Source organism: Chiloscyllium plagiosum, unplaced genomic scaffold (genome assembly GCF_037043375.1).
Source record: "Chiloscyllium plagiosum isolate Xiang-an unplaced genomic scaffold, Cpla_swu_hap1 HiC_scaffold_2, whole genome shotgun sequence".
Classification (NCBI taxonomy): domain Eukaryota; kingdom Metazoa; phylum Chordata; class Chondrichthyes; order Orectolobiformes; family Hemiscylliidae; genus Chiloscyllium; species Chiloscyllium plagiosum.
Genome location: NW_028270140.1, coordinates 123,549,873 through 123,780,276, shown reverse-complemented (window position 1 = coordinate 123,780,276; position 230,404 = coordinate 123,549,873). Strand labels below are relative to the sequence as shown.

The 230,404-nt window shown below is 42.0% G+C and overlaps 1 protein-coding gene across 7 annotated transcripts; it reads left to right on the top strand.

The window, feature by feature from the left end:
• Positions 1-56,246: 56,246 nt before the first annotated feature.
• lhfpl2a (LHFPL tetraspan subfamily member 2a) lies at positions 56,247-229,687 on the top strand. Of its 7 annotated transcripts, XM_088000415.1 has the most exons (7): positions 56,247-56,357; positions 66,798-66,872; positions 89,230-89,324; positions 128,459-128,515; positions 154,195-154,276; positions 175,787-176,546; positions 225,310-229,687. In XM_088000415.1, exons 6-7 carry the CDS (start codon positions 176,126-176,128, stop codon positions 225,564-225,566), a joined length of 678 nt encoding a protein of 225 aa, XP_087856541.1. In that variant the 5' UTR covers positions 56,247-56,357; positions 66,798-66,872; positions 89,230-89,324; positions 128,459-128,515; positions 154,195-154,276; positions 175,787-176,125; the 3' UTR covers positions 225,567-229,687. The 7 variants fall into 7 exon arrangements, with proteins under 7 accessions (XP_087856541.1, XP_043562904.1, XP_043562890.1 ...); XM_043706969.2 differs by lacking the exon at positions 128,459-128,515; XM_043706955.2 differs by lacking the exons at positions 128,459-128,515; positions 154,195-154,276.
• The last annotated feature ends 717 nt before the right edge of the window (positions 229,688-230,404 follow it).

The following is a 230,404-nucleotide window of genomic DNA, read 5'->3' as shown; positions in this document are numbered from 1 at the left end:
CAACCTTTCGCCACCACCCTCTGTCTTCTACCTTTGAGCCAGTTCTGTATCCAAATGGCTAGTTCTCCCTGTATTCCATGAGATCTAACCTTGCTAACCAATCTCCCATGGGGAACCTTGTCGAACACTTTACTGAAGTCCATATAGTTCACATCTACCACTCCGCCCTCATCAATCTTCTTTGTTGCTTCCTCAAAAAACTCAATCAAGTTTGTGAGACATGATTTCCCACGCACAAAGCCATATTGACTATCCCTAATCAGTCCTTGCCTTTCCAAATACATGTACATCCTGTTCCTCAGGATTCCCTCCAACAACTTGCCCACCACAGAGGTCAGGCTCACTGGTCTATAGTTCCCTGGCTTGTCCTTACTACCCTTCTTAAACAGTGGCATCACGTTAGCCAACCTCCAGTCTTCCGGCACCTCACCTGTGACTATTGATAATACAAATATCTCAGCAAAAGGCCCAGCAATCACATCTCTAGCTTCCCACAGAGTTCTCGGGTACATCTGATCAGGTCCTGGGGATTTATCCATCTTTATGGGTTTCAAGACATCCAACACTTCCTTCTCTGTAATCTGGGCATTTTGTAAGGTGTCACCATCTATTTCCCTACATTCTATATCTTCCATATCCTTTTCCACAGTAAATACGGATGCAAAATACTCGCTTAATATCTCCCCCATTTTCTGTGGCTTCACACAAAGGCCACCTTGCTGATCTTTGAGGGGCCCTATTCTCTCCTTAGTTACCCTTTTGTCCTTAATGTATTTGTAAAAACTCTTTGGATTCTCCTTAATTCTATTTGCCAAAGCTATCTCATGTCCCCTTTTTGCCTCCTGATTTCCCTATTAAGTATACTCCTACTTTATGCTCTTCTAAGGATTCACTCGATCTATCCTGTCTATACCTTACATATGCTTCCTTCTTTTTCTTAACCAAACTCTCAATTTCTTTAGTCATCCAGCATTTCCTGTACCTACCAGCCTCTCCTTTCATCCTAACAGGGATATACTGTCTCTGAATTCTCGTTATCTCATTCCTAAAGGCTTCCCATTTTCCAGCCGTCCCTTTACCTGCAAACATCTGCCCCCAATCAGCTTTTGAAAGTTCTTGCCTAATACTGTCAAAATTGGCCTTTCTCCAATTTAGAACTTCAACTTTTAGATCTGATCTATCCTTTTCCATCATTATTTTAAATCTAATAGAATTATGGTCGCTGGCCCCAAAGTGCTCCCTCACTGACCCCTCAGTCACCTGCTCTGCCTTATTTCCCAAGAGTAGGTCAAGTTTTGCACCTTCTCTAGTAGGTACATCCACATACTGAATCAGAAAATTTTCTTGTACACACTTAACAAATTCCTCTCCATCTAAACCCTTAACGCTGTGGCAGTCCCAGTATATGTTTCAAAGTTAAAATTCCCTACCATAATCACCATTTTATTCTTACAGATAGCTGAGATCACCTTACAAGTTTGTTTCTCAATTTCCCTCTGACTGTTAGGGGGTCTGTAATACAATCCCAATAAGGTTACCATCCCTTTCTTATTTCTCAGTTCCACCCAAATCACTTCCCTGGATGTATTTCCAGGAATATCCTTCCTCAGCACAGCTGTAATGCTATCCCTTATCAAAAATGCCACTCCCCCTCTTCTCTTGCCTCCCTTTCTATCCTTCCTCACCAATTTTAGTGTCATCTGCAAACTTGCTAATCAGACAACCTATTCCTTCCTCCAGATTATTTGTGTATATCACGAACAACAGTGATCCCAACACGGATCCCTGTGGAGCACCACTGGTCACAGGTCTCCATTTTAAGAAACTCCCTTCTACTACTACTCTGTCTCCTGTTGCCCAGCCAATTCCCTATCCATCTAGCTAGTCCACCCTGGACCCCATGCGACTTCACTTTCTCCATCAGCCTACCATGGGGAACCTTATCAAACGCTTTACTGAAATCCTTGTATATGTCATCTACAGCCCTTCCCTTATCAATAAAAATTGACTGCAGCAATTTAAGAAGGCAGCTCGCCATCACCTTCTCAAGGTTAACTAGGGATGGACAACAAGTGCTGACCCAGCCTGCGATGGCCAGTTACCTGAATGAATTTTAAAAATAAAGTAATCTGGCATCACATATAAGCCAGGCTGGGCAAAGGTGACAGATTTCCTTCCCTAAAGTATGTAGTGAACTAGATGAGTTTTACAAAACATATTGTAACACTGAAACAAACTTTTTTTATTTAATGAATCTACCTTCCCCAGTTAGGTTAGAGTTTTTGTTCCTGTGTCTCTATACTTTGGGTAGGACTTTCAATTACTACGTCGACAATAGCATCAGACCGACAGTGATAAACAACCTGAATCTCCCAGCTACACAATTTAGCAGCTATGTACAATGGCAGTAGGTGATCACTGACTTGTGAGAGGTAACAATCGTAAGTAATTTTTACTGTATTTCCAGCTCTCCTCATCCAGATTAAGAAATGGGGCTGGAAGTTGCTGATTGTCATTTCCAAACTAGAAAAGACGAACAACTTTTATCAATATATCACCTTAAAGCTAAGAAAACGTCCACAGTGTTTCTTAGGGGTGTTATAAAGCCAAATGAGACTTCAAACTACAGAAGCATTGATGAGATCAGATGACCAGAAGCTTTGGCAAAGCGATGGGTTTTAAAGGATGTTTTAAAGAGGAATTTAATCATAGAATTGTCATGGGGCCAATGGAAACGATTTGATGCCCATACAGTGGAGCAAGGGTAAGGCTATCAATGAACAAAATAATGGTTTCAGTCTATCCAAGAATTAATTCAAGGGCATTTTACTCATCCAGTAATCAATGCCAGATAGGCATTCTAATAATTTAGCAGTAGTGGACGAGTTGGAAAAGGTGGTGGTGAGGTAGAGCAGGGTTTCATCCGCATACATGTCAAATCTTACATTGTGCCTCTGAATGTTATTGGCAGAAAGGATTATGAGGAGGAAAAAAAAACAAACCATTTGGAATAAGTGGCAAAATCTGCAACAGCACTGTCCACTTCCCCAGGACATCTAAAGCAAATCAAAATTCAAGAAACCAAATAGTCAACATTAAATGAATGTCTGGAGTACCTGAACTTTTCAGCAGGGGAATTATAACCGTGCAAAATGATAATGGATTTAAACTGAAGGCTAAATATCAGAGCAAAGTTCAGAACAAAAGAAAAATCTCAATATGATAGAAAATATTCTTAGAAGCTTAATTTACCTAATAAGCCTAATACTATTCAAAAAAAGAATAGGTACCCTATGAACACAGTCTGCCGATTTCTCAGCAACACACCCAAATGAGCAGATAAAACACATTCAGACACCCTAGCCACTCTCCCCACATCAAAGACATCTCAGAAATGACTGCCAGACTACTCAGACCCCTTGGCATCATGATAGCCCACCAACACACTAAAACAACAGCTAATGAACTCAAAAGACCCTATACAGACACTGAGCAAAACTCATGTCATTTATAAAATAGCGTGCAAGGACTGTAACAAATGAACTTTTCAGCTCAGCGAGCAAACCTACGTCCAGAACAACTTGCTTAGTTTGCATTCTGCTAGGACCACTCAGCTCCTGATGGTCATTTCAATCTTGGCATAAACATTGACAATAGAACTGAACTCCAGAGGTGATGTGCAAGTGACTTTTCCTTGAATGGAATCATAGAATCCTTACAGTGTGGAACAAGGCCATTCAGCCCATTGATCCTGCGCTGACTTTCTGAAAAGAGCATCTCACCCACACCCAGCTCCCAACCCCCACCTGTTGAGAAAGCATGTCAATCAGTGGATGCGAGCAAATTGTCAATGGCAATCAGCAGGAAACCTCTGCACTGGTTGGAATCATACATAGCACAAAGGTTGTGGTTATTAGAGATCAATCATCCCAGCTCCTGGCTGTCTGCAGGAGTTCTTCAAGATGGATTTTTTTTTTAAGAAAACTTGTTCGGAGATGCCATTACAGAGTAAGTGGGACTTGAACCTTGCTCTATGGATCAGAGAGGTAAGGCCACCACTGTCACAAAGCTTCCAGTGTGAACCTAACTGGCACTTTGGAGTTCTCCAGAGTAGTTTTCTTAGCCCTACAACCTTCAGTTGTGTCACCAGTGCCTTTGTTCCTTCATAAATTCTGAAGTAGGGATGGGCAGCCATCAATAAGCAATATATAGCACCATTCTTGACTCCTCAGAAGCTGAAGTTGTCCATGTCCATATGTGCAGTGAGAGAGGGACTCACTGAAATCCGTGTAGAGGGAGGAAGAGAGCTTCTTCAAGGAAGGCATCCTTGTAAGAGGATTCGCAGTAGGTTAAAATCTTCGAGGAGAAAGTGAGGACTGCAGATGCTGGAGATCAGAGCTGAAAATGTGTTGCTAGAAAAGCGCAGCAGGTCAGGCAGCATCCAAGGAACAGGAGAATCGACGTTTCGGTCCTGAAGAAGGGCTTATGCCCGAAACGTCGATTCTCCTGTTCCGTGGATGCTGCCTGACCTGCTGCGCTTTTCCAGCAACACATTTTCAGCTCTGATCTCCAGCATCTGCAGCCCTCACTTTCTCCATGTCCATATGTAGCAAGATTTGGACTATTCAGATTTGGGCTAATAAGTGGTAAGTAACATTCATCCAAGGGATTGACCGTCTTCCAAAATTGAGAATCTTAATTACTGTCCCTTGACCTTCAAAGACATGATGATCGCTGAATCTTCCATTATTTACATCCAGGTGGTTACCCTTGACCAGAAATTAAACCCTATCAGCCATATATATATTTACTATGACTACAAGAGCAGACCAGAGGCTATGAATTCTGCAATGAGTAATTCACCTCCTTTTCCCCTAAAGTCGGAAATGTGATGGAATACTTTTCTTTTGTCTGGATGAATGCAGCTCCAATGACACTAAAGAAGCTTGACACCATCCAGACCAAAGCAGCCTGTATCGTTAACGTCCTCTCCATCATTTTAAGAACATAAGAACAATCAGTCCTTTCAGCACTGACACACGATGGCAGCTGTGTGTGCCATAACAAGATGCACTGCAGTAACTCACCAAGATTCCTTCAACATCCAATCCCGTGACTTCTACCATGTTGATGCTGATACATGGACCACCACCACCACTACCTTCAAAGTTCCCTCCAAGTCACATGCCATTCTGACATGGAACTATATCACTATTCCTTCACTTCCATTGGGTCAAAATACTGGAACTTCCTTCCTAACAGTACTGTCCATGTCCTTATATTCCAGACAACTGACCACTGATGTCTCCAGGTCAATCATTAATGCACAGAAGCCATGGTGTCTGTAATATGTCAGTCAAATTTTCTTTACTATGAACAATAGTTGCATTCTAGCCAGAAGGAAACAAAGGTTCACCTTAACATCAGAAAATAAACTAGCAAGTAATAGAAAAACCGAGGAATAAAGCCCCTGAACATGATGGTTTGCATCTTAGGATTTTAAAGAGAGTAGCTAAAGAGATATTGGATGCACAGGTAGTAATCTCCCAAGATTCCTTAGATTTGGGAAGTCCCAGAAGTCTGGAGAACTGTCAATGTAATACCTTTTACTCAACAAGGGAGACAAAGATCAGAACTCGGATGGAGAGTCATCTAGACTTGAAACGTTAGCTTGCTCTCTCTTGACTGATGCTGTCTGACCTCTGTGACCTCCAGCATTTGTTGGTTTCAGTACATATTCCAGCAATTGCAGTAATTTGCTAATATTTATATGTACATTTGTTTATGGCTTTATAGGAACCCTGGTGAAGCACATTGATTTGAGGTTCCAGAGAAAATTTGTATTTTGAATTCTGATAATGATTTGGGAGTAAAGTCTGTCTGATCCATCTTCTTTGGCATAGCTATTCTCTATAAGTTCCACTGTATGGAAACAGGAAGCTGACTGAGTCCTACATTATGAACTCATAAGCACACAAACTGAACACTAAACTTTTCCTCGTGAATTACATGCTACAGATGCTCTTTTTTCATTCTTTCACAGAATGTTGGTGTTGCTGAGTTGGGCCTGTATTTATTGCTCATCCCCGCCTTCGTGAATCACTTCAATCCTTGGAGTGTAGGGATACCCACAGTGCTGCTAGGAAAATTTGACTCAGCAACAAAGTATGGTCCTTTGCACAAACATGTATGGTTTAGATCTCTAATAAAATTTGTAAATGCTTTTTCAACTTTCAAAGTCAGAAAGTTTCACTGAACCAGAACCTTTTGTTCCTCTTTCATGCTGAATAGCTACCTGAAGTAACCATTCATCTGTATCTTTTTCCTTCTGCCACTAATATGGTTTAACATAATATTTTGTCCCAGTTTATTAGCTTGTCTGTAGTCTGTCTCAAAAACAAATGCACAGACTTCAATGGTGCTTAGTCCATAGATAGGATTTGCTCTAAGGAACAACTTTAGTTTTTGGTGAAAATGGCAGATCCTGGAATTTTTTTAAGGATCAGTTAACATTGATTTTTAAACAGTGGAAGACTTGCTTAAGGTGTTGATGATTTTTTCTGGAAAGGTACTGTCATGAAACTTAACACTGCCAAAATGTGAGCCGAGGTTTTAGAGAAGATTGTTGGATGTGAATTGAGTTGAAGCCCCTTTAAAAGATGGAACCTCTGAATAAAAAGATTTATATTTCAGGTTTGTCATAACAGGGTATCAACTAGGCAAGAAATGAACCTCATAGAAAAGATAGGTAATTGAAATAATAGTTAATACAGCATAGTAGCGAGCTCACAAAATTCCAACAAAAATCATCTCCAAACTCCAAGACCTAGGACTCTGCACCCCTATTTGCAACTGGACCCTTGACTTCCTGACCTACAGCCTACAATCAGGAAGGATAGGCAACAACACCTGCTCCACAATAATCCTTAAAACCATTATCCCGCAAGGCTGCATACTTAGCCCCTTATATACCCCTTATACACTCACGGCTGTGTAGCTAAATTCAGCTCCAAGTCCAGTTATGGATTTGCTGATGACACCACTGTAGTGGGTTGGATCTCAAAAAATAATGAAACAGAGCATAGGAAAGAAATAGCTTAATGGCATGTGAATTGAGCTGAAAGCCCCTCAAAAAGATGGAACCTCTGAATAAAAAGATGTATTTTTCAGGTTTGAAAGACAACTGTCTCTCCCTCAATGTCAGAAAAACGAAGGAGCTGGTCATCAACTTCATGAAGCAGAGCGGAGAACATGCCCTGTCTGTATTAATGGTGCTGAGATGGAGATAGTTGAGAGCTTCAGGTTCCTAGGAGTAAATACATCCAATCATCTGTTCTGGTCAATCCACATCAATGTTACGATCGAGAAATCATACCAATACATCTACTTCCTAAGAAGGCTAAGGAAATTTGGCATGTCAACAGTGATTCTTACCAATTTTTATAGATGAACCATAGAAAGCATCCTATCCGGATGCATCACAGCTTATTACAACAACTACTCTGCCAAGGCTGCAAGAAATTTCAGAGACTTGTGAACACAGCCCTGTCTATCACGAAAACCAGCCTTCCTTCCACTGACTCTCTAAGCTTCCCACTGCTTCAGGAAAGCAGCCAACAATATCAAAGACCCCTCCCACCCTGGTTATACTCTTCCACCCTCTTCCAGCAGGCAGAAGATACACAAGTTTGAAAACACGTGCTAGCAGATTTAAGAACAGCTTCTACCCCACTGTTATCAGAATTATGAACAGACCTCTCATTTATTAGAGTTGATCTTTCTCTGCACCTTTTCTGTAGCTTTATCAGTATATTCTGCATTCTGTTTTATTACCCTGTTTTGTCTGGATAGCGTGGTATACAATACTTTTCACTGTGTCTTGGTACATATGACAATAATAATTCAAATCGGACAGAGGCATGTGCTTCACTAAGTGCCATTGTCACTTGTCAATATTTTGTCCTTTTAATACTGTCTTCATTTTCCCTTTCAGTCCTGAAGCAGTTGGCCGTGGCTGTAGTATTGTTTTACAGGCATTGCCAGTTGTTCCTTACAGAATCGCAAGGCTCATTTCTAATTATTCCCTTTGAGGTTAATAGGATCATCAAAAATCCATTATAGTTCCTTTAACTCATACTGCATTAGCCAAGCTACTTCAAACTTCTACATTAGATTGACCAATAAAAAAAATCAGAGGTTTAATTGGCCACACAAATCCAAGTGAAATGTTAATGCAGATGCATTTGAGGTAGGATTTTCAATGATGTCTTTTTGCTGAACATAGATTTAAAACAATGATTTCCATTTGTACCATCACTGGATATCAATGCCTTTTGCTGTCAGTGAAGGGCATTTAAAGTGTGGTCACTGTTGTTAATTTTAACAATGAATAGGCTGTCTCACGATATCTTCAGACAAAACTTGCAAGTGCAGTGTGTATGAAATCTTTAATCTGTTTATTGACATTGTTCTTAATGTAACCAACCAATTAAAATTCTAATAATCTTTAACTTGTAAAGAAGAGGATTTTGAAAAGTTGTGCATGAAAAGTCATACAATCCAATACTTTGTTTCTTTAGCTTGTTCTGAACTATATCATCGGGAAAATGTCAGGACTTCCTAACCTTTCTTATTGTATGTATCCCATCTTGCCATCTGCTGCCAATAGATAAAATCTAATGACCTGAACTCGCCAGAATTTGAGAGGTCAAAAATCAAAGTATAAATTTCAAAGAAGAAAACTGTTCAATTAACCACTGACCTCTGAAGATAACCAAGCGAAAATTGCCAGATATTATTATCTTTGTAATCCGCACGAACACAAATGGAACACATTCTACAGATTCCTACAATTGATTATAAGTTGAGGAGAGAGACAGTTACATTTGAATTCAGTTCTGAAGCATTAGGTATCTTTCTATTATCATTTAGCAACCAGAAAATTAATTGTCATTAATTGTGACGATGCAGGAATGTCATTGTTTGCACCTTAAATGCATTTGAGGTTCTTTAATATTGTTAAAGTTAAATAAAATGGTTACATCAATATGTTAAATGCTTTCAACATTTTGGACACATGTTTTTTAATCTTCTGTTCTCTGATGAACGTGTTGCATTCAGTAAAGCACTTACAGTCATAAGATCATTAGACTTTGGAGCAGAAGCGGTCCATTTGGCTCAACAAATCTTCCTCAACGAGACCATGGCTGATCTGATCATTCTTAACTACTCCTTCCTTCCTTATACCCATGACCCTTAATTCCCTTACTAATTAAAAATGTTTACCCCAGCCCTGAATATATTTAATAATCCATATACTTTGTGGTAAAGAATTCTATATTTTTAATATCCTCTGAAAAAAAGAATTCCTCCTTGTCTTTGTCTTAAATAGGTGGCACTTTACATAGAGAATGTGTGCTCTGATCCTAGACTGTCCCATAAGTTTACATGGGCTTGAGTATGGCTTTTGAGGTCTTGCATGGCAGACTGGTTAAGAAGCTAAGAGCCTGTGGGATCCAGGCAGCTTAGCACTTTGGATCTAACATTGGCGTAGGTGCTGACAGCAGAGGATAATCATCAAAGGTTGCCTTGTGACTGAAACACTGTGTGCAATGGTGTATCACAGGGTTCGATGCTGGGTCCCTTGCTGTTTCTACATGATGATGTGGTAATAACAAGGAGAAAAGCTTTAGACGACGGGATGCTATAAAGGGTCGGAGGGACTTTGCTGCACATGTCTACAGATCCTTGCTTAAATAGACACCATGCTGGTATGGCTCATAAGGTTCCTGTTTATTGCTGATTGAGTTGATTTCATTTGAACAGCAGAAACTAGACAAAGAGAAAAACAAAATCAGGTTGCTGACCATTAACCTGCAATCTCTTTGGAAATATACAGCTATGTTGGACAATGACAGAGCCAGATTCAGTTTCCCGTGATGGATTGCATGGCTCTACAAGGAGCAGATATTGGAGAATTGGTAATGGAAGAGTGGAATTGGGTGACTGAATGTATGGCTGAAAAGATTATTTTTGAGGAGTGTTTTCAGGGTGGAGAGATAAGACTCTTCAACGAATAGTTGGGTAAAAGTCAGCAGAAGAAAAGGTTGCACGTACGCCCACAGTGGGAGAATGGAAGAGTGCTGGATTGGGAGTTAGTGTGGGAGTGTTGTTACTGAAGTCTAGAAAATATTGCAGAAATAACATGGGGAAAATGAGAAAGAAAGGGAGATGTTTCTTCCAATCTATCCTGTCAAAGTCTTTGGTAGCTGCTCTGAGTTTCTTTTTCCTTTTTATCTAATCCTGTACATCCCTTAGCATTCCAAGGTTTTTGGTCTGACACATTACCTTCAGAGGAGCATGCTGGTCCTGAACTCTCACTGTTTCCTTTTTGAATGGCTCTCATTGCTCTGCTCTATATTTTCCTACAATGAACTGCTCCCAATCCACTTTGGCCAGATCCTGCATTATGAAAATCAGAACTTCAGATATTCAGAGCCTTTATAGAGTCATAGAGATGTACAGCATGGAAACAGACCCTTCGGTCCAACTTGTCCATGCCAACCAGATATCCCAACCCAATCTAGTCCCACCTGCCATCACCCAGCCCATATCCCTCCAAACCCTTCCTATTCATGTACCCATCCAAATGCCTTTTAAATGTTGCAATTGTACTAACCTCCACCACTTCCTCTGGCAGCTCATTCCATACATGCACCACCCTCTGCGTGAAAAAGTTGCTTCTTAGGTCTCTTTTATATCTTTCCCCTCTCACCTGAAACCTATGCCCTCTAGTTCTGGACACCCCCACCCCAGGGAAAAGACTTTAACTATTTATCCTATCCATGCCCCTCATGATTTTATAAACCATTTTATTGGGCCGAAGTGTCTGTTTCCGTCATGTACATCTCTATGACTCTACAAGTTACTTCTATTCCATCTTTACCCTTTTTCATGACCACCTTAAATCATGCTAAATTATAGTCACTGTTCCCCCACTAACATTGCTCTCACTTTCTTGGCTTTGTTCCCTAAAATTAAGTCCAGTACTGCCTCTTCTCTTAACATTCTCTCTGGATCCCACCCCCTAGCAAGTACGTTTAAACCCTCCCGAAAAGCACTAACAAACCTCCCGACAAGAATGTTGGTTCAGTTGGAACCCATCTGACTTGTACAGGTCCCACAACCTCCAAATACAGTCCAAATCTCCCACAAATCTAAAGTTCTCCCTCCTGCATAATCTCTTCAGGCACACATTTATCTGGACTAACCTCCTTTTCTGATACTCACACACACATAGCAGAAGTAATCCAGGGATAACTACCCTTTGGCTTCTGTTCTTTAATCTACTTCCTAGCTCCCTAAGTTCTGTTTCAGGACCTCATCAATTTCTCTAACTGTGTCATCAGTACCAATATGTACCATGATCCTAGACTGTTTGCCCTCCCCTTTCAGATTGCCCTGCAGCCATTCAGTGACATCCATGACTCTAGCACTGGGGAGGCACAGTGAGACTCTGTGGCTGCAGAAACACCCGCCTGTTTCCCTTCGATTGAAGCTCCTACCACTATAGCCTGCTGTTGTTCTTCCTCCCCTCTTGTGCAGCAGACCCACCCATAGTGTCACGAAGATGTCTCTCACCATTTTCCCCCTGCATAGTCATTCCCCCCAGCAGTTTATATGTTGAAAAGGGGAACAATCACAGGGGACACCTGCACTACCTGCCTTCCTCTACTCTGCCTGGTGGTCACCCTTGCCATTTCTATCTGCACCTGTGGTGTGACCACTTCACTGAACCAGCTCAGCATAGTGAATGCTCCACAGTGAATTTACTCTCAGTGCCAGCTACAAAATCTGGTTAGTCAGTAGCTACAGATGGACTCATTTCCTGCGCAACTGCAAACCAATATCCTGCAGATGGTGGAAATTTGAAATAAAAACAGTGTTGGAAATGTTCAGCTGGTCTGGCAGCAGCTATGAAGGGAAGATACGACAATGGCTGAGTGACAGGACTAGTGGTTCATGGATATTTTCCTGGCTGGAGAAAGGTTTAGATCGCCAGTAGTTGGTGTTACGACTCCCAGTTTTCCAGCAGAGACCTCAGTGTACAGGGCATAATTTCAAATTTGTAGATGATACAAAATTCGTTAATGTTGTGAACTGTGTGTAGGTTAAAGTATGACGTCAAAAGAACATAGGTTAAGGGAATGGACAGGCAAATGGCAGATGAAGTTCAACGTGGAGAAATGGGATTATATTTTGGTAAGAAGCATGTGGAAAGACAGTGTGAAGTAATGGGTACTCCTCCAAGGGAGCACAGCAACCTGGGTTTGTATGTACATGGGTCATTAAAAGTGGCAAGACAAAGCATACAGTAGCATAGTCTTTACAAATTATAGAATCATACAGTACTGAAGAGGGTCTTAGCCCATCGAATCTGTACTGCCAAAAATACACTCCTACTTAAACAAGTCCTACTTACCCCACTAAGTTTTCTCTGCTATGGCAATTCAAGTGCTCATCCAAGCACTTTTTAAAGGTTAGGAAGCTTCCCACCTCCTGGGCAGTGCATTCCATACCCCTGCCACCCTATGGAAGAAAAACATTTTTCCTAAATCCCCTCTACTGAAAGGAGCACAGAGTACAAGACCAAGATGATTATGTTGAACTTGTAGAAGACATTAGAGAAAGTGCAGAAACGATTCACTGAATAATTCCAGGGATGTGGACAGATTGAAGATGCTGGGACTGTTTCCAAAAAATTTGGGAAGATGTTTGATCGACGTGTTGAAAATCATGATCATCTGAGCAGTATAGGGAGGGAAGAAGTGTTCCGTTGATGGAAGGATCAAAACTGAGAGCCAACAGAATTAAAGTAATTGGTAAACAAAGCAAAAATAATATAAGAAAATAACTATTCTATATGAGTGAGTAGTGTCTGGAATGTGTTGCCTGAGACTGTGGTGGAGACAGGTTCAACTGAAGCATTCAAAAGGGAGTGAGATGAATATTTGAAAATAAAGAGTGTGCAGGTTTATAAAGAGAAGGCACAGAAATGGCAGTTTCACTTGTACATCTTTCAATTTGGTCTATTGCATTTGTTGCTCCCAATGTGGCCTTCTCTATATCAGAGAGACAAAACGCTGACTGGGTGATCACTTTGCTGAGCACCTTCGGTCTGTACGCAATCAGGTCCTGGACCTTCCTGTGGCTTGCCACTTCAACACACACCCTTCAGGTTCTCTGCCTGTATTCCTGATGAAGGGCTTTTGCCCGAAACGTCGATTTCCCTGCTCCTCGGATGCTGCCTGGCCTGCTGCGCTTTTCCAGCACCACACTTTTCAACCCTGGTCTCCAGCATCTGTAGTCCTCACTTTCTCCTGCCTCTTCTCTTACAGAACATTGGCTTAAAAAGCTGTCCTTGATACATTTTAATAATTCCACCTCTCTAACCCTCTCATATTTTGTTTATCCCAGTTAGCATTAATTTAGATTATAGTCCAACAGGTTTATTTGGAAGCACTAGCTTTCGGAGTGCCAGTCCTTCATCAGGTAGTTGTGATGAAGGAGCCTGATGAACCATCTGATGAAGGAGCAGCGCTCCGAAAGCTAGTTCTTCCAAATAAGCCTGTTGGACTATAACCCAGTTAGTATTGGAGGAGTTAAAGTCCCTTCTTATTTTTATTACATTGTTTTTACACTTCTCTGCTGCTCTGTATGTTTAGGAGTTTCCAGTACACTCCTAGCAATGTTATTGCTCATTACTGTTTTTACGTTTAACCCATATGGCTTCATTTGAAGAACATTCTAAGATTCCATGCCTCCTTATTAATGTAATTGACTCTTTGATCAATATTGTATCACCACTGCCTAGAACACTGAGCTGCCAATCCTGTCTCTTACACAATCATACTTCTACGATAGTAATGATATCATATCACATTGTGTTAATCAGTACCCTCAACTCATCTGCCTTACTCACAAGGCTCCTTACATTAAAATAAGTATTTCTGTGCTTTAACTTGACTATATTTACACTGCCTTTCAGGCTGACATTACCTTTCCTCTATGTTTGTCTGTGCATCATCCAATAGTGTACCTTTACATCACACCTCATCCCCTTGCCACATAAGTTTAAAAGCGAAAGTGAGGACTGCAGATGCTGGAGATCAGAGCTGAAAATGTGTTGCTGGAAAAGCGCAGCAGGTCAGGCAGCATCTAAGGAGCAGGAGAATCGACGTTTCGGGCATAAGCCCTTCTTCAGGAATGAGGAAAGTTTGTCCAGCAGGCTAAGATAAAAGATAGGGAGGATGGACTTGGGGGAGGGGCGTGGAAATGCGATAGGTGGAAGGAGGTCAAGGTGAGGGTGATAGACCAGAGTGGGGGTGGGGGCGGAGAGGTCAGGAAGAAGATTGCAGGTTAGGAAGGCGGTGCTGAGTTCGAGGGATTTGACTGAGACAAGGTGGGGGGAGGGGAAATGAGGGAACTGGAGAAATCTTGAGTTCATCCCTTGTGGTTGGAGGGTTCCTAGGCGGAAGATGAGGCGCTCTTCCTCCAACCATCGTGTTGCTATGGTCTGGCGATGGAGGAGTCCAAGGACCTGCATGTTCTTTGTGGAGTGGGACGGGGAGTTGAAGTGTTGAGCCACGGGATGGTTGAACTCCATCAACAGCACCAGCAAACCTCCCCTCCAATCCCACAAGGGGCTGTTCATCCTGTTTCAGTTCAGGAGAAACCCATTGGACTTGTACAGGTCTCACTTTGCCCAGAATGAACCAAGTAATCCAAGAATCTAAGGCCCTCCCTCCTGCTCCAACTCTTCAGCCAGACTTCCATCTGCTCTATTTGCCTATTCCTACCCTAACTAGAATGTGCACTGGGAGTAATACAGTGACTACAACCTCCTAGGTTGTGCTTTTCAATCTAGATCCTTAATTTTTTGTTGCAGAACCACATGTACCATTGATACCCACATGAACAACAATCTATGCCTTTCACCCTCTCCCTTCAGGATGCCCTACAGCTGTTCAGTAACGTCCTTGACCCTGGCCCCTGGGGAAGGCAGCACCCATCCTGAGTCATGTCTACAGCCACAGAAACACCTGGCTGCACCTCTTACCAGAAGTGAATCTCCTACTACTATTGTTCTCCCTCTCCTTTTGCTCTCATTTTTACAGTTAGGTTCTGGCTACATTCCCCAGAGAAACCATCACTCTCACTGTTTACCAACACATACATTTGAGGCTCTGGGAGGGTCCGATAACTGAACAGACCTCCATTTAACTTCAGCAGAAAGATCTTAGATGGTGGTCTTTCCAAGTTTTCCCACGCAATGCAGGCCATGCAAAATACAGGGCTGAGCTCTCCTGCCAGACTCTCATTAAGTCAAGAAGAATTTTTTCAAGTCTCCTTTCTAAAACAAGCACTATAACTCTTACCTTTTCCTAATACAGCTTTAAAGTGGCGAGAAACAACTGACCCATTACCTAACAATTACCTCTTAGCACTGACATCACTTTAGTCAATCTTTCGGAATACTGGCAGGGATTCCTACATATGAACTATGTTAAAAATCACACAACACCAGGTTATAGTCAGGTTTAATTGGAAGCATACTAGCTTTCGGAGCACCGCTCCTTCATCAGGTGGTTGTGACACTAGCTTCCAATTAAACCTGTTGGACTATAACCTGGTGTTGTGTGATTTTTAACTTTGTACACCGTAGTCCAATACCAGCATCTCAAATCATGTATGAACTACGACAGATAGATCCAACCCCTCCCATTGCAGGTTCCAGTCCAGCCCTGAGCTGATGTCCAAAACTCTGGCACTAGGTGGGCAACACAGTTTTTTGGACTACAGTGCAAGACCCAGATTGGTGTGAGCATATTTTGACTAATGAACAAAGATTGAATTCCATTTGTTTCCATCATCTCCACCATGGCAAGGCTGGACACAGGGAAGCACGTTCATGATTTTAATTCCACAGGCTGCTTGCCAAACTATACCACCGTTAATCTCCAAACCCTCCAGGCAGATTCCCCAGTAAACATCCAGGATCACCACAGTGGATGGATGTCACATCTCCAATCCTGACCTTTGATAGAAATTCCATTTTAAATTGGTCACACACTAGGTCCATGCTCTGCTTTGAGTTTGCTGAAGTTGCAATGGTTTTTGCTGATGTAAAATATGTCCTGCTCACATTGTTGGATGAATTCTGCAGCATTGACAGGATGAGACTTAACCACACATCTGAATATTTGTGTCTGCAGTTGTTTGAAAGTTGTCATTATAACTTTCATTCCTGTCTACCAGCAGCTAGAAATGGTCTGTGTAGGCTGGAATCACTCAGGAATTGATCCAATATGGCATTCCCTGGCACTGTTACATCCTACAAGATGGCATAGATTACCATGTGCTCCTATTTCTGTGTTCCTGGTGACAATATTGACTTTTGTTTTATTTTTTATTGTGGGTGTTGCTGACAAGATCAGCATTTGTTGCCCATCCATACTTGTCCTCGAGAAGATGAGTGCTGGTGAGCTGTCTTCTTAAACCACTGCAGTCCATTTGGTGTAGGTAGATCCAAATTGCCATTAGTGAGTGAGCTCCAAGAAATTGACTCAGTCACAGATTTGCACCCCACTTTCTTTGCTTTTCATTATTGTGCTGCCTCACAGTATGTGTGTGTGTGTCTGTGTGCATGTGTGTATGTCTGTGTGTGTTTGTGCGTCTGTGTCTGTGTGTGTGCGTGTGTATATGTCTATGTGTGAGTGTGTGTCTGTGTCTGTGTGTCTATGTGTCTGTATGTGTGGGTGGTTGTGTGTGTGCGTATGTGTCAATGTGTGTCTGTGTGTGCGTGTCTTTGTCTGTGTGTCTGTGTATATGTGTGTGCCTGTATGTGTGTGTGCATGTGTGTCTGTGCCTGTGTGTGTGTGATTGTGTGTGCGTGTGTCTATGTGCATCTGTGTGTGTCTGTGTGTGTATGTGTGTGTGTGGGAGTGGATGTGTGTGTGAGCAAGCGCACATGTTTAGTTTCCACCTCTCCCTTTCCTTTGTTTAATTTTTGAATGCTATTTAAAATCAAGAGTGCTCAAGAGAGTGTAGATTTGGAAAATCACTTCTCATAGGTAGAAGGTTCATGAACAAGAGGCATTTGATTCAACATAATTGATAGAAGAAGTAATGGTAACATGAGAAAAATCTTTTTATGTAACAATTGGTTAGGATTTGGAAACTCTACCTGAGAGTAATTTTTATTCACTCATGCTACGTGGATATCACTGGCTGGGCTAGCATTTATTGTCCATCCCTTGAGAAGGTGATAGTGAGCTGCCTTCTTGAATCACTGCAGTCCATGAGCTGTAGGTAAACACATAATTCTGTTAGGGAAGGAATGGAGGCGGTAGATTCAATATAGGCTTTCTAGAGGGAACTGTATTGTTATCTGAAAAGGAATAATGTACAGGGAGAAGGCTGGGTTGGCACCTGGTGATAAATCCTTTGGAGAACTAACACACAAACAGCTATTTAAGGTTCTGCTCCAGCCCAGCATTAGTATCCCAAGACCTAGCACTTAGTAGGCAATATAGCCTTTTGGCCTTCGTGTAGACCTCAGCTGGTGTTGTTTCCATGGTCACTGCTTGTCCCATTGAATTTTCCTAGGAATTGCTTCTTTCTTGTTCATGTTCTGTCAAACTGACATGTTTTTCTCTGTGTCTCTTTTGAATAATACAAGTGCTGTGCAGCAAATGCATGGCCAATTATGTGCTGTGTTCCCAACAACTTTAAACAGCTTGAGAACAACAGTTCTCTGAGAGTTCTTCCAATTCCTTCAATTATTGGTTCAAAACACCATGCGAAATTAGTGGACCGCTTGTTTGATTCAGTTCCAATGACAGAAAACACAAGCAGATTGCTAAAAATGAATCTGCTGTTGTTATAGTGGATTTCATGGCCATTGAGTCATTCAGCATAGAAGAGGGCATTCGGCCCTCCAAGTCTGTACTGACCTATCTACCCTAATCCCACTTCCCAGCACTTGGCTCCTAGCCTTGAATGCAATGACATTTCAAATGCTTATCCAAGTACTTTTTAAAGGTGCTGAAGGTTCCTGCCTCTACTACCCTTCCAGGAAATGCATTCCAGATTCCCACCAGCCTCCAAGTGAAAAGCAATTTCCTTAAAACCCCTTGAAAACTGCTGCCTTTCACCTTATAAATATGTCCCCTTGTTATTCAGCTAAGGGGAACAGCTAATTTCTATCCACCTGTCTGTGTTCCTTACATCATAGACACCTCCATCATGACCCCTCTCAACCTCCTCTGTTCAAAAGAAAGCAACCTGAGCCTATCCAACCTCTCTTTGTAGGTAAAATCCTACAACCCAGACAATATCACAGTGAATAGACAGGGAGGTCATCAGGTAACTCTGCAACTGCAGACAAGAGCTCCAACACTGTGTTGTCTCCTGGTACCAGGGTAAAGGATGCCCTTGCAAAAGTGCCAGACACTTTGTGAGTATAAGGGGAGGAGAAAATGTGTTGCTGGAAAAGCGCAGCAGGTCAGGCAGCATCCAAGGAGCAGGAGAATCGACGAATCTTCAGGAGAATGATTCCTGAAGAAGGGCTCATGACCGAAACGTCGATTCTCCTGCTCCTTGGATGCTGCCTGACCTGCTGCGCTTTTCCAGCAACACATTTTTAGCTCTGATCTCCAGCATCTGCAGTCCTCACTTTCTCCTATAAGGGGAGCAGCCAGGAAGTGTGAAATTTTGGTATAGATAGGAAAAGAGTGAGGTTCTATGGGCAGAGTTTCAGCAGCTGGATAAAAAGGTTACAAAGCTGGACCCCAGAGGTGGTTGTTTCAATTCCCCTTTCCATAAAAAAATTGCCTGTGCTAACATTTATTTTTACAATGTCACAGAAGTTATTAAATATACGTGGTCAACAAAGAAAATGATAACTTATTAACAAAACTTTGATAATGCTAGTCTGTCTTTCTTGCAACAGATTCTGCACCACCATTTATTCATTTTCTACAAAGCATTCAGGTCTTTTAATTACATTATAATTGTCAACTTATCTGTCAGTTTCATGTGCCCGTTCCTGTGGTGAGTAGGTATTCATATCCTTTGGATTGACACATATTCTCAGTTTTCTTAGATTTTCTCATTGTTCATTAGCACAATCTGAGCATCACTGGCAAGGCCAGCATTTATTGTCCATTCCTAACTACCATGGAGAAAGCGGTGGTGAGCTGCCTGTGGAAACTGCTGGAGACTTTGGGATATGGTGTGGACATCCATTGTGCGGTTAGAAAGAGAGTTCTAAGATTTTGACTCAGTGGCCGTGATGGAATGACAATGTAGCGCCAAGGCACAATGGTGTGAGACTTGGGATGAATCTTGCAGATAGTGGTGTTCCCATACATTTATAACCCCTATTATTCTTGGTATTGGAGGTCTTAGTATTTGGAAGATGCTGTCAGAAGAACATTTGTGCATTACTGTAGTGCATCTTGTATATGTTACACATTGCTGCCATTGAGCATTGGTGGTGAGAGAGGGGGTGATTTTGGATTTGGTGCCAGGTAGTGGGCTGCTCTGACCAGGATGATATCAGCGTTTTGAGTATTATTTGAGCTGCACTAATCCAGGAAAATGGAAGTTGAGTTGTAGATGGTAAATAGGCATCTGGGAGTACAGAAAGTGAGCTACTCATTGCAGATTTCCTAGTCTTGACCACTACCATTTAAAGGGACACCACCAACTGCAGGTTGCCCTCCAAGCCATTCACTATCCTAACTTGGAAATATATCACCATTCCTTCACTGTTGCTGGGTCAAAATCCTGGAATTCTCTGCCCATTGGCATTGTGGGTCAACCTACAGCTCGTGAACTGTAGTAGTTCAAGAAGGCAGCTCACCATCACCACCTTCTCAAGGGCAATTAGGGATGGGCAATAAATGCTGACCAGCCAGCGACACCCACATCCCATGAGTTAAGTTTTAGAAATCCCTGAAGGTAGCAAAGCAGGTCAATAAGGTAGTTAAGAAGACATGTAGAAATATTTCCTTTATTAGCCAAAATGCAAAATATTAGTGAGGCCACAGCTTGAGTACTAGGTGCAATTCTGATCATTTCATTACAAAAAGGATGTAATTGCCCTAAAAAACAGCACAGGGGAATCGATGAAGATGTTGCTGGGATTGGAAAAATGCAGCTTTGGGGAAGAAGAAGTTGCTTGAAAAGTTAGTGGGGAGGTGAGGAAAAGTGTTTTGGCCCAGCGAATGGAAGGAGTCAGGGATTCACTGCCTGAAAGGATAGTAGAAACAGAAACCTCCAACCGTTTAAAAGATGCCTAGAGCTGCACCTTGAGTGCTGTAACCTGCAGGACCTCTGACCAAATGATGGAAAGTGGTTCATTTTCAACCGGCACAGAGAAGATGGCCCAAGTGGTCTGCCCCCATGCTGCAAACTTGTTAAAATCTCTGTGTAAAGCAATGCAATAGGTGGTGGGCAGGTTGTTGGAGGGAATCCTGACGGACAGGATGTACATGTATTTGGAAAGGCAAGGACTGATTAGGGATAGTCAACATGGTTTTGTGCATGGGAAATCATGTCTCACAAACTTGATTGAGTTTTTTGAGGAAGTAACAAAGAGGATTGATGAGGGCAGAGCAGTAGATGTGATCTATATGGACTTCAGTAAGGCGTTTGACAAGGTTCCCCATGGGAGACTGATTAGCAAGGTTAGATCTCACTGAATACAGGGAGAACTAGCCATTTGGATACAGAACTGGCTCAAAGGTAGAAGACAGAGGGTGGTGGTGAAGGGTTGTTTTTCAGACTGGAGGCCTATGACCAGTGGAGTGCCACAAGGATAGGTGCTGAGTCCTCTACTTTTTGTAATTTACATAAATGATTTGGATGTGAACATAAGAGGTACAGTTAGTAAGTTTGCAGATGACACCAAAATTGGAGGTGTAGTGGACAGTGAAGAGGGTTACCTCAGATTACAACAGGATCTTGACCAGATGGGCCAATGGGCTGAGAAGTGGCAGATGGAGTTTAATTCAGATAAATGTGTGGTGCTGCATTTTGGGAAAGCAAATCTTAGCAGGACTTATATACTTAATGGTAAGGTCCTAGGGAATGTTGCTGAACAAAGAGACCTTGGAGTTCATAGCTCCTTGAAAGTGGAATTGCAGGTAGATAGGTTAGTGAAGAAGGCCTTTGGTATGCTTTCCTTTATTGGTGAGAGTATTGAGTACAGGAGTTGGGAGGTCATGTTGTGGCTGTGCAGGACATTGGTTAGGCCACTGTTAAACATAGAACATAGAACATAGAACAATACAGCACAGAACAGGCCCTTCGGCCCACGATGTTGTGCCGAACATTTGTCCTAGCTTAAGCACCCATCCATGTACCTATCCAATTGCCACTTAAAGTTCGCCAATGATTCTGACTCTGCCACTCCCACAGACAGCGCATTCCATGCCCCCACCACTCTCTGGGTAAAGAACCTACCCCTGACATCTCCCCTATACCTTCCACCCTTCACCTTAAATTTATGTCCCCTTGTAACACTCTGTTGTACCCGGGGAAAAAGTTTCTGATTGTCTACTCTATCTATTCCCCTGATCATCTTATACACCTCTATCAAGTCACCCCTCATCCTTCTCCGTTCTAATGAGAAAAGGCCTACCATGCTCAACCTATCCTCGTACGACCTATAATTGAAATATTGCTTGCAATTCTGGTCTCCTTCCCATCAGAAAGATGTTGTGAGACTTGAAAGGGTTTCAGAAAAGATTTACAATGATGTTGCCAGGGTTGGAGGATTTGAGCGATAGGGAGAGGCTGAACAGGATGGGGCTGTTTTCCCTGGAGCGTCAGAGGCTGAGGGGGTGACCTTATAGAGGTTTACAAAATTATGAGGGGGCATGGATAGGGTAAATAGGCAAAGTCTTTTCCCTGGGGTCAGGGAGTCCAGAACTAGAGGACATAGGTTTAGGGTGAGAGGGGAAAGATATAAAAGAGACCTAAGGGGCAACTTTTTCGCACAGAGGGTGGTACGTGTATGGAATGAGCTTCCAGAGGAAGTGGTGGAGGCTGGTACAATTGCAACATTTAAGAGGCATTTGGATAGGTATATGAATAGGAAGGGTTTGGAGGGATATGAGCCAGGCGCTGGCAGGTGGGACTAGATTGATCAGGTGTACCCTAGAACTCTGTGGGATGCTAGAGAAGTGATTGCTGGGCCTCTTGCTGAGATGTTTGTATCATCGATGGTCACAGGTGAGATGCCGGAAGACTGGAGGTTAGCTAATGTGGTGCCACTGTTTAAGAAGGGTAGTAAAATCTAACTGTGCTCTTCTTGTACGTGTTTACAATGTGCTGCATATAGGGTAGGGGAGTCTTCCCCAATATATATAATTGGATGTAGGTAAACATATAGCTCATGCACAAGGAATTGTTTTATTGGGACTAGGTATAATGTGATCTAGTGGCTATCACATTGGAATTCTTTGGTTGGAGAGGAATTTAAATAATTGTTTAAGAATTAGAAACAAGTGACTGGTTCATTTCATGTTGTGAGAGTAACTGTGATTGATGTTAGACAAGAAATTAACCTGATCCTGCCTGGTTTCCACACTGTCAGCTATATTAGGCTTTCATGTGGTACACCCTGCCACAAATCCCTTACATTCAGTGATGGTAGCCTTTTTACTGCCTCCTGACGTCCACTGGCAACATTTAGACATGGGCTCTCCCACTTAGGCCCCTTGTCCCTTCCCTTCTCTTTCTGATGCACGAACCATTTGAAATGTTATCTAATTTTGCTTCAGTCCAGTTGCTTTCTAATGATAATGAGATTGACTGACCCTATGTTGTCCCATTCTCCAGTAGTTTTACTGCACAGTGTGGATCGATCAGTGCTGATCAAAACAAATTACCCCACAGTTTAGAGAGCTGTGGATTACAGAACGACTTCTCAAAGAGCAGGAATCAATGCTCACTAGCTGTTCCAATTGCAGCAGGATATTGGGAGTTGAAATTATTGTTATTAATCTGTAGAATGCAAATCTGAATATTTTCTTCCAAAATGTAACACAATGCAATGTAAAAGATAGTATTATCTTTTGCAATCCCTTGAAAGTATTTGATCAGTTGGACCGATGGGCTAAGGAGTAACAGATGGAGTTTAATATAGGAAAATGTGAGGTGCTGCATTTTGAAAAGGCAAATCAGGGCAGGACTTACACACTTAATGGTAGGGTCCTGGGGAGTGTTGCTGAACATAACAATCTTGGGGTGCAAGCTCATAGTTCCTCAAAGGAGTCGCAGGTAGACCGAATAGTGAAGAAGGCATTTGGAATGCTTGCCTTTATTGATCAGTACATTGAGTATAGGAGTTGGGATGTCATGTTATGGCTTTACAGGACATTGGTTAGGCCACTTTTGGAATACTGCATTCGACTCCGGTCCTCCTGCTATAGGAAGGATGTTGTGAAACTTGAAAGGGTTCAGAAAGGATTTACAAGAATGTTGCCAGGGTTGGAGGGTTTGAACTATAGGGAGAGACTGAATAGGCTGGGGCATTGGAGGCTGAAGAGTGACCTGACAGAAGTTTATAAAATCATGAGGGACATGGACAAGTGAATAGTCAAGGTCTTTTCTCCAGGATAGATAAGTTCAAAACTGGAGAGCATAGGGTGGTGCGTAAAAGGAACAAGCTGCCAGAGGAAGTGATGAAGGTTGGTACAATAACAACATTTCAAAGACATCTGGACGGGTACATGAAGAGGAAGGCTTTAGAGAGATATGGGCCAAATGCTGGCAAATGGGACTAGATTAATTTAGGATATTTGTTGGCATGAACAAGTTGGACTGAAGGGTTTGTTTCCCTGCTGTATATCTCTATGACTCTAAGTGAGATAAGTTGCAGATCTGCACTAACATTAAATAATACTGTGACAGTGTCATGGCTTTGATACTGGATTGATAACCCTATGATTGTGAGTTTAAATCACTGAGGTAAGGTGTGATAAATAATGCAATCAAACTGGTCATTCATGGCCTGGCATAAGGAATTACTAACTTGTTGTTACAAACTAACCACTGTATTACTATCCTTCAGGGAGAGAAACTGTCACCGGGGCTAGATATAAACTATTATTGAGTTTTAATGTCCTTGAAATTTACCTAAAATAAAATAGATTCTACAAATTCAAGTGAAAGGATACAGCAGCTAGAAGCACCATCTGACACCATTCAAAAGAGCACATTTTTAAATCCAACAAAGTGCCCCTGACAGACAGACCCACAGAGGTATTTGCACAGTGATATATAATCAGCAGGGAGTGACCCTAGGCGTATGAAGATTAACTCTGGACCGACTGGGGTCTCTTGGCACAGATTAAAGGGAAGCGGGGGAGCTTCCTGTTGTTTAGAAGCCATAGTCACTGAAGAACTAGTATTCCTCCTTGTTGAACACTGCTTTGGAGAAACACTGAGAATAGCATAGCATGTACTCTGCTTCGAGGAGTTCAACATCCCTTTGCCGGGAATGATTCACTGGCACCACTACAGACCAAGCTGGCAGAGTCCTGAGGAAAGATCTGCCAGACTGGGCCTGCATTGGAAACCAGCATGAGAGAGAAACTTCTATGATCTCATCCTTACAGATCTAATGTTACAGATGTGACAATAATGGGTCAAAGTGTTCTTATTCACTTATGGGACTCCATTATTGTCATAACATTCTAATCTTACACAGCTATCTGATTCACCAATTTTATTTGCCATACCCCATCCATTTATATACGTTTACTTTAATCTAATTCACATCTTACTGTACTATCTTTTATTCTGACCCAATCTAATACTTTACTTATTTCTTACTGTTGTGCTATCTGTCTCCCTCAATGTTCCAAGCCACACCTTGATGCTCATTTTCCTTCCAAGTTATGTTAAGAAAGAACTTGATAGACTATGTCATCAAAATGTGTTAGTACCATGGAAGTCATTGGAAATTTGGAGAACTGCCCAGAATCATTGCTCGCACAAAGGAAAATAATTGTGGACATTAGAGGCTGCTAATTTCTCTCCCAGGACATGGCTAGTTCCACAGAGTAATGCCGTCAGCTCAATCATCTCCCTGTATCTTATTAATGACTTTCTTTGAATCATAAGATTAGATGTCCTATGTTCTATGGAACAGTCTTCAGTTCCATTCTCAATTCCTGAGGCAATGATGAGTTCACTTTGGCAGTTAGACCTGGACAATATTCAGCTTTCATCTGACATGTGCCTAGTAACATAAATGCCACAAAAATGTCAGGCAATGAACAGAGTCTCACCATCTTCCCTTGATGTTCATCAGCACCCCGCACCTCTCACCATCAGCATTTTGGAGTTATCGTTGACCAGAAATTAAATTGTAGCAGTGATGTAAGCCCGGAAGCTACAGGAGAGGGTAAGAGACTGGGAATTCTACATTTAAGCAGGCTATTTTCCAATTTCTCAAAATTTCACCATCTCCAAAATCAGGATTTTGAATAGAATATTTTACATGCCCAAATGAGTGGAGCTCTAACAACACTAAAAAACCTCAACATCATCCAGGACAAAACAAGCTTCCACTTTCCTGTTTCCTGTTGCTGGATTGAAATCCTGGAACTCCCTCCCTATCAGTGCTTTAAGTACCTTCATTATGTGAACAGCATCACCAACACTTTCCCCAGGGCAACTCAGGGTGGGTACTAAATACTGGCCTTGCCATTAACTCTGATGCATCGTGAATGAAAAGGAAAAATAATTGTCCATCAAACATGTTTGACACCCCAGTACAATTAACATTAACGATTAGAAGTTTGGTTGTCTATTATTTGAAGATATGGCTGTGCAATGTTGAAGCAGAGTTGAAGTGACAGTTCCAATATCGATTCTATTAAATAGGTTGGTTGTCTTATACGTGAGTATATGTGATATGTGCTTTGCCAGGTCATTGCAAGCTATTATTTTTATTGTTACCACGTATCTTTCTTCTGGTTTTTATCCAATAACTCCTAAAGGGATATCTGAATGGCTGAAGCCTGGGTGAAGACAGGGTTGAGCTCAGCTCTGATACACCCCACAGTAAAAGAGCTTCTGGCGCATAAACCTTAAGTATGTGGGTGAGGCACCAGATGTTTGCCAAACCCTGTCAAGCTGCAGACCACCATGACTGAGTAGCTGCAGGAGACGAGGCCAGACACCTGACTAATAAAGGATTGAATATGAAACGTAGCTATTTTTAAATTTTAAAAAACCTTTAGTCAGCAGAAGCAATGCAAATCTGTCAGAGCTTTAGTGAAAATTAAGTAGGTTACACTAACAAAGATGGGTTGTTGACTGTGTTCCTTCATTTTCCATCTCTGTAACTATATTTTCTCATGCTGGAAATTACATCTACTTATTGAATTTCCCAAATATGCTCCAGTTCTTACAATAGCTCTTGCATGTTCACAAATTGGAATGGCTCTTGCGGCTTCCAATTCATTTTAACCTTTTGTATTAGTCTGCAAGTTTCGGTTGCCCATTAATCCAAACTTCTACATAGTTCTTGTGCCAATTATTTGACATATATGTTATCAATGGATAGTTCAAATTGTGCATTTGTTAAACAGATTTGATGGGCCAAATGGCCCTATCTGAGCTGTAGACTTAACTATTATAGAAAAGACATCTTGATTCATGATAACTACTAAATATGCAAAAAGGAACAGTTAATGTATGAGGGGTCTAAGTCAATAATTCTCTTTTTCATTCAGATTTGCACAATGTGGGTTTTCACAATACATTTGGCTTTGCAATGTGGTAATCCCCTCACTAACTCCTCCCCACATTAGATAACTGCTCAAACGTAAATTCAAATATGTTGCTAAACTCAGATGGAAATAAAATTCAACTTGAAATTCTGTGGTCAGTAACCATTCTTGCCTAACCACCCTCAACAAGGTACAATTTAGAAATGGAATGGGAATGGAATGCTCCCCCGCATGCCCGGATCAGTGCAACTCCAAAAACACTCAAAATCATGGCTTCCACCAGCTTCAATATTCACTCTCTCCACCACTAATGTATAATCACACCATCTTAAATAAACACTGTAGTAGCTCATTAAAGTTCCTTCAACAATGCCTTCCAAACCCATGACCTGTACCACTTGAAAGGATAAGGGCAGCCGTTATAGGAAAGACCTCCACTTGGAAGCTCCCTCAGACCATCCTGACTTGGGACAATATCATCTGTGCATCACTGCAGTTGAGTCAATATCCTTGAACTCTCTCCTTAACAACACTGTACATATATTACTCCTATGGACTTTAGTGTTTAAGGAGGCAACTCACCACCACTTTCACAAGGGCAATAACTGTGAGCATAGCCAGTGATACCCACTCCCCATGAATCGATTAACAATTTGTCTCTACATTGACCAATGGAAAGAAACATTGTGTGTGGTGAATAACAAACAATTTGCTATTGCCTCATTGTAGTCCTGCTGAAGTTATTTTCAAGTTGGAAACATGGACACACATTCCACTGAAGATTTCCCAGTGAATATATTTCCTATGCAAGCAAGTAAAACAGAGCATTTGGAATTGCACCCTGTACCCTCTGACTTTATGAATAGAAGGTGCTCAGAATTTGGTTATGATTTGGAGGAACCAGTGTTGAACTGGGGTGGACAAAGTTAAAAATCACACAACACCAGGTTATAGAACTTGGTGAGACAGTAATGTACTACCTTCTGTGTGGTCGATCTAATATTTCCATCAACCTATACTAGGATTGCAACCTCCTTAAAGGCTGATGTAATATTTGAATACAGACATCTGGGGTTATTACTCACTACTTGGACATGCATTAGTAAGTTTGAAAGATGCTTATAATATTGTCTGAGGGATTTCCTGCTGATTTTTGAAATCTGTGAACAGATTGTGTGGGTGTACACTAGTGAAAACTGATTTATCTTAATTCAGTTGATTCAGATACACTATGGATTGTGGAAGGTCGTATCTGAGTCATTATTCAATAGTTGAGCTTTACACAATACAATAAATATATTCTGTGATGCTGCAGTTCCTCAACGCCTTTTCCCAGGAGTTCAGTACTCACTTTAACATTGATTTCTAACAACAGAAACCATGTTTAACCCTGTCTTGAAATTAACCTCCCCACAGATTCTCTGAAAATAGGTTGCCTGCTCTTACTGAAATTAGTCATTTAATGTAAGTGTGCAGCAAAACAATCAATATCTCACAATCTCGCATTAAAAACACTTGTACTGATATAGAGGAAGAAGACAAAGAATACACATTTGAGATTGCTGACGTATCAAGAGGAGTGGATACATGAGAATGTTTTTCTATTCTTTCACAGACTGTAGAGATTGCTAGCTGGGTCAGCATTTATTATCCATCCCTAACTGCCCTTGAGTACAATCCAGTGTCCCACATTGTTAAACTACTGCAGTCAATATGGTGTAGATGCAGCCCCAGTGCTATTGGGTAGAGAGTTCTGATATTTCAACCCTGCATCAGGATGGTGTGGCTCAGAGGAAACTTACTTTATGGTGCTCCCTGTGATCTCAGTATTTGAAATCTTGCAAATGATTGACAGGTTTGTTCACTAGTGAAAGTAACTTTATATGATTTCCTTTTCCCTAATCTGAATTTCCAAGAAACAGGAGGACTTATAATGCTGAGTGGAATTCATGCCCAGTGACATAGCAAATGCTGGGAACAGGGAACTGTGTGGGGATTAAGGACTGAAGTGATCCATAGTTGTCAACCACTTGCTTTTCACACTGAATTTAATTTTCTTCCTGGTGATTGCACAATTGATATGAAGCCCAAAAAACGGCTTATTTTGTTGCTTTCTCAATCAACCAATGCCATGGGAAATAACCACTCAACTTTGTGCCAAAATTTTATCTGGATTTATCAATAATTCATTTTCTGAAGAGAAAGTAAAGTAACGTATCGACATATCAATTGGAAGCAGAAGGAGGTCATTCAGTTTCTTGAGACTGCTCCACCATTCAGTAAGATTATGGCTGATCTGTTTGCATTGTGAATTTCTTTTCCCATTTAGCCCCAGTAACCTTTGATTTTCCCTTGTCAAACAAAATCTATCCAATTCCATTTTAAAAGTATTCAATGGCCCCATCTTCAAAATCTTCTGAGGCAGAAAATTCCAAAGTTGCACAATCCTCTGAGAGAAAAAAACTCATCTATGTCCTAAACAATGAATCCACTTTGTAAATAGCTCCCCCTTTGTTCTGCACTTATCCACAAGATGAAACACCCTTTCCACATCCACATTGTAAAGACCATTCAGGAACTTATACACTTTAATCAAGTCACCCCACATTCTTCCAAGCTCCAGTGAAAATAGGCCTGGCCTGTCCAACTGATCCTCATAGACAATCCACTCATTCCAGGTATTGATCTAGTTAACCTCCCCAACTGCCTCCAATGTATTTACATCCTTCCTTAAGTAGGGAAACTAAAATTGCACAAATATTTGAAACATGTTCTCACCAATACACTGTGTAACTGAGGCATGATGTGAAGGTGCTGGTGTTGGACTCGGGTGGACAAAGTTAAAAATCGCACAACACAGGTTACAGTCCAACAAGTTTACTTGGAAGCACTAGCTTTCAGAGCGCAGCTCCTTCATCAAATAGTTGTGGAGCAGGACCATGAGACACTGAACTTATATCAAAAGAATAGTGTCATGCAACTGAAATATGATAACCTTTATGTTAAATCCTGTCATTATAAAGGATAGCATGTAGTTATCCTTCTTAACTACTTGCTGCACCTGTATACTAACTGCTTGTGATTCATGAACTTAAAACACCTAGATCTCTCTGTGCCTCAGAATTCTGCAGATTTCTCCATTTATGTTTTATTCTGATTTTTATTCTTCTTGCCAAGTAAATAAATAGACATTTCCCCACTCTGTCTGCCCATTCAGTGAGTGCTGGCTCACTCAATTTACCTATCGCCTGCCGGAAATTCCTTCTGTTCTCTTCACAACATACTTTCCTACCTATCTTTGTGTCAACTGCAAATGCAGCCTTATGCGTTCACTCGCATCATCTAACTCATTGATGATTAAAAGAAGCTGATACTCCATTGCCTCTGCAGCCTCCCGAGTCGGCACTAATCACGATGTGCTGAGACCCTACTGATGATTTGCTGTAGCTGCAGGAACAGGAGTCCCAGCTGAAGGCACAAAGCTGTGTTGCAGACAGGCTGAAGGACTGTCTGCAGGCCGTGTACCTGCAGATGGTCAGCTCATCCAGATACCAGCATGATTGCCTCACCATAAGGAGTTGTAACTACTGTCTCTGAACTTTTTACACCCTGCTTGTCAGTTTCTGTCCGTAGCCCCTGCCCTTGCACAGCATGTTATTCTTTGCGCCTCTCTTAGCTGGAATTGCTTTTCTTTCTGCAAGTAACTCCGTTTTTTAAGAAATTTGTTATTCTCCGAATGTGTATGTATCCTCACTATTCAATCCTATGACCTATCTGTTTCAGGTTCTGCCTTTTTCCCCTTTGCATCAATCTGTTTCATTCTTCATGCCTGTTTTTCCTCTGCTTCTGTTCATTTTCATCAAGCTGTTCAGCACAGATCTGGAACAAGCGCGACTTGAGCCTGGGTCTTTTGGCTCAGAGGTAGGGACACTACTACTGCAACATGAGAACTCCCTTCTCTTTTCTATTATCCCTTGGTGACTCCTGTTTCTCTCCCCTTTTCATTATCACAGCAATGAACTGGGTACTAGTTCTCATTAAACACTCAGTGAGATTCAAGCCTTAAAATGTTTCCAACCTCCCAGTCGTGTATTTGAGGAGGCGTCGCAGTCTTTCCAACAATTACACATTTGTTCTGAACAGAATTTGAGAATCTAATAAAGCGTTTAATAATCTGTTCTTGGGGTGTGAGCGAAGCTGATGAGGCTGTATTTGCTGCCTGCTGTAGAGCAGAAGGTGGCAGTGAATCTTGTAGTAATTATTGCTACAATAGAGTGACTAACCAGGCCACATCAGAGAACACTTATAATTAATCATGCACTCTGAGATTGACATCAATGTAGGCCTGACAAGACAGGAGTGACAAGCTTCCTATCCTGACGGATATTAGTGATTCAGTTGAGTTTTTTTTCCCCCAGTATCATCCCACAAGTTGTCAAACTTATTAAATGCAATTTCACAATTCACTAAATTGGGATTTGAAATTAATTACAACCACGAGTTTGTAATTTATTTCTATGACACTGCCTTGGTCATTGCATCTATTTTTTTGCACAAGGATGTTTCATAGGGTCTCGATTTCTACAGGAGAACCTGAATTCTGTAATGTGGCAACAAATCACGAACAAAAATCCTGGAATCTGGTTTAATGAAAAAGTGTCAAATTTATTCAGCATTTTTCGTCATTAGCATTTACTGTATTCATTCACATGATGTGGCCATCATGAGGGAAGCCAGCATTCATCATTAATTTCTCTTGAGGAGGTGGCAGTGAGGCAATTTACTTGAGTGCAGGTGTGCTAGGCCTCTTCAGAGGGCAGCTAAGGGTTTAACCACGTTACTGAGGGTCTGGAGTGACATGTAGGCCAGACCAAGCAGGTGATGTCCTTTTCTGAAGGGCACAATAGTGAACCGGATGGGTTTTTTACATTAACCCTGTAGATTCATAGGACCATATTGTGCAGTCCCCTGCCATTAAACTTGCAGGCAAAGGTGAGGCCTGAAAATTCCATGGGTTGCCATCCCATCCCCTACGTGCACACTCCTAAGCTGCCATCACCTTACAGCAGTGGGGGAGGAAGACTGTGGATTGAGGCTAGAAACATGGTGGTCAACTTGTCCTTTGTCTAACTGAAGTCTTTAGGGGTTGCTTTCTGCTGGCCTCAAATGTAAGGATAACCTGAAGGGCTCTGGGTGGAGGGGAGTCAGGCAAGACACTCTGCATAGGTTCTGGACAGGAAAGGGACCAACCCTCCAGAGTCCCTTTTCCACATTGGGCAGCCCCCCAGCCTAGGGTTTGGGGAAACCCCAAAAAGAGACAAATCCTCTCCACGATCACCATTACTGAGATTCACATTTTATTTCACTAACACCGAACAAGGAGGATTGCTTTATGAGAAAATGCTCGGCCTATATGGGGTCACCCATTTAAAACAGAGACGATGAGACAGTTTTTCTTTCAGAGAGTTGTCATTCTTTGGAATTTCATTCCTCAAAAGGCAATGATTGCCCTTCCTCAAGAAAATCAACTCCCCCTCCCCATCTGCCCCCAGTAACACCCCCCCCCACCATCCCAAATAAACCCTAGTGACCCACCACCCCTTCTCCAAGTAACCCCCCATTGTCCCAAATAACCCCTCATAACCCACCATCCCTTCCCCAGGTAACTCCCACTGTCCCTAATAACCCCACTGCCCCCAGTAACTCATCACCCCTTCCCCAGGTAACCCCCACTGTCCCAAATAATCCCCAGTAACTCCCATTGTCCCAAATAATCCCCACTACCCCCAGTGACCCACCACCCCTTCCCCAGGTAACCCCCCACTGCTTCAAATACCCACCAATGACCCACCATCCCTTCCCCAGGCAAACCCCCACTGCCCCCAGTGACCACCATCCCTTCCCCAGATAACCCCCACTGTCTCAAATAATCCCCACTGCCCCCCATAACCCATTGCCCTTCCCCAGAAAACCCACCACCCCTTCCCCAAATAACCCCCACTGCCCCCAGTAACCCACAATCACTTTCCAAAATAACCCCCACTGTCTCCAGTGACCCACAATCCCTTTCCCAAATAACTCCCCCTGCCCCAGTGTCCACCATCCCTTTCCCAAATAACCTCCACTGCCCCCAGTAACCCACAATCCCTTTCCCAAATAACCCCCACTGCCCCCAGTAACCCACAATCCCTTTCCCAAATAACCCCCACTGCCCCAGTAACCCACAATCCCTTTCCCAAATAACCCCCACTGCCCCAGTAACCCACAATCCCTTTCCCAAATAACCCCCACTGCCCCAGTAACCCACAATCCCTTTCCCAAATAACCCCAATGTCCAAGGTAGCCCATAACCCCTTCATCAAATAACCACAAATGGCCCATATAGCCCACAGCCCTTCCCCACAGAACCCCCACTGCCCCAAATAACCCTGACTGCCCCACCACCCAAAAAAGGGCAATGATTGCAGAATCTTTAGATATTTTTAAGAAAGAGATAGATAGATTCTTGATTACCAAGGGGATTAAAGATTATCAGGGGATGTATGAGAATGTAGAGATAAATTAAAATCATATCAATCATGATCTTATTGAATGGCAGAGTAGGCGTGAAGGGCCAAGTGCCCTACTCTAGTTCCTTGTTTGTCTGTCCGTATGTGTATATTTTAGATTTAGTGACTTAACTGGAGTTAAATTCGCTAGCTGCTAAAGTGTGATTCGACCACATGTCTCTAGATCATTACTTCTGGCCTGACTTATTGATCCAGTAACATGGCCACTGTACTCTGCATGTTCCCTAAATGCACATTTGTTTTTAAATTGTGGGATATTGATGCATCATATTTGTACTTTGGCATGTTTCTGTGAAGGTTCAAGAAAATATTTTAAAATTTGATCCTTGCCACTTTAGAAAGGGAAGAAAGAATAACAGCACTTGTTGTCACAGACATACCAAGAAAATCGCAGTGAAATATGAACAGGCAAGTGGTATGTGGATAGCTGTGATTTGTAAATGAGGCATGAAGGAAACGGATGGATAAGATGCAGTAAACAATCTTGGGCACTACACTTCAGGAAAGACTTTAGAAAAGAGGAGATTCGCCATAATGTTACTAAGGATGAGGAGATTCAGTTGGATAAGTTTCAAAACAGTTGAGAGGTGATCTTCCTGACATTTTCAATATAATGACAGGTTGTAATAGAGAAATTACAGATAAACAATCCTTCTCAGGTTAGGTCTACAACCAGAGTACCTAGATATAAAATCATTGGCAAAAGATCGAGAGGGGAAATGAGGAGAAATGTCTTCTGTCTTGTTGGATGCTGGAAAGCATCATTGAAAACATGTGACAGTTGATTTCATAGCTAGGTTTGAGAGGGAGTTGGAAGAGAAAGTAACGATTGCAGATGCTAAAGATCAGCGTCGAAAGGTCAGGCAGGTCAGGCAGCATCCGAGGAGCAGGCGAGTCGACATTTCAGGCATAAATTTTTCATCAGAGGGAGTCAGCCAGGTACTTGTGAATGAAGGAGTCCGGTGGTCACGTACAGAAAGCAGGGGTGTGGAACTACATAGACTCCTTCCTTCCCTGGCATGATAGACCAAATAGCCTCTTCTGTGCCATATATTTCCTTGATTCTATAAAGAAAGACACATTACAACAATGCACTAGTCATGTTCAAAACCTCAGGCAAAAAATAAACAAATATCTTGGTGCCAACACTAATTACATCCCAATTTGCAGCATGATAAAATATGCCAAACATCACTGATGAAATATGATGTAATTTATGAGAGGAAACATGTCTGCTCAAAGAACTGTCAGCTGAGGATAGGTATTGAGCTGTAGGGCATATTGAGAAGAGCTATTTGGAAAGATAATTATTCAATCCCTTCTCTGCAGTCATTCAATCTTTCCCAGCTACGCAAGTGACATATTCACTTTGGCTCAAGTTCATTGATGAAAATCAGGAGATTATAGCATTCAAGCCAGAGTGGATCTTACCAATGATGTAAAATTAATGTGGCAACTTAGTGTAATTTATTTCTTTCGTACTCAAGATGATTCTATTGTAACTGGCAGCACTGAGGTAAAAATGTCTGTGGACTACTGTGTAGGAACACTAAGAACACTAGAGAAACTGGATTCATGTAAAACCTTCAAAATTGAGCAAGGGGTTTGCTGTACACTATTAACCTGGGCCTGTTGAAATCATTGTAGACATATTAAAGTCATCTGCCTGCCATCTGACATGATTGTTAATGCTACTCATCCTGTTCACAATGGTATTTATCAGCATATTGTAATTGGCTTGTGCTTCCTAAAAGCATCCGGCATCTTTTAAAGGGGACATGCAAGAAGTAGTGTGCATTCCTTGAAAAGTAATTCTCGACTGCGATAATTTGAGGGAGGCTGACCATGTGAGAGAACGTCAATGAATCTTTTCTAACAATACTTTGGAGGTCATGCTGCATGATATGGAAACAAGGAACAACATCCTGAATGCATGGTGGGCAGGGGGTTATTGAGTTACAGTCACATACATCTAGGAAGACACAGTGAAAAGTGTTTTGCAGCCACAATCTGTACAAATTCCCAGAAGGCATTGGGATGGAGTATTAGCCAAAGGCCATTGCCAGCAATGATGCTCCTAGATGCATTGACAGAAGAAGTTTAATCATCTGACTGAAGGTGTCTGGGTGAGTGAATTCATCCTTAAATGTCATGTTCTACCAACAGCATCACTAGCCTCAGCTACCAGTACACCCCAACAGCTGCCTGTTGTGCAAGATAATAAGGATTAATTAGAACAGGGGTCCTTCAGAAGTAGAGTCCCTGGATCCGAAACGTTAACTCTGCAGCTTCCTCTCCACAGATGCTATCAGACCTGCGGGATTTTTCCAGCAATTTCTGATTTTGCTTAATATCTCTTACCAGTTGTGCTCAAAAGGGGACAAAGGAATGAATTAATAAAAAAAGAGGAGAGTTTCAATAGGCCATGTTACAGAAGAAGGTTGATGACCCTAGAGACCCAAATGTTTCAAAGCCTGTGCACAGTGTCAACAATTGCAGAGGAGGCTGGCTTTAACATGACACAAAGCTTTGCAAGGAGCTTGGAGTCCATTGTTTCGGAGATGGAGACGGTGGTTACCTTCATTAACAGCTGTGAAATGCTGAATGATACAGAGCCTGATCCCAATGCTACAGCTTGTTGACATGTAAGTTAAGATGAGCCACCATGGTAAATCCAGAAGGTACGGACGTCCAACAACCTGTTCTCCATAGGGTCATTGAGGCATTGAGCATAAAGCTGCTGCCGTCTCTCGGACTGACACCATTGCAGATCCCAACCTTTTGACTCTGTAATGTCCTTCCTGTACCCTGTCAGTCAGCTGCTGCCCATGCTGTGATTGTTTGATCTACTGTCTTGGCCTACATTTGCTTGACTTGGTCCAAGGCCACCTGCAATCTTCTCAACTGAAGGTCAACAGATTTCTCCAACTGTGCCTGCATTTACTGGGGAAGCTTGTTGTAGGAGCCTTAGAGGAGGCAAAAGCAGGAAGGGAATGCACAGGTGGGATTTCTTTCTATTTGTAGGCAACATGTAATTTTTGCATTGTTGGGAAAATTATGACGTGGCGTAGTGATAGAAGAAAGGTAATGCATGAAGGACTGTTAATGAGTGGGGAACTCTTGTTAGATTTCAGTCATGACCTCTTTTGTGAAGTGAGAATGTTCTATGAATGTTCCTTACTGAGGTTAAGGTAAGACAATTGCTCTCTCAAGACTCCCTCCCGCTGAGAGACCTTCTACACTTCTTCCTCTTAAGTATTATTTCCTGCTGTGCATGGGCCTCTCTTCATTTTCTCAATTCTTAGAGGAAGGCCTGCGTGGGTCAGTAAGTAACTTGTTTCAGCACAAGCTTTCAAAGGTACAGAAAAGTACTTCAGTACCAGGTAGATGTAGTCGATATTCCCCATATACAATTCAAACCTTAGTCAAGTATGAGTAAGCCCCAAAACCAACTACAACTAACTAGCAGTTTGATGGAATATTCCAGAATCTAACCTGGACACAATACATGATTCTTTAAAAGGTGCTGGCAGAGATGATGGGGGAGGGAAGAAAATTCCTTATTCTGCTTAATGCAATGTTCAGCTATCTAAGGCTAAGGCAGGGCATTGGAAATAACAGTAATAAGATCATATCAAGGAAACACACTTACATCATGCTCATGATCTTGCTGCTCTGCAAGTTTCTGGGTTCACAAACTCTTTTACCACTAAAAGGTGTACTGATATATATCTGACCCTTTGTTAAGTGTTAGGAAGTCAAGTAAAGATTAGAACATTGATCCTGTGGAGTGAATTTAATGCCAGGGGCTACTGCCCCATTCTGATCAGGAGCTAGATTGCCATTTCTTTACTGTCAGCCTTGTGTACTAATTAGCCACGGTAATTACATCCCTGTATATAATTACAGGGAATGCAGTTCAACAACAGTGAAAGCATCAAAGTTACACATTTTCCAGTGCGAGCAGCAGCGAAGGTAAGACCGTTTGGTTTTAAAAGTACTTACCGGTAGCGGGCAGCGGTGTTTTTTTTTTCTCTTTCACTCTCTCTTCACAGAAAGAGCGGGAGCACCAGGGGGAAGTGACGACGACCAGAGGGGCAGCCGAGACCCAGAAGCAGTTAGTGTAAGCTTACCTGGGTAGGTTTTTCCCCCTTTAAAAGCGCGAAGGAGAGGTGGAAAGGACGATGGATGAGGACTTGCCATCTGAGGTAGTTTGGGCTGAGGTTAGGAATAGGAAAGGTGAGGTCACCCTGTTAGGAGTCTTTTACAGGCCTCCTAATAGTCCTAGAATCATTGAAGAAAGGATAGGGAAGGTGATTCAGGAGATGAGTGACAGTAATAGGGTGGTTGTTATGGGGGACTTTAACTTTCCTGATATTGATTGGGAAAGCTATAGCTCAAGTTCGTTAGATGGGTCAGTGTTTGTTCAATGTGTGCAGGAGAGTTTCCTGACACAATATGTAGACAGGCCAACAAGAGGTGAGGCCATACTGGATTTGGTTCTGGGTAACAAACCAGGCCAGGTGTTAGAATTAGAGGTAGGTGAGCACTTTGGGGATAGTGACCATAATTCGGTGATTTTTACTCTCGTGATGGAGAGGGATAAGTGTGTACTACAGGGCAAGAGTTATAGCTGGGGTCAGGGAAATTATGATGCGGTGAGGCATGACTTAGGATGTGTGGCTTGGAAAAGTAGACTCCAAGGCAAGAGTGTAAATGATATGTGGAGCTTGTTCAAGGAGCAACTATTGAGTGTCCTTGATAATTATGTACCTGTCAGGCAGGGAGGAAAGGGTCGTGCGAGGGAGCCGTGGTTTAATAAGGAATTGGAATCCCTTGTTAAATGGAAGAGGGCGGCCTATCTCAAGATGAGACGTGAAGGTTCAATTGGGGCGATTGAGAGTTATAGGGTAGCCAGGAAGGACCTGAAGAGAGAGCTAAGAGCAGCAAGGAGAGGACATGAAAGGTCCTTAGTCGGTAGGATTAGGGAAAACCCTAAGGCTTTCTATAGGTATGTTAGGAATAAAAGAATGACTAGGGTAGGAATAGGTCCAGTCAAGGATAGTAGTGGGAAGTTGCGTGTGGAGGCGGAAGAGATTGGGGAGACACTGAATGAATACTTTTCTTCAGTATTTACTCAGGAACAGGGCATTGTCGTCGATGTGAATACTGAGTCACAAATAAGTAGAATGGATGGCTTTGAGGTATGTAGAGAAGAGTTGTTGGAAATCCTGGAAAAGGTGAAAATAGATAAGTCCCCTGGGCCTGATGGCATTTATCCTAGGATTCTCTGGGAAGCAAGGGAGGAGATTGCAGAGCCATTGGCCTTGATTTTTATGTCCTCTTTGTCTACAGGAGTAGTGCCAGAAGACTGGAGGATAGCAAATGTGGTTCCCTTGTTCAAAAAGGGGAGTAGGGATAACCCTAGTAACTATAGGCCGGTGAGTCTCACTTCTGTTGTGGGCAAAGTCTTAGAGAGAATTGTAAGGGATAGGATTTATGAACATTTGGATAGGCATAATGTGATCAAGGATAGTCAGCATGGTTTTGTGAAGGGCAGGTCGTGCCTCACAAACCTTATTGAATTCTTTGAAAAGGTGACGAAGGAGGTTGATGAGGGGAAAGCGGTAGATGTGGTATATATGGATTTTAGTTAGGCGTTTGATAAGGTTCCCCATGGTAGGCTACTACAGAAAATACGGAGATATGGCATTGAGGGTGAGTTGGAGGTTTGGATTAGGAATTGGCTGGATAGAAGTTGATGGCAAAGTTTCTTCATGGAGTGCCGTCACTAGCGGTGTTCCGCAAGGATCTGTTTTGGGACCATTGCTGTTTGTCATTTTTATAAATGACCTGGAAGAGGGGTTAGAAGGTTGGGTGAGCAAGTTTGCGGATGATACGAAAGTCGGTGGAGTTGTTGACAGTGAGGAAGGATGTGGCAGGTTACAGCAGAGAAGCTGCAGAGCTGGGCAGAAAGGTGGCAAATGGAATTCAATGTAGCTAAGTGTGAGGTGATTCACTTTGGGAAGAATAACAAAAAGATGGGGTACTGGGCTAATGGTCGGATACTTGGTAGTGTGGATGAGCAGAGGGATCTTGGTGTCCATGTACACAGATCTCTGAAAGTTGTCACCCAGGTAAATAGTGCGGTGAGGAAGGCATATGGCGTACTGGCTTTTATTGGTAGAGGAATTGAGTTCCGGAGTCCTGAGGTCATGATGCAGTTGTATAAGACTCTGGTGCGGCCGCATCTGGAATATTGTGTTCAGTTTTGGTCGCCATACTATAGGAAGGATGTGGAGGCACTGGAACGGGTGCAGAGGAGGTTTACCAGGATGTTGCCTGGTATGGAAGGAAGATCGTATGAGGAAAGACTGAGACACTTGGGGCTGTTTTCATTAGAGAAAAGAAGGTTTAGGGGTGACTTGATTGAGGTGTACAAGATGATTAGGGGGTTAGATAGGGTTGACAGTGTGAACCTTTTCCCGCGTATGGAGTCGGGTATTACAAGGGGGCATAGCTTTAAATTAAGGGGGGGTAGATATAGGACTGAAGTTAGGGGTAGGTTCTTCACTCAGCGAGTCGTAAGTTCATGGAATGCCCTGCCTGTAGCAGTGGTGGACTCTCCCTCTTTATGGGCATTTAAGCGGGCATTGGATAGGTATATGGAGGATAGTGGGTTAGTATAGGTTAGGTGGGCTTGGATCGGCGCAACATCGAGGGCCAAAGGGCCTGTACTGCACTGTATTCTTCTATGTTCTATGTATGGATGAGGGAGTCAATGGGGGAAAGGCTGAATTCGGATCAGAGACAGATGATATTACAGAGGTAAAATCAGGCAGTCTATGTGGTGAACTCGAGGATGGCGATCAAATTCAAACAGAATGAAAACTTCACAAACGAACCAAGCTCACATTTTTTTGTTGCATAATAATGAAGTGAGACGTCCGGCTAATAGGGTGTTTCACAAGCAATAATCCTCTTCACTGGCAATTCACTGTCGTCTAGAGAGAAACTTACCTCACTGTCGGGCAGATACATAAAAGATGCAGCAACCTGCTCCTGATATCGAGATAAGCATCACTGGAAGTCTCACATATTCTGGCACAAATTTTGCCGTAATCCACATCGTACAGGCTCCCAGATGACCCTGTCAACATTTCAGAACTCTAACATATTCAGAACCAGAAGTTTTCTAATGATAGATCACAGTCTAAAAGCATTAACTCTATTTTGCTATACACAGATGTTACCAAACTAGCTGCGTGTATTTTATTTCAGATTTCTACTATACACAGTGTTTTGCATTTTTGTATTGAAAGGTCTCTGGCTTTTGCAAAAGCTATGTGGGGAATGGAGTAAGAAGTAAGAGGCAAGACAACTCAGTGGTGAGGCAGAAAATGAACACTGAGCAAGTGTCGGGCTGGCAGTTCACTGTTTGTTTGGCAAAGTGATGATCAAAGTCAGTGTTAGACCCTTGTTTGCATTCTGGATGGCAGCGAATGATTCGTGGCAGGAAGTGGTGACCTGGTTCGATGCCAATCAGGCATTTTACAGCCATTCGATTCCATATTAAAACCAAAAACGGGCTCTTCTGGCACACTGGTAGTGTCTCTATCCCTGGGCCAAAAGCTCCAGGTACATGCCCCATCTGGAGGTGTGTCTTAACACATCCCAACATGTTAAATAGAAAGAGACTCCCAGAAAATGCAGTGCAGGGGTGTTCTTGTGCACGAAACATACAAAGTTACCATGAAGGTTCAGCAAATTATTAAAAAGCAAATGGAATTTGGCCTTTATTGCGAAGGGTTTGGAGTTTAGAAACAGGGGAGTCTTGTTACAACTGTGCCATATGTTGGTGAGGCTGCACCTGGAGCACGGCGAACGATTTTGATCCTCATATTGAAGAAATGATATCCTAGCATCGGGGGCAGTACATAAGACATTGATCCAGTGGAGTGACTTTAAAGAGATTCAGTGGAGTTTAAAAGAGATTCACTAGGCTGTCCCCAGGGTGAACAAGTTGATTTATCAAGAATGGCTAAATAGTTTATGCCTTTTATTCATTAGAGTTTAGAAGAATAAGAGATGATCTTATTGAAAGTGCTCCCATTCTTTTGAACTGCAATTGCTGGAATGATTCAATATTTTTTTTTATTTTTACGCCCATTTAGCCTTCCTTGAGCATCTCTTTTGTCGTACACTTGCAAATTTTCCCAATTCTTCTTTGCTCATCCCTCCTGCTTTCCTTACCTCTGTACCTGCTTAAAGCCTGTCACATTTCTAAAATTTTTCAGTTTTGATGAAAGGTCATCCTTCTCCATAGATGCTGCCAGATCTGCAGAGTATTTCTAACATTTTGTTTATTTTTCCATTTAAATGATATTTTGTAATGTACAGCTGATTTGTGTAAATGCCCAAACCCTTTTCCAATCATTTGGCATAGACATGCACAGTAAGTTAAAGGGGCCAACTTGAGCTCAGCCTGTGCCAATGTCTGGGCTGATGTATGGGTTGCACAGTTTCAAGGGAACATAGCCACTCTTCCTAAATGGCAGTAAATGGCTCTGATGGGCGGGTTCCTGGAAACTGCTCACACTGTAACTTCATGTGATGGAAAGTGTATGCATAAAGTAAGTCACAGTAACAGAGAAGGTACAGACAACCCAAGATAGGCTCCATTCCCCTTGTTTTATGTTAGAATTTGAAACTTTTAAGTAGAGCAAAGCGTTTAATTGTACTTCTTCCCTGTATTGTATCCTTTGCTGAGTTGAAAATCACACAACACCAGGTTATAGTCCAACAGGTTTATTTGGAAGCACTAGCTTTCGGAGCGCTGCTCTTTCATCAGGTAGCTGTGGAGCAGAATTATAAGACACAAAATTTATAGGAAAAGATTACAATGCCATGCAAATGAAATTATATATTGGACAAACCTAGATTAGTGTTAAGTCTTTCATCTTTTAGAATGGTTTGCAGGTTTCGGTACATTAATATGTAAATCCCAGAATTTCTCTTAAGTCACATTCTCGAGATAACTTAATGCATTATCTTTTTTATAAAACCTTAAAGGTGTGAGGTTAGAGTCAGTCTGTATCCCAATCTTGAGTCAGACTGATTTTATTTCCAAAGCGGAATTTATAAAATGTTATATGGATTGGCTGCCTGCATTGACTGCCTGCAGATTGTGTGTGTGAGTGTGATGAATTATAAGCCTGTGAAAGGGTGTGTGCATACGTTTGCGTGTCTGGGGGCACATGTGTGTGTGTGTGCATAAGAGAGACTGTGTGTATGACAGAGGGTCTGCATGAGTGTGTGAGAATGTAAGAGTGTGTGTGTATATATATATATATATATATATATATGTGTGTGTGTGTGTGTATGTGTGTGTGTGTGTGTGTTAGAGTGTACAGTGTAGTTGGGGTCACCTGTAGTGTGACATGAACCAAAGATCCCGGTTGAGGCCATCCTCATGGGTACCGAACTTGGCTATCAGCCTCTGCTTGGCCACTCTGCATTGTTGTGTATCCTGAAGTCCGCCTTGGAGAAGAGTCACCCCAAGATCCAAGGCTGAATGTCCCTGACCACTGAAGTGTTCCCCAACTGGGAGGAAATATCCCTGTCTGATGATTGTTGCGTGGTGTCCATTCATCCATTGTCATTCACCATGGATATCCAATCCCTCTACACCTCCATCCGCCATGACCAGGGCCTCCAAGCCCTCCATTTTTTCCTCTCCAGACATCCCCAACAGTACCCTTCCACCAACACTCTCATTCGTTTGGCTGAACTGGTCCTCACCCTTAACAATTTCTCCTTTGAATCCTCCCACTTCCTCCAGACCAAAGGGGTAGCCATGGGCACACGTATGGGCCCCAGCTATGCCTGTCTCTTTGTTGGCTACGTAGAGTAGTTGATCTTCCGTAATTACACCGGCACCACTCCCCACCTCTTCCTCCACTACATTGATGACTGCATTGGCGCCACCTTGTGCTCCCGCGAGGAGGTTGAGCAATTCATCAACTTCACCAACACATTCCACCCTGACCTTAAATTTACCCGGATCATCTCTGACACCTCCCTCCCCTTCCTGGACCTCTCCATCTCCATTAATGACAACCGACTTGACATTGACATTTTTTACAAACCCACCGACTCCCACAGCTACCTGGATTACACCTCTTCCCACCCTACCTCTTGCAAAAATGCCGTCCCGTATTCCCAATTCCTCCGCCTCCGCCGGATCTGCTCCCAGGAGGACCAGTTCCACCACAGAACACACCAGATGGCCTCCTTCTTTAGAAACCGCAATTTCCCTTCCCACGTGGTTAAAGATGCCCTCCAACGCATCTCGTCTACATCCCGAACCTCTGCCCTCAGACCCCACCCCTCCAACCGTAACAAGGACAGAACGCCCCTGGTGCTCACCTTCCACCCTACCAACCTTTGCATAAACCAAATCATCCGCCGACATTTATGTCACCTCCAAACAGACCCCACCACCAGGGATATATTTCCCTCCCCACCCCTCTCCGCCTTCCGCAAAGACCGTTCCCTCCGTGACTACCTGGTCAGGTCCACGCTCCCCTACAACCCACCCTCCCATCCTGGCACTTTCCCCTGCCATCGCAGGAACTGTAAAACCTGTGCCCACACCTCCTCCCTCACCTCCATCCAAGGCCCTAAAGGAGCCTTCCACATCCATCAAAGTTTTACCTGCACATCCACTCATATCATTTATTGTATCCGTTGCTCCCGATGCGGTCTCCTCTACATTGGGGAGACTGGGCGCCTCCTAGCAGAGTGCTTTAGGGAACATCTCTGGGACACCCGCACCAATCAACCACACCGCCCCGTGGCCCAACATTTCAACTCCCCCTCCCACTCTGCCGAGGACATGGAGGTCCTGGGCCTCCTTCACCGCCGTTCCCTCACCACCAGACACCTGGAGGAAGAACGCCTCATCTTCCGCCTCGGAAAACTTCAACCCCAGGGCAGCAATGTGGACTTCAACAGTTTCCTCATTTCCCCTTCCCCCCCTCACCCTAGTTCTAAACTTCCAGTTCAGCACCTCCCCCATGACTTGTCCGGACTTGTCCTACCTGCCTATCTCCTTTTCCACCTATCCACTCCACCCTCTCCTCCCTGACCTATCACCTTCATCCCCTCCCCCACTCACCCAGTGTACTCTATTCTACTTTCTCCCCACCCCCACCCTCCTCTAGCTTATCTCTCCACGCTTCAGGCTCACTGCCTTTATTCCTGATGAAGGGCTTTTGCCCGAAACGTCGATTTCGAAGCTCCTTGGATGCTGCCTGAACTGCTGTGCTCTTCCAGCACCACTAATCCAGAAGATAGCTTCAGCTTGGTCTAGCCAATGTACCGTGTCTCAGGGCATCCTTGCCTGCAACACATGAGACAGACAACATTGGCTGAGTCACATGAGTACCTGCTGTGTACATGGGTAGTGTCCTCATGTGTAATGGTAGTATCCATGGTGACACTCGGACATGTCTTGAAGTGGCTACCATGACAGAATTGTATGCTGTTGTGGTCGATGGTGTCCTGAAGGCTGGGCAGTTTGCTGCAAACAGTGATTTGTTTAAGGTTTGGCGGTTGTTTAAAGGCGAGAAGTGGAGGCATAGGGAAGATCTTGGCGAGGTGCTCATTCTCAATAATAATGAGTTGCAGGCTAATCGTGTTACATGACACTGTAATCTTTAGCTATAAATTCTTGTGTCTTATGATCCTGCTCCACAGCTACTTGATGAAGGAGCAGCTCCCCAAAAGCTAGTCCTTCTAACTGGTGACTTTCAATACTGTCCACCCCAGTCCAACTGCAGAACCTCCGCATCCTTTACTGAGATAAGCCCAACGAGAGGGTTATTTGTTGCATGGACAAACACAGGATCATGGAGTTGGCTCTTGGTACGCTTGGATAATCTCAGTGAATATTTTAAGGTGGGCCACCTTTTCTCAACTCGAATGCTAGGAAGTACCATCAGCTGCGAATCAACATTCTTTATGCTGCTATTCCTCAAGTGGGATTACATATGTGTTATATTTGCCAACTGCATACACTCCATCCCTTTATTGTGGAAAAATATTAATTTAACAATTAAAAGCTCCCAAAATGAGAGGAGAATGGATAGAACAGTCACACTTATTGTTTATGTAGCTACGGTTCTGAAACAATAGAGTCTTTCTGGTGTGACTATTTTTCAATCAATAGGAGAAATTACAACCATTAACCTAATAGTTCAATGAAAACACAGCAGGCTAAACGATTGTGACAGAACACGTGCTCCACTCACAGAGCCATTCACTGTTCCCTACTGAATACTGCAGGCTTTCACCCTCAGGCTGTTCAATTTCTCACCTGCTCATTATGTTTCACTCAACTCCCTCTTTGTTCCCAATAAACAGCTCTTAGCCTTTTCCGAGAGTTTAATTAATAACTTAACCACAAACATGCTTCCAGCATATTTTCAAATCTGAATAAACTACCATCCACCTGATTCATAGATTTTATGAAAACAGAGTACAAACACTGCCAAGATCACTGTCATGTTTAGTCAGCATGGAGAATGCATTGTTCCCATTCCACAACAGTAAAAACTATATAGACATGCGTCTGCCACATAACTCGGAAAGGCCTTTCCAAAGGGTTTCATATCTGTATGTGGCAAGCTAGTTCTGACATCACAGTGCAGTGACAATGTCAAACTATAACCTTCGACTGTAACTGATAAATGCTAGTACCTATTTTTCCACTGTATACTGAAGAGACTTCAATACTTATAATTGTCTAAAACAAGGGAATGTTCATCTCATTACTCCTTAAGTGATAAGGACTATGAGTTTGGAAAATGCTTTCAACAAGGCATGTTCTGTACAGGGTCCACATTGAAACCGTGTTCATTGGTAATATTACATTTGATTCCCTCATCCAAATCATTGATATATATTGTGAATAGCTGGGAACCAAGCACCGATCCCTGTGGTACCCCACACATCACTACCTTCTACTCAAAAATAACTCATCTATTTCTACTCTGTTTCCTGCCTGCTAAGTGACCAGGCATTGGGTACATCTATACCAGTATATTATCATCAATCCCATATGATTTGAATTTGTACACTAACCTCTTATGTGGGACATTTCAAAAGCTCAAATATGCCACATCAATTGGTTCTCCCTCATCTACTCTATTAGTTACATCCTCAAACACAACTTCCCTTTCATAAATCTATGTTGACTCTGTGTAATCCCAATGAGATTTTCTAAGTGCCCTGATATCACATCTTTTACAATACATTCCAGATATTTCCTTACTACTAAATGATGCAAAATAAGAGGGATAGGAGAGTGTAAAACAGGAGGAGTGATAAAAAAAGAAGCAAAATTCTATAACATATGGTATAAGTAAACAATGTAGTTGAACCACAGGAACACAGACGTACATAGCAGTTAATGGAAGGGGCAGCTATTATTTGTGTTGGTCAAAAATGTCATTCATATGATCCCTAGGTCACAGGTATCATGCAATACAGTCAGCAAGTACTCAGGGTTCAGAGACCATCTCCATAGCTTAAAGTAGTCATGCAAGTATCACTCTTAAGGAAGTCTTGGGTGCTGGAACAGGTAAACTCTGAAGATAACACGGAAATGGAAGTTCTGTTAGAATTAGAGTATTCAGTACTTTACAATGTACTCAACTGAATCTTTTCTTCACAGTAAATGATTGACATATAGTTTATTTTCTACAATATTGCATGTAACCATTGTGATATGAAAATGTATCAATACATTATTTTGTGCTGTTACTGGCAGAGTGGCTTGAAGCTTGTCTCTGAGGACTCTCCCACACGGCATTGGTACAAGCTTGCATAAAGTCCACCTTCTTTCGAACTACTCAGACTGAAGACTCGATTGGTGCAACTTCCTCCAACAGAACAAAGAATTATAATCTCAGGATATGTGTTGGGCAATTTTGGTCTGAGGTGAGGAGAGATTTCTTTACTCAGAGGGTGTGAACTGATGGAAATCACTACCTGTTGAAACCAGTTTATAGAATCCCTACAATGCAGATAGAGGCTATCTAGGTCATCGAACCTGCACCGATCTTTTAAAGAGCATCTCACCCAGACCCGTCCCTCCCACCCTTTCCCTGTAACCCACCTAGCCTCCATATCTCTGGACACTACAGGGCAATTTAGCATGACCAATCCACCTAACATCCACATCTTTGGACTTTAGGAGGAAACAGGAGCACCTGGAGGAAAGCCACACAGATAGGGGAGAACATGCAAACTCCACACAGATTGTCGCCCAAAGATGGAATCAAACCCAGGTTCCTGATGCTGTGAGATAGCAATGCTAACCACAGAGCCATTGTGCTGCCAAAGTTGAATATGTTTTTGAAAGAAATAGATTTCTAAAAGCAAAACATGTCAAAGGTATGGGAAGAGAAGCAGGAGTATGACATTGAAATAGGTGATCATGTTGATTAACAGAACAAGCTTGAAGGGCCAAATGGCCTATTCCTGTTCCTATTTTCTATGCTTCTCCAGTAGAATGTTGTCAGGCACATAGTCTTTGTGCTCACAGCCATTTGTTGATATTACATGGAGCGAAACAAATTGAATGAAGATTAGGATCTTCTGGGGAATGGCATCATCTGGAGATGCCAGAAATCTCAGGAGGAGGTCATACATCTCCAGAAAGTCTAGAAAACATTCAGAAGGTCCCTGAAATTGTTTTATATATTATCTCTCGCATCACATGCAGAGAAATTCCATAAATATGTTAGACAATGTGAATAATCTCACTTCAGGGTAATCATTTTGTCGGTACAATATATGAGCATTGAGATTCTATGAGTTCAGTGTAGGTAATGTCCTGATCATTTTTTAATTCAACCATTCACTGCTATTATATTCAGCCATTATGGAAGCAGCTTATCACTGTTGGCAATTCATTCTGCAGTTTGGCTTGCATCCATGATTGAGGCCACATTGGCCCACATGTAGCTTCTATGCAATGTAATTTAAGATTAGTAAAGACATATTGTGATATATTATCCATTCGGTAACATCTTACAATACAAAACATTTTCTAACATAAATTTCCAGCCAATATTGCAAAGAAAGGACTATGCAATCACTAACTTAAGGTCTGACAATTGAAAAGAATCTTTAATTATAAGAGTCAAGTTTTATAAGTAATCTCTGGTGATTCAAATCTGACTCCTATACTCAAGCTGACTCAGGAATTCCACTTATCATAACCATACTATATTCAGGGTGACCACTAATACTTGCCCCAAGATGTTCTTGCAGAGCAGGATTGACGTCTCTCATGACCTTTGCTCCTGGGATTTTGAAAGCAATGGTGAAAGCAGGCATCCTTGTCCAACTCCTTGCCAAAATTGAATGGATTTGTCCTGCCTTCAACTATACATACCTGCAGACCCAGACTTTGTTAGTATCTAAGGTCTCTGAATGAGTCAAATTAAATGATATGGTACTCTAACTCTTCCTTGTTTTTTCTGAAGTTCTGTAAGATAGATGAGTTAAAGTTTTCTGTATAGTCTAAAATTCTTTGTCATTTTTTTTGACATACTTCTCCATTGTTCCAAATTGCTGTGGCAACATACATTTTAACATGCATAGAGTCATGCTGGAGTACAAAACAATGAATAGTGATGAAGGAGTCTCCAATTTTTATTCCAACACATGGCTAACCAGGAATCTCTCTCATTCTTACCACCTGCTATTGGCATACACTTTGCAGACTGATAATGAAGCTATTAGGCCACATAATTTTTCTAGGCATAGAACAGAATTTGAAGTCAGACCTTCTGGCTCAAAGACAGGGACACTAACCACCAGGCCACAAGATCTGCTTGACTGAAGAGATAAAGTTGTAAAATTAAGTGCAAGGAATTTAAAACATACCATAAGGATGCTTTAATTCACAGAAGAAAAAAGACTGTGATGCTGTGCAATGCATTACTGGAGTTAATGAACCAAACAGGAACTCTGGGTGGAATCTTCCATTCCAGAGGAGGCAAGAGGAATGGCAGTGGAGGAACTTAATTGGATTAGAGTTAAAAAAAATCAGATTCTTGCAGGTAGGATAAAGTTTTGCAATCAAGTGCTGCTCCCACCTTGAAAGATAGATGGATCTTCCTAAGTGTCCATGTCAGGAAAAATAGCTGAATGCATTTACATCTCATTAAAATGCAACTGGAATTAAGTGGTCACTCCAAATTAAGAAATCTATCCATTCAGATAGAATCCCTACAGTACAGAAAGAAGCTATTTAGCCCACCCAGTCTATACCAACCCTCAGAAGAGCATGCCACTCAAAACCATGTACCCCATTTATCACAGCTAATCCACCTAAACTGCATCCCCAGACTGTGAGGGAAAACTAGAGCACCCAGGAGAACCCACACAGACATAGGAATTATGTGCAAATTCCATGCAGATAGTGATTCAAGGCTGGAATTTAAGTTGAGTCCTTGGCATTTTGCAGCAACAGTGCTAACTTCTGAGCCACTGTGCACCCACTACAAGATACCAGCTACCTGACTACGTATAACAGGTGTCTACACTGATGGCCTTCACTGCTTCTTGGTCTTTGGGGTTAGTCCTTATAGCAATATGATTTTAAATAATCTTTATACTGATTTGCAATTCACAGTCTCTGTTTGTAGGGGAATGCCAACTCACCAAGCTGGTTAAACCGCTGCTCATAATGAATGTTGCAGCTACCATCTTCTTTCGGAAAGTACAGGGTCTGCCCGGTCTAGTGTAGTTGGGGAAAATCACTTTCTTGTCTATCTCTTGTGGTTAAAAGATGTAGCTTTATTGCATGTTAGCAAATGGTTACAAGCTATTGATATGGTAGACATTGTTACAGAGATTTTGAGGAGAACCAGATGTTAGGCTTCACTTTTCTGAGACTCTAAGCTGTTCTGCCCACAAGTCCGTATGACATCATCCGAGTGGGTGGTGTTTATTGATAGTCTTCAGTATTAACCTTTTCACACCCATAGAGAGCATCCTCCTCCAATCTTTTTTTCCTTCATTCGTGTGATACATTTGTGTGTATAATTTCACATGTTGTATCACCATTTCTGACCCACCCAAGGCTATGACTTTACGAATTCAGGTGATCTAGAGGTTTGATTATACCCCCAGCACATGTTCTTTTCAGTTTTGGAAAATTGGTAGCTTATTGGGTGAAAAATCATTTCATTCTCCCCCCGATAGTCTACAGGTACCTTTAAACTGGAAGATTTATAATCTGTTGGATTTCCTTCTTGGTGGACATCTACCTTGATGAAACAGACTATTTCTTCCTTCTAGTATCTTGATTCATTGGACATATATTGTCCCTTCTCAGTGGTCACTTAGAGTCATAGAGTCAAAGAGATGTACAGAACAGAAAGAGACCCGTCGGTCCAACTTCTCCATGCCGACCAGATAGCCTAAATTAATCTAGTTCCATTTCCAGCACTTGGCACATATCCCTCTAAGTTGAAACTTTATTGCTGGAACAGCACAGCAGGTCAGGCAGCATCCAGGGAACAGGAGATTCGACGTTTCGGGCACAGGCCCTTCCCTCTAAACCATTCCTATTCATATATCCATCCAGATGCCTTTTAAATGTTTTAATTGTACCAGCCGCCACCACTTCCTCTGGCAGCTCATTCCATACATGTACCACACTCTGCGTGAAAAAGTTGCCCCTTAAGTCCCTTGTAAATCTTTCTCTTCTCACCCTAAATTTATGCTTCTAGTTCTGGATTCCCCAGTCCAAAGAAAAGACCAGGGGTTTATTTATCCTATCCATGTCCCTCATGAGTTTATAAACCTCTCTAAGGTCACCCCTCAGCCTCCAATGCTCCAGGGAAAATGATCTCAGCCTATTCAGCCTCTCCCTATAGCTTAAACTCTCCAACCCTGGAAGCATCCTTGTAAATCCTTTCTGATCCCTTTCAAGTTTCACTACATCCTTCCTATAGAAGGGAGACCAGAATTGCACAAAATATTCCAACAGTGGCCTAACTAATGTTCTGTACAGCCACAACATGACCTCCCAACTCCTGATACTCAATGCTCTGACCAATAAAGGAAACCGCACCAAATGCCGTCTTCATTATCCTATCTACCTGAGACTCCACTTTCAAAGAACTATGAACCTGAACTCGAAGGTCTCTTTGTTCAGCAACACTCCCCAGGACCTTAATATTAAGTGTATAAGTCCTGCCCTCATTTGCCTTTCCAAAATTTAGCACCTCACATTTGTCTAAATTAAACTCCATCTGCTCCTCCTCAGCCCATTGGCCCATCTGATCAAGATCCCGTTGTACTCTGAGATAACCTTCTTGGATTTATCCATTACACTTCCAATTTTGATGTCATGTGCAAACTTACTAACTATACCTCCAATGTTCATATCCAAATTATTTATTTAAAAATTACACACACCAGGTTATAGTCCAACAGGTTTAATTGGAAGCACACTAGCTTTCGGAGCGACGCTCCTTCATCACCCCAGTGATGTACACCCCAGTCCAACACTGGCATCTCCAAGTCAAATGATTTATATAAATGACAAAAAGCAATGAATCCAGCACCAATCCTTGTAGCACACTACTGGTCATAGGTCTCCAGTCTGAAAGGCAACCCTCCACCAACACCCTCTGTCTTTTACCTTCGAGCCAGTTCTATATTAGATTACTTACAGTGTGGAAACAGGCCCTTTGGCCCAACAAGTCCACACCGACCCGCAACTCACCCATACCCCTTCACCTAACACTACAGGCAATCTAGCATGGCCAATTCACCTAACCTAGACATCTTTGGACTGTGGGAGAAAACCAGAGCAAACCCACGCAGACACGGGGAGAATGTGCAAACTCCACACAGTCAGTCGCCTGAGGCGGGAATTGAACCCAAGTCTCTAGCGCTGTGAGGCAGCAGTGCTAACCACTGTGCCACTGTGCCACCCATAAATCCAAATGGTTAGTTCTCCCTGTATTCCATGTGATCTAACTTTGTTAACCAGTCTACCATGAGAAACCTTGTTGAATACCTCACTGAAGTCCATATAGATCACATCAACTGCTCTGCCTTCATCAATCCTCTTCATTACTTCTTCAAAAAACTCAAACAAGTTAGTGAAACATGATTTCCCACGCACAAAGCCATGTTGACTATCCCAAATCTTGCCTTTCCAAATGCATGCAAACCCTGTCCCTCAGGATTCCCTCCAACAATGTGCCCACACGGCTGTCAGGCTTACTGGTCTATAGTTCCCTCGCTTTTCCTTACCATCTTTCTTGAATAGTTCATTGGAGTTGTATGCACAACATCTTCAGTCTGTGACAGGTTTTCATTCTCAACACACTTGCTCCTTTACTCTGAAGCATGTCAACGGTTCACTTCAAGTTGATTGGTTTGGACTCTCTCTTTCATCTTCAGTAATTGCATTATTGCTGGAGACAAGATGTTCCCTTTCTCAGTTCTGCTCTTTGAGGGTAATTTTTATCTAGGCATGACCACTGTCAAGGCTTGGCAAGAAGGATTAGGGAGAACCCAAAGGTATTTTACTCATACATGAGGAATAAGAGAATAATCAGGGAGAAGGTAGGGCCGATCAGGGATAGTGTAGGCAACTTGTGCTTGGAGTCTGAGCAGATAGGGGAAGCCCTAAATGAGTTTATTGCTTCAGTTTTCACTAAGGTAGGGAACTTGCTGTGAATGAGAACTTTGAGGAGCTGGAAAGCAGGCTTGAACAGATTAAGATTGATGAAGTTGATGTGCTGGAAAGTTTGGCAAACATTAAGATTGATAAGTCCCCAAGGGCAGTCAAGATTTATCCAAGGCTGCTCCGGGAAGTGAGAAAGGAGGTTGCTAAGCCACTGGTGAAGATCTTTGCTTCCTTACTTTCCACGGCTCTCGTACCGGAGGATTGGAGGGAAACGAATGTTGTTCATGTTTTCAAGAAGGGGAATAGGGAAATCCCTGGCAATTACAGACCAGTCAGTCTTACATCTGTGGTCAGCAAGGTTTTGGAAAGAATTCTGAGGGATAGGATTTATGACTATTTGGAAAAACATAGCATGATTAAAAGCAGTCAGCATGGTTTTATGAGGGGCAGGTTAGGCCTCAAAAATCTTATTTAAGTTCTTTGAAGAGGTGACAAGACAGGTTGATGAAGGTTGAGCAGTGGATGTGGTGTATATGGAGATCAGCAAGTCATTTGATAAGGTTCCTCATGGTAGGCTCATTCATAAAGTCAGGAGGTATGGAATACAGGGAATCTGGCTGTCTGGATTCAGAATTGGTTGGCTGACAGAAGGCAGCGAGTGGTTGTAGATGGAAAGTATTCTGCCTGGAGGTCAGTGGTGAGTGGTGTCCCACAGGGCTCTGTTCTTGGGCGTCTGCTCTTTTTAGTTGTTATAAATGACTTGGATGAGGAGGTTGAGGGGTAGGTTAGTAAATTTGCAGATGACACAAAGGTTGGAGGTGCTGTTGATAGTATCGAGGGCTATTGCAGGCTTGGGCGCAACATAAACAGAATGCAGAGCTGGGCTGAGAAATGGCAGATGGAGTTCCACCTGGATAAATGCGAAATGATGCATTTTGGAAGGTTGAACTTGAATGCTGAATATAGGATTAAAGACAGGATTCTTGGCAGTGTGGAGAAACAGACGGATCTTGGTGTTCAAGTACCTAGATCCCTCAAAGTTGCCACCCAAGTGAATAGGTTGTTAAGAAAGCATATGGTGTTTTGGCTTTCATTAACAGGGGGATCGAGTTTAAGAGCCGCGAGGTTTTGCTACAGCTCTACAAGTCCCTGGTGAGTCCACACTTGGAATATTGTGTCCAGTTCTGGTCGCCCTACTGTAGGAAAGATACAGAGGCTTTGGAGAGGGTGCAAAGAAGGTTTAGTAGGATTCTGTCTGGACTGGAAGGGTTTGCCTTATGAAGAGAGATTGACTAAGCTTGGACTTTTCTCTCTGGAGAGAAGGAGGAAGAGAGGTGACCTGATTGAGTTATACAAGGTAATGAGAGGCATGGATAGATTCAATAACCAGATACTTTTCCCCAGAGCAGGATTGACTGGCATGAGGGGTCATAGTTTTAAGATATTAGGAGGAAAGTATAGAGGACACGTCAGAGGTAGGTTCTTTACACAGAGAGTTGTGAATGCATGGAATGTATTCCATGAATGGAAGCAGAGTCATCAGGGTGACTGCTGGACACATACATGGACAGCAGTGAATTGAGGGGTGCATAGGTTAGGTTATTTTATTTTAGATTAGGAATAGTCCTCGGCACAACATTGTGGGCTGAAGGGCCTGTTCTGTGCTGTACTTTTCTATGTCCTATGTTCTTTGTTCTAAAGACTCACCAGCAATTCCTTGATATTCTGTCACTTATAAATTCTGACTTGAAGACCAGAGTCACATTTCTCTACTAATTTGCTGAGATCATTAAGAAAATCATTTGTGGATTCCTCTGGATGCTGAACTCTCCTATTAAATTCTGCTATTTCAATAATTTTATTGGTTCTGAGGTTGAAGTAGTTTTGAAATGATTTCAATACTTTGTAAAAATATCTGTTGCTTCTTTTATTCTTTGGTGAGCTGAAACATCATTAGTTATATGCTCAATTGTGTTTAGAAATCTGTGTTCAGATGCTATCCTGTACTTTAAGATTTGTTTCCTCTGAGATGTCTATGCTATGTTCCATTGGGTCCATCCCTGAAATTAAATCTTTCTGGCAATATTGCACCACATATTTCAATGGACAAATGTTAGACCAGCATGGAGTTGCAAGCTGGGACCATGTGGAATCCCATGAGTACTGCATGGGAAATTGAATTTGCTAATTGCCAATCCCTCTCAGTTTGCAACCCTCAGAATCCATTAAAGTCAGAGGATTTGGAGGGTACTGCTGCTAAGTTTAAAGTCCAAATCTATTCATAGAGTCATAGAGATGTACAGCATGGAAACAGACCCTTCGGTCCAACCTGTCCATGCTGACCAAATATCCCAACCCAATCTAGTCCCAACTGCCAGCACCCGGCCCATATCCCTCCAAACCCTTATTTGTGCTGGATTTTCCCAGCCCCACGGAGGTGACTAAAGGATATGGCTGGGGGACAAATTTGAAAAGGGTCAGCTATCCAAGGGTCAGCAGAAGCCATCATTTTCCTGGAGACATCCACTTGACAGAAAGCCATGAGGCAATTCCTCTTCAACACCCCAATCTCTCACTCTTTACTGTTCCCCTAAATCCAAACGCACCATGTTTCACCACACAGAAGCATGTCATGGTTTGCAGGAAGTTTTCAGCTGGTTGAAAGCTCGCTTTTCTAAATAAAGTGAAAAAGCATGACCAGCTAGTAGAATGTCTATATGTTGCATCCAGATAACGTTCTGCAAATTCATACAGTACAATAAATTGAGACCAGGCATTAATCTGTTGGAAGAACAGAGCGTTTTACCTTCAATATTTTGTACTCAGAGGAAAGATCAGTGCAATTGAAGCACTGTATACGTGCATACATATATAAAACAGTAGAAACATCAGCAATATGCTTGTGACTGATTCTGAGCAGGTGTTAATTCTTGAAGGCAGAGCTTGACAGATCCTCCCTCACATTAGATAGCCCACAGGACAGGGCTGTGGGAATCATGAGAGTACCAGTGAGTGGGCGGTTAGTCAGTGTGGCTGGGTATACACCCCTGTGTCCCAGGAGGTGGAGCTCTGACATCATGAGATTCCTCTCCAGTCGTGCATGTGTTTGAGAGAAAAGAAAGGAGACGGGGGAAGAGGGGAGGGCTGCTCATTCAAGCACTCCGATTCTTGAGAAGAAGGAGCTGCAGCAGGAGACGGGATCGACCTGCAGTAACCGAGCCGCCCTCTGTGCAGTTACAGTGGGTGAGTTTGTGAGTGGGCTCTGTACTTGAGCAGAATACAAAGGCAAAGCTGAGGCAGGAAGCTTGATCCCAGCGACAGTGAGATGAGTGTGTGGGAAAGTGAGGGAGACGGGATTGGGAACGTGTCAGCAGCCTGGTGAGGTGTGGATATTGCAAACTCTTGAGAGCAGCTGGGAAACTGCTGATATGCGTGGGACTTGAGGAAAACCACCAGTAACAACCTGGTAGGAGAAAAACCGCGGGTGGGAACTGTTTATAGTCAACGCTTCCTGGGGAGTCACATACTTTAACAACCAGGAACCGATTGGAGCAAGGGAAACAGTAAGGAAGGAATGAGAGGGGGGAGGAGATTAGAGCCGCTTTTCTCTTGTGGTTGTCCAGAGTGTGAGTGGCTCGGCCGCTCTTAACTGAGTTGACCCTGACTGCTCCCCTGTTCCAGGAGGAGGAGAAGGAAACCGAGAGCACCAGGCAGGACAGTGCAGGGAAAGCGGCTCGGTCCCAGCACCGAATTGCAAGTATATTTCCCTGACTTTCACTTGGGAATAGTGAGGGAGGGATAACCTTTCCACCTGGACCCCTCCACACCAATGCCATCTTGCATTGGGACAACATTCAGTGGGGGGGGGGGGGGGGGGGGGAGAGAAGGATCTGCTGCAATCTGTTCCTTTATTTTCATTGGCTTGGGGTAATTAAAACAGAGAAGCAATGGGGTGTGTGGGGACGGGGGAGGTGTTTTTGACATCTGCCGAGTTAGGAGCCCGGTTTTAATGTTTGGGAGAGGAGACTTGCAGAAACGGCATTGTATTGGGATAACCAGCGTTGTGTTGTCTAATGGCACATATCATTGCGGGGTTTGAACGTTACTGTGAAAGAGTTAATTTGATTTAAAAACAGTCTAGGAAGAAGATCAAAAGGGGGGGGGGGGGGGGGGGAAAGCACTGCAGGAACTTCTTAAGAGAGATAGAGAAGCGGATGATCAACGTTCTGCATCTCGCTGGTAACAAACTGCAAGTTAATTCTTGACCCACTAGCAATTACTGTGCCCATTAACCCTCAGGCATGGAAGTCATCACGGGTCAACTGTGGAAGAAGGGTCACTGGACTCGAAACATTAACTCTTTTTTTTCTCCGCAGTCCGCAGATACTGCCAGACATGCTGAGTTTTTCCAGCATTTTTCTGTTATTTCCAGAACAGAAATACATTAACACAGGGAGGTGAAACTTTTTCTCATTCATGAGACAGATGTGCCACTGGCTGGTCAGCATTTGTTGTCTATTCCTAGTTGCATTTGAAGCAAGCACTTTGCTACACCATTTCAGAGAGCAATTCAGAGTCAACTACATTGCAGTGGGTCTGGAGAGGCATGTAGAATAGATCAGGTCAAGATGGAAAGTTTCCTTCCCTAAGGAACTTTAGTGAACCATTAAAATCCATTCCAGAGTGGGATATACAACGAAATTTATTCTCAAATCTTCAGGTGATTACTAATGATATCTGATTGTGGAGGGAAATGTCTGTCCATTTTCCAATTGGTCCAATTTTTCCGACTCACGAATGATCACTTCAAAGACATTGCATTTTGCCCAAATCTGCTTGATATGAGGTCAAGTTCAGACACTTAAAATTGTGCAACAAGTCCATTACATTTTGTACAGACTTGACAGGCAATGGGGCAGAAATGCAAGAGGATTGAAATCACTTTTTGGAAGGGAAAGTGAAATTTAAACTAATCCTCCACTAAGATGCTGTTCGACTTTTTCCAAACAGCTTTAATGCTGCATTGATATACTTTAAAGCCATGCTGAGCCAATTCTAAAAGAAGCCAATGCAAACATCAAGAGAAAAATTTTATTTAAAAATGAGAAGTTTGCCCATTGGATAACAGCATTTGGAGTGGTGCATCCTGGGAAAGCTGAGGTTTCATTCATATCTATACTCAGTTAGTTGGCCTCAACTGAGGCAACATGACAAAATTAGGATTAGATGTGAAATATAAGGAGTGATTCTTATCGGAAATATGAATGTATGGATATTTGAATGAGAAAAAAAATGTCTGGCAATAATGTGAGAATGCACAGTTGGTATTAGTCAGTATCTGTAATCAGTAAGGAAGATTCTGATTTTTTTTCCAGAGCCAGAGTGTCTGATGAGATGTACGTAGTTCACATGCCACAAATTTGCAAGTACCTTACTAGTTCAAAAAATTGTCATTTTAAAACATATAAATGTTCTGTTTTGAGTGCAAATAGTTTGGACTCAGCGTGTGTGGTAGAAGAGGCAGTAAGTTATACAAATAATGTTTAGGCGTTACAGAAAAAACCTTGCCATCTCTAAATCTGTACTTCATGTAGCATGCTCTTCAGGAGAATCGAGGGGATGAAAGTGAGGGTAAAATCAAAAGGGATGGAGTAACATTAGATAATTTATAGCTGACTAGCAATGGCCTTACCATGTTTGTGCCTATCGTGAGCCAGCTGGCTATTGACACATGCTATTCAATTGCTGTTTCACAGCTGTGGGAAGAAGTAATTATTCTGGCCTTTGTCCGATAACTGAAGGAAGGAATGGTTCAGTTGCTGCTGGTCCACCATGCTGCTCCTTCCATCTGCAATAGCAAAGGCATATATATAAGTGGGGTTGCATTGACTGGCATGAGGTGAAGCTGAGAATGAATAGACATATTTAGCAGTATAAAACCCCAGTGAATCAGTGTTTGCAATTCATTACTACACTGATGCAAATTAAGATATTTATTGAAAGGCTCTCAACCCATCAACATAAGAGTTGAATAAAACATGGAGTACTGGTGATGGTCATAGGGATTATATAGCAGTTAGGAAGAAACATTAATGTGAGTAGGCAATTTGAATCTACTGGGAACTGAGTATGTGAGAAGTTATATTTGTAGAGTCAGTTGTAGTTCAGTTGGAAACACTGTTGCCTCTGAATAATGTATTCTGGACCCAAGCCCATCGAAGGTTTGAGCACTAAAATCAACACTGACCGTCTAGTGATGTACTGTGGGAGGTGCTCTTTCAGGTTATATTCTAAACCAAGGCACCAACTGTTCCAGTGGATGGAAAAGGTCTTATAGCAGTAGTTTGAAGCAGAGCATAGTATCACTGGTGTCCTGGCATATATTTATCCTTCAGTCAATAATACAAGCATACATAATCTGGTTGTTATCAGGTTGCTATGTGGAAAAGTTTGCTATGTGCAGGAGTTTGCTGTGGCAAATTGACTGGCTTATTTCCTGGATAACAAGTCACTATAGTCAAAAAGTACTTCATTGACTGTAAACTGCTTGGAGACATCCTGTGACTGTGAAAGCTGCCATATAAATGAAAGCCTTTCTTTCTCCTCATTATTCTTAACTGAATATATTGAGCTTCATTTCAAATGCAGTCTGTTATCTCTTAACACGTGTTAACTTTAATTTTATGAAATCAAAATGGCTCAGTTGGCTCTGTGTGGAAAAAATTGGTAAAATCAACCGAGGCTCATTTTTTCCCCAATGGCCTTTACTTGTGCATGTGTGAATGCCAATCAAGGGCAGCATTCTGAAAATCGGAAGCATAAAGCCCAGATTGTCACTACTGTATAACGGAATATTTTCTAATCTATGCATTTCCTATCAGTGTGCTGTTATTGCATGGAGTTGGTGGCAATTTGATAATGTGCCACTTAGAACAACAAAAGAACTCGTGGTGTTGGAGGTAATTTACTTACTGAGGATTGGCCACCTAACAGGAAGTAGAAAGTCAGAATACATGAATTTCTTTTTGCAAACTGAAACTAACGGCGTGCAATAGGGATCTGAGCAAGTGCCCCCTCAAATATGTATAGTCTATATTGATAACTTGGATGAGGAAGCTGGGTATGTGGTTACTATAATGTTGACAACACAAAGATAGGTGGAAAGGCGAGTTGTGAAGAGAATCTGTTCAGAGAATGGTCAGAAATTGAGAAGATGGAGTATAATGTAGGAAAATGGGAGCTTTAGGTGTGAAGAATAGAACCACACAATGCATTTTAAAATAGAGAGAGAGACTGCTGAACTGAGAGGTACAGATGGAGTTTAATGTGTTACATGAAATTGGAAAACAAACAAACCTGGAGGTTTAATGATTAGGATGGCAAATGGAACATTGGTATTTATTACAAGCATGATGGAGAAGAAAAGTAGGAGAGTGTTTGCTACAGCTTCCGGGGCCTTAGTGTGACTGCATCCAGTGTACACTTTGGACTTTTTTCCTTCAGGAAAGGTGTAATTGCATTGAAAATAGATTGGAGAAGTTTCACTTGGCATACTTTTGGGATAAAGAGGTTGTCTTCTGAGGAAAAGCTGAGCACGTCAGACCTTTGCCCAACAGTACTTTGAGGGATGCTTGGTGATCTTATTGAAAGATCTATGATTCCAAGAGAGGCTTGATAAAGCAGATGCTGAGAGGATGTTACTCGAGAGGGATTGAATACAAAAATATAGAGGTTATGCCTCAATTGTACACAACGTTGGTGAGATGACTTCTAAAGTGCTGAGTGTAGTATTTGCCTCCTTTCTTAAGGAAGAATGTAAAAATGTTGGAAGCAATTCAGAGAAGATTTTGCCAGACTAATATCTGGAATGGGCAGGTTGTCTTATCAGGAAAGGTTAGACTTGTATCTGTTGGAGTTTAGAAGAGTCTTCAAAATTTCAGGGAATCTTGGATTATTAGATCTGTATGTATAACTTAACTATTAGTATCCAGATATGATTCTAATAATCTAAACTCCAAGATGGTGTGGTGCCTGGAACTGCTCACAGTAGATTGATTTACCTATAGCGTTGTATAACTGAAAAGTAATCTCTAACCCTATTTGTGTTCCAGGTATAAAGACAGAATTACAATAACGTTATTAATTATTTGCTGTATTGATCATGCTTTAAATGTACTGAACCCTCTAGTTTCCTTGGATTGCCGCTGTTTGTAGCTTTTCCCCATTTTGAAAGTACTCTGTCCTGTCCTTTTCAGCTCCAAAATAGAATGACCTCACACTTACCTGACATTGAAATCCATTCATTATACTTTTGCTCATTCATTTAATCTATCAATATGTTTTTGTAATTTGAAACTTCCATCTACACTGCACTCCACCTATTATTGTGTAATCTACATCATATCAAGACTCCCTCTACAGAAAATCTCCTTCTCTGGAGATTTCTGTTGTTGTTAAAGATCTAGTTGTATGGTTATTAGAAGGCTGCAGTGGCCCAGTTGATTCAGTACTGGATCACTCCCTTGATGACGACCTCTTAATAAAGGTAACGGCTGAGATGTTAAAGTATTCAGTGATTTCCCAGTCGCTCCATTGTCATGAAGATATGTTATCTGATGTATTAATTGATCCCATCTCTGAATGTATAAAAGTATATCTTCAATTTTTTGAAAAAGACACTTTCCAAAGAAAATACCACCTACAACTGCAGAACTGTTCCTAGACAGCACCTTCAAAACCTGGGATCACTGATATTTAAGAGGTCAAGGGCAGCAGATACATGGTAGCACCACCATCCTGGAAATACATCACCATTCTTTCTATTATCACCTACTAGCAGAAGTGTTCTGCCTACAACAAATGGAATGCAGTGGTTCAAGAAGGCAGCTCATCACCATCTTCTCAAGGCTAACTAGTGATGGGCAAAACATGGTGACTTCTCCAGTGTCACTCAGTTCACAGGAATGAATAAGAAAAAGTTCAAAGAAAACAAGCTGCTTGACTGAAGTCACTGAATCTGTGGCAATTTCCAAGAGTGGTCGCATGACCCATTTTATGGATGTAAAGCATAATGGTTTTGAACACACTCGGAAAGAACTTGTACAGGGAAAACAGCCTTTGAGCTCTCTCTTTTTCTGAAACCATTCTCGTCAAGGTTTAGGAGTTGCAAACCCATTGGAAGACCTCTTCATTGCAAATTGGATTTTCTTAAATGAGAAGTCCAAATCCACACCACTGTACCCAGAAAAAGAGAACTCAACGAGGCATAATTGATCCAAGAAGAGACTTTGTGTGAAAGGTGACTGACTGCAGATCAGCATTTCATAGGATCATGACAGTGCAGAAAGAGTGCATTTGGCCCATCAATTCTGCACTAACCCTCCCATGCCAGACCCACCCAAACCAAGCCCCCCTACACTAAGCCCATTCTCATGGCTAATCCACCTAGACATCCATGGACACTACAGACAATTTAGCATAGCCAATCCACCTAACCTGCAGAGGTTTAGACTGTGGAAGGAAACTATAGCACCTGGCAGAAACCCACAGAGACACAGGGAGAATGTGCAAGCTCCACACAGACAATCATCTGAGGCTGGAATCAAACCTGTGTTCCTGGCGGTGTGAGGTAGCAATACTAACCACTCAGCCATCTTGACTTTCATTTGGCACACTCTTTGAATAAGTCTTTTTTCCCTCAATGGCCAGAGAACTTTTAAGAAAACGCTTTGCAGATTTTATGCTTTTTCAGAATGAATACTTGCATGTATTTATACATTTTAAGCAATTTGTTAAATGATCTTTCGTTTATTCGCTGCTTAAGAAATTTTTTCTGACATTGAATTATCAGTCTCATACACCGTCGAATATATTTTTAAATTAGTAACATCAGCTCACTTTTTAAATGCAAACTTTGTTATGACAGTAAAGAAGTGGGACAAGGAAAGGAATCTATCCAGCCCTCCTTGCTTGATCATGACACAGCAAAATCAAGAGCTTGGGGGGTGATCTGGGCAAGAGCTAGCGGGAGATCTTGCTCATGTCCATGTTGAACCACAGAAAACCCATTTGTATGCAGAATTGTAGCATTTGGGGGAGCCCTAAATGTTGCGTTGTGATCCATACAGCGTGAATCCATAGTGGAAGTTACCTTAAGTGTCACCTTAATCTTGGCTGTCAGACTTGAGGTTGAGAAGTTTGTGTTGGTTTAGAACACAGTCATGACTCTTTGTAAAAGTTGGTCAGAAATGAATTCTCTAACTAGGCCGAGATCAATATTGAAGAGAGTTAGCACAATCACACGGCCTTGCTTGTCAGACTCTAGAGCACTGTTGTGATTACCAGCCTTTTACTTTGGCAGTGAGACTTGAGTCTGGACACCAGAAAATTTCTCTGGTAGTATTTCCACAGGATACTCAGTCAAAGGGAGGACAGACAAACAAACTCCAACACTTTCTTCAAATCCAACTCTTTCAGCATTTCAACTGTGATCATACTGCATCGTTTGCCAAGTAATCTGTTTCTGAAGCTGATTTTCTTTTCAAAACTTGGTGGACTCATGACGGATGGAATATCTGTTTTAAGGACAATTTGAAGATCTTTTTGAAAAGGGAACAAAATTACCTTGACGGTTGGAGGAAGTTTTCACAAACAGTACATAAGGTGGCGCCACATCAAACCAGTCACAACTGACCGCATAAACTGAACTGCTGAGAAGTGACAACTGAGAAAGGAAAAGGAGCAGGACACTGGCTTGAAAGCCCCTCCCACCTTATTCAGGACAACTATCACCCTCTCTGCTCAAAGAGCCATGGCTGCTGACCTTAGGATACACCATCATAAAACCTGACAAATATCATCTTTCTTTTGGGACTTGACAACAGTGGATACAACCTGTCAGTCAATCTTTGATCCATTGTGTGCAAGTCTAATATCTTCCCCTGAGGGACTACAAAGGGAAATATTGATTTTGCCTTCCAGACTGAAATTGGTGCAGAATTGTAGACAACAATTAATATACTTATGCTTAATAAGAACTGGGAGGACAACAAACTGAAAGTAACCATTTCATTTAGGGCACTGGGATACATGACTTCTCTTGTGAGCCTCTTTTAGTTTGAAAATTGCCCTAAATAAGAAGCTCATCATAGAAATCACACAATGATCTGAGGTGTGATTTAGCAGTTCCAGCAACACAAAATGGGACTGAATCTGGGACTTCTCACACTTGTACGCATCAAGCAACTTGAACCATAACATTTGAAAAAGACAAACAGGACCAGAGCAACTGGTCCATCAATCCTGCTCCCTATTGATTTGTTGCCGTCTACTGTATATCTACAATCAATTAGTGCTTCCCTTTTAATGCCCAACCCCCAAACTAATACGATACATGGATAGAATCAACAAAGAAATGTCTAAAGGATAAGGAATGTAGAGGGCAGTCTTATAGGGACCTAAACAAATTGGACTATGGTGGGAGAATCACACAAAAAGTCTGGTAGAAATCAATTTGCTGCATCTTTTAACCAAGTTCCAGGCATCAAGATGTGATTCTCATTTGGTAGCGATGAGTTGCCTATGAAGGGGAACTATTGTTAATGATCTTATTAACTGAATGTCTCGTCTCATTGATATCCAGTTTTCTATCTTTACCACAGATCAAACAAACTTCTAACACAGCTCACATATTCCTTAACATGTGTTTTTAAACACATGTATTTAATAGCCTTGTAGGACGTCCTATTCTGACATCCTAAAGCTTCCTATCTTTGGAACTTTTCTTGTGCTAGTGTCTAAGCCACTTCAGACTTCACTTTTTCTGCTAATTGTTTTGCTGGCTGTAAGTTGCACTGTTAATGTTATAGGCATTTTTCTTTCTGAATAACCAGGTTCTCTCTGGGGAAAAAAAACTGGCATAATCATTGATCACTGTTTTGTTTTGAGAGAAAACTTATATCTGTCTCTGTCTCACTATGTCATAGGGCATTTTATGGCTGGGTTGTATCCAATTTTTTTTCTCTCCTCTACCCTTGCTTTCTAAAGCATTTTAGTTTTTCACCCAAAGGTTCTTCTTAAAAGCCCAATTTAAATGCATGTAAACAAATTTCTAGATGAGCTGGTACCCTAAAGAACCCAAGCTGAAACTAAATCCATATCTCCTCTTTTTAATCTACACAATATGGAAAGGCAAATCAACCTTTAAACTATACATGGTTCTGTTCAAATTAGAACCCATGTTTACATGTAATAAGAATAATGTGCAATAAATGTACACCACAACTTGCTTTTAAACTTTGTTCTTTACACCAGCTGTGAGGATAATGGTGCAAGTGCATTATGGGAGTTTACAGATGGAATGGGAATCTCTCCAACGCTTTTGACTGAGCTGTTGCCCTTCAAAGTCACATCAAACATAACATTGAGGCTGAATTTAGATAAAACATGTAAATGTTTTTGTGCAATTTTGTAGAACTGTTTTTATGTTCTGTTGGTACATTGGCCACCTAAACACCGTGAATCAGTGATCTGGCTAAGGAGAAACAGATGTGAAGCTTTCAAATGGACCAAATATTTCTGCTCTGTGTGTACTCCAGAGCTACTGCGAATCATATTGTTAGTTATTTAATCAGTTAAAATATTAACTAAAGGTGGCACAGTGGCTCAGTGGTTAGCAATGCTGTCTCACAGTGCCAGAGACCTGGGTTTGATTCCAGCCTTGGGTGGCTGTCTGTGTGGAGTTTGCATTTTCACCCCATGTCTGGTGGGTGTAAAGTGATCCACATAATTTTGTTGTGATCTTAGAAACAGGACAACTGCTAAAATGGATATAATTCAACTTAGCTTCAAAAAAAAGGTTGAAGTTCCTTAGTATAGAACATGATTGTGATAATGATAGTGGCTGCTCATGGGACAATAATCAGTGACCTAATAGTTTGTACTCAGAGATAGGGGCTGGTTAGCTTGGTTGGCTGGACAGCTTGTTTGTAATGCTGAGTAACACCAAACAGTGAGAGTTCAGCTCCTGCACTTGCTGAGGCTACCATGAAAGACTCTCCTTATTGACTTCTCCCTTCACCTGAGACATGGTGACCCTCAGGTTAAAGCACTAACATACCGGCAGTCATCTTTCTCTAATGAGAGAGCACCCCTCTGGGCTGATAGGTTGATGGTGACTGTACCTTTACTTGGTACTTAATTTGAAAAGAAAGATAAGTTCCTGCATACCATTTTTGACATTATTGGCTATTATATAGACAAACTTAATCCTTGTAAAATACAAAATATTTTGATGAAATATATATTTTTTTGTGAAATATCTTTCTAGTTGTGCCAATATTATTGAAATTGCTTGCTCTATCAATCACTGGGGGGAAAAGAAGTAGGGTCTGGAGACTTTTATATTTTTTGGCCAGGTTTTCATTTGGATCAGTTTCAAATTCTTAATTGGTAGATTTTCCTCCCTGCACATTCTCTTAAGGGTATTAAATTTGAACAACTGAGGTACAAAGAAGCATAAATGTACATATGTGCATATATGATCCCTGAGGTATGAATGACATGAAGTACATATAATTATTCCATTGTCATTATTTATTGAAATAAATAACTAAGATGAGAGTATATCCAGCAGAATTATTTTTTAGGTCGTAATGAAACTTCTCTGTTTGTTCTGTGTTCAAGTTCTGTGTTTCAGAAAGAATACTTTAAACTTTGAGTGATGTGACTTCTACTGGTGGACATGAAACAGGCTTTCAGGTGAGTTTAACTCAGAAGAAAAGTCTAACATTTGTCACGCAACACCTTGAAATGTAAAAGCAATGAAAGCACTCCCTCTGTAATGCGCATAGACATACACAGGATTCTAACGATGAAGCACGCGTTTAGGGTATTAACAGAATAACATAACACAGGGATAATGCATGTACTGCACACCTGTATGAGTTCATATTGCTGATTGTTTGGATGAAGCATCTGGATGAGCATCTCAGAAACATTTGGATGAGCACTTAAAATGACAGGCATAATAGGCTATGGGTCAAGTACAAGTGCAACCACAGGCATGGTGGCTCAATGGTTAGCACTGCTGTCTCACAGCACCAGGGACCCAGGTTCGATTCCTGCTTCGCGTGACTGTCTGTGTGGAGTTTGCACATTCTCCCCGTGTCTGCATGGGTTTGCTCTGGTTTCCTCACACAGTCCAAAGATGTGCAGGTCAGGTGAATTGGCCATGCTAAATTTCCCACAGTGTTAGGTGCGTTAGTCAGGGGGAAAAGGGTCTGCGTTGCTCTTCAGAGTGTTGATGTGGACTGGTTGGGCTGAAGGGCCCGTTTTCACACCGTAGGACCAACCTAACCTAAAATAGGATTAATACAGTTTGGAGTTTGATGGTTGGCATCAACATGATGGGGCGAAGGGCCTGTTTTTATGCTGTATAACTATGACTCTATTGAAGCCTTTGGGTTTCTAGATGAAAACGAAGCTGAATTCACGTTTCACTGGAATTTGTAACAGAATACACATGACAATAAATAAATGAAATCAAGTTCTATAGAGGCAAATCTTTGCAGTTGAAGACTCACTCTTGGCTTTGCCTGGGTTGACTCATTAGGCAGTGTTCCTCCTTAATTTTACAAAGTTAAAAATCACACAATACCAGGTTATATTCCAACAGGTTTAATTGGAAGCACACTAGCTTTCGGAGCGACGCTCCTTCATCAGGTGATAGTGGAGGGCTCAATCCTAACACACAGTTTATAGCAAAAATTTACAGTGTGATGTAACTGAAATTATACATTGAAAAGTTGATTCTGTTAAGCCTTTCATCTGTTATAATACCGTGATAGTTTCACTTCTTTTATGTGTAAATCACAAAACCTTTCTTTAAAAAGTTGCATTCTCGGGTTAGCTGTTAACAATGGTGATAGCTAGACAATATGTTGAAGGTGTTGGCCCCTGTGTTCTCTGTCTATGCCATGATGTTTAGATTGATTCTAATCTAAAAAGTGAGATAACGGAGTTTTACATGAATGAATGCAGTTTTGGAACAAAGTGCAATGTAACCCTGCAAGTACAAATTCACCCCTGTCTTTGTGTGTCTGCCTGTCTGGGGTGGGGGTTGTGAGTGTGAGAAAGTGTATGTGTGTAGTGAGTGCAGAGTGTCTTAAGTCTGTGAGGGGGTGCATGTGTGAGTGTGGGAGTCTGTAAGGGTGTGTGTGGGTGTCTGTGTGTATGTGTCCGTGTGTATGTGTGTATAGGAGTGTGTGTGTGTGAGAGTGTGTGTGTGTAGGAATATCTGTGTGTGTGTGTAGTGCAATGGTGATCACCTGCAATGTGACATGAACCCAAGGTCCCGGTTGAGGCCCTCCCTATGGGTACTGAACTTAGCTATCAGCCTCTGCTCGGCCACTTTCCTCTGCTGCCTGTCCCGAAGTCCACCTTGGAGGATGGTCACCCGAAGGTCCGAGGCTGAATATCCTGGACCACTGAAGTGTTCCCCAACTGGGAGGGAACCCTCCTGTCTGTTGGTTGATGTGCGGTGCAAACCCACAGACAACCTCGCAATGCTACACTTCTCCAGCTTCCACTCAAAACATATTAAAACAGCCATTCCCTATGGACAAGCCCTACGCATATACCAGATCTGCTCAGATGAGGAGGAACATGACAGACACCTGGAAGTGCTCAGGGATGCCCTCACAAGAACGGGTACAATGCCCAACTCATCGACCGCCAGTTCCGACATGCCGCAGCAAGGAACCGTAATGACCTCCTCAAGAGACAGACATGTGCTGCAACTGAGAGGGTACTCTTCGTTGTTTAGTATTTCCCAGGAGCTGAAAAACTAGGCAGTGTTCTTCGTGACCTGCAACACATTATCAATGAGGATGAGCACCTCACCAAAACCTTCCCCACACCTCCACTACTTGCCTTTAAACAACCGCCAAACCTCCAACAGATCATTGTTCGTAGCAAGCTGCCCGGCTCTCAGGACAACTCCGTACAACTCTGTCACGGTAGGCGCTGCAAGACGTGTCAGAGTGTGGACATAGATACCACCATTACGCGTGGGGACGCCTCCCACCTTGTACATGGCAGGTACTCACGTGACTCAGCCAACGTTGTCTATCTTATACGTTGCAGGCAAGGATGCCCAGAGGCATGGTACATTGGGGAAACCGAGCAGAGGCTACGACAACGGATGAATGGGCACCGCACAACAATCAACAGACAGCCCCTCATGATTTTATAAACCTCAAAAGGTCACCCCTCAGCCTGCAATGCTCCAGGGAAAACAGCCCCAGCCTATTGAGCCTCTCCCTGTAGCTCAAATCTTCCAACCCTGGCAAAATCCTTGTAAATCTTTTCTGAACCCTTTCGCGTTTCACAACATCTTTCCGATAGGAAGGAGACCAGAATTGCGTGCAATATTCCGACAGTGGCCTAACCAATGTCCTCTACAGCCACAACACGACCTCCCAACTTCTGTACTCAATACTCTGACCAATAAAGGAAGGCATACCAAACACCTTCTTTGCTATCCTCACTTTGAGGTAAAGGGGCTGCCCTGTTTTTGAGATTGAAGTGATGGTTGAGGTACTCTTTGTTTTTATAATCAATTTTGATATAAAGCAAATGTGAAACTGAGGGAACTCCTGAAGATGAGCAACTATTGCAAAGAGCAGTTCTAGAAAATATGATAAAAGTTAACAAAACCAGGAAAAGGAAAGGTACCAGGCCAACATGGTAGATGTCCCAGAATTGTGAAGAAGTTTGGGTAAGTAATAGTGGAGACACGGATTGTAATTTATTTTATATTTTTGGGTATAAGGTTGCAGGACAACCTGTACTATGAGAGGAGTATCTCACAGGTTTTGGGACCAAATGGTGGTCCCGAGCCTGGATTTCCCACCAATGTGAGCTAGGAGGGGCATCTAGGCTATTGTGCCAGGTGTGGATTCCTAATTGGCTGCATCCAAGCTCACTGTCCGATTAAAGAGAGTAAACCTCCTCCCTCAGTCTATGGCAGCTGTGAAACCTTGGCAGTGCACCAAAAGAGGTGGGTACATGGGGCACTGTTTGGAGATTGAGAGGACATCATTGGAAGAGTATGTTTAAATAAAGTTTCAGCGGGGCTAAGCAGGTAGGTCTGTCAGATTGGAAGGGGAAACCCATTTGGATGGCTTATTAAGGCCCCAAAGCCTGCCTTCCCTCCTATGATGCCCTCTTTGTGGACCGGCTTCTGACTCTGCTGAGCTTCCTGACTGCTGCAGGTCGACTACTTCTGTTAAACTGGCAGCCTCTGCATGTAGTGGAGGCCCCTCTATTGCCAGCAGAATTCCAGCGAGCTGGGAATATTGTCTCTAATTGACTCCAGTCCTGCCACAATGTGATTGACTGATTGCCCTCTGAAATGGCTGAACAAGCTGCCCAGTTTAAGGGCAACTAAGGATGGGCAACAAACACTGATCGTGATAGCATTGCTCACATCCCATGGAAGTAAAAAGAAAAGGAAGCTTCAAGGAAATCTGAAATTTCAAATAAAGATGCTTGGGGAAATCATGAAAAGTTTGTCTCAACTGTTGAGGCAGTAATAAGTGGGTATAGATTCAGGATATTGCTTAAAACATAGGGGAACTTATGGGCATGTTTTTTCAATGAAAGGTTATTGGAATATTGAATACTTTTCCATGTGTATATAAAGATAGAGATTAATCATGTTTTTTGAAAGGGAGCTGAGTAGGTATTTGCAAGTGAGGAATGTAAGTGAATACAGGGAATAAGAAGGGAAGCAACTATAGAGATGATAGTTCCAGTTGAAGAGCGCGCACCAACTCAGGCGTGATCAACTGAATAGCTTCCTTCTGTGTTGTAAAATGTAAGATTCTATGAATACACAGAGGGCTAGTAATTATAAGTTTAAGTATAGGACACATAGTGAAACAAGCCAAACTGTACTCTTCCTTGTTCCATACAGCTAATTTTTGAAAGCTAAAATTAGACATTGGCTCTATCAAAAATTCCAAATTATTTGTAATTTTGTCCTATTTTCTGATGAAACCTTTGAAGCTTATTAAAATATCAGCTCTTGAAATTTTTCAAACATACAATTATACCATGGCTTGCACTGACACACACCCTTGCCACACCACAACATGTGCACCCTATCCGTGAATACATATACGCCCCTAACACCATGAATATTTCCCCATACCACATCACATGCCATACTGACTCCACAACACACACATACCTGATCTATATGCTCATGGTCTCCTAACCACAGAGAACACATTCTGCTCCCACCACATCACATACCCGACCCACAGCATAGATACACACGGTTATCCCACAGCTTCACCATTACTGTAGTACCAACAGAACTGTCTGCACTGTAATATGCCCTGATAAAATTTGCTAGATTAGCACTTCAGCCAATAAGTATGGGTATAGGTTCAGGAATCTAAAAATTATAGGGAAGTTGAAGGCATCCTGGTGTGTTTCTTTCATGCACAGTGTAGCACAGTTTTTGGCCATGCGGATCACATTAGATGTTATTCGAATCTTTCACTTATAAAGCAGTGCCTTCCTTTAGAAACCAGAAGAACACAGATTTGATCTTCGACCTGTGCTGAGGTATCTGATCTCAGCTCGGCTAAGAGGAGGTAGTGGAGGTGGAGATTGTTCTACTGATTGCTGCCCAGTCATCCCTGGGATGTGAGGTATGGCAGGATTGCAGTAATGCTTCTAATGAATTATCTGCCCCTGTTTGTGATCTAGGCTCAGGCATAAACGTCAGTCATTTAAGGGAGATATTTAACAACAACTGATACCTCTGGATCTGTTTTCCTGCTAGAATTTAGAAGTCCAGGTAGAAGAAAATTGATTGTCAGTTTGAAAAGGAAATTTTAATACTGTATTTTCATTGGACAACATTAATTCCACCATCTGGAGTGCATCATATCTATTGGGCCTCTCCTTTGATTTCTGTGTTGAATTGGATATAGCAACTAGTATACACAGATTTTTATTGACTGATATGATATGAGAACCATTGAGGTTTAGAGCATTACAGGAGGCTGTTCAGCCCGATATTTGATGTTGTTCAAGGAATTCAAAATGAATTCCATTGTTCCATATTTTTCTCATAGTTCTGTCTTCTCAGCTTCAAGTGTTCATCCAATTTTTCCTTAAAAAATGCCATGACCTGTGCCTATGACAAAGCATTTCATGAATGTTGCTGAATCAATCCATAAGTAAACTGATCCTAAACATTCTTAGCAAAGGTGTTAAATTCAATAATGTTTGGGAAGTTAATAACAAGCTATCAGAAGAAATGGTCTGTCCATATTTACGACATCAAAACCATTTGTCGTTTTCAAATATCTTCCCTTTGATTTATATGGTCTAGAATGTAGACAATTATCTCAAATCTCTCCTCATAATTACAGTTTCCCAATCCTTGTTTAATTCTAGGCGAAAGTGAGGACTGTAGATGCTAGAGATCAGAGTTGAGAGTGTAGTGCTGGAAGAGCACAGCAGGTCAGGCAGCATTCAAAGAGCAGGAGAATCAACGTTTCGGGTACCAGGATTGAGGCTTGTGGGCCGGTGGGCTGAGAGAAGCCCCCCCCCCGCCCCCCACTTCCCATTTATCTCTCAGCCCTCTTGGGCCATAAGCCTCATTCCTGATGAAGGGCTGAAATGTCGATTCTCCTGCTCCTCGGATGCTGCCTGACCTGCTGTGCTTTTCCAGCACCGCACTCTCGACCCTTGTTTAATTCTGGTGAGCTTGTGCTGTATACCAAAGCATTTTACGAGGGTGCACAAAACTGCACCCATACTTTGAGGGCAACTAAAATTTTATACAAGCTTACCTTTGTTTGTTAGTTCAGTTATTCCCGTTACAAAATCTATAATGCTATTGGTCTTTTTATCTACCTGTTATGTACTCACGCCCCTTAAGCAAGACATTATCCACATACATTTGTGGAATGGATATTGCTGTACTCTCCTGGTTAATATTAATTCCTTTTCCCTAGTTTTAGTTTCTATTTAAGTATTTACCCATTTTCCCTAACTGTTTATTGTCGATCATCCAGCTTTCAGTTGTTGCGGCCACCTTTTTTGACACAACTGAATCCCAGATTCAACTGAACCGTGGAGAATTCTGGGTTCCTGCATGCTGGGGCCTGGAATGAGACAGCCTAAGTTCACATCAGATTCCTTTGGTTTTGTCCAGTTCCCTGAGACAGTATTTGGCTGTGGATTCCTGTTGTAGAAGCACTTTATTTCATCCTTGTTATGAGATGTTTGACAGTCAAGACGGCTCTTGTGGTGTAGTGTCCCTACCTCTGTTCCAGGAGGCTCAGGTTCATGTCCCACCTACTCCAGAGCTGTAATAACATCTCTGAACTAAACAAAATATGACTGGCAGACATGGAAGTTGTGGGACTTCATGAGATGAGAGAGCTTTGGCAAATAGGGTTAAGGAGAATTCAAAGGGATTTTCTCAACACATTAAGGACAAAAGGGTAATGAGGGAGAGAATCGAGCCTCTCAAAGATCAGCAAGGCAGTCCATGTGTGGAGCCGCAGGAGATGGGGGAGATACTAAATGAGTATTTTGCATCAATGTTTACTGTGGAAAAAGACATGGAAGATATAGAATGTGGGGAAATAGATGGTGACATCTTGAAAAATGTCCATATTACAGAGGAAGAGGTGCTGGATGTCGTGAAATGCATAGAAGTGGATAAATCCCCGAAACCTGAACAGAACTTAGAACTGTGTGGGAAGCTAGGGAAGTGATTGCTAGGCCCCTTGCTGAAGTATTTGTATCATCGATAGTCACAAGTGAGGTGCTGGAAGACTGGAGGTTAGCTAACGTGGTGCCACTATTTAAGAAAGGTGATAAGAAAAAGTCAGGGAACTGTCGACCAGTGACCCTGACATCAGTGGTGGGCAGGTTATTGGAGGGAATCCTGAGGGACAGGATATACATGTATTTGGAAAGGCAAGACTGACTAGGGATAATCAGCATGGCTTTGTGCATAGGGAATCATGTCTCATGAACTTGTTTTGAGTCTTTTGAAGAAGTAACAAAGAGGATTGATGAGGGCAGAGCAGTAGATGTGATCTAGATGGAATTTAGTAAAGCATTTGACAAGGTTCCTCACGGGAGACTGGTTAGCAAGGTTAAATCTCATGGAACACAGGAAGGGCTAGCTATTTGGATACAGAACTGGCTCAAAGGTAGAAGACAGAGGGTGGTGGTGGAGCATTATTTTTCAGACTGGAGGCCTGTGATCAGTGGAGTGCCACAAGGATCGGTGCTGGGCCCTCTACTTTTTGTCATTTATATAAATGATTTGGATGTGAGCATAAGAGGTGCAGTTAATAAGTTTGCAGATGACACCAAAATTGGAGGTGTAGTGGACAGCAAATAAGGTTTCCTCAGAGTACAACAGGATCTTGATCAGATGGGCAAATGGGTTAAGGAATGGCAGATGGAGTTTAATTTAGATAAATCTGAGGTGCTACATTTTGGGAAAGCAAATCTTAGCTGGACTTAGACACATAATGGTAAGGTCTTAGAGAGTGTTGCTGAGCAAAGAGACCTTGGAGTGCAGGTTCATATTTCCTTGAAATTGGAGTCACAGGTAGATAGGATAGTGAAGAAGGTGTTTGTTATGCTTTCCTTTATTGGTTAGAGCATTGAGTACAGGAGTTGGGAGGTCATATTGCAGCTGTACAGGACATTGGTTAGGCTGCTTTTGGAATATTGGGTGCAATTCTGGTCTCCTTCCTATCGGAAAGATGTTGTGAAACTTGAAAGGGTTCAGAAAAGATTTACAAGGATGTTGCCAGGGTTAGAGGATTTTGGTTGTAGACAGAGGCTGGATAGCCTGTGGCTGTTTTCCCTGGAGCCTTGCAGGCTGAGAGGTGATTTTATAGAGGCTTATAAAATCATGAGGGGCATGGATAGGATAAATAGACAAAGTATTTTTCCTGCGGTAGAGGAGTCCAGAACTAGAGGGCATAGGTTTATGGTGAGAGGGGAAAGATATAAAAGGGACCTAAGGGGCAACATTTTCACACAGAGGGTGGTGCATGTATGGAATGAGCTGCCAGAAGAAGTGGTAAAGACTGTTACAATTGCAACATTTAAAAGGCATCTGGATGGGTATATGAATAGGGGTGGCATGGTGGCTCAGTGGTTAGCACTGCTGCCGCTCAGTGGTTAGCACTGCTGCCTCACAGTGCCAGGGTTCGGTTCCTGCCTTGGGCGACTGTCTGTGTGAAATTTGCACATTCTCCCCAAGTCTGTGTGGACTTCCTCTGGGTGCTCCGGTATTCTCCCACAACCCAAAGATGTGCAGGTCAGGTGAATTGGTCATGCTAAATTGTCCATAGTGTTAGGTGCATTAGTCAGGGGTAAAAATAGGGTAGGGGAATGGGTCTGGGTGGGTTACTATTTGAAGGGTCATTGTGGAATTGTTGGGCCAAAGGGCCTGTTTCCACACTGTAGGGAATCTAAACTAATTTAATCTAAAGATAAGAAGGGTTGAGAGGAAGATGGGCCAAGTGCTGGCAAATGGGACTAGATTAGGTTAGGCTTGGACGAGTTGGATTGAAGGATCTGTTACTGTGCTGTACATCTGACTCTATGAGAAATAACTTGAATTAATTAACCGCATCTCCTAGCAGAGACTGGGTAGTTAGCCAGTTGAAAGGTCTTGGTGACTTACCTATTGACTTTCTGACTGAATTTTGCTTACATAATCTTTAAGCTGGCAATAGGCAGAGACCCTCTTTCAATATATGAAGCAAAGTTTGAATGATTTAACCCCAATTGGAAATGTCATTCATCCTGAGTGAGTTAACTATTGCTTTCATCTAGGTGAAGATGATGAATGAAACTTACAACCAGAAGTAGGGGATTGCAGTGGGCCTGACAAGGAACATATAGGTCGGACCTGTGCTGGATTCAGTGCATTCCCAATTTGCAGATTCTCCACATTCTCCTTCCTTGTGATCTACCTTCATGCTGCCAATGATTTCCTATCACATTACCTCCCACTCTCAGAATCCCTCCTGCAGATCAGCTCCCCACTGCCTCCAGAAGGCAGCCAACAATATACTAAGACTGAACATCATGTTTAACTTTTAACTTTGTTCTTTATTTCTTTCTATTTTGTTCTTAAGTTTTTGTACCTAGATACTTTGTATCTAAGATGCCCTGTGTGTGGCAATATTGTAAACTTTTCAGTGTACTGCTGTACTTTTGTACATGAGTACATGTGACAATAAAGTCTAAATCTAAATCTACTCAAAGACCACTCCCATCCTAGTTGTATTCATCTACCCTTTTCCATCAGCCAGAAGATACAAAAGTTTGAAAACACATACCAGCAAATTCAAGAGCAGCTTCATCCCCATTGTTATCAGACTTATGAACAAATCTCACAAATTAGAGTTGATCTTTCTCTGCATCTTCTCTGTAGCTATAAGACTATATCCTGCATAAGACTATTACCCTGATGTATTTATGTAAGCTATGATTGTCTAATAGCACGGAAAACAATACTTTTCATTGTATCTCAGTACATGTAACACTAATAAATCAAATACTCGAATAATCCTCCTGGCCATTTCAAGCAAGCACTCGAGGGATATGCAGTAAGACCTAGGTGTCCATCTCACAACTGATTTCTGATTCCTTTGTGGCTCAGTCTGCCCCAATTAAAATATTCCTTGGTGAATTTGCAGCCGTGTTTCATTGGAAGGCATCCTGTACCTGTTCATCTTCATAGACTTTGTCAATGATTTGAGGTCAGAGGAGGAGTGTGTGCTGCTGTCTGCTCAGGTCCAGCGATGAGTCCTCGGATAATAGCACAGACTGTGACAATACAGAGGAACCTCAATTATCTGAATGACACAGCCTGGGAGTATTTTCTTCAGATAATCGAATTCCGGATAATCAAATGCCATACAACACAGTTTAGCCGAGCATCTTGTCTGGATTATCCAAAGTTTGGATAATCGAATGCCAGATAATCAAGGTTCCTCAGTAAACAGTGAGATCTGGGAACTACCCAAGGTTGGACTGGTAAGTGGAAGAAAAATCTTAATATTTTCTTTCAGATGCTAAACAGTCCATGTCCAAATGCAGCCAAATGTGGACAATACCAAGGCTTTGTCAGAAAAGTGGCAAGTAATATACATACCATACAAATGCAATGACCATGCCCAACAAGAGACAATCTAACCATTGCCCTTTGACATTTAAAAGACATTACTATTACTGAAGCCTCCACTATCAACATCCTGGGGAACTATTGACTAGAAACTAAACTGGACTCACCATAAAATACTGTGCGTACAAGAACAGGTCAGAGGCTAGGAATCCAGTTGAGAAAAACTCATCTTCTGGCTGCCCAAAGCCGCATCTATCATCTACAAGGCACAGATCAGGAGTGTAATAGAATTCTCCCCTCCTGCTTGGATGACTGCAGCTCCAACAATTCTCAAGAATCTAGGAGAAAGCAGCCTGCTTGATTGGCACCACATCACAACCATCCACTCCCTTCATCACTGATGCTCAGTAGCAGCAGTGTATACTATCTACAAGAATCTCTGCAGAAATTCACCAAATCTCCTTAGCCAGCACCTTTCAAATCATTGACCACTTCCATCTAGAATAACAAGGGCATCCGATACATGAAATACCATCACCTGCAAATTCTCCTCAAAGCCCCTCACCATCAGGGCTTGGAAATATATCGCTTTTCTTTCACTGGCACTGGATCTAAGATCCTTGAATTCCCTCCCTGATGGCATTGTGGGTATACCTATAGCACACTGTCTACAGTGGTTCAAGAAGGCAGTTCACCTTCACGTTGTTAAAGGCAACTAGGGAGGGGCAATAAATGCTGGTCCAGTGAGTGACACCCTCATCTCATGAGTTATTAAAAAGGATTGTGTTAATAATATTACACAACCCTAACAACCAGCTGCTATTGTTTTGTATCAGCTGGTATAGCATGCCAGTTGTCTTTAGTTATGCACCGCAACGCATTTGAGTTCTGTTGCTTTTAAACATCGTAGCTTTACGGTGGACTTTTAATTATCTTGTGTTGCACCAATTTTGAGCAGGAATAGCTCTGAAAATATTTGTGGCTGTCATAACCACAAAATGAACCCTATTTAAATCTTCAAACAGATAATGTTCTCATCTTGTTTTCAAGGGAGTGGAACTGGGAAAAAGTGATTGAGAAGCTTGGAGGTGTCTGCTATGGTTACTTTGGTACAAAGCAGAGGTCAATTTTTCAAAAAAATAGTTTGTGTGGTTTAAAAACCTACCTACAGGCTGAGTTTTTCATTGCCCTGTAAATTACACATTATCCTCATGCAAATCAAATGATCTTGCTAACTGGGAAACTAAATGTTTTATCAGGTGCGAGGAGAGTACTATAAAATTTTATATAGTTTCTTTTGAAAATAAACAGTTTCACACTCCCAGTAAAATAATGGGCAAAGAATTTTATACTGTGTCTGTGCACTTAATATCTCACAGCCCTCTCTCTCTTATTATTGGGAACTGTTGATTACCAGAGAGCTTTTAATTGTTTTACTTATCCTTTGCTTATCAATTTTAAATAGTCATTTACCCACTGATTTCTAAGTTAACTGACTGACCCTAGAACACATCTACTAGTCAGTGAGGGTTGAGGCATGATCCTGCAATCTCCAGTCCCAGGTGGTTAAGTTTGTAATCATGCTGTTTAGTTATTTGCTTGCAGTTCTAACTACATAACCTAGTTATTACATTATTCCTGTAAATTGTACCTCCTACATTATTCTCATGGTGTTTTAACTATCCAAGATCATGCCCTCTTTCAATTGCTCATTGTCCAGTGAAAACAAGGATAGTTTTCAGAGTCATTTTTGGAGCACTAGGCGTGGGATGATGTACATAGTTCTCCTATAAGCATCATCTTGTTCCTTTGAAGGGAGGCTGGTCAAAATTACAGCAGAGAAAATCCTTCATTTATATAACTCCTTTCAAATTGTCAAAGTGTCTACTTCACCAGAGATTACTGCTGAGATACAAGTCACTATTAGTCATGCAAATACTATTATTTAAACAGATCCAAGATTTTAATCTATTCAGTTTTGTTTTCTCTTTACTCATTTGGTAAGACTATTGTGGGACGGTTGGAAATGCATGGGAACATCACTGCCTTCCCCTCCAAGCCACACAGCATCTTGACTTGGATCTATAAAGAAGTCCATTCACTGTCACAAGATCAAAATTCTGGCATTTGCTCCTAAAGAGGACTGTGGGTGTACCTACACCAGACAGACTACATTGGTTCAAGAAGGCAGCTCACCATTTCCATTGGGATTGAAATAAGACATAAGATATTGTGTGACTAAAAGCTAATGGAGATAAGTAATGTGCAAGTTAGGACAACAGACAACAGACTTTTGGATGACCTGAAGGTTGCAAGCAATCTGCAAAAAGTATCTTTTTTAAATTAAGTTATGTTTTACTGTCCTATCTTGAAAAAAATAGAACATAAGCTTTATGAATTACGAGGAGCAATTGATGAGGGATTTAGTGTTAATTACCAATGGTAAATTCTTATATGTGTTCCTGGGCAGCAAGACTCCTATCTAGGAGTACATCCATATACAATGATCACCTTTCTATGTCGAATTATTTTATGTTATATGATGTTGACTGTTGTGAAAAATAGCCCTTTAAATACGACTGAGACTATTTGAATATGGAAAGAATGCTGAGGAATGGACCTAAATTTATTTAGCCTTTTTATGTCCTGAAGAAATTTCAGGCACTTCACAACCAATTACTTTTTCATTTTTGTGGGCAGCAGAAATTCATCTGCAAATAATATTTCAGAAAACAAAGTGACCAGTTAGTCCATTTTGGATGGGATTGTTTGAGGGATAAGTATATGTCAGGACACGGTAACTGCATCCTTCTCCTTATCAGATAGGTAACGAAAGAGATAAGTAATTTGTATTTGTATCATGTTGTGTGAGACCTAGGACATTCCAAAACACCTTATAGCCAATTAAATACTATTGAACAAACACAAAATGCAACAAATAGAACCAGGGAAGTGGTGGCAACATAATAATGTCACTGGGATTATAATCCAGAACCCCGGGCTGGACATTATCCTGGGATTATGGAACTAATGTTTTCCTGATTATGGTAAGTGGTGAAATTTGAATTCAATCAAAAGAACTTGAATATAAAACATAGCCTAATGACAACCATATAATCTCTGTAAATTGTAATAAAAAGCCATCTTGTTCAGTAACATCCTTTATGGACGGAATTCTGTCGTGCTTACCTGGTCTGGTCTACATGTGACACTATACAGCAATGTGTTTAATGTTGAACTGCCCTCTGGGCAATTAATGGACAACATACTAGTGAATGACACCCCATAAACAAATATGAAAAAAAAATCTGGAATAGAAATAGAAAATGCTATAAATTTTCAAAGGTCAGAAAAGGGGATAGAATTTAAAAGTGGGTGGGAAATTGGGGGGTACAGAGGTTGGGGATTGTTTCCCCCTCCCCTCACCCCTGGAATGAAGGTTCACCCCCAGTAGACAGACTGATAAGAAGCCTGGCATGTAGCTGTTACCCATCTGTGGACAGGTAAAATTCCCCTCAGTGGAAGGGAGTCCTGTTCTGAGTCTGGCCAGCAGATTGAGCTGGACACTGCCATGACTGCCGGTTGGCCTAGGGGAAGACCAGTGGATCCCAGACCCAAATTAGTAAAAGCATTGGGCGTGGAGGGATCCATCTTCTTAGGCAGTGGGGGTGAAGTGATCAAATTTTAAGTCTGGATGGGAAGGAAGGAGGTAATTATCTTCGCAGGGACAGATGAGAAATGCTTAAAGATGGTGGTGGAGTAGGGCTTCTGAGCTGGGGGCTCATCTGCTCCAACCACTTCTCTTTGTGTTTATCTTTTACCCTGAGCTCGAACAGTGTTGGCAGTGGCGAGGAGCCCCAGCGCGTACTCAGTGTGCCCAGCGTGGACCTTGTGGTGGCACGAGGGAGCCCCTATTTACTTTTCTGGAATCGGTGGCTGTTACATCTGCAGACGCAGCATCAGTGAGGTAGGCCCAGAGGTGAAAGATGGCGCCTGATGATTGGCGACTTTGTCATTGGTTGGGTCTGGCACTGGCAGCAACAAAGCGGTGGTGAGATGGCATCACTGCAACATCAAGGTGGGCCCAGCGACATGAGATGTGACTCTGACATTGGTGGGTCTAGCGCAGGCAGCAGCGAGGCCATGCCAGAGCAGAATTGGCACAAGTGGCAAAAGATGGCACCCGATGATTGGAAATTTCAGCGTTGGTTGGGTCCAGTGTAGACAGTGGAGGAGGGATAGGGCGCAGGCATTGTTGATGTTGAGCTGGCTTCATAGAATAGAACCCTACAGTGTGGAAGCAGGCTATTTGGCCCAACAAGTCCCCACCAACCCTCCAAAGAGTAGCCCACCCAGACCTATTCCCCTACATTATATTTACCTCTGTGTAAAGTACTCTAACCTGCACATCCTTCAACACTATGGGCAATTTAGCATGACTAATTCACCTAACCTGCACATCTTTTGGATTGTGGGAGGAAACCGGAGCAAACCCACACAGACACTGGGAGAATGTGCAAACTCCACACAGTTACCCAAGGCTCGAATTGAACCTGGGACCTTGGCACTGTGGGGCAGTAGTGCGAACCACTGAGTCACCGTGCTGCCCGACTGATGGATTCTCTTTAAGTATACCTTTCTATTTTTACCTATTCATAAAACTATTTAAAAAGGTTTCAAATTGTGGCGACAGTGAAAAACATTTGCACTGTATTTTACTGTTTTTCTCACTGTAAAATGCACATGACAATAAAATTATTCATTCAAGGTATTATTTCTGATGTGCAAAGGGCACACTTCAAATATAGGATTTCTACCTGCTGCCTGCACTTCCAAAAGGGTTTTAAAACTGGGGCATACACACATCTGCCTGCCTGCCCATGCTAACCACATTCTAGCATAGGCATCTAAATCTTGAGTTAATTGAAATTTAACAGCTTCAATTAATTATAATTATTTAATTAAAAGCGGCCCATGGGCTGTCGGGTTTTAGCTCCCATCCACCCTGTAATGTAGGAATTGGCTAAGGTGTGAGTGAGGAGGTGGGCACCTGCCCTAGTTGACATATTACCTAGAAACATGGCTGGAGTGGGGGCATCCAGCCCAAAGTCTTCCTTTAATTAAGTCTCGCAGACCTGAAAGGTTTAACACTCTTTTCTCTCCACAGATTCAGCTTGACCCTCTGGGTATTTTCACCATTTTGTTCTGTAACTGGTTTTAAAGCATATTCAGCTGATACAAAAAGGGAAAACAATGAAACATCAGTTGGTGATGCATCTGGAAGGCAGTACCTTCGCCAGTACAGCTTTCCCTTAGTTGATGTTCTTCAGTTCTCTTGTGGGACTTGAGCACACCATCTTTTGACTCTGATCACTATGACTGAAGCAATTTGGCATAAGAGTTGAATGTTCTTTTTCGTGCCAAGTTCATGTAGTCAGTACTTAATCATAGAATATCATAAGGATAATGTCACATGCACACACTCACATCCATAATTGATGGGTGAGAGAGGTGGAAAACATTTTCAAGTGGCCTCACCCAAAAAATTTGAGAATGTTCATTGTACACGACTTCAGAATGCTATATTTTCTAAATGCTGTGTCTACAGATCTGTAAAGTTCTGCTGGCATGGTTCACAGTACACTGTAAAATATTTTCTACCAAACTCCTTTTCAGCTACTAACATTAATTTTCAGGTACAGCACTGCATATGGTGTGCATTCAATGTGAAGTTGTAAAACCAGAAGCTCTCACAAGTTGAGCTACCCTGACCAACATTGCATTCTCTCATCTGGCAATTCCAGCAGTGAAATTTCATTGCTTCCATGTCCATATTGAAATACACGTGTGTCTGGTACAGGGCAGGTGTGTTGGTTGTGGCGTTTGGGAGAAATGTGTTATTTAGCAATTTCCAGTCATTTCCTGATTCTGGAATATGAAACTCCTCACTTTATTTTAATAAAATTGCACTTGCATCTGCTTTTGCAGCTGCTTGACATCTCAAGCAATAATGGTACTCCAGATATTCCATGCTATTGTTTTACTGTACTTCTCTGAGATTAAGTTTGCAGTGAGATTTTGGAACATAGATGAGACCTGAAAATGTACTAAATTTAATCTCTGAAATGGGATTTAGCTATTTGTAATTGTTTGAAATCCACCCTGTTGCTAACTTCTGCAGTTGTTTATTTTGTATAATAACATAGTATTCAGTACATGTGTACACTTGTGTGTTGCTGCTTAGACAACATGTAAGGAAATTTCACTTCTAGCCTTGCCTAATTGAACAATTTTTATATTTATTTGTTCATGGGATGTGAAAAATTGCTAACGAGGGCAGTATGTATTGCCCATCCCTAGATTCCATTGACAAGGTGATGATGAAATCATAAGACCATAAGATATAGGAGCAGAGTTAGGCTATTCAACCCATGAAGGATGCTCCACCATTCAATCATGTCTGATATGTTTCTCAACCCCTTTGTCTAGCCTTCTCTTGTAAGCTTTCTCTTGTAACCCATCAAAAATCTATCTATCTCTGCCTAAATATGCCCAATTACTTGGCTGGCATAATCCTTTGCAGAAATGAGTTCCCCAGATTCAGGAGCTGTCTCCTTGAACTTCTACAGTCCATGTAGTGTAGGTCGACCCACAATGCTGTTAGGAGGGAAGTTCTGGGATCTTAACCCAACAGCAGAGAAGGGATGATGATATAATTCGAAGTCAGGATGGTGTGTGATTTGGCAGGGAACTTGCAGGTGGTGGTGTTCCCATGTATCTACTGGCCTTGTCCTTCCAGATGTTGGAGGTGGCAGGTTTGGAAGGTGCCTTTGAAGTAGTCTTGGCGAGTCAAACACAGAGAATGTTGGAGAAACTCACCAATCTGGCAGCAACTTGGAGAGAGAGAAAGTTAATATTTCATGACTCTTCTTCAGCACTGCGATGAATTTTTAGCCGTTTTGATTCGCTGCAGAGCACCTTGTAAATAGTACTGAGCTTCAGTGGTAGAGGGTGGTGATGGGTTGCTATTTGAGAAGACTGCCTTGTCCTGGATGGTGTCAAGCTTCTTGAGTGTTGTTGAAGCTGCACCCATCCAAGCAAATGGGAGTATTCCATCACACCCCTAATTTGTGCTTTGTAAATGGTGGACAGTCTTTGAGGAGTCAGGAGGTAGGTTATTCACCACATAGCTGCTTGTGTATCTACAGTATTTATGTGGGGACTGGTTTAGTTCAGTTTCTGGTTAATGATAGCCCCCATTGAGGGGAATTTGGGGATATTAATGCCATTGAATATCAGGGTGCGTGACGTTTAGATTTAGTTTGTTTTTGTTTGGAGATGCTGATTGCCTGGCTTGAACGTTACTTGCTGCTTATCAGCCAAAGCCTGAATGTTGTCCAGGTCTTGCTGTGTATGGACATAGACTGTTACAGTATCTGAGGAGTTGTGAATGGTGCTGAACATTGTGCAATCATTGATGACCTTCACACTTCTGATGGAGGGAAGATCATTGATGAAGGTGGCTGGGCCGAGGAAACTATCCTGAGGAATTCCTGCAGAGACGTCCAGGGATTGATGTTCAGCAACTACAACCATCTTCCACTTACAGTATGTGACCTCAGCCAGGGTACTGCTACTCCATAAATCTCTAGGCCAACTTCATAGAACCCCTACAGTGTGGAATCAGGCCATTCAGTACGTCAAGTCCACACCAACCCTGCAAAGAGCATCCCCCCCTACCTAATGACTGTAACCCTGCATTTCCAATGGCTAATCCACCCACCTTGCACATCTTTGGACTGCAGGAGGAAACCAGAGCACCCGGAGGAAACCATCGCAGACAGGGGGAGAATGTGCAAACTCCACACAGGCAGTAGACGGAGGGTGGAATCGAACTCGGGTCCCTAGCGCAGTGAGGTAGCAGTGCTAACCGCTGAGCCACCATGAATGCTGGTTTACATGCAGGAAGAGGTTGAATTGAATTGTACAGATGCATTCAAAGGGAAACTATACTAGGAGAAGAGATTAAATATTTACAGTTGTAGATTTAGATGAGAAAACATTGGAGGGAGCTCAAGTGGAACTTGTGCACTGGCAAGGATTGATTGGTCTGAATGGCCTATTCCTGTGCATATATTTAATATAAACCTGAGTAAATGCATGCATGCATCATCGACTCTAGCAAACTCCACATTCTAATCATTCTTTTGTTGAAGAAGTTTCTTCTGAATTTGTTTATCAGTTTTATTTGTGAATACCTGAGACCTGTTGTTCAATGATACTGTCACCACCAAGAGGAGATGCTACCAAGTTTAAAAAAAGCTTAATTTAAAATGCAGACCCTTAAACCCTCCTCCCTAGTTTATCTGAGTGAAATACCCTGAGGTGAATTAAGGGATGGTTGAATTACACTGAGTATTGACATTTTACGTTGTGTGTGTCCTTGAGCTGTCAGAGAGTTCTCGTTCCCCTCCCCCACAACGCTCATTGACATTTACTGTGTGTAGTGAGATAGCTACATGGTGGGGACCCTGAACCTCTGAGTGGGAGTTTGTGAACTGGCCTTACGGACACTAAATGGTGGAGCAACAGATGGCAATGGACACCCAAAGGACCTGTGGTAAATTTGAAGCTCTGGGGCTTTCCTTTGTTCTTTTGGGTATTCAGACCAGACAGTTAATCAGATTAGAAGCTGCTCAGCTGCCTCTCCTGTTACACAGCACTGTTAGGGACTGGCTGATGTCTATTAACATTCTAGAAGAAAAAGCATCTTTTGATAGACAACTTTACAGAGCAATGGATACAATGTTGGATTTTCCTTTACTTCTGCCATTGGTGTTGATTCATGCATTAGAACCTCACAATGCAAAAATAAGTTCTTTTAAAAAGGGAATTAATTTTTGAAGTCCCCGCTGATGTGTTCCTGCATTCTGTTAATTTAAAACCTGCACCCTGAGCCATTGTTGATTTTGGTAAAAGGCATTATTGATGGTGCTCTTCATCAAAGCTGCTAACATTGGTCTCTGAAGAGTTAAACTGACTTTTATCAGCAGTAGAGATTTTATTGAAATGTTCTAAGCCAATTTGGAATTAGAAGATTCGTCAGACTGATCAACGGCATCACAGAGAATACCATTCAGGCCTTTGCATCTCTGGTTGTCTAAATGAACGATTTAGTAAATATCATTCACTGCTTATTCCCGTGACCCTACACATTCTTCTTGTATTGATAACATTTTGAGTGCTTCAGTTGAACCTGCCTCCACAATATTCTCAGGCAGTGCAATCCTAACCTCAATCACTCACCGTTTCCTTTGCCAATTACCTTAAATCTGCATCCTGTTATTATCAATTCTTCCATCATGGAGAATAGTTTTACCCTGTCTATTCTGTCCAAAGCCCCTCGTGAATTGGACTTTACAAATTGTGAATTTTGCATCTCCAAGAATGGATATGAAGACTGATAAATGCATCAGGATATATCTATATAAATCAGTAATTTGGCTATTGGTTGGATTATTAGGTTCCATGACTGGCATTGAGGTAGTAGAAAGGTACTTGATATAGTTAACATTTGTTGTCATGACAGAAAAAGGCAATCACTTTAGACTGGCCCCATCTCAGTTGGTGGATTTTCTGATATAGATAATAAATGAGTGTTTGTGCACTGTTGTATTTGTTGGAAGAGGAAGCATCACTTTGAGATACTGACTGTCAAGGTGAAAGGGAAGGCTGGTAGGTATAGGGAATGCTGGATGACTAAAGAAATTGAGGGTTTGGTTAAGAAAAAGAAGGAAACATATGTCAGGTATAGACAGGATAAATCGAGTGAATCCTTAGAAGAATATAAAGAAAGTAGGAGTATACTTAAGAGGGAAATCAGAAGGGCAAAACAGATACATGAGATAGCGTTGGCAAATAGAATTAAGGAGAATCCAAAGGGTTTTTACAAATGTATTAAAGACAAAAGGGTAATTAGGGAGAGAATAGGGAACCTCAAAGATCAGCAAGGTGGCCTTTGTGTGGAGCCACAGAAAATGGGGGTGATACTAAATGAGTATTTTGCATCAGTATTTACTGTGAAAAAGGATATGGAAGATATAGACTGTAGGGAAATAGATGGTGACATCTTGCAAAATGTCCAGATTACAGAGGAGGAAGTGCTGGATGTCTTGAAACGGTTAAAAGTGGATAAATCCCCGGGATCTGATCAGGTGTTCCCGAGAACTCTGTGGGAAGCTAGAGAAGTGATTGTTGGGTCTCTTGCTGAGATATTTGTATCATCGATAGTCACAGATGAGGTGCCAGAAGACTGGAGGTTGGCAAACGTGGTGCCACTGTTTAAGAAGGGTGGTAAAGACAAACCAGGGGACTATAGACCAGTGAGCCTGACCTTGGTAGTGGGCAAGTTGTTGGAATGAATCCTGAGGGACAGGATGTACATGTATTTGGAAAGGCAAGGACTGATTGGGGATAGTCAACATGGCATTGTACATGGGAAATCATGTCTCACAAACTTGATTGAGTTTTTTGAAGAAGTAACAAAGAAGATTGATGAGGGCAGAGCAGTAGATGTGATCTATATGGACTTCAATAAGGCGTTTGACAAGGTTCCCCATGGGAGACTGATTAGCAAGGTTAGATCTCATGGAATACAGGGAGAACTAGCCATTTGGATAAAGAACTGGCTCAAAGGTAGAAGACAAAGGGTGGTGGTGGAGGGTTGTTTTTCAGACTGGAGGCCTGTGACCAGTGGAGTGCCACAAGGATCGGTGCTGGGCCCTCTACTTTTTGTCATTTACATAAATGATTTGGATGTGAGCATAAGAGGTGCAGTTAGTAAGTTTGCAGATGACACCAAAATTGGAGGTGTAGTGGACAGTGAAGAAGGTTACCTCAGATTACAACAGGATCTGGACCAGATGGGCCAATGGGCTGAGAAGTGGCAGATGGAGTTTAATTCAGATAAATGCGAGGTGCTGCATTTTGGGAAAGCAAATCTTAGCAGGACTTATACACTTAATGGTAAGGTACTTGGGAGTGTTGCTAAACAAAGAGACCTTGGAGTGCAGGTTCATAGCTCCTTGAAAGTGGAATTGCAGGTAGATAGGATAGTGAAGAAGGTGTTTGGTATGCTTTCCTTTATTGGTCAGGGTATTGAGTACAGGAGTTGGGAGGTCATGTTGCGGCTGTACAGGACATTGGTTAGGCCACTGTTGGAATATTGCGTGCACTTCTGGTCTCCTTCCTATCAGAAAGATGTTGTGAAACTTGAAAGGGTTCCGAAAAGATTTACAAGGATGTTGCCAGGGTTGGAGGATCTGAGCTACAGGGAGAGGCTGAACAGGCTGGGGCTGTTTTCCCTAGAGTGTCGGAGGCTGAGGGGGTGACCTTATAGAGGTTTACAAAATTATGAGGGGCATGGATAGGATAAATAGACAAAGTCTTTTCCCTGGGGTCGGGAATTCCAGAACTAGAGGGCATAGGTTTAGGGTGAGAGGGCAGAGATATAAAAGAGACCTAAGGGGCAACTTTTGCACGCAGAGGTACGTGTATGGAATGAGCTGCCAGAGGAAGTGGTGGAGGCTGGTACAATTGCAACATTTAAGAGGCATTTGGATGGGTATATGAATAGGAAGGGTTTGGAGGGATATGGACTGGGTGCTGGTAGGTGGGACTAGATTGCGTTGGGATATCTGGTTGGCGTGGATGGGTTGGACTGAAGGGTCTGTTTCCATGCTGTATCTCTCTATGACTCTGACTCGACTGTTTCGTGGATGCAAATATTAAATTGCAAACCAGCTGATTTGAAATGTCATTTTATAAATCATTCTTCTGTTCTCATGCCTAATTATTCAAATGTCTTTCAAATACCAGAAAAATGTTGTAATGAGGATAACCCTTGTCTGTTCCATGCAGGCCCTGTCTAACCAAACATGATCTGGCTCTTCGATCTGAGGGAGGATACCATTATTCGTTAACGAGAGGAAGGAGCAAAGGATCAGATAAAGGAGGTGAGTGGAGGGAGTTGTGTAATCGCTTATTTACAGATGGTCAGATCCGAGTCTCAAACATCACTAAAAATATTGTTCATGTTCAAACATCCTCATCTTACCTTCTGTGTACTGCAGTGCAGCTCCACTGGAACCAGTGCTGTTCCTGTACTATGACCAAGAGGCTAGACGTCGGTGGAGAACAAGTTTAACTTGCACAACTCTTGGGAGTGTTAAAATCCATTAACTGGGTGCTGTCATTGTGATCAGGAGCTAAAATCTTGACTGATTTCCTTTTCCTTTACACCCATGCCCGCCCTTCCATTACCATTCTGAAGCAAAGTGTAGTATGACTGCACTTAGGTTATTGATGTATCCAATGGGCTATGAGCTGCATCCTCACCCCATCAACTTCCATCATTTACAGATTACTTTGATTTAGCTTCTGTCCTGGAGTTGAAGCCTGTCATTGTGATGTAAGATGTTAGTATAATGTACTGACCTTCACCAAGCTGTCTGCCTTTGCAGGAGCAGTTGGGAAATTTAAGGCACAAATTTAATGTGGAAGTCGTTGCGTAACATTTCGACAATCTTGTTTTAACCTCCATGCAGAATCAGCGAGTCTTATCTATAAGGAGTGAGACTTTCTTATTCATGAATGTTTTAATCAAGCCCCAAAATATTTAAAATTGTGAGTGGGTTCAATAGGTTTGAAGAGATGTTTCCTCTTGTGAGAGAGTTCAAAACCATTAATCATTAATATAAAATAAACAGTAATAACTCAAACAGGGACTTTGAGGGGTAGTTAATTTGAATAACATTTAAGAGAAAGCTAGATAATTCCATGAAGGAGAAAAGAGTAGCAGTATATGGTTATAGGTTAGGTGTAGCAGCGTGTGGAGGGGCCCTGTGGAATGTAAATGTTGGGATAGACCAGCTGGGTGAATACTCAATTAGTGATGTGAGTTCTGTATCACTCTACATTTGGATTCTCATTTCTAATAATTCTTTAATGATCATTCTGCTGCCATCAGTCTCCCCTGCTGACTTAAGTGAATGTGTGAGAGGCTCTGTGTAAACCCATTTTTGGTCATACTGTGATACTGATGCATGCCATGTCATCTGTTTAAGACTTGCCAAACCAAAATGCTCATGAGAAAATTGTGTTTACTTTAAGCTCAGCCAAGCATTCATAATGGGGCCACCTGGAGACACAAATATCTGGCCAGCTGTTTCTGTTGATACAGTTGTCAGAGGGCCTCATTTTGAATGCTTGATTTAAGCTTCAGGATCAGTCTAGCAGGAGTCTGTTTATTGGTTGAAAAGGAGTGTTAGTTGTGATGTTTTGAACTCTTTATCAGTCTTGAATAAGTTAGTTTTTCTATGATTTGTTCTGTTCAACATCTTTGTTCGCTTAAGGTTAAGGGATATAAAATGGGATAAAGCTTCTGTTATTGAAATTATGAATGGCTTTGTTTGACACTTTTGAGGTTATCAATGAATGTTTTTGAATGGATATTTTTCATTAACAATTCAAGATACTGTGCATAATAAATATTATGTGTGAGGGCATGGAGAATGCAGAGGGCATAGAGAATGCAGAGCGATATGAACGGATCATGGGAGCTTGGAAGGAACATTGAGTCATGGGGGATGGAGGAGGGGGTTGGAAAAGGACAGGGCTTGGAAAGTACGAAAGAAGCAGATGATGAAGTGTGAGAAGCCTAACAACTGTGATTGGAGCGGATCAAAAATCCTAAAACAATCCAGGTAGGCTTTATAATTAGCCTCCTTCATCATTCACCTTCATCATTCCATAGCCACTTCTGGAGCTGGCCTACCAACTCCAGCCCACCCCATGTCCTTGGAATGAAAATTTGAATAAATAAAGGCCTTTTATAGGCGATGGGTTTAAAGCATAGGAAAGTATCCTGACTCTAACCTTCTGCCTCCTGTGTGGAATCTCGGCTCTTTATGTTAACGTTTATCGTTTTGCTTTTTATTCAGAATGGGTAGGTTTAATACCTTAATCCAATACACTATTTGGAAGGGAAATTTGGTTCTCAGAGCTATCTCCTCCTTTGTGCTTGGTCTATGCTGTTGCAACCCATCTGAATACAGCAGACTTAGAGTGAGAGACCAATTGACGCAAGATATTTGTTTCCCACAAAAACACCTTGCATGTCAATTAAGACATGGTTTATACCGTTTTAACAGTTGGACTCCTGTTACTACTTCACTGTGGGTTGATCATTCCTGCATTTTTCTTTCTTATTGTTGAGTGGATATTTCACTTTCAAAGAGGTATTCTGATCCATAACCGCATACAAGAAACTGATATTAGCTGCAAGGCCCATATCCAGTATCAGAATTCTAATTCCTCTTAATATGCTTTTGATTTTCGGGCCACACTGGGCAATCTTCAGCAATACTAGTGGGAAAGATAGAAAGAAAACATACGTTTTCATCGTAACTTACCATAAATACACTTCACAAAATGCATTGTTTTAAACACCGTTATCTGTTTTATAGACAAACATGGCAGGCATTTTTGCTATGTGTGATCAGCCAGGCAATTAACAAAAGATGTTTTGCAATTAACAAAAACAAAATGGGGGTGGGGACGATTTCATTCATTTACAGATCATACTCCCCAAAATGCCACTTGAAACAGAGTAAAAATCTTTGGCATGCTATTGCATTTTTTCTCAATATAAACCTTTTGATATGCCATGTATTGTTTCTGACCTTCCCATTCATAATTAAAAACAATACATTCTTTGCAAAATTTCCTGGATATTGTTTTCTGTACTTTGTATTGTATTTCCTCTATTCTGTCTGTAGTTAACCTTGTATTCGAATCTGTAATTTTGGCACAGTTGTATGGCATGCCAGTTCAGAGGTAGCATGTGCTCAGTGATGTTTCTTGATTTACCTAATCATCTGCAAGCATCTCCATTTCTGACCATATGATGAAGTAAAAGCCATTTGTGAACTGGGGTAAATAGCTGAGTCTAAGACATTAGTCTTCCTCCTGATTTCCATTGACTCTAGCTTTGCTAGGAGGAGTCAGATATCCTTAGTGTATCCTCAGCAGATGCTACAACATTCAGGGTCGACTTTACTGCATTGCTGTTGAGTGAATGCACTCTAGAGTAAGTTAGTAGTGCATTGCTATTGGGTGCCAGGACTAATTTCTAATCTGTATCCAGGCACGTGTATTAAAACGTTACATTTTCAGTATTTATCAGAAACTTAAAATCACTACCAAAAATTAAATGTTCGAACATTTTTTTTCCATGTAAGTTAAGTTTTGTTTTTATATTAGGTATCAATACCTCAAAGAATACTTCTTCACAATGTTGAGAGTTTTGAGACTTGGGGTTTAAATGTAGGATCAATTTAATTTGTTCAAACGTGTTATTCATTTGAGATGGAAGTGGACCACATTTTAATATTGGCAGAACTCTGATGCTGACAGTAACTTTTGAGCAATTACTGACCTCTAGGAGGTGACATTTCTTGATTATTCCTCTAAATTGCTTCCAACATTCTGAAAGGAACCATTAGACAGATACACTGACAAACATTTATCAAATATTGTTGGTATTTGGTACAGTTCACCACTTACAGGCTGTGTACATTCAATTCCTGGTCGTCATGACCAGCATTAAATATTGCCGTTGTGTCACCCTGCCAACAACTTGGAAGTAATAACAAAATTTAAAATATTGTCTGAGTATTATCTTGGGCTGAGCTTTCATGTACTAAATGCAGATTGAAGCTGATATTAAATGCTGGTGAAGATATATTAGCACTTTCTCATAGTTTGATATAATTGCTGTCCAGTTGTTACATAATGACAGTCATGATTTTTTTATTCGTTCGTGAGATATAGTCATCACTGGCCAGACCAGAATTTCTTGCGCATCCTTAATTTCGCTGGAGACATGGCAAGTTTTCCCTGGGATATGGGAAAATCCACAGTGATATTTAGAAGAAAGTTTCAGAATGTTGATCCAGGAATAGTGAAAGGACGGAGATATATTTCCAAATCAGAATGGTGAGAACTTGGAAGGGAACTTACAGGTGATGGTGTTCCATGTATCTGCTGCCAATGGCCTTCAAACTGGTAAACGTCATGGGTTTCAAAGATCCTTTTGTGCTTGGCAATGCATCTTATAGATGGGACATATTGCTGTCACTGCATGTGAGAGGTGAAGGGAGAGAATGTTGAAGGTAGCAGATGGGTTGCTAATCAAGCGAGTTGCTTTGCCCTGGATAATGTTGGGTTTCTTCAGTGTTGGTGGAGCTGTATTCATTCAGGCAAGTGGAGAGTATGCCATCACAGTCCTGACTTGTGCCGTGTAGATGATGGACAGGCTTTGGGGAATCAGGTGAGTTACTTGCTGCAGGATTCCTAGCCTGTGACATGCTTTTATACCTATAATATTTATATGGTTGGTCCAATACAGATTCAGTATTAATTCAATGCTGCTGTCCTGATATGCTCTTATAAATGATGTGTATTAAAGCTGTCCCACTGAGAACTCTTCAGGCTTGTAGTTAGAGGGGTACTCACAGCTACCTGGACTACACCACCACCCGCAATTTCCCCTCCCACATGGTCAACAATACCCTCCAGCGCATCTCCTCCATTTCCCACATCTCCGCTCTTGATCCCAACCCTCCAACCGCAGCAGGTATATAAAACCCCCTGGTCCTCACCTTCCACCCCACCAATCTCCAGATTCAGCGCATCATCCTCTGCCATTTCTGCCACCTACAGTCAAACCCCACGACCAGAGATAAATTTCCCTCCCCACACCATCAGCATTCTTCAGAGACCATTCCCTCTGCGACTCACTCGTTAGTTCCAGCACCACTGTTCCAGAATCAGGTTTCCAGCATCTGCAGTCATTGTTTTTACCATGCCCCCCACCAATTCACCCTAGACTCTCAGTACCTTCCCCTGCTGTTGCAAGAGGTGTAAAACCTGTGCCCACACCTCCCCCCATACCTCCATCCAAGGCCCCAAAGGATTCTTCCACATCCGGCAGAGATTTTCCTGCACATCCAAACACCTCATCTACTGTGTCCGTTGCTCTTGATGATAGCCTCCTCTACTTTGGGGAGACAGGATGCCACCTTGTGGAACATTTCGGCGAATACCTCTGGGATACACACACACTAAATAACCCCACCACCCTGTGGCCATCCACTTCAACTCCTCCTCCCAAGGACATGCAAGTCCTGCCCTTCCTCCACCACCAAATCCTAGCCACCCAATGCCTGGAGGAAGAAACCCTCATCTTCCGCCTTGGACCCTTCCAACCACACGACATCAATGTCGATTTCACCAGTTTTTCATCTCCCCTCCTCCATCTCATCCTAGATCCAACCTTCCAACTCAGTAGCACCCTCTTGAACTGTCCTATCTGTCCATCTTCCTTCCCACCTATCTACTCCATCCTTGGCTCCGACCTATCATCATCACCCCCACATCCGAATCCACCTATTGCCTTCCTAGCTATCTTCCCCCCACCCCCAATACCCCCGATTTATCTCTCAGCTGCCTTCCCCTCTGCAGCCCCCATATTCCTGCTAAAGGGCTTATGCCGAAAAAGTCAATCCTCCTATACCTCGGATGCTGCCTGACCTGCTGTGCTTTTCCAGCACCACACTTTTCAACTCTGATCTCCAGCATCTGCAGTCCTCACTTTCTCCTACTCACACAGAAGGGAATAGGGCCATAATCTAAAAATTAAGCCTAGAGTGTTCAGGAGTGACATTAGGAAGCGTGTTAAGGTTTGGAACTCTCTTCCACAAATGGGGGGAGGTGTTAGATCAATTGTTTATTTAAATTTTAGATTTTTTTTGTTAAGCAAAGGTATTAAGGGATATAGGCCAAAGGCAGGTATATTGAGTTAGGCCACAGAACAACCATGATCTCATTGAATGGTGGAACAGGATTCAGGGGCTGATGGCCTACTCCTGTTCCTATTCAGTGCTCTGCCTTTTGAAAGTTAATTCAGGGGTAATATAAGGAAACACTTCACACAGAGGTTATTGGAAATCTACAAAACCCTCTCTCCAAAAAACTGTTGAAGTGAAGTTTGTTGGCAATTTGGATAGTTTTGTTAATCCAAGGTCATCCGGATCACAGATAGAAGTGGAATGATTAGCCATAAACTGATTGGATAGTAGGAAAGATTTGAAGGGCTGAACGGGCTACATTTGTTCCTATGTTCCTGTGAAAGCTGTCAAGGGTGATTATTGTAACCAGCACAATGGGGATGAGACCTGTAGAGGAAAGAGTTTAATTGTTTTTAAATGTTTTCTTAATGGCTGAACATCCTTGTTCCAAACAGTAGTCATAGCGTCTGATCACAATGGGAAACAGAATAAGCCTGGTGCTAACCCCTGTTTAACCAACTTCAATAACGTCAATCAGGATAATAGCTGATGTCTGTTCAGCTTGTGGGAAAATCATGTCTGTACCTCAAAGGTATCTGCTTTCAGAACATTTGAATTGTCCTGACAGCTCGCACAGTCTGGTCGATCTGACAGCATTCTTTCTTCAACCCGGCAGCTGGAACGTTATCTTTAGCTCGACAGCTCCAAGTCATGCCCTCTGCCGACAGCTTCCAGGCGCACTGTGTGCTTTCATCCCTGAACCTGGCATGACCTGAATGTCAGAAATTTGCAAATTTACTTCATCTGCTCCATTTGACTTCGGTGCTTGACTCAGACTTCTTTATCCTCATCCCTGTTAAAAGTCCAAGCTGAAAACAATCAACTGAAAAATGTGAGTGTGAACAAAGCCAAAGTAATCCATAATTGAATTCCTAGTTTATTAATAATAATGGGACATTTTTCTTTGCTGTGTGGTCAGCCAACTTATAATAGTGATTTTAAAGAATCTGCTGATTACTGCAAACTTTGTACGCTTCACAGTTGGTCTGTTTGTAATATAGGACAAAGTGAGGACTACAGATGCTGGAGGTCATAGTCAAAAAGTGTGGTGCTGGAAAAGCACAGCTGGTCAGGCAGCATCCAAGGAGCAGGAGAGTCGACGTTTTGAGCATAAGCTCTTCATCAGGAATGTGCTGATGAAGCATGTGCTCGATACATTGACTCTGCTGCTCCTCAGATGCTGTCTGACCGGCTATGCTTTTCCAGCAAAACACTTTCTGACTCTGTTTGTGATATGTATTGTGTGTTTGCAAGTCTTTTCTCGGCAATCTATATTTTTGGGTGTAGGTCAGAAGTGAGGTTGTTCTGAAAGAGTTATGTTGAGTGAGGAATAAGTTAAATGTCTGTATTGCAAAATTTTATTGATTTATCACTGCTTTCAACCAATGCCATGGAAATCGGGAGTGATCTCCCCCAAAAGATTATGGCTGTAGGTCAATTCTAAGGTTGATGGATATTTGCTAGGCGAGGGCATCATTCTTGCATTGTTTATTATTGTCACATGTACCTAGATAGTTTTGTTTTGCATGCAGTACAGGCAGATCATACCATACAAAGTGCATAAGGGTAATAGAACAGAGCGAAGAAAGTGAGGACTGCAGTTGCTGGAGATCACGGCACGGTGGGCGGCACAGTGGCACAGCGGTTAGCACTGCTGCCTCACAGCGCCAGAGACCCGGGTTCAATTCCCGCCTCAGGCAACTGACTGTGTGGAGCTTGCACATTCTCCCTGTGTCTGCGTGGGTTTCCTCCCACAGTCCAAAGATGTGCAGGTCAGGTGAATTGGCCATGCTAAATTGCCCGTAGTGTTAGGTAAGGGGTAAATGTAGGGGTATGGGTGAGTTGCGCTTCGGCGGGGCGGTGTGGACTTGTTGGGCCGAAGGGCCTGTTTCCACACTGTAAGTAATCTAATCTAATCATAGTCAAAAAATGTGCTGGAAAAGCACAGCTGGTCAGGCAGCTTATAGCTACAGGGAGGGTGCACAAAGAGGGAAATCAACATTAAATTTAAAATGTGAGAGGTCCATTCAGAAAACAGCAGGAAAGAAGCTATTCTTGACTCTGTGTTTAAGCTTTCTGTTTGTCCTTACGGAAGAGGTTGGATGAGATTATAACCGGGATGGGAGGGGTCTTTGATTATGTTGGCTGCCTTTCCATGGAATGAAGGAGGGTAAGGCTGAAGTACAGACTAACTATGTTGAAATGGAATGGTGAAACCAACTCAAGGGCCATATTGTTCCCAGGCAGTTTTCCAGTAAAACAATTCAACAGATATAATGAAGATCACTCCAAATATCCATCCATGATAACATTTAATGCATCATACTCACTGATTATTGAGTGTCAAAGTGTTTCCTACTTGCTTTTAGAAATCAAAAGAGGGCACAGGAATTAAAATGAACAATTTTAAATGTAGGTTAATGAAAGCAATGTTGTCTTGCCTTTGCTGGCTCATATTTATTCACAGAAGTTACTTTGTAGTTTATTTTCAGCTGAAGAAGCTCAAGTGGTGTTTACTTGAGAGATACTGGAGGTGGCAGGTGGGAAGAGTTGTTAAATTGTGGGAAAGCTGAAGGTCAAAGTTTTCCATGTGAATGTGATGTACCAGGGTGGGGGGGGTCCTGCGGCCCAGTGTGTAGGGTGGGATGGGATTGAAGGCTAGGAGTGGGGACACAATGAGTGGGTATTGGAATGGGCATATGCAGCTCCTCAGGCTGGTGCTGCACTTGCAGCTGGTAGAGGGAAAGACACCCATATGTTTGATCTACCATTTCTCACCTGGGTATCGGAAGAGGAATGAGACTTCAATCAGCTAACATGTCTAAAGTTCTAACCTGACCCCTTGGAGCAGTTGCAGACTGTATCATTGCCATTTAAATTCGAAATAAGCAAGTTTCCATCGGGATTCAGATTTAACTCACATCTATCAAACCAATCCCGCTGGTTCATTGAAGTTAAATGTTGCCCCCTAACTGTCCATTCTGCAGTTCCAACTTCTAACCTAAATTCCTTTTATTGAACTTGAGCAAACATGCCTTGCTGTCTGACAAAGCATTGTCATTGTCAGTGTAGAATTGAAATGCATCATAACATGACCGGAACTGCCACTCACTTTGAGTTGGAACACTACAGGTCAATGAAATGGAAAGTGGATGCCTCACAGCAGCTGTGTACTTTCAATGTTGATGAACAGTTAAGAGACGGATATGTTCATGTTAATTGCATTTTTATATTTCTGAGGAAGTATGGCACCACGTTCTTTGTGACAAGGTTCAAATTGTACTGATACAACTAATAATGTGAAAAATAAATGCATTTATTTTGAAGGGCTCTTGTTGTTTCCCTTCATTCATCGTTTAATATTTTGAATTTCTGAGAATATCCACGTTAGTTTTGTGCTGGTTTTTGAGTTGGAAACATTTATTTTGATGATTTGTCTTCCTAAACTAGGAACTAAACTAGGAGAAACTGAGCAGGTCTGGCAGCAACTATGGAGAGAAAGCAGAGTTAACATTGTGGGACCAGTGACTCCTTTCGTGGCACAGTGGTTAGCACTGCTGCTTCACAGCGCCAGAGACCCGGGTTCAATTCCTGCCTCAGGTGACTGACTGTGTGGAGTTTGTATATTCTTCTCGTGTCTGTGTGGGTTTCCTCCCACAGTCCAAAAATGTGCAGGTTAGGTGAATTGCCCATAATGTTAGGGGCAGGTGTAAATGTAGGGGAATGGGTCTGGATGGATTGCACTTCGGCGGGTTGGTGTGGACTTGTTGGGCTGATGGGCCTGTTTCCACACTGTAAAGTAATCTAATCTAAAATTAACTCAAGTTTCTCTCCATAGATTACCCAGACCTGCTGAGTTTCTCCAGTAATTCCAGTTTTTATTTCAGATTTCCAGCATTGGCAGTGCTTTGATTCATTATGTGATTATCAATATCAGATGATCACTAATAAATCTATTAGGAATTTAGGAGGGATTTATTTTCATAGCGAGTAATTGGAAAGTGAAAGCTGTTCCCATGTTGAGGCCAGGTAAGCACACAAAGGAAAAGAAGTGGTGGGTGACCCGGTGGCTCAGTGGTTAGTACTGCTGCCCTGTTTGATTTCATCCTCAGGCGACTGTCTGTGTAGAGTTTGCACATTCTTTCTATGTCTGAGTGGGTTTCCTCCAAGTGCTCTGGTTTCCTTCCACAGTCCAAAAATGTGCAGGTTAGATGGATTGGTCGTGCTAAGTTGCCCTGTAGTGTCGACAGAGGCTAGGTGGATTAGCTCTGGGAAATACAGGGATAGCTTAGGGGCTGGCTCTGGATGGGATGCTCTTTGGAGGATCAGTGTGGACCCAATGGACTGAATGACCTGCTTCCATGCTGTAGACATTCTGTTATTAGATGTTTTGGCAGATAATGTTAAATGAAGGAAGGCAGAAGGAGGTTTATGTGGAACAAAAGCATCAAATGGACAGCGGTAGTGTACATTCTATGTCCGTAGATCACCCTGCTTTAGCTAAATTCAGACAACCTCCTGGCAATTGGCATAAATTCAACTGTATTTCCATTCCTGTCTCTCTAAACAGCAAAATCTGGTGCAAGAGCTGCATCAGAATTCAGTTGTGTGAGAAAAGTAGTTTCACATTTGGATGCCCAGCTTGCAATTCTCTTGAAACATGTTGAAGCAGTTGTGTATGAAGTAATAGAAAATAATTATGTCAGCGGATTCAATGTTGCAATGAAGGATTTTTTTATTAATTATTTGCAAGGCAAGGGTTTTCTACTGTAACTGCTTAGGGATGACTTATGTGTAATGACGGACTGATTTGATGGTGCTTTTACTCCAAAACATATGAAACTCACCAGAACCTGCCAGACTGTCGGCTATTTGATGGAATCCTTGAACTCTGTATCACTGGGAGGCTGTGCATGGTTTACTGTCTCAGATTATCCTGGAATCTTCCATTAATCCTTGTGATGCTGAATGTGGATTATCATTGAGAAGATTTGTAGACCTGATTACAGTATCGTTAATCTTTAACTGTGAGACCATCACACATCAAAACATTTCGAGAGCTCTTAACATCCTCATCCGTCATGGCTCACGCTGACACTTTAAGAAAACAGATCAGAAACACACTTTTGTACTGTAGCCGTGCCATTCCCCCAGCCATCAGAAAGCTGGTAAGCTGAGAATCAAATCTGTAATTTATCTTGGACTTGTCTTGAGATGAAGCCCACAAAACTGAGCACAGAATTCCAATCATCAATGACATCTGTATCTTTAACATTCCCCTATAAGTGTGAAAATGTGTCTTATTCAAAAATGGATGCCAAGACCACAGTGAGTGTGCCAAAGAGTTTTGCAAGGATACTGCCAAGGATAGCATGCTTTAGTTATGAACAAATTGTGAGAAACTGGTCTTCTAAATTGATGATCCCATCGTTAACTATCTCCAGGGAACAGAATCTTTCTCGAGTCACTCCACAGAGGTCGTGTGAGGTAAAACATTTCAGTAGAAAGAATAGGGACGGCATTTATTACGTGGAGTTTGCAATTTTCTGTGAGATGGAGGAACAAAGTGATCATGGGTATAAATGCAGTGTATAAATCATTAAAATTGAGTCACAGATTAGCAACGCCATTTAAACAAAAGTAAATCAAGCACACAACTTTAAACGTGAGGAAGTCATGCTAAACCTGTATCGGTTTTGGCTCACTCAGAATCTTGAGATTTTCCCTGTATTGTGTTTGATTTGTGGTAGGAAGGCTCCTACATGGCTTTCCTCCCTGATTTCTACTTGAGGTCACTAATTGGACAAGTAATGTCCATTTGAGGATCTCATCCTAGCATCATGGATTAACCCAGTGGAAAGCTTCTGACAATGCCAGGCAGGGAGCCCAATGAGCACACTGGCTCACAAGATCAGGGGATCCCTCTTTCAAAGGCATTTTGATGCCTATTTGAGGGATCCAGCATTTTGCGTTGCACTGGCTGTCGATATGGCTCTTGACAAAACCCTCCCTGTTATCACCCATATGTGCCTGGATTGCTCGTTAATCTGAGGGTCCAGATGGGTGCTGTACCAGCAGCAATCATTGTATCCCTGATGGTGCTACTAAGGATGAGTAGGACCAGGTCCCAAGGAGAGGCCTACAGCTGTCTGCTTCAGCGTGACTGGCACAAAGTACGAAATGTGCTCCCAAAATGAGGCAACAGGGGGTCTCACTAGTTATCCAGTTGGTGGCCAGAGAAAATGTTTTTGTTGTGGGAAAAACCATAACTAATGTCCACACACTTTATAAGATAATTTCCAAGAAAAGCAATAGAAAATTTAGAAGAAACCACATTTTCCAAAGGGTGATGGGAATGTGCAAAGTTGTTACCAGAGGGAGTGGTTGAAGTAAATTATGTTGTATTAAGGGGCAGTTAGACACACATGTGAGGAAACACGAAATAAACTACCACAATGGTAGATTTAAACGTGAAGAAATATGGAGAACTCATCTCAGCCCAGCCTCCTTGACAGACGTAAGGGCTTGGCCTCACCTCTGTCTGAAGGAAGCCATGGAAGTAAATTCTCTAACGTTACTTTGAGTCTTATTAATGCTAGAAAGGAAATGGCAGAGCAGATTGGTTTGGCCAAATGGCCTGTTTTCTGTCCTATATAATCCTTTCCAAAAAAAATGAATCCACAGGTTTCATACAAAACATTCATTTATTGTTGCTGCTGCAGTTCCATGGCAAAAGATGTATTTCCATGGTAAAGTAATGAGTTTAACAGATTCCTGTAATTTTGACAGAGGTTTGGCCTTTCTTTCACAAAATGACACATTGATTTTGAAATGTATTGCCCCATTTGCTGGATTTTCTCATTAATTTCTTCCATGCCTTGTCTGGTTGGTTAACTAAAGATTTGCGGTTTACTCAGATACTGAATGATCTGTTTTCAGTTCCTCCAAATTCATATGTAGTCTTGACATTATTCCTATTTTGAAAATAAAGCCAATTCACAAATTTGCTGAAAAGCCCATTTGGATATATGGATCAGCAGATTATATCATTGCAGTGTTCAAATACTGCAGTGGAAATGTTTCACAAGTGAGTTTCACACACTGAGTCCTCCATTACATCACTTATCTAGAATGCTTACAAGGGAATGTTGAGGGAAGTAGGGAATATGCCCTGGCAATCCAGATGGCCAAAATAGGGAAACAGTTTTCATATGAGAGTAATGAGTTCATTCATTACTAAGGTTTTGTTCCCCTTTAAACTTCTCCAAATGACTTCCAAAATGTTCTGTTGAGTTGCACAGAAACTGAATAATGCAATCATTCATGGGAAAGATTTAACTTGTTGTAAAAATAGGATTGTAATGAAGCAAATGACATGAATGTGGAATAAAAATGATCTGACTGTTTATAAGGCATTATCTTTCTTAAAGATTTCGGAAAATTCCAGAATAATTGAGATATCAGCACAGAATTAGACCACTTGTGCTGAGGCTAATCTGAGCCCCCATTAAAGCTCTCTTTTCCAAAGACATTGCTTTTTCACTTCTACCTCAATCTTTAATACTTTCCCTCCTAAGTCATAAAATAAAACCGCACAAGGGGCCATTCACTCCATCATGTGCTTGCCCGTTCCTTCAAAGACTGATGTAATTAATTCCACTTCCATCCTCTTTCCCTATAGTTCTTGAGTATGTCTCAAATCACTATTTGAAAATTACTTTTGTATCTGCTTCCACCATCCCCTCGGGAAATGCTTTCCAAATTAACATAGCTTTGGCTGGGAAAAAAAAACTCATGGCCCTTCATTGCCAATTGATTTAGTTTTGCGTACAGTTTTTCCTTCCTTGCTGTCAAAGCCATTTATAATTTTGAACGCCTGTATTGTATCTTCCCATAAGCTTTTCTGCTTTATGGCAAATAGCTACAGCTTCTCTACTCCCTACACATAATTGACATCTCTCACCCTTGGTAACATTCCACTTGATCTCTTCTGCAGCTTCTTGAAGAATTTGACATCCTTCCTACAGAGTACTGCCCAGAATTGAACACCATGAAGTAGATTTTCCATGCCCAATGCAGCAGGGCCTGAAAAAAAAAGGAGAGAAGCTCCTCCATTCATTTCCATCATTGGAGAGGTTTCCCTTAGTGGACAGGGAAGGGATTGTAGTGCTGGAAAAGCCCAGCAGGTCAGGCACAATCCGAGGATCAGAAGAATTGACATTTCTGGCATAAGCCCTTCATCGGGAACCTGATCATTCCTGATGAAGGGCTTATGCCCGAAATGTCGATTCTCCTGCTCCTCGGATGCTGCCTGACCTGCTGTGCTTTTCCAGTACCACATGCTCAACTCTGACCTCCAGCATCTGCAGTCCTCACTTTCTCCTTAGTGGACAGGGAAACCAGGCTGGCTGCAGGTGGAAGAGAACCGGACAGCCTCTTACACTATCTGAAGCTCTAGTTGGAGGTCTTTGTTCCATCTCTTTGCACATATTCTTACTCACATTATCACACACACCTCCATACATTGGTCTTCTTCAGACCCCTTTGCAGTCTCCAGCCTGACCCAGCGGCACTCACCTCTCCTGGTGGGGAAATGTTTAATAGGACAGCAAAACCTAAGCCGGCCAATTCAGAGGCGACTCGGGAGAATTGTGCCAGTCGGCTCGTTGGTAGCAAGTGCGAATGATGTCCCCATTTTGTCCCAACTTTCAGTTTCTGCTGCCCACAGCAGTCTCCAGTCCAATAACTGAGACTGATGGGCAATATATGAGGTCACCATAACTTTCATGTCTTTGTGTTCTGAGCCACTACTTATAAAGTCAATGATTCCAAATGTTCTTTATAAACACCTGGTCAATTTGAATTGCCATTCTCAAGAATTTGTGGATATGAATCCTCCCACTGTTCAGTTTTCATTTGTTGATGTTTTGAGATTGTATTTTAATCGCAATAATTGAGTTGGCTTCAATATCAGCTTCTGTTAATGGTTTTCATTTTCTAATGATGTTCCAAAAACAACCTAACAGCTCATCCCCTCTTTAATATGGCCCTCCGCCACTGACACACTGGCAGCAGTGTGTACCATTTACAAATGCCCTGCAGTAACTCACCAGGCTTTCTTCAACAACATCTTCTAAGCCTGTGACTTTTATCTTGGGTAGGGGAAAGGTACTTGTTGGTAATCCCCTACCTTTGAACTTCCAGATGGAAATGATTGTGGGTTTAGAAAGTGCTTTTTAAAGAATGAATTCCTGCAGTGCATCTGGTAAATAGTGCACACTGGTGCTATCAAGTGTGGTGGTGGAAGGAGTGGATATTTGTGGATGGGGTGCCAGTCAAGTGGACTGCTTTGTCCTGGATGGTGTCAAGCTTCTCGAGTGTTGTTGGAGCTATACCCGTCCAGACAAATGGAGATTTTGGTGGTGGGGTTGAGTTTGGGCACAGGACCTCTGTATCAGGATCTATCAGTCATTTTAGATACCACTCCAGGCCATTGTCAAAATTTAAATATAGATCAGATTAATGGTTGAAGGTATATGGAAAGGAAGCAGATACATGGGTTTAGAATCACTGGTTATGTGGAGGATAATCACTAAAATTGACTGGTTCAGTCAAATGCCTTTTACTGTGCTACATCACTCTGTGTAAGTGCTGACAACTGTGTAAGGCTCACTGTGAGTGAGGGTTGAGGTTTGATATCTTGGCATTTTAGTTACTGTTTTTCCAGTTACAACCTGGTTTTGCAATTGTCCAGGATGTGTAAAGACATTATTATTTACAATGCCAAAGTGACATTAATATTACAAACATGGAACCACATTACATCTGCAAAGCTTGGAGTCAAAAACCAATCATACACCATGCAATGTAGTTAGGAACAATTAATGAATCAGATCATTTATCTCATAGATAATCTTTTTATTTTAATTTTAAGCATGCACTTGGTGAAATCCCTGTTTATGAAGCAAGTTTAAAGTGAGTACTTGGCACACCAGATTGATTCCGAATTTTATAAATCTACCACGGGGACCTTAACCTACAAACTATGTTGACACTTCTGTACAGTGCTGCTGCATTGTTGATTTGATTTGATTCGACTTGATGTATTGCCGTTACATGTACCTAAGTACAGTGAAAAGCTTTGAATTTTGAGCAATACAGGCAGATCTTAGCAAACAAGGACACACAGATCATAGGGTGCTTGGACAGCGAGGCATACAAGGTTACCGCTGCACAGGAGATGCGCAAAGTAAGAACAACATTATTTGAAGTTAGAGAGGTGCTGCCTTTTTAGCTGAGCAGTTAAACGAAGCTGTTCACTCTATCTGTCCATTCAGTTGGACATTAAAGAAACCGTTCAAGAAAAAACAATGAGTTATCCAGATGTTCTTGGTCAACGTTGTCAAAAATAACTGATAAACGATGTGTGTGAAGTTTCTGCATTTGATGCAGGCACCTCAAACACCAACCAATAGCAATTAAATTAATGACAGCTCATCCCTTTAGTGGGGTGGTTTAGGATGAAGTATTTTCTTAACCACATGAAGAACTGCTCAGAAAGTGAGATCTTTTAGAACCCCACCTTCGACGTCAGCAAAGTTTAGTGTCTTGTCCAATTTCAGTGCCTCTGAAAGTGGGAAGTTGCCCCAGCACTGCATTACACTGGATTGTGTATGCAGAAGTGTGGAATAGTGCTTGAACTTACGACCTCGGGCTCAGTGAGAGTGCTACAGCTAAGCTCAAGTGGATGCATAAATACCAAGATGCACTGATGTGTTTATATAAAACCTTCCATTAGAGTGGTATGTATATTCTCAAGCTCCATGCTGTAGGAAAGATATTGAGGCTTTAACATGGGCACAATGCCGATTCACTAGAACATGACCCAGTTTGAGAAATTCTCAAACTTGATAAGATGTGAAAAATGGAGGGATTTATTTTGTTAGAACAATGCAGATAGCGGGGGTGGGGCGGGGGATTGAAATGTAATATATTATGAAAATATGTGATAGCTGGCCTAGAAGCAGGTTGTTTCCACTTGTTGCAAAATCAAGAGGGGTCACAAATATAAGTTTAATAATTAAAACAGAGGGCAGGAGATATATTTTTCTAGTTTGGAGGATACAGGGTTAGAGGTGCAGCAAAGAACTGTATTAATATTCATAATTAGATAGGATGTGTAGATGAACTAAATTGAAAGGCTATGGGAATGGGATGAACCAGAGTAGGTATTTATTCAGTAGAGAACGAATATCTGCATGCATTGTTTGGGCTAAATGTTGGGCTGTGTTGTTTCTGAATAAGTCTTGATTAAACAATATTACTACAGAGGCTGCCAGCAAGCAGGTAAATGCTGTAAACTAGGGGCTCTATCATTAGGGTAAAACAGATCAGTGCAGTTTTGGTATTCCAGCAAGAGAAAAGTTGTCTCCTGGTTACCATTTCCGGAAGTCTCACTTGTAATAGGAGCAATGGTTGAGATGAATGACAATCCCACAGTGTACCTACTACTGCAGTACTTAGAGTTTTCTGCAGTGGATTTTCAAACACCCCAAACAGGCCTTGAAGGAATTCTGAGATGCTCGGTTAGCTCGCACCAGTTTTGACAAATGCCACTTGATTTTCTGATTATGGTGATTGGAACCAGGGCCAGGCTAATCTCATTGACTATGAGATCGTTGAATGGGTTGTTAACCTGGGCCAATCAGGGAGCCCTGGCTGAAAGATAAAAGCAGGAAATTCATAACGTCACCTCAGTCTTGGGATTGACTTTGAGTTGGCTGATCAGAGCCCATGTACTGTGTACATGGTGATGGGATACTGGCCTCTGCGCAGTTATTTCACTACTCCAGACTAAATTAAAGTTTATCCTTAACACAAATGAGTATTTTAACATGGAGTACGAAAGACGAGAACGTACATTATCATTATTCACCTCATCTTGTCATGGCTACTTTCTGCTGAACAGCAAGTCCCAACAAACCATCTGCAACATTTTTGTTTATCAGTGAAAAGTCCAGTCATAGTGGATCAGATGTGTGATCTCCTATTTAATTTGAAGCTTGTCTCCTTTGACATAAGCAAAATTGCAAAGCTTCTACTTTTCATTTTGGGCATTTTTTTAAAACGATAAAAAAATTCTTGGTATGTAATTTCCTCTGTTGGTCATTCACCTCCATTTCGTTTCCCCAAATGAAAGGCTGGGACTGAATCCTGGATTTCTCCAGAGCAGATGTGAACCGATGGAGATGAGTTTTATAACTTGGCTGATAGAGAGAGGCATCCAGAGCTTGTTCTGAAGTTGACGTGCTTGTCATCAAGTGACTCAGATTGAATGACGTGGCTGGGAATTGGCACCAAGACGTGAAGAAAGACAATTTGGCTCAAGGTATAGACGGTCTTTAGAATCAGGCTGACCACATCCAGGTTTGGAAACATACAGATTGTTGAGAATTATCCAGGACTGGGCTATGATCTTCTCCTATTGCTGCTTTGAGATGAGTTGCAATTTGGAAAGTTTGAAGAATGGTGTATTGCAGTGACTGTTCCAAGCAATCATGTTTGGACATCAGTTAATGAAATCAGACTGAATTACAGGAACCTAATTTCAACATAGCTGTTTTCCATCATAATGTTGTATTTCAGGCACCCTGGCCTTGGTTTGCATGGCAACCTCCGCCCATTTGTTGAAATACTGAATGGATTTTTTTCCTGTCAAGGGTTCTGAACAAATGATGGAGGAAGGAAGAAATGGGCTAATGCAGAAAAAGACATTCCACCCCCACAGCAAAACAGTAGACCAGCTAAAATCACCATTCATTTAAAAGCTGAGAACATGTGTTGCTCTATTTGCAGCGATAACTCACAGCCTTTTGCAATTAGCAACAGCTGTGGCTCATTTTCTATTGTGCAAAAGAGGAGGGTGGCACAGTGGCTCAGTGGTTAGCACTGCTACCTCACAGCGTCAGGGACCTGTCTTGGGTGACTGTCTGTGTGGAGTCTGCACATTCTCTGTGTCTGTGTGGGTTTCCATCAGGTGCTCTGATTTCGTTCCATAGTCTAAAGATGTACAGGTTAAGTGGAATGACTTTGCTAAATTGTCCTGTCGTGTCCAGGAATGTGTAGGCTAGGTGGGTTAGCCATGGAGCTATTGAGATAGGGTGGGGGATCCAGATTTTGGGTGAGATGGTCATTGAAGGGTTGGTGTGGATTCAATGGGCTGAATGGTCTCTATTCACGCTGTAGAGATTTTGAGAAAGAGTTAGAGGGACCTTGAGTCCTGATGAAAGGTTTCAGTGAAGAAAGAAAACAGACCAGAATTAATGATTTTCAATTAGTGCTTTTGATGGCACAAAGCCAGCATAGCTGACACCCTCTTGCACATATATCCCCATTCTCTCACCCTCAATGCTGCTTAATACCAGATCACACACTTTACCTCTCCTTACATACTTTCCACCTAAACATCTTCCCTGCCCAGTGACCACCTGCAATGTAACATTGCCCAGTAGGTGAACATCATGTAATAGGCAAGCAATCAGATCATCCCAGACGTGAGTTTTTATTGACAGACAGAAAAATGGAATACAAAGGAAACAAAAGCAGGCTGCATTTTGCCCGCATAATGCAAACCAAATGTTGGCATCACGTCCTTGACACTCCATGATGTGTTGTGGAGAAAATATAGAGAACCACCAGGAGACACAGAGTTCTTCAAGAAGTAGGTCTTTTATTTGCAACCAAAAAACCGTGACACTGAGAAAGCAGATTCTCGAATGCCCACGAACCTCAGGGTCTGTGGATTTTTATATTTTTTTTATCATGTTTCTGTTAGCTTATCATCATGTCCAACTATATTAATCAAAGTACCTCACTCTAGCTACATAATAAACCAGTGATGTTAGTTCCCATTATCTCTTTAGTTGTACATTCTACATGATGTTATTCTAATGTCACAGTTGGATATTTATTATCACTTCTGCTACAGTGATCTTTCATTGCAGACTAACCTGTCATGATAGATATTAAGCTATTCCATCTATTACAATAGTCTCCTGTCTCAAGCTGACTCTACTAACTATTAATTAGATATTTTAATGTCATATCCCAAATATTTACGGTCCCAATCCTGTCATAATAACACTTAACAGAGAAACTTGCTTTATTACTTGTGTTATCTCCTCTCGCCATAGTGACCTTTTAGCCTTAACCTTACTCTGCTAATTGGTGTAAGAATGTTCCACTATGGTTATCCCATCCTGCCCCTGCCTTCCACAGAATACAGATTCCTGTGGTCTTCATGCTTTAACTCTTCCCATGCTTTCATGTTCTTTATTTTCCATATTCCCCCCTTTGAGACCTACTGGTCTCACCCAGAGAAAGAAGACAATAAGCTCAGCCTCTCTTGTGCCCATTACAAACAATATAGGTCCCAACACGGACTAAGTAATTTTCGGAGTATGAGACTTAAAGGGTTCTTTCTCCATTCCTGGTGTCCCTTGGACCAAAAACTTGTCCTCTAATAACCACAACAGGAAAAAAGACCCAAGATCCCTCACAATCTAGGACCCACGCGTTTTTCAGCAGTATCATCGACGTCCCCATGTAGATATATTTCTTGCACTGTGGCGGTTGTTAGATCATAATCATAGAGCAGTGGGGTTCCATCATAGTAGTAAGCACATCCTGGGGTAGCTGAAATGACCACAAGTTGCCGTGTAGTGACACGAACTAAAAAGCACTTAATAAACGGTAAAGCACAACAAAAGATGAAGGCAACAACAAGTAAAACTGCACCTACAACAAGACCAATCTTGACAAACCATGCTCCCCAAGACCCTAATATATTATTCAGCCAATCAAAAGCCTGATGACCAAACCCTGCATTGTCTTTTAGCTCCCGTCTTAGATTCTTTAGTTTTTCCATTGCTTTAGTAAAAAGTCCCCCAGGGCTAATGTTGTTAGGTATAAAGGTACAGCAATGCTCCCCAAACATCACACAAATCCCGCCTTTTTCTGCCAGTATCCAGTCTAAGGTCTGTCTGTTTTGCCATGTCATTTTGATAGTAGCATCCAATTGTTCTCCCGAGGGCATCGTCAGTATAATTGATAAATCTCTGCTGGTTGTAATAAATGTAATTAGTCCATTCAGCATTCTTGCTAACCCCTATCATGGGGATGAGAGCTACCCAGCCCGTGGCAATTTCATTGCGGGCCTTAAACTCATTAGAAATACCTCTTTGCTCCCTCTGCTATCAATCCGAATTGTCGGATCAGGGACATACCGTCGCTTAGTTTGGCGCAAAGCTGACTGTGACATTGCATCAAGCTGCGTGTGTGGTGATATAACTACCTCATGTAGGAGCATTACACGGGCACAGCTGCCACTCCAGTCAGCAGGCAACACCGGGCGCAACCCTCCTTTCTTACCACACAGCCACCACGTATCTGCCAGTGGGACGCGTTGAGAATTTAAAACAGCCCCAAGTGTGGTGTCCACCTCTAGTTCAATTGTATTCCTGCAAAGACCCTTAAAATAGTCGAATGGTGTGGAACCATTTCGCTTAAAGCGTTCAAAACTCAACCCTTCCCGGATCCTGAAAGCAGCCACGGGGAACGTGTAATTAGTCTTACTGGTGGACCACGGGGTACTATAGCCACACCACCGTTGGAGTTGCTGCCTGCCCACGTCATCCTGCTGATAGAGGCTTGAAATAGTAGGCACCAAAATGGGCAATGCGATTGCCTCTAAGTTGATGAATCATCTGGGTTAAGAGGTCGGCTAGAGTGCTGCAAGCGCTATTGAGTACAGGTGGTCAACTTATAAGGCATAGGGACAACATAGTATGAGGTGGTTACCTTAGTACACAAGAAACAATCCTGTCTAGCTATCATTACAGCCGTATAGTTTGCTCATTAATACCAGTGATTGTCATGGGCGCGTACCCATGTTAGTGCAGCAAGGACTGCACTTCGAATACGTCTTTTGCCTCCCAGCCTGAATGACCCTGGCATTACCAGTCCAGGTCTGCCAAGTCAATGGTCTCCAAGTCTGAATATGCAGGCATGGCATCAGAGAAGAGGTATCATGGACATCCCCCATGTCTTCCCCATCCCCACTGCCAGGAGAACTATGTTCCACATCTCCATCACAATCATATCTAGACTGATCAGTATCCCCAAGATCTTCACCTGTACCTTGTTTGGGACCCTGCTGAGGAGTACTAGCCTCCTGTGTGCTCTGCCTGTGTCCAAGTTCCTCTGCCTCAGCTCCACTTACCTCAGTGTTAGAGTTAGTTTGTTCTGGTGGGAGAGCTTTAGTATAATGATTAAGGTGGTACCATATGTGTTGCCCTTCCACTTGGATGGCAGTAGGTGATGCCTTAGTCACTACGAAAGGTCCCTCTCTCCTCAGCTCATTCCTGCGTCTTCGGAAAACCCGCACGTACTCCCAATCCCCGGGTGTAATAGGTCCTTCCTTGTTGACAGGTGTCGGTTCCCTTTGTGTTTCCTGCAGTTGGATAGTCTCATGTATCATAGTTAGCTGCTGCATATATTGCTTAAATTCTAAGCTTAACCGCTCCAAGCTAGGCCCTTCAAATGGGCCTCTCCACCTGGGCACTGGCATAGGTCTACCTGTGAGCATCTCATGCGGTGTTAGGTTGGTCATGCGATTGGTCTGCATGCGATAACTCATTAGCGCCAGCGGCAGCGCATCAACCCAATTAAGTGATTAGATTAGATTAGATTACTTACAGTGTGGAAACAGGCCCTTTGGCCCAACAAGTCCACACCGACCCACTGCAGCGCACCCACCCAGACCCATTCCCCTACGTTTACCCCTGCACCTAACACTATGGGCAATTTAGCATGACCAATTCACCTAACCTGCACATTTTTGGACTGTGGGAGGAAATCAGAGCACCCGGAGGAAACCCACGCAGACACTGAGAGAATGTCAGTCACCTGAGGTTGGTGCTTGCGCAGATCTTGTTTAATTTGGCTTTCCATGTCCCATTAATCCTTTCCACCATCCCCTGTGACTGGGGATGATACACATACCCAATCCTCTGTTTGATTCTCAAAGACTGCAGCACCAACTTAACTACTTTCTGGATGAAAGCAGACCCATTGTTTGAACTGATTTCCGATGGTATACCAAACCTTAGGATAACTTCATTCGTCAGAAATTTCACTAGTATCCCAGCTCCTGGTTTTAAGCTTAATTCCACGGGGCTAGCTGATTTCACTCTCCCCACATCTGTATCATGCTGTGACCACAAAGTGGCTGGTAATGCATCCAATCGCTCATTACCATATTGATCACCTTCCTCCACTGTCACTGGCATGCTCCGCTGGGGTGTTACCTTGACTTCCTTCGGATTCCCTGTCAAGGTGCAGCGTGCTAGGATTTTAATATCACTGCCATCCCTGGATTCCCAAACCCCTGTCATGAGCATATATCATTCCCTGACTGTTTCTACATGCCTGGTCATAGATCCTAAGTCTTTAGATTGATTTCCCTTATTTACCAGTAAGGTTACATGTGCGGCGCCTGGTACTCTATACCACTTTTCCAGGAACACATTTTTCTCTATTTGCAGGATCACTCCCTGCTCCCCTAATGCTATTGCTTCAATTCTCAAATGTTGTGGAGCAGTGACTTCCTGCTGCCACTGCCTCTCTAACACCTCATCCTGAGACTCATCGAATATCACTGTACAGTGCAGCTCAGACTTAGGTGTCTTGCTTTAGTCAACATCGTCAACACTTCTGCTTCCCACATCCCCCAAATGTCTTGAATATCACTTGCTATATCCCCTATCCAATAAACATTAACATCTTTAACTTCTTGCATCACTAATTGCGTACTGGCCTTTTCAATGACCAAGCCCTGCTGTATGCACTCCAATCTTACCTCTAACTGTAGTAGAGCATCCCTACCTAACAAATTAATTGGTGTCTCTTTAGACATTAATATTGGCAGAACTATCTCCCTACCTACCATTTCTAATCTTACTGGAGCTGTAAATCGAGTTAACTGTGATTTCCCTGAGAACGCTACAGTTTTAACAAATTTACTTGACATGGGAAGCTGAGAGGCATACCACAGCTGTACACAAGTGTATGTAGCTCCAGTATCTATCATCACCCCCTGTGTCTGACGCCCTTCTATATTAATTTGTATTACTGGTTCTTGATCAGCCTCCCATACTACTACAGGGTAGTACCCCTTCCCACCCAGGTTCTCAGGGCATCCCGAACACATCATTTCTGGCCCCCCTTGAGCCTGATTATTTATCACGTACCTTAGTCTCCCATTCCTATGTCCTTGTCCTTGGGGACCCCAGTTCTGTTTAGGCTGTTGCTTAAATCTGCCCTGCCCTGCCCCGGATACGTCACCTGCGGGAAACTTCTCTAAACATCTCCATTGCTGGCATGGGACTTTCTGGCCCCTGCCCGGCTACCTGATAGGACCCTCCTTGAGCTAGCACTTGGTTCACGCCAGTGTTGATTACTATGTCGGTTCTTGCTGGCAACATCTTTATAGCCTTCTCTTTTTCTTTGTAAGCTCTTCAAGCTGCATTTGTGCCAGCTTCCTTTGCACTTCCTCCTGCTGTACAGACAGTTCCTCTTTGTCTTTTTGAAACCTTTCAACTACATGAGCTACATGATCTCTAAATTCCTGGTGGCTCATCGATGATGTCAGACCCACCACCACCTCCAGTTTTGACCTGACTTGGGAGGGCATTGCCTCAATGATGGAATTTTGGAACATTGTGGTCATCAACTGATTAGTCTCTCTGCTTGCTCTGTTTCCAGCTTCCACCTCTTTAACTATTTCTCCAAGTAGGAAGCTGGGTTTTCACTTTCTCCCAGTGGATCCCCTCTCAGACCCTGGGGGTCTATTTTGGGTGGATAACAGCCTCTTAAGGTCTGCCATACATTCTGTCTCACTCGATCAAACCCGACCCCATCAATCATCGGATTGTCTGCCACATTTTTCAAATGGGTTCAGACCATTATTTCCTTTAACTTCGGGAGTCCTACCAACCTCACCAGCAGTGCCTTCACGTCTCCTATAGCCAGCAATTGCCCTGTGGTTTCATCTTCAAAAGCCCTGATCCACTTGCCCGCTCCCTCATGTAAACTGGGCAGCGCATTCTTCAGCCCTTCCAGATCCTGAGTTCCCCAAGGAATGTATTGTGGGTTTCTCCCCTCTTTTATAAGGAGGGGTAACATCCTTCCCTGTTGGCCCTTTTTCCCTTTATTAATATTACTTCTCAATAAATCCCCCTTGGGCTCTGAGTCCGATGCTATTTCTAATTCCTCCCAATCTTTAGTACTGGGCCTTTTTCTTTCCTTGTCTCTCATCATCACTTTCTGCTTGCTCTGCGTCACTTTCACTGCTTTTCTCTTCAGCCCATCTTTTGTGTCGCAATGTGTATACCTCAATTGCTTTTTGTTCCCTTAGCCCACGCAGCACACTAATCTCATGTTTCAGCTCTTCTTGCTCTTGTTGTATGGCTTCTATTTGCTTCTGCCCTTTCTCTCTTTCTCTTCTTTCCCTCAGTTCATTTTTGTCTTCCGCACTTCTATCCCATTCTAACTGTCCCTCTATTTCTACTGTTCCCTTTATTACTGGACACTGCTTCAATGCATCTTCATTCGAGTAGGGAGGAGGTCTATTCAACTCCTCCACATCTGGGTATAGAGGGAGGGGGGGGGCTGATTCCTGCTTTTCTCTTTCCCGTAACTGCTCAGCTTGTTCTTTTGTAGCTTTCCTCGTCACCACAGGTGCCTGACAAGCTACCTTCAGTTCCTCACCCTCTTTCCTGAAAAGTTTCAATATTTCCATCTCCTGATCCCTTTTTTGGTTTCTATTTTTAGATTTATCTTTCGGCTTATAGTTCTTAATTAGTCCTTCCATCTCATTGCACATATGTATATCAAAGTACCTTCTTTTGGCCATTTAGTTAATAAATCCTTAGTTTTTTCTTCCCATTTCTCAGAAATTTTTACAATATCATTTCTTGCCATTGGAAATTTCTTATTCAGTATCTCAACTGCAGTCCCCTTATCCATCCTACAATATATTTCAGTCCAACTAATGTATTATCTTTGCTCTCATAAATCACTTCCTCATACCATTCAAGTCCAGTAGTGCTTTGTTCAATAGTATAAGCAATTCCTAACTTTATAACTTGCAATTGTCCCTTACCAATCTATCAATTTCTAAATGTCCTCAATTGCAGCTAGTTAATACAAATAACCTATTCTCATTCATTCAGCCTAAACCAACCTAACACTGCACCTTCAAAATGCATCAATTACTAATGGTTTCTTGAGAAATTTCTCTCTCAAAAAAAAACTATCTTAAATTCTTATAGTGTAAAATAAAATCAAAATACCCCTGGATCCCGAGCTCCAGGGAAACAAAACACAAACATTTAACCACCAACAAACAATTATGCATACAAATTAGATCACAATGATCAAAATATAAACTCTCTCTCTCTTTTTCTTTCTCTCTCACACATACACACACAAGAACTCGGCCATAAATCAATCTCTCTGAGCCAGAGCCTTACTTAAACAGACCCTTTGTTCATTTCCAAAAATCCTATTTTCCTACAGGCCTTATCTAAAACATTTAACAGTCTAGTAACACTATAACACTATGTCTATTCTCTGCTATTTTCACTTTTAATCATCCAATTTGCCAGCTTTCTAAACAGGTCTTTCAGCGCTTCCAGTAAAACAGTTTCCCTTTCTTTATTCTGCCCTATCTATCTACAGGGTCTTATAAAACAATTTCCCCTTGTTTATTTTACCCTATCTATCTACCCAATGTTCCACTATGGTTATCCCATCCTGCCCCTGCCTTCCACAGAATACAGATCCCAGTGGTCTTCCAGCTTTAACCCTTCCCATGCTTTCATGTTCTTTATTTTCCATAGATGGTACCTAGCACCCAGCTCTCCTCCAAGTGCTGATCAGGCCCTGACAGCCTTGTAGCACCCAGTGCAGCTGACGTCTCCCACAAGGAGAGTTTTCTCCAGCTCACTGCCTTCATCCTTCCCCCTGGATGACTGCTCCCATTTCCCCGGCAGCTCAGCATTGATCACATCACCTTGTGGGCTGCTCCGGTTGTGCAGAGCACAGTATGTCTGGTTGGGGTATGCACTCTGTCTGGAGTATACTAGAGGGGAGCCTCCAGAACTCTCCAAGCTGTGGAACCAGGCCTTTACCAACTCTATCCCCTGCTCCACCACGGCCCCAGTCACAGTACAGGCACCAATTTGACGTGGGTGCCATACTGGCTGAGTAACCAACACATTACATCCCAAAGGGAGTGCTCCCTGCACTCTGACGCTCATCCCGTCCCAGCTGTACCTCAACCGTTCCACTTTCCATTGCATTCATTAGAGTCCACTGTTATCTTTGCATGGGATATGGTGCAATGATGTTCCCTTCATTCCACAGCATCCTTGGATATTTCACAAGTGATGGTGTGCTTTTGGCCAACATTTACCCCAATGTTAGTTATTGCTGCTAACTTCTGTATCACTCCAATGACAACGTTATTTTAACCAGTACCAATGGCATGGCGCAGCCTGCCTGTGCAAGGAAATATTTGCAAATGAAATGAGCTTTCTAGCCTATGCTTTACATATATGCGCCTTTAATGTCCTAGCACCCATCACTCATGGATCCTGCACATTAGTCCATCAAACTGACACCGACTCCGCCCACCCTGTCTTTGTCCCAGTCATTTATCAGTTACATTGTGCATCTAGAGAATGCACAGAAATGGCAGCAAACACAGCTCATGATGAAAACCATCAGTACAAGGCCCCACCAGTTCACCAGGTATCCTCCTAGAATCATTATAAGAATGCCCACCCTGTTCTTCTGCACCCCATATCTCCAAGGCCGCAGTAGTGGTGGTCACTGATAATGAAACACCCTCCCATAACCTATTGTGCCCTCTAACCTGTTGTGTATATCCCACTCACACCTTCAGTTCTTTCCCGTCCCCCGACATCATCCTTGTACCCCCTTCCACCAAAAGTCTCTGCTTTACAGTCCTCAGGCCTACCATTTCTGGCAGTGATTCTTCCTTGCCCCCACCATTTGCCCTGACAGTTTCCCCCTTGCATTTTCCAGAATGTTTGATGAACTCCCCAGGGCTGTCTCCACCCCTGACCTCTCTCTGACTCTGACAGACGGCCCCTATACATGACTGACCGGAGCCGTGACTATTATCTTTGCCGCTTCCTGACTGACGATGCACATTCCCCTGACTGCTGCTGCTGGCCCCACACGACTAACCACTGCCCACTCCCCTGGACAGCAGTCGCATAGACCCTGACTGTGTGAATGAGTGACCCTGACTAAACTCCTGGAATGTGTGTGGACTGTGCTCCTGACTGAAGGTACAGGGATCCCCTGACTGATAGCAAACCCCTTGACTGGACTAAGGCCTGATCCTCACCCACTTTCAGACTTGACCGTTTGACTGAATACAGTGTGTTTGCCGTGTAGAGACAACTGGCACATGCTGTTGGTGTTAAGGTGCCGTCTCGATGCGCTGTACAGAAAGAAATTCCCCTCACCCCCTTCAGCCAGATCTCTCTTGACAGGTATGATGAGCAGCTTGATGTGTGTCTGTGGGAAAGGGCACCCCGATATGGCAGCAGTGATAGTCATTGACTCTGGCTGAGGCACCAATGTTTGAGTAGGCCAGGCAAGGAAAGATAAGGCAGGGCACGGATGCTGTGGGCACAGAGGAAGGCAGTAAGTGGACGAGCTAAGTGAGCAATAAAAGCAGCCAGGTCCACCCCGTGAGCTCAGTGCCTGTCCCTGTGCACAAGGTCTCCCTGCTGCAACTTTCGAATACAGAACAACCTCGATTATCCGAATGAGACAGGCAGGGAGTATTTTGTTTGGATAACTGATTGTTCAGATAACTGATTGTTTGGATAATGTTTTTATGGGACCTTGAGATCTTATTTGGATAATCCGAAATTTGGATAATTGACGTTTGGATAACCAAGGTTGTTCTGTACTGGGTTGCTGCTGTTGGATTTTAGATTAGATTTTATGGTCATATGTCCCCGAGTACAGGAGGACAGTGAAAAGTGTACAGAATCGCCACTCTCCAATACCATCTTGGAATACAGTAGTTTAGGATTAAAAACAAGAGTCGAAATTAAAGAAAAATGAAAACAAAAGGAAATGAAAATGTCCAGATCAACCTCACCACTATGAGTCTTGAGCTGGGCTCACCAATGTAGCCTGTGCTGGACCCACTAATGCTGCAGTGCCACCATCTCTGCAAATACCATCGATGCCACTGCCTCAGGTCCTGTGCCTCACTGCTGCCGAGACCGGACACAACAACGTCAAAGTCACCTCTAGCATCATCACAGTTGGTCAACCCTGCCGATCCTGGAATCCATTGAAGTATCATACCCCACAACTTTCCTGAACAAATGCAAGTGCGTAACCTTTTGAACCAGTGCTGATGTCACAGCCACTGTCGATGCTGATGCCACCCCCATGCCAAGTCCTGCACTGGGCCCACCAATGTCAGAGACGCCACATTCCACCACCATCGCTATGTGCTCACTGCCGTCACCAATGCCATTGGTACTGCCACACCAAGCTCCCCAAGGGCCAAAGGTAAGAAAGAATTGTAGAGGAAAAGAGAAATGCATGAAAGAAAGCAGCGGATAAGCAGGAGCCTGAACGCTGCTACTCCAACACTGCCATCTTGGATCTTGGTGTACCCTGCAATGCAAACCTCTGCTTCCACAGTACACAACCAGCATATCAGAGAAATGCCACAATGGGCATGAGGGGTTAACAAGTGCTGAATGCCATTGGGTGTAGATGAGGACCGTGTGCTGCTGGTGCCTGTGTCATGTGCCCTGAGATGTTGTTTGGTGTTGAGCAACACCGAGACTCTCTGCAGCCATTGGGGAGCTGATTTCACCAAGTAACCCCCCCTCTCTCCCTGACTTCCATGTCAAGAATTCTTGACGTCTCGTGTGTTTGCCTGTTTGGCAAGAGAGAAAGCTGAATATGAATGTAGTGAGTTGTGCTGTTAATAAGACATGTAACAAGCTATTATCTCCTTACCTGGAACTCGTGCTGCCCAGTGGAAAAACTTGCTGTATCATCCAGTAAAAGCATTAACAAAGGCTAAAAATGCTGTCAGTGTTGAGCTAGGTCTCTGATTTGAATTGCATTGCTGTATATCCCACCATCTCTCCTGTAGATGAGAACACTATAAGATTCAGCTGATGTGCTTGAAGAGTGTAGTATCTGTACGTAATTGCTAGCTAAGCACAAATGTCTGTTGGATTCTTTAATATCATAATATTCCAAGTCTGGTTTCTTATGTTACTCAGGATAATTTAAACATTGCTGTATCAGGTTTAATACCCTGCCAGAGGCGAAAGCCTAGATCAGAGTGATCACAGGAGAGGTGGATTCATCATGACAAAGAAAGCAAATGTTCAGGAACTGGAAAGTTCTGTATACGGTAGATTCTTCAAATTGGGGACAGTGTAAGGGAGCTTAGGGAACTGGGCCCAGTTGGACAGAAACTGGGAAGAATTGAATCTTGCCACATGGAGTTCTGAATGAGGGTGGAAAGTGGATACTACATTACAAATCATTGTATACTTGTCGAGATCTATAAGGTGAAACGAAAAGCTTTTAGGAAATATTATGAGCACCTTAGAATTTCTATTTAATTATTGACATAGAAAATTACTCAGGCCAACACTACAACAGATTGATGTAACACCACAGAAACAAGAATGTAATCTTTGCAATTCGCTCACTGATGGATAAATCCTAAATTGGAACACTGAGGACTGTTCATATCAACAGCTTGACATGTACATTCAAATTCAAGGCAAGGTTTGCACACCCCCTTTCTGTTTCAGAAGCTTCCCAATGCTTATATATGTAATCCAGGCAGCATCAGGAGGTGCGGAAGTCAACATTTTGGGTGTAACCCTTCTTCAGGTCCTGAAGCAGGGTTACACCTGAAACGTCGACTTCTGCACCTCCTGATGCTGCCTGGCTTGTTGTGTTCTCGCAGCCTCCTGCCTGTCTATTTTGGTTTCCAGCATCTTCAGTTTATTTGCCTCTATACATGTAATCCACTAGGTCCACTGCCGTACAGTATAAAATATTCAATGTGAGAGAGCCACTGCTGGCACTTGAAATACTGTGGAGAGTGTTCCATTAAATGTCACTCTATCATACATGTGAACATATGTGTTAGGAGCAGGAGTAGGTTCCTGGAACTCTCTCTCATTTGATAAGGTTATGGCTGATTTGACTTGAGCCTAAACTGCTCTTGCCTGTCTACCCCCTCTATAATTTTTGTCTCCCTTATTAATGAAAACTCCATCTGACACATCCTTCAGAATATTCAATAGCCCTGCCTGCACTGCTGTCTGGGGAAGAGACTAATGCATGTGATTGACTATCAGAGAAAATATTTCTGTTCCTCTCCATCTTGATGGGTATTAATATCTGAAACATTAGAGTGGTGCTGAAACATTGTCATGAGTAGAATTCGGGTGTGTAATTATAATGTGTAATCACTTACAGAATCTCTAGTTCAGAGAGTTTTGCTTAAGTCGATAAGGTGGCTTGGATGGAAGTCACCAGGCTAACTACAGGCACTGCTGCTCTTTCCCTCTCACGACTCTCACTCTCAGAAGGCTGGTTAAATTACGGATGCATGTTGGTGAAGCTAAATGGCCTTTGGCAAGTCACATACCTGAACTAATGTACTGTAGAGCTGGCTAGTTGTGGGAGTCAGTAAAGGCGACTGTCCAGTTAGTCAGTTAAGGATCACTTGTGGGCAAGCAGTCAGAAAGACCCCATAAGGTAATCTCGGTTCTGCACCACTCTGATGGATTTTCCCAGAAGTGGAGCTGTCAGAATATCCTTCAATCTGCTCACCCTCTGCCTAAAGATAAACAACAGGCAGAGGAGGGGGTGTTCAAAAATTAGAAAGCACACGCTTCAGAAAGTGAAATAGGGACACAGTATCTGGTACTGTGCAGGAAAGCTTCCATCCTCCTTACAGAATTGGTATGTCACTCAGGAAACTGCTGGACACCAGTGGTTCCAGGAAGGGTCCCTGAACACAGAACCACCAAATGGGCACTTGGCTCAATGAAATGTTCTGCCACAGAGTATGCCAACAGAAGATACAGGCAAGGAAACTGAACATTGACAGCAGCTAAAAGCGTCTTCACCAAATAGAGTGGCACAGTAAGAATATCCAACAGTCTGCTCAAATTGCAAGGTGGAGCTGCCCTGCAAAGCGTTCTTGCTCCAGCAAGGAGTATTTAGATGGACATCAAACACCTCAAGGTGTTTGATGTCAAGTCTGAGTATGTAATTTAGAGACAAACCCCTTACCAGTCAAATAGGCGAGCAGTTTGTGGCAGGCAGCTCCAGCCAACACTGAGGAGACTGAAGAGCAAGTTTATTAGTAAAGACTGCAAACAATGCACTTCCAACTTTTCAATGAGGAAGAAGTGATTTCATTTTGCACTAAATTTAGAATGATAGCTGCAGTGTATTGGTTACACCAAAACAGCATCTGGAGTTTATATAGGAACTAAATTTATTTTTGTTTTCCTGTCAGACTATTTTCAGTGTTTAGATGTGAACAGAGCTGTCTGACCTCGTCCCTTTACTGGTATGGGGAACAGCTATACCCAAAGCTAGGATGTTTTACCCGTTCATTAATGTAGTTTGCATGTCAATCATGGCCCTGCATCCTACAATCTGCAAGCTTTTAGAACTCAAACAGCCACCTAACAGTTACATCTCAATTTACCATTTCATGTTTCCTTCTGTGATGTTCAGCCTTGGTTACGTTAGAGCTTTAATGCAGCTAATATTATCGACAATGCCTGCACAAAGCAACTCTCCCAGTTGCTAAATTTTTTCAATGTTTAATCAAAGCAATGTCTGGACCTTCCATTATAGGCCCGGGTAGGTTTAGAAGGATCCAGGAATCCAGCTCCGTGTGGTGTTAATGTGAAGTGATGTGAAAAGTTGGCAGGTCATGTTGCGGCTGTACAGGACACTGGTCAGTTCAGTTTTGGAATATTGCATACAATTCTGGCCTCCCTGCTATAGGAAGGATGTTGTGAAACTTGAACAGGTTCAGAAAAGACTTACAAGGATGTTGCCAGGGTTGGAGGGTTTGAGTCACAGAGAGAGGCTGAATGAGCTGGGGCTGTTTTCCCTGGCGCGTGAAGGCTGAGGGGTGACCTTTTCAAGGTTTATAAAATCATGAGGGGCATGGATAAGATAACCAGACAAGGCTTTTTCCCACGGTTGGGGAATCGAAAACTAGAGGTGATATGTTTATTGTGGGGGGAGGGGGGGAGATTTAAAAGGGACCTAAGGGGCAACTTTTTCACGCAGAAGGTGGTGCATGTGTGGAATGAGCTGCCAGAGGAAGTGATAGAGGCTGGTACAATACCAACATTTAAAAGGCATTTTGATGGATATATCAATAGGAAGTGTGCAGAAGAATATGGGCCAAAGCTGGCAAATGGGATTAGATTTATTTTGAATATCTGGTCGACATGGATGAGTTTGACTGAACGGTCTGTTTCCAAGCTATACATCTCTATGACTCTGTAGCAACACTCCCAAGGACATCATACTGCTTCCATTCATAGTCAGGTCAGGACCTGACCCTGGGTATAAACCACAAATTTAGCATTGATTTTACAGTACAACTGGTAAAGTTATAGTATAAACACACCCGTTATTACAAAGAACATTTAAACAACTTCAAAGTCAAAAACATTATGTGGAGTGTTGATTTGGGTGTGGGAACCGATATGGTAATGTTTGAAAAGTGCTGTGTATTCTTGGTGAAACTTCTTATGGTCCCAGTAATTGCTATAATTGGAGCAATAGCCATTCTCCAACATTATACACATACACATTATGACTGCCCACAATTGCCTGTATGCCATTTAAAATGAAAATGACATCCTCAATTATAAGTGTGGCCATCTTTGCAGAGCCCTGACTCATATGGGACAGCTCAGGCTCTTTCATGTCCAGTAGCTAATTGCTTGGTAAAATCGCACGATACTCTATAAATGTAGAAAGTCACTCAGTCCATCTTAGTTCATTCACTCAGAATGGCACTGATATCCCCCATCAACGTCTTCATCCATGTGGTTTTAAATGAATACACTGCTCCATTATATTTATGTAACTTCCTATTATTAGCCTTATATTTGCCTCATTAAACCTGGTCCAACTTTCAATTTAATAATTTCCCGGCTTAATATTTCCATCTTGTATACCTCTAAAGGATCTCTTGATAAAGGCTTCTTTTTCAAGTGAGAATGACCTGCATTTTTGAAGTTCTAAACGTGGAGTTCAGTCGCGGTTTTACAGAAACCATAGAGAATATTGAAGATGATTCTGTTAATTTCTATCACTTTCCTCTCGAGGCTTTAAGGAAGAGCCAATGACCTATAGTTACAAGATAATGCAATCCTGATTAAAAATAGCGATTTTAAAAAAGACCAGATTTTACAAGAGGATTTGCAATTATGTAGTGCTATTCCAATCTCAGAATGACTCAACTTACTTCCTGACCAATGAAATACTTTTTGAAGTATAGTCAGTGTTGAAGTTTAGTCATACTGCAAAATCTCACAAGTAGCAATGTGATTATGCCCAGGTAATTAGTTTTTAGGTGTTGGTTCAGGGACGATACTGCCCGAGCTACTAGAGAGAACTACCTGTGCTGCTCTTAGAAATTGTATATAGGATCTTTTACATCCTCTTAAGGGCGTAGTAAGAGCCTTGGTTTAACATTTCTTCCTAAAGATGATTCCTCTGGCAATGCAGCACCTCATCAGTATTGCACTGGAGGACCAACCTAGATATCAGCAAAGGACAGTGGTTTTCCAAAGTTCTTCACAGGGTAGGAGTGCGGGAATGGCTGAGGCATCTTGAAAGAACTTGCTTTAGGAAGAATGGCTGGCTGTTCCTAGTAGTGTAGAAAATCATAGTTGCAGTGGGTTTGAGGCCATTATAAAGCAACAGACTGTCAAAAATCATTGTGCTAAGACAACAAAATTCAATTCTGGTGTAAAGTCAGGAAAGTCTCTTATTCATTTGAAGAATTCCCACCTCACTCACATTTTAAATTCACATTTGGTTGCCATGAGTGACAATTTAGGTTTGTTTATATTTTTCCGCCTGCTGCTGCTTAAGTCTTTATTTGTCCTCCCCTCAAGGTTTATGGAGGCCATGCACTCTTACTGTTAGACTGACCTGGATGACTTTAATCCATCACCAAGTGAAATTAGCAAACCTAATTTTTGATGTGTTTCACCAAGCCTCCATTTGGTTAAAGCATTTGGCATACAAAGTTGTGATGACATCATCCAGCGTTCATGCTGAAAATGTAAATCTCTCTTGAAACAAAATACTGCTTCTTTCACTGGAAGGTTAAGCATAGACACTCAAAAAAAAAGCAGCCAAATATAGCATTTAGCTTCTGTTCCTTTGTCCACTTGAGTATACCACACCTGATGTGAAGTACCACTATAATGAACATTTGGACTTGATCCAAAAGGTATCTTTTGAGAAAGGACAGTGTGATTATTTTTACTTCTCCTTCCTACACCAATCATACACATTCTAAGACACCCTTTCCCATTCTTCCTGAGCCACCCCCAATACTTAACCCAAACCTTATTCTGCCACATCCACATTTTCTGTTGTGCCTTTTTAGTTGCAGAGTTAACACACATGATGCAATCATTTGGGCAGCTCCTTCTGACAAGCTGCCATTGTTTTTTTTTCGCCCCAAAAGGAATTGTCAGGGCTGGTTTCAGCTGAATTCTGGAATATAATATTACACAAAATAAATGCAATGGTTGCTTGCCAATCCAACAGATTTTAGTGTGAAGCTGCCAGGGTTATATTTGACATGCCAGGTTTTTTTTCCCCTTTTTTTGAAGTAATTTCTCTATGGAAATTATTTCTGTATATGCTGTGTTATAATTCCCAACTGTAAGACAGTGTGAACAAGTTAAAGTTAGGATTTTCAGCATCATTTCGAACTCAAAAGACCAGTGGGCATGTTAGCGCTAAATTGCCAATGATTGACCCAGCTCCTTGCCCTCCCACCACACACACACACACACAAACACACTTTGTAAAGAAGTGAACCTACTTTGATGTTAGAATAACAGTCAAGGGAGACTGGCGCTAAAGTACATGCATATGACCTGTATCCTCCATTTTTCTTGTCCTCCAATGCCATTTCTTCCTGCAGCCAGTCCAAATTCATGCCAAAGCCTCATATTGCTGAATGGGAGGGACTTCAGCTCCATGCTTATAACCTCTGTACTGCACTGGTGTTGAGCCAGACTGTGTGCCTAAGTCTTTGCTGAGATGAAGCAAAGGCTAATACAGTAGTGCTACTGAAAGGTTCCCTGATCCCTGGTCTTCCTGCTGAGTTCCTAGTATGCCGGGTACAACAATTCATTTTATGGCACATAGCCTGATACGTGTGAGTTCCAAGACCTGGTGTGCAGCTACCTCCCAACAGCTGAACCACCTCCAGCCAGTGCTGACTTTCTCCTAGTGTGGGGACGCCTCTTTGTGACGAGGCTGATGGAGCCAATAAATATGAACAGTCAGGACAGTGGTGCTGACAGATTTCCTGGCAGCTGTGCAGCTGCTTGTTTCCGGCGTCCCCGGCTCTTGCTTTGGCTACACACCTGGACTCTGCCTGCCAGCACTATTTAAAACGAGTGACCTCACGGAGATCTCTGGATACGTTGCTGGGATCAAGAGTACAAGCTACCAGAAGGCATTCCTTGGCACTAGGGCCCAGAGCAGATTTTTAAGCCCAAGAATTTCTCTCAACAGAGAGAGGCTGCAAGCTTCAACAACCCATGCTTTTTCCATTGATTTCAATCCCATCTACTCATCTCATTGTCATGAAGGGATTTAAATGTAGAATAGTACAGCACTGAAGGAGCTTATAGTGTTTGTGCTATGTTTTTGAAAAGCAATTAATTTAATTTTGCTGTAAGCTTTTACCCATATCCCTGTATTTTCTTTGCCTTCAGTTATTTCTCCAAGTTTTATTTTTAAGGTTGCCACTGGGTCTGGAATAACCTGCCATTCAGGCAGTGCGTTTCAAATCCCAATTATTTGATGCATAACAAAGTTTTTCCTCATTTTGTCATTTTTTTTTTTGCCAGTCACTTTAATCTCTGCCACTGGTTATCAAGCTTTCACACTTTAGAAACAATTTTCTGTCCCTCTATTTACATTATCCAAGTCCTCCATGATTTTACACATCTCTGTCAAATCTCCCCTTGGATTTCTTTGCTGTAAAAAGAACAGCTTCAGCCTTTTCCATAGTCTTGTTTTCAGCTTTCGATCCAATTGATTGATGTGAACAGGCGGGAGAGACGATGACTCCCACGAGTTGTTGGTATGCACGTCGAGATTCCAAATGTTCAATAAATTAAGTTAAAACAGAAACGAAGGTGAAAACAAGTGGACATATTTAGCATCCTTAATTTAATGTAAAAAGGAAAGGTGTGCATTTATGGAGTGCCTTTCACAAATTTGAGCCATCTCAAAGCATTTTTGAAATAAAGTCTCTGATGTAATGTCGGAAACAGTGGTGCCAAATTGCACAAAATTTCCAAAAACAGCAATGTGATGATAATCAGATAATTTATCTGTTTTATTGATTGAGGAATAAAGATTGGTTTCAGAATAATACCAGTGAAGCTTTTACATCCATCTGAGAGGGCAGACTTAGTTCAGTTGATTTAACTCTTCATTTGAAATACAGCACCTCCAAAAATACATTTCTTTATTAAAGAACAAAGAACAGCACAACACAGGAACAGGCCGTTCAATCTACCAAGCCTGACTGATCCTTGCTAAACCAAAAACCTCTTGACTCAATATGGTCTGTATCCCTTGATGCCCTGCCTATTCAAGTATCTGTCAACATGCCTCTTAAATGTTGTTCTTGTATCTGCTTCATCCATCTCTGGCAGCACTTACCAGGCACTTGCATTTCTATCCTGGGAGAGAGACTCCCAACAATCCATCCTATCCAAACTCTCATAATTTTGTAAACTTTGTCAGGCTGTCCCTCAGCCTCCATTGTTCAAGTAAAAACAAACAAGTTTGTCAAATCTCTCTTCTTAGCTAATACCCTCCAAACTAAGCAACATCCTGGCAAATCTTTTCTGTACCCTCTCCATAGCCTCTACATACTTCTAGCAATGTGGGGCAGCATGGTGGCTCAGTGGTTAGCACTGCTACCTCACAGCATCAGGGACCTGGGTTCAGTTCTCACCTCGGGCAACTGTCTGTGTGGAGCTTGCACATTCTCCCCGTGTCTGTGTGGGTTTTCTCCGGGTGCTACGGTTTCCTCCCACAGTCCAAAGATGCGCAGATTAGGTGAATTGGCCAGGCTAAATTGCCCGTAGTGTTAGGTGCATTAGTTAGGGAATGGGTCTGGGAGGGTTGCTCTTCGTAGGGTCGGTGTAGACTTGGGCCTGTTTCCACACTGTAGGGAATCTAATCTAAAAACATGGTGACCAGAACTATACGCAACATTCCAAATGTGCCCTAACTGAAGTTCTATTAAGCTGCAACATGACTTGTATTGTCATTTATAGACGTTATCTTTATAAAATTATCTTGAAGTTCCTTACCAAAGGTCCTTATCTACATGTTTCATCAGTATTGCAGTTATAGAGACTTTCTTGCGTAGTGTGCAGGATTTGTCTTATTGAGCCTTGAATAAGACAATGTTTCCAGTCTGTGCAAGAAGCATTAGAGCATAGTAACGGAATCGCTTTGGTGAGCCTTAAAGTGACAAGAAAATAGAAAAATCTGCCATAGGTTTCCAAGATTAATCAAATATAATGTCACTTGTTCTTATATAAATCATTAAACATGATATGTATTATAAATATATATGTTTTTAATTTTCCAGCTTGCATAACATATGTATGTACACATATATATAATTTGATATATGCTAATTTGTTTGTAATTAGCTGTATTTACGAACAATTATTGGGATGTCTCTTCATTAGAGAAAGACAACTGGTCATATAGCTTGAGGGGCCCCACTCACACTAAGGATCGGACAGGTAAGGAGAATGGGTGTCTGTGAACTATTAAATTCTGTACAGGGATTGCACCCTGCTAATGGTGTCATTCTATACATAGTATGTAAGCACGTGTGTACCATACACATCTTGCAATTAAGTGCACACATTACTGGTACTTAATTAATTGCAAAGTATACCCGCTAGCCATGAGCTATTAACTTTGACTATTCCCAGCTTATGATCTCAAGTGGCTGAGTCCTGAGAAACAGTCCTAACATTGAGTCATAGGCTAGAGGTTCCTCATATTCTTGTAATCATAAGAAAAATACAGATATGGAAGGTCTTAGGCTTCATCTTACTTATCATAATTACCTCCTCAAAATGCAATCTCTTTCCTCACTGGTATTCTGAAACAGGGTTTCACCTCCCAGATCTGTACCCAGCTTTTCTGAAACACTGTCTCTGAAGCCCTCCTATCAAGTTTCCACCTTTCTGACAGCATTGAGAGTTCCCTGGCCAAAGGCACAAATAGAATTCACTGTTGCAATTCAAGAAGAGCAAAGCCAGCACCAACTCTGGCATCTGCCCAATGACTTTATCCCCCTCCCTAGACAATGACACAGTCTCGACTGTTAGTAATCATTGTGACTTAATTGACTTTTAGCTAAGCTTTAAACTTCAGATTCTTTCCATGAAAAAAGCTAACTACATATATCTGTGTAAACCCACCCATCTCTGTCATCCTGTCAGTCAGTGGAACAATGTATGTCCTGTCATCTTTGACCTAACTATTCTAGATCTGACTTCCACTCTTGGTAAACATCAGCCAATCAATCACATTATTGCTTGTGTCCTGTCCCACAACAAAGTCTGATCAAATTGCACATTGTCCAGTGTGTCTTGAGGCAAACCATCTATTCTTTGAAGGGTTCCAAGATCAATTATCCATCAATTTTTAAATCCAATCCACCCGATCCAAATAAAAACAAAATACTGTGAATGCTGGAAACCTGAAATAAAAATAAGAAGTACTGCAGAAAATCTGGACTGGCAGCATCTCTGGAAAGAGAGAGAGAAACACAAGGAACAGGTGAAATTTTATGTTAAGTGTGAGTTGCGTCACATTTTTGGAGGGTATTTTGCCACAACTGCTGGCAAGCTTTCCTCTTCTATCTTATTCAATTCTACACATTAACTACCTACCGCACTCCAATGGTGTCCCTCACATCTTATTCCATTCCGTTTTACCACACACTGCTCCCTGCAAAACTCTCAACTCACTGGATATTTGCCAACAAGCCAGCATCATTGGCACCTCTGCCATATTTAAAAGGCCGCTGTGTGGGAAAATGGCATTGTAATTCTTCAACAAGGAGATGGAGTGGGTAGAGTGAAGGAGTGTCCTATTCTCAGGACCAGCAGAGATGGACATGTCAACAGATTTTGGCAGCCTGGCCTAGGTCAGTGCAGTCTCTATGGTGTGGAGAAATGACCAGTGGTTCCACAAGAAGATAATGACCTTCTCTACTCCAGGGTCAGTGTCACACTCTTTTCTCTGCTACCTCACCCTTAGTCTATCTCTGTTATGGCACCCACCTACCACAATCGTTCATGCCCTGCAGCATCTTCTCTCACCTGTTCTCATTCCCAAACCCCCCCAGCCCTGTAAGATTCTGCCTAATGTTTCAAGTTCAGTGAAAGAGGAGTCACTGGACTTGAAGTGTTAAGTCTGTGCCTTTCTCCACAGATGCTGCAGACCACTTGGTTCACTTCCCTTTTCAACTCACTGGTGTCTGCTCTTTTCCTGTTCAGCATATTTATGCTGCACGTCATTTTCTATAACTGCTCTAAATCAAATTACTTTTCCCCAGATGCTTCCCCACTGAAACATGCAATCCCCAGTACTGGATCCAGCACCATCCTTCCTTGTTGGATTGGAAACACGACGATTGAGAGAGTTCTCATTAGTGTCAAAGTACTCATTTCTGGATAGTATCCTCCTCTTTATCCTTCACATTCTTGCCATCTAGGTAGATAATAGGAGAGCTCCAATCATCTATTAGTTTGTGCACTGGTATCATCATCTTCCTGGAAAATTGATTGTCATGGATTTCCACCTCTTTCTGTCCTCTGCTGTTCTCGCAGAGTTCATATCGGTCAGCTGCATCCAGCCCATTACATCTTCTAATTCCCTCCCCGACATTACCCATCAGTCTTTGCTTCCAATAATTGTCTGTCTATTGGCAGCTCTGATGGTGCACTTGAAGTACTGTGGCTTTCTCTCTTTGAGATTATGTGCTAATTTCTTCTTTGCTCCAGTACTATCTAGCACTTTCTGTGTGTGTAGACTGTGCAGAACATTCGCTGTATGTCCACATCTCAAATACATTCAGGTTATCAATGGGCTCCTTGTTGTCACTGTGTGACTCCTGTAAACAGGTGAAAGTGTCTGGCAAGCTAAAAGGACCGTCTCAGACAACCCTGGGACCATTGAACTCTTTCCTTCCCAGTTTTTACCTCTGTTCCTAACATCAAATTGTTTTGGATCTGTTTGTGGTTGTTTTGGTTTTGTAAGGTGGTGAGAATTTTAATCAGTAGAGTTATATGTCAACAGTTCATAATTATTTACCTGTAGTTAGAATCTTTTCATTTGTCATGATTAACAATTCTTGTTAAACATAGACACCCGGTTCACTCTTCTGTCCACTTTCCTGATGAAGGGCTTTTGCCCGAAACATAGATTTTCCTGCTCCTTCGAAGCTGCCTGAACTGCTATGCTTTTCCAGCACCACTCTAATCTCCACTCTTCTGTCAACCTGGGTCTGAATAGAAACATAAATTGGGGACTTTTGAGTACTTTGATAAAATACTTAACTTTTGTGACAAACTCCAGGAATAATGGGACTCGACTTCCAGTATCATACCCTAGTGAGGCAGACAGTGGCTTATGGTATATACCCAGATAGATTATAATTCCTCCACTGTTCCTTAATCCAAACTAAACCCAGTCTTCTCCTATACCATTCCTTTCCTTTCCACTGCTATCATTTCCATCAGTCATCTAGACAGATTCAACAGTGTTCCCTGTCCTGGGATTGCACAGTTAAATAATTTCAGAGTTTGACATCTACTTGTACTCAGGTGTCCATTTTCCATATTGATCACATAATGCTGAGATCCTCCAGGTCAAATTAACATGTTACTATGCTGCTCGTTAACATGTGAAGCCTTGTTTCAAACAGCTATTTCTGTACAGTGTTTAATTTTGTGCAGCCCTGAATATGTTATTCTGTATCTGTTATTTGTCATATCTGTTATATCTTAGTTACTAGGACACAGTATTCAAGGAGTGACTTAACTGGCGGTCTATAAATCCTGAGCTTTACTTTGGACGTGTGTGCTGTTGTTTTACTTTTCCTGTATGTGCAGTGCTTTAGCTGTTGTACAATGGAATCTTACATTCCCTATGGAACAAAAGCTGGAAGGACAGGGCACACAATCTATCCATCAACCCATGGCTCCTCCTGCTGACTAATCAATTGGTTGGTAACTGCTTGGAAAGGTCAATAGGTCAGACTGCTCCGTCTGGTCAGAAGCTTGTGAAAGGCCGAGATTTACAGAAGAGAAGTTCGCTTCATCTTATTTCAAGTATGAATTTCAGCATGTTTTCTCAGTCCAACCTCTGACACTTGCCTCTGATTATGGTTGACAATGCGTGCCTTTTGTGTTGAGTCATATCGACATTGGCGGCTTGTGAAAAGTCCACCAACAGAGAGCAGCTTGCAGCTGGAAGCTGGGGCATGCTATTCTTTTATCACACACAGCTTTGAAAACTTATTCCCGCACAGAGGCTTTTGTCACAAAAACAGAACTTGCTGGAGAAAGTCAGCAGGTCTGGCAGCATCTGTAGGGAGAAAGTAGAGTTAACCTTTAAAGTCTGGTAACGCTTCTTCAGCAGGGGTCTGGACCCAAAATGTTAACTCTGCTCTCTCTCCACAGATGCTGCCAGATCTACAGAGTTACTTCAGCAAGTTTTGTTTTTGTTTCAGATTGGTGGCTGCATCCATAGTTCTTTGTTTTATTTTCGAGGATTTTGTCAGATTAGTTTGCCTCCAAACTGTGTGAAGCACCATCCATGGAAAAAAGTGGAGGCAGGTCCAGTTACAAAGTTTAAAAGACATTTGGATAAGTAACATGGACGGAAATGGGCGAATCGCAGGCAGGTGGGACTAGTTTAGTTTGGGATTATGGTCGACAAAGACTGGTTGGACCGAAGGGTCTGTTTTCATACTGTATGATTCTATGTCTCTATAACTCATCTTGACCTTGGAATAGGAGTGAGAGAGCCTCCATTCATATGGGTATCTTATCTCATTCCTCTGGAGATCCCAAACCACTTTACACAATGGTGAATTACTGTAAAGAACTATAACTGTTATAGAAACAAATCAAGGATACAGCATCACAATAGTTTTACAACCAGTAATGAGTTGTTGAGAACAGTTAATCTATTTTTGGGAAAGGGAGGCACATTAGCCAGGACAAGAGAAAAACTTCCTTTCAAGACCATGTCAAAATTTATGTAGGAAATAAGGATATTGAGAGGTTTGGAGAAAAAGTAACTTTAAAGGTAGCGAGAAAGGTAGACAGGCACAACAGGACAAATGACATGCTCTTGATCGTTTTCCCTGCTCTCTTCAAATAGTGCTATGGACCTTTTAGGATCTAAACAAGGAGAAAGAGCTTCAACGAATATTACTGTCTCAAAACTGCACCAAAGGCCCACCCTAAATTATTTGCTTTAAGCTCTAGAGATGAGTGTCAACCTGACTAGTAACAAAAATTCTATCAACAGAGTAAAGTTGATACTTACTTTAAATGGGCTGGTGACCTTGGTTAAAATAATAAGTTAAAATATCACACATATATAAAATATATAAAACATACTAACATGTTTGTACACTGCAGCACTGATAATACACAGAAAGTAACTTCAAAGCATTACCTATTTATAACTTCTGCACCATGTAATGGGTTAAATAAGAGTGCAGCCCAATCATAATGAAAGGCAAGTGCTTCCTTATAAGTATCCACTCACGTCTTAGCACTGCTCTTAAAGTTCTAGAAAGTACTGTAATTGCAACCATAATGTTCCCAGCAGTCCTTCCTGAAATTCAGCCCCATGTGATGTGGTTTCAACTATATAATAAGAAAATTCTGTTTTATGACCAGAATTGCTTATGCAGCATATCGGTGTAATGCCAGTGATGATCTCAGTGCTGATGGTAATTCTACACTTCCTGCCCCAGTAACACTGGTTATTCAGTGTGGCAGTTGGTAGATTGCGCTCCCCAGAGTGTGTTTCTGGCAGTATCGCATTTTGCTGCTCAAAATGGCAATTTAATTACAGAATATAAATCAGTGAGTGCTGATTGAGGCCTCACACAGCACATAGCTGTCTGAGCAAAGACTGCTGTAGATACATGGACACAGCTTTCCTTTCTCACTGTATCAGCCAATAGAGCAAAAAACACCTGAAACAAACAGCAGATCTGACGGGATCAAAAAGGGAAGTAAGTGCTTCCCTACCTTCCACGTGGTTGGCAATTATTTTTCCTCTTTACCCTGTGTAGGTGACGAATTTCCAGGATGAAGCCATGGGTCGGTTTACTAAATTAAAGGCGCTATGTAAATACAAGCTGTCATTGTATTGCTTTCATTCATTTAACTGGGACAACCTTGGCAGAATCAACAGTTTTTTCTCCCTCAATAAAAAACAAACTTTTCAAATTCTTTGTTGGCTCAAGACTAACCCAATAAAGAATTGAAAAGGTACTTGCTGTGAGCGCATCTATGTACAAATGACTTCTCTAACCTTCCTGAACTACTGATCACTGTATTCCTAACTCTGCTAGAATCTTACTACTGACCAGTTTCTGTTATGCTATGGGAATTCTCCCCACTTTGATGGACACTTGCAGGTTCTCCATGGTACACAGGTCATTCCATTGTGGTGGTCTACCATTAAATGTGCAATCTTCCAAACACCTCTGGCAGCATGTGAAATGCCACTTCCAAGGGCTCTTGTTTTGGCCATTAAAGAGAAAGTGGAGAGGAATATCTATCCTACAACCAGCAAATATTATTAATATAGTCATTGGGGCCAGAGTGCAGTGGTATGTTATCAGAAGGAGGGCAAACGATAAAATCCTCCCATGCTGGCACTAACTATCTGTTTAAAAGCATCAAACATGGATCTTGTTATTGACTGAGACACAAAAATGCACCTTTGGTAGTTGTTTAGTACTGCATGCAAATGAAAATAAATTAACCACAAAGCTCAGAGTTTGCAGTTTTGTTTTAATTATTCATGGATGTGAGACAGCAATTATTTCCCATCCCTAGTTGCCCTTGAGAAGGTAGTGGTGAGTTATTTTCTTGAACTACTGCAGTCTAGTGAGGGAATTCCAAGATGTTGATCCAACTACACTGATGAATGGAGATAGCCGGATTTGAAAACTGGTGAGTGGTTGGAAAAGGAAGCTGGAGGTGATGGTTTTCCCATGTAACTGTTGCTATCTTCTGGATGGTAGTAATTGTATGTTTGGAAGGTGCTGTCTCAGGTGTTTTGATGAATTTCTGCAATACATCTTAGAGATGGTATACACTACTGGTGGAAGTAAATATTTGATGATGAGGTGCCAGTCAAGTGCCCTGGATGGTGTCAAGCTTCTTGACTGTTGTTGAAACCACACTCATTCAGACAAGTGGAAATATTCCATCACAATCAAGACATGACCTCAGTGGTGGGCAAGTTGTTGGAGGGAATCCTGAGGGACAGGATCTACATGTACTTGGAAAGGCAAGGACTGATTAGGGATAGTCAACATGGCTTTGTGTGTGGGAAATCATGCCTCACAAACTTGATTGAGTTTTTTGAAGAAGTAACAAAGAAGATTGATGAGGGCAGAGCAGTAGATGTGATCTATATGGACTTCAGTAAGGCATTCGACAAGGTTCCCCATGGGAGACTAGTTAGCGAGGTTAGATCTCATGGAATACAGGGAGAACTAGCCATTTGGATACAGAACTGGCTCAAAGGTAGAAGACAAAGGGTGGTGGTGAAGGGTTGTTTTTCAGACTGGAGGCCTGTGACCAGTGGAGTGCCACAAGGATCGGTGCTGAGTCCTCTACTTTTTGTCATTTACATAAATGATTTGGATGTGAGCATAAGAGGTGCAGTTAGTAAGTTTGCAGATGACACCAAAATTGGTGGTGTAGTGGACAGCTAGCAAGGTTACCTCAGATTACAACAGGATCTGGACCAGATGGGCCAATGGGCTGAGAAGTGGCAGATGGAGTTTAATTCAGATAAATGCGAGGTGCTGCATTTTGGGAAAGCAAATCTTAGCAGGACTTATACACTTAATGGTAAGGTCCTAGGGAGTGTTGCTGAACAAAGAGACCTTGGAGTGCAGGTTCATAGCTCCTTGAATGTGGAGTCGCAGGTAGATAGCATAGTGAAGAAGACATTTGGTATGCTTTCCTTTATTGGTGAGAGTATTGAGTACAGAAGTTGGGAAGTCATGTTGCGGCTGTACAGGACATTGGTTAGGCCACTGTTGGAATATTATGTGCAATTCTGGTCTCCTTCCTATCGGAAAGATGTTGTGAAATTGAAAGGGTTCAGAAAAGATTTACAATGATGTTGCCAGGGTTGGAGGATTTGAGCTACAGGGAGAGGCTGAACAGGCTGGGGCTATTTTCCGTGGAGCGTCGGAGGCTGAGGGGTGACCTTATAGAGGTGTACAAAATTATGAGGGGCATGGATAGGATAAATAGACAAAGTCTTTTCCCTGGGGTTGGGGAGTCCAGAACTAGAGGGCATAGGTTTAGGGTGAGAGGGGAAAGATATAATAGGGACCTAAGGGGAAACCTTTTCACGCAGGGGGTGGTACATGTATGGAATGAGCTGCCAGAGGATGTGGTGGAGGCTGGTACAATTGCAACATTTAAGAGGCATTTGGATGGGTATATGAATAGGAAGGGTTTGGAGTGATATGGGCCGGGTGCTGGCAGGCGGGACTAGATTGGGTTAGGATATCTGGTCGGCATGGACGGGTTGGATCGAAGGATCTGTTTCCATGCTGTACATCTCTATGACTCTATGTCATGTGTCTCATAAATGTGGCCAGGCATTAAGGAGTCAACAAGTGAGGTATTCACTGCAGGATTCCTAGCTTCCAACCTGCTCTCTTAGCCACAGTATTTATATAGTTATTCCAGTTTCTAGTCAATGGTAACCCCCAGGATGTTGATTGTCAGGGATTCAGCAAGGGTAATGTCATTGATTGGCAAGGGCCAATGGTTGAATTCTCTCTCGCTGGAGATGGTCACCTGTCAGCCTACATCTGGATATTGTCCCGGTCTTGCACATTTGGGCAGTAGCTGAGGTGTTGTGAATGGTGCTGGACATTGTGCAATCATTGGTGAACATCCTCCCTTGTGACATTATGATGGAGAGTAGGTCCTGGATGAAGCAGCTGAAGATGGTTTGAGCCTAGGACACACCCTTAAAGAACTCCAACAGGAATGTTCTGGAGTTGTGATGACTGACCTCCACAACCATCTTCTTTTTGCTATGTATGGCTCCAGAGCGTTTTCCCCTGATTCCCATTGAACGTTTTTCTGGAGCTCCTTGAGGCCACACATTTGCACTAATGATGTCAGGGCGGTCACGTTCATCTCATCTTTGGAATTCACCTTCTTTGTCCATGTTTGATCCCAGACTGAAACAAGGACAGGAGCTGAGCGGCCCTGGTGGAACCCAAACTGAACATTAGGAAGTCTGATTTGAAGAATGAATTCAATATTTTACATTTATACGTAACTTTTTATTGCGCCTTTAAAAGCCATAAATATTTAGAAGCCCAGACTCTGTCCTGCAATTGTCCAACAGAAATTGCTGATAATGACAACATCATTTTAGCCACACAAACTCATTTTAACAAAAAGACCTTCCACATAAATCTGCCAAGTATTTCTTCCCTTGTCTATTTACCTAACAAACACTTAACAACCATTAAGTGTGAAACTTTGCTTTAAGTTTACAATTTGTGTGTGAATTTCTCAGACACTTCACACCTTATTGCAATTTTAAGTTCTGCCAGTTGTTTTACATGGTGCACCAAGACTCATGCAACAATATCAAGGCACACATTGCATTCGTTGCCCATTCAAAAGCTGATTGAATGCTGCTTGCCTTTTACTATGGTTTCTTTTGTTGTCCTGGAATGGTCACTTGGATTGGATGAGCTGACCGTAATGATGGCTTCTCTCTCCATTCAGTGGTTCAGTGGTTTGCCTGGTTCTGACGTCTGGTATATTTCCCTCAGAACTCACCAGCTTAGGAGTTACTAAAGAAGTAGATTACTCTAAATGATCTAAAAAAATGTCTCTCATCAGCTCTGCGTTGTGCCATACTGCTTTAAATTCCAGCACATTATCCAATTGCAGTCCTGGCTGTCATTAGCCAACTGTCATTAGACAGAAGTGAATTTCATTGGTCATTGTGAATTTATTGGGTGGTATTTCATGGTGGATGGAGGACGACTAAATTATTATTGTTCCTGGAATTTGGGGCAAAAATTCAATTTTTCAGATTGTTGAGTTCTTAAGTCAGAAATAATGCTGTAACCTATTGACTGACTTCCCTTGTAAATGAGTCCTAATGATGCTTACTTTGTAATCTGTAGCCAACAGGGAGATGTGAAGGCCCATACATTTTTAAATAGGGCCATTAGTGATTCATGTACTTCTGTTGTCATAGTGACAGCTAGAGTTAAAAGTGAGGCTTGTTCTAATCCCAGGGTGAATTGTGCTAATTATACCCTTTGGGAAAAAACTTGTGAAAATTTTTAACAAAATGGCATTTGTTACAGTTTAGCCCACTTGGTCTTGAATGCATGACTAGACAACAGTTTTCATAACTAAAACCCATGCCTTTACTCACTACGTGTATAAGTTAATGTAGCCAGATTTAATAGTTGACCTCTAATCTTGGTAAAAGGCTTACTGGAAAATGTATAGGATTTTAACATGCTCTTCCATCATCTTCCAAGGGAAAACTAATGACCCTATGCAATCTAAGACTATCTAACATGTTTGCAGGTGAAATGAAATATAGAGCCTGAAGACTGAAATAGATAGTAAAACAGTAGCCTCCTTTAAGTGGGAATTGGATTAGTCCCAAACATGTAAATATCCCTTTTTTTGGTCATTTATCTTTAGAAACGTCTTGAAAAATATCCCGCCTTTGATAATAAATATGTGAGACTGTTTCTCATACAGACCCTCTGACCTTCTTTCCCCAGATATTATATGCTTGAGGAAATACAACAGTGGGATTCATGAGATGGTCAATGGATTATATTTGACTTATTTGAAAATAGACCTGTTGAAAATCGGACCTCAAGGTGCGCAAATCACAATGAGCCAAGTATAAATTACCTGTGTCATCCCGATAATCTTTCTGGTTATAATTGTTGTCGACTTCCGTCCACGTTTTGGAAACAGAGCCCCGTTTGTTAAGTAATCCATATTAACACTTTAAATTACGCATTGCTGCCATTAAAGTAAATCATCGAATGGAATCATAGAATTCTTACTGACCAGAAGGAAGTCATTCACCTCACAGCGTCCATGGCATCTGTTGAAAAGAGCAAACCATCGGGTCCTACTTTCCTGTCTTTTCCTGCTTGCCCATAAATTCTCTCTTCAGATAATCATCTAATTTTTTTCTGAAGATCTCAGTTGGGGCAGTGTCACTCTTACCTTGGCATTATTACAGCTTATGTTCAAACATGGACAGAACATATTATTTCCGAAGGTGGAGTGTGACTGCCCTTACCATCAAGGCCACATTGGAGCAAGTGTGGCATCGAGGAGCAAAACCAGGGTTAATGGGAATCAGTGGAAAACTCTCCGCTGATTGTAGTCATATATAGCACAAAGGAAGATGGTTGCAGTTGGAAGTCAGTCATTTCAGCTCCAGGACATCTCTGCAGGAGTTCCTCAGGGGAGGTCCTTGGCACAACTATTTTTAGCTCTTTTGTTTTGTTAGCCTTTGTAGTGGTTTTGGTGCAATTGAATGACTTGCTAGGCCATTTCAGAGGCCAGTTAAATGTACACCACATTCCTATGAGTCTGGAATCAAATGTAGGCCATACCAGGTAAAGATGGCAGATTTCCTTCCCTAAAGGACATCAGTGAACGAGATGAATTTTAATAAAAACTGTTACATCGTAACCATTAGACTAGCTTTTAATTGAAATGTAATCACTTGCCAATATGGATTTCATAAAAATGTAGAAAATAGGCCATTCAGCTCATTGAGCCTGATCTGCAGGATCCTGGCTGACGCTTTATCTTGATTCCGAACTCCCCACACTCCTTGACACCTTTAGAAATCTATTTATTTCTTAAATAGATTCACCTCTAGCAACTAATGTGGTCAAGATTTCCACAGGGTCATCACTCTCTAAGTGAAGAAACTTCTCTTCATCTCAGTCCGAAAAGTTCTACCCTGGAAACTAAAACTATGACTCCCTCCAGCCTGGGGAAACATCATCCCCACATCCAGTTTGTCCAACCTTAGCAGAATGTTATAGTCAATGAGATCCCCTCTCTTTATTCCAGTCTCCTGTGAATTGAGATGTAGTCAACCCAATCATTCCTCATATGGCAAATCTGCCATCCCAGGAATCAGTCTGGCACACCTTTGCTGAGCTCCCTGTATGGGAAATGTATCTTTTCCTGGATAAGGATGTCAAACGTGCACACAATATTCCAGATATGGTGTCACCAAGGCCCTGTACGGCTGCGGGTAAGAATTCCTTGCTCCAGAGACTTCCTTACCCTGGACAGAATGGATGTTGGAAGATGACTCTATGTTTCCATTAGCAGGAGAGACTAAGACCTGCGGGCATAGCCTTAGAGTAAAGGGAAGACCCTTCAGAACAAAGATAAAGATGAATCTATGGAATTAATTGCCACAGAAAGCTGTGGAGCCAAGTCATTGCATATATTTAAGACAGATATAGGCTCTTGATTGTCAAGGGGATCAAGGGTTACAGGGAGAAAGTGGGAGAATGGGAATGAGAAACTTTTCACCACAACTGAATGGCGGAGCAGACTCGATGGGCCAAATGGCCTAATTTCTGCTCCGATGTCTTATGGTCTTAAGCAGCTGTTTTATGTCAGGAAAATGTTTTATAATCAACTATAAAATCCAACATCAGCATATCCAGCTAAACTAGCTTTAATAAGTTTCTTCTGATCTTGCCTACAGTCAAAACTGCCTGGAATAGTAGTTGCTATATTCTGAAGAAGTACCACTGAATCCGAAATGTTAACTCTGCTTTGTCACTCCACCAATGCTGCCAGACCTGCTGAGTTTTTCCAGCAATTTCTGTTTTTGTTTCTGATTTCCAACATCCAAAGGTCTTTTGGACTTGTTTTGCCCTGCCTGGTTAACTAATTTTCACAACTAGATTTGAATGGGACAGAATTAAAAATCAAAAAAGGTCAGGGGTTTCAGCAATAAAATAAGCTTAGCATGTCCAGCACAAACTGACCAACAGCCTCTTCTAAATCCCTAATTGAAATATTTTTGTGGTTTTCAGAAACCCAGAGCATTCCACTTGATGTCTTGGCAAGACATCGTGTTTGTGTCACTTTTGACGGACATGTTTGGAACATATTCCATTACATGGCAAAATATTATCATTTGAAGAATTACCAATGCAATCAAAAATTAATGCAGTGTTTACAGGACTTGTCAGCAATGCCTTAGCTGTTGGCCCTTTGCTACCCTTTGACCCTACATGATTTGGTTTCTGATTGGTTGCATGCTGGCTTGCCTGTAAACTGCTTGCTGATGCAGACTGGTTTTGAGGCTTAGAGTCATAGAGATGTCCAGCACGGAAACAGACCCTTCGGTCTACCTTGTCCATGTTGACAGATAACCAAGTCTAGTCCCATATCCCTCTAAACCCTTCCTACTCCTATATCCATCCAGATGCCTTTTAAATGCTGTAATTGTACCAGCCTCCACCACTTCCCCTGGCAGCTCATTCCATTATTGCACCATCCTTTGTTGAAAATGTTGTGCCTTAGGTCTCTTTTATATCTTTCCCCTCTCACCCTAAACCTATGCCCTCTAGTTCTGGACTCCCAACCATTCCATACCGACCGTCTGAAGAGTAACCCACCCAGACCCATTTCCAGGAAAAAGACCTTGTCTATTTATCCTATCCATGCCCCTCATGATTTTATAAACCTCTATAAGGTCACCCCTCAATCTCTGATGCTCCAGGGAAAACAGCCCCAGCCTGTTCAACTTCTCCTTATAGCTCAAATCCTCCAACCCTCGCAACATCCTTGGAAAACTTTTCTGAATCCTTTCAAGTTTCACAACATCCTTCTGATAGGAAGGAGACCAGAATTTCACACACTATTCCAAAAGTGGTCCAACCAATGTCCTGTACAGCTGCAACATGACTTCCCAAGTCCTGTACTCAATGTTCTGACTACTAAAGAAAAGCATACCAACCGCCTTCTTCACTATCCTATCTACCTGCGACTCTGCTTTCAAGGAGCTATGAACCTGCACTCCAAGGTCTCTTTGTTCAGCAACACTCCCTAGGACCTTACCATTAAGTGTATAAGTCTTGCTCTGATTTGCTTAAAATGCAGCACCTCGCATTTATCTAAATTAAACTCCATCTGCTACTCCTCAGCCCATTGACCCATCTGATCAAGATCTCATTGTAATCTGAGATAACCTTCTTCGCTGTCCACTGCATCTCTAATTTTTATGTCATTTGCAAACTTACTAACTATACCTCTTATGTTCACATCCAATTGGGGAGATAGCAGGCCGTACCTACTGCTGTTGCTGGGGTCAGTGTATAGTAGCACAGCGAAGCACCCAAGAATGCTACCTGAGAGACACTCTGTATTGCTGCTTGATGTATTTACATCTGATTGTCTTCCTTTCTGAAAGGTTGGACTTGCTGCTTTTGGCACACGGTTGCCTGGTTAAAGGGAAATTGTGACTGGAAGCTGAGGCTGCAGATTCTCAAAGAAAAACTCAGGTCAAATCTAGAACTAGAAGTCATAGTTTAAAAATAAAAGATTGCCAGTGGCTCAGTGGTTAGCACTGCTGCCTCACAGCACCAGGGTCCCAGGTTTGATTCTGGCCTCAGGCGACTGTCTATGTGGAGTTTGCACATTCTCCCTGTGTCTGCGTGGGCTTCCTCCGGGTGCTGCAGTTTCCTCCCACAGTCCAAAGATGTGCAGGTCAGGTGGATTGGCCATTCTAACTTGCCCGTAGTGTTAGGCGCTTTAGTCAGAGGGCAATGGGTCTGGGCGGGTTCTTCTTTGGAGGGTCGGTGTGGAATGGTTGGGCCGAAGGGCCTATTTCCATGCTGTAGGGAATCTAATCTAATCTCAGATAAGTTAATTCATTTTGATCTATCCACAGCAACATGATCACCAGAGCATGTCTCATCAAGTGGCAATGGCATACCTTTGACAGGGCACTGATTCTCCTCAGTTTGTATTGTTTTGGTAATTATTTCCCATAGCTGCTTGGATTCATGTGCTGATACCTGACCATTAAACCGTGGTTTCCACCATTTGAAGCAAAGCTATGGTTTGTCAGAATTAAATACACGAGGGCTTAAGAGTAGTTTCTTTCAAACAAGGGGTGAATTTGGTCCTGACTGACCAGTGTGTAGGCAGTTAAAATCATTCCAGTTTCTTTCCGTTGCCTTCAGGAACTGGTCGAACACCATTTTTATTTGCTCCACCAAGTCAGCTGCATGGGTGCTATCCCACAGCAGCACGGTCAGGTTTCTGTCTATTTTGGTCAGCAAATTAGGTCCTAGCGATGAACAGGAAAGAAATAGCAGTCACTTCCCCACAAGACCAACACAACAAAGCTTTGGAAGGTCAGATATTTTTATTTTAACTTTCCTGCTGGGCTCTGCTGGAATATCATCTGGCTTTTAGCTCAATGACATTCATTTCGAGAAGGCTAGAATACAAGAGCAAAGACGTACTGCTGAGGCTGTATAAGGCTCTGGTCAGACCACATTTGGAACATTGTGAGCAGTTTTGGGCCCCTTATCTAATGAAGGATGTGCTGACATTGGAGGGAGTCCAGAAGAGGTTAACAAGAATGATCCTGGGGATAAAGGGCTAGTCCTATGAGGAACGTTTGAGGACTCTGGGTGTATACTTGATAGAATTTAGAAGGATGAGGGGGGGGATGTGTTTGAAACCATACAGAATACTGAGAGGCCTCCATAGAATGGACATGGAGAAGACGTTTCCACGAGGAGAATCTAGGACCTGAGGGCACAGCCTTAGAGTGAAGGGATGACCCTTTTTAACTGAGAGGAAGAGGAATTTCTTCAGCCAGAGCATGGATAATCTGTGGAACACATTGCCACAGAAGGCTGAGGAGGCTGTAGTGATTGTAACGAGACATTGGCTGACACATAAAAAAGGTGAGTGTCAGAGATAATGAAATAAAGTACTAAAGTCAAGGACTGTTCATGTGTTAATAAAGGGTGACTTGGCAGCGGAATACTGGCCTCTGTGGAATAATTTCAGGTGCCAAGTTATTGAGTGTATTTAAGACAAAGGTAGGTGGGTTCTTGATGGTAAGGGGATCAGGGTTACAAGGAGAAGGCAGGAGAATGGGGTTGAGAAACATATCAGCCAGGTGGACTCAATGAGCTGAATGGTCACATACCACTCCTGTATCCTATGATGTTATGGTCCTTACATGATCTGCCTTCCCCCCTCCCTCAGCAGCTTCTCCCATTGTGTGATCCCACAGGATGGCCACTTGCCTTCTGTTGGTGGGCAGTCTCTAGACAACATGATTTCCTGCTGTTTTCCAACTACATTTGTACAGGGAAGAGGTGGAATGTCAGCCAATGTTAAAATTGCATCTTCCTGCAATGATGAGATGAGAAGGTAGTACTGGAAATTCCCTGAAATTGAAATCCAGGTCCACGTTATTATCCTCTTGCCTTTGTCCCTGTCCCCCTTTACGATTCTGCAGTGTAATCTCCAAAAGGATGCATTCCAGTTAACTCTGTGCACCCGTTCTACAATTATTCCTGTTTTCTCATTCAGGTTTCTTGTTTTGTGTGAAAGGCAGTAAATCAGCTCAGTGCCTCACTGGCTTAACAATGAGTCGATGCTGTCTTACGCTTTGCCTCTTGCTCTCACTCCCACTCTGACTCTCACCATCTGCTCCAGAGATTGCACTGTCAGCACAGTCGCACACTTGCTCAGCACTCATTGGCATAAAAACAACGACGAGTTATCATCAAGCACTTGTTCACACAGCCAGCAATCTCCATTCAGTGGGTCAGTGGAGAAAACCAACACATTCGTGGTTTCTTTAAGCAAAGCTGACCATAGGTAGGTAAGTGAATGTTGCTTTAAGTGTTTGCGCCATGCCTAAGCAGGTTTGATCGTTACAGACGGGGTTTAGAAACAATTTGATTAGCAGATGTCCAGAGGCAACTTTCGGTTGACTGGGTTGGTGTGGAAAGGTAACCCGAGAGGTCGAAGGCTTTGCTGAAAGCTGATTGATGGGCCGGGGATAACGGTCTGTGGCAGCTGGTAATCCCATTGGCAGCAATGATAGTCAGACGTTTACACACACCATCTGGAGAGTACTGTGGAAACACCATTGCTAATACTCAGCAACCAACAGATTGCACATAACTACTTTGTAGAAGCCCTACAGAATTTGGTTAAAACAAAACAGACCAGCTGGGCTCGTTGCAAGCTTGTGAAATGTCAGCGAGTGCTCGCTACAGCAAACTCTGCAAATAAGATCTTTCTGCTTTCTTTCCGTGCAGCGGAGAAAGGCTTCATTGCCTCCAGGATTGTGACCCTGCTCTGATAAATGAGATAGCCTGGGTTGTCAACTCTTGCTGTGTTTTGTCCATCAGAGAAAACAGTGTTTAGTTCTTTGCAGCTTGCATTCACTGGGGTGGATTTGTAGGTTATTTTTAAAAGCATGGTGCGTGCTCTCTGTACATTCAACCTTATGTTCAATGTAGTACTCTTCAGGGCTAAAATCAGATGCTAGAACTCTGAAACAAGCAAACACTGAGAATGCTGGAGAAACTCAGCTGTTCCAGCAGCATTTGTGAAGAGAGTTGACATTTAGAGTTCAGTTTGACTCCAGGATTTCTGGGGGTGTATCCAGAGTTTCTGTAGTTGCAGTGGGGGAATGTTGGTGAGGAAGCAATTGCCTCAAAGTAGGACTAACAAAGGACTAACAATTTCTGTGGCACAGATTTCCCTTTTCCTAGAATTCCTTTGATGTGGGTGACCAAAACAGCTGCTCTGTGTCCAGTGAAAAGGAGAGCAGCTAGTCACATGCACCCAGAGACAAGATGTAAAATTGTCTACTTTTCAAGAAACTTGATGGGGAAATAAATTGTTGAGATCTGTATTTGTAATTCTGGTAGAAGCTGAAATATCATTCGCTGGAAAAGAAAATTTATTTAAAAGTGTGTGATTTTATTATCATAATAGAGAAATTGACATTGCACAAAAGGAGTGACCTTATAGAGGTTTACAAAACCGTGAGGGACATGGATAGGATAAATAGACAAGGTTGTTTCCCCTGGGGTCGGGGAGTCCAAAACTAGAGGGCACAGGTTTAGGGTGAGTGGGGAACAATTTAAAAGGGACCTAAGGGGAAACCTTTTCATGCAGAGGGTGGTGCGTGTTTGGAATGAGCTGCCAGAGGAAGTGGTGGAGGCTGGCACAATTACAACATTTAAAAGGCATCTGGATGGATGTATGAATAGGGAGGGTTTAGAGGGACATGGGCCAAGTGCTGGGAAATGGGACTGATTAGGTTAGGATATCTGGTCGGCGTGGACTAACAGGACTGAAGGGTCTGTTTCCGTGCTGTACATCTCTGAGTCTAAAATATTTTCTGTCAAAAAAATGGTTTTCAGCACTAGTTATAAATTCAGCAAGCTGTTTAAAAACCCTGTTACATCTCATTCAATAAGCTGTTTCAAGGATTTTGACAGATGGATGAAAAGCATAAAAACCCAATTTCTTGTCAATTCAGTAAGTTCTAATTAATTGCAACCTAGGAGACAGCAACAGCACACTCTATGGGTGAGCAGAGAAACACCGACAGCAACTTCTGTATTTCCACATTTAACTATGATTGTGCAGACTCTAGAAGTTGCTGTCAGTTTGAATGACATAATGATGCTAACACTTTTCATCAGGTCATTACTACTGCAAAATCCAGGTCCATGACTTTTGCTAGTATGTAAAAGAAATCTTGAAGGATTAGCAAGTGTTTTAAGAAGAGCAGATTATATGCGTTTCAGGACAACTGACAGAACATACCAATTATGGGCTTCACAACAAAAGCATTTCTGAAAAATATTGAAGGTTTTGTGAACGTAAATTGGTTGTTTGGTTTTTGATACTGCAAAAGTGGTACGCAGAGAGTGGTAAGGGCGTGGAATGCCCTACGTGCTAATGTAGTCAACTCAGCCACATTAGGGAGATTTAAACAAACCTTAGATAAGCACATGGATGATGATGGGATAGTGTAGGGGGACGAGTTGAGAAAAGTTCACAGGTCAGCGCAACATCGAGGGCTGAAGGGCCTGTTCTGCGCTGTATTGTTAAACAAAATAAACAAACAGAAAAGTGACTAGATTTCAAAAAAGCACTTAATTGACCATGAAATGATTTGGTATGTCCTGAGATCATGGAAGGCATTATATAAATGCAAGTTGTTTTTAGCAATGTTAACAATGCAGTATTCTATTTGCCATTCTAATCCTTTGATTTGTACAATGACCTTTTTCCACCCAGTAAATGACAGCAATGTTATATCTTATAGAGTGCCTGAGCACAAGGGAACTTGTAAACCATTGAAAGTTAGAAGGTTCAACAAACTTTCATATATTGCTTTATGAGGAATGATGATATTAAAATACAAACTAGAGTTAAAAAGTGCAATTCTTATTCTTCAGCTGCACTGTAGTCATGGGAAAAGGGTCACTTTCAACATAGGTTACAAAGAAAACACTCAGCTACATCTGGAACATAAGGAAAACATTAATGGGTTCATACATGCATTTTCCAAACAAAACTAATTTCTATCTAACAGTTGGTTTGATATTAACATTTCCTGTCCTAAGCTCCCAACTCCCTCATTGGTCTCAAGATCGAGCATTCTATAAATGTTCCAGTTACTCATCTGTCAAGTGAGTGTTAGGTACATCATCAGAGATAGAAAGACATTCAAATCTCCTGGTATAAACAGACCACCGTCCACTGGTCTTTGGTGGTCCTTTTGTTACATCTGGGGAAGCTTAACATAAAGCAGGTTTTCGATGCGATATTGCTGCTAAGTGGATGGTGATCTCTGAGAATTAAAAATCTACGGATAGTTCAGAGTCAAACAACTCAACTCAGTTTGCAGAATGGTTATGTATTTCCATGAGTAAGTAATGGAGCAGTAGGTGCCTGGTAACTATTATACATCACTGTCCTTTGTAAGGACCCTATGCTCATATTTTCCATTTGCAATAGAATAACATGCTTGTTCTAGTGTGGGGTTTATGTGCCTGTTTCTTTGAATGAATGAACTTTACTAGCCATATTCCCATGGTGTTGCAACATGGGCAGTGAAAAGAAACTGCAGTCCTCAAGCAATCAAGGTTAGAAGGCAACAGATAATAAGCACCAAGGAACACAGACGTAATTCAATTCCCATTCTTAAGTCCTACATTTTGCCCATATTTTGTAGAGTATTAGGTTAAAAATTATAACTGTTTGTGAAGCAGAGAAATTGGTATGATATGGTTTCATTGCAATACAGACAGGGGATCTGACAGATACATAACTGAGGTGTTACAGTGCCATCACTGTTGGGAGGGTGGATGTAATTACAGCACAGGGAATCTTATAGGAGTCTGAGTGATGTGAGCAGAATTGGACAAGAGGTTCTGCGAGACCTGTCTTGTTGGGAGCATCTTGCTCCGTCTTTTATACTTTTCATGTGGCTGGTTAATGGGGATTATTACTTGTTAAACATTTTATTAATTGTACAAATTGCTTGATTAATATTCAGGCTCCTGTCTTACCAAACATGCCGAACAAAGAGATGTGGAGAATTCTCGACATGGACGTCAGAGGCGGAGCAATCCTGGTGAATTTACCTCCCCACTGGTTCCATGTTGCTCAGCACCAAACAGTATCTCAGGGCACAATGCAGAGGCAGCAGCTGCACCCAGCCCTCACCCATGGGTATTGCATCCGACATTTGTCAACCCTTGTCACAACCTTCGTGGCATCTCCCTGATCCACTGGCAGCCCTCTTAAGAGGCACTGACCTGCATTGCAGGGGCAACTAGAGTGAGAAACCTGGCTGACAGCTTGAATCAGGCTGCATCTCAGGGGACTGCTCACTTGCTCGCTTGTTGCCTGTTCAGCAACAAGTGAGTAAATGGCAATGTATTACAGCAATCTCACACCTGCACCATGTGCCAGCAGTTTGTGTGGCAAACACACTGCATGTGCAGTTGAGCTGGTAGCCATGTCTCTCGGTCTGAGGGGAGTGGTCCACACTAACGTTCATGGAGGCGCCCATCATTCAGGAGGTCCTCACACTGTCTGGGAAGGACCAACCTCTGATAGCAGTCCACGGGATAGGCTATGGTCAGGTCTCCAGTGATTATATTTCCCTGCTCTATAGTCCAGGGAGTAGGTGACAACCAATCCTGTGAGATGACAGCACTGACACTTGGGGTTCTGGCTGCTGTGGTCAGGGAAATACATACAGCCATCAGTTAGGGGTCAGGGCATTTTCCATTCGGGACTGTCTGGTTCAGTCACTCAAGGAGGTGGACCATGGTCAGTCAACTAGGTCTGTCCATGGAAACATGGAGAGGGAGGTGGAACTGTGGAAATGGGAGGAAGAGCCAGCAATCCATTCATCATGGTCATCAAATAGCAGAGCACAGAAGAGACTATTAGACTATGTAGCTGCATCACCTCTTTCAACTGATCAATCTAGTTAGATCCACTCCTCTGCTCTACCTCCAAATCCCTAGAATTTTCCTCTCCTTCAACCATTTATTGAAGGCTACAGTTGGAACTACAAAGTGCATCTGCTATCATTTCCTAACTTCCTTTACTGTGACCAGACAAAAACCAGGACTTTGATCTACTCTTCAAGTTTATCTTAGTTATAATTTCAATCATGAATACCTTTATGTTTTCTCAATGTCTTGAACTGAATTGAATTGAATTTATTGTCACGTGTATCGAGGCACAGTGAAAAGCTTTGCCTTGCGAGCAATACAGGCAGATCACTTAGTTAAGTAGCATAGATGAGTAAATAATAGGTAAACAGCGGCAAAAACCAAAACACAGGTATAGGCGAATGCTAAGAGTTTGTGAGTCCATTTAGTATTCTAACAACAAGAGGGTAGAAACTGTTTCGAAACAGGCTCGTGCGTGTCTTCAAGCTTCTGTACCTTCTCCCTGATGGAGAAGTTGTAGAAAAGCATTGCCAGGGTGGGATGGATCTTTGAAAATGCTGGCGGCCCCTCCTTGACAGCGGGCCTGGTCGATGGATTCTATAGATGTGAGGTTGTCTTGTCCTTCAGGTTAATCACCCGGCTAAATACTGAGGCAAAAATGTTATTTTCTTATATCTGCAATCATTTTAAGTGAGCTTATTATGTGTGTCCTGAGTGGCCCTATTTCTATCCTGCATTTTGTTCCTTGTGTCTAAAGTACATTAAGGTCTCTTCTTACATTCTATTATTATTTAATTCTGCAGTTTTTCTTGGCTTTCTTGATTGTTTGGTTGCCCTCTTCCTTAACTTTTTGTATTCTCTTTTGTTATTCTCTCCTTGTCTCTACTTAGTGTGTGCCTTTTTTGAGCTTCGATTTTTTCTTATTTCTTTCATTGTTTGTTTAGCAAAAGTTTCTTTTCATTACTGAAATGCATTAATAAACATTGTGCTCCATCATTGTTCTGTTTTTCTTTATTAACCTAAGGATGTTACATATTCTGTAAAAATCTCAATTTTTTTCTGTGATTAGCTAACAACTGAAAAAAATTATCAGTTTGGTTTTGATGCCTTTACACAGAGGTTTGTGAAAACATGGGCTAGGCAGTTTGTGGGGTGGATAGCATCAGTGCATTCAAGACAGAGTTCAATAGCTTTATAGTAAAATAAAGTTTAGGCCTATAAGAGCTGAAAGTATGACTTTTGTTGAACTGCCAGATGCAGAAAAACCTTAATTCCTATGTTCAGAAAATTAATCAAATGTACCATGGCACGTTAAATATAATTATAATAATTGATTCATTTTCCCTGCTAGTTTAATGAAGAATGCCTTTTATGTTTCATTAATGTAGAACATTTTTACGAAGTTCAAAACATTGGTAGCTTTTTGAGAAGGTTTATTCTGTAATGTCACTATTTTGCAACCTTTAGTAGGCAACACATTGTCCTTTACCTCAAATTAAAATTGACTGCAGCATCAAGCTTTGTCAAGTAACAACTCCCATTTCATGTATATGCTTTTCTGAACTCATACTCTTTACCATGGTCAAAATCGATTAATCTTGACCTCACTACCTGACCTGTGTCATGCAGTATAAGGCACACCAACCGATATACAAATGGATAGTGTTATGATCCCGGCCAAAGTTCCTACTGGGGGAGTCAGACCCCAGATTGAAATCTGGCTTGAAAGATCTTTGTTTTTAAATCTGGTAGTCTTTTGCTTAAAGCATAGTATGCAATACTGCAGATTTGATTTTAACATGAAGATAAAATAGAAGAAACCAAACTGTTTACATGAAGCTCAATTGGCAGGAGTTTGAAACACACGATCAAACAAACTCCAATCTATCCCAATACAATCTCTTTCGAGTACTCAAATACCAGAGACTTCCCTCTCTATCACACCTCTAGCTTTGATTTGTCTGTTTCTTTTAATTTGCGTGTCTTGAGTGTTTGATAGCCTTTTCCTTGATTATTCATGTAACTGATCTTAGATTTTCTTAGCTTCAAATAATCCATCTAAGGTTCTAACCAAATACTTCTGGTCTGGAATTTTCAAACTAAACCTTTACCTTGAGGTAACTTATTTTCTAATAGTTCTGAACCAACTCCTTTCTCCAGGAAACTGTGCTTGCATCTGACTCCAGATAAATGCCCCCAAAGCTGTTCAATTTATGGGTTTTTCCAAAGCAAAAAATCAATTTTTGATTCTTCTAAACCAAAGCAATCTAATGTTTGCACCCTTGGATCATAAACTCTCTCAGTACAATAAAATTTCCATTACCACAGTACAACAGCCAGCACTAGCTCTCTGACACCCAGATAAAGACAAAATACAGCTGGAAAATACTGGAAATCTGAAACAATGCTGGAGAAATGCTAGATGATGAATGCTGGCAATGGATTGTGCCATTGCTTATGTACTGCCCTGGTAAGTGAGTAAAGGATAGTGGGTAAGGTCAGATACTCAGGTGGAGAACTTTGTCTGAGTCAATATCATTATGACACTTGACTTGAAACTACTGTCCACAGAATATCTCCATATTGTTTAGGGCTTGCCCTTCGACTGTGAGCTGGATCTATTCAAAGTGCCTGAATGGGTATCACCATTGTAAAACAAAATTTTGATAAAAACCAACAGCAAGTTTCATGTTTCATTTAATAGTCAGCTCTAGCACCTGTCATCTGCTGCAACCTTTAATATATTTGGATTTATTTCAGCTTAGTAACACTGAATACACTTGGGAGGGTACTGGGGCCATTGGTTTGATCTGTGATGCTTAACTCTCCAGCACGGAATCACTGAATCTTAGGTGAACAGCTCTACAGACTGTAATAACGAAGATCACTTATTTACATTTGCCATCAAAGAATGAAGAGTTTTGAAACTCTATCTCCCAACATGTTAGGTGAAATGTCAGCATTACATACAATAAAGTCAGCAATAGACTTTTGTCAAAAGATAAACTGGCATTTCTCAATGGAAATCATCGACTAGCCACATTTATGGCTACTACTTGCCTAACCAATTGTGACTCATGAACCAGGAGACCCAAGTCCCTCTGTAACTTGGAGATCTGTGATCTCTGTCCATTTAAGTAGTAAATTGCTTTCTGTTCTTGCTGCTAAGATAAGACAGGTTCACTTCTCCCACAATATACTTCATTTTCCACATTTTGCCCATTCACTTCATTTATCCTTATGTCATCTTCAGGATTTACTTTCCTATCCAATTTTGTATTGTCAGCAAATTTAGCAATCTATATTCAGTCCCTTTATCCAAGTCATAGATATAAATTGTTGAGGTCCAAATATTTATTTCTATGGCATACCACTTGTCAATGTTGTCAACCCAACAAAAAAATCAGTTTTGTGCCTGTTTCTATAAGTTTCCTATTCATCAATCCTCCATCCTTGCTAATCCCTCTAAACCATAAACTCCTATTTTGAGTAATAATCTTTTCAGATTATTTGTCCCCACCCGGACAGTCTGTGATTGAGGCAACTGGGGTGAATGTAGAAGCAGATGGTAGAGAAGGAAGGCATATTGTGATGTCTATGATTGTGATTCAGTATTGTCTGGTTGGTAATGGGGCAGATACTTCCAAAGCTACATATTTCTTGCCATCTTATCTATTGGTTAATGAATGAGACAGATGCACAGGCAAGTTTGCAAAGTTGATGACTGGGGCGCAAAGTGAGGATTGCATAAATTTTACATTCCGAGCTCCACCCCTGGTTGTGGCTACCTGAATGTTTCCATTGCTGCTGGGTGAGTTGTGCAGTCAGAGGTACCATCCTCCAGATGGTTGCCAAATTGAATTGCCATATTCTCAGATGCAAGCAATGCTGCAAGTCTGTGTTTATTGTTCATACCTAGCAGGGATCAACAATAATGAACCATTGTCTAGAGTCACACAAGGTATGAGTGGCAGTCTTTTCTGAAGATTGAATCTTACTTTGCAAACACCCCAGCCCTACCTTTTCTCGGATCTAGTTTTTCCTGATGGGCGACTTGCCTCCGATTTTTCAGGACTTGGCCCTTTTTGAATGTTTCAAAATCAGGGCTGTAAATCTCTGCAGCACTTGGGTTCCAGACACTAAGGTGCTGTGTCTAGAGCAGACAATATTGTTGAATTTTCTTCACTCCTTTCTGAACTGTTTCTGACACCTGCACCAAAAAATGAACTTGGATAACTTACTCGTTGTCTTCCACCAGTGTAGTTGTGGCCTCGTTTGGAATTCAATGGTAGTACGTAGAACCATAGAACCCCTACAGTGTGGAAGAAGGCCATTCGGCCCATCAAGTCCACACTGATCCTCCGAAAAGGATGCCATCCTCTACCCTATACCTATAACCCTGCTAATACACCTAGCCTGCACATCCCTGGAACCCAGACACTGTAGTCACTTGAGATTCTTGAGTCAGAGGGTTGTGGATTTATGTCCCACTTCAGAGATTCAAATACATCATCTAGGCCGTAAATTGTTTTAGTGTATTTGAAGTCATATATAAATATTTTATTTCCTTTCTCCTCCTTCCCCTCACAGACAGGTATCAACCCTGTACACGTTACCATGCTTTGATGTCACATTTTTAACCATAAGCAACCAGCAAGAAATAAGAGACATCGTAAGTATCTCCAGCTGTCAAGATAACACTGAAATAATATTTATGCACAATTGTGCACCAAATCATGACTTCCTGCCACTATCATTTGCTTCTCCATTTTGTATGGGATAGGTCTCTGAACTTCTCAAACAAAAAGAGGAACTGCTGGAGAAACTCAGCATTATCAACAGATGGAGAAACAGAATTTCAAATCCACAGTGATTTTTCACTTGCACTGTTAACTCTCTTTCTCTCGCTCTGGATTCTGTCAGACCTACTGAAATCCTCCAGTACTTTCTGTTTTTATTTCCAATTTCTAGCATCTGCAAAACTTTGCTTTTTGCTCTGAACTTCACCACCTGGGTCTGAACTGCCACTCAGCAGCAAAATTCGGACCGATAGACTGAGAAGTGAGTTGTGGTCACAGCACTGTTAGCACATGACAGCATTGCAAAATTATAATGTACTGTGTCACATACTGCCTGCTGTCATATTTCAAATGCTGCATGAACACTGGTTAACAGCGAAGGAGAGCTCTTTTTGCAGCGTAGCATGGATTGATCTGTTTGCTCAGCTCGAACGTCAGCATCATAGCATTGAAGGAAACTATCCCTAATGTTTTCAGGATTTAAAGTTGAAATCCCTAATGTTTCGGTTAAAAGGATTTATATCTGCATTTGGAGGACAGAAGCATACACAGAAGGTTATTTGAACAGGGGATTTCCAGGAAGAAAATGCTTCACACAAAAAATGCACTCAAACACTACACTGTGCAGTGTTTCCCTTGTTTTAATTTTCTAAAAGGTCCACCAAATAGAAACCATGTAGGAAACATATTCACAGGTGAAATAGTAAATGCACTCCTGTCTGCCAATGCATCGAAGCATCAGCAACATCTTTAACTCATTTAGATTTTATTTATTTTAAAAATTGCTTTCATATTAATCTCAACGCAATGAGCGTAAGTGCTAATTTGATACTTTAGCAGATGTCTACTCTTTGTAATTGAGTAACTGTGGACTTTAAAACCTGAAACACAACAAATGCTTCGTGGTGGGGAGGACAACAGCAGCTGTTGTGAAATGACAATAGCCTCTGTGTTGGTAAACTGATCTCAGGCTTTCAGATCATGGGAAAAGAATGTGAAGATTGAAGGGTAGAACTAGAGGGATCATGAACAGAAAATTAAATACTTATTCAGAAAGGTCAAACAGTACTGGAATTTACTTTAAGAAAAAGGAGTAATAGAGCATCATTTCAATGCTGAAGATTTTAAATTGAACAGAAAATCGTGGAAATTTAAAGAAAGATTTAAAAATCAATTGTTAATGGAATAAACTGACCAGCAGGGGTGAAGGGAACTCACCACTTCCCCTCTCTGTTCAGCAGTTGTCAGGAAACACCTGTATGTATTCTTCTCCAACATAGACCTCATGGTTTCACTCCCCACAGGAAACAACTGAGTTCAGGTGCTCCTTTTCAATAAGATTTGGGAGAAAGGCAGCCTGGAAGTGAAATGTAGGCCCTGAAGCTTCTCTGTTTCTCTTTGAGTCATAGAATTATAGAATCATATGATGCAGGAGAGAACCTTCGGCCCATTGAGAGTGCACCGACATGTGAGAAACTCCTGACTGTCAACCTAATCCCATTTACTAGCACTCGGCCCACAACGTCGAATGTTATGATGTGCCAAGTGCTCATCCAGGTACTCCTGAAAGGATATGAGGCAATATGCCTCTACCATCCTCACAGTGTATTCCAGATCATCATCATCTCCTGGATCAAACCGTTTTTCCTCACATTCCCACCCCCCTCAATACTACCCGCCCCTCACCTTGAATCTATGTCCCCTTGTGATTGACCCTTCAACTAAAGGGATGCTGTCAATCAAAAACAACAATAAAAATTGTTGGAAAAGCTCAGCAGGTCTGGCAGCATCTGTGGAGAGAAATCAGAGTTAACATTTTGAGGAAAAGTCTCTTGACCCAAATGTTAACTCTGATTTCTCTCCACAGATGTTGCCAGACCTGCTGAGCTTTTCCAGCAATTTCTATTTTTGTAGCCGAATGAATACTGTAGCTTCAAGAGTGGGTTAGAGGCTAGGAATACTGCGGCAAGTAACACACCTTCTGACTCCCCAGAGCTTGTCCATCATCTACGAGGCATAAGTCAGGGGTGTGATGGAACACTCCCCTCTTGCCTGGTTGAGTGCAGCTCCAACAACACTTAAAAAGCAGCCACTGATTGGCACCCCAACCACTCTTTTCATAGTGCATTCACTGCAGAAATGACACACAGTTTTAGTGATGTGTATTGTTCATGTGATGAATTGCAGAAACTCACAAAGACTTCTTTGACAGCACTTTCCAAATCTGTATTATCTACCCTTAGAAGGAATAAGGAAGCAGATACATGGGAACACCACCACCTGCAAATTCCTCTCTGAGCCACTCACCATCCTGACTTGGAAATATATTAATATTTCTTCAGTGTCGCTGGATCTGAGTCCTGAAACTCCCTCCCTAACAACATCATTGGAGTCCCTACTTGCCATGGACTGCTCTGGGATGGGCAATACATACTGACCCATCCAGCGACTTCCACATCCCATGAACTAATAAATGAAAATCCGAGAGTAACTGATTTTCTGACTAGTGTTTGCCAGAGAATTTATTAAATGGTCTCAGTAGTTTTGCTTAAAGCCATTTTCAGTGATTTTAAAATTGGATTGCTCCAAGGTGAAGGATTGGAAATTTCATTTAAGAATACCTACTTTTGGTGATTACGCCTATTCTCAGCTGGACCAGTGCATCAAGCAACATGTTTTATGGGAAGCAATAATAGATATGGATATGTTCTATTATCCTGCCTGATAGTCCTGGTTCAACGAGAATCTTACATTTATGGTTATGCAAATTCATTTGGACGGAATCCAATTTCAGGAGCACTTTGGACACAATGACCCAATTGCCCTGAAAGTGGAAATTCCACCCTGTTATGTGCCTGTGACTGGGAGATTAATTCCTTTTCCTTTATAAAATTGTTTCAGAGAATTCTCATGACACTGAAATTAACTTTCATTCTAGGAATTTTAAATCAATGTGACCAAGTTTTTGTGTCCTTCAGTAAACATACAGAGTTATGTTAAATTACATTTACTTGTGGAAAGCCATGAAGCATCTTGTAAATATTAATTAGATTGTAAGTGTTTTGCAATCCCAGAGTGCTTAATACTTGTCGAACTGCTTTAAAGCACAGTGATCTGTCATCTTTACTACCCCTGTCTCTATCACAAAATTCCACAACTCTGTACGATACTTTATCTCCCATTTCATATTTTGTTTTGTGTCTTTCCCTCTCCCTGTGCCCCCCCCCCCCTCCTCCTTGCTAAACTGAGAATCAGGATTTCATAAAAGAATATTTCTTTAAAAAAGTATGTGAAATAAATATTAAAATGTTTCTGAATTAACTAAGACTCATTCTGTGCTGTTACTGTGGGACTGTGGGAGGCATGCTACAAAGTATAGACTTGTGACATCTGAATTGTGTTGTGTAAGGTTTGGTGAAATCAACTTGATTTGTGTTTCAGTGACTGAAGTGTTTCTTTAATTGGGAATGTGGTTGACGCTGAAATTTTACAGCCACATTTTTTATGTCTGATGTAAATAACTGAGCAACAAGTCATGCAGTAGGGTCTTATTCTCTTGTTAGGGACAAGCAGTGAATATCAACAGAGGCCTGGGTGATAACACCAATGTGCCTCATTGTGTGAAATCGTCTTTGTCGGACATCAGTTTCTACTGAGGAATGGTAAGTAACTGGAATGGGGCCAATGCTTAGCTGGTTCAGGCAGATCAGAGGACAAAAGCAACTTTGAATGCTTTAAAGTGAGGACAGAGATCTCATAATCGAAAATCGAAAATGGGTAAAATACCCAATAGGTCAGACAGCGCCAGTGGGGAGAGAAACAGAGTTAAGACCAGGATTCTATTAACCAGTTGGCCCAGCTTGTTTTGTTTGTGTCTTGGTCACTTAGTACTCAGCTGAGAGGAGCCATTTTCTCCTTTCCACACCTTCATTTACACCTATTTTACATCACTATTCCTCTTTTACCCCAATCAGCAACCTCTTTGTCTTCTGCAGTGGGCACCAACGTCATCCATTCCTCTTGCTGTTCATCTGCCTCTGTCAAAAGTATCAAAAACAGCACTTTCCAACCCCGTTCAGTTTTGAGGATGAGTCACAATGGAATCATAGAATCCCAAGCAAGCCATTTGGCCCATCAAGTTCACACCGACCCTCCGAAGAGCACCCTACAGACCCACCCCCATCCTTATAACCCTGCATTTCCCATGGCCAATCCACCTAACCTGCACATCTTGGGCTGTGTAATGAAACTGGAGCACTCGATGGAAACCCATGAAGCCATGGGGAGAGTGGGTATCAAAACCGTGTCCCTGGCGCTGTGAAGCAGCAGTGCTAACCCCTGAGCAACCATACCGCCCTCAGTGTGAACTGTTTGTCTCCCTCCACATATGCTGCCAGACCCACTGGGTTTCTCCAGCACTTTCTTCAATATTTGTATCAATATTTGACGTATTCTAGATGTTTTACAGAGATACCAGTCAGCACATCCATTGATCTGATGTAGGATTCCCAGCTGCCTTGGGCTGCATGCATTTCCCAGTTAGTTTTACATTATTGCAACAATGACACTCCTCATGCTGCCCTCCTTCCTTGGATTCCAATCTGCTATTGAAACAGGATCCTCAAATCCCAAAATGACTGTTTGCACAAATAATTGTCCACTCTGAAAATTTGTACACCTGCAGCCCAGTTTAGGACAGGGTCTGTGTCACATTCCAAGGACTGATAGAAATTCCCCTCTGTCATAATTCCAACAGTGAAATTGGACTCCAGAAATTTCAGATTCATTGTCTCTGAGCTGCAGAGAATGGATAGACTCTAGACTTGATCCGCGGCCTGCTGTGAGTTAATTGATTTTAGCCAGGATGAATACATGCATCTTTATTGCCTCTGGATTGGGAAGGGGAATTCAGCCAGTGTTCCTGTTTGCGGTCTCCATTTATTAGACCCCAGCTGATTGTGTTAGTGAGTGGACTTGGAGACAGAATATGATCACAGTCCCTGCTGTGGTATATCCCGATAGACCAATAGGATTCACCATCAAGGTTTGTATAATCACCAACAGGAAAACTCTCCCAACAAGGTCATAACTGATGAGGACAGTGGGACAAAGTCACTCATAGTTGGAGACCTAGCTTCCGCAGTCACATATCAAAATGCAACATAGTCCGAATACTTAAACCTACAAACATTCCTATCAGATCACATGGCCCTCCACCACTTATGTTTAGAAGGTGCCTGGTTAACCTTCTCCTTCTCAATCACTGGGTCATCTTTTAATTAAAGCACTTTGATAACAATAAGTTAATTTGCATCTGCATTTTTTCCCAATGACTTCAGCTTTCTCAGCAAGTTAATATTGTGTGTGCTGGACAGTTTTGTGGGCAACACTTTTAAAACTGCTTTTCTTTCCTAACATATTCTTTCAAGGACTGACCATTCAAATATGCTTCCATAAGCTGCTGAATGCGAAGAATTGTATCTTATAGTGGCTCATGCCCATAGTTTCTCATTCTGCAGCACTAAGCTCATGAGAAGAAACTTTCTGCTGTCATGTTCCCATAGACAAACATTCAGTCACTAAAATGATTTATGGTTATACTCTTCATGTTTTTTTTCCCTTTAGACACACAATTAATTGCAAGAGTATTGATTTATATCAAATGGTTCTGGTACAGAATAATGAAACAAGCTGGGAAGCTTCCAGAAGCTTCCAGTGACATAATGTAGCTTTTTAGCAGCAAACTAATCTCATTGCTCTGTATGTTGGTTACATGAAACTGCTAATACAGTAAAGTATTGTTTAATCCTCATGGTGATTTTACAATGAGGTTCTCTATATTATGTCTGTCTTCCAACAGCATAGCCAACTTAAATGTAAAATTATATAAATGCCTTTGGTACCAACTGGAATGCACTGCCTGAAAGAGTCCTCTAAGCACAGTCAATAGTGACTTTAAAAAAGGAATTGTATATACACTAGAAAATTTTTTAAAATGTAGTGTATGGGAGAAAGAACAGGGAAGCAATCAAACAAGTATGGTGTACAATTCTTCTGTCCTGTAAGTTTTAACCAATCTTTAATCTCAGTCCTTTAAGCATTTCTGCTATTCTTGGGCAAGATGTGGGAAAAACAGCAAAAGGATCTTTTGCTGTAGTCTAGCTGGCAGTCTGCTATTGTGGATTGGCACTGTATTTAGCATGGGTATCATTATCAAGCATTACTGCCTTCCATTGCACTTAGAATTTCTGTCACTGGGTAGCTTGAAGAATGTAAGAGAGGAAAATTCGAAATATGTACAGCAGGACTGAGAATTTCCATGAACCTCTCCTGATTGTCCATTATAACTTCAGCAGAAATCTTGGAGAAATTACACAAAGGCTCATTTTTAGTCATTTATATTGCTTCCTGAAGAGTCCACTGAAGTTATGACAATAAATCGCAAAAAATGTCAAACAGAAATTTGAGGCATAAGTAAATGCAAAATAAAAGCAGAATGTAAAGACCGAAGGGATAGGTTCAGTTCGAGTGACTCAAATATTATAGGAATAAATAAAAGTGGAGTCCTGACAACTTTATTCCATCTACTTCAATAAGAAGATGATAAGGCTTCCTCCCATCAGTTGGTCATTTGCTAAAGTAATATTGTACCAAATATCTTGAGAGATATCACCAGAGACACCTCTAAAAAAAAATCCAGAAAATTTAGCAGCAGGATAATCACTCCAATATTAGTATTCTCTCTCAGGCTAACATCCTCAGCATTGGGACACTGGGTGGCTGCATTGGGTGGACCATGTTGTCCACATACCTGGTATGACTTCCAAATCCGTCATGGCAAGCAGTTGCCATGAGGATAGAGGAGATGCTTCAAGGTCATCACACAGCCTTCCTGAAGAAATGGAATGTCCCCATTAACCTCAGGCCTCCGGCCACCCGAACTGGAATAGTGACATCTTCAAAGATACTGAAGAGCATCTCTAACAGGTCTAGGTTGAGGTCAGGTGCCCAGATGGAAGAAGGGTGCAAACCTCACCCACTTCAGCAATGTTCACCTGGGGCAGGATTTGTTGATCTAGTATTGGATTCCTAACTCCGGAGTAAAGAAGGGTTGCCTAAGGAAAAGAAACAGATTGCCCACGTCACAGTGCAATAGTCGGTAAAATGATGCATTTTGGAGATTTAATGAAGGATAGCTTTATTGCTAAGGCCTTATATTCCAATAATGCAACACTGAAAGATAACCTGAGACATGACCTGCAAAATTACAAAGTCCTAAGGCACGATTTACAGAATTACACAGCCCTGAGACATATCTTACAAAACTATACAGTCCTGAGGCACAATGCTGTGTAAGTGTGCAATGGGAACACCACAGTGTTATCCATGGCAGTTTACCTCTGTATATCACTGCAATTTAAACACCTTATGTTTAAGTCTACAGTTATACAGTCACTTGTGTGTGAACATAAAGTGGCTTTATATGTACACCAATGCAAAAGCAGCACAACTCTAGTTTCAGATTATTATCTGACCACACAGCCTCACACTGATTTAAGTGGACTATTTACACCATCTCTTCAGGTTTATACAGGTCTTCCACTGGAGAAAGATCTGGAGAGCACCCACAGAAATTTGGGCTTATGATCACTGTAGTGCGGTAAACAGGGTGTCACCAGACCTTAGTTTAGGTGGCTGGATGACGAGTCCAGTGGGAGTACCCCCTTCTTGTTTAACCATATCTGGTATCTCCTGACCCATTACCTGAGCAGGACTGATGAGGGCAGAGCGTTGGATGTGATTTATATGGACTTCAGTAAGGAGTTCGACAAGGTTCTCCATGGGAGACTGGTGAGCAAGATTAGATCTCATGGAATACAGTGAGAACTCGCCATTTGGATACAGAACTGGCTCAAAGGTTAAAGACAGAGGTTGGTGGTGGAGAGTTGTTTTCCAGACTGGAGGCCTGTGGCCAGTGGAGTGCCACAAGGATTGGTGCTGGGTCCACAACTTTTCATCATTTATATAAATGATTTGGATATGAGCATAAGAGGTATAGTTAGTAAGTTTGCTGATGACACCAAAATTGGAGGTGTAGTTGACAGCAAAGAAGGTTACCTCAGATTACAACAAGATGTTGATCAAATGGGCCAATGGGCTGAGAAGTGGCAGATGGAGTTTAATTTAGATAAGCATGAGGTGCTGCATTTTGGGAAAGCAAATCTTAGCAGGACTTATGCATTTAATGATAAGGTCCTAGGGAGTGTTGCTGAACAAAGAGACCTTGGAGTGCAGGTTCATAGCTCCTTGAAAGTGGAGTCACAGGTAGATAGGATAGTGAAGGTGGTGTTTGGTATGCTTTCTTTATTGGTCAGAGTATTGAGTACAGGAGTTGGGAGGTCATGTTGCGGCTGTACAGGACATTGGTTTGGCCACTGTTGGAATATTGTGTGCAATTCTGGTCTCCTTCCTATTGGAAAGATGTTGTGAAACTTGAAAGGGTTCAGAAAAGATTTACAAGGATGTTGCCAGGGTTGGAGGATTTGAGCTATTGGGAGAGGCTGAATAGACTTGGGCTGTTTTCCCTGGAGCGTCGGAGGCTGAGGGGAGACCTTATAGAGGTTTATAAAATCATGAGGGGTATGGATAGGATAAAAAGACAAAGTCTTTTCTCTGGGGTTGGGGAGTCCAGAACGAGAGGGCATAGATTTAGGGTGAGAGGAGAAAGATACAAAAGAGACCTAAGGAGCAACCTTTTCACACAGAGGGTGGTACGTGTATGGAATGAGCTGCCAGAGGATGTGGTGGAGGCTGGTACAACTGCAACATTTAAAAGACATCTGGATGGATATATGAATAGGAAGGTTTGGAGGGATATGGGCCAGGTGCTGGCAGCGGGGACTAGTTGGGTTGGGATATCTGGTCGGCATGGACGGGTTGGACCGAAAGGTCTGTTTCTGTGCTGTACATCTCTATGACTCTATGATTGGTTTCTTCGAACAAAAGGAGAAGGTTTACATAGACGGTGCCATGTAGAATCGTAACCCATCAGGAAGTTACACAAAATCAGCGTATGATAGATCAGTAGACCTGCCACTCTGCTTGGAAGTTGTTTCAAATTTGTATTGTGAAGTGCTGTACAAATTGCAGCAGAACCATTTGGGCAGCACAGTGGTTCAGTGTTTAGCACTACTGCCTCACAGCACCAGGGACCTGAGTTTGATTCCAACCTCAGGCCACTGTCTGTGTGGAGTTTGCACCTTCTCCCCGTGTGTGTGTGGGTTTCCTGCCACAGTCCAAAGATGTGCAGGTCGGGTGGATTCCCCAGAGATGTGCAGGTAGGTGGATAAGCCATGGGTTACAATGATAGGATGGGATGCTGGGATGGTTGGGATGCTTTTCAGAGGGTTGGTGCTGACCCCATGGTTGGAATGGTCTCTTTCTGCATTGTAGAGATTCTATGATTCATTTATGGATCATTAAACTGCATGTCTGTGGGCCTCTGCATTGGTAGGTGTTACTCACTGCTGGAGTGAATCTCTGTGCTCTATTAACAGAGGATGTTTATTACAATCAGAAACAGGGATGGGAACCGGTCACATTTTGGATGTGAGCAGCAACACCATGTGTATTGTCATAAACTAATCAAGCCCCAATGTATTCATGAACTCAGTACAGTTTCTAACATCTGTCCTCTAAGCTGCAGGGAGGCAGTGGGACTGGATCACCTGACCTTGTGCTGGCATCACTTGGCATTCTGAATGGTGCAGCTCTCGCAGTGTTTATCTGCTGTCAACTGTTTAAATAGGTGCGAACCATATGTCTTTTGCATCCTGTAAATGGATTACATGTCAAGGCCACTTAGTTGACAGAAACTAAAACGCCCTGTTCATGCTGACAAAATCACTCAGGCAAGTGATGCACGGTCTCATGTAGAGTTTTGTTTTCTGCTAGTCAGCAGTCCCAGGAATGCATTTACTGTGACTGAGCAGCAGGCATGTTGTGAGAAAGTGACTGCTGGAGTGAACCCTGCCTGGCTGGAGTGGAAATGGATAATCATTTACAGGAGGGCTCTCATTCAGCTGCACGTGTAGAGTCAGACGACATTCCAAAATACAGAAGGCAGAAGGAACAGCACTATATGGGTGTGGAGTGAGCTAGTTGGGATGATTTGATGCAGTAAACTGCAATGTTGGTCGGAAGTTAAAGATTGGAAATTGTGCATTTTGTGTCACAAATAACTGATTCAGCAGCTCTGTATTTGGGACAGGAGTAGACCTATCAATCCCCTTGAGCATGTACCATTCATTTAGATTCTGGCTGATCAACACCCTTTACCCATCCTTGTTCCAGATCCCCCGAGGCTCTGATCAGTTTTGATCTTGGAAACTCCAGTTGACTCTGGAACCTTGGCCATTTTGTAGGAGTATGTTATCAATTTTCACCACGCTTTAATTTCACACCTGAGTGGCCTAGCAATATTACACCCTCTTGTTCAGGATTCCTGTGATGGAAGAATTAGTTTCTTGGTGGCTTTATGATTAAATCCATTTGCCATTTTAAACAGACCTTGATAAGAACACCTTCTAACTTACAAACTCAATGGAATATAAGGTGAATATCAATAACCTATGACAATGAGTCTGTTAGAGTTGTTTGAAGAGGTAATGAGCAAGTTAGACAAAGTAGGGTCAGTGGATGTGATTTGTTTGGATTTTCAGAAGGCCTTTTACAGGATGCCACACAGGAGGCTGCTAAATAAGATAAGTGCCCATACTGGCATGGAAAGAGGATTGGCTGACTGCAGTTAAAGATTCTGGGTCTGTACTTGATGGACTTTAGAAGGATGGAGGGAGATCTGATTGAAAGTCTCAGAATTCCAAGAGTCTGGAATAGGCTAGATGTGGAGAAAATGTTTCCACCAGTAGGAGAAACTAGGATGAGGCCATGGCCTCAGCGTGAAGCGATGACTCTTTAGAACTGAGATGAGGAGAAATTTCTTCAGCTGGAGGGGGGTGAATCTATGAAACTTGTTGCCACAGAAAGCTATAGAGCCAAGTCATTGAGTTTATTTAAGACAGAGATAGATAGTCATAGTCATAAGATAGGTTCTTAATTAGTAAGGGACCAGGCATTACGGGAGAAGGCAGGAGAATGGAGTTAGTTATAGCAGTTATGATCAAATGGCGGAACAAACTCAATGGTCTAAATACCCTAATTGTGCTCCTTATCCTATGGTCTTATGGTCTAACCTGTCTTTATGATTTAACCTTGGTACTATTCAGATGAATTTGTACCTTCTCCATGTTAATATATTTTTCCTGACGTTCAGTGGTCTGACCGAGGCTCTCCACAATTAAATCAAACTTTGAATTCCTTTGAGGTAAAGACGAACTCTCTGTTGGCCTTTTTGATTTTTTTAACCTGCGCACTACCCTTTCTTGATTTATGTACCTGTCCATGTAACTGTCTTTGCCATTCCCCAGCTCGCTCTCAACCTGAAGAAAATAAGCAGAGCTCAGCATTTTCACATTGTTGATTATTTTAATTTGATTTGATTTGATTTGTAACTGTCACATATACCAAGATACAGGCAAAAGTGTTATCTTATGTGCTTTACTGGCAGATTATGCTGTACAAGTACACCAGTGTAACAAAACAGGCGCAGAATACAGTGTTACAGCTATTAAGAAGGTGCAGAGAGAGACATTAACATTTAACAGCCGATTGATGTAGTGAATTTAGTTCTAATTGATTTAGTGACACTGCGAACATTATTCTCAGTTAGAAGGTGAGGAGTTGTTCAGACTGAGATTCATTCCATGTGCCCTGACCCAATGAGTTTTTTTTTGGTTTGTGGGGCCAGTGTGGCTTGATTGAGCGCAATGAGTAAAGAGGTTATGTGGTAAGGGAGAGTCCAGAGGAACTTACTGGCATGAGTTGGTTACTGGGCATTTACAGAGTGATGCTGGTCTGCTATGAGCTGGTGCGTGGCTCCATCTCCACTGGCAGAGTACAACTCTCCGCACTTTAATCCATAAGAAATTGCAAAGTAGCATTTGAAGTGGGGAAATCTGTCCAGACTGCCTTGACCAATAAAGAAAAGTGAATTGTGAGAGAGCTTGAAGTGATTTTAAGAACAGAAGTTCTAAATTTAAAAAAGAATCATTTTGGGTGGGTCCCGAAAGGAAACTGCTAATTTAATTATGTACCAAGCGCTACTACAGGCTGCTTATGGCTTTCTTCCATTGCCTGTAGATTAACTAAGTTACTGGATGATTTCTTTGTTTGTGTAGAATATGTGTGGGCTGCAAAAGTTTCTCATCTGTCAGTGCGTTCAGTTGTTAGTTGAAAGCTTGCTGGTTTAAGACCATCCAAAGATTATGTCTTCACAAATCTGCATTCATTATCACTATTGATAGAAAAATTGTTTCCCTGGGTCCCACTGTTTAGGGCTGTTGCGTTGCAGTGTCGTATCCCGACCACTACTGTTCAGGTCCTACTTGCTCCGGAGGTGTGTTAACATCTCTGAACTGGTTGTTTAGAAAATACCTAGAGGCTAAGCCAAAATTAAGCCGTTTATTCATCGACCCTGAGTAAAACAAACTATTAATGAACACTGGATTAGAGTCTAGATTAGAGTGGTGCTGGAAAGGCATGGCAGGTCAGGCAGCATCCGAGGAGCAGGAATATCGACGTTTCGGGCAAAAGCCTTAATGAACATTGAGCAGGAACATCAATACGTTTATGTTTGATGTCATATGGAATGCATTTACCTGGGCTCCATTTTGCAGCATTCCAAATCCTTTTCTTTCTTCTCAATTTCTCTCCTGCAGGGAAGGTTTTGAAAAGGCATGTGCAGATGGCAGGTGCAAATGAAGTTAGGCTCCAAAATGATGCTTAGCCAGTCAACAAATTGCTTCCGAGGACTTGCCAATTTCAGGTCCCTCATGAAAACGAGTGCTTGGGGGAGGTACTGAAGGGAGAAAGGGCTGTCAATACTCCGCAAACGGCTACACCTTAATGATACAAAAACTCAAAAGTGGAAGTGCTACGTATGCTTGGAATGAAAACAGAATTGGTTTGAATTGCTTGGCTGATCTTGCAGTAACTGCAGAGGGCATAATAGAGTTACCATTGCAGTTCTTTGATCAGTACAGGTTAATGCTAAGTGGTTGAGGGGCTTCTTAATATGTGTAATAACTGCAATTTTTACTTCTTTAATAATATGTTCTACAATTGTGAAGCAAGATACAGACTTTCATTTCCAGATTTCATTTTATATCACTTTATATTGCAGTTTCTTCAAACACCAACCAAAAACATCAAAATGTGCAAGAAATATATTTCTGCACAGCGGGGTAGATCTTGTGTTTGTACGATAGGCAAGTGATAGCAAGTCAGCAGTAATCTTAGATCTCACCCAATACTTTAAACTTGCATTGAAGTATTCCCTGTGCACCAGCCTTTGAATTATTTTCACATATTAATATCCTTGCTATGCAGAAGGGGTTCCGTTAAAGAGTCCATTGAAATTCCAATTCTTTTTTCCTATCCCAAAAGAGAACTAAATCAAACTGTTGAAAAATCAAATCAAATGATTTGGACAGCATGCCAAACAGTGAACTGAAGGATCTATGATACTCCTGTTGATCCAGGCATAGTTTCCCATCTTAGTTGCACAATACAAGAAGGCACCGAGCGGCATGCTGTTGTCTTCCTGGAGAAATGGAGGGCAATAGACAGAAATGGACTGCTCTCAGACATCTTTCGCCGATGTTGTATTGACGGTGCATTGATACAGGTTGTGTCACGGCCCTTATCGCAAAACCTTTAGAAGAACACAAACCAATATATCATCTAATTTTTTTTTGTGTGGGTTGGTTAAATGTATGGGTCCTTTAATTTTTTTTTTGCAGAGCTGCACATCTGGTAATTTAAAGGGGCCACCTTGTGTGACCATGCAGCTTGGAAGAAATGTTAGTGCAAATGTAAATTTGAGGGAAGGTGATGGCCTAATGGTATTATCACTGGATAATTAATCCAGAGGCCCAGGGAATATCCCAGAGACCTGGTTCAAATCCTCCTATGGCAGATAGTGGAATTTGAATTTAGTAAAAATCTGGAATTGAGTGTGTAATGACCATGAATCCATGGTCAATTGTTGGAAAAACCCATCGGGTTCATTAATGTCCTTTAGGGAAGGAAGCTACCATCATTATCTGGTCTGGCTTACATGTGACTCCAGACCCACAACAATGTGGTTGACTCTTAACTACCCCCTTGGTATGGGTAATAAATGCTGGCTTAGCCAGTGATGCCCTCATCCTGTGAATGGATAAAAAACAGTTTGAAAGCATGACTAAACTAAACTATGAACAATGGTTAAACTATTGCAGGTAATGTACACTGAAAGCATAGAGGACTTCACAATGTAACAGTAAAATGATATGTATAAACTTGTGTCAGAAGGGCTCCGGTTACAGAATCACAGCATTGTTACAGAACAGGAGAAGGCCATTCAGTTCATTGGGTCTCCACTGACTCTCCAGTGATCAATTCAATTTGTACCTTTTTCCTGACTTCTTGACATTTTTTTCCCTTTTCAGATAACAGTCTAATTCTCTTTTAAATGTTTTAATTGATCTTGCCTCCACTCTAGTTACCATGTTCCAGACCTTAGCCACTCACTGTGAGGAAATGTTTTTATCTCATTTTGCTTTTCCTTCTTTGGCCAGTTACTGTAAGCCTGTGTCCTCTAAAGTGGGGAGCAGTTTCTCCTGCTGTACACCTGACCAGACCTCTCATGGCTTTTAATAGGTCTATCAGAACTCCTTTCAGGCAATGTTTCTTGAAGGAAAGCAGCCCTAACTTCTCAAATCTCACATGAGCTTAAAACAAAAGATTAAACCTGAAGAAATACCAAGTACAGAGAAAATATGGTCAAACGTTTAACTTTCTAAAGTAGGAAAGGTCAACCTGACAGCCAGGGCTGAATCTATACAATCCATATCGATACATAACGTGGTTAGGACTGGAAGGAAAAATAGCACCTGTGGATAGGTGTACACAGGTAAAGGTTACGACTTGGTTGGTCAATGGGAAACTTTTCAGCCACAAGTGCCAATTGGATGATCTATCTCAGCCTCCTCCGGAGGTCTCCCTGCATCACCAATGCCAGTCTTCAACCAATTGGATTCACTCCATGTGGTATCAAGAAATGGTTGAAGACACTGGATACTGCAAAGGCGATGGGCACTGGCCCTATTCTGACAATGGTACTGAAGCCTTGTGATCCAGCACTGGTCATGCCCCTCATCAAGCCTTTCCCTTACAGCTACAGCACTGGTAGCTATCCGACAATGTAGAAATTGCCCAGCGATGTCCTGTAAACTAGTACTGCAGATGCTGGAAATTAAAGTCAAGATTAGAATGGTGCTGGAGGAAAATCTATCTTGTACATCCCACCCAGATCGTAGCTGGCAGATGAAATTTGTACATTGGAAATTCTAGTTTACAATACCTAATTTTATTAGATTAAGTAGAATAGAGAATTTTAAACCCTGGCCATGCATTCCTAAGCTTTTACATTTGTGTTTTATAACTGTGCCAGGGTTTTCCCCAAAATGAACAAATTACGTTTTGTAAAAATGTAATTTGGTTCCCACACAAATGTGAAATAAAGGCAAAATGTTTTTCTTCATTAAAGTTGCTGTATTAAACATAAGAAACCCATTCAAATAAATCCATAAAGAATGAAAGATAATGGTGCTTCAGCACTAATTTCTGTTTGTCAGGCAATTGTGACAACAAATAGCTCTTGTACTGTTTAATTACAATGCAACAGATGGCAATTCACAAAGACTTCCTTTAAAATTTGAAATAATCATCACTATTTTGCAGTGTTCTAATGTAAAAGAGTGAGCATATTAACATCAAATTGTATGCGCATGTCACTGTGGAGAATAGGAAGCAGCTCCTGTATCTGATAGTTTTAAAACTGTCAAACTTCCTCTATTTTGTTAGCAACAGTGACAGTCATTAGGATTTAGTTAGCATTTATTTATTAATATGCAGATAGACGATTAAACAACTCATTGGGGGTGGAAGATCCATCACTATCCTTAACCTCACTGATGGGGGAGCTCCAGCATGAGTGGTAAGGCTGAAGCAATTGCAGGTTAGACAGACAGGAGACTGGAAGGAGACAGTAAGCCAGGCAGCATCAGGTGGTGCAGAATTAAACGTTTCGGGTATAACCCTTCTTCAGGACTGGTGGTGGGGGTAAGGGAAGCTGCAGATAAAGAGGTGGGGGTGGAGTGGGGGCAGGGTGGTGAGGAAGGGATTGGTGAACACAGGTAGAGGGTACGACCTGGTTGGTCAATGGGAACATTTTCAGCCACAAAGGCCAAGTGGATGATCTATGTCAGCCTCCTCCAGAGGTCCCCCTGCATCACCAATGCCAGTCTTCAACCAATTGGATTCACTCCATGTGGTATCAAGAAATGGTTGAAGACACTGGATACTGCAAAGGCGATGTGCACTGGCCTTATTCTGGCAATAGTACTGAAGCCTTGTGATCCAGCACTGGTCATGCCCCTCATCAAGCCTTTCCCTTACAGCTACAGCACTGGCAGCTATCCGACAATGTAGAAATTGCCCAGCGGTGTCCTGTAAACTAGTACTGCAGATGCTGGAAATTAAAGTCAAGATTAGAGTGGTGCTGGAAAAGCACAGCAGGTCAGGCAGCATCCGAGGAGCAGGAAAATCAACGTTTTGGGTGAAAGCCCTTCATCAGGAATGAGGCTGGGAGCCTTGGGGGTGGAGAGATGAATGGGAGGGGGTTGGGGCTGGAGGTGGAAGGTAGCTGAGATTCCAATGGTTGGATGGAGGTGGGGGTAAAGGTGATAGGTCAGAGAGGAGGGTGGAGTGGATATGTGGAAAGGAATATGGACAACTAGGGACAGGTCACGAGGATGGTGCTGAGTTGGAAGTTTGGAACTGGGGCAAGGTGGGGGGAGGGGAAATGAGGAGGCTGGTAAGTCCAGACAACATGTCCGGGACTCCCACACCAATCAACCCCACGCCCCATGGCTGAACATTTCAACTCCTCCTCCCACTCTGCCAAGGACATGCAGGTCCTGGGCCTCCATTGCCACTCCCTTACCACCTGATGCTTGGAGAAAGAACGCCTCATCTTCCCCCTTGGGACCCTTCAAACCAATGGCATTAATGTGTTCTTCACGAGTTTCCTCATTTCCCCTCCCCCAACCTTATCCCAGTTCCAACCTTCCAGCTCAGCACCGTCCTCATGACCTGTCCCATATTTCTATCCTCCTTCCCACCTCCTCTCATTTATCTCTCCACCCCGAGGCTCCCAGCCTCATTCCTGATGAAGAGCTTTTGCCCGAAACACGATTTTCCTGCTCCTCGGATGCTGCCTGACCTGTTGTACTTTTCCAGTACCACTCTAATCTTGACTCTGATGTCCTTTAAACAATAAGCAGGACAAATCCAACCTGACCAACTGCTGCCCCATCAATCTACTCTCAGCCACTAACAAAATGATGAAGGGAGTTGTTGACAGTGCCATAAAGTGGCACTTACCTGATGATACCTGCTCACTGACAGTGTTTTAGTTTCACCAGGCCTATTCAGCTTCTTACTTCAGTACAGCCTTGGTCTAAACAATGAGAAAAGAGCGGAGCTCCAGAGATGTCATGAGGCATCTGGATAGGTACGTGAATAGGAACAGTTTAGAGGAATGCGGACCAAATGCTGGAAAATAGGACTAGGTCAGATTAGGATGTCTGGTCAGTGTGGACAAGTTGAACTGTTTCCATGCTGTATGACTCTATGATTCTGAGAAAGACTGCCCTTGACATAAACATGATATTTGACTGTAACATCAAGGAGCCCTAGCAAAACCAGAGTCAATGAGAATCATGGGAAACTCTCTATTGATTGGTGTCACACATGGCAAGGAATTGCTCAGAATGGTGTTCTAGGCCCAACCATCTTTGATTGTTTAATGTATGACCCTCACACCATTGTAGGTTCAGAAGTGGCAATGTTTACTAATGATTACATAACATACACCACCATTTGCAACTACTCAGCCACTGAGCAGTCCGAGTTCATATGCAGCAAAACCTAGACAATATCCAGGTTTGGGCTGATAAGTGGCAAGAAACATACATGCCACACAATATTTAAGCACCTTATCAGAGGGCAAGAAAATCATCATCAAGCTGTCCAGCCTATGGCTTCATGGAGCACAGACAGGAAACCAGAGAGTTCCCTTACTGGCAGTCTACCATGTGATGAACATCTACCCGCTCCCCACCTCCAAACCTATCTCAATAAGATCCATCTGATTCTAAGAAGCTGTGATTTTACCCATAAATAGGATTAAGGGGTGCTAATGTAATGTCCACATATTGATCAATGATGCTGTGGTAAACATGCAGACCACTTGAAGCATAAACCCTTGACCTGCAAGTACAGCAGATATTTGGAGGGAAAATTGAATTTTAGCATCTTATGCTAAGGAATAGAGTATAAAATTAGGGAAGTATTCATGCAATTGTACACGGCATTCGTCAGACCACACCCAGGATATTGCATAAAATCCTGGTACCCTTACTTGATGTTGTTGCATTGGAGGCAGTTCAGAGCAGGTTTACAGGATTGTTTTCAGAGATGAAAGGTTTGTCTTATGAAGAGATTGAGTAGTTTAGGCCTATACTCTCTGGGGTTTCGTAGTATAAAAGATCAAATTGAGGTATAAGGGGATTGACAAAGTATATGTTGCGAGGATGTTTCCTCGTGGGATAATCTAGAATAAGGGGTCATAGTCTAAGACAAGGACTAGCAGATTTAAAACCGATGAGGAGAAATTATTTCTCTGAATCGTGAATGTGTGGAATTCACTAGCCCAGAATGTGGTGGATACTGGGACATTGAGTAAATTTAAGGAGGTGATAGACAGATGACTAATAAGTAACGCGTTAAAGGATTATAGATGAGTGGGAAGAAAGGATTTGAAGCTGAGATAAGATCAACCATTGTTGTGTGAAACAGCAGAGCAGACTCGATGGGCTGAATTGCCTAATCCTGCTCCTAGTTCTTATGTTTGCCTGATAACCTCAAACCCTTTGCAAACTTGAAACTCTATGCTGTAAACTTTAGAAGAGGAGAAGGATGATGAATTGTTTCTCCAAAGTTAAGTTTGAGCTCAGTTTGTGATGTTTGTCTTGCCAACCATTGGTATTCTGCTTGTAATTGTATACGGAGTTCCTCTATTTGGCTGTCAAACAGATCTTATCAGGTCATATTTGATGTCAAGTTAACAATAGTTCCATTAAAGTTAAATGTTTACTGTCTTTACTGCTGTGAGTTAACTGTTTTGGTGCCAGTCTTATCAAGAAACTTAGTTGAAGTGGAGTGAAAGAGTTTGTGGTTATATCTGCATCAAAGACATCAGTTTGCAAGTTTTTAATTCATTCTTGTGAGATAGGTAATGCTAGAACGGCCAGAATTTGATTCCCATCCCTGGTTGCCCTCGAGGAACAGTTAGTGTTGTATTTCAAGGAATAGTTTAGCGAAGTTCTTTTCAAAATATACTTCTATGTTCCCTCTGTTTAGTTTTCTACTGTGGTGGTGAACCTTAGCATGAAAGTCTGCCAAGTTTGTTTTTGTTCAGATGCATTTTACAGGAAGCCCCAGAATGACCTCTGTCCTTTGTTCAATCAGGGGTGACATGGTGGCTCAGAGGTGAGCACTGCTGCCTCACAGCACCAGGGATCCGGGTTCGACTCTACCTTCGGGTGACTTGGAGGCTGGTACAATTGCAGCATTTAAAAGTCATCTGGATGGATATATGAATAGGAAGGGTTTAGAGGGATGTGGGCCAAGTGCTGGCAAATGGGACTAGATTAGGTAGGAATATCTGGTGGGAATGGACAAGTTAGACAAAAGGATCTGTTTCCATGCTGTACTTCTCCATGACTCTATAACTGCGTGGAGTTTGCACTTTCTCCCTGTATCTGCATGAATTTCCTCAGGGTGCTCCAGATTCCTCTCACACTCCAAAGATGTGCGGGAGAGGTGGATCGGCCATACTAAATTGCCCCAGAGTGTCCAGCGGTGTGCAGGCCAGGTGGATTAGCAATGGGAAATGCAGGATTACAGAGATAGAGTAAGTCAGTGGGTCTGGGCGGGATGCTCTTTGGAGGGTTTGGTGTGGATGGCCTGCTTCCACACTGTAGGGATTCTATGATTCAGTTAACTTCATCTGAGCCTATCGCTGGATAGGAAAAAATCCTACTGCTGCCTAACATCCGGTAGCCAGCTCTAGAAATGGACTGAACTGCACTTCCCTTCATGATTCCGAAAGCCTGCTCATCCTAACTGCCTGGAGCATGTGTGCAGAATGAACTACAGTGGCAGAGGGTGACCATTGACTGAGAAACTGTAAGCCAGCCTCAGACAGAATAACCAGGGGAGAGAAAAGGGGAAAAGAAAAGATTTGTCATGAGAACTTTCCTAGAAGAACACAGGTTATGGGGAAAGCTGCTTGCTCAGAATTTTTCCTCATTTCAAGTAGAAAAATAATAAACCAACTAAAGAAATGTCTGTTTATTTCTCGATTTGCATTGATTTGGGGGGTGGGATGGGGCTATCATCGTGGCCAATGTCCTCGTGTTCTAGAGCAGTTCTGAAAGCAAGCGACCGGCAGCATGATCTTTGAAACAGCACTGCACACTAATCTAGATCCTGGGGTTTCCCTGTTAACTAAGCCGACTAACTGGACAAAATCAGTGCTAGCGAATGGTTCCAATTATTTCTGTCTAAAATGAGGGCGTGCTTTGGATAAAGAATACTCCAGAGATTCTCGCCTTCCTCTTTAAGCATGGCCAAAATGAAACCTTGAGAGAATTTCCTATCGTGAACTCGTTCACTGAATGCGATCACAAGGAAGGCTTCGAGCGACTCGGTTCCTGAACTTAGTTTGTAGTGAGTGGATCCATAGATCGTTCGTTCATTCATATTCTCTCTCTCTCTCTCTCTCTCTCTGATAATGTGCAACTATTTAATTCGGAAAGGCAGACCCGAGTGTAACGAGGGGGAATCTGTTTTTGGAATCGAGTTTCTTCAATGTACATTGCAGCAGAGACCTGTCGTTGCCCGGCAACAAAGGAAGCATGCAACACAAGACAGTTTGATCTTAGAAGTTTCCAGCCAACTCCATTTGCTGGCCTCTCATTAACCTTTACTCTGTATTAGTTCAGAATTTAAAGAGAGGTCACTTTCCTCTCAGGGTGCGGTTTCGTTCTACTGATTTAACATTTACTCTCTCTCTCTCCCTCTCTCCCTTGTAGGTGTGTCTTTTATATAGATATGAACAAGATTGTGGGCAGACCTTGGACCGTCCTCCAGTGAAATGTAACGTCATGTGCAGAGCTGCACACTGATAAATACACACAAACCCATTGAAAGTTAGCTCAAGGGAACCAGCCGACAGGAGACAGAAGTCTTACCAGTCGTTTGGATGAACATAGTTAAAGCCATTTGATTGAATTGTAAGGATTCACCTCATCAGTAACGTTCTCAATCTCAACAGTACTGCTGGGCGACAACTTTCACCTTGTTTTTAAAGCTTTAACATTCCTACTTTTGAGTGGCCTGAGGAAAGGGCTTGCACCAGTTCGGATGAAACCATGTGTCATGTGATTGTTACTTGCCGCTCGATGCTGTGGACCCTGCTCAGTATTGTGGTAGCCTTTGCCGAGCTCATTGCCTTCATGAGTTCCGACTGGCTGGTGGGGAGACCGAAAGCGAACAGCAGCCCTGTCCTCGCAAACCGCTCCAACACGTGGAGAGACCCTTACCACCCAAAACTGGGCATCTACAGCCGCTGCATCAAACTGCCAACTTTAAAACGGGGGAACCTGTGTGGTCCGTACGCTGACAGCTTCAATGAAATTGCCAGTGGATTTTGGCAAGCGACGGCTATTTTCCTGGCGACAGGAATTCTCATTCTGTGTGCTGTGGCTTTTGTCTCGGTCTTTACCATGTGTGTGCAGAGTATTCTGAAGAAAAGCATTTTTAACATTTGTGGATTACTACAGGGAATTGCAGGTAAGTTTGACTGTGAAAGACTGATTTCGCTGAACTAACACTTTTTTTTTACTGGGGAAGGGGGTGGATTTACCAAAGGTTGGAAATGTCACTGGAAATGACATTTTTGTTTTAAGACAATTAGCACCAGAATCCTAATGCCAAAACTGCTGAGCCACTCAGAGAAGTTATTTTATAGTCAGGCATTACATAATACCTGGAAGGTTGCGTCAATACACACTATGTTAGGAGTAAATTACTAACAGATGTTCTCATTCAGAATCATCATCTGAATGGTTTTTATGTAAATGTATCCTATTGTACCTTTTGCTAAATGCCAAAAAGGCTGTCAAAAATTCTTAAACGTATGGTTTTTCCTTCAAGTGCAATGCTAAACTGATATATTGACCTCTCATACAATGTGCATTGTTCATGGTTCCTTCCTTGTTAGATAAAACAACCTCAAAAACAGCAAGTTTCTGATGCATTTCCAATGTGTCATGTCTTCTGCTTGGCAGGCAGTATTTAAGACTGAAGTTTATTTTCCCCTCTTCTCCAATGTTCAGGAAACCTTCAAGTCTTCAAAATTTGTTTTACATTTGACTTTACATTTTCACAATTTCATGTGAATATTTCACTGTGGCTGCTCTGTCCCCACACCTGGTTTGTTCACCTTTGATATCTCCTTGAGAAAAAACCATGACTTCAGGATACTCCCATCAAGATGGAGATGGTGGGAAGGTGAAGATGGAGGAATGCGTACAGTATCAGTACATTGTGAATTTGCCCTTCCCATTAATAGGTTAGACAGGCTTTTAGAAATATTTATCTTTAAACAAAACCTGTTTTAAGGCTAAGTTGCTAAATATGAGTCCCTCGTATAATTGTTCAGCAATGGGTTCTGCAGTGGCTGTAATTCAGGGCCAGTTGTGGTACATGTCACACTGTGTTGGAGATTTAAGGTGATTTTAGTTTTGAAAGTGCATTTGCCAGACAGCAAGCCCCTAAGTGGCGATAACATATTGGTGCCAGACTTATATTCTTACATGAACATGCTTACTAAGGGATTATAACACAACCATAACAAAAATTCTGGTTAATTTTGTTTTTCACAACCCTGGGCTCACAGATTTTGCACCCTCCCACATCCTTATGTATGGCAAGGTGGCTTAGTGGTTAACACTGCTGCTGCCTTCACAATGGCAGGGAAATAGGTTTGATTCCAGCCACGGGTGATGGTGCAAACTCCACACAGGCATTCTCCCAGTGTTTGCGTGGGTTCCTCCAGTTTCTTGCCACAGTCCAAAGATATGCAGGTTAGGTGGATTGGCCATATGAACATTGACCATTAGCATCCAGGGATGTGAAGGCTGTGTGTATTAGCCATGGGAAATGTGGAGTTATGCGGATATGGCAGAGGGTTGATTATGGGTGGCATCTTCAGATGCAGACTCTTGGCTGCATGGACTCCTTCCATACTAGGGATCCTATGATTCTTTAACGCTGTATCATGTGACAGACAACACATCAGTTACAACCTACTTAGTCAGTGTGCCTCAACTGAGAAGTGAATATAATTCCCAAGCTATGAGGGGACCTCCTAACCAGTTGAGAAAGATATCCAGTAGCATGAAAAGAAGCAGTCGGGAAGCAGGTAGTGCCACAACAGGTTCACCAGGGAGTGGCATTACGTGGGATCATCCAACCGTCTCCTAAGAGAATGATGATGGTGTGGGGGAAGGTGGAACTATACAGTAAGGAATTCATATCTAATCAGCTTCATCAAGTCTGCATTGAAACTGGTTTCAGTGTCAGCTCAAGAGTTATTCCAGGAACACAGAGTGAACATTGCCTGGATAGATTAACTCTCTCACTGCCAGAACAGCAATACTAGATCAAGTAGCAGGCTTCAGAAATTAATTTATTTTATTTGATATGGCAAGGAAACTATTGAAATCCCCTAGCTCAGCCTAAAAGATAGTCTCCAGTTGGTTAAACTTTAGGTGTGTCTTTGCTTTTAACAATTTACAATGCTCATGTATGAACTCCACAACAAACTAAGTGAATTTTGACTATAATTTTAAGAATTTCACACAAAAATTTGTAACAGAAGCACATTGCAGTTTATACTTTTATGTATAATTAGATTGTACTGTATCCATTCTGACCTTTGAAATGACTGAAAAGTTGAACCTCTGGTATTTCTAATTATGAATAAAACTAATTTTTTATTTCCCTTTAGAATAAAAGTATAGTCCAAAACTATTCTGAGATGTGTCACCTCCTGATCGAAGTATTTCAATTATTAGCTTAAAGATGCAGAGTCTGAAGTGGGATTTCTGTTCTATGTCACTATATTCACTTCAAATGATACGGTCATAGCTTATTAACAGTTGTACATCCTCAGTACAAACAGGACAGCTATTTGCAATGGGCTGACATATGGTGGGTCAGCAAAGAATCAATTCAAACAATGTAAAAAGTTAGTTTAGGGAGAGACCTAGCCATTTGGATACAGAACTGGCTCAAAGGTAGAAAACAGAGGGTGGCGGTGGAGGGTTGTTTTTCAGACTGGAGGCCTGTGACCAGTGGAGTGCCACAAGGATCAGTGCTGGGTCCTCTACTTTTTGTCATAAATGATTTGGATAAGAAGTACAGTTAGTAAGTTTGCAGATGACCCCAAAATTGGAGGTGTAGTGGACAGTGAAGAGGGTTACCTCAGATTACAAAAGGATCTGGACCAGATGGGCCAGTGGGCTGAGAAGTGGCAGATGGAGTTTAATTCAGATAAATGCGAGGTGCTGCATTTTAGAACATAGAACATAGAAAAATACAGCGCAGTACAGGCCCTTTGGCCCTCGATGTTGCGCCGATCCAAGCCCACCTAACCTACACTAGCCCACTATCCTCCATATGCCTATCCAATGCCCATTTAAATGCCCATAAAGAGGGAGAGTCCACCACTGCTACTGGCAGGGCATTCCATGAACTCTCAACTCGCTGAGTAAAGAATCTACCCCTAACATCTGTCCTATACCTACCACCCCTTAATTTAAAACTATGCCCCCTCGTAATAGCTGACTCCATACGTGGAAAAAGGTTCTCATGGTCAACCCTATCTAAACCCCTAATCATCATGATTTTGGGAAAGTAAATCTTAGCAGGACTTCTACACTTAATGGTAAGGTCCTAGGGAGTGTTGCTGAACAAAGAGACCTTGGAGTGCAGGTTCATAGTTCCTTGAAAGTGGAGTCGCGGGTAGATAGGATAGTGAAGAAGGCGTTTGGTATGCTTTCGTTTACTGGTCAGAGTATTGAGTACAGGAGTTGGGAGATCACGTTGCGGCTGTACAGGACATTGGTTCGGCCACTTTTGGAATATTGCATGCAATTCTGGTCTCCTTCCTATCGGAAAGTTGTTGCAAAACTTGAAATGTGTCAGAAAAGATTTACAAGGATGTTGCCAGGGTTGGAGGATTTGAGCTATAGGGAGAGTCTGAACAGGCTGGGGCTGTTTTCCCTGGAGCGTTGGAGGGAAACCTTATAGAAGTTTACAAAATTATGAGGGGCATGGATAGGGTAAATAGGCAAAGTCTTTTCCTTGGGGTTGGGGAGTCCAGAACTAGAGGGCATAGGTTTAGGGTGAGAGGGGAAAGATATAAAAGAGACCTAAGGGGGCAACCTTTTCACACAGAGGGTGGTATGTGTATGGAATGAGCTGCCAGAGGAAGTGGTGGAGGCTAGTACAATTGCAATATTTTAAAAGGCTTATGGATGGGTATATGAATAGGAAGGGTTTGGAGGGATATGGGCCGGGTGCTGGCAGGTGGGACTAGATTGGGTTGGGATATCTGGTCAGCATGGACGGATTGGACTGAAGGGTCTGTTTCCATGCTGTACATCTCTATGACTCTATGATTCTAATTCTCTTTAATCAAGGAAGTTTTGTGTATGTTGCTACCCAATATAGAAGTGTAACATGCATTATGTGTTAAGGCATCACTAAAACATAATCTGTCACTTACAGCTGATGTGATAGAAGTGATACCAGTCTGTTTTGCAGAAACCTGTGGTCCCATAACCAGAATATGACATTCTCTAGTTCGACTGGGCTTCTTTCATTGTTATAGGATTCACCACAAGACTTTGTACACTCATTTGAAAATTTGCTCTGCTCTAGACACTGAAGTAAATGTTTATATATGCATGTAAAGAACTAGAAAGAGTTTCTTCATTTTTTTTCTCCTAATAGTCTAATCGTGTGAAGTTCACTCTCATTAATGTTGCTTGAAATAATGATTTGGAGATGCCGGTGTTGGACTGGGGTGTACAAAGTTAAAAATCACACAACACCAGGTTATAGTCCAACAGGTTTAATTGGAAGCACACTAGCTTTCGGAGCGACGCTCCTTCATCAGGTGATTGTGGAGGGCTCGATCGTAACACAGAATTTATAGCAAAATTTGCAGTGTGATGTAACTGAAATTATACATTGAAAAATTGATTGTCTGTTAAGCCTTTCATCTGTTAGAATACAGTGATAGTTTGACTTCTTTCATGTGTAAATCACAAAACCCTTTTTGCTAAAGTTGCATTCTCGGGTTAGCTGTTAACAATGGTGATAGCTAGACAATATGTTGAAGGTGTTAGCCCCCTGTGTTCTCTGTCTATGACCTGATGTTTAGATTGATTCTAATCTAAAAAGTGAGGTAACAAGTTTTACATAAATTCATGCAGTTTTTGAGCTCAGAGTTCTACATGAATGTATGAATGAAACTGCATACATTCATGTAGAACTCTGAGCTCAAAAGCTGCATGAATCTATGTAAAACTCTGTTATCTCACTTTTAGATTAGAATCAATCTAAACATCAGGTCATAGACAGAGAACACAGGGGGCTAACACCTTCAACATATTGTCTAGCTATCACCATTGTTAACAGCTAACCCGAGAATGCAACTTTAGCAAAAAGGGTTTTGTGATTTACACATGAAAGAAGTCAAACTATCACTGTATTCTAACAGATGAAAGGCTTAGCAGACAATCAATTTTTCAATGTATAATTTCAGTTACATCACACTGCAAATTTTTGCTATAAATTCTGTGTTACGATCGAGCCCTCCACAATCACCTGATGAAGGAGCGTCGCTCCGAAAGCTAGTGTGCTTCCAATTAAACCTGTTGGACTATAACTTTGGTGTTGTGATTTTTAGCTTAAAATAATAACTTACATTGTGCTTGAATCAGACAATGCTTCATCCCCCATTGTCCAAAGCAAATGTTCAGACTACAGATCCATTCAAGACCCACATTCCACAATAGATTCTGCAGTTTCCACACTCCAACTGACTTGATGGCAAACTATGTATCACGCAGAGCTGTAACATCTTTCCATGACTCAATCTGTAAATATTGGCTGAGTACATTAGTCCATTCATTTTTTTTTCCTCCATGAAATGAATTTCAAAACATTCGCTTTTTCATCCTAATTGCTTACACATATACAAATGATTTCTAGTGAGAGAGAATATTTTAGAGAGCATACATTTGTGGCTTGTATAATTATCAAGCCCAGAATTGTGTGGTAAGCTCTGCATAGAACGATTGCTGCATGCTCAGGTTTGACTCCTGCAATACTGTAATCACTTAAATAGTGATGATCTAGAGGTGTCTGTAAAAAAAAAAAAATGCATTGCATGGAGACATATCGCCTGGGTGAATAATAGGATTCCTGCTCCTCGGATGTTGCCTGACTGTGCTTTTCCAGTGCCAGACTTTTCATTCCTGTGGGATAGGTCCACTCTGTGCTTCTACCACAACAGGAGCAGACAGAAGTTGTCATCCCGTAAGACCCAGACCAGCAATATCTAGAGTAACTATAGAGTAGCAACATCTTAACTGTTAACCCTTTGTTAAGAATGTCCCTCAGTATTCAGTTAAACATTCAAAAGGCTTCTGGTAATGCTCTACATAAGAGACTGAAATGTAAATTGGGGTTTCGGGATAACAGGTGCAGACAGAACTGCTGGCAGACTGGAAATGAAGATTGGGAATACCACAGGGATCAGTGCTTAGATCCCAGCTATTCCCAATTATATATCTGAGTTATCTGAGGGATCTGAATATCTCCAAGTTTGCGGATGATACAAAGCTGGGTGGGAATGTGAGCTGTGAGGAGGATGCAGAGATGCTTCAGTGTGATTTAGTCAAGTTGAGTGAGTGGGCAAATGCATGGCGGATGCAGTACAGTGGGGATATTTGAGCCATTATTTGCTTTGGGAGCAAAAACAGGAAGGCAGATCATCACCTGAATGACAATAAATTGGAAACCGCAGAGATGCAATGAAACCTGGTTGTTTTTGTACACCAGTCACTAAAAGCAAGCATGAAGGTGCAGCAGGCAGTGAAAAAGTCCAATGCTACGTTGGCACTTATTGCAAGAGGTTTTGAGTACAGGAGCAGAGATGTCTTGCTGCAAATTATACAGAGCCTTCATGAAACCATGCCTAGATTATTGTGTGCAGTTTTGGTCTGCTTATCTGAAATAGGGCGTTCTTGCTATGGAAGGTGTCCAATGAATATTTACTAGACTGATTCCTGATACAGCAATATTGATATATGAAGAGAGACTGGATCAGTTAGGACAATATTCACTGGAGTTTAGAAGAATGAGGGTCCCATAGAAATCTATAAAATTCTAAGAGGACTAGGCAGAGTAAACTCAAGAAGGATGTTCTCAGAACAGAGGGTCACAGTCTAAAGAAATGAGGTAGTTAGGACTGAGATGAAGAGAAATTTCTTCACCCAGAAAGTGTTGAGCCTGTGGAATTCTCTGCCATAGAAAGCGATTGAGAGCAAAACATTGAATGTTTTCAAGAAGGAGTTAGATTTAGTTCTTGGAGCTAAATGGATCAAAGGGTATGGGAGAAAACAGGACAGGGTACTGAGTTGGATGATCAGCCATGATCCTAATGATTGGTGGAATAGGCTTGAAGGGTCAAATGACCTACTCCTAGTTTCTATGTTTCTAAGTAACAGAAAACTGATTTGAACCATCCTGCCAAAAAACTAACATAGTAAAGCAGGAAGCTACAGTTTCCTGAAGAAGGGCTTATGCCCGAAACGTCGATGCTGCCTGACCTGCTGCGCTTTTCCAGCAACATATTTTCAGCTCTGCAGACCTCACTTTCTCCTCCAGCTACAATTTTAATCAGGTTACAATTTTTAAAATCTTTCAACATTTGCTTTCATAGTTTACGATGCTGCTTGACCTCTTGATTAATTTGCTGCCTCATAATCTCAGTACTAGGGTTTTCTACCCTTTTCCAGAAGTCTTATAAATCATAAAGTCATCAGTTTCTCTCAAATGTGTTCAAGTCTGAGTGGAATATAATGAGGGCAGTCTTCAGCTGCCACAGGATAGAGGCACATTGTACAAGTCTTCAAAAATGAATGGATGAATTTGAAGTTTTCAGTTCAAGATGAAATGAAGCAGTCAGAGATAAGGGGCCATGTGGGGTTGACAGATAAGGGTTTTATCGCATTCAAGCTTGGTATTTTGCATTAGTTTTATTGTTATTTTAGCACAGAGTGTCTTTTCAGATGTTTAAGTGCAATAACAAGGCATTCACGCTCTACAAGCTGCTGGCCAGGAAAGTACAGCCTTCAAACGGTTAAATGAAGAGTGTGAGGACATTCACTGGATTGCTGGGAAGACAGCGCCTCTGGCCAAGCAAAAGACAAGTGTCTCAATTCTTTCTTTTTAAACTTGTCAATGTTATAAAAACAACAGTTGGTTGATGAGTGAGCTTAGAGTGCTGTGAGAACAGCTTTATTTTGCTTTAGCTCATTGCACTTGGGGTTGCAACACTATCCGGAGACGTATTCGAGCAGGCCAGTATGTGTGAGAACATGCATGTGTGAGTCACAGCAGTTGTTTCAAATCTTTGTTCTGGCAAGTGCCAGTGTATCAGTTGGTTAGCAGTCTGGGGCATTGCCTGCAGCTGCCAGTGTGTCTGAAGCCCCTATTCCCAGGAGTTTAAAAATATTTCTCATTTTCTTTCGATGAGCTACAGTTCAAATATCTAAGAATGGCCCTTTCCCAAGTTGTTCAGTAAATGAATATATTTAAAAGCCTGACAAATAGTTTGCAGAATTTTAAAACTGAGAATTAAATTCTGAGGATGTTGTAAGTATCCCTGTGAGTGGAATATGAGATTCTCCTCTTTAAATGTAACCTCTTTTGCATGTAAGTAAAATACTGCGGACACTGGAAACCTAAAATAAAAACAAAGTACTGGAAATACTCAGAATACCTGGCAGCAACTTTTAGAATGTGAAGAAGGGTCCTATTGAAATGTGAACTCTTGTTTCTCTCTTCATAGAGGCTTCCAGACCTGCTGAATATTAGGGGTGAGACAGTTGTTAGCACTGCTATCTCACAGCTCCAGGGATCCAGGTTCGATTCCAGCCTCGGGTGACTGTCTGTGAGGAGTTTGCACATTCTCCCTGTGACTGTGTGGGTTTCCTCTGGGTATGACCAGTTTTCCTCTGACAGTCTAAAGATGTGCAGGTTCAGTAGATTGACCATGTTACCAGGGATGTGTAGGCTAGCCATGGTAAATGCAGGATTACAGGGATGGGGTGGGTCTAGGTGGGTTGCTGTTTGGAGGGTTGATGGACTTGACAGGCTAAATAACTTGCTTCCACACTGTAGGGATTCTATGATTTCAAGCAATTTTTTTTTTTTCTTTTTATAACTGTTTTGCACTGACTTACTATTTTGGGCAGAATTTGACCATTTTGTAAAATGTCTCTGGCTTTAGTACATAAATTAATATACTAACTTATGTAAAAGACTTTCAAGAAGGAGTTAGATATAGTTCTATGGGCTAAATAAATCAAAGGGCCCTGGCAGAAACTGGGAACAAGATACTGAGTTTGATCAACCATAATATGATGGTGAGGAAAATACAGCCTTCAAATGGTTAAATGAAGACTGTGAGGATATTCACTGGATTGCTGGGAAGACAGCGCCTCTGGCCACGCAAAAGACAAGCATCTCAATTCTTTCATTTTGAATGACAGAGTAGCCTTGAAGGGCCAAGTATCCTACTCTTGCTTGTATTCTCTGTATTTCTATGTCCTCAAGTTGCAAGGTGCTACATAAATTAACATCTTCATTTTCTGAATCAATAGTAACTTTTCAAAGGGAATTGTTTTGTAAAAGGGCTATGGGGAGGTATGATTGCTCCTTCAAAGAGCTAGCACAGTCATGAGATGTGGGCATTGTTGGCAAAGCCAACATCTATGACCATTCCTAAATGCCCTTGTACCATATGGTTGACTGGGCCAGGTAAGAGTCAGCCACATTGCTGTGGTCTGGAGTCACATGTAGGTCAGACCAGATAAAGACAGTTGATTGCCTTTCCAAGAAAGGATTAGTGAATCAGATGGATATTTGCAACAATCAATGATAGTTGACAGTCATTTTCACAATGACCAGCTTTATGTCCAGATTTATTATTATTGGGATTTATCTTCCAATCTCCAAAACATTAGCCTGGGCTTTCAATTTATTAATCCAATGACATTACATCTGCTAACATCTTCATGATGGAAGCCAAATTATATCTTTCTATATTTTATGTTTCATGATAATGTTTGCAGATACATAGGTACTAACGTGTTGCAATGACAGTATCTACAATCCAGTAACAGTTCTAACAATGTCTCTGGACTTCCTGGGGTCTGAGAGACTTTAGGGAAGTCTTTATAATTGGCTGGCATTACATGGCTGGCCAGAGATGGGCTTGGTGTGAATCTGAGAAGGATACAGCAATCACGTGTATACTGAAGAGTGGGCTGGCTGCCTTGGATGGGAGCACTTACACAGTGTGTAGTACAAAGATTGTTATATCTGAAAGTAACTAACTGTATCTGTCCTTAAATATGGTCTAGTCTGTGTTTATTACTGCATTTGAAAAGGGGTCCTTCAACTAAAATATTTGGGACCATTAGCTATTGGGTTAGCGGATTATTTACCTGAAACTGGAGCAATACACCTTAAAGAACGGGTAGAAAGAAGACTAACTAATAATTACCATGTACAAGTGAGTCATAAATGACTTCAACATTTAGAGTAAAATCTTGTAGTATACTTCTGATATTTGGAAAAGAGGGGAATTCACAAAAAAAGTGAGGACATAATTAAATGATGGACAGTTTGGTATGAAAATATTGATAAAACTGTTGCAAATAACAGAAGACTTTCCAAACGAAAAGCGCAGCCAGCCACTGTGGAGATATGGGTTGTGTCGAGACAAAGCACGAAACCATGGGACAAGAAGAACCCTTGAGGCAACTCTATAAATGGGAGAGACAGAGGGTGGGAGGAAAATTAAATCCTAGACTAGGCTGAGTGTACTTGAGGAGGTGTGAACCAGCTGATTGCAATACAGTAACTGAAAGAGACACACAAGGAACCAGACACCACAAACAAAAAGACATTTGGGACTGTATTATGTAGTTGTAACATTGAATTCTAAGTGCCCCCAGAACATCATAATAAATACAACAGTCAAGTTGAGGAGGCAGAGTAGACTGGAAAGTACACCTCAGGCACACCTAGAAGGTTAAAGAGGTATATCCCATTGGAGATGAACTATTCCAGTTGGCCATATTAAGTGTAAGCAGAACAAAGCTAAATGGTAAAAGTAAAACTATGGCCCATCAAGCCAGGTTTCACTTGGAATTGTCATATCTCAGAAGTGAAATTCAATTAGCTGGGATCATCCCACCAGATATTAATGTCTACTTTTCTTCAATTCACTCACAGAATGTGGGCTTCACTGGGCGAGCCAACATTTATTGTCTGTCCCTAGTTGCCCTTGAGAGAGTGGTGGTGTGCTGCTTTCTGAACTACTGCAATTCATGGGCTATGGGTATCAATTTTTTTTAATCAGCTATTTCTTTGTGAAATCAAGAGGCTATTTTAATGGTAGACATGAATAAATGAGGACTACTCAGTTTATTGGCAAACCAAATTAGAATAACAGTAACTTTACGACCCTGAGCTTTGAGGAATTCGGGTGAGGCAGTGCACATTGTGACCTGGCAATGGCGAAGGAAGTGGAAGTCATGACCACCTTCAAGTGGAAGCCATATAGTGGACCTGTAACCCAGCCTTGCTGATGAACTATAAACGTTCGGGGTTGGAGTTTCATGTTTCTAGAACCAGAGTTATCAGGAGTGTTCAGTTCTTTACTTGGAGAATCCAGCCACTGACAAATTGCAAATTGTCTGTTGTCTATTTCAGGACTTAAAATCATAGAATCTCAGTGGAAGCAGGCCGTTCAGCCAATACTGATGAGTTAGTAATGTGAAGAATCAATCCGGTTCCACACTCATCAGGACGTCTGAGCTGAAAAGTCCCAAATGCAGGAATGTTAGCTGAGAACAGGATTGGGTTTAACTGTAATGACCCATTAGGCTAATACCACGTTGACTCCTGTTTTGCCTTGGTTCATGCACGAGGAATAGACACTTGGTTGTGTTGAGCTGCCAAGTTTATGTAACAAGTTTAATTTGCTCTGGGTTCCTTTGGTTCCATTATTGGGGTTGAACAGAAGCCCCTTTTAGGCAATTATGGGTCAGTGATTTAAGGATAGTGAAAGCAAGAAACTGTGAGAAAAGCAGGAAATGGTGAGTTTCCACCTAACCTGTGGTAGCAAAGCAATGGAAATCCTATCCATCTCCTTTAAAATGCCTTTGAGAAAGGTTGTGAAAACATTTGATTGATGTGTGAAGGAGGAGGAGGAGCCCAAAACCTACTAATTTCTCTTATTTCTGGGCACAGTACTTTGTGTTTATGCATGTTTCAATATGCTTAGCTTATGCAAACTATAATGTTGTTTGGTCAGTATTGGGAAACCTTTTGGAATAGGGATTTTATGTGCAATTTCCTCCCCACCTACTGTAGTAAATCCTACGCTAGACAGGTACACTTCAGCTTCAAGTCAATGCTGTTATGATAATTGCTTGATTATATTTATAAAGGTACAATTTACATTTACTTTAAGAAATAAGAACCAGAGTAGGCCATTCCGCCCCTTGAGCCTGCTCTGTCTTTCAATAGGATCCTGATTTATCTAAAGTTTTCTTGCCTTTCTCCCGTAACCTTGTTTTCCCATCTGATCAAGAATCTGCTTTAAGTGCACACAAGAATTTTGCCTCACAGCTCTCTGCGACAAGGAATTCCAAAGACACTCAACCTTCTGTGTGGAGGCTGAAGAGATTGGGGAGACACTGAATGAATACTTTTCGTTAGTATTCAATCAGGAACAGGACATTGTTGTCAATGTGAGTACTGAGTCACAATTAAGTAGAATGGATGGCTTTGAGGTATGTAGAGAAGAGGTGTTGGAAATTCTGGAAAGGGTGAAAATAGATATGTCCCCTGGGCCTGATGGCATTTATCCTAGGATTCTCTGGGAAGCAAGGGAAGAGATTGCAGAGCCATTGGCCTTGATTTTTATGTCCTCGTTGTCTACAGGAGTAGTGCCAGAAGATTGGAGGCTAGCAAATGTGGTTCCCTTGTTCAAGAAGGGGAGTAGGGATAACCCTAGTAACTATAGGCCGGTGAGTCTCACTTCTGTTGTGGGCAAAATCTTAGAGAGAATTGTAAGGGATAGGATTTATGAACATCTGGATAGGAATAATGTGATCAAGGATAGTCAGCATGGTTTTGTGAAGGGCAGGTCATGCCTCACAAACCTTATTGAATTCTTTGAGAAGGTGACTAAGGAGGTGGACGAGGGGAAAGCAGTAGATGTGGTGTATATGGATTTTAGTAAGGCGTTTGATAAGGTTCCCCATGGTAGACTACTGCAAAAAATACGGAGATATGGCATTGAGGGTGAGTTGGAGGTTTGGATTAGGAGTTGGCTAGCTGGAAGAAGACAGAGGGTAGTAGTTGATGGCAAATGTTCATCTTGGAGTGCCGTCACTAGTGGTGTTCCGCAAGGATCTGTTTTGGGACCATTGCTGTTTGTCATTTTTATAAATGACCTGGAGGAGGGGTTAGAAGGTTGGGTGAGTAAGTTTGCGGATGATACGAAAGTCGGAGGAGTTGTAGACAGTGAGGAAGGATGTGGCAGGTTACAGCGGGATATTGATAAGCTGCAGAACTGGGCAGAAAGGTGGCAAATGGAGTTCAATGTAGCTAAGTGTGAGGTGATTCACTTTGGTAAGTGTAATAAAAAGATGGGGTACTGGGCTAACGGTCGGATACTTGGTAGTGTGGATGAGCAGAGGGATCTTGGTGTCCATGTACACAAATCTTTGAAAGTTGCCACCCAGGTAAATAGTGCGGTGAAGAAGGCATATGGCGTACTGGCTTTTATTGGTAGAGGAATTGAGTTCCGGAGTACTGAGGTCATGTTGCAGTTGTATAGGACTCTGGTGCGGCCACATCTAGAGTATTGTGTGCAGTTTTGGTCGCCATACTATAGGAAGGATGTGGAGGCACTGGAACAGGTGCAGAGGAGGTTTACCAGGATGTTGTCTGGTATGGTAGAAAGATCGTATGAGGAAAGGTTGAGGCACTTGGGGTTGTTTTCATTGGAGAAAAGAAGGTTTAGGGATGACTTGATAGAGGTGTATAAGATGATTAGGGGTTTAGATAGGGTCGACAGTGAGAATTTTTTTCCACGTATGGAGTCAGCTATTACAAGGGGGCATAGCTTTAAATTAAGGGGGGGTAGGTATAGGACAGATGTTAGGGGTAGGTTCTTTACTCAGCGAGTCGTGAGTTCATGGAATGCCCTGCCAGTAGCAGTGGTGGACTCTCCCTCATTATGGGCATTTAAGCGGGCATTGGATAGGCATATGGAGGATAGTGGGCTAGTGTAGGTTAGGTGGGCTTGGATCGGCGCAACATCGAGGGCCGAAGGGCCTGTACTGCGCTGTATTCTTCTATGTTCTATGTTCTAAGAAATTTCTCCTCATCTTAGTCCTAAATTGAAGCCCCTTTCCTTCTGAGACTATGCCCTCTGGTCCTAGACTCCCTCACAAGGGGATACATCCTCTCAACATTTACCCTGTCAGGCTCTTTAAGAATCCTGTATGTTTCAAATGAGATCACCAATAAGTAGAGTTTAGATTTTAAATTACTTGTTCAGAGATTAAATTACATTACAGTGTGGAAACAGGCCCTTTGGCCCAACAAGTCCACACCGACCCGCAACCCACCCATACCCCTACATTTACCCCTTACCTAACACTACGGACAATTTAGCATGGCCAACTCGCCTGACCTGCACATCTTTGTGACTGTGGGAGGAAACCGGAGCACCCGGAGGAAACCCACGCAGACACGGGGAGAACGTGCAAACTCCACACAGTCAGTCGCCTGAGGCGGGAATTGAACCCGGGTCTCTGGCACTGTGAGGCAGCAGTGCTAACCACTGTGCCACCGTGCCATCCACGCCCAAAGAGTTCAAACCTCTTTAGCCTTGGCTCAAAGACAATCCCTCCATACCATGGATCATCCTAGTGAATCTTCTCTGCTCTGCCTCCAGTGAAATGATATTTTAAACAAGGGGACCAAATCTGTTCACTGTACTCCTGATGTGGTCTCACCAGCCCCTAGTACAGTTGCTGTAAGATTTCCCTACTCTTATACTCCAAACCCCTTGAAATAAGGGCCAACATTCCACTGGCCTTCCTGATTGCCAGCTGCACCCGTATGCTAGCTTCCTGTGTTTTGTGCTAAAGTATCCCTGAATCTCTTTGTGTTGCAACCTTCTGTAGTTTTTTTCCTTTTAAATAATATGCTTGTTTAATTTTTGTTATCCCTTCCAAAATGAACAACTTCACATTTTCCCACATTATATACTATTTGCCATCATTTTGCTCATTTACCCAACCTATCAGTTTCTCGGTAAATATGGCTACAATGTATTAATTTCATTCCCTCAAACCATTAATATGTTGTAAACAATTGAGAGCCTAGCATTGATTCCTGTGGAACCCCACTGGTCATGGGTCACCAACCTGAAATAGAATTCCTTATCCCCACTCATTTCCTGCCCAGTAGCCAATGCTCTATTCACGCTAATATACTTCCTCCAACACCATGAGCTCTTATGACTTAACCTTATGTGAGGTATCTTGTCAAAGATCTTCTGGAAGTCCAAATACAACCCATCTTCTCGCTCCCATCTATCCACTGTGGTTGAGACTCCCTTGAAAAATCTCCAATAAATTAGTCATACATGATTTCCCTTTCAGGAAGCCATGTTGACTCTGCTTGATTAATTATGATATTTCAAATAATAGTTGATGTTAGTTGATGATAATAGTCCTTAAGAGTTGATTCCTATACTTTTCTAATAATTGCCATTAGCTGAATCGGCTTATAGTAACCCACATTTTGCCTACCTCCCTTTTTGAATGAGGGTGCCACGTTAGCAGTTTTCCAATCCTGTGGTACTTTTCCTAGAATCCAATGAATTTGAAAAAATTGCAACTGATGCATTCACTGCCTTTGTAGCCACCCTTTTAGGATCCTAGGATGCAAGCCATCAGCATCAGGAGACCTAATTTCCTAAAGTCCCATTAGTTTGTCGAGTATTACTTCTCAAATGATGGTGCTGGTACTTAATTCTTCCCTTGTATTCTTTAGTATTCATGAAATGTTAGAAGTATCTTCCAGAGTAAAGACTGATGCAAAATATCTGTTCAAATCATCTGCCAGTTCCTTGTTCCCCAAAATTGTCTCCCAGTTTCACTTTGCAGGGAGTCTCTGTTCACTTTGACCTCTCTCTTTCTTTTCCTTACATCCGTGTAACTGCAACTTTGTGACTACATCCATCATTAGCGTGGTGTCTGTACTGAATCTTTGAAATGGGGAAAACAAGGGCTGGGAATTAAATAACCTATTTGGGGAATGAGCTGTGAGCACTGGCATCATAGTTTTAGACTTGTTTTCAATCCCTATCGATCCCTCACCCATTCAGAGGAATGGCTCGCAAAGGAGACACTTAGCACAGTACTCCCCAAACGTCTTTCTAGTATTGACTCATTTTATTGCCTCAGACTTTGTGGGACTCTGGGGTAAAGGTTTGAGTGGGCTGAGGGAGGCTTCATTTATTGTACAGGGAGAAGAGAAGAAGTTGAGTATTCCCCATACTCACTCCCTCTCACTCCAGCTTCCCTTCATTCACTCATCTCCTCCCTTTCCCTCCATTTCCTCCTCCTCTCGTCATAGAGGGATGGAGCAGATGAAAAGGCAGTCATTCTCAAAGAGAATGAATGCCCATTTGCAGCAGAGTGGAACCTCAGAGTACAGGCCATTAGGCCATGCCCACCAAGAGAGAAAGAAATGCAAGGATTGAAAGGGCTCCCGCACCTGTTAGTATTCACTCCAATCTTCACAGCAAAGATTGTGGTCCCGGAGCTCAGAGCTCCGGAATCTTCTCTCCCAGCTCACAGTTTGGGTAGTCCTGACTTAAGAACTGGCATCAGTATGTTTGGAGTGAAGAACCTTTTTTACTTGCCCCATTGTGTGCTCTGTACTTTTAGCTGGTTACATGTCTGTGAATATTTTAGGACCGAGGCAGATGATGTGAAGAATAATCAGAGAGAAGAGGCGGTAGGAGCAGTGTGTTGAGATGAATACACCACATATCTAAATGCAGTCCCTGGCAATCTTTTCCACTTTCAATGCTTGATTTAAATATTTGTAGTGAAGGTTGCTCACATAACCATATCATGCAGTTATTACCATTGCCTGAACTTGGGACTAGGAGCAGGAATAGACTATTGGTCCCTTTTTGGCCTGCTGCACTATTTGATAAGATCTGACTGTGTTCTGAACTCCACTGTCCTGACTCTCATCACCCTCCCCTCCCACCCTTGATTCTCCACCTCTCAAAAATCTATCTAACTAAGCCTTGAATATGTTCAATAACTCAGCCTCCACTGCTTTCTGGGGAGGACAATTCCGTAGACTAACAACCCTCTGAGAGAAAGTGTTTCTCCTGATCTCTGTTTTTAAAAAGGCTACCTTTTTAATTTTAATACCATCTGTCCTAATTTTAATCTCATCCATAAGTGGCAATATCAGCCAAGCATCAAGATCCCTCCAGATCTTATAAGTTTCAATAAAGTCACCTTTCACTCTTCCAAACACCAATGAGAATTTGCCCAAACTAATCATTGTTTCTTCTCAAGGTAAGTTCTTCCTCCCAGGAATGAGTCAAATGAACTTTCCCTGAATTGCCTCTAACACAATTACATCTTCTTTCAGATACAAAAACCAAAACGGTGCACAGTGCTCCATCAGTGCCCTGTATAACAGTAGTAAAACTTCCCTATTTGTATATTCCATTCGTCTAGCAATAAACAACATCCTTCAATTTACCTTTCTAATCATTTGTATACTAACATGGTGTGATTCATGTATCGGGACCACAGATCCTCCATATCTCAAATTCTGCAATCTCTCTCCTTTTAAGGAGTATTTTTTTCTATTCTTCCTCCTAAAGTGGACAAATTCACATTTTTCCATATTAACCTCTGATCTGGCAATTTTGTACACTCACCTTTGTAGACCGTTTTTGACAACTTAATTTGCTGTATGCCCTAGTTCAAGGACAAACTTAGCTACCATGCATTCAATCTCTTCTTACCAGTCATTTTTATAGATAATGAATAGCTGAAGCCAACAATGATCCCTGTGACAGTCCACTACTTACAGCTTCTCAGCCAAAAGTGATCCTTTCATCCCTATTCTCTGCTTCCTTATAGCTTACCAGTCTATATCCATGTTTATATGTTATCTTCAGCTCTTATGGTGTGGAGTAACCTTTGATGTGTCACACTAAACCCACAGAGAGAGTGGGACACCATTTAAGACCTTCCCCCACTCTCCTCCCTGACCTATCACCTTCATCCCCTCCCCCACTCACCTATTGTACTCTATGCTACTTTCTCCCCACCCCCATCCTCCTCTCATTTATCTCTCCACCCTTCAGGCTCTGTGCCTGTATTCCTGATGAAGGGCTTTTGCTTGAAACATCGATTTTACTGCTTCTTGGATGCTGCCTGAACTGCTGTGCTTTTCCAGCACCACTAATCCAGAACCATTTAAAAAGAAATTGATTTAAATGCACAGTTTGCAATATTAATATGGATGTAGGAATGTTTAATGCGAAAAGTTGGTTGTGCACACAGAATTCTGTTACAGACAGTCTCTTGAAGTATTGCATATGTAAATTACATCAGATGGTTTCTGACTCCATTGGTATGTGTCAAAGGTTCATAATTTATTATTTAAGAATTTGGATTCTAACACAGAAGCAAAATGTTTTGCTTTTGTTTGAAAGGTCAGAAAGTAATTTTGAACAGTGAGTTTAGTTCCAAGTGGTCATGTGATTTCAGCTGAATGACAAACAAGATGGCCACCCAGCTGGGCAAATAGTACTAAAGTATTTGCTGATTTAAGGTTTACAACCCATGGAGAGAGGATAGCAGAAACCGTTTCATTCAGAGAGAACAGATCCATAAAGTAGATACACTCTGAGTAAGAGACTCCGAGATTCCGAGCTGGCAAGCAGTCTCCAGAAGGCTGTGGAGGTGAGAGAGATGAAGACAATATCCCACAATACCGTGGACAGCATCTATTTAAGAAACCTATGTTAAGTAGTAATAGTGAGCTGAGTTAATAGCTTAGAGAGATACTCATTGAAGAAGATAACATTGAGAAATCCATACAAACTTACTGAAAAGGAAATTAATTATGGCTGTGCAAGAAGCTTGAGTGTTCCTATGGCGAGGGGGGAACCTTTCACTGAGGTTTGAGCTTCTGTAAAGTTGTTGCTGAAATGGTTGATTCTTTCTTTTTGTATTTATAATAAGCTTTTTCCAATAATTCTTGTATAGTGCAATAATGTTTGTTTAATTTTTTCTGTGTAATAATTTTATTAGTCTTCTGTTAAAATACATTGACAGCCTCTTGTGAGGAGAAATGAAAAGGAAAAATTAGATCTCATGGTCTATGGAGCCAAGTCTCACTCTGGGCTCTGACCTGTGCATTATTACAACTGCTGAGATCATAACAGTAATGATAGTGATGTTTTTCTCTCTCTATTCACTCTGCATAGCCTCTGTATCTCTTTCCACTTCTGCATCTGTTCTATTAATTCATCTTACTCCTCTCTCTGTTTTTCAGTGTTCCCTTCTCTATTGAAAGGTGGTGGAATGTTGGACATGTTGGGGAAAAGAGCCTTCAGTGGGTTCAGGAAAGATCGAGTTTAGAAATTAATGAAAAATGTAACACTCATCCCCTCCCCAATAATTTCCTCAACCTTCTGCCGCGTGGTCTTACTCACATCACGTCACCATTCCCCTCTTGAAATGCATGTTCTTTGTTGAACTACCTGTTCAACCACCTCAGCTTTCTCTGCATTTGTTTGATGGTCATTTACCTTATCTTACATTTGCTCAGCCCAATTCTCATTTACCTCTGCCCAGGGTAGTTGTTGTGAGACGATTGTTCCTATGTGCTTGCTTCCATCTGAGTTCTTAAAAGTTGAATTATGACAGAAATTTTTTTTAAGAGAAAATCACAGAATGAGAAGATCATGATTATCTGTTGTGAGCTGGATGTAATCAGCTCATTAGGGACAGATTGGAAGGTAGGGGGTGGATTGTCCTTTATTCCCCATTGTCATTGCATTTTACTAGTATCTTGCGTGTCATGTGTCTACTGCCCAGAGGTCAATTATGGATCTCTTCTCACTACCTTTGGACATTTACAAGTGACAAATGGAGAGACTGGTGAACCTTGGTAACTTACCCCATGACTTTGGGCATTTGCTTAGTAGCCTTTAGAGTGGCACTAGATGCTGTGACTAACCCTGCAGCAACCACCTCCATCCCTATCCAAACATCACATCCTGCCCCCATCTTTCCACCCTTCCACACAGCTATGTTTGTAAAGATAGTCTACTTCCCAACCTCCTGAACCAGGTGCAGTTCCAACAGTGACCACAGCTCCAGGTGGCACTGCTGAGGTAGCAGTGCTCTGACCAGCTGGTAGATCTGGAAGATAGACCCAAATACTTTAAAGGGGTGGGAGCCCAGATGGCAAATCATTTTGTTTCCTGGAGTCCAAAATATGTTCCACAGATGGTAAAGACTGGGAGTCTGGCACTACTTGCAAGGAGAGTGCTTATTCTTGCTTCTGCAAGTTGTTGAAGTATAATGGATCGATGTTTCAGGGTGTCTCCAGGAAGATAGTTTTCAGTGAGTCTCAGATGTGTACAACTCAGGAAAAAAAGCTCTTCGGTCCATCAAATCTGTAACCGTCAAAAACAACCACCTAACGATTCCAGTCCTATTTTCTAGCACCTGGCCCATGGCTTTGTTTGTCATGGCTTCACAAGTGCACATTTAATATTTCTTAAATGTTATAAGGGTTTTTGCCTCTCCTGATGCATTGCTATGATTCTGGCTGATGGTAATTACTAGATAAGTTTGATTCCAGAATGGGGAGAAAGTGAGGTCTGCAGATGCTGGAGATCAAAGTTGAAACTTTATTGCTGGAACAGCACAGCAGGTCAGGCAGCATCCAGGGAACAGGAGATTCGACGTTTCGGGCACAAGGCCCTTCTTCAGGCCCTTCATATTCCTGAAGAAGGGCCTGTGCCCGAAACGTCGAATCTCCTGTTCCCTGGATGCTGCCTGACCTGCTGTGCTGTTCCAGCAATAAAGTTTCAACTGATTCCAGAATGACCTGGATTGATAGACTGTATTGTTTATTTTTTCAATTTTGTGAAAGGTTACATAAGTTACAAACATGAGGCTGCTATCAGAATGCTTTTGAAGCACTTGCAGTCCACTTGTTATGTGCATATGTTGTGTAGCCACTGTGTGGCCACCAGGTGCAACAGTCAAGATCTCCCTTTCAAAATAGACAGAAGAACCTGATTAAAAGATATCAGATTAAAAGAGGGGTCAGAACAGGGAATTCATGTAAGTTTACAGTTTTTCATATTTAAAGATGTATAAATGACGGAGGAAACCTGGCTACAGTCAGTTCTTTTTTCGTGTTGTGCACGTAGCAAGTGCTTCGAGAAGCCTGATGGAATTATAAGGAAAGACTAGATAGGCTTGGATTGTTTTCCTTAAGGCAGAGAAGACTAAGAGGGGATATGATTAAGGTGAATAAGATTGAGGGGTATGGAGATGGAGAATAGAGAGCAGTTATTCCCCTCAATTGAGGGGTCATTCACAAGGGAGCATTGTTTTAGGGTAAGGGGTAAAAGTTTAAGCGAGGATTTGAGGAAAAACGTTTTCAGTCAGTGGGTGATTGTGATCTGGAACGCAGAGCCTGGGAAGGTGATGGAGGCTGGAAACCTTCCAACCTTTTTAAAAAAAAATAGTTGGATGAGTACTTCAAGTATCATAACATTCAAGGATATGGGACATGTGCAGGAAATTGGGATTAGCACACTTTTAGTGATTGGCGGAATGGCCTTTTCTGTGCTGTATGAATCTATGCATTGGATTGTACGTTGACTCTTTGGGTTCACCACAGTTTGTGTTCCCACAGTTTTGTTGCCTTGGTGCCGAATTCATTGTCAGAACTCTTGTACATTGCAGGAGAGCAACAACCGAGTGCTCAGTCAAATATCTGAAAAACCTAATTGTTTGGACATTGTCGTATTTTTCCCTTTTTCGGCCATGCTCACAGCCAAAATTTCTGGGATCGTGTTCATTGTGTCCATTAACTACAAGAAGGGAAGTTTGGGAGGTAATCTAAGGTCAAGGGTAATTTAATGCCGTGACCAATAATCTGATTCATTAGTGTCAAACCAGCCATCACTGAAACTGTTGCATCCCATGTGCCCTCATTAGTTCAGCCTCAGCAGTGTAATGTGATGGAGGAAGGTTGATAATTTATTCACTAGAAATAAGTAACTTGGATTTACCTACAATATCTGTTTAAGCTTTACATGAATTAAATTTTACTGTAGAGAATATGAAGAACTGGAACTTAGTCAGGATGGAGGCAACACGCTAGAGAGATTTGATCATCCAATTTTTCCCTAAATAGTGGTCACTGTAAGCACGGAAGCAAAAGTGTATTTGTTACTGAGCAACATGGAAATGAATAGTTCCATTTGTTCAATGAAATTGTGGGTCTTCCTACCACCAACATATTGCAGTGGATGAAAAAGGCAGCTGACCACCATCTTCTTAGAGCAGTTAGGGATGGACAGTTAATGCTGGTCTTGCCAGAGGGGCCCATATCCTGGAAGTGCATTTAAAAAATTAATTATAAATTATTGCATCTTTTCTTTTAAGGTGAGTCACTTTATTTCCTGTGAGTCACATAAAGTATTTCTCGTATTAGTGCCTCAGTGGAATGGAATGTACTAGCATCCCTGCCCCTAATGCCTGGATTTTCGGCACTGGAGCTAATTTCCCAAACATTTCAGAGTGGAGGTGAATTATTTACACTGGTTAATGGCTTCAGACCTCAAGAGGACAGTCTCAAGTACCTTCGAAAATGGGTGTTCAGTCGAGAGGGCAATTGCCTTTCCCCACCCCCAAAATTGTGTCTTTCTGAGACTGAGCTATTTTCAGAATTGGCCTCATTATGATGTCCCTGGTGAGCTGAAAATGTGTTGCTGGAAAAGCGCAGCAGGTCAGGCAGCATCCAGGGAACAGGAGAATCGACGTTTCGGGCATAAGCCCTTCTTCAGGAAACGTCGATTCTCCTGTTCCCTGGATGCTGCCTGACCTGCTGCGCTTTTCCAGCAACACATTTTCAGCTCTGATCTCCAGCATCTGCAGTCCTCACTTTCTCCTCAAAGATGTCCCTGGTGACCCTGACACTCTCCACTTCTGCCAGGATGAGCAGGTAGATTATTGAAGAAGGTTGTTTCTCACTGTGGGAGAGTTTAGAATCACAGGGCATAATCTTAAATAAAAAGGCCCCCAATGAAAACACATTGGAATAGGAGTAGGCCACACGGTCCTTTTAGAGCCAGCTCTGCCATTCAATATGATCATGGCTGATCATCCAACTCCTACCCTGTTCCTGCTTTCTCCCCAAACTCTTTGATTCCTTTAGCCCCAGGAATGATATCTAACTTCCTTCTTGAAAACATTCAATATTTTGCCCTTCACCAACACAGATGAAGAGGATTTTTTTCTCTCTCAAGGAGTATTGAATTTGTGGTATTCTTTACTGTAGAGGACATGATGGAATGAATGGTCAATTTTTTGCTTATGGTAATTGAGTTCCCAATCTGAAGACGACTTGTTAGTGTCAGTGTGGGATTGAAGGGCATTCTAGTGCTGGAGACATCATATGCAGTGACAGTATTCACGGAAACTAGAGGTGGTTTCAATGTTCTTGCCTCATTCTCACTAATAAGTGAAATATTTCTTCCAAAGGCTCAGCATATATGACCTGAACCTTCTCACTGAGCTACCCTGCTTAATCTCCAAATTGTCCTTTGAGAATTAGGATAAAATTCTGGATCATGGGTTTTACTAATGTTCCCCAAAGGGAAGTAGACATTCGTCAGATCCACAGGGAAAAGTGTACAGGAAAACAGAAGCCGCCTTTTCATCACCATGACAACTGAAGCAGACATGATTAAAATGTGACTGAGTCACTACTGAGATAAATAGAGAGTTGGAATATCTGTACCATGTTTCCGCAGCTGTAGTGTCAATTCACACCAATGTTGAAAACATTTGTTGGTGAATTAGATCATAGTCAGAGAAAATGTCAAACTTTGAAGCAGTCTACATTTTTTCCTGGGCATCATTTTGATATGCACATACAGACATCGAGGCTCTGCAAGATGATGAAACCTATTTTATTGCATGTACCTTAGAGCTGCCATCTGGATTTATAAGAATAATATTTATGGCATGATAAGCATATTTCCAAAAAATCAAGCAACTCTGAGCCAAACTCGTAGGTTGAGGCAGGTTCAGTTAAGGCATTCAAAGTCATTAGATAATTATTTAAATAGAAACAGCAGGTTATACTGTAAAGGCTGGAGATTGGCATGTAGTCAAAATGCTCGGAGAGAGGGGTGGACACCGATCGCCCAAATAGCTTCCTTCTGCACTAACAACTCTGTGATCTACCCGGAATCTGGGTATTTTTCAGGCTATAGTGTTTTTACATTAAGTTCCCAAGTGAAATGTTCTACTTCACATTAAAAAAGAACTTTTTTTTTTGAAAAGAGATTTTTTTTTTGATGGTGACAAGGACATCTTTTGCTGAGCAATTTGGGTTTTTTTTTGTTGTGATGTAATCTGCAAACCCTGAAACAGCAATTTTCAGACAGGGATTCACCTGTTCAACATGGTCTGAATTGGAAAAGAGCAACAGAAAAGCCTGAGATGTCATTAATAAGATTACACTGATGGAAATGATGAGATCTGAGAGGTGCTGAGTGATAACCATTGAGAGTTGATTGAACTATATGGAGCTGTTGCACAGAAACATTTTTGGCCTTGACTTATTACAGTAATACCAGTATGGCAGAGAACGTGCCCGTTAATCTTGTCAGAGTATCCAAGGCAGGTGAGGGACAGTTACTTTGCGCAGTATGATCATTTGGTGGGGTTTAACAATGGAAAGTCGCATGGTTACTTTGGGAGTGTAACTGGCGAACCACCCCCCCCCAAAAATTGGCAGAAATGGATTGGGGCCTTCTCTTCCTCCTTTCAATTGGCGATTATTAATTTTGTTCTTCCAACCCAGAACCCTGACTTAGAGATCTCATTGGGAGGAGGACCTGTACTCAGCTGACCTGTGAGGTTGAGGTGAAGGAACTTTCTGGTTTAGGAAGTTCTTTTCCTAAGCCCAACCATGTTGATTTTCACTTGAGAACTCAGACACTGGGGACTGGGTCCTGTCCAGGTTCTCTTGATTGACATTGAATCATACAGAGGCCCTTTGAGTCTGCACTGCCAAAAATACACTAAATTTACACTTCTCCCACTTTCTAGCACTACGCCATTGCCTTGAATGTTATGGCACTTCAAATACCCATCCTAGTACTTTTTTAAAACATTGTGAAGTTTCTAGCCTCGACCACCCTCCAACACAGTGCATTCCAGACTCCCACCACCCTTTTGGGTGAAAACTCTTTTCCACAAATATCCTCCTAAACCTTTCACCATTTCACTCAATGATAAATTATGCCCCCTTATTACTGACCCTTTGACTAAGGGAAACAGCTGCTTTCTATTAATCTTGTCCATGTCCCTCAATCTTATGCATCTCTATCAGGTTCCGCCCCCACCTCCCCAACTTTCCCTGCTCCAAAGAAAACAGCCCAACTTTATCCAGCCTCACTTCCTAGTTAAAGCATTCCATCCCAGGCAAAAACCTGGTGAATTTCCTCTGCACCCTCCCAGTGAAATCATGTTCTTCCTAAAGTGTGGTGACCAGAACTGTACACCACAGTTGTGGCCTAACCAAAGTCCTGTACAGCAGTTGCTATTATAATCTAAGTCCCAATGCTTTCTTAACTATCCAAATAATCTGCCCTGCAACCTTTATGAATTTATGGACAAACATCCCAAGATCCCTCTGATCATCTGAGCTTCTGAGTGTCCTAACATTCATTGAGTACTCCCTTGTCTTTTCTTTCAACCAATGTGCATCAACTCGCACCAATTATGGTTACAATCAATCTGCCACTGATCTGCCCATCTGACCACAGCACTTACATTTTCACAGAATCATTATCACTAAAATGCTCTCCCATTGCCTCTTCACACACTCATCCCTCTTCACTCCTCAGAATTAAGTCCAGCACTACACTGTCCCTTGTTGGACCTTCTGTTTTTTTTACATTAGATGCCCTACAGTGTGGAAACAGGCCCTTTGGCCCAACAAGTCCTAACTGACCCTCTGAAGAGTAACCCACCCAGGCCCATTTCCCTCTAACTAATGCACCTAACACTATGGGCAATTTAGCATGGCCAATTCACCTGACCTGCACGACTTTTGGAATGTGGGAGGAAACTGGAGCACCCGGAGGAAACCCACGCAGACATGGGGAGAATGTGCAAACTCCACACAGCCTGAGGCTGGAATTGAACCCAAGTCCCTGGCACTGTGAGGCAGCAGTGCTAACCACTGAGCCACCGTGCCGCCCTATAAGAAACTCCTTTGAATACATTTCAGGAAGTCTGCCTCATCTGAACCCTTTACACTACCACAATTAATGTTCAGGGAAGTTGAAATCATCTAATATATCCCCAATTATTTTTACACACCTCAGTGAATTGTCTACATATCTGCTCTATTATACACGGACTGTTTGTTTGGGGGGTCTGTAGCACACTCTCAGCAGTGTGACTTCTTACATGTATGGCTGGTTTAAGTGACAAGCGCAGTTCTGCTGGCAAGAAATTAAGGTGCTTTTAAAACGTTTATTTAAACATCATGAAACTGTTGCTAAAATTAAGACTGGATTGTTTGGAAAAGGATGTCCAAATGTTCAGTTAAGGAACAAATGGCTCAGTTACAAGAGTTGAATTACAAAGATTGTAAATGAAATCTACTTGTTCAGTTGGTCTTTTCCAGAGACCTCCCTCTCAAATGGAATCCAAGCCTGTCAACTCTTTGTCCTGTGAATTACAGGATTGTGTCTTTAAGACCACGATAAGACCTGGACCAACACTCTGGGCTAGTTTTTCCCCAGTGGAGGAATGTAATAGGAGTTGGGACTGTTCCCAGCTCCTGAATCCAATCAGGATTCTCACTGAGAGAAATTCCCTGGCTCATTAAGAGCTGACCGTGGAAGTTGAATGGCCAATCAGAAAGGAGCACTCAGTTGCAGTCCAAAGAAACCTCAACAGGGGAGGTGCCCACTTCACCACTTCTTCAAGCTTTCAGATAGGAAGCAAGAACAAAAGAAGCAGCCAGGCCACCACAGCTGTAGGACAGGGGGAGTTCAGGAGGTGCTAAGGGTGTGGAGTGGGAAAGCCCCTCTTCAAAGTGACCTTTGGCTGCACCCCCACGCCCTCACCCCAGGCCATCGGGGAAGATCTGCAACCTACTGAGAGCACTGACATGCCAGCCTTGCTCTGGGCACCCATATGATCTGCAGCACCCCCTTAATTGCATTGGGACACTGGAAAATTCTAGTCAGTCTCTTGAATTTAACTTTAACAAGACTCTTAAGAAGACCTCCCTATTGGGAAGGGTCTCAGGAGACTGGCACAGTGCCTATGTTTGTATCTTTGGAGCCCTATCCACCTCATTGATGACATCAGCAGGGTCCATAGAACAGCCCTTGACTGCAGCGCCACATCATTCTACACTCAAGTCGTTTTACTCTTTGGTTAAGATTTAAGTCTATCTGCAGTATTTAAAGAAAAGCAAAGGATTCTCTCTCAATAATCTTCCCTCAATTACAAGGTTCCTCATGGTAGACTGATTAACAAGGTTTGATCACATGGATAAAGGGAGAACTAGCCGTTTGGATACAGAACTGGCTAGAAGGTAGAAGACAGAGGATGGTGGTGAAGAGTTGTTTTTCAGACTGGAAGCCTATGACCAGTAATGTGCCACAAGGATCGGTGTTGGGTCCACTGCTTTTCTTCATTTATATAAATGATTTGATCTGTACATAGGAGGTATAGTTAGTAAGTTTGCAGATGACACCAAACTTGGAACTGTAATGGATAGCAAAGAAGGTTACCTCAGAGTAGAATAGGGTCTTAATCAGATGGGCCAATGGACCAAGGAGTGTCAAATGGAGTTTAATTTAGATAAATGAGAGGTGCTGCATTTTGGAAAGGCAAATCGGGATAGGATTTATGCACTTAAGGTCCTGAGGAGTGTTGCTGAACAAAGAGACCTTGGAGTGCAGGTTCATAGCTCCTTGAAAGTGGAGTCACAGGTAGATAGGATAGTGAAAAAGGCATTTGGTATGCTTTCCTTTATTGGTCAGAGCATTGAGTATAGGAGTTGGGAGGTTGTGTTGTGGCTGGACAGAACATCAGTTTTGGAATATTGTGTGTAATTCTGGTCTCCTTCCCTTATCGGAATGATGTTGTGAAACTTGAAAGGGTTTAGAAAAGATTTACAAAGGTTTGCCAGGGTTGGAGGATTTGAGCTATAGGGATAGGCTGAGGCTGTTTTCCCTGGAGTATCGGAGGCTGAGGAGTGACCTTATAGAGGTTTATAAAATCATGAGGGGCATGGATAGGGTAAACAGACAAAGTATTTTCCCTGGGGTGGGGGAGTCCAGAACTAGAGGGCATAGGTTTAAGGTGGGAGGGGAAAGATTTAAAAGGGACTTAAGGGGCATTGTTCTCATTCAGAGGGTGGTACGTGTATGGAATGAGCTGCCAGAGGAAGTGGTGAAGGCTGGTACAATGACAGCATTTAAAATACATCTGGATGGGAATGTGAACAGGAAGGTTTATGGGGTTATGGGTCAAGTGCTGGCAAATGGGATTAGATTAGGTTTGGATATCTGGTCAGAGTGGATGAGTTAGACTGAAGGGTCTGTTTCTGTGCTGACTCTTTGAAAAGAGAGAGGAAAGGTAAGGAAAAATGAGTTATCAGGAAGAGTCAGGTAAGTAGAGAGGAAGGCAGAGGGAAAATAAATTTGAGGCCGACAGAGAGTCAGAGAGAGCAAAGCAAAAGAATAAAGAGATGCATTGAAAGAATTTAGAATAAGAGACAATTGATGGAATAAACACTTTTCTTCCTGTGATCAGCACCGTGGGAGATCATGTTGTATATTATTGTTAAAGTGCAGAAATTTCAAAGTAAATGTTATGCTGCACAACTGCTGCTGTGTTTTCTGGAATAACAACCACTGATGAAATCTGCACTGCTCTCAGGACTCGTTGGGCAACAGCATGAGATTCCTTTTTCCTGTGTCCATGGAAACATAGACAAATAGAAGAATTACATTAAAATTATTTTCAAAAACTTCTGTGCTAGAGTTTTGCAACTCTTACATACTGTAAAACAGAATTGTTGGTGCAAACTGGTTAAATAGACCATTTAATGCTCTTGTAAATTGGTCCTGTATATTACATGTTTAATCCTGAAGAGTCGGTATTTCTTGTCCACCTTAAACAGGTGACATGTCTGTTGGTTTTAAGTGTGTTCCTGTAACTAACAGCTGAAATGTGGAAAGCTTCCAGACTTGCATCTGCCCAGGTACAATTATTTATTGTGATTATCTAAACAACCACATTAAATCAAAGTCTCACCTTCACAGTAAAATCTCATCTAATATCTAGTGTAACACTACCACTGTGCTAAACAAAATAACTTCAATTTATATAGTTAGCAATCTTCATAACATAGTAAAATATCCCAAGGCCTTTCACAGGAGTATAATGGAACACAATTTGCCACTGAGTCCCTTAAGCAAATTTTAGGACAAGTGACCAAACTCCTGGTTAAAGTGTTAGGTTTTAAAGAGGGAATTCCAGACTTTAGGATTGAGGTGGCTGAAAGCACAGCAGCCAATGGTGAAGAAAATCCAGGATTGCTAAGTGGACAGAATTGGAGGAGCACAGAGATATCAGAGTCTAACAAGGCTGAAAGGGATAACAGTGGGAAGAAGGGGTAAGGTTATTGAGGGATTAAAGACAGATCTGGCAGCCCATTAAAGACCATGAGATATTAACATTAGCAACAGAATTCTAAACCATACAATCTGTAACTTCTTGGCCTGGCATATCTTCACTTCCAACTGCAGGACACCTAGTGTGGAGGGTAAAAAGATATGCCAGGCAAGCTCCAAGGTCAGCATCATTTTAGATATTTGAACAACTGAGTCAGTGCCATACATGTAGCATTCTGGAGTGGTTGGGTAGATTAGATATAACACAATCTGTGTGTCCCAACATCATCCCAGTTGCTTTGTGGAAGAGTTGTACATGAGAGTTAGTGGCTCCCCTGCCTCAGCTGTAACACTGTCAACTACCCAGTGATGTAAAATATTACCATTGTCTGTGTTAATCCACAAAACACAGAGTAAATCTAATCCAGTGATGGGCCTCTTCTGTGCTGTATGACTCTGACTCCAACTGTTTACCGACTTATCATTCTCCTCTCAATTGTCAGTAAAGTTGAAGAAGTAATCATCAAGCACACTTACTTACCACTAACCTGTTTACAATGTTCAATTTAGATTTCACCAGTTTACCTTTGACCTGATCACAGCTTTGCTTTAAGAAAGAGCTGAATACCGTGGAAGAGGCAATGGTCATGAACAGCTGTATAGCAATTAAATGATTGGAACCACATAGCTCCAAAAGGTCGGGTGTAATTAGGGTCAAAGATGAAATCGTCCAGCACTTGAACTCTCACCTAATTTAAAAAAAAAAAAAATTTTTTTGTGAAGAAACTGGTTGAGCTATATTCAATATAATGAGTGCAGGGCAAGAGTGTCTCCTGATTCCTTAATATCTTATCGCTATTTCTAAGTTGAAGTCACAGATAGGAACAGTATTTTTTAAAAATACTGGCGGCTATATTAAGGCCACTCGGGACAGATCAATATGATGAGTTGGTGCTGTTTGTGTTGAACTTAATACTTATCCTCACCATCACCAAGGCATTGCGATTGAAGTGCATACAATTTACAGAGTGCAGAGCACAAAACCACTGCAGTACTTTAACAGCACTTCACATTCCTTTGGCCTCTGCCACCAAGAAGGGATAGAGCAGAAATGTCCTGGAAACATACTGTTATGACACAGCAGTGAACCCTTCTGCTAATTGAACTAAACACCCAGAAAAGTTGCCTCATAATCTGTTAAAATATGAGTGACAGAGACCTCTCAAATTCTATTATTTAAAGAAAAAAATATCAATTTATTCTTTAACTCTTAAAGTGAACATTAAACAACAACTATTTATAACTCTAAGCTTCCTTTCTCTTAAATGTCTGTTATATGCCTCCGACTCTATAACAATATATAGTTCCAATTTAAAAAAAAGTTATTGCATCAAATTAATTTCAAAACCCTACAGCGGCTGTCATTGGTGTTTGTCTCCCTCTGGTTGAGGATCTCCCTGGATCGTCTTTAGTCTTTTGCTGCAAAGATGTTTCAGATGAAAAAGCTACCTTTGATAGAGGGTGTTTGCTGGCAGTCACTCTGTCGATGGCAGTTGGTCTCACTCTGGCTAACTTTCAAACTGCCTGTCTCTTTTAGCCCCCCAACATCGGATTGTCTCATTGGTTGGATGTTGGCAAAACCATACAATTCAAACTCAATTGGGTTTTAGTATCCTGGGGAATAATTTAAACTGATTAGGTAAATTCGAATGTTTGTCAAAACAGCATCCAAAACTCAGGTATTTGTTTCACAGCCAAAGGTTACATATTTTCAATTTACCAGTACACTCTGAGACTGCTGGTCAGTCATATGATAGGTGCCTACAAGCGCTCAGTGCAAAACCACTTTCACTCTCACTTAAAGGTATAGTACACATCTTCAACTTCATAACACATATCAACCTCGAAGTGTAACTTTGAATCATGCAGAGGTAATGGACTGGTGGTTACTGCTGGAATCTAAATCCAGAGACCCAGGTAATGTTCTGAGGACCCAGGCTTCGAGGCTCACCATGGCAGATGGTAGAATTTGAACTGAATAAAAATTCTGAATTGAGTCCAATGATGACCGTGAAACCATTGTTGATTGCTGGGAAAACCCATCTGGTTCACTAACACCGTTTAGAGAAGAAAGTTGCCATCCTTACCTGTTTTGGATTGTTTGAGACGCCACACCCACAGAGATGAAGTTGACTCTTAATTGCCCTCTGGGATGAGCAATAAATGCTACCACAGCGAGCAACCCCCTCATCCTGTGAATGAATTTTAAAAAGTCCAGTTTGGGAGATTAACTGGCATTGTTTGTCGTTGTATTGGTATCCTGGAATTCATGGATTGCTTCTGGACTGCTGTTTATGTTTAAAGGTAAATTCTACCCTCTTGTGCTACATTCTCTACAGTAGTACGAATACACTTTCACACAGTAATGTTCTCCTTTTGGTCTTTAAGGCTTGGTGGGATATAATTCAGGGAGCAGCAGGTTGAGTCCGAGTGGATGTTGGCAGTTATCCAAAGTGCACTTTCCAACAGCAGCCATCTCTTTAGTGAGCAAACAAACAAACTGGTCTAAATCCTAGCCCTGGGTAGCGAGTGTCCCAAAATCTGTGAATTCATCACAGCTCAGAGTTTGAACCTGAAACTTTGTATGTGACCTGTGAAACGTAAGTAACCGAAGAGTTCACGTTGAGTCATTTCTTGACTCTACTCTGCCAGAGGGGATTCCTTTTTCTGGGAATAGATGTTCTGACATGCCCCCTGATAAGCAACTTACTATCAAGATTAGGAACACTAGGAAAAAGTGTAGGCCATTCAATGCTGCTTCAACCAGTTAATTCATGGTTGATGTGTACCTCACCTTAATTTACCAGTCTTTGCTCCATATTCTGTACCTGATTTTAAAAACTCATTGACCTCCATTTTGAAATCTTGAGTAATCCTACCATCCAAGGAATTTCATAGAACATTACAGCGCAGTACAGGCCCTTCGGCCCTCGACGTTGCGCCAACCTGTCTTACCAATCTGAAGCCCATCTAACCTACACTATTCCATGTACGTCCATATGCTTATCCAATGACGACTTAAATGTACTTAAAGTTGGTGAATCTACTACCGTTGCAGGCAAAGCATTCCATACCCTTAATACTGTCTGAGTAAAGAAATTACCTCTGACATCTGTCCTATATCTATAACCCCTCAATTTAAAGCCATGTCCCCTCGTGCTCGCCGTTCCCATACTTGGAAAAAGGCTCTCCCTGTCCACCCTATCTAACCCTCTGATTATCTTATATGTATCTATTAAGTCACCTCTCAACCTTCTTCTCTCTAACAAAAACAGCCTCCAGTCCCTCAGCTTTTCCTCGTAAGACCTTCCCTCCATACCAGGCAACATCCTAGTAAATCTCCTCTGCACCATTTCCAAAGCTTCCACATCCTTCTTACAATGCGGTGACCAGAACTGTACACAATACTCCAAGTGCGGCCGCACTAGAGTTTTGTACAGCTGTAGCATAACCTCATGGTTCCGGAATTCGATCCCTCTATTAATAAAAGCTAAAACACTGTATGTCGCCTTAACAACCCTGTCAACCTGGGTGGCAACTTTCAAGGATCTGTGTACCTGGACACCGAGATCTCTCTTCATCTACACTACCAAGAATCTTACCATTAGCCCAGTACTTTGCATTCTCGTTACTCCAACCAAAATGAATCACCTCATGCATTAAACTCCGTTTGCCACCTCGCAGCCCAGCTCTGCAGCTTATCTATGTCTCTCAGTAACCTGCAACATCCTTCGTCAATATCCACAACTCCACCGACCTTAGTGTCATCTGCAAATTTACTAACCCACCCTTCTATGCCCCCATCCGGGTCGTTTATAAAAATGATGAACAGCAGTGGACCCAACACCAACCCTGGTAACTGGACTCCAGGATGAACACTTCCCATCAACGACCACCCTCTGTCTTCTTTCAGCAAGCCAATTACTGATCCAAACGGCTATATCTCCCACAATCCCATTCCTCCGCATTTTGTACAATAGCCTACTGTGGGAAACCTTATCGAACGCCTTGCTGAAATCCATATACACCACATCAACCAGTTTACTCTCATCTACCTGTTTGGTCACCTTCTCAAAGAACTTCTCAGGGCAGCAATTCCCATTTTCTGCTCCACTTTCTGTGAAAAATGAACCTCCTTTTAGGACTGAAATAAGCTAAAACGTCTTCACTCAGAATAGAGAAACTTTAGAATTCTCCAGGCATGGTGTGACTGTTTTCCTTGGAAAATTTGAGAGGTCAAGACAGTAAATAGGAAGAAAATGTTTGCCCTTGTGAAAAGATTGAATGACAGCACACAGATTCAAAGTAAATAGTAAAAGAAGCAAAAGTTTTTTTTGTGAGGAACAGCATTTTCATGCAGTGAGTGGTTATCATTACGTGATGCATGTAGGTTAGATCGGGGGAGTCAACGGAGAATTGGAAAGTTATTTGGAAAGGAACAATGTGCAGGGTTATCTAGCAAAGGCAGGAAAATGGCACTGACATGGTCATTTGGAGAGCTGGCATAAACACAATGGGCTGAATGGCCGCCTCCTGCAATACTCTGATTCCAATTTTGCTTCTAATAGCTGAGCTCTAATTTGAAGATTAGGTCCCTTTATTTTGCATTCCTCCATCAGAAAGAGTTGCTTTGAATCCACCCTAACAACCATTTTAATATTTTAATTAATTATGTTAGCTGAACAGGGTCAGAAAATCACCCCTCATTGTTCCGAATTTCACATTTGAAATATGATCACAATTTTTATAGAGTAGGTGCAGCAGATTATTTGTGCAGAGTGGAATGGAACAAATAGAAAATTAGATAAAATGCCCAGACAACCTGTTTTTCTTCTTCCCCATGGTTTCACTTGAGAATTAAATATTGGCCATAAGATCGGAAGAACTCATTGCTCTCAGAAGAGCAGCCTCTCAGTAAAAGTTTTCTGGATGACTGGAAAAGTTCTTTCCGCAGTATTGTGATCTGCCAGCTCTTAACATGAGTTTCTGATTAATGCTAAACACACTTGGTCTGACAGGAGGTGCTTAGGTTGTAACTAAACTTCCTTTCATTATTATTTGTTATGAATCAGTAAAAAAAAGTTATTGTTTGGGGTACTTGGCCTCATGCAGAAAGGTATTTCTTTTCTGAAAGAGCATGGTGTAAGCACATGTGTGTTGTTAAGGGTGTGTAGCTCACTGAGGTGGAGTTAATGAGAGAGCTTGGAGTGTTTGTGAGTTTGATGTTCAATGCCTCATGCCTGGGGAAGTGTTTTTGATCAGAGTATAGTGAAGCTGCAGGTAGTTTCCCACAAAAAAAAAGCCTTGGTGCTTCCAGCTGTGTCTGGTCTGTATGTAGTCAGTGAACTGTAAGCCTCTCTACTGTAAATAGTCAGCTCAAAATGGGAAGGGTCATATTGCATTGTGTTGCAGCACTTTTCACCTTTGTTACTCAAACCATTTTCAACACTTTAAGTTCTCTGCTTGCAGCTTTCCGAAGTTTGAAGTTTTGTTAGCTGACGGTAGTTGGCTTTCTGTCAGACATCTCCAGTGTTGCCCATGAAGTGGCCACTAGGAGGTGAGCAAGAGTAGATAGTGCTGTCCGCCACGGGGAAAGAGCATTGTCTTTGTTTAACGTCTCACTGTTAAACTAACTCAGATCAGAAATTTGGTGTAAGAGATCCTGAAGCCTTGAAGTTGTGGGTTATACGTCCTGACACAACCAGCAAATCATTTTTATTAAAGCTAATGTATCTTAAAATTGACCCTTGTTAATTGGGAATCATTGAATTTTCACAGTATGAAACAGGCCCTTCTGTGCATTGTGTCCATGCCAACAACACCCATCTATTCTAATCCCAGTTTAATTTAGATAACTGTGAGATTTTGCATTTTGGTAAGGCAAATCAGGACAGGACTTACACAGTTAATGGTAGGGCTCTGGGGAGTGTTTGCTGAACAAAGTGACCTAGGGGTGCAGGTATAGTTCCTTGAAAATAGAGCCCTTCATAATATCCGTACGGAGTGAAATTAAGCCATTCAGCCCGATAAGTCCACACTGATTCACCCCAATGCTCTACATCTGTAAACATGCATTTCCCATTGAAAATTCACCCAACCCGCACATTTTTGGACTGTGGAAGGAAACCAGAGCACTCAGCAGAAACCCACACCTATACAGGGAGAATGTGCAAACTCTACACAGTCACCTAGTGCTAACCAGTAAACCACTGTGCCACCTGAGTTGCAGCTAGCAAGGATGTTGTGAAACTTGAAAGGTTTCAGAAAAGATTCACAAGGATGTTGATAGGATTGGAAGGTTTGAGCTATTGGGGCAGGCTGAATAGGCAAGGGCTTTTTTCCTTGGAGCGTCAGAGGCTGAAGGGTGACCTTTATAGAGGCTTATACAATTATGGGCGGGCTTGGAGAGGATGAATAGGAAAGGTCTTTTTCCCAGGATATGGGAGTCCAAGACTAGAGGGCATAAGGGAAAGATTTGAAAGGGGCCGAAGGGGAAATGTTTTCACGCAGAGGGTGTTGTGTGTATGGAATGAGCTGCCAGAAGAAGTGGTGGAGGCTGATACAACAACAACATTTAATAGGCATCCGGATGGTGACATGAACAGGAAGAGGTTAGAGGGATATGGGCCAAATGCAAATGGAACTAGGGCAAATTGGGATGACTGAACGGTGCAGATAAGTGTGATCAAAGGGTCTGTTTCTGTGCTATGTAACTCTATGATTCTACTTGGCACATATTGCTATGTCATTTCAAGTACCCATCTAAGTGCATCTTAAATGTTTGAGTATTCCTGCCTCTACCACCCTTTTAGGCAACAAGGTCCAGATGCCCACCACCCTCTTGTTCCTCAAATCACCTCTAAACCTCCCGCCCTTTCCTGGGACGGCTTGGTTGCTCAGTGGTTAGTACTGCTGCCTCACAGTGCCAGGGACCGATTCCTGGGTTTGATTCCCGCCTTGAGTGACTGTGCAAACTCCATACAAAAATTCTCCCCGTGTCTGCGTGGGTTTTCTCCAGGTGCTACAGTTTCCTCCCACAATCCAAAGATGTTCAGGTCAGGTGAATTGGCCATGCTAAATTGCCCATAGTGTTAGGTACATTAGTCAGGAGAAAATATAGAGGAACGGGTCTGGGTGGGTCACATTTTGGAGGGTTGGTGTGGACTTGTTGGACTGAAGGGCCTGTTTCCATACTATACTTCCATCCCTAAATAGTTATTGCCTCCTCTACTAAGGGGAAAAGTTTCTCTGTTTCTACTATCTCCATGCCCCTCACAATTTTATCTACATGGGCCACTTCAATCATAATTGGGTACTGCTCTTGTCTTAATGTTGGAAAAAACCTGCTAATTCCGTCAACTCAAAACTTTGATTCTGGATTAGTGGTGCTGGAAGAGCACAGCAGTTCAGGCAGCATCCAAGGAGCTTCAAAATCGACGTTTCGGGCAAAAGCCCTTCATCAGGAATAAAGGCAGAGAGCCTGGAGCGTGGAGAGATAAGCTAGAAGAGGGTGGGAGTGGGGAGAAAGTAGCATAGAGTACAATGGGTGAGTGAGGGAGGGGATGAAGGTGATAGGTCAGGGAGGAGAGGGTGGAATGGATAGGTAGAAAAGGAGATAGGCAGGTAGGACAAGTCCGGACAAGTCATGGGGACAGTGCTGAGCTGGAAGTTTGAAACTAGGATGAGGTGGGGGAAGGGGAAATGAGGAAACGGTTGAAGTCCACATTGATGCCCTGGGGTTGAAGTGTTCCGAGGTGGAAGATGAGGCGTTCTTCCTCCAGGCGTCTGGTGGTGAGGGAGCAGCGGTGAAGGCGTCCCAGGACCTCCATGTCCTCGGCAGAGTGGGAGGGGGAGTTGAAATGTTGGGCCACGGGGTGGTGTGGTTGATTGGTGCGGGTGTCTCGGAGATGTTCCCTAAAGCGCTCTGCTAGGAGGCGCCCAGTCTCCCCAATGTAGAGGAGACCGCATCGGGAGCAACGGATACAATAAATGATATTAGTGGATGTGCAAGTAAAACTTTGATGGATGTGGAAAACTCCTTTAGGGCCTTGGATAGAGGTGAGGGAGGAGGTGTGGGCGCAGGTTTTACAGTTCCTGCGGTGGCAGGGGAAAGTGCCAGGATGGGAGGGTGGGTTGTAGGGGGGCGTAGACCTGACCAGGTAGTCACGGAGGGAACGGTCTTTGCGGAAGGCGGAAAGGGGTGGGGAGGGAAATATATCTCTGGTGGTGGGGTCTGTTTGGAGGTGGCGGAAATGTTGGCAGATGATTTGGTTTATGCGAAGGTTGGTAGGGTGGAAGGTGAGCACCAGGGGTGTTCTGTCCTTGTTACGGTTGGAGGGGTGGGGTCTGAGGGCGGAGGTGCAGGATGTAGACGAGATACATTGGGGGGCATCTTTAACCACGTAGGAAGGGAAATTGCGGTCTCTAAAGAAGGAGGTCATCTGGTGTGTTCTGTGGTGGAACTGATCGTCCTGGGAGCGGAGGCGGAGGAATTGGGAATACGGGATGGCATTTTTGCAAGAGGTAGGGTGGGAAGAGGTGTGATCCAGGTAGCTGTGGGAGTCGGTGGGTTTGGAAAAAAATGTCAGTGTCAAGTCGGTCGTCACTAATGGAGATGGAGAGGTCCAGGAAGGGGATGGAGGTGTCAGAGATGGTCCAGGTAAATTTAAGGTCAGGGTGGAATGTGTTGGTGAAGTTGATGAATTGCTCAACCTCCTTGCGGGAGCATGAGGTGGCGCCAATGCAGTCATCAATGTAGCGGAGGAAGATGTGGGGAGTGGTGCCTGTGTAATTACGGAAGATCAACTGCTCTACGTAGCCAACAAAGAGACAGGCATAGCTGGGGCCCATACATGTGCCCATGGCTACACCTTTGGTCTGGAGGAAGTGGGAGGATTCGAAGGAGAAATTGTTAAAGGTGAGGACCAGTTCAGCCAAACGAATGAGAGTGTCGGTGGAAGGGTACTGTTGGGGACGTCTGGAGAGGAAAACACGGAGGGCTTGGAGGCCATGGTTATGGCGGATGGAGGTGTAGAGGGATTGGATATTCATGGTGAAGATGAGGTGTTGGGGGCCGGGGAAATGGAAGTCTTGGAGGAGGTGGAGGGCGTGGGTGGTGTCTTTGATCCCTGTCTGTGCTCAGGCTCAACATATCTGGGTCATTGAATGAAAGTGTCACCATGAGCAGTGCAATGCTGGATTAAGAGCAAGAAATGGTCAGTCATTCAGGCTTGCTGATCCTGAGTATTATACAATGACTTCTCCAGAGAGGGCATGTCGATGGAAACTGGGCAAGAACAGAATCAAACTCAACCAAGATGCCTCTTTCACTTCATGGATATGAATGGATTGCTGACTCTCACTGACAGGACATATGCATTGATAATGATTATCTGTGGGAGTAGTACAGGGTTGCTGATTTTTCATGCTTAATCACTATCTTAATAAACTGAAAATGTAATTCCACTAAAGGGGACATTCGCAGGCATTCCAATGTACTGTACCATCAAATGCTGGCATGAGCATCCATGCTGGAAGCTCCACAAAGCAAAATCTTAGCCTAAGATGGTATGTCAAGGAGAGATGGTTGTTATTTCCACCATGAAAGGTTTGAGATCCAAAATATTTCTTGTTCCCATATGTTAGTTAGTTTTTGAGTAGATTGGTAAGTGCATAAATTCACTTTATAAACTCCCCACCACTCCCTAATCAAACAGCTTGTTTGAAATTGATCCATCCATGTTGCGATGACAACTTAGGCAGTACAATTAATGCATTTCACTGAGAGGGTAACAATAGATCACGGTCAGAAAAGGAATCAGGAGTAAAAGCTGCACAATGTGGCAAGGCTCCAACTCATTTGGGTTGGAGGTAATCTTAAAGGATTATGAAAGTCCCTGCTGACCCACAGTGATTTTATGTGCCTCAGATAATTTAGGTTTTCATTAATGCTCACATCATGACAGCTGAGTCAGACTAATTGGCTGAAGAAAATGGTGATAAAGTATATCCACATCACTCCAATGTAATTATACTTATGGCTGATTGGAGCATTCGGATACAGAAATCACCATGTTATTCAACATCAGTAAATCTGCGCTTTAAGCAGTGAAAATAAAACATCTGTGTCTTCACTTTGAGTCACAGTAACCATTTGTTTCAGATCTCAGTTCAAAATCTAACAGACTTTCAGTTATTGCTGTTGAAAATATCATTGTTTTTCTAATTTGTGGTTTGGAACTCTGAGTTGCAGTTGAGAATTGAACTTTGAACGGAAGAAAAGACTGATAACGCAGGTTAATTACTACTGTAAGAATAGTGTGGGTGATTTGGCACTGAAATATTGCTATGCTTAGGGACTGACAGCTAGTTGGATGTTGAATTGATCAGTCACAGGAGGACTAATGCTGGCCAGCCAATCACAGAGGATGTTTTGGGTGGGGTGTGGAGAGAACTAGCTGTGACTGGATGTAGAGGCAGTTTTGCTTTAAATGCTGCAGTCTGGAAAGCTTTAGTTTTGTTCTCTCTAGTTTTTCTTCAGTTATCGATTTGCTGAAAGTTCTGAGAAAAGAACCCACCTGTAAGAAATAAGTAAAAGTCTCCAACAGTCTGCATAAGCTGTTTGAATTCTGAAATCAACAGTCAATGCAAACAAGATGTACAGTTCTACTTAGCTATAATACAAATTAAAGGATTTCATGAGGCCTGGTTGAAGCAGGTATCAAATTGGCAAATTATGATTCTTTCATTTTCCTTTTATCTTTATCATTTGATTGTGACTGTTTACATGAGTGGGGGAGGAGGTTATGATCAAAGAAGGTTGGGCTTACATTGTACGATATTAATTGGATTGCATTGCTTGTAAGGTCTGTGTTTTGCTCAGGTTACATTTTCAGAAGTATTTTGTTAATCTTTGTTTAAGTTAGAAACTTGATGGCTAAGATCGTGTTATTTGTAAGCTCTGCTGAGGAACATAGAACATAGAACAATACAGCACAGAACAGGCCCACGATGTTGTGCCAAACATTTGTCCTAGCTTAAGCACCCATCCATGTACCTATCTAATTGCCGCTTAAAGGTCACCAATGATTCTGACTCTGCCACTCCCACAGGCAGCGCATTCCATGCCCCCACCACTCTCTGGGTAAAGAACCTACCCCTGACATCCCCCCTATACCTTCCACCCTTCACCTTAAATTTATGTCCCCTTGTAACACTCTGTTGTACCCGGGGAAAAAGTTTCTGACTGTCTACTCTATCTATTCCTCTGATCATCTTATAAACCTCTATCAAGTCACCCCTTATCCTTCGCCGTTCCAATGAGAAAAGGCCTAGCACTCTCAACCTATCCTCGTACAACCTATTCTCCATTCCAGGCAACATCCTGGTAAATCTTCTCTGCACCCTCTCCAAAGCTTCCACATCTTTCCTAAAGTGAGGCGACCAGAACTGCACATAGTACTCCAAATGTGGCCTAACCAAGGTCCTGTACAGCTGCAACATCACTTCACGACTCTTGAATTCAATCCCTCTGCTAATGAACGCTAATACACCATAGGCCTTCTTACAAGCTCTATCCACCTGAGTGGCAACTTTCAAAGATCTATGAACATAGACCCCAAGATCCCTCTGCTCCTCCACCTTACTAAGAACCCTACCGTTAACCCTGTATTAAGCATTCTTATTTGTCCTTCCAAAATGGACAACCTCACACTTGACAGGGTTGAACTCCATCTGCCACTCCTCAGCCCAGCTCTGCATCAAATCTAAGTCTCTTTGCAGCCGACAACAGCCCTCCTCACGATTTTCAACTCCACCAATCTTCGTATCATCTGCAAATTTACTGACCCACCCTTCGACTCCCTCTTCCAAGTCATTAATAAAAATTACAAACAGCAGAGGACCCAGAACTGATCCCTGCGGAACTCCACTTGTAACTGGGCTCCAGGCTGAATATTTACCATCTATCACCACTCTCTGACTTCGACCAGTTAGCCAGTTTTCTATCCAACTGGCTAAATTTCCCTCTATCCCATGCCTCCTGACTTTCCGCATAAGCCTACCATGGGGAACCTTATCAAATGCCTTACTAAAATCCATGTACACTACATCCACTACTCTACCCTCATCCACATGCTTGGTCACCTCCTCAAAGAATTCATTAAGACTTGTAAGGCAAGACCTACCCTTCACAAATCCGTGCTGGCTGTCCCTAATCAAGCAGTGTCTTTCCAGATACTCATAAATTCTATCCCTCAGTACCCTTTTCATTACTTTGCCTACCACCGACTAACTGGCCTGTAATTCCCGGGGTTATCCCTATTCCCTTTTTTGAACAGGGGCACAACATTCGCCACTCTCCAGTCCCCTGGTACCATCCCCGTTGACAGTGAAGACGAAAAGATCATTGCCAACGGCTCTGCAATTTCCTCTCTTGCTTCCCACATAATCCTAGGGTATATCCCGTCAGGCCCGGGGGACTTGTCTATCCTCAAGTTGTTCAAAATGCCCAATACATCTTCCTTCCTAACAAGTATCTCTTCTAGTTTACCAGTCCGTTTCACACTCTCCTCTTCAACAATACGGTCCCTCTCGTTCATAAATACTGAAGAAAAGTACTCATTAAAGACCTCTCCTATCTCTTCCGACTCAATACACAGTCTCCCACTACTGTCCTTGATTGAGTAATTGAGCAATTTAGAGCATCATTGAATGTTTTACAGTCACTGTATTGTGAATTCAGTGATAGTGGCTTATTTCATTTGGCTTGTTACCCCGTGTTATAATTTTGTTTTGATCTTCAAGCACTCCGAATCAAGTTAGTGATCTCCCGTTTGACCAGGAGAAAAATGCAAGTTGATTGGGAAGGAGTACAGGAGTCTTCAGGTGTTTCTTTCAAAGAGCTGGCACAGTCAAGATGGGTTGAATGGCCTTCTTTTGTGCTTTTGATTGTGTAATTTAGTAAAGTCCTTTAAATGTTGTTAACCTTTCCATTCTAACCATTCTATATTCAGCCCTTACAGTGACAGTGAAATGAAGAGAGTGTGCAAGTTTGGAAGCTTAAAATTGCACTTCCTGCATCTTTGAACCTGACAGCTAAAGCAGAAGAAATAAAGATGTCATTATTGAGCCTTGTCATTAATACAATAGGAATGTGGCAAATATTTGCATTGACAATTTTGCTTAGAGTGAGTGTGCACAATTGACAAAGCTGCACTATTTTTTGTGGTCAGTGTGATATAGGAGATTGTGTTTTTTTTTGTTACAGCATGTTTATCATTTGGCTACTTTTCTGTCAGTTGTAATCATTTATTGAGGAAACTACCTTATAGTTACTGCAGTTATGTGCAATAAAAAGTTGGAGACCGCAATCCAAATTGCTAATAGCTTACTAACAGCTTCTCTAGTTCTGGATATCACTGTTAAAATTGGTTTATTGTTTACTACCCTATCCTTAATATTATTAAATGATATCACTGTTTTAAGGGCTGAATTGTCCCATTTTTTGAGTGTTTCTTTGAGGGTGACTTATGCCTCTATGGTCCACTATGGGCCATGGCAACTTTTTCCTCCTCCAGTCTTTCACCCTGCATCACATTAATCATACCTGTGTGAAAGTCAAAGGGGAGCACTCCTCAGTGGCACCCATCTGCAACACCTCTCAGTGGCACCCTCTGGTGGAATCATGAAGCAGGAGCGGTAGGAGTGCGCACCTCTGCCAGGACGTTGTGATGTTCATGCTGCTGGTGCCACCATTTCTGATGCTGCAAGCTCATATCTGCCTTTCACATTGTATCCCGCACTGTGAAGGGAATGGCTCAAAAAGGCAAATTACTACCTCAGTTCATCGTCAAGGACCAGGAGGTGCTGGTGGACAGGGTGCTGGAAAGGATGGCAGTCCTCTTATCAGCTGACCAGCAAAAGAGAGCATCCCATCAGTTTCTGCCAGGCTGGACTGAGATAGTGGCCCAGGTCAGCCCTGGGTGAAATGCAGGGCAGAAAGTTGGTCAGTGATATTCTTCACTCTGCAGAGCTAAGTGCCATCATTGTGTTTCTGCTCACTCTCACTCCCAGGGCCACACACTCTAACTCATCCCACCAAGACTCATGGACTACACCTCTCAGCATTGCTTGCATCATATCCACTTTATCCTCCAAAGTACTAACCTTTCTTTCCCCCTCGTCCTTCCAATTCATGCACCTCACCACCACTCCTGCATCTTTGTTTACTGCTTTTCCATCCACCTCCATCATACTCAAACTTGAGCTTTATCTCACTGCAGGAAGCGTTGACCTGAGCAACTACTGGACTGTGGAAATCCACCTTACCTGACTGTAGACCCCTTCATCCAGCTAAGGAGTGCTCCCCTTTTACTTTCACACTTGGCCTTTTGTTTGAAGCACACTTTTAGTGTGTTTGCTATGCAAGCTACTAGCACATGGTGTAGGTATGACATTGATAAATCACAGAGCCATAAGGTAACCCTTTTACCGTTCAGTGCTTCCCACTGTGGTGAACTGCCTCACCCTCTGTGAAAAAGCATGGAAACCCCAGCAGCTGGCTGCCCCCAAGTAAGCAGAAAGTCAGTAAACGCTAAGAAATGAAGCTAAGAGCCATAAGATGTGTAGATGCATCTCATGTTTCCCTCCATGTGAAGCAGCTTGGGAGAAGCGTGCATATGTAGTAGGAGCCTCTGAGCTTTAAAGTGAAGAGCTGAAGTGATGGTGAATTGATCAGAGAGCAGGCGTGCTGATGTGGTGAGGCTGGCAATTTGCTAACTTGCTTGGATGAAGGGTAGTGAAGGCCTGTTCATGTAGCATGCCAGGCCATTGTGATGTAAATAGAGTTAGAGGAAAGCCTGGAGAAGTAATTGGTGAGCTATTAACTTTCTATGGAATTAACGTCGGGAATGCGTCTTCCATTTGTTTCAGTGAAGGAGGGGAGACTAGGAAACTGCATTGAACTGACGCAATTGATCCATTCAAAAGCATAGAAATAAGGTCACAATCACTCGTGAGCAAGACGCTTGTTCGCTATTCAAAACTTCAGAGGAAAATTGGAATTTGTTTTCTTGATGTTGAGATTCTGACTCCTTTTTCCTACATTTCTTCCCAGATTTAAAAAAACTCAGATTTTTGTTAATGCCACGGTGGGATTATTAATCGAAATTCCCAGTTGCTAACATAGTGATGTAACCTTGGGCTGAAGGGTTAGTCCACCAAGCAAACTGATTCAGTAGCGTTGATTTTGCTCCAAACTGCCATCTGGCAATTTTCCTTGTTGTATGAATGTAGGCTGCAAGTCCAAATGTTCTTCATGAGCTTAGTGTGATCTTACAGTTAATAACACAAACATTCTCTGACAGCAGTTTTCTTCCAGGAGAGACTCCTGGGAAATATGATCTGACAAACTGGATGCAAATCAGTCCAGATTTTGTTTGCATCACTTGGTATTGTTTTAGGATCCAACAATTTAAGAAGCTTTATCATGCATGTGAGATGCTGTACTGTGAAAGCAAAGTGAATTTCAGTTATTGCTTTGGTGGGTTTATTCATTGAAAAAATGATTATGCTGTCTTTTAGAATTTGACTTGAAGTTTTGTAGACATTGAAGTTAATGAATCAGCCTTTCCGAGGAGGGTGGGATGAAAATTTCCTCTTGTTTATTGACCATCTCTTGGTGCCTAACTTCCACATCTGTAACATTTCAATTTTTAGCTCATCCATTGTTAGAAACCTCCAAGTACCCCTTTTGCTAGCTGCAGACTTGACTGTTCCAATGGTCTCCTGGCTGGTCAATCAGTCTCCAAACTTCACAAAATTAAGCTCATCCCAAACTTTGCTGCCTGCATCCTTACCTGCATCAACGCTGCTTTACCTTTTTACACTCTGATGCTTCCTCATTCCTTCCTGTCTGATCAGTCTGGCAAATCCCCATTTTTTAAGATTTCCCTTCCTGTTTCCAAATCATATTGCACCTTTGCTACGCAAACTTGGCAGGACATCAAATTCCTGGTACCTCCCTGAGGAGGAATATACTCTGGCATCCCTGATCAGATGAAGATCTGGCATGCCTTCTGTCCATGAGTTAGAGCGGATGTCTCAGTGCTTTTGCAGGCAGTGTGCAAAACATCCACTTTACAAAGGTCCTCCTGAGGACAGGAGTATGATAATCTAGGATGTTAATCTACTAGGAGAAAGTGAAGACTGCAGATGCTGGAGTTTCAGAGTCGAAAAGTGTAGTGCTGGAAAGCACAGCAGGTCAGGCAGCACGCGAGGAGCAGGAGAATCGACGTTTTGAGCATAACCTCTTTATCAAGAACGTTCATTCAATTCTCCTGCTCCTCGGATGTTATCTGACCGGCTGTGCTTTCCAGCACCACACTTTTTGACTCTAGGGTGTTAATCAAGTATAGTACTGAGGGAGTTCTCCCAGATATCCCAAACAATATGCATCCTAAATGTGGGAGCTTGCTGTCTGCACAATTCTATTGTTCTGCGTTATGACACTTCAAGAATATTTAATTGATTGTAAAGCAGGTTGGGATGTTCAGTAGTAATGAAGGCTGCTACATCTGTGTAACTTTTTGTCTCTTAGCTCTGGTATTTGCTCCATAAAACCCTTCACTACTATCCCTTCCTTCAAGGGGTGCTTAGAACCCTTTCCAATGGTCATCTGATCTCAGATAGCGTTAAATGACTCCATGCCAAATTTTGTTTGGTAACATTGCTATAAAGTGACTAGGGATATTTTACTATCTTCAAGGCCTTACAAATTGTTGTTAAACAACACCAGTAAATCATATCTTAGAAAGTATGGATCTCTTAACTTTTAACTCATGCATCTTGATTTGGTTATTGTTCAGTGAAACAAAATTGAGCTTTCCCAACCTATTTATAGGGGAGTGAAATTGTTAGCTGAATATTTTCCTTTGCATGACTCTGTGATGTTTGTTAGCGAAGTATAGTCAGGAATATATCTTCTGCCATTATAATAAAATCTTGTAAACCTGAGCTACCATTTGTCATCTCTATCCCTTCAATTATTATCTGAATCACTATGTTGGAAGTTGCTTGCTCTAACTTATCGAAGTTCTAATCTGGAGCTGCCTCAATCTTGAAAATGGGTCTCCATTAGGAATTAAAAAGTAATACTTTCTTTTAATAACCTTCTTTTAACCCAGACACTGAGGGACTACATTGTATAAACCTACCCACTAGAGACATTCCTTCTCATTGTAAGGTGTGATAAACTGAACCGTTGTCAATTAGCATTGTTTTCCCTTGGGTTTGGCCAAAGGGCCTGTTTCCTTGCTATATGACTGTATGACCAATCTATGCTGTCCAGGTTTCCTGAATTGAACTTCTCCATTGAAGTGTTTGTAAGGTGTAATAAACTAAACCATTGTCAATTAGCACATTTATTTCCACTCTGATCCCTGAACAGATTTTTGTCAGCACCGCTTGCACTTCTGAAATGTGACACATTAAAGTTAAACATTGTGCTACATATTTCAGACAAGAATTAATTCAGATTAATTACCTAAATCACAATGTATTTCAAATAATTTCATGTATGACGACAAACTTATTGCAGGCAGCAGCTAAAATAGTATCTAGGCAAAGCGTAACAGAAGGATAGCAGATGTGCTTCCAAAAATGAGTTAGGATATTGTGTAGTGGCCTTTATAATGCCAGATCTGAGATTAAAGGCTATGCTATATGTATCTTCAGTATTAGAGAGTGGTTTTGATTTATGTTCTAAATTTGTGTTCAGAACTGTTTTTAAAGTATTACAGATTTGAACAGTTACGTTTGATTTTTCTCAAGGGATTCCATCATAATAAAAAATGCAACATACAATCCACTGCACCCTACCTTTTTGAAGTAGAAGATCTTGCATATGTTTGTTTGTTCTACCAGTGAAGTAGAAACAAGGGAAATGTAGCTGATGGGACATACTTGAGAAATATAAACAGAGTAATTTATCAAAGACGGTATATTGGGGTGGGGATCAAATCTTCACGCTAAATCAGTGACCAGGAATGTATTAAAACAAAGAAACAATATTACTGAAATAATTTATCAAGTTGTACTGAGCAAAATAGAATAAGGGAGATTCTGGCATACTGGGGATGTTACTAGATTAGTGAACTCTGAACCCATGTTTGCAGAATGTTAAAATCCCACGGTGGCATTTCAACTGTAATTTTTAAAAATCTGGAATTGAAAAGCTAGCCTAATGGTGACCATGTGACAATTCCAATTGTCATTAAGATCACTGGTGAACAAAATGAGTCTGTAAGGATAAAAATCTGCTAACCTTACCTGGTCTGACCTATATGTAGTGACTCTTAACTGCTTCTGAAATAGTCAAACAAGCTACTCAGCTCAAGGGCAATAAATGCAATGAATTTTAAAAGATGTTTCATGTGTGATGACATTTTATTTGTTGAACCTAAATGTAGCTTCATGCATCAATGGGATTTGGAAGTTGAGTGGCAGCTGGAGTGACTGTGGTGCATTTGTACATATTGGAGAACTGCATAGGACAAAGTAAGACCAAGCAACCAGGGAGGAAGTAGGGGGCCACTAGGCAGGTAGCGAAGGAGTCCCAAGGTTTATCTCGAGAGCGCCATTGGCTATTATTTAAAGTACTGGTTTTCAAAAAAATATACATCCCTTTTTATGGTGAAAATACCCAAGAGGAAAAAAAGTCCAGAGAGCCATGGCTAACAGGGGAGTTAAAGATAAGCATCCGATCAAGGGAGGTGGCTTACAGAAGAGCCATAAAAGTTGTAAGTTTGAGGATTGGGATAATTTTAGAATTCAGTACAAGAGAACCAAAAAATTGATAAAGAAAAAACTGAATGTTAATGTAAAATAGCAATACAAGAATACGTTGAGAAGAGTTTCTGTAGGAATGGAAAAAAGGAAAGATTGGCTAAGACAAATGTGGGTACCTTACTGGTAGAAACAAGAGATTTATAATAATCAAATAGATAAATCAACATGTTTGAATAGCATTACGGTGATTTTTTTTGGTGTTTTTGTTAATTAATTTCTTATTTCTTTCAGGTCTCTTCCTAATTCTTGGTCTGATCCTTTATCCTGCTGGATGGGGTGCTCAGAAGGTGGTGGACTATTGTGGACCAGATGTTTCACCTTATCAGTTAGGTGCCTGTTCTCTGGGCTGGGCCTTTTACACAGCAGTCGGTGGCACTGTCCTTACATTCCTCTGTGCAGTGCTGTCTGCACAAGCAGAAATCGCAACATCCAGTGATAAAGTGCAGGAAGAGATCGAAGAAGGGAAAAACCTGATTTGCTTGCTGTGAGATAACGTTTCGGGTGCTGTTTATTCTTCATGGCAGTCTTAATCTCTTTTGTTTTGTTTCTGAAAACGGCACCAGGAGTTTGACATTTTACTACCTTCCCACCGAATTTGAAACTCGGATATATGCATTTTTGTGGCATTGATCTGAAACTGAACTCTATCCAAAGATTGACAGAACACGAAATGCCACACACCAGTCTATAGCTGCGATCGTGAGAAAATTCTGAATGTTGTCCCTTCGTCCTAGACTGTGTCTTCCACTAGAAGCTGTCTGCCACAATAGCTCACAATCCAATATGTTTAAAGAGTTGTCAAGGGACAAAGCCTTCTCACATTACAGCAGAAGTAGATGATATTTTATGTGCACTTCAACAACGTTGTGTTTAGTTAAAAGCATCTTTTGAATTTGTAGAGGGAAGGTATTTTCCATCGTCCAGTTTGATTTTCTATGCGATTTCCTATACCCTCTAACATTAGAGGCCAAAATAGTTTTGAAATTGCTGCAACACCTTTCCAATTTAGCCAAAACATTTCACTGAAACAAGGTCCCGGCAAAGAAGAACAGTGCAGCTCATTGTTTTATTGAGAAAGAAGTGATCCAAACTAATTATGGATACATTTTTGCCATTAACAGGTTGGTAGTGGTAATACTGGACAGAGGTGGGTGATTTCACCAGAAGTGATTGGAGGTCTGCCTCCATTGGTCCCCCATCAGTCTGCCATCTCCAGTCAGCTGAGTAACTCGCCATTGATAGGCTTTCCTCAAACACGGTAGTGTGGGCCTCACTACTGAGAGCTGTCGACAAAAGACTGGCAGCTCATTCTTTTGGCAGTACCACCCAGGAGACAATGGTCATTGCATGGAACAGACAACAGAAACCTAGGATTGCAATGCCACACAAGGCCAGAACACACTGGTAACAGCAGGTTGTATGAGATGCAGGTGTCTCAGGAGCAATGGCTAGGGTTTGGCACTCCACCAACACCCTGTCAAATTGCCATTATCTGGTTCTTCAACTGGGCATTGAGTGCCTTTGAATGATGGACCCAGTCCCCACCCACCAAGAGATCACAAACAACCCACGTGGGTTGGTGGATGTTTGTTGCCCACATAAGGGCAAGGTCTTCACAACTGTCAACAGGACATGATGGCTTTCTTCCCTTGGCTTTCCCATCCAAGTCCTTAAGAGTAGAGACATTGTGGTGTCAGGGTTCACACCTGCCTGACAAAATGGCCCTCCGTTTCTGTCGGGGAGAGAATAAAATGTTGCCCATTCTATATGTTAAGTGTGCTAGACTGCCTTGAAACATTTTCTAAGAGATGAGAAAACAGGGGCACGAAACAATTGATTCATAATACGTGGAAGGTAAAGTTTTATCAACTTTACTGGTGAAAGGAAGTTTTTCTGAAGGTATTGTTTATTACAAGCATGTTGTATTGAAACAACAACACCCAAATGGTAAGGCCTGTTAAATAACAGCCGTCTCCATTCATAACACCTCCCTCTTTCTCCGTTGTGGCTGTCTTGACAGCCATAAGTACAACTGTGCAACCCACTCACCTCAGCACACGCCCATGGTCAGCTGTCATATGTCAATGTGGTGCTAAAGTTCAGTGAACTGTGAATCTATTCTGTTTGAACAAAGCCTTGCTGTTTATACAAAATGAGACAAGCAGTCAGTACCTATCACCTGTGCCAATCATTCAACAATGCATAATCATTCTAATCATATTTCCACTTCTGATGCTGTTTGTGATCTGTGCATTCATGCATTTGCCAAAGAAAATGCCTCCTGCACTATACATAACTGAGAACTGTTGCACAGTTATTATAGGGTATTGCCAATTGTCAGTCACTTTAAGTAAGATGTATCGTTTTACCAGCAATTTTCAATACAAGTGAACACCAGGAATGCAGAGTGCCATTTTCTATTAAATTAAACTTTATGGAACATTTCAAGCTTAATCCAGTGCCAGGTAGATTTGAGGAGTCAAGTGAATTGAATTTCAAGGATCACCTCCAAATCTCTGCATGTGAAACAATTCAACACCTATTTGGTAGAGCTAGGTGTGATACCTTCTAAACCCATACACTGTACCACTTTGAAAGTCAAATGCAATAGACCTATGGGAACACTACCACCTACAAGTTCTCCTTGAAGCCACATGTCATCTTCACTTTGAATTCTCCTGCTGTACCTCCATTGTTAGGGGGTCAAAATTCTGGGACTTCCTTCACAACAGGGACTACCTGCAGCAGATGAACTGCAATGGTTCAAAAAGGCCTTGCAAGAATACTTTACCAAGAGCAATTAGGGATGGGCAATAAATGCTGGACACTTACATCCCATGAAAATATAGACAAACTATTCCTCACAAATGCCAAAATAATTTATTTTGTGAAGCACATAAATGGTGCACCTACTTGTTGTCCACTGAAGGCCATCAAGCAATGAAAACTGGAATTAAGGAACTAAAATAAAATTTGTGCCATTCCAAAGCTGGTCAGCCTTGTCTTCCAAACAGCAGTGGCAAAGATGCATCAGAAAGCCAACACATCTGTGCCAACACAGAACTGAACTCTTATAGGAATAAATAGGACGGACAGACTTTTCCTAAGATGCTTAGCTTGGTTGTGAATAAGAAAAATGACGGTCTGTGGAATCTTATCAAACATTGTCTGTACTGTTAAACCTGTGTATTATTACTAGTTCTTTGTGATTATATAATGACCACATTTAAATAAGAAGGGTCATAATTTTGGCTGATGCTCATTGTTCAGTAACCCATTGTGTTTAGTGTTACGTGGCATAGTCTTTTGTAAAATGTTAACCATTATTTAAAATTAATACACCGTGTGAGATATGTGCAATAATTGATAAAGAAATTGAAATTGTTTATCGTGCAAGTGTGCATGGGAGGTGAAGAAATGGTTTTGATTAGGGCTGATGGGATGGGTCTTGTCCATTTAAATTTACTGGTGCCAGTTCATACTGCTGGAATATTCCTAGTTCAGCAAAATGTTCACTATTACTAAATAAATGCAGTGTTACTAAACAAGTGATCTTGTTGTATGCTGGGTCATCTCAAATGGAACAACCAAACAGCAAGAGTTCCAAGTTCCAGCCAAGACCCAGTCCCTTTTACCAGGTCACCAAAAGTCATTGTTAGGTTAAATAGCTAGTGTTACTGAAATTGACACTGATAAATTCCTAGCCTCAGTTATATCTTGTAGAAGTTGTCAAAGTAAGACCTAGGACCTTCCCTTGGCAAGATGGGAAGAATGGCTAGTCTTTTTACTGTGGTGCATTGTAGGACTTCTAGAGAGCAGCAAAGAGCAGCATTGGTAATGGTCAGGAACTGTTCAGCCTCTGTGTCATTTGTTATAGAAAATGGTGAAAATAAAAATCAAATTAATTGGAGCAGTATAATTTCATTTTGTACCAAATTTAATACAAATTTATAAAACAAACTGGATAAAGGATACATCATTGAACCACTAGCTACGACCAGTTTTTTTTAAATGATTGATCTCTGCTATATCCTTGTTAACCTCAGTAGCAGAAATCAGGGTCTGCTGCCCTGTTGGGAGCTGAGGTATGAATTAAAATGAGTGCAATGAATTTCTAGACAAAGGTTTCTTTTCAGCCCTTTTCCAAAACTATCTGCACACAATTTACACTGTAATCTTGGACTCTACCATCATGAGGAAATGCCGTGATTATTAAATGGCCGGTTGAAAAGAACATTTAGTAAGATTAACTAATGAAGTTTCTCTGTGTTTCAAATGGAGATTTTTTTTTTTAACCCAGCCCCCGAAAGCCAAGTTTCATCGTACATCAAGACAATAAGATGATTTTTGGGATATGATTTAAATTGGTTTCACAATTAATAACCACTATTACTAAACTGCTGAGGTGATTGCAAATAGTTAACTGTAACCAAAGCTGTCACTTCTGGAAATCGGGTCTAGCTATTTAGCTGCAGGACCCAGCTAGCAATTTAACTATTACTGACCTAGTGAGAATTCAGCAATGCTGTAAGTATTTCCTTGATGTTTCCAAAATGCTGAAGATTGGAGTGCAAAAATCACTTATTAAAGCTGTTTGTGTTTGATACTACATCATGTTTTAGTGTTTCATGCTATACATTCTCAAATACTGCCTTTTTCTATCTTCTGTACTGTGCAACTGTTTCCTTTGCAAATAATATGCAACGAGCCAGGGTGACAGGTACATGAAAAAACCCCAGAAAGTAATGGAAGTACATAGTCAGCCCTTCAGCATTCTGAAAAACAAAAGTTTAGGTATGCTATATGTATTTTATGTAATTCTTAAAAGCTTTTAGATGGAAAGCTGAAATAAAAACTCTAAATGCTGGTGCAATTCGGGAGCTCTAGCAGAGTCTGTTGAGAGAGAAACAGAATTAACATTTCAACATCAACTTGACCTTTCTATGCAAGTGAACAGAGTTTGAGAAAGGACAGTTTAAAATGGGAAGAATGCTACTGGACTCAAATGTTAGCTCTCTCCACAGATACTGCCAGATGTGTTGAGTTTCTCCAGCATTTTGTATGCATTTCAAATTTCCAAATTTTTTACTTTAGGTGAAAATAAGTTTTGTGAAAGAATGATAAAATGATGTAGTAAATAGTCATACCCTTCAATAAATGTGGAGAGATGAGAGGTTAAAATATGTTTAGTGATGAGATCGTGTTGCTATCATGACGAGGATGATAGTGGGAATGGAGAGGAGTGAAGATAAAGATCATATCCAGGGGACAATTCCAGCTAGCCATTCACGAATACTTATCCAGTGAAAGCACTCAATAATGCTCC

What these genes read in the sequence shown, in the direction of transcription:
- lhfpl2a (XM_043706955.2), top strand. Translation starts at nt 176,126, where the DNA reads ATGTGTCATGTGATTGTTACTTGCCGCTCGATGCTGTGGACCCTGCTC. An exon ending in ATTACTACAGGGAATTGCAG is followed by an intron (nt 176,547 to 225,309) that starts GTAAGTTTGACT and finishes TATTTCTTTCAG; the next exon opens with GTCTCTTCCTAATTCTTGGT.